This window comes from Podarcis gaigeae (genome assembly GCF_964106915.1).
Source record: "Podarcis gaigeae genome assembly, chromosome: 12".
In the NCBI taxonomy this organism is placed as follows: domain Eukaryota; kingdom Metazoa; phylum Chordata; class Lepidosauria; order Squamata; family Lacertidae; genus Podarcis; species Podarcis gaigeae.
This window is the reverse complement of record NC_139688.1, coordinates 19,801,390-20,089,747: the sequence shown is the minus strand read 5'-3', so window position 1 is coordinate 20,089,747 and position 288,358 is coordinate 19,801,390. Positions and strand designations below refer to the sequence as shown.

At 42.6% G+C, this 288,358-nt stretch overlaps 2 protein-coding genes and 5 long non-coding RNA genes across 13 annotated transcripts in view; 4 read left to right on the top strand and 3 right to left on the bottom strand.

Annotated features, from left to right (window-relative positions):
• Nucleotides 1–98,824: 98,824 nt before the first annotated feature.
• Nucleotides 98,825–159,276, bottom strand: LOC310828095. 2 transcript variants are annotated; one of them, XR_014556649.1, is made up of 4 exons: nt 159,166–159,276; nt 134,419–134,509; nt 101,034–101,708; nt 98,825–98,977 (listed from the first exon to the last, which is right to left on the bottom strand). It is a non-coding gene; the product is annotated as an uncharacterized lncRNA (long non-coding RNA). The 2 variants fall into 2 exon arrangements; XR_014556650.1 differs by lacking the exon at nt 159,166–159,276 and adding an exon at nt 135,198–135,448.
• On the top strand, nt 111,434–120,441 carry LOC310828139. The gene is made up of 3 exons (XR_014556714.1): nt 111,434–111,875; nt 119,180–119,273; nt 120,202–120,441. It is a non-coding gene; the product is annotated as an uncharacterized lncRNA (long non-coding RNA).
• Nucleotides 158,385–231,094, top strand: ZEB1 (zinc finger E-box binding homeobox 1). 6 transcript variants are annotated; one of them, XM_083704667.1, is made up of 9 exons: nt 158,385–158,577; nt 206,287–206,487; nt 211,825–211,887; nt 214,235–214,396; nt 216,923–217,125; nt 222,536–222,641; nt 223,777–225,587; nt 227,558–227,738; nt 228,541–231,094. In XM_083704667.1, the coding sequence occupies exons 1-9, from the start codon at nt 158,520–158,522 to the stop codon at nt 229,128–229,130; spliced, it is 3,375 nt and encodes a 1,124-aa protein (XP_083560793.1). In that variant the 5' UTR covers nt 158,385–158,519; the 3' UTR covers nt 229,131–231,094. The 6 variants fall into 6 exon arrangements, with proteins under 6 accessions (XP_083560793.1, XP_083560794.1, XP_083560796.1 ...); XM_083704668.1 differs by lacking the exon at nt 158,385–158,577 and adding an exon at nt 159,171–161,139; XM_083704670.1 differs by lacking the exon at nt 158,385–158,577 and adding an exon at nt 159,915–160,101.
• Nucleotides 165,322–169,819, top strand: LOC310828144. Its single transcript, XR_014556720.1, has 2 exons — nt 165,322–165,886; nt 166,241–169,819. It is a non-coding gene; the product is annotated as an uncharacterized lncRNA (long non-coding RNA).
• Nucleotides 231,095–251,710: 20,616 nt separating the features above from the next.
• LOC310828117 lies at nt 251,711–261,428 on the bottom strand. Its single transcript, XR_014556690.1, has 3 exons — nt 260,697–261,428; nt 256,613–256,825; nt 251,711–254,833 (listed from the first exon to the last, which is right to left on the bottom strand). It is a non-coding gene; the product is annotated as an uncharacterized lncRNA (long non-coding RNA).
• Nucleotide 261,429: 1 nt separating this feature from the next.
• Nucleotides 261,430–288,358, top strand: part of LOC310828127 — a 49,505-nt gene continuing 22,576 nt past the window's right edge. Inside the window, exon 1 of the long non-coding RNA XR_014556701.1 lies at nt 261,430–262,772. This is a non-coding gene — a long non-coding RNA (uncharacterized lncRNA). The remainder of the gene's footprint in view (nt 262,773–288,358) is intronic.
• Nucleotides 288,262–288,358, bottom strand: part of LOC310827983 (integrin beta-1-like) — a 437,041-nt gene continuing 436,944 nt past the window's right edge. Inside the window, exon 16 of the transcript XR_014556585.1 lies at nt 288,262–288,358. This exon is cut by the window's right edge and continues 964 nt beyond it. The gene's annotated coding sequence lies outside the window, so the exon portion shown is untranslated.

The window sequence follows — 288,358 nt, the reverse complement described above, 5'->3', positions numbered from 1 at the left end:
GGATAGGTTTGATCTTCTTGCAGTCCATGGGACTCTCAAGAGTCTCCTCCAGCACCATAATTCAAAAGCATCAATTCTTCGCAATCAGCCTTCTTTATGGTGCAGCTCTCACTTCCATACATCACTACTGGGAAAACCATAGCTTTAACTATACGAACCTTTGTTGGCAAGGTGATGTCTCTGCTTTTTAAGATACTGTCTAGGTTTGTCATTGCTTTTCTCTCAAGAAGCAGGCATCTTTTAATTTTGTGACTGCTGTCATCATCTGCAGTGATCATGGACCACAAGAAGTAAAATCTCTCACTGCCTCCATTTCTTCCCCTTCTATTTGCCAGGAGGTGATGGGCCCAGTGGCCATGATCTAAAGATGTATAATGAAGGCACCAGTCAAACCTCCCTGGGGAGAGCATTCCACAGGCAGGGAGTCACAGCAGAAAAGGCCCATTCTCGTGTTGCTGCCCTCCAGAACTCTCATATAGGCATGTGAAGAAGGGCCTCAGATGATGATCTCAGGGTCTAAGGTTCATATGGAGAGAGGTGGACCTTGAGGTATTGCAATCCTGAGCCATTTAAGGCTTTATAGGTCAAAACCAGAAGCTAACTGGCAGCCAGTGCAGTCAGGCTAGGATTGGTGTAATATGTTCAAACCGTCTTGGTCTGGTGAGCAACCTGGCCACCAAATTCTGTACCAGCTGTATTTTCTGAACTGTCTTCATAGGCAGCCCCATGTTGCAGTAATCTAGCCCTGAAGTTACCAAACCATAGAAGACAGACATTAGACTATCCCTGTCCAGATGGGGGCACAACTGGGCCACCAGCCAAAGCAGATGGAAGGCATTCCATGCCACTGAGGTCACATGAGCCTCAAGTGACAGCAAGGATGCAGAAGTGCCCCCAAGCTATGTACCTGCTTCTTCAGAGGGAGCATAACACCATCAAGAGCAGGCAACCTCTCATCCATCCAGTCTAGGGAACTGCCAACTAACAGTGCCTCAGTCGTATCTGGATTGAGCTTCAGTTTGTTGGCTCTCATCCCATCCATTACCAAGGCAAGACAATGGTCCAGCACATTCACTGCTTCACTTGCAGACTGATAATAATGAATGTATTATGATACTTTTACCCTTGTTGCAGTTCTTTTTTTAAGAGCAATTTTTAGAGAAATTTAGCTCTACAAGGAACGGGGGCGAGGGGTGTCATAAAAATGAAACTGCAACAAAAGAAAGTGAGATCAATCTTTTTTTGTTTTTTGTTTAGCTTATATAATCAATGCAGAGCTTTGCCAGCCCTTCAGTTTATTCATGTGTAAAATTCAAGATATTTACCCCCAATTTATGTGTAGTACATGACATTATTCCCACTGTACCTGTAACTGTGTTGTACATGACATTATTCCCACTGTACCGTCCGGTGAGAGGTCATTTTCAAAGCTGAACCTGATAAACAAACAAACAAAACAAAAACCCTGTCCTCTTCTTTGTTGCAAGAACGCTTAGTAGGATTAGCACTGATTTCAGATGAACATAAAATTGGGAGAGGTTTGGATTACAGTGATTTGATTGAGGACTTCACTTCCAAGAAAGCTAAAAAAAAATCAATTTCATTAAATAGGATACTAGAAAACTATGCTGTTATTTATGAGGGGCCTGGTGATCACCAATATGTCCCTTCCACCACAATATCAAACAATAGGCTTTTAAAGGGTTTTTGGTTTATGTAAGAACATCACCTATGGAGGCAACAGCTTTTTACTTTTCGTTTATGACTTGTATGCATGTATTTACAAAGTAGTGGCTGGGGCAACCCAGTCAGATGGGTGGGGCACAATTACTACTACTACTACTACTACTACTACTACTACTACTACTATTACTACTACTACTGAATCCTTTCAAAGCACTGCTTTCCCACAGGAGTATTTGGGAAGACAACTCTGCTAAAGCCCCACACATTGCTGGGAAACTTGAATTGAAAATTCAGCAGCCAGTCCACCAGATCACCGAGTTCAACATGAAGAAATGAACACTAGCAGGCGCACGCACGCACACATATACACCCCACATCTTTGTTTTGAAAACCAAGCATCAAGCATTGGATCGCAGCCACAATAACTGTGAAAGCAGGCCAAACCAGAGTGACATGATACATTGGAAAAGGCCCAGATAGCCATTATACGGGATTGTGTCAAAGATTCGCTTATTAAAGTCTTGATGTGCCTGACCCAATAAATCAACATTGTTACAGTGTTTTGTTTCCATTAACATCCTTGTACATTAGAGGTTTGACATAAGTCTTTCCTGCTGCTAAGAACCTGTTACAGAGTCTGTGTTAGCACTGCACTTAATTCCCACTTGTAGCTGTCTGTCTCAGCTTTAATCTGCACTTGCCATATGTGGATGGTGGTGTGTCATGTGACACCAGGGCTCCATCTCTTTAGTCTCCATTTGCTACTTTCACAAATCATGCACTGGGTTTTTAAAAAATTAATAATAAGCATGACCCAGCAAAGCTAAGCACACTTAACAGCTGCAAGCCTAGGCACATTTACCTGAGAGCAAGCACATTAAATGGGCTTACTTCTGGGTAAAGTTGCACAGTAAATCTTTTTGATTTTAATGGAAAATTAAGCATGCACTAAATGCCTCCTGCTGAATTCAACGGAGCGTGAAAAAGGGTTTGGCTCTAGCTGGACTGTGTCCAGGTGAATTTCAGCTCCACTATATAAATGTAAGCCTATAAAAACAGTCCTCCCATTTATAAAGCTATATGTTTATCCCACACTAATTTCAGATTAACTAGAAGAGGAAGTTTTACGATCAATAACCCAAGGTAGACATGTTTATATCGATATGAGTTCAAATCTTATTTCTCTCCTAATGTTTACAAAATGACAAAATATTAAGGTTACAGTGGTATGCTCCCTTAACTGGGAACAAGACACATTAAATCCAATGCCCTCTTTGCCAAGTATGAGATCTGAATGGTACATTTACTGGCATGTCTCACCAATTATGATTTACTTTTATAAAGTTGATAAAATGACAATATCTATTGCTGCTCCTTACCCCTTGGTTTGTGCATCTTATGTATTTATAACAGGGGTGGGGAATCTTTCTCCGCCTTCTGCAGGAACCACACGGCAGTACTGGGTGGTGTCAGAAAAAGGAAGTATGTGGAGCAACAAATTTGCTCACACATCTCTCTCTGTCCTCCGTCCAACACAAGCAAGAAGCAGCTACCCAGCATTATAAAACCTCCTTACAAACCTTGTGCAAACCAATCAGTATGCATACTCAATCAACAGGTCATCAAGTGACTCCAGTCCATTTCTGGGTTAAAGGACTGATTTTAAACCTTAAAGCCTTGAATAGCTTTGGCCAGACTACCTGAAAGACTGACTCCCCCCATTACTCCAACTTTAAGAGCTCCTTTCGAGATCCTGCTCTGGATCCCCTCACCTTTTCAGTAGTGGCACCTAAGTTACGAAGTGAGGGAATCCGTGTAGGCTTTGCAATGCCAAGTGAAGACTTCAGTGTTCACCCAGGTTTGTGAACAACTTAGGAAATCTGGGCCACTTGTTGCATTCATGTCACCCCCCTTTTCCTTAATTAAAGGTAAAGGGACCCCTGACCAATAAGTCCAGTCGTGGCCGACTTTGGGGTTGCAGCGCTTATCTTGCTTTATTGGCCAAGGGAGCCGGCGTACAGCTTCTGGGTCATGTGGCCAGCATGACTAAGCCGCTTCTGGCGAACCAGACCAGCACACAGAAATGTCATTTACCTTCTTCCCAGAGCGGTACCTATTTATCTACTTGCACTTTGACGTGCTTTCGAACTGCTAGGTTGGCAGGAGCAGGTACTGAGCAATGGGAGATCACCCCGTCGCGGGGATTCAAACCACCTAACCCACAGCGCCACCCGCGTCCCTTTTTTCTTAATTGGTTTTATGCTTTAGTTTGCATTTCTTTCTTTTTTTAAAAATATATATATATTGTAAGCCAGCCAGAGAACTTTATGTTATGGGGTGGCACAGAAATGCCATATATAAATACATATAGTTATGAACTATAATAATGCAAAAATGGAAAGCAAAATGTGAAAATGTCACTCTCATCATTTTCATCAATAGCCAAACATAGTTTTGAAGCCATTTTTTATGTTGCCAGTTTAAAGACGCCACGCCAAAGGCTTTGCTGAAAACAAGACCGTTGGTTTGCAAGCAAACAAGCTTTATGGTTTTACTATCTGAAACAAATGTCAGGATCCTCTGCGGCCTTTTAAGATTTATTCCTGTGGAGTTAATTTGAGATTTTATTACGCGACTCCTTGGTGCGAATTTGTTGCCAGTTGGTTGCATATTTAGGCTAAAGAAAACAACACCAACCCACAAAAACAGAATAAGCGGCTTAAAGGCTTATAACTATAGATGGTAGATTATCATTTGCAAAGAGATTTTTATAGGGCAATTCAAGCAGAGGATGCTGCAACCCCTGAGCAGCCTCCTATCTATTTCACATCACAAGCATATTACAACTTCTGAGACCAGTACCCATAAGGAAATGCCACTGTCTGATTTCAGTATTATCTTTACAATGCTTTGTCAAGTACCTTTCTAATAGATAAAGTAGCAGCCGAGGAGGGGTGGAGATGGGACAGTGCTAAGGCCTATGTCTATTTTTATCGGACCAGAAGCAAATGCTTGATCTCAACTACCAATGTAAGTAATAATCCTGTTTATTCTACAAGCAAGCAGTATGGGTGGAGAGACAAGAGCAAAACGTTTTCTATTCAACCATTCTCTCATGAATAGATTGCTTCCATCCTTCCCCCACCCCTTCATTCAGTCCTCTGCTTTGCAAATTGGAGGTCTGCCTTATGGCCAGAGGTCACCAAATTAATCGCTTCAAACAAGGGTTTTTACTGAGCTTTCAGCATAGCTCAACCTGCTCTCTTTCCCACCAGGTTTCCGTTTCCCTCCTACACTGTTTTGAAGTAGAAAAACCATTGGGATAAGGATCATAAGATACAACAGCCAGGAGCCCCTTCTGAACCCCACTATGAAACAGCTGTCACACAGATAGTCATGCGTTCCAATTAGGTGTTGTGTTTCGGAGCTCCAGTGATCAAAATATTGCAGTTTAGTGCTGGACCTTCCAACTCTATAATTCTATAAACCCCAGACTATGGATGCTAGTGGAATCCAACATTTGTGGATTCGGATACAAACTGATCTGGTCCCACCTAGAGGTTGAATTTGCAGACTGGAACTTAATTACCCGCGACCTTTTCTGGGGGTTGTTGTTGTAACAAAGGTCTAAGCACATCAAAATTCATTTTTAAGATGCATGGAGGTATGTCTGTACTGGAGCTATAATGTAAAACAATCCAATAAGCAACATTAGTCTCCCCAAAGTATTTCCTCTGGGGGGAAAAGGAGAACGTAGTGGGTTTCTTAAAGCACTTCTCACAATTTTGTACTAAAAGAAAGCAGGAAGTTTGAAATTGCTGAGATATAGAAGATGCGTGAAATAAAACGATTCCAAACTTAAGATGCTTGCAGGATCCTCAGCCAGTAAAGCGCTGAAACAATATGAATAGAATAGCATTTTACTTTTAAATTAGGGCTGGTGAGCCTGCAGTTTTGCAGGTGTTGTTGAACTTCAACTCCCATCAGCCCCAGTGAGTATGGTCAGTGATGTAGTCCAAAAACCTCTGGAGGGTCAGAGGGTCACCAGCCCTGCTTTAAATAAGAACACAAGAAGAGCCTGCTGGATCAGGCCAGTGACCCATATAGTCCAGCATCCTGTATTCACATTGGTCACCCAGATGCCTGTGGGAAACCCACGAGAAGGACCCAAGCACAAGAGCACACACACCGCCCATAGTTTCCAGCAATTTCAGAGCAGTGCCCTAATATTCTTTTTATCCACACCTCCGCTGGGTTGGCGATCAATAAAAGACCTATTGGAGCTCCAGGATCTGTCTAGCCACCAGTTACTCATGCCTGACCTGAGGTATCTCAGATAACTGCTTTCAGAGTGAAATTGCTGAATGACAAGGTTCTGTCAAAATGAGATTGTTCCACTGTTACTGTTTTTAAAGGAATCAGAAGTGATTTTCCTACCATCCCACCAAGCCCCACCCCCACCCACCCCCAAGTCAGAAGGAAATGTTTTCTGGATTGATAAGAAATGTTACAACAGTTCACAATTCTAAAGGGGACCACCAGTCTAAAGCTGATAAAAACGTATCCTCCTCTCACCACGCGGCCATCTGAAGCTGAACCCAGAGAAACGACTCAACGCTTTTCTCCTCATGTCAATATACCTTAAGTGTTTCCATATGTTCATTTTACATTTATTGCACTTGATTCGGTAACTTTTAGAATTTATTTTGGAAGAGCACAGTGCAGGCCCTTTCAACCAAATGGAGGATAACAGAGCGTGAAAGCAGGATTCCTCTTCAGAATGCAAATGTCAGCTGCAGTTAAGATGAACTGCTCCGTTTTAAGACCCAGCTAGTTGACTTGTGCTTTGCTGGAAAATTCCGGAACAATACAAAGTAAGGGGATTGGAAAGAATGTTGGGTTGCACTGGGATTGAGTCTGACAGATTTCTGGCTGCCTGAACTCTGGCACGATTAACTCCTCAGTCTGAAATACCATGAAATAGCAGCTTTGTTTCAGAATATGCAGTTTAGAAAAGGCCATTGTCAGAACTGCAGCCTCTCTTTTCTCAGTAGGCTTTGCATTTTATGTAACTGTCCATATGTTGCTTACAGTCTTTTTTGAATCACATAACTGGCAATGGAATTTAACACCGATGAGTCCCTTGCCACTGTACACCTTTTCCTCTTTCTTCACTTTCTGTACACAAACTTTGTCTGTGCCAAGGAAGTGAGTAGTAACAGACCCGCTTTACATATTTTATTCCAGAACCAATGGAGTTTGGCCACTTGCATTTTCTACATAGTGCACACACAGTCTTCATCTCTGCATATTGCTTGTCCCTGAGATGTACTTCTTGAGAGAGTGGCTTCATTCCAAAAATAAAAATTGTATATTGATTCTGTGTAACCCTGCAGTTTGTGCATTTGAAAATAGATTTGGGAGGCACTGGAAATGGAGATGTATAGAAAAGTAAAAACCAGGGCACCCCAAAATTGTTGAGCTTTTTTAAACAAAACCACAAACACTTTCTTCTCCAATCACCTGGAAAGAGGGGTTGATTCTTAAACCACTCTAGAAATTGTAGCTCTGTGAGGAGAATAAAGGTATCCTAATAACTCTCAGCACCCTTTAGAAACTACAGCTCCCATGATCCTTTGGGGGAAGCCATGATATAATACTGCTTTAAATATATAGTGCAGATGTGGGCTCTTTTGCAAGCAGCAATCTGCTGCATGGTGTTCTCTCCATAAACCATTTTGTATTAAAGCTGTTGTTGTTTAATGCATCCTGTATGTGGCCTTCTTTTGACACTTTTCAAATAATCATTAGTATATTATTATTATTTTAAGGAAGAGTTTGAAGGTAGCAGAGTTTTTGTTAAGCTGAAGTCACAGCTAGAACGATCACTTCAGTCATTTCAAGACAATTCATCAACCTATTTCTTAACATCCATCCCTAGAAGACCGACTGAGGAAAGTTTTGTCCAACTTCTGGTTCCTCGTGAGTGTTCCCAGGGCCTCGCCAAGCTCACATGACCAGCCTTCTCTTGGCGTGCTCCCCAAGAGTCTTATTTTCCAGCTTTAAAAATGGTTACCTTCAAACTGGCTAGCACAACTGTCTTGAAATCTCCCAGCTGTGGCCTATTACTCACTACTGTCAACTGACTCACACTAGGTCTCGCTCTCAAAATGAGAAGAAACCAGGGCAGTATGCCACAACCATTTACTGACTGTAATGCTTTGTTCCAAACACATAGTATGTATTCTTGGGGGGGGGGGGAGCCATGGACCTCCAGAACTTCCCAGGTTACTAACATGAAATTTGCTGCCACAAGCTGTGAAAGTCACTGGCTGAGATGGCTGTTAAACTGGATGACAGCCAGTCATGGAGACTTTGTCTCTCCACACTAGTGAGCCATGATAGCTTAATGAAACCCCATGCTCAAGAGCAGTATATTTATAAATAATGATGATGATGATGATAATTTATTATTTATACTCCACCCATCTGGCTGGGTTTTCCCAGCCACTCTGGGCAGCTTCCAACAAAATATAAAAAATACACTAAAACATCAGTCATTAAAAACTTCCCTAAACAGGGCTGCCTTCAGATGTCTTCTGAACATGAGCTAGTTGTTTAATTCTTTGACATCTGATGGGAGGGCCTTCCACAAGGCGGGCACCACTGCTGAGAAGGCCCTCTGCCTGGTTCCCTGTAACCTCACTTCTCGCAGTGAGGGAACCGCCAGAAGGCCCTTCAGGTATACTGGGCAGAGGCCATTTAGGGCTTTAAAGGTCAGCACCAACACTTTGAATTGTGCTCAGAAATGTACTGGGAGCCAATGTAGGTCTTTCAAGACCAGTGTTATGCGGTCTCAGCGGCCACTCCTAGTCACCAGTCTAGCTGCCACACAGCTGCCATAGTTGTGGTTTCTGGATCACCTTCAAAGGAAGCCCCATGTAGAGCTCATTGCAGTAGTCCAAGCGGGAGATAGCCAGAGCATGCACCACTCTGGCAAGACAATCCACAGGCAGGTAGGGTCTCAGCCTGCGTACCACATGGAGCTGGTAGACAGCTGCCCTGGACACAGAATTGACCTGCGCCTCCATGGACAGGTGTGAGTCCAAAATGACTCCCAGGCTGCGCACCTGGTCCTTCAGGGGCACAGTTACCCCATTCAGGACCAGGGAGTCCTCCACACCAGCCCACCCCCTATCCCCCCAAAACAGTACTTCTGTCTTGTCAGGATTCAACCTCAATAAATATTAAATGTGGGGTATAAATAATGGGAGAGTGCTGCTATCTTCACTCCTGGCTTACTGGTTTAGCAGAGGCTTTGGTTGACTACCGTTGGAAACAGTATCACTTATCAACTGGCTCTCCAAGGTTTCAGACAAGGAGTCTTTGACGAGCCCTGTGCAGAGGCAAGGGTGATTGAAGTTTGTGCCTTCTGCATGCAAAGCAAGCGCTCCAACATTGAGCTACAGTCCTTCCCCATATCTAATGATGCAGCAGCAATCCATGGATATTAACTTTAACTCTGTTCGCTTCAAGTAAGTTGAGGCTCTTAAGGCAAGAAAATTGTAAAACTTCTCTCTCTTTTATCTCAGTAATTGACTCTTTTCCTCCCTCATTCTCCTCTCCAGCTAGTTCATTTCCACATGACACATTAGATCTATTCCTCTTCTCCAGTTAAGTTAGTTGAACATATATTTGCAGTTTAGCATTTAGTAACCGTGCAGCCGTAATATAATTCCACTGCGATGTTCTCTGCCAGATGTGATTGTTCTCCACAGCTGGGAGGGATATTAAGGGACGATTGCGTAACTCCCATTCCCATTCTAGCACGGAGGGAAATTAAAATTTGCAATTCAAGAACTGTGTCCCCAAATCACTCCTAGCGCTTCCTCCTGGGCTGTTTCACCTGTCAGTTTATAGTTAAATAAAGTCCTGCTTTTCATTTTAATCTCTGGCCAGACACCGGTTCATCTCTCATTTTCGCTCACTCTTCAGGCATACAAGTTCTTTGGCTTTAATTGCCTGTCATTTTTGTTGACCAGAAAATGGAACATTGCAAAAATCCAGACTTCAATGCCATCAAGCCTATAAAAGACTCCTTCATTACTCCACCTGATTAGGAACAACCTCTTAACAGATCTACATTTTAATAAGCAGGGCTAAATCATTAGCTTTGAAGTGAAGTTTATTCAGATGTGATCCTTCTTTGAGGACTTACTAAATTGAAGAGGGGATGAGGTATATAATTTATGACAAAAGGGACCTGGAAGAACTAACTTGTAGATTAGAAATCCGACTGCAGTTGAATGTGCAACAGATGTCTGGCAAACATTTGCCTCTGTGCTGCCAAGTGAGGCAAGCACAGGTCTGCACTTGGGAAGGAACACAGAGAGGGAGATTAGAAGATTGCAATCCTAAACCACTTAGGGGCGTTGCATACATTACATGCTCCTACACAAAACAGGAAGCCATAGCCAATCATAGCTTTCTGGACCACACACCTTTTGTGACTGGAAACATGTGTTAGTTGAATGCACGTATTAAACATTTAATGGGAATGCATTCAAAATGCAATGTCTGAAGGAGCAATTGCCCAACCATCTTAGTGAATGGTCTAGTCCAGCAATGGCCACCACATGAGCAACTGGAGGAAGAATTTATTACATCCTTCATCCTAAAGCCCCAACAACTAGAACACAGTACAAGAAACAGTATAAAACAACTTACAATCATGCCCTAAAAACATACATCTCAAGTGTCAAAAGCCAGGAGGAAGACCTAAGGGGCAAACAGAAAGGCCTGGGGGTCGCATGTGAGCCCTGAGCCAGAGGTTCCCCACCCCTGGTTTAGTGAGTGAGGGGCACCTAAGTTCATTTGTGTTCATCACTCAGGTCAATTTCATATTTCAAACCTCAGCCAGGACATCTCCAGGAAAGCACCTATTTTTCTTTAAGCAAAACTGACAACTTATTTATCCTCAGCAGACACTCTAATCACCTGTATTTATAATGAACATGGCAAGCAAAGAGCATAATAAGCATGGATGGCTAGGATGCATTTTAAAATTATTATGAATAATTTCTAAAGTACATTCCAAAGTGCTTTGAGATCCCTGCCTGGCCCCACCTGTAAGGGGAAGGTTAGGCTGAGCGATAGACCACCCAGCAGGCTTGGAGAGTAAAAAGGGATTTTAATCTGTCTCTCTCAATGTTCTAGCATGCTGTAAATCCTTTACTGTTCCTTTGGACTAAATCAAATTATTTTATCGTTGTTGGTTTTTTTGGTCATCTTTGTGCTATATTTTTCTTTTGTGTGTTTTTTTAAACTTATATCCTGCCCCCTTTGTCAAAAGGCCCAAGGGCAGTTTACAGCAATGAAAAATAAGTAAAAACAAAAACAAAACAAAATCAAGCAATTCAACACAGTAAATAAGCTCCATCTATTTGGGCACATATTACGATACAGGCCAGAGCTCAGCATTCAAAACCCTGCTGAAAAAGACAAGTATTTAGCTAGTGCCCAAAAGTATGCACCTGGACCTCTGGTGGGGAGGGAGTGAATTCCATAATAGGGGTGCTATTGCTGAAAAGGCCTTTCAGTGGGTCACAGGCCCCTGCATTTCACTCAGTGATGAAGCCTCGGAAGGTCTCACATCACAGGCAAAATGGTATGGGGAGAGGCACTCCTTCAGGTAATGGGGCCTTAAGATGTTCAGGGCTTCATAAGTCAGAATCAAAACCATGACTCAGGCTCAGAGTTGATACAGATGATAATAATAATAATAATAATAATAATAATAATAATAATAATAATTTATTTGTACCCCGCCCATCTGGCTGGGTTTCCCCAGCCACTCTGGACGGCTTCCATAGAAACCAAAAATACACTAAAATACCACACATTAAAAACTTCCCTGAACAGGACTGCCTTAAGATGTCTTCTGAATTTCAGGTAGTTGTTTATCGCTTTGACATCTGATGGGAGGGCGTCTTTGTATACTGGTGATATAGGGTCTCTCGCTGTCAGATCGAGCAAAAGCAACTCCATTTTCCACCAGCTGAAATCTCCAAACTTCAAGGGTGGCCCTACCTAGAGCCCAAGGTAAAGGTAAAGGTACCCCTGCCCGTATGGGCCCGTCTTGACAGACTCTAGGGTTGTGCGCTCATCTCACTCTAGAGGCCGGGAGCCAGCGCTGTCCGCAGACACTTCCTAGACACTTCCTAGAAGCACCTTTGCTTAGCAAGGATTCAACTTCAGCCTGAAACACTGCAGGAAGCTTTGCATCTTCCACATTTGTGCATTTTTCCACAAGAAAGCAGCCTGTTTCTCACGGGTGGTATAAATTATGCAAGGTTTTCTATACAGCATAAGTTCTAATTGACCTCCGCTGACTAAATTGCTACAAATAATGTGCAACCCTGGATGGGGATTAATGAAGCAGCATGTGGACTCTGACCTGTTGGAACACACACTGTTGCATCTTCAGTGGGGGAAACAGCACTTTTAAATTAAAAGCATATTTTATGCACTCATGCCATAAATATTCTATGGTCAGGTGAGGCAGAAGTACAGAACAGATACCTACCAAAGAAGGATAGGGGAAAGGGATCCAACTTGTGCAATTCAGACACAAGCCCCTCCTTCCTTTTTTGTTTTCAGAACAAAAGAAATAAAATTGGAGTAACAGACAATAAAATGCACAAAGGACGCCCAACCCACATGTCTGATGTTACCATCACATCCACATCTCTGAGAAGCACTAAAATAATGCTTAAATCCTTGTTTGGGGGTCCTCAAGTGAGGGTTCCATGGTGTCCTCAGACATTCCACACTTGCTTGGTGTCTGCCAAGGCCATCTGCCCTCCCATTTTGTTGTTGTTGCCTGTTTTTTCTCCTTTGGCCTGTGTTTTTAGGAGGGATGTATGTAGGTGTTCTGCCTGTTGTCTGTGTTTGGATGGGAAAATTTTGAGCAATGGGTATTTTGTGGTGACAGTTTCTTAGATGTGCTCCTAGGCCCGAAAAGGTTGGGGACCTCTAGCCTAGTCCCTCAAGAAGAAAGATTATTGACCCAGTCCCGGTGGAGGCCAAAAGCCCACATATCCATCGGCTGAGGTAAATAAAGTTTCTATTGCTATTGCTAACTATGCCCACTTATATCACCAGGTGGGTTTCTATTGTTTTTATGCTGCCTTCTTACACTGAATGCCCTCTCCTCTGCCTTGTCAGCCCCTTTAGAAAAACTGATTGTAAAAAAGAGTGATTAAGTAAATAAACCATCAAATAAGGCCAGAACTATGAAAATGAAACAGCAAAATGGATTGTATCAATTCAGATTGTTGGTGGGGAACGCAATTTTTGAATGTTCTCCATCATATATCTGAACAAAGTGCTACAGAGGTAGTAGAATTCCTCCATGCATCACTTCAACAGATGCCAAGGGTGGTGAGTCATATTTATGAAAGCTCCCATAGGCAAAAAGGTTGACTATGCTAAATTTTGCTCCCCAATCTGCTGGTTGTATGGATGTTGTTGCTGTTGTTTGCATGGATGTGTTTTATATCACCTTCCCCAATGACATGCTCTACGGGGAGCTGGCCAATTGGCAGACAAACTCTATGTTACAAAGGTATCTGCAGGTGTGACATGAATGCTGGCAACATCAACTCTTCCACGTGGGATTCTCTTGCAGACAACCGTAGTGTCTGGAGACAGGCAGTCACGTCATGTATCCAAAGCAGTGACCAGAGGAGGAATGACTCCTGGGAGGAGCATAGACAGAAGAAACACCATGGTGCATCTGCAACAGCACAACTGGACACCTTCATCTGCCCCAGCTGCAACAAAACATGACTCTCCCGCATTGGTCTCTACAGCCACAGCAGGCACTGCAACCTTCCAACAGATTGACCTCACCCCAAAGGTGTGCTCCATTGTCTCCCGAGATAGATGGACACCAACTAACCATTCAGAATTTAACTTTGCTGAAGCTTAGCTTATGGGAGTCTGGGTCTGGCTCGGTGCCTGTGTAGGAATGTTTAGGAAGGTAGGAGAGGATATATTACCGGTAATTAGATATGATCCCTCCTCACTCACACTAGTAAGCATACAGCAGAGCACATTCCTTGCAGCAAATAGTGAAGCTGTTGATGACTGGTTTCAGTCTGTTAAATAAGCAATCCAGGAAGCCCTTTGTGCAGACTGGATTCTTCCTGGTAATTTCCCCTTTATTTTCCTCTTTAAATAATAACAACACAGTTTACTCACATTCAGTAGCAACTGAAGGCAGGCTTTAGTTGTAGTTACAAGTAAAGGTAAAGGGACCCCTGACCATTAGGTCCAGTCGCGGACAACTCTGGGGTTGCGGTGCTCATCTCGCTTTACTGGCCCAGGGAGCCGGCGTACAGCTTCTGGGTCATGTGGTCAGCATGATTAAGCCGCTTCTGGCGAACCAGAGCAGCACATGGAAACATCGTTTACCTTCCCGCCAGAGTGGTACCTATTTATCTACTTGCACTTTGACGTGCTTTCAAACTGCTAGGTTGGCAGAAGCAGGGACCGAGCAACGGGAGCTCACCCCATCGCGGGGATTCAAACTGCCGACCTTCTGATCAGCAAGCCCTAGGCTCTGTGGTCTAACCCACAGTGCCACTCGCATCTCTTACAGGTTCATCTGTAGATTATAGTGCAGAGAAGAGAAGTCTGAGCTAAGCCTCAAACTTACAACATGGGCTTACATCCTTTGTTATTGATGAGCCATGTATTGGTTAACAGCCAGAGAAGTCCAAAAAGAGAGATCTAAAAATAGGAAGACAGCTATGTGCCCAGCCCTTTTACTTGTGTCAGCTAGGGTCACGCCCATCTACCTGGTCACACTCAGGGGGAGGTGGCTCTCAACAGGTATGGCAGGAAGTCCTCCCTGTTTGGAGCCACATTCCTCTTGCCACATTCTAGCAAGCAGGAAATGTTGGACATGAATGCTCTAGCTATATATCCCACAACCTGGATAGGAACCAACTCAAATCCCATCACGAAAGAATGCCAGGATACAAATTTAAATGAATATGCAATAATTATTTTACCCCACTGAGGGTATTGGTGGGCTTCAACTATGGCAGAAAGGGCAGTTCCACTTCCTCTGCTGCTTATTAGCATTCAACCTTTTTGATTAACATCCAAGTTACTTCTTAGCAATCAAAGGCAGTATTGCTTTATTGCTTTTATAATATATGAATTTTGTTTGCCCATCTGGTCTAGCGTTGTCTCCTCTGACTGGAAGCAACTTTCCTGGATCTCAGGCAAGTTTCTTTCCATCCACTGGCTCTTTCACTGGGAAAGCTGGTAACTGAATCTGGAAGACCCTTCTTCATCCAAAGCATGCACTCTACTACTAAGCCACTGGCCCTCCTTGTTTACTAGATTGCTTTTTCTTACCCTTATATTGGGCCACCGCTTACTTCTGAGCTATGAGACTGTACTTCAACTTCTATTAAAACAAATGATTTAAGGTTCACACCACTGAACGGAGATTCCCCAGGGCCAATAATTTTGATGCTCAACTTGCTAAGTTGGTTCTCTTTAATGCGATGTTCTCCACGCATGGTAGAACATTAAGCAATGCCATGTCCTGATCTTTCCAGGACCCAGAAATTTGCAAAGGAATGCAGTGCCTAGATGGCTAAAGAATGAACTGATGATGTTATTATAGATAGTATCTTTGCCTCCTGTATTGCCTTCCCCCAACCCATCAACCAACACTGTTCCTGACAATATCTATTATCTATCTATCTATCTATCTATCTATCTATCTATCTATCTATCATCTATCTATAATGGCATATGTTTAATTTAAACATACAGGCAGGAAAATGCAGTCCTTCGTTAGCCTGAGTATCTGCAGCTGGAAAACCGAAGGAGTACAGATGATCTTTCACTGCACTGATAACATAAAGCATGAATATTGGAGAAAAACACATTTCCAACTAGATATTGAAATGTCCCCAGTCAACAAGGATCACAACATGCTACATCAACAAAACACCTGGTCTGATCCCCCACCCACCCTTTCCCAGAGTTGTTGTGTGTTTTTTTTAAGGAAACAGCATTATTTATACCATGCAAATCCAGGTCCTTGGATCGTCGCAATAAGAGAAATCCTGAACACATGATGGGTTTTTTTAGTGATATGAGAAAGGCCGGCTAGTCCAGTTTTCACCTTCAGTGTTAAGAACAGCAGAGTTCTTATCTGGAATGTGTCTCTTTATAATCATGTAATTACACACCTCATTTATCCAATTGTTAAGCCAGGAGTTTGATTAAATATTAACAACGGCCTGGTTTTTCTAGTGTCATTAGTTGGAAAGCAACCCTGTAATCTCAGGTAACACATGATAGCAATTATCGTTCACAGTCACACTTAGCAGAAACCCCAGCACAATCAGGACAGATAAGGCCGCTCAGTCGAAAACGCATTTACCTGGATTGCCTTTGTTATCTTAACAGCACCAAGGATAATGTAGGTTTCACGCCACTTACGTGCTGTATATGAAGTAATCTGCAATGTGGAATTATATCACAGTGTTAGCTGTTAAATGTTCAAATTGAAAAAAAAATTATCAAATTCAAATTAAATTGAATTAATTTGAATTGATAAGCAGTTAAATGTTCATCTACTCAACCTATTTCTTCAACAAAGTACAGCAGGCTATATGAGGGTCAAACAAAATGCAATATCAATTTGCATGAAGGAAATTAATTGGTTGATATGTAAACTGTAATTACAGAGAAGCTGGAGAAGCCTTGGAAACTTAGAAGTGGGGGAATTTTGTTGGAATTCTAGCCCGGTCAGAGGTATGTGCCTATCAGTCCAGGCACCGGCTGAATTCCTTTGACCTCCCTCCGGCGACTCCCGGCAAGAACAACACGAGGTCCATTCCGGCGATTTTCCTCAGGCTGTGAGAAAAACACACCAACTGCTTCTCCTCCTCCCTGCTCCCTGCATATCCCCAGGGAGGGGAATCAGACACAGACAGAAATGTAACTACATGCTTTTATTCCTGTCTTTAGCAGTCATACAGTAAAAGATGTCTGCTCTCTTCAACAAACAGAGAGAAACTCCAAACTCCACCCATGTACATCCTGTACAGGTCATATGACACATCCTGAGCTCACATCCTGTGCTCAATAAGGAGAATGGACTGCCCCTTCGTTTTCATGGCAACAGTCACATACTTCCTGTTTGGCTTTCCAGCCACAAGCAGCAGACTGAGCTGCTAGAGCCTTTGCTTGCTGCAGCATTGCTGCTTTAGAATAACTCTTTTCCTGTCATGGCCCCAACAAAAATTGCCCCTCTAAAGCTGCTATTTGCATTTCAAGCGAAGCTTGCTTTGATGCAGCTCCAGAGAGGTGTGTTGATGTTTTTGTTGGAACTGTGATAGGGAGTGAACGTTAAGCCTGCATTTCTGTTTCCCATGGTCCTGAGGCCTCTCTAGGCTTCCCGACAGCTGCTATTCATATAGCATTAACAAAAATCTGCAAATTAATTGCATTTACGCAATTAAGGCCACATCTAGTTTGGCCCTGAGATCACAACCTTTGACAGCAAATGCATGACTGGTTTTTCCATGATGTGTCCGCCCAGTATAACTGCCACTACAGAATTAAACTGGAAATGGAGAAGGGGGAAACACGGGTACCATGGACAGCTACTGTAGGTGACACATGACTGCTTCAGACAATTAGGTTGACTGAACTCTGCAAAAAAACAAACAAACAAACAAACAAACAAACAGACGGACAGACAGATTTACCAGAGAACAGGAGATTGACCGAAAGGCCTTCAGGAGTCTCTCTAAGTTCAGATGGAAGGATATGAATGTTTGGTGCACAGGAAAGAGGGTGGCTTTGAGTTTTCAGAGGAAACTTCTACCTTTTTATTTGCAATTCTCCTTAGCAGGGCTAAGCTCTAGTAGACCTGATGCATCAGTCTCCACTGGTTCTAGAACTAAAGCCATTATGTCCCATCCTGTCTGGTCTAGCAATAAAGATCCAGCACGAAAAGCTGGTATCCTGAATAGCTCACCTCATAATTCTTCATGATGTGTTTATGCTGTGTCGCTGGGCTCATAAGCCTTCAACACTGCTTTATGCCTTAGCCACACACCTTGCAGAACTGTGCTGTCATGTCAAATATCTGGTCCCAGGTGTTATATTGCTTATGCATGTTAAAACTAGGGTTCTAAGCTAACTATTTTATGGTGAATTGTTTTTCATCATTATATAGATAGCAGCTGAAAAGCTTCTGGTTTTCTGTTACAGAATTCAGATTATTTTTATTTTCCTCCCACTTTTGTAAACTATTCATTACTTTTGGTAAAATGTTGTGGCAGACAGCTGCAAGATCTTAGCTGATTGAATTTATTGATTGCATCCTCCTGGATCTTGCAAATTTTATTTTGAATTTTTGCATCTGCCAATTATGTTTTAGGAGCTATTTATCATAAAGCTGGGGTGAATAGCACATACATACATACATACATACATACATTTGGGGGGCATTTGTGTCCCACAAAAATGTATGCATGGTTCCACTCCACTGTGCACCTGTCTCCCCATTTGCTCCAAGTGAGGGGGAAATTCTCCACAAAGTGAAACATGACCTTGTGTATGAGGAGCAGGACTCCATTTAAGTGAATGGGTAAGCCAGGCATCCCCAAAGTCGGCCCTCCAGATGTTTTGGGACTACGATTCCCATCATCCCTGACCACTAGTCCTGTTAGCTAGGGATGATGGGAGTTGTAGTTCCAAAACATCTGGAGGGCCGAGTTTGGGGATGCTTGGGTTAAGCAAATAAGAATGCCTATTCAGTCAGTAACTTTAGGTGTGCTCACATTTCTGTCTCAGAATATAGTGAGGTTGTTGGGGTTTTCCTAGTGCATTTCACAATTGTTTCTCCCCAAACTGTTCACATCAACATATTCATTAGAGTCAGGTTTGTTTCTCTCTGTGTCCACACCAGGGGGTGTTGAAAGAGTGGGGATATATAGTCTCTCGCCCTCTCATTCTCTCTACATATAGAGCCAGGGAAAATGTTTTGTAGTGGAGCTTAGATTTTGCAGATCAAACATATCCAGTTCTGAAAAAGGAATATTCCACAATGTGATCCCTTACAAAGAAAGAAGTTTGAAGATTTCAGTCATTAAAATAATCAAGGGTTCCAATACCATCTGCATGCTGACTAGATGGCCTGTTCCCTGGATATGTAATATTGTAGGTCATTATCAATCTAGTAAAAGCGAGCAGTTGAACCCAACTCCATTAGATTTAAACAGACTGTGCCCTTTTTGTAAGCTTAAAACTTAAATATAAACTGGGCAACACATAATTTACATGCTGAATGCATTTGTTTATCCTTTTTGGAAAGATATATGGAAGTCCTTGGAGGCTTTTGAAGGTTTATTAAGACTTGAAGGTGATTATTTGGCCTATTGAAGATTCAGAAGAGGAAGTGCAGAGAGCTGAAAAGAACAGATACCGGAGTATTAAATCTAACCTTGATATTCTGAACAGCAGACACCTTTAAAAGATTTGTGTGTATGCGTGATACCCCATGTCAGCTGTAAACTAGAGATTCTGTTGCTTTGTAGTCTTAACAGAAATGAAATTTTAGCATCTGCTTTGCAAAACAAAGCAATAATCTCCTTAAGTGAGACGGAAAAACAAATTCTATTTTCAGAATAAATTACAATTTCAAGTTCATGAAGTTTGATTCTCCACCACTCAGAATAAAACCTGCTTAAAGCTAAGACCCTAAAAGTATTTAGCTTAAAATAATTTCCAGCATAAGTGAGAGAACTTACTTCTAAACAAACATGGAAGTAAACAGAATATAAGCACAGGAACAGAGGCAGTTGCCTTAATCCAAGTCAGATCATTGCCCATTCAGTTTAGTACTGTTGACAAAGGCGGGCAGTACCTTGAACTTAGCCCAGTAGGTATTTGACAGACAGCTAGACAACCCAGAGAAGGCTGTGTAATTTAGGATCTTACTGCATGGGCAGGCACATATATGAAGCAGTGATCCTTCAGGTATCCTGGTCACAAACAGAGGAAGCTCTGATGAAGGTCAAGGACATATCAGTTGTATCCTGCAGTGGTGGTGGTGAAATCCTGTCATGTTAATCTTGGGTGTTTCATTAGCTCCATTGGGGGGGGGGGGGACGGAGAGAATGAAACTTTTCCCAAATAATTTATGGTTTAACTTCTATAATCCCTTGTCTCCCCCACACAAAATGATCAATTAATATTTCACAGCCAGCTCAGAAGACCATCCTCACTGGAGAGGTTTACTAATTATACACAGGAGACTAAGGCTAGGTTTTTGTGATGTACCCATTCAACATTTCAGCTGTCAAATCCTGGAAGTCTAGTTAAAAGGAAGTGATGGAGCATTCTGTGGACAGGGGAAAAAATCTTTACTGAAAGCATGAGGAAAGTTTGTTATGAAGTGCTGCTTATGCATCCACCATTCTGTAAAGCAGTAGCAATATCTTTTGCCACCAGTTCCAACACTGAAAGAAAAATAATTCAATGTCCCTTTTTGTTTAGAATAAAGCTCTCAGGAACAGAAACATTTAATATTAATAACCTTTCATTATGAGACATTGGCTGGTGCCTGCTTTAGTGTAGCTTCTGTTTCCAAGAGGCGAACTGAGAGTTGTGGAGAAAGTGAGATACGTGGCCACAGAATGGGTAGACGGACCATTCGAGTGGGTAGTGACTGAGGAACTGGCCAATCAACCCTTACAACCTTCTGAAATGGACTGTCCAAAAAAATTGATGCTAACAAGAGTTTTGTGAGTTAAAATGTGTGAGCAGACGGAGTTTACTGTGTGATATTGGACTGGACCACCCTTAGTAAGACAAAACCATTCCCACTGGTGAATAGAGACAAGGAAATCTGTCCATTTTTGTTTCTCTCAAATTCTAATTCTATAATCTTAAATTCAGTTCTCCACTTGTGAAATTCATCAGCATTTTAGGAAGAATTTCTCCTAATTTACACCTTTGTTATTTTGTCTAATATGCATATTTGTGGAATCCATTTTCCCTAATATAATCCATTTCTGTACATTATTCTCACCAATGTATGCATTTTATGCACACTTTAACATATGCATTTTTGCATACATAACCTGATTAGAGAACTGCATTGTAAAATTAGAAAAATGCAAATTTCAAAGGATGGTTGCCCAACATTGGAAGGGAGTCCCTCAGAAAGTGGTGGACTGTTCTTTCTTGGAGAGGTTGGGTGGCCATCCGCTTTAGTTGAAATTCCTGCATTGCAGGGGGTTGGACTAGATTACCCTCAGAGTCCCAACTCCACATTTCTAGCATTCTATGAAACACTTGACATGAACAATGCTCGAAAAATGCAGGACATCTAAATGCTGCAGAAGGAACAAAGATGAGAGTAATTGGTTCTTCTGACTACATTACTTTGAGCTCAGGGTTGTTGTTTTTTAAGTCTGCAGGAAATGCTCTTAGTGCTTATGGAGCTTAATCAAATAAACTCCAAAAACATTTTATGATTATATATATATATATATATATATATATATATATATACACACACACACACACACACACACACACACACACACACCATACAGCCTGCTGTGAATATTTGTATAGTGCTAAAACATAAGAAATATTTTTCAGGACTAGTTATTTGCACAAAATGACTCAGAGATGTTGCCAACATTATTAGCAGGGCTAATGCATGCTTTAACATGCTGATTAACTGACTAGAGATCAAGTTGATTAAATTGATGGGAGTCCATTTTAATCAATGAGGGAACATTTTAATCAGAGATGCTGCAAATTAAAGATGCAGCTTTTTCATTTCTAAAAAGTACCTTGTGGTGGGATCACAGTGGCTGTTTCTTTGTATAGGGATGCCCATTTCCCATGAGAATGTAAGAAGCTATCTATGCGCAAATTCAAGAGGTATTTAAAATAGATAAAAAAGTTGGATTCCAGGTGGAAAAATCGAAACTAGAGACTGAATTGTTAGAGCCAAAAAGTAAGCTACTTTCGAGAATGTATAACTTGCTGCTTAAGTGGAATACACAGGATGAGACAGTCAAATCCGCTATGATAAAATGGGCTCAGGATGTGGGGCATAACATTATGTTTGCAGACTGGGAAAGGTTATGGAACACCGGTTTGAAATTCACGGCATGCACTGCCTTGAAGGAAAATATTATGAAAATGGTATACCGGTGGTACATGACCCCAGTCAAGTTAGCCAAGATATATCATCTGTCTGACAACAAATGTTGGAAATGTGGAGAGGCGGAAGGGACATTCTTTCATCTCTGGTGGACCTGCCCGAAAGTGAAGGCCTTCTGGGAAATGATCCATAATGAACTAAAAAAGGTACTGAGATTTACCTTACCTAAAAAACCAGAGGCCTTCCTTCTGGGCATGGTGGACCAGAGAGTGCTTAAGAAGGACAGAACCTTTTTCATGTATGCTACCACAGCAGCAAGGATCCTGATTGCAAAATATTGGAAGACACAAGATTTACCCACGCTGGAGGAATGGCAATCGCAGTTGATGGACTATATGGAACTGGCTGAAATGACTGGCAGAATCCGAGACGTGGGAGAAGAAACAACTGAGGAGGACTGGGAAAAGTTTAAGAACTATTTGAAAAAACACTATAAGCTGTATGAATGTTAAAAAATGCACCTTTCAGGAAATTCTAGCTTCAGCAAATGTAAGTTAATGAAATGAAAATTAAGACACAAGAATTCAGAGGTAAAATAATGAAATAACTTTATTGTGTTTAATATAAAACATATAAGAATTGAGCTATAGTAAAATTGAAAATAGGGAACATGATAAAATGGAAGTTACAATAAGTTTTGAAATAAGTTAACAAATTGCTGATGCTTTATAAGACAGAGAACGCAGGGTTCGGAGGATGTGGGGAAGCCCTATAGATTAGATGGAAAAAGAATATGGAAATTTGTTATTTATATCCTTTTTTCTTATAACCACTCTTTATTCTTTTTTCTGTATTTCTGTATCTTTAAAAAGCAATAAAAAAATGTTTTTTTTAAAAAAAAAGAGAATGTAAGAAGCTATCTTCTACCAAGTCAGACCATTGGTCCATCTAGCGCCATGTTGTCTACACTGGCTGGCAGCAGCTCTCCAGAGATTCAGTCAAGGGTCTGTCCCAGTCCTACCTGGAGATGCTGGGATTTAACTTAAGGCTTTCTGCATGAACAGCAGATGCACAACCAAGAATCCTCCCAAGTCTTGAGAATCAGTTCACAATGGGAAATCAACCCCAGGCCGCTGCCTGATGCAATATCTATTCCCCCACAAAAAACTGCATTTCTCTTTCAGTCTAGGTAACTCATTGCAAGGGCCACCAATCAATCCAGACCACCTGCCCTAGCCAACCACTGGCTTTCCCCCCTGCCTGCCTGTCTTCCACTATTTGTAAAGAAAAGACTGATTGATTGATTGATTGATTGATTGATTTGATTGCATGTGGGTGGCGCTGTGAGTTAAACTGCAGAGCCTAGGACTTGCCAATCAGAAGGTTGGCGGTTCGAATCCCCGCGACGGGGTGAGCTCCCGTTGCTCGGTCCCTGCTCCTGCCAACCTAGCAGTTCAAAAGCATGTCAAAGTGCAAGTAGATAAATAGGTACCGCTCCAGCGGGAAGGTAAACGGCATTTCCGTGCGCTGCTCTGGTTTGCCAGAAGCGGCTTAGTCATGCTGGCCACATGACCCGGAAGCTGTACGCCGGCTCCCTGGGCCAATAAAGCGAGATGAGCACCGCAAACCCAGAGTCGGACACGACTGGACCTAATGGTCAGGGGTCCCTTTACCTTTACCTTTATATACCCTTTTCTCTAAGGAGCTCTAGGTGGTTCTTCCCCCTCCTCCTTTAACCTGCACAACCCTATGAGGTGGGTTAGGCTGAGAGGCACTCTAACCACTATACCATACAACAGTCAAGAATGAAAACTCTGTGTGTGCATGGGCATAATTACACTGATGTCATTCACATTCATGTCAGAGGGCAAGTGATAGGTAGGAGCTAAGCACAAAGGAAACCAGCCTGTGTGCATGTCCTCCAATAAAACAAGTTCTGCTTAGACAATTCAATTTTCATACACTAAGCACAACCCACTGAGCACAATGAAAATCCCTTTCATTTCACTGGGGCATCCATATCTGTGCCTAATGTGCTCTAAAAGGAAAACACAGAGAAAAGTGTGCATCATAATGCATGTATATTCATACAATGGAATCCTAGATGTAATTACAGTGTCAATGGCAAGCCACATAAGGGTACCAGTGATGCAAACAATTTGATGCACTTAAGAACCAGTTTTCATAAGAAGCCAGAGGAGCATAAGCCAAGGAATTTACACTATCCTGCCTTTGTAGAATGAAAACAGGAAGCAAAGTCCATGGCTGAAATGAAATGGTAAAATAGAGACATATTCTAAAGGCATTCTCTACTCTCCAGTTAGAGCTAACAAAGGCTTGCATGAAAGAGTTTCAACAACAAATGGTTTCCATTTCTCTGTATCAGTTCCATTCATAGATCACAGAATCATAGAATTGTGGAGTTGGAAGGGATCCCGAGGGTCATCTAGCCCAACCCCCTGCAATGCAAGAATCTCAACACATGGTTCCCCATCCAACTGAAACCATACCGGACCCTGCTTAGCTTTGCAAATGTGCCAGCAATTTTTATGCAGCACCACTAGGAGGGGGCAAGTTATCTGTAAGGCACCAGGCGAAGCTTTCTGGTAAACTGAACCAACACTGCAGCTTTACACACACACACCAGTCAAGTCCTTTATGTTGGCCAGGTATTCCTGTGAAATAACAAACTTGTGGCGCTCCTTGGTGCTGACGGCTGACGGGTCCCCCCGCACCGCACAGCTGTCCTGTCCCCTGCTGTTTTGTTCTGCGTTACTCCCAGAACTTGATCAACATCTCTCCTCACTAGATGTACTTTGCCAGCTTTTGTCTTCCTCACTAGCTCACCGTTCCTTCTCTTCCCCCTCTCTCCCCACTTTCCAGCCTAACTGCCCTGTCACTTTCCCAATCATCTGATCGCCTTGGCAACAGTTGTCAAGACTGCCAAAAACTGTCTGACCCCTAACTAGTTTCAATTTTACTTATTTCCCCCCACTCCATGTTCCCCAGGCAAGTAGCCTTATGAAAAATATTAAAACCAAAACAGAAACATTTAAAAACCATCTCAAGACAAAACCACATCAATCTGCTGCAAGCACTGAATTGTGAGACAGCCAGATTTGCAAATGGCATCTAGTTATTCTGGATTGTATCATCAGGCTGAGAAAGGATATCTCCAAACTAGGTTATGAGGCTCTGGACAACCACAGTTATAATTAACTTATGAACTGTAATGCCACAGAATGTTACAATGGCCATTAGATATATGGAAGGCAAATTCAGGGAAGGTCAGTTGATCAATAACTATTAATCACAACAGTTAAAAATGGAATCTACGGATTCAGTGGTATTATAAATTTGATTACTAGATCTTGGGTTGAATCAATGGGGATGGTTTCCCAGAGGGGTCTGGCTGGCTGCTGTTAGAGGCAAAAATGGCAGCATCAATTGATCCATGGTTAAAAGTCCAAACTCCATCCAAATTCCCAGATAATAAATTATATATTTCATTGTTGTAGCATTATATTACCCGAAATGAACAAGAAATAATAGCTGGAAGGTGGGAATACTCTAACTTTAAATGCTTTTTTTTTTTTTTTTTTTTTGCATTCATTTGGCTTGAACATTAAAGGAACTGGGATGTTCCTTTACGATTGGTATCTTCTAGTTATAGGCCAGGATCCAAAGAACTGTGCAATCCATTGTATGTGACAAAGGAACATTCACAGCACAATTTCATGTATGTTTACCCAGAAATGTCTCATTGGGTTTAACTGGACTTACTCTTAAGTGCATGTGCATAATATTACATTCTATTAATCTCAATCAACAGCTGGAAATCTGCTGTTCTAAATCAGAAATCTTAAATATTCCATGGGGCTAAAGCAAGCCCCTTATGTCACCACAACAATTCTTAGGATCCTGCCTGTACCATATGCAGTGGTTTTCAATTACTGAAATTAATCTATTTGGGAATAGGAAAAAAGATTCAACCATTCATCAAGGCTAGGTGCTAGACCAGGTAAAATATAAAATGATCATGAAATGGAAGGAGTATTATTCATATCACACAACTTGGGTTCAACGCCCTCAGCAGAGGCAAGAGAAATCATTTGCATTATCATGATAGGCATATAAGCCAAAAAAAAAAAAAATTCTCCAATGTTACCTTGAAATTCTTTTTTTCCATTCTTGCCTCATTATACATGCCGGCATAGGGAAAACAGACTACAGTTTATCTGCCTCAGAGTTTTGCAGATGTGCCATTTATCTTCTTTAATATGCCTAACAGCAACAGACTTCTGGAGTCAGTCTGTATTCAAAAGTATCTTCTCTCAAGCACTGATTAGCTTGGCAGAACATATAGCAGGTGACCAGATGACTTAAGGGCATGAAGGCAGATTTACTGGCAACCATGTCCGCTTTGCACTTACGACAAGTAACATTCTGGCAGTTAGCAAAAAGTAGTTGGATGGGATTCAGGCACCAACTGTTGCCTGATTGGCTAAGAAGCACAAAAAGGATTTATTTGAATAGCACATTATGGCAAGCCCAATTTACTTCAGTCTGGAAAAAAGGAAAAAAAGATGTGGGAATGTTCTGGGGTGCAGGAGAGGATATATTGACTAATTATATCCTTATCCAACTTGTACTAACAAGTTCCCAAAATATCAGCAGAGTTTATAGACATTCCCCTTTAAGTACGCAACGGTAACGCTTGCACAGGTTCGCTAGAACCTCTATAATAATTACTCTGGTAATTTCCCCTTTGTTCCCTCTTAAAATACAAGACACGACACAGTCTTTATAAAAGTATAAAAGAGTTTACTCACGTTCTGTTCACAATATGATCCCAGAAGGTAGGCAGGCTTAAAAAAGGTTACATACACTTAGAAACTATCTTATAAGAAGATAGTACTGTCCTCTCTTGGCTGAGAGCCAAGAGGGCATGTTGCTCCTTGAGAAGATGAAGATGGCAGAGAGGCAAGAGGCAAGAGAGAGAATGGCTGCCTGCCCTGTGCTTTTATCATTTACCTGCACAGGTGAGGCCACACCCACCTCTGGTCACATGCGGAGGAAGTCCGTCCCCAGGAAGTTTACCTGCTTGCTGGACAGACATCCCTCCCCATGTTCTAACATGTACACTCTAGGAATGTTGTCATTGACTGCTCCTGTGTTTACATCCCACAAAAGAAACACCCCTGAATTGGGAAAGAACTAGCCTGCCATGGAAGCTGCAGACACAGCACTTGACTTGAGGTCAAAAATATTCACCCAAGGTTATGTATTCTACTTCTGCACCACAATGATTTGTTACTTATGCCAATATTGGAGAATTCTTGCTTTCTTTGAACAGTATTATGGCAAGTCATTGTCTGATGCAATGCAACAAGTGCAGCAAAGGCCTTCCACTGCAATATTTTTAAGAAGCCAGTTTTGTGCTCCTATCTCTTGATCACGCCAAACTTCAAAAGTGTGGCTTAGAAAAGTCATGTCGGATGAATTCCTGGGTAGATTGGCACCTGGTGGGACACATTCCCATGACTCGTGTGGAAGCGCTCTGTACCCAAGATCCACGGTGCAGAGTGATTTTGGCTAGGTGTGGATGGTGAGCCTCAAATGCGAGATTGGCAGAGAGGTTGGAGTAAGACTCTTGACCGACACAATAAGAAATCACACAATGCAAGAAGTCTTGCATTGTGCCAGGAGCAGCTTCAGTACAAGGCTGCTGGGCAGGATGAAGAAGATAAAGCATATCCCCCAACTGCCCACCTACAATAAAATACCTAGAGAAATGGCCACTTTTCTCTAACAGAACAGCATCGCTGTAATAACCTTTCCCCTTGTACACCTCTCCATGATGCTTCTAAACCTGCACCAGTGTCCTGGTGTGCTATTTAGATATGCAGGCAAATCTCTGCAGTTGACCTTAAGATCATAAGCAGGCGGCCTGCTGGATCAGACCAAAGGCCCATCTAGCCCAGCATCCTGTCCCCTGCAGTGGAAAACCAGGAAGACCGCAAGCAAGACACAAGTGCAACAAATCTCCTGCTGTCCCATCCCCTCAGAGACTGGTATTCAGAGGCAAGCTGCCTATGGTCCAGGAGGTGGCATACCCAGCTTGACTAGTACCAACTGATAGCCTTTACCCTCCATGAATTTGTCCAATCTGATTTTAAAGCCATCTAGTGGCAGCCATTCCTGGTGAAAGCAAATTATGGAATTTGCTTATGTGAGTTTATGTGAGGTATTTGCTTGTTATGTTTGTCCTAAATCTCCCACTGTTCAGATTCATTGGGTGACTCTACATATTAGAATTATGAGAGAGAGAAATAGTTCTCTCTACCCACTTTTATTTACCTCCGTCATCTCCCCGGTCTTATTTTTCTACACTAAAAAAAGCCCTCAAAACTGCAACCTTTCCTCCTAGTGGGAGTTGCTCCTAATCATTTTGGTTGCCTTTTTCCTGCATTTTCCCCAGCTCTGCTGTTTTTTGTTTGGGTTTGGTTTTGGAGACACAGCAACCAGAATCATACATAGCATGGTCACACCATGAATTTGTAGAAAGCCATCAAACTCTCCTTAAATTTTAATGCTTAAGGTATAAGGTTTCCCATGCATGTGTGGGTATCTAGCTTCCTGGAGAAGGGCCATAGCTCAGTGGTCGAGCATCTGCTTGCATGGAGACAGTCCCAAATTAAATCTTTGGCATCTCTAGTTAAGGCTGGGCTTGTCTCCTATATGGAAGTATAGAGAGCTGTTGCCAGCCAGTGTGGACAACTGTGAGCTAGATGGATCGATGGTCTGCCTCAATATAAAGCAGTTTTCCAATGCTCCTAATTGTGACCTCTCTCTCTCTCTCTCTCTCTCCACACACACACACACACACACACACACACACACACACCCCTATTGCCTGCAGGGGAGGAAATCATAACAGAATAAATCAGCTGTAAAATGGTATTAAAATGAGAAGAGACAGCCTTTGCTACTCTTCTCAAGTGATCACATTCCATTTGCTTCAAAAGGATGGAATTTTAGCCTCGTGCCATTTTTCAGAGCAGGCATTTTCACACTCCAGGAATGGTAAAGGGAAGTCAGCATGCAAGCCTTGTACATTTAATCACATCACGTGAGACGTGATCAGCACGAGTCTGTGCTATAGAAGAGTTTTAGAATAAGAACAGCCCTGCTGGATCAGGCCAATGGCTCATCTATTCCAGCATCCTTTTCTCACGGTGGCCAAGCAGATGCCTATGGGAAGCCTGAGAGCAGATGATATGCAGTTCTCTAAACGTAGACTGTTTTCCTTCCAAAGTAACTGCAGATGTAGGTGGAATTTTGAAGGAAGTACAATAAATGATATTACTAAGCTTTCATAAGCTGGGTCTGCATCTGAGGCATTGGACTAAGTTAGGGGCAATATAGGCCATTCTCCCAAATTCCTGCTCATCCCCATCGTGACACTATCTGCCAAAAAGCCAAGTGAATGGAAGATAAAATCTGTATCTAATGAGATGTGACAGGCAGCTTTGGTGGAGCTAACCAGCAGAGGCCTGGATTTCAAGACGTAAATTAAATGGAGCGCTCGTTGCCAGCGAGGCTGTTAAATTTGCCATAAGAAAGTACAGCTCTTCAGCAAGAGGAGGAGGAGGCTCTGCAAGCAAGAGAGGGTGGTGGAACTCATCCAGAGTCAGATTATTTACGGCGGGAAGAGAAAGAACCGTTTTCCGTGCGGGAAAACTGATGTAAACAGCAAAGCTGCAAAAGAATTAATGGAGAGACAGAGTTGGAGAGAAAGAAAAGGCAAATACTGGTGATCGTTGCAACATTTAAAAACTGCTGCAGTTAGAGAAAAGCAGGATCCAAATTTTTTAATAATAACAATATGACAAATCCTTATCCTGTGCCCATGGAGAGATCTCCATAGACTCCTACTCCTCACTGGGCATGCTGCTACTGTGCCAGGACAATGGGGCGTGCCCATCGGATCAGCTTATGGTGTTTTGCCTATAGATATTCAGCTGCCCTCCCTTATCCAGGCACAGCCTACTCCCTGGAGACAAGTGCAACTCAGTTCCAGGGTGTCATTCAAACCCAATGCCATTTTGTTTCATTTAATGAAAGGAAGTTATATAGAGCTAGGAAAAACCTGGAAGTGTTGGTGGCAGATGGAGGAGGGTCCCTCACCACTGAGACTCTGCTCATTTTCTCACCCTTTCTCTCCCTTTGGCTTCAAACACAGCTCTCTGGAGGGAGATGGGAAGTTGCTAGGCCTTCTTCCGGCTCCTACCACTGCTTGTTTGCTCAGAAAGGCCAGGTGAACAGTGTCAAGAAGGGGGAAAGGGGCTGGAGGCCTCCAGGAACGCAGAGCCTGCTTAGGATCTTGGCAAGGGCCCAGCCATGCTGACCCCTGGCACCCGCCCCGAAATCTGCATGTACAGAGCCTGTATACTTCTTAACACTGCTATTTTTCCAGAAAAAGAGGTGCCAGAACTCACCCTCTTAGAATGACAATGGCGCCAACATGAGAGGTACCAGAACCCAACTGTGAAGTGCCAGAACTGAGTTCCAGTGAGTTCTGGCTGGAAAAAAGCCCTGCTTCTTGATAATGCTGGACACCAAACTGGAGAAAAACAGGAGAATAGTATAAGGATGTGAATAGATGCTAGGAGATGATATATTTATTAGATATTATCCTTCCTTCCTCATGTTTGTAAGTTCAGCAGAGTGCATCCCCTTGCAGCTTAAAAGGAAGTTTAGATAGGCTAGTTTTAGCCCTTTCATTTAAGTAATCCAGGATGCTTTAAGGCAGACTGGATTCTCCTGGTATTTCCCCCTTTTCTCCCCCTACAACAACAATCACACAGACTTGTAAAAGGTGAAAATAACATTTACTCAGAATACTTGTTGAAGAGTAACAGATACAGCAGCTTTGTTCAGGTGGGCTTAAAATGCTAATTCAGTTACAAAGGTATGCTTTAGTCGTTTGGAATGGTGTCTGAGCATTGCAGCTGAGACACAGCAAATGTTCTCACATTGCTGCCATGATGGAAGAGAGGATATGCCCAGGCAGGTAGGGTGTGTGTGTGTGTGTGTGTGTGTGTCTGTCTGTCTGTCTGTCTGTCTGTCTACGCCCTCCCTCTGTCAGGGCATAGTGGGAGTGTCTCTCAAAGAGTCCTCTCTAGCAAACTTACAGGACAACTGTGAGCTTCTGCACCTTTCATGTGCCTATCTGGCAAAACATGAATGGTTGGTTTGACTGCCCTTTAAATATCCCACAAGGAGGACGGTTGCTGATTCCCAGAGACAACTGACACACCATTCTTTCTTATCTTAAATCCTTAGGGGTCATGTTGTAAAATATACTTCTAAATCTGTGTGCCCCAAATCTATTCTAACTCCAACCCTTCAGAGCAGGAGAAGGGGAAAGTTCAGTTGAACAAGTTTAAATTCTTGGGCTGACCAAGCAAGTTAGCTGGATAGTACTTTAAGGGTCCTTGTTGTATCTAATTGTTGTGGTATAACCAGGTCATTGGTCCCATTTCAGTCCAATACTGGACACCAATATTCAGAATAATCCTGCTTGTGTAAAAAGAAAGGATATGTGATGCAAATTAAATTTAAATGCAATGTATATGTGGACATATGGTGTGCATAAATGAACACTTCTGACCACCTACCTTCCAAAAAGTGCTGAAAAAGATACTGCATGCTATCTTTACCATTAAATTATATGCAGAATGATACTATTTAAAACGACCATTAAAAACAGCCTTGGTAAAAAGGGCAGATCAGATGGTTAGCACTGTAATAGAGACACAGCAGCGCTGATTTTGCTCAAGCTAATATAGTTAGGTAAAATATATACCCAAAATTAGTTTTTGAAAAAAAATAAATCAAGCCCAAGGCCAATAGAAACACTTCCATAAAATATTAACTTTCCAGAGGGAAATGAAAAAATAAATCTGCTGTGTTGGCAATCAATATATTGCAGCACTGTGCCAGAAAAGCAGTAAATTAGAAGAAATCAAAAGAAAAATTAAACTAAGTACTTGTTTGGCCTGACTTTCACAAGAAGAAATGAAACCCAAGAAAAACAGAATGTTAGCGATCTCTTTCCAGTTTTAACAACCCTGAACAAACTTAATCATCGAGGCAGTGAGACTCATTTTTCAGCAGAGATACGATTTATGCTTTGATTTTGTCCTTTCTTTGATATATTACTGCAATGTAATAATAAATATGGAAGATAAAGAAAACAGATACATTAGAGGCCATCTTGCTCTCTTTTCTAAAGCAAGTGGGATGAGGAGAAACATGATGGAGTAGCTCTGCAACAATGAAAGATATGGACAGACTCAACACTAAAACGTATCTGGCTAAAATATTAAACCAGGCTAATTCTAACTAATTCACTCACTAGGCTGAACGATGATTCACAGTGCAATCCTAGGTGTGTCTATTCAGAAGCCAAGTCCCATTGTGTTCAATGGGTATGGGACTGCATCCTCAATCGAGGATCTATAATATAAACTCTCAACATTAATACTACATATTATTATGATTTTCCATAAAGCAGCATTAACATACATCAAGAAATGGAAGCTGAACAAGAAGGTCTCTGCTCCAGAAAGCTTACTCTCTAAATATGGAGAGCAGGAGGACAAAAGAAAATTAGGAAGGAATTGGGAAAGGCTAACAAAAGAACTGAGAGGCTGGAGGCACAGCAGTAGAGTCAATTTTATGTTGAACATTAATGTTTTAGAAGCTGGAGTAGATAATTGATCAACCCCAGCTGAGCTTGACGAATGTTAGTGCTGAATTATATTGATGTTCCCCAAATCCCATGACACCCAGTAGCCAATGTGATTCTGCATTTAAAATTCACAACTAGATAACTGATATTCTATCGCTGATGAAATAAATCAAAAAATTGTCCAGTAGCACCTTAGAGACCAACTAAGTTTGTTCTGGGTATAAGCTTTCGTGTGCATGCACACTTTTTCAGATACTTCTTCAGATACCATGTACACGAAAGCTTATACCCAGAACAAACTTAGTTGGTCTCTAAGGTGCTACTGGACAATTTTTTGATTTTTTTTATTTATTTCGACTGTGTCAAACCAACATGGCTACCTACCTGAATTTATCACTGATGTTAAATATCTCCTATTTTAGAATTGAAACCCATACAGTGAAGATTCATACCAAGGGGATGCGGGTGGTGCTGTGGTCTAAACCACAGAGCCTAGGGCTTGCCGATCAGAAAGTCGGCGGTTCGAATCCCCATGACAGGGTGAGCTCCCGTTGCTCGGTCCCTGCTCCTGCCAACCTAGCAGTTCGAAAGCATGTCAAAGTGCAAGTAGATAAATAGGTACCGCTCCGGCGGGAAGGTAAATGGCGTTTCCATGTGCTGCTTTGGTTCACCAGAAGCGGCTTAGTCATACTGGTCACATGACCCAGAAGCTGTCTGTGACACAAACGCCAGCTCCCTCAGCCAGCAAAGTGAGATGAGCGCCGTAACCCCCGAGTCGTCTGCAACTGGACTTAAGGGTCAGGTGACCCTTTACCCTTACCTAAGGTGCTACTGGACAATTTTTTATTTTATTTATTTTGACTGTGTCAGACCAACACGGCTACCTACTTGAATCTATCGCTGATGTTGAATATCTCCTGTTTGAGAATCAAAACCCATACAGTGAAGATTCGTACCAAGGGGATGGAACAATATACACTCATTTCACGTTAGAAGCTTCACTTGTTTATCTGTGTAACACTTCATACACCTGCCCAAATATATCTATGTCAGCATTTCTGAATGAAGGGAGGGTTTACAACCTCCTCCACAATTGTGGAGGACCATTTGCATGGTCCTGTCGATGGCACTGTTTAAAACTGAAATTGTAGTTGTAAGTGGTATACAACAAGCACAGTTTTACTCTTGTGTGTTCCCTCTGGCAGTGAACTTTAAAAATTGTGTTTCGGGGATGTATACATCTTCTCCTGTTAGGAAACATGCTGCATGACAGCTATAGGTCTGGGCTTATGCTGTGTGGCATTTCCACCCCAATGAATACATTTTCCCTCAATCCTCTCTAAAACTTTTCAAAATAGGATTCCTACTTTACATCTTTAAAGCCATTTCTATCCTGCAATTTCTCTCATTTTCTTTCCTTTGAGCACTCGACATAAGTCATTTTCACAAGTGATACATCTGGAGATTTATGAGAAAGAGATAAATTATTATTTATCAAAATGCTGTTTGAAACAACGCTTATCCAAGCTGAGATCTCTTCAAATTCAGAGCATTTTCTTTTCTGAAGCACATACATCCAGGGTGCTAGAACTTGGTTAACATTCATGGCAAATTACATCATTTAGACTGCAATCCTCTACATTCTTACCTGGGACTAAGTCCCATTGAACTTTTAGTTTTACTTTCAGTTTAATAAATTCTACCCTATTTTCCCTAAACCCAAAAGTAGCTGACAATCATCAGTAAATACTACCATCATAACCCTTCTTTTCATCATAATGCATGTAGGCTAAGATAAAATTAGAATATACTGACTCAAGAAAGCAGAACAAAATAATAAAAGCTTCCAAAAAGAGACTTTCTTGGAGTGTATGGATCCTCATGTTTAGGCAGAATTCTTTAGGTGTGTATCCAACAGAGGTGGAGCCATCACTGAGAAGACCCTGTTACACCTGTCCCCCCCAGCAATTTAAATTTCTTTAGCAGAAGGAATTATAATGTTCCTCTTGCTCTTTAAAAAATGGATGGACTGCATTCTGATGATACAGAGAACACTTAAGTATTTTCTATCCCCCCCCTTTCATGAAGTGAACTGTAAAACAATATGGGTTCAAATTGCGCTGCTCTGTACAGGGAGGTGTTTCTTGCTGTTTTCACAATAGGTTGTCCTTTGTAAGGTAAATGCCCTTTCTGAATGATTATGATTGCATTAACTTGAACTCTATTAAGAGAGCGGATAATACACAATATAAAATTGTAATTAATGCCCTATTTCCTCTGGGCTGCTGCAGAAAATTATTCTGACCAGGTCTCGGATGGGGAGGGAAGCATTATTAAGGCAGGGATACAAAAAGCAGGAACAGAAATAAAAAGGTCAAGTGGAGACATCTCATGAATCAGTCATGGAGTATGCATCTTGCTTTGCTTACAAATTATAGGCAAAAATATCTTCACAGATAATGATGATTCAAGTCAAGTATCCCCAGTTCAAGACGAAGGGTTGCATCGAGATGTTATACTCAGAATAGACAGAATGAAATTAATGGACCTAAGTCAGGGCACAGTCACACTACACATTTAAACGAGGGCTGCCATACATCTGGATTTTCCCAGGCATTACCAGGATTTCAAAGGTGGAATTGACGTCCAGCAGGAATTACCTAAATGTGGTGTTTTGTCCTGGATCTTAGGCAAGTCAATCAATAGACATATTTTTGGAGTCCTGGTTTAAATTATCACAACCCTGGGAGCTGTGGGGGGTTCCCTATTGCCTTCACAAAACCACAATTCCCAGAGTTCCCTGTGATGAGGGAGTGATTGTTAAACGACTCTGTGGGGGAAACAGGGCTCTTCTAACAACTTTCAGCACTCTTAACAATGACAGCTCCCAGAATTCTTTGGGGAAGCCATGGCTGTTTAAAGTGCTATCATAGTGCTTTAAATGGTGTGACTGTTGTCTTAGCCACCTCCATTGATTTAAATGGGTCTCTTCTGAATATGACAAGCACAGGATGCAACCCTAGCATGCAGTGTAACCACGTGGTTCTTTGATCTTCTGATCATACTCATGGAGGCTCCTTGTGTGATTTAGAACCTTGGAAAAATCAGGATTCTAGATCGTCCAGAGAACCTCCCCAAGTAGAGGTGGTTTCAGAAGAATGCTACTCAGCTCATAAAGGGCTGTAAGGACAGGAAATGGGGCATACTGGAAGAGACAGGGATTGCTGCCGCCGCCGCCCTGCTCTCCTTCATGTGGTTGCCTTATACGAAGAAAGTGAATGCCTGAATAGGCTTCATATGGTGCAACAGATATAATGTTGGGCTCATTTATGATCCTGAGTTCAATCCCAGAGAACCTGGAGAACCATTTGCAGTCAGAGCAGAAAAGACAGGGCTAGATGGGCAAACAGGCATTCAGACGTCACTTTATTCCATCTTTCCAATGTCTCCTTTCCTCTTAATGTTCACATTTTATATCAACTTTCACACAGTGTAAAAGTCACTTTGAGAAATCTAGTGGAATCTAGTAGAGGTTTAGCACTCATCTCTGTGTTAACTGTTTCCCAGGGAAAAAATCAATTTGCAAGCCCATTAACTCTGAAAATTGCACGAGTTTTACACTGTAATATTCCTGCACTTTTCATGATCACGCACCTCCGCTCATGTGATTAAATTTGCGGTGGTATCCCGGCATACATTTAAAATTTAGCACGGCATGGTGGTATATTGCTAAAAAAAGGCCACAGCTCCATAACACAACAGGTACTGCAGTATAAAAGAAATGTTAGAAATGAGGGCAGAAGCAATAGTGTTAAAATCAGTATAATTAATGCAATAAACCTGACGTTTGAATGCAGCCATAGTCCAACATGGCATAAAGCTTTCCTTTGTTTGTTTTCGTGAATAATCAAATAACCACGGCAACGCCAATCACACTTGTTTCACAGGAATCCTTTCAATATCTTCTTAAACTATAGTTGACATTCCACACCAAAACTGTCTTATAACTGTTTGTAGTTCCCTGTGCCAAGCCAAACACAATAGATCTGTTTCACTAAAAGAACTGTTAAATCTATATTGATTGTCATTCCTACTTGAGTTACGTAGCAGGGAATAAAATAAAATCTTTGTGACACCTTTCCCCCCTTTTTCTTTTTGGTATGCTCAACATACAGGAAGTCTTTGTCAAACTTTCCTGCTTTTATCATCACCCAGCTCATCACACAAGCCATCTGCATAAATAAAGATCTAAGCATCTGCTGTATGGCAAATGGTCTCAGGGGCAGATGTTTCTATCCTTGCACTCATGTCACTGAGCATGGATACATTATTTGAACAGATGCATGCAATATGAAAGTGTTGTGTCCCACAGTGAAATGCCTCCAACTGCTTCCTATCAACATACATAAATGCTATTTGCACCTGCATTTATGTTAATGATAGAAAGGCAGCAGGGGTTCCCACAGAGCGAGAGTTGATGCTATGAAATACATTCAGATGGTTAATTGAAGTTGAACGTCTGTCTCCAGAAGCCTGCATTAATACCAGTGCAAATATGGTTTTTAAAAAGGAATTTTTAGAAATGCATCCAATGAAAAATAAATTATTATATGTTGCAGTATCCAGCAATCAACATTTCCAAAATGGTTCCAAGTTTCCCAGTGTTCTGTTTCTTTTTTAAAAAAGGATAAAGCTGTGAAAACAAAATATATACCTCTGTGTCATTTTTATCCTGCTTTTCTTCCAAGGAATTATGGACACTGAACATGTTTTCCTTGTAGCCCTATTTATCTTCATATGCAATCCTGAAGCTGCAATAGTAACCTCAGTTACCTGGGTGTAAGCCTCATTCAATAAGACTTACTACTGAGTAGACTTGGTTAAGATTGTGCTGGAGAGACAGTAACTAGTCTATGCTACCCAAAGAAGTTCAAGGGCCAGTGGGCTTCTGTTTCACATTTATAGATTATCACTACATGGATACGCTACTAGAAGTGATTGATTTCCTACAGGCCATTGTACTGGCATTTGTGATGTTTCTATAACCATTGATCAAAAGTAATGCACAGGCTGTATAAAAAAAATATTAATTGACTGCCTGGACATATACTGAACCAGGTTTGACAAATCATTAATGCCTACAGCCTACATATAAAGATTGCACAAAGAAAATGAATATGGATTACAGAAAAGGTATTAATGCAAGAAATTGTCACCCAGAAACAACATGAGAGATGATCAGCATGCCATGCCTTTGATCTTCCTCCTCCCCAACAACAAAACCAAGTGCTGAGTATTTAATGTTAAGCAGCAGCATTTTACTGACAATTCTAAGACATTTCGAAGACTTGCTCTAATTTTCTTTTAGCTAAGCCTTGCAACGTCTGTCCTCCAACATCCCAGCTTAAAAGTATATGGTTTTATTTCTGAGATCCCTTTCAACAATCAATCTTAACCCATCTACGTAAAATCATGTTTTAGTATTGCATGGTGACATATTTCTCTCCATCCATCCTTCTGTCAATACAGGAATGCTAGTGACCCAGCTCACTTGTCAATGCATGGCTGAAAGAAAGAGTAAACCCTATTGAAATCTGAGGGTAACTGGGGTGAGAATTTGGAATAGGGTGCTAGACACAAAAGCATTCCTACTTGGATGCTTGAGAGCAGAACTGAGAGAGGCACGGCCCATCTCAAACAGTTCCCCCCATGTCATACTTCCTTGTACCCCAAGGCCTACAGTACCTCCTACCCTGTTTCCTCACCAGGGGGGCCATGGATTCCCCACCAATACATTACATAAACTTCCTGATAAACTCATGACAAGTATACTGTTACATTCAGTGAAGGGTCAGAATTTGAGCAAACTCATAAATTTCATGAATTTATGAAATTTATTCATGGAAATAACACCAACTGGCTTCCTCATAAGGCCAGCCTGGTGGTAGCTTGCTGGGGAATGGGTTCTTGAAGACGGCTTGGATTATTTGATAATGGGAGCCATCAGCCAGGCAGAAGACAAGGCAGGCATGGACGGGGAGGCTGCCAGCGTAACAGAGGGCATGATGTCACTGCAGGGGAAAAGGAGCCCTTTTGAAGGAGAAAAGAGGGGTGAGAACTCCATACACTCTGGCTGGGAGAGGCTGCACTGAGAGAACGAGTTGGGGGCAAGGGGTGGGCATAATTGGCTGCTGCTTTGGACCCAAACTTGCTGAAGCTATGAGAAGAGCGAGAGACACTATTGGGGTGTAATGTTCTGCATTCGCTCCATCAAAACTCAGGTTGTAAATATGTGTAAAATAAACCATATGTCTTAAGGACACTAGCCTGAAGATCACCATGATGTGCTCCTTACCAGAGCTATGACGAATGTCAACGACAGCTGGACAGATCACCAATTAATACGTTGCATGATGGCTCTCAAGATTATACCTCAACACGGGCTTCAAGGAAGGAAACCAAGGTGCAAAATGAACACTCAAGCCCTTCAAGGTCCTATTAAGCGGGATTGCTTCCAAATGACTCTTATGGACCATCTGCTTTTGGATAACATCAAGGAACACCAAACCAAGCTAAAAACATCCATTATTGCAGCCTGTGAACAAACTATTGGATACCAAACCAAGAAACACCAGGACTTGTTTGATGAGAATGATAGAGAGATTTAACACATTATTGACAAGAAAAGGAAGGCCTTTCAGATCTGGCAAGAGACAGAAACAACAACACTATACCAAGGCTAAGACTGAGGTTCAAAGAAGAACCAGAGAACTAAGAACTAAAGAACACCTGGTGGCCAGACTGCAACTCCCACTAACCCCAGTAAGTATGGTCAATGGGAGTTGGGAGTCCAGCCACATCAGGGAGGGGGGCACAAGTACCTCACCACTACATTAAATAAAATCCCTGATTAATTCATGACAAGCACACATTCAGTTGACACAGAAGCTTAAAAGACTGAACTTGGTGCTCAGCATACGGGCAGACAACACTGTTGTGTTATTGCTACTTGCATTATTTTTTAACAGAAAATTTACTAATAAAAAATTATCATGCTTATATCCTACTTTTCCTTCAATGAGCTCAGAGTGTCTGACAGAGTGACTGCCCTTCCAGGCGGCTTATAGGGCTTTAATTTAGCAGTAAAACTTCAGCATCTTTCCTCTAGGTTCAACACAGCATTTCTCTCTCCAATTTTAATTATTCACAGTGTTTTTATATGGCTTGGATGGTGCTCTTTGTGTATTAATTTGGCAAATGGGTGAAGGCTGTAAATAAAGATGTGGCATACAGAAAAATGCTGCACTTAGGATTGCTGGGTCCAGAGGTAATTAATTCTACAAAATGTTGCCTATGTCTGGGTTTTAATAGTTTGGACCCATTTTCCCCCCTAAAGTGTATTTATTTTCCTGCACCTAAAATCTAGGGTGGCATTAGAGATGGCTACGTCTTGTGCAAGATGAAACTTTCTTCTCATCAAAAGCAGCCACTGTTTGTAGGTAAAAGAAATAAGGGATTATTGTCCCCAGACTGTAAAGAGCAGGGATCTCATTAGTAAGACCACCAGAGAAGAACGTACAAAAAACAAGCTAACCTCCAACTACAGGAAGAATTGTTCATCATTGAGTTCAAGAGGAGATTCCAGGTGAGAAGGTGACCAAAGGTTGCAGGCCTGCTTATGGCCCTCTAACACAAGAGCTCATTTGGGAAGCTGTCCTATACCAATACATTTGAATGTCTTGTGGATAGGAATAATTAAATATATTTAATTCTCCCCTGGCCAGAATTTGAATGAAAGCTGAAGCATATAATTCAACCATAGCAGACACATATACTTAAGGGGGGGGGGTTAATCACAAAGGGGTTATTCTCATGAACAGACGCCCAACCCCATTTGTCAGAGTTTGTTCCCATGTGCCACCAAGATGTACAACAGTTCATCATTTTTAATGCAGCTGGCCTCCCAATTCAAATTTCACCCCAGCCATAAACTGACATAATGGCTTAGGTAAGCTATTATCTCGTAACTTTTGACTGCCATCGGTTTTACCGGAACAGCATCCTACAGAGCTCGCCATAGGTGCTTTCAGACAGAGGCTCAGTTTGCAAACAGGTTGGCTTAAATATCTCAAACAAGTTGTCAGCAACAGGTTTCACCTAGAAAGGGCAATTCAGGATTAAACTGTTCCCACAAGAAACACCTTTCTAAAAGAACTATTTCAGTGCTATTGCAGTATTACTAAGGCAATCTGTATGTTGCACCTTATCCATCCAATAAGTGCTACATAAAACAGAAGCTACATCAAGTCTAATGGGAAAACCGACAGGCCTCGCTTTTCATTTCCATAGATTGTCAACCCCATAAGCAGTAATTTCAGTCCAAGCCTATTGCTCTGCCTTCCCCAACCAGGTGCCCTCTAGATAGTTTCGACTACAGCTTCCAACCAACATGGCCAATGATCATGGATGTTGGGAGTTACAATCCAAAACATCTGGAGGCCACCTAGTTTTGAAAGGATGCACCAGATGAACAGGAATATGGAAATACAAATCAGAGGTGCTGATGGTAACTTTTTATATTGTTTTTGTAACCTGCGCAGATCTGGAAATGAAAGCCCAGCTCCATTCAGTTCCACTAACAGTTTTGCAATCTAGGGAGCCCCTTACTTTGAATTCTAGAACTAGGAAGTGGTGAGCTTGTTGGTTCCCCCTTCTCCTCCTAAAATGTGTTGTTAAGGTAAAGAAGCAGTACAGTGGTACCTCGGGTTACATACGCTTCAGGTTACAGACTCCGCTAACCCAGAAATAGTACCTCGGGTTAAGAACTTTGCTTCAGGATGAGAACAGAAATTGTGCTCCGGCGGCATGGCGGCAGCAGGAGGCTCCATTAGCTAAAGTGGTGCTTCAGGTTAAGAACAGTTTCAGGTTAAGAATGGACCTCCTGAATGAATTAAGTACTTAACCCAAGGTACCACTGTATATCACATTGTCTGTTCTTCCCACGCACACCTGTGGAATGAGGCCGGCGAACATATGACATGATGAAATCACATTATGCATTTCCTTAATTACACATTAATTACATGTTACAGAGCAAGGAGGGGAGTTCAACAAAAGACTGCATTTTTTAGCAGCGATTCCCATGATTGCTATAATATCTACCGCTAATCTTAGATGGTTTGCCAGATATGTTGGCAAAAGTGAGGCCGTCAAGAATGTGCCTTTTGAACCATAGACTCTTTTCTAAATGTGTTTAGCAAAAGTTCATCTTTAATGTGAAACTGAAAGCCATTTATCTAGGATTGAGCAAATTTTAAACCCACACGGAGGACCGGTCGAATATTTGATTCTTAAACCTGACTTGAAAAGACTAATTTCCTTACCATATTATTGTTTTTAAAGGGATTTCTTCTGGGATTGTAAAGCAAAAGACGGCACAGTTAAAGTATCTTACACAGGAAAGAGATTTTCTTTTCCTTAAAAGCAGGAGGTTCGCCCACATGATCACCTGGGACAAAGTTGGCCATTGCAAACAGACTAGAAGGTTATAGGAGCCTGGGAATGTTTAACCTCAAGAAAATAATTACAGCTCAGCAAGATCAGAAGGAATTACACAGGAAATGTGAATAGTAACCCTTTAGTGTCCCCCAAAACATCCCATAGCACTGAACCATTCTACCAAAGTACAGAGCTAACCAGCCAACTGGAGAGAAGGCTATATTTACATCCTAAATAAAATAAACAATGAATTATAAACACACAAATAATACGATGGACTTTTGTTTTCAGAACAGCACTTTTTCACATTACACAGCCTACTGTCTTGGGCTTTATAATTAAGAGTGCAAAATAAATGTGTCATTTCAAATTCTATGTAAAATGGCATTGAGGTCAGCTGCATTTCTGCAGCTTTTTTTTAAAAAAAAAATTATCATCATCAAAATGTCTCTTAACAAAGTAGTGGTTTTATTGCTGGAGTTCATTTTCTTGTTTGTGCTTGGACGTCTGGCCCTCAGGATTAAATTACCCCCAAAAAGGGGAGAAAAGAAAAAGGGCAAGTGGTATGGGAAAAAATGGAAAAAATAAACTAACATCTTGATCCTATGCAGAGTTTGAGGTATGTATATGCCAACTAAAATCAGTGGACTTAGACACACCTAACTCTGTAAAAGAATCAGTCATAAGGGTGTTCTGTGTGCCAGCAACAAACAGTCAAACCTCTTGCTCCTGTTCAGCTGGCAGGGCCAGCTCAAGCATGAGGCAAGGTGAGATGACCGCTTCGGTCCTCAAGATCCACCGGGGCAGCAGATCCTGCCTCCAAGGAATGCATTGCCCACTGGTGCCACAGTGATGGCAGGAAAAGCTGCAGCATGCTCCTCGGAGGGCGGATCTGCCACCTACTCTGTAGCCCCCCCATCCTACCCAATGCAACCTCTACAGCAACTTCTTTGTGAATAGGAGGTGGGGCTGATCTCCTCCCTTACCTGGGGAGGAAATGCCTGGGGGTGACCTCTGGGGTCTTCCTCCACCCCAAGAAATGGCCATTGATTCCTGGTGTAAATCTGCACTCACTCCTTCTTCCCAGGAGGGGGGGTTGATATTTTGTGGTTCACCTTAGGTGTCAAAATGCCTTGGGCTGACTCTGTCAACTGGTGGAACTTTCTGCTGTAGATGAACAGCATTTTCTTATTCAAAGGGGGGAGCACGTAAACTCCCCTCTGCTCAAACCACAATTTAGATTCAAATTGAGGGTGTCACCGAAGGCTTGAAAAGCAGATCACTTTTTTCAAGAGTTTAAAATAGTCTTGCAATGCCACTTGGAAATCATTTCTTGGGGGGGAAGGGGGATTATGACTGTGGGTGCCTCCAGATAGTCAGTATTTCATGAGAGTGATTCAAACATGAACCAGAACTTTAAGTTCACATCATTAAAGAGTTTTGTCGTCCCAGCACAACAGATCTGCTTTTAAAAGAACTAATTGATGTTTTGCAGGTCAGAAAGTGTCAAGGAAATGCACGGAAAAGTGTAATGAACAAATAATTAATGGGAAGATGTATAAACACCACACAAGCAAATCAGGATGAATGCAAGAGAACGTAATTTGTTGCATATCTGCATCGCAAACAAATCAGAACAAATGCTCAATAAATACCAGATATAGTCTACCTTCTGTATAAGGCTATATGGAAATATATAAGGATGAATGCTCAATAAGTCACATGGCCCAGTATGTATCCTAGACCACTGAAATCCAGGACACTTTCACTCCCTCAACCATTGAACACAAAGAAAGCAGCCATGAAACATTTAATAGTAATCTCTGAGAATATCTCCTGGTAGTAGGGATCAAGGATAGGGCTGGGTGATTGCAGTCCTCCCAACTGCTCCAAAATAGCCTGTCTGCACTTCAGAGCCTGGAAGGGCTTTTCAAGTGTTTGACGGGAACATTAAACAAGCCCCATAGAGTGGAAACTGCCACCCAATCCTCTAAGACTGAAGGTGAATTGGCAGCATATGCTATCACTGATGTGCAGAGCAAAGTCTTCCCCACTGGGGACCTAGGACAAGTCTCAGGATTACTTGTGGAAATTGATACACCATTGGCCTCTAATGAGGGGGAGCAAACTTTTATAGATCTGGCACACCTGCCAACTCCCAACACTTTCCCCAAAGTGAGATTGGGGTTTTTTGTTTTGTTTTTTGCCTTGGAAGAAGTGGAAAAGTCAAGTATCTGGAGGGGTGAGCAGGATCAAGATGTGGGGTCTGTTCACAGCAGACTATGCCCATCTTGATTCTGGTCATAAGAATTCAAGCAGGGATGCTCACATAGCCATGGACTTCTGCTTCAAATTCTTGCCTCACCTCCATTCAGTCCTGAGTGAGAGGCATCACAGATCTAACCCACTACCTGCCCTGCCAAACTCAAGCAATCATCCCCCCAAAAGAGGACACACTTCTGCATAAAATTTGATTTTTAAGTACAGTGGTACCTCGGTTACATACGCTTCAGGTTACAGACTCCGCTAACCCAGAAATAGTTCCTTGGATTAAGAACTTTGCTTCAGGATGAGAACAGAAATTGTGCAGCAGTGGCGCAGCGGCAGCAGGAGGCCCCATTAGCTAAAGTGGTACCTCAGGTTAAGAACAGTTTCAGGTTAACAACAGACCTCCAGAACGAATTAAGTTCTTAACCCAAAGTACCACTGTATAGATGCAAATTTAGAAAGAATTAAAGGTAAAGGTAAAGGGACCCCGACCATTACGTCCAGTCGTGGCCGACTTTGGGGTTGCAGCACTCATCTCGCTTTATTGGCCGAGGGAGCTGGCATACAGCTTCCGGGTCATGTGGCCAGCATGACTAAGCCGCTTCTGGCGAACCAGAAACACCGTTTATCTTCCCGCCGGAGCGGTACCTATTTATATACTTGCACTTTGACGTGGTTTCGAACTGCTAGGTTGGCAGGACCTGGGACCGAGCAACGGGAGCTCACCCCGTCACGGGGATTCAAACCACCGACCTTCTGATCGGCAAGTCCTAGGCTCTGTGGTTTAACCCATGGCGCCACCCGTGTCCCTAGAAAGAATTACTATCATTTAAATAGAAATAAAATGTATTGCACTAATGAACGGAAGATTAACTTTCCAGTCACCAGAAACAGGCAGGGTGTGCACATGCATGGGGAAGGCAGGTGGGATGGATGGGATCTGCCAAGGGAGAGCTGTTTCCCGGCCACTCTCAACAGTGCCTCCCCAGTTTACATGATTTCACATATACATGTGGAGTCCAGGAATGTAGTTCTTCATTAAGTAGACTTGCACAGGGCAGCCCTTCAGCTGGAAGACTCCTTAAAAGAAAGAACTGCCCTCTGTAAAGTAGGATACATGGCACCCTAGGCCAAACACAGATGACACAGGACATTTCTGAGTCAGCTTCCTGTCCAGGAGTCGAGGCATTGTTCTGTAAATATGTTGTAAAATTAAGAAATCAAGGGCAGCTTCATTCAAGAACAGAAGGTTAAAGTAATGAACTTCTGGGTACGCCCTACCAGTGGCTACCAGCTTTGGATGGCAAGCATGCAGTGCAAAACCAGCACATACATTAATATCTTGATTTTAAAATTTCAGCGCATGGGAAATTCACTTTCAAAAAAATCAGGTACAGTGGTACCTCGGGTTTACTTAATTCATTTCGGAGGTCCGTTCTTAACCTGAAACTGTTCTTAACCTGTGGCACCACTTTAGCTAATGGGGCCTCCCGCTGCTGCCGCACGATTTCTGTTCTCATCCTAAAGCAAAATTCTTAATCCAAGGTACTATTTTCTGGGTTAGCGGAGTCTGTAACCTGAAGCGTATGTAACCTGAAGCGTATGTAACCCGAGGAACCACTGTACTGTGAACTTAATAGAGGGTTATTGTTTTTATCCTGATCTTTTTGAACTTTAATGGTGCTTTCATTCTTATTTATTTCAAAGAATCTCCCAAGATCCAGTAATACATTATAAAAAGCTTCAGCTCTGCAGACAATTACAAAGAAATCTGAATGCTTAGAGAGTGCAGGTGAATCAGGTTACAAAATTGTCAAGTGTCAATTGAGGGGTGGGAATGTTATATTGTTGATGCTCTTCATTACACCCATTACGCACTTCAGCTCCTGGGAATGATGGCAATCTAGCAAGCTGTTATGAGATTTTCTTTCTATTATACACTAAAGAAGAAAGAAAATGTCATAATATCCAATACAAGGCAATGTTGTAAGAGGGCTTTTGAAAATATATTTTTAAAAATACGTTAATGGTCCAAGAAAACCAAAAACAATACTATTGAAATGTTGTGGGGTCACTAGTAAATACCAGTTTTTAAGCAATTCTTCCATCTATTCAAAATATTGAAGACAACTACCTCATGCCTGTACTCAAGCCTAACATGTTTGCAATGTAATCACACCAAACCTAACACTTGGGTATATGAAACACGGAAAAGAGCTGTGAAAAAGGAAGACAAATTATGGCCAGCAGCATCCTCATGGGAATACACATTTCCAGAAAATGAATTTGAAGATTTTTGACATACATTTCTGTATCATTTAAATACAACTTTTGGATTCATTCAGATTGCTTTTCTTGCCCATTCAGTTTTCCTAGTCCAAATATATTGCACATGTATCATGGTTTTCACAGGAAGCTGATATCCTAGTATGATCAGGTGCTATTTGTGAGCATGTGACTGGAACAAGAGGGATAAACTGAGATCATGCACTGAAACGTGCTAGCTTCAACTATTTAATGCAGCAGATTGTGCATGGTGGAAAGACACTGAATCATATCATCTTAAGTATTCCTGACAACACATGACACGAGCGACTGTCCAGAAAGTTCTAGAATTATTTCATTCAAGACCGTTGTACTTAACTCTTGCTATTCCATGAGGACCAGAAGATTTCCCTGGTGCAAATACAAAGAAATGTATAAAAAGTATATATTTCTGCAAAAGTCTTCTACCACTAACCACTTATAATATTCATGTACTTTTGTAGTCATGAACTAAGCAAGTGAAAATATTTTTCCCCTATTGAGAAACTTCTGCTTTCTCCAATTTTATTTTAATTTTTTTTGGGGGGGGGGGACAAATAAGAAAAAGAAAAGAAGTAGAAAAAGAAGGCGATTTCATTCTTCAGTGCTACAGCATTGGAGGATCACAGATATGTTTTTCAGAGTGCATATATTAAAAGGATTACTATAAAACTGTTCCACTTCTTGGAATGGAAATTACTTAATGCTTTGCTAAAGCATAGAAAACAAGCCTCAGCTGTATCTCAGTTGCTACAAACCTTGAAATTTGTTATATACAGTATAAAACACTTATCCAGGGGTTATTTATAAGGATAAAGTTCAGAATTCGAAACCATTTATGAGCACTAACTCTTTTCACATTGTTCAATAGCAACAAAAAGCCTAACAGTCTAAATCACTATTACCCTATCAGTGAAAATCTACTATTCATAAGAACGTTAGAAGTGGGGGAAAGCATAGCTGTCAGGTGTCCCTTATTTGAAGGAACAGTCCCTTATTCCAGCACCATGTCCCGCTGCTGTCCCTTATTGATGGATGTCCCTTAAATGTCCCTTAAATGATGTCCCTTAAATTTCAAAGGAAGCAGCTCCTCTCCCTCCCTCCCTGCCGGCCAGGGAGGAGGGAGGCTCCAACTGTGTTGCTTGGCTGTGTTGCTCACCCAATAAGAAGTCTAAGAATGACTGGGGGGTGGAGCTTGAATGCCTTGTGTGTGGCTAGTTAATGCAAGCTGAGGGGGTTTTTGAATGCCGAACGCCATTTTGTTGCACGTGCTGCTGCAAACTTTGCAGTGCAAAGCCAGGCCGGGGAGCCATCTTAAGTTGAGGCTGCATAGGCCTTGTGGTGCATGTGATTCAGATTCTATTCAGTTGAACCCCTGGTTACAAAGTTGGTTGGACAGTGTTCTCGAAGCTACCAGCATGAATTTGAACAGACTGCAGGAGGATAGGAAGGCTGGAGTGCCTGGAACAGGTGAGGCTGCAGGTCCCTTATTTTGGCTGCTGGTCCCTTATTTTCAAGGCTGCTGGTCCCTTATTTTCAAATCTGTAAGTTGACAGCTATGGGAAAAAGTCACTGAGGTCTCTGCAACAATCATTCGTCAAATACCATGATACATTACAATGGTATCCACTCAGACTTAAATTTGTACTGCTCAACACTGGAACTTTACAGTTTTATGGCACATTGTTAGTACCATCATAACCATATATTCGAGCACCACAAATCTTGGCACTGAATTGTAAACAACCTAACTATTCTATGGTATGGTTTTTTATGCATGGTTTGTGGTCTAATGCAACCTGAAGTACAGATTAAATTTTGGCTACCTAGTACCTAACCTTTTGAAGTTTTTTTGAAGGAAACACCCCTAAACTAATAGGAAGGACCAAGAAACAGTTTGTAGCAAATCTTAATTTGGATATATAGTAGTTGTATGTTTTCAGTTGGAGTTGACCAAAACTGAGGATGTAGTACAGGCTTCCTCAACCTCGGCCCGCTAGATGTTTTTGGCCTACAACTCCCATGATCCCTAGCTAGCAGGACCAGTGGTCAGCGATGATGGGAATTGTAGTCTCAAACATCTGGAAGGCCGAGGTTGAGGAAGCCTGAAGTAGTGAATCCCTAGGGAACTTCATGCAGGATTAGAAATTGTATTCCCTGCAACAGGAGTCCTTAACCTCCAATATGACTGCCTTAAAAGGTAAAGGCAAAAGACCCCTGACAGTTAAGTCCAGTCGCAGATGACTCTGGGGTTGCGGCACTCATCCCGCTTTACAGGCTAAGGGAGCTAGCATTTGTCCGGAGACCGTTTTTCCGGAGCATGTGGCCAGCATGACTAAGCCGCTTCTGGCACAACAGTACACCAAAACCAGAGAAGCACACAGAAACAGGACGCGGGTGGCACTGTGGTCTAAACCACTGAGCCTCTTGGGATTGCTGATCAGAAGGTCAGCAGTTGAGCTCCCATTGCTTGGTCCCAGCTCCTGCCAACCTAAGCAGTTCGAAAGTGCAAGTAGATAAATAGGTACTGTGCTCCAGTGGGAAAGTAAACGTCTGCCTTACTTATTTGTAAATAAAGCAAATGATGCTACTGTATATGTCTCCAAAGGAAACTGAATTCTGGAGCATTGCACCTAAATAAGCTGGGATGTGCATAACAGTATTTTACAGAGCAGCTCCCACCTTTGTTTACATTATTTTATTTTTATTCTACTTATATTTGATTACTTTCAATATTTGCTGCAACAAGTTGCACTTATTGAATCATCATTTTGGAACAAGGTAAAACAAAAGATGAGTTCAGTGACACATTTCATTTCACCATAAATGACCTTGGAACCAAAGCATCACCACTGCCCTCATAATTTTTCTGCATTCAGCAGAAATTTAGCTAATGGCCCTCTAAGACCAGAATAAATAGTACTGCCTCATTTCCTCAGCCCAATTTACAACAGATTCAGCTTTGCAAGGATAAATATGGCGGGGAAATAACCATTCTGCTTCCCGCTGGGCTCAAAGAAAGGAACCACTTACTTGAGTCAAATTATGTCGATTTGCCTATTTAGTCTGTGGTTTCAGTAGTCTAATAGTACTTCAAAAGAAGACAGGACTATCACACTGAAAGATAATGAAATTCACTGGACTCACAGTCACAGCCTATGTCAGTACCTAGCACATAACAATCATAATGCTACCATAATACAACATCTCTCTTTTATTTTGCTTTCTCGCTGCCAGTCTTTAGACTCAGGCACACGGAACACCTCATTCTGACTTATGGTTGCCACACAGCTCTCAGTCATAAAGACAGATTAATTTTCTATGTATGTTTGTTAGCCATTCTAATTCCATGCACAAAACAATTATTTTTATAATTTACAGAAACACAGAAATCTGCCTTATAACATCTAACCAAGGATTATCTTCAGACTGACAGCAGCTCTCCAGGGTCTCAGAAAAAAGTGTTTCCCATCACCTGTGGCCCAAGAGCCTTTGAAGTGGAGATAACCAGGAATAAATCCCAGACCTTTCACTTGCAAATCAGGTGCAATCAGGTCCCTCTCCATAAAATAACTACAGGTACAAGATCCACAGATGCGTGCACTGCATTAGAGGTCCAAAAAGCAACTATAGAAGATGGTAAATAATACATATATGTTTTCCTGTCATATGGTTTCATATGGTAAAATAAGCAAGGTATATCAAGCTGGTGATATATTTAATCCAGTATCAAGAGATTTGGGGCACTTTCAGACTTTCACTATATTTAGGTGGGATTCACGCACATACTGGAAAATCCAGGTTGTGCAATTTAAGTGCAGTTGAAGGACTTGCACAACAACCCTCCTTTCTCCAAAATATCAGGTTTTGCTATAAAAGTGATATAAAAATGTCCTGGAAAGTGTGGAATGCCACTTGCCCGAGGCAATGCCATCTAACATCCCATGAACAGTTCACAAAGTACGCTCAATAAAAAGGTTGTCCGGAAGCGATTTTGGACAGGAAGAGACTTCTGTAATCCAGTGCTACTGCCTCACTTCAAAATTTATTACCGTATTTTTCGCTCTATAGGACGCACCTGACCATAGGACGCACCTTGTTTTAGAGGGGGAGAACAAGAAAAAAGCATTCTCTCCCTCTCTGCTCAGCGCCCCTTCAGCCAAGCAGCTGGAGAAATGGAGCCCCTTCCATTTCTCCTCCCGCTTGGCTGAAGGGGCGCTGCGCAGCTCTCCCTCTCTACTGAAGCCAGGAGAGTCTTGCTCTCCCGGCTTCAGCGAAAGGAACCTGAAGCCTGCAGAGCGCAGTGGGAACTTGCGCTGCGCTCCGCAGGCTTCAGGCGGCTATTCCTGAAGCCTGGAGGGCAAGAAGGGTCGGTGCACACCCACCCCTCTCGGTCTCCAGGCTTCAGCGAAAGCAACACGAAGCCTCCAGAGCGTGGAGGGAGTGCTCCCTCTACACTTTGGAGGCTTCGCGTTGCTATCGCTGAAGCCAAGGAGCCTGCATTCGCTCCATAGGATGCACACACATTTCCCCTTAATTTTTGGAGGGAAAAAAGTGCGTCCTATAGAGCGAAAAATATGGTACTTAACCTGTCGCCTGTTACATCTTTTTGAACACAGCATAGTAAATAACTGAAGAACTTTGAGATATTGAGAGGCCAACAAAGAAACGTTGCAGCATTTCTAATTCCATAAAACTATGTCTGCAAATTTATAAACATTCACTTATGTGTGAGCTCCATTGAATCAGCAGGACTTAGTTCCAAGTAAACATGTATAAGATTGGCTGTCACAATACTACAAGACAAAAAGAAAATGGATCTGGGAAGTAAAATGAAAAATAAAGTAAATTTGAAGTTCCAGGTTCTGTCATACACAGTGAAATCACATAGAATTAGGAATAAACAAATTGGGTGAGAAAGACATACTACTAAAGAAATGGATCTTACAAGTGCTTCTGAAATATGTTCACTATCATTGAATAGCTACAAAATGTAGGGAAAGTAAAGAAATGGTGGAATGCCACAAATAAATACATTAGGTATCCTCAAAACATGTATTACAAAACGAAAATGTTGGATATACTGTACAGTGGTACCTCGGGTTAAGAACTTAATTCGTTCTGGAGGTCCATTCTTAACCTGAAACTGTTCTTAACCTGAGGTACCACTTTAGCTAATGGAGCCTCCCGCAGGCGCCGCACTATTTCTGTTCTCATCCTGAAGCAAAGTTCTTAGCCCAAGGTACTATTTCTTGGGTTAGCAGAGTCTGTAACCTGAAGCATCTGTAATCTGAAGCATCTGTAACCCGAGGTACCACTGTATATGAATATGTCCAAGTCTTTTCGTAGGCCAATGGTTTAATATGCAGTATGGTAACACTTGACTTAGCATGGATAAATATTGTGATTACGTAATATCCTCCCAATATTACAAAAACTAAGGAAGGTAGGAGAAACTTTTCCTGATGTAGAATGTGTTCACTTGTTTGATTAATGACTTAAAAGAGCAAATACTTGATAAAATTTTAGAAAACTGGAGAGAGGACAGGGTTACCACTTTTTCCAAGTAGGGTTCCAATGTCTTTTGCACCTGCATGACAGCCTGAAATTCTGTCACCCACCGTTCACATCATAGCATCTCTATCCTGGGGATAGTTGCACCTGCTGTTGCCTATCTGTTTTATGATTTGATTATGATTTTGTTGGAAACTATGAATGAAAGACAGTACATTAAGCAAACAGCCATAAGGGGAGATGCTGTGGGAGTACTCTCTTCAGAATATAGCATCCCCCTTCAATGATTCCCCCCCCCCAAGCTTAAATCAGGGAAGACATATTTAGCAGGTAGGCAAGTCACCTATATGTCAACTTGCAGTAAACAACTCCCCTCCCCCCCCAGACACACACATATAACTTTAAAGTCTCTTAACCTTCATAGTTTTGACTATGGGCCTGAACCGTTGAATTTCTACCTGCCCTGCTGATGCACACACAGGGAGAGAGGAATAACCCAAGGTGGGGGGGAGAGAGAGACTGTGACCAAATAGGCCATGGGTCAGCAAAGTTTTTCAGCAGGGGGCCAGTCCACTGCCCCTCAGATCTTATTGGGGGGGGCTGGACTATATTTTGAGGGGGGAAATGAACGAATTCCTATGCCCCACAAATAACCCAGAGATGCATTTTAAATAAAAGCACACATTCTATTCATGTAAAAACACCAGGCAGGCCCCACAAATAACCTGTAGTTTGCCTACCCATGAACTAGGCAGTCAAAAGGGGCTCAGACCTTAGAGGGACGCAGTACTGACCTTTGAAGGGTCACAGTTTGTGGTATCCCTTGTTACATGGTACATCCTTTTTGAAGTCAATCTGAGAAGCAACCTGCTACAAACGAAGGAAGCTGATTTAAATTCAGCTGCAAGCCAATTGCAATTGACCAAAAATTACCTTGTGGGCTGCAGGTGTGATGATGTACCTAAGCCTACAAGTGGAACAGTATCCCTTGGAAGATGGTGGAGGCTTTTAAGCAGAGGTTGAATGGCTGTCTGTCATGGATGCTTTAACTGAGATTCCTGCATTGTAGGGGGCTGGACTAACTGATCCTTGGGACCCCTTCGAACTCTACAATTCTATGAAGAATTTGGAAAAATCGTTGATGCACAATGGAAACAAAGGAATTGATGCTGAAGATCTGTGCTGTGGACTTAACAGCAATAGCCGAAAGGCTTCTGAAGTTTATGCCAGTGTCAGCCACAAGAGGTGAACGCCATTTCTCAAAGTTCAAACTTATAAAAACCCACATATGCTCCACAATTCTAGTTACAGGTAGGTAGCCGTGTTGGTCTGCCATAGTCGAAACAAAATAAAAAAATTCATTCCAGTAGCACTTTAGAGACTAAGTAAGTTTGTTATTGGTATGAGCTTTCGTGTGCATGCACACTTATTCGGATACCTGTATCAATGCACACTTCTTCAGATACCAGTATCTGAAGAAGTGTGTATGCACACAAAAGCTCATACCAATAACAAACTTAGTTGGTCTCTAAGGTGCTACTGGAAGCAATTTTTGTTTGTTTGCTTGTTTCTTGATCCACAATGTTTCAAAAGAGACTTGACCTGAAGGAATTGGTGACAAAAAAAAATTGTCAAGGAAAAGACATGCAAAATGAGATTTTGGCATGCCTGAAAAGGAAAACATTTAAGAGACTTAAAAACTCAACATCACAATTCACAAGGTCAGATTTGTGTGCTGAAACGTTTCCTTTTGCATTTGGGAAAGATAGCCCAAGATTGCTGCATTACTTTTTCTTGCAACTTAAAATAGATTTAGCAGTGCTGTGTTTTTCGTTGGGGTTTTTTCTACATCTGCTTTTGAAAATTGAAGTTAGCAACTGTTTTGCGGGGGGGGGGGTAGAGTTTGCAAGTAGTCTGCCTTTCCTAGGACTCAAAATAGCCTGGCACTGGGCACTGCCTCTGACCCCTCTGGATTTTGTCGTACGACAACCCCCATTGCTCCTATGCTGGCCGCAGCTGCCGGGAGTTGCAGTCCCACCAAACATCTGGAAGGCCAAGGTTTCCCACGTCACGGCGAATTTCTGAGGCGGCCGAAAAGAGCTTCCCAAAAGGGGAGGAGCGCGAGAGTGCCCGCCCAAGAAACCCCGTGCGCTCTTTCTCCCACATCCTCTCCCTCCTCCCCTAGAGGGCAACGAAACTCCACACGGGGGAAGGAGCCGGGGCGGCGCACACGGTCCTGCGTCAGAAGATACCAATGCGCGCTTTTGAGGTCCGGCTGAAGGAACTGGGGTGGAGGGGGGAGAGGAGAAAACCGTTAAGAGTCCTGAGTCAGCCTCCCGCGCGTGCGCGCCCGGCCGAATGCTGCTTATTGTGGTAGATGCGGCTTTGAAAGGCGAAGAACGCGGGGGGATTACTTATGAGCCCTCCCTTCTCACCCCTCCTCTTCCTCTGCGCGGCTGCGTCACGCGCCGGGCGACGTCACGGAGGTCAGGCGGTTCTGAGGCTTTTGGCGTGCAGGCTCGTGAGAGCGTCGTTTCTCTCAGGACTTCGCGGAAGACGCTCCTTTTCCCTCCCTCCCGCCTCGCCTTTGGCTCTCTGGGCAAGGCGGCAGCGGGAGGAAGGTGGAAGGCAGCGTTCGGCGGGAAAAGGGATTCCTTCAGCTCGCCTGCTGGGTCATTGTAATAAATAAACATACAAATAAAGCCGCACTCCTGTTGACTGGGTGTCTCTTCTTTTTTCCTCTTAATTCCTCACACACGAAGCCACACCTGTTGTGAGGCTGCAGTCCTGTGCAAGTCCCAAAGAATTAAGTGGGAATTAAGTATTATAAAAATTTTACCCTGGTTTTTCACCCGACTCTGCAGCTATGAATGCGCCAGTGGGTACTTACTATTTTAATCTAGCCCGCATCCCATAGTCTGGATGGCTGCAGGGAACAAGGGTGTGCATCACTGTGTACCGGGGAGCTACAGCAAGGAAGAGATACTACAGGATGCTAGACTCCATGAGCCTCTTCATAGATCTAGATATAGATGGAGAAGGGAATTTTGCTCATGATCAGATAATAATAATAATAATATAATTTATTATTTGTACCCCGCCCATCTGGCTGGGTCTCCCCAGCCACTCTGGGCGGCTTCCAACAAAGATTAAAAATACATTAAAATGTCACACATTAAAAACTTCCCTGAAGTTTTTGCATGTTCTGTTTTGTGCCATGGCACGGAAAGCCATCTTAGCCAAGCACAAATTTAAACTTCGAATATAGTTTACAAGGGATGCTAGTTAGTCACCTTGACCATAGCTCAGTTGTAGAGGACACACTCTGTGCAGAATGTATATCCCAGAGTCAACCCCGAGCATCCCTGGTGAAAGGATGCAAGTGATCCTTTCTGGAGCAGGTGATGTTCCTCTGCCTGAGACCCTGAAGAGGCTCTGTCCATCAGAATATACAATACTGAGCTAGATCAACAAGTGGAACAAATCTGGAATAGAAGGGAAATTGTTTCACCAGTGCCAGCCACCGAGCGCACACTTAGGCCTGTACCCATGCTGCCTTTGATCATGCTGTTTGTGTGCCCACATGACAATGTTGTGAACATAGAGCAGAAAGCAAAAGTGGGCAATTTAAAAATTGTGTGTAGGTTTGATGTTTTAGTTATCTACAGTCTGAGAAAATGCAAAAAGAACCAAAACATTTTAACATTACTGTGAAAATGCCCTATGTATTCACAACACAGTTTAGTATTGCACTGTAGTCAGATGCATCTGCAGATACGCTAGGACAGAACCAACCTGAACAATAAATGACACACTCACAAGCAAAACTGGCCTGGAATATTTTGTGGGTCATGGTTATTCCTAGTTAACAGATGGCAAACTGTTCGCTGCAAATGTTTTAGATGCAGAAGTGAGAAGCAGCCTAGTCAGTCTGAAGAGCTTTCCAAAAAAGCAGAAAGGCAACACTATATAATAAGTGCATTATTCCAATGGGATTAGCTGTTTTGTGTGTTTCTGTTCTGTTCTTGCATCTTATGACTTTTCAATGGCTCTTTATTGGTAGTGGTGGTGGGGATAAGTAGTCAGCATTCTTCTGAAAAACAGAGCCCTTCTTACAATCTCTCAAGCTGTCTGGGCTGCAGTTGAATCATGAGGTCACATACGAATATTTTGAGAATTTGTCGGAGATCATTATTGTGAATGAAAGAAATTGAAAGCATCTGCCCATCTCCTCCTCCTGCATTTCCTATTCCCAGGACCTGAGTTGTGTGTTGGATAGACTAGTCCTCAAAAGTAAAGCTTTTTGGAGAAAAGGGCAACTGTTGCCCTTTGAAAATCTGTTCCCAGAGCATGACACAGACAACAAGAAAGCACGTTCTGGGAACACTGGGGCAGCCATTCCATCAGACTGGAACACAGAGAGAGAAGGGAAGCAAGGCCACTCCATTAGTCCAGCTGCCTTTGGCTCCCTCACATCCGTCACCCGGTGGCAGCCATTGCATAAGGCGATCTGAACTGCTGCCATCCCAGCTGGTTATTTTGAGAACTGTAACTTTAAGAACTACAGCCTGAATTTGACTCCCCCTTCTCATCACTTTTTCTTTTTATGTCATGTCTTTTAGATTGGAACCTGATGGCAAGAACAACCTTGCTTTTTCTTTTTCTTTTTGGATCTGTAAGCTACTCCTTTTCAGCTGAAGCGTTGATTTTAAAACGTCTTAAACAAATAAATTAATAAATGATGTTGTTTATGAACATAATTTATTCCAAGTTGTTCATACTGTTTTATGGATGTGTTATGTTCACCACCTAGGTACTTTGTTTACTGGGTGTTATCTCAGCCTGTGAAATAAACAAACATATCAGCTCTTGCTGGATACTTTCTAGCAAGGAATACAGTATTGCTGTAGTTCATTTGCCCTCAGTATTTTCTGCCTTGACCAAAGCAAGCTTTATGAAACCTAACTCAAGTATGTGGTTAAAGATGCACTGTGTTCGAACGATTATCTCATTAGTGACCTCAGCCATCTGTGCAGACGGCTGCTAACTCTGGAGTTTGGCAAAGCAGGCCAGGGTCTCTATCATTGCATTGAGCCGTGGGTGGGGGAGGGGAGGGAGGGAGAGAGGGAGAGGGAGAGAGAGAGAGAGAGAGAGAGAGAGAGAGAGAGAGAGAGAGAGAGATGGATGGGTGGATGCCCCTTGTTCTCTCTGCTCTGTCTCTTCCACAAACTGCAAAGCATTGTGGATCCCCAAAGAGCAGATTCAATGTAAGAAACAATACACTCTTTTCTGAAACTTTTTGGGCATGTCTATACAAATGTTTTCACTGCTCTGATCCAATACATCTCCTCTCCTCAAGCCACGAGATACCCATGCTTTCAGGAAGTGCATATATAAAATTACATGCCAGTCAGGTTTACTGTGTTGTACAGGGCTGAAATCCTGAAGGAAATAGGACTGGAATGACTAACTTCAATTGCCCAGCAATGTAAAAAGTTTATTCAGATGTATTCATTTAATATATTTATACAAAGCTCTTCAAAAGCATTGTTCTCAGCGTGGCTAACAGCAGAAAATTATAAAATGCATATCATAGGACTATTTCTAGGATAAAAAATAGTAATCTTCAGCATATGCTGTCTAAATCTGAATACTTATTCAGTTTTGCTATTTGCTATTTTTTAATATTAAAAAAGATCAGAACTGCAGACCTGTGCATTCTTAGGGTATGTTGGCATTGCCACATACTCTTCACCACTGTGCTCCAATTAGCCACATCCATCCTGCAGTTTCTTGACCAACGCTGCTATTTGAAGAGGGTTCCCTGCCTCCCCAACCAGCTTCAATCCAACTAGAAAACTGGATGTGGAGTAAGCCGTAATGTAAGCATTTGAGACAGCCATTGCACCATGTACAGATGACAGCTTCATGAATGGGAGTTCTGGGAGGGGTGTGTTGCAGGATCAGGGTCACCCCTCCCCATTTTCTGAAGTGAACAAATGCAAACTGAAATGCAAGGGGATGACCTTGCCGCATTTTAAGATGCAAATGTGAGCACACCCTTATTTGGGGACTACGGACGCCACCCATCTCTCAATAGGAATTACTTCCCATGAAACACATCTGGGATCAAACTGAACTACTACATTACAAGATGCAAGGGAGAACCTGCAGCCATCCAGATTTTGCTGAATTCTCAGCTCCCATCGCAAATGACCGTTGGCCATGCTGGGTGGCTGACGCAAGTTGGAGCCCAACAAGTTCTGGAGGATCAGAGGTTTCTTTGATGTCCACCAGCATTCTAAGAGTGGCTTGGGAAAGAGACAGATGACTGGCTGACAGTGTTTTGTTGCATTTCTATTTAGCTATAGCATTCTTTTTTTTAAAGAAGCATTGAGCTACCACAAATACAAAGGATCAAAACAGTGGCAAAGAAAAAGAAATCCACCAAAACAAAACAAAAAACAGTTGCAAGAATTGTTCCCACATGTTTAAAAAATATCTTTGATCAAGGGAAGTTTCTATATGGACTCCTTATAAAACACACAAGCACACACACTAAAAAGAGAAACATAGCCTTTGTACTGCCTCTGAGTTAGCTACAGTATTAAGGGATTTTGAGGAGTAAGTAGTAAATAAATGTAATGGCTTCCCTTGATAACAGTATTTTAGAAAGCAACAAGTCCAGTCATTGAGCTGTTTCTTTTTGGTACCATAGTAATGCTTGACAAACTCTATGAGGGGCAGATTCACACCCATTTTTTTAAGACTGTGAAGTATAATATGTGAATGTAACATACCTGCACCTGGGATAGCTCAGTTGGTACATCATGAGACTCTTATTCTCAGATTTGTGGGTTCAAGCCCCACTTTGGGCAAACGATTCCTGCACTGCAGGGGGTGGACCAGATGACCCTTGTGGGCCCTTCCGACTGTACAATTCTGTGATTCTATATGTCCACAGAGGCCTTCCCTGGCACCCACAAGGTCCCCTTCCTCTGCCCCTCCCTTTGCTGAAATTAAGACATTGGTTTCCACAGCTTGTAAATACACCCATGGCCCAAAATGCGGCTAAAACCATAGAAAACTAATTTTGATTAGTTTTCTGCTAATCATCCTCAGGAGTACGAATCCTTGATGCACATATCTCCTGACATTTGCCCTGAATCTGGGAAAAGGAAATGTTGCCCATTTTACACAGTAGGCACAGAATAAAACCATGCAGTATTTGAAGCTGGTTAGGAAAATAGTCTACCCTGCTACTGATAACAGAAGAAAGTTAAGTAGAAATTAACCTTTTGTGTGAACGTACTTAAGGTGTTGTGGGCATCCGTCTGTCTTGGGAGACAACGGAAGAGTTTGCCTTCAGGGGTAAATTCAAACCATTGGAGAATTACAGAAGCTGCTGTGGCTGAAGAGCCACAGGAGATACATGTTTTATTGTTTAATGTTTGACATCTTCTTATGTTTTTGCTGGAAGCTGCCCAGAGTGGCTGGGGAAACCCATCCAGATGGGCATGGTATAATAATAATAATAATAATAATAATAATAATAATAATAATAATAATAATGATAGGTGGAGCAGATGAAAGTGTCCAGTTTTGCTGCAACAGGTGTCCCATGGTGTTTCTCCTCTTTGCGATCCTCACAGCAATCAATTTCTCTGCTAACTTTTTAAACAGAGTTGTTGTATGCATTTACTTTCTCTTTTTTCATTCCTGTCTTTTCCTTTCCTGTTTTTGGTTTTTAAAAACAGTTTGTTATGACTTTCCATATAAAAGAAAAACAAGTAAAGAAACAATAAAAACTTAGAGCAGATACGCCCACATATTTGGTTACTGCAAACATAAAAGCAAAACAAGTAGACAACAAAAAACTCCTAAAATATACAATCTATAACACAGAAACAAGCACTAAGTGAAGCAATCAGGGAACCATCATGGAAGTAATCAACTAGAGAAGAAAAATTAACTCAGCCTATATTATCACTCCATAAAGTTGATGGAAGAAGCCAATCATGTTCTTTGACTGAAACATATTTAATAAAACAGTTTCACACAAAACGTATTTTTCTCTTCAATTTCTCTCAATTGACAAATTGAGCCACCAGCCAAATCTGAGAATACCATTCTTCCATCAAACTAGCTGTTATTAATTTCCAATTTCAGGCTACCACCATATGGGCCATAATAAAGACCAAAAAAAGAAGAAGAAAGAAACCAACACACTTATAAAATATATTTTTGTCTCCATGGTGCCAACAAATGCCTCATAATCAATTGGAGCACAGGAAAAATGTTCTTCCAAAACTCATCACTCACTGGGCAAGTCCCCCACTTATGGTAAAATGTACCTAACCCTCCACACACCCTCCAGCAATTTGGACTGGTCATATGAGTTATCTCACTCAGAGTATGAGGAATCAGACACCACCTATGATTCAACTGAAAAAGAATTTTCTTTAAATCTTGCTTAGGAATGATTTCCCTTTCCGATATCCTGTTGCCATACCTGATATAGACAATAAAGGGTGCCACTAGATTCACCCAGCAATATTTTATACTTCCTCTAGATAAGACAGCTTTGTCTGTAAATGAATGTGGCTTTGTGCATGCTGTTTCAGACAGAGTTCTTTGAGGTACATTTTGGGTTTATTTTTAACTAGTTGACAATTGTAAAATTCTAATTTACATTGTCTTTCCTTATATTGTACTTCTTTGTTCACTGTGCCCTTCTCCTGCCCAGTGGGTCCCCTCCCCCACTTTTCCTATTCACTTTCCCAAAATGCCTCTGCACACCCCTTCCTCTCCCCCACTCCTGGTTTGGTGAACTGAGCATCCTCCAGCCGCTGACCTCCTTTTCTTTCATCTTGTGCATGGCTTAGATCTGCTGGATCTTTTGATCTATTGGCAAAGAGCATCAGAAAGCACATGTTCTCATTTGGCAACACTGCTGAGGTTTACTACAACCCCTTTTGTCCACCCTGGCCAAAAGAAGATTCTAAATTGGACATGAGTTTTCTAGCAGAAGAACCTCATTCGTTTGAACAACTCAAGGAGCATTCAAAATGCAAGTTAATTAGATATATACAATGCCCTGCTTCCACAAGATTATGAAAATGCTGAGTTCAACTCATCAGGAAACATGGGTAGCTCAGGTACTCTACATTCAAACAAAATATGCCTTAACACACACATGGATTGGAAAGATATTCCATGAAACTCAGATCTGCCTATGTGTGGGATTTGTATCAAGCCACACCTTGTCACAGGGCACCTCTCCCCATTTTTACACGACAGCTATTGCTTGAGAGAAGCTGTGCTGCGTACTCAAGAGAGCCTCATAATAACAGAGTGGTATCAATGTCTTCCTATCTTCTTCTAAGTAGCAGAAAACTCTACAAAGTGATATTTCAATGAGCCGGAGAAACGTCCCTACATCGTTCAATATCTCTGGCAAACAACTGTTCCTGATTTGCCAGATTAGAGCTATAATTAAGTCCAAATGTTCTTGATTTCCCCCCTTATGAATCCTTCGTCTGAAACCTGATGCTGGCAAGGGGCACTGTCCTCTTGTGACCTTTTCCCTTCCTGTCTCCGCAGCCCACCAACTTTTCAACTGTGAACAATTGTAAAACAGCAACAGTTGCAGGAGTTATCACTCTCCTCACACACCTGGAGGTCTGCCTGCCACTTTGGTGAAAGACCAGGCAGGGGAAATCTGTTTTGCTGTCTGATCGCACATCAGGTATAAAGCAACAGATTTCGATGAAATGGAGCGGCAGTCAGGGAGTGCAGTGACTGTACTGGAAGCTCCCCTTCTAAGCAATCAGTCACCTCTATATTTGTGGTATTAGCCATGTTTCCACATCATGGTGAACCATGGTGTGGGATGGGGCTGGTTGCCATGGGCCTTTGTGTTTGGGGGTGTCAAAGAATGATTTCCCAGGGGCCAGATATGTTTCCCTCTGGGCAGTGGTTCAAAGATTCCCATAGCCTTGTCTGAAGAGTGTTGCTGGGGTGTGGCTGGGAATGGTCAGGGTCTGACTTAGTTCCCCAGTCCTCCATGGGGGAAAAAACACCCATAATCCTTAAGCTTAAACAAACCCAATATCTGTAAGACAAAAACAAACCTTGGCTACAAGGTTTCATCGTTTGACTGGCACGAAAGAAACCATGATTCCCAGTTTGAACGTAACACTAAGCCAGGGGTCATGGTTTCATTATCCCTTGTGCTAGCAGGAAGATCAGTATGTTTAAGGTGGATGATCAGTCGTGGCTTTCTGTGATGTATATCAATAAATGGGAAAAGTTTGGGAAATTGTCCTAATGGTGAAACTGCCACATTATTTAAAAGGCAACAACAGGCAATCCTTTTTATTGAGCATTGTTAAAGAAGCCTTTTGGTTCCTCAGTCAACTGCTGGCTTTTCAGTGTTTTGATGTATGAAGGCTTATTTGTAGTGTCAGGTATATGATAATGGTCATTGATCCTCATGATGCCAGCTGAAGCAAGTGGCAGAAAAGTTTCAGTCCAGGTGAAATATTTATTGTTTGATATTGTTAAAGCAGGTAATAGCTGTAACCTCCTTCTTTTTATAATTGTGTTTCCTTCATGAAAGGTGTTGTAAAGTTTAATTGCAGATATAGTAAAAGCATTAAACAATTGGATTGTTCTATGCATTAATTGTTCAGACTAGTTAAATGCTTATCTATAGTGTTAAAATTCTCACTGTTCCTATTTGTCTTCACAGATATCTTACACATTTATACACCACCATTCCATCTAAGGAGACCATGATCGTCTGCACAGATTTGGTCCATTTTATTCCCACAATGGACTTTTGAGGCAAGCTAAGCTGAGAGACATTGACAAGGTGAGGGGAATTTGAACCCAGGACTCCAAGTCCGCTATTCTTTCCAGCACAACACACTGGCTATGACAAGTTGCTTGCCTCCATCAGACCTCCAGATCAGTTGCTGAGATCTTCTGTGATTGAATTTTTCTTAAAAGTTATTCCAAGAGTTCACATGGTAATGTGTCACAGCTGGTCAAGGATACAGCTCATGGATAGTTAAAAAAAATAAATAAGCAGCATGCCCTGGCTTTCCCAGATGTATTTTATTACTTTATTGCCAATTCACAGGAAATGAACAATCATTTAGCACTGACAGGTACATGCTGAAACTCACTATCTTTCTTTGAAACCTTAAAATAATGTCTTGCAGAAGTTTAGCATTAACCTCAAAACACACCACTTTTTCCCCCTCTTCCTTCTTTTTTGGCCGAAGTTACAATGTCTTGTGAATGCTTTTCAGCCCAACCTGAAAATGATGGCAGCAAGGCCAAAAGAACCTAACTAGAAAAAATAATAATTCAAAACACGTTGGTCTTAATACAATTACTTAAAAGATTCGTTGTAGGTCTGAGCAGGGAAGGCCTGTTTTTCTCTTAATTGGCATCTAACCAAAATTAATGGAACATTAGGACCTCTTCATACATTACAATTTCCTTCACTGCTAATGCATTTTCAGTTGTTCGCTGCTGAAGAAGGAAATGTAAGAAGTGGACTTTATGGCCTTACATCAGACAAGACAGCCAACTAAAACCTTGGGGCATTTTCAGACATGACACTAACAGCAAATCTAAACTCCCAATCTGTGTTGTTGGATGCAGCAGGGTTGGCCACCTGCTGGTCTCCACCAATGCAGAGTGGGGGCCACCACCACAGAGACACCGCCCAGGGCAGACCTGAAAACAGCTGTAGACAGAACCTGCTGGTGAAAGCCTGTATGCCACCCCACCAAGCAGAGCATTATGGGGGCGGGCAGGAGTGGAGCTAGCCATGAATCTAAGCTGCTCTACTCTCTTGAGAGGGGCCAGATCCAAACCCCTCAGCTGCTCCACTTCACACAAAAATAATAACATAATAATAATTTAGTATTTATACCCTACCCATCTAGCTGAGTTTCCACGCCACTCTGGGTAGCTCCCAGTCGAGTGTTAAAAACAATACAACATTAAATATTAAAAACTTCCCTAAACAGGGCTGCCTTCAGATGTTATATTAATTTATTATTAAATAATTTAGTATTAAAATGGCCAAAGTTGTGATTTTGAAAGGGGTCAATGGAAACTTCCATCTCTCTCTCTCTCTCTCTCTCTCTCTCTCTCTGATCTATAGTTTATTAGGGGTTTCACATTATTGCAAGAGAACAGTACAGTGGTACCTCTACTTACCACGGGCATGCACAGAAGCGGCACCTCCGGATATGCACACCTCAGGATCCGACCGGAGCTCCGGAACGGATCCCATGCAGAACCGGAGGTACCACTGTACAGTCCTTCGTTCCTCCTCTCCCTTCTCAGCTTTCCTCCCTCCCCTTCACTTCATGCTCACTTTATTTATTTATTTTGCTTACTGTTATCGTCTCTAATAGCCTGCTGTTTAGCATGCTACTACACAGTGTTGAGGTTTGCATGTTCAGATAAAGGTTGGATGAGTGAGTGTCAGGGCTCTGCTGGGCTCCCAGATTAACCACCGTTAAGCTGAGGAAGTCCTTGAAATGCAAATGGAGGTGATGGTTTGTGAGGACAATGACAGAGAGAGTAAGAGTTAAACCATCCCTCCCAACCCCCTGGCCCCTGCCTAATACATAACAAAAAAAGAACACATTAATTGCATTCACACAATTAACATCATAGCCATCTCACCCACTTACTCCTGCAGTGCTGCAGAAAGTTCATTTGAGCTGGCATCATTCAAGAGCAGTTAAGCCTTTCTCCCATGGTGATCCTTCACAGGTGGTCTCCCATCCAGGCACAGACCAGACCTAGACCTGCTTAACTTCCCCTGCTGCTTTATATGCCCTGGTTCCATGCTCCAGCATCCAGAGGAAGGCCCAGTTTTGGGCATCTTTACTTGCAAAGATGTGTGAGGGGGGCAACTAACCTGTGACCCTTCAGACACTGTCATTGAGTCCAGTCAGTATGGCCAATGATCAAGGGTGATGGCTGCCATAGTCTAGCAACATCCAGAGGGTCACAAGTTATCTGCGCCCAATGTATGGAATAATTCACTGCTGTGATTTCTACTGCTAGGGAGGGAAACGTCTGCTAAGTGAAAATGTATCTGTCATATTAGAAACTGCAAGAGTGAAAAAGATACAGCAAGAGTTTGCAAACAAGGGAGAGTCTTCAAATATGATAGTTGCAAAAGGAAGACAAAACTTACACTGCACCTGTGGTTTGACTTTGAAGGACAAACACCTGACAGAAGTAACATCTACAACTGAAACTTACCTCATTTCCCCATGTATAATGCAATGGTTTTTTCCCTTAATTTTTTGAGTAAAAAATGGGGGGTTCGTTTTATATATAGGGGTTGTCATACACTTTTTTCCATGGGGCAATCAACGACTTTGGGAACTCCAAAAATATTGATTTCTTAATCATTTTGGGTTCAAAAAAATAGGGGTCGTCTTATACATGGGGGGGGGGGGCTTATACACAGAAAAATATGGTATAGTGGTACCTCAGGTTACAGATGCTTCAGTTTACAGACGCTTCAGGTTACAGACTCCGCTAACCTAGAAATAGTGCTTCAGGTTAAGAACTTTGCTTCAGGATGAGAACAGAAATTGCACGGCTGCGGCGCGGCGGCAGCGGGAGGCCCCATTAGCTAAAGTGGTACCTCAGGTTAAGAACAGTTTCAGGTTAAGAATGGATCTCCAGAATGAATTAAGTTCTTAACCTGAGGTACCACTGTATTAAACTTTTATTAAACTTTTATCAGTATAATTGTCCTGGCTCCCCTCAAAGAGTCCTGACAACTTTAGTTTGATGAAGAAAGAGTGTTCTCTGATACAGATCCTTCAACCTCCACCCCTTTTAGAACGCTAGTTCTTGGAAGTTCACTAGGGTGGGGGTGTAAATGTTAAGCCAGTTTAAATCTGTTGTATAAATATATCTAGAGAAGAGTGTGGGGCCACACTCGCCACAATTAGAGCTTCATCACCTCCAGGCATGCTCTTAGACTTCAAATGGAAAACTCAAGATCACTCTTTCTCCATTGTAGTCTACAGGCAGAGGTACATAAATGGTCTAGAACCTTCATTTGAGCCACACAGGTACTTAGTCAGTAGGAATTACGCAGAAATTTGGAGGAAGCCGTGATGATCGAAAGCAACGTCTAAGAAGCAAATTTTTAGTGCCCCTCATGGGAACATGAGTAACTTCGGCTCATGTGAACTGGTTGCTTTTGGAAATAGATCTTTGTGGGGTGTACAGGACGATTAAAGGTTTGTTATTATTCTTGGCTCCCATTGCTGCCTTGGCGTTTATATTTTCCCAGTAGAATTCCCCAAATTGGAAATAGAGAAGTGTCAGCTAGCACCGCTTCAGTGAAGGTTGTGTCAACATTTCCTATAAAACGTTGTTTGTCTAGGCTTTATAACCAGACTGTAAAAATGTGCTATGCGCAGGAACTTGGCGCTGTGAAGTGAGAGCATCTAATTTAGCTTTTTCACAATTAAAAATGAAAAGCAAGCTCATCTGTTCCTAACTACTGACCAGTGGGTATCACGGAAACAAACAGATTTCTATGAATCCACCTGCATCATTCCCAAGTGTGCCTTACACAAGTTGTAAAAGGATTAGTCCTCTGACATGATTAAACCATCCATGCTTTGTAACATCAGGCTGTGGTTGTAATTCGACTTAAGCTGGGTTGATATGAACCTCCTTACATCTACGCTGCTCATTGCCAAAATCATTTGAGCAGCTGTGTTGTGAGTGACACCACAATTGGAGATACACTCTCACCAATCTAGAGCATTTTTGGTGGCAGTTCCTGCACCTCTGGAACCCCCTGCTCAAGGAATGTGACCTAGCTAAAAGAAAGAACATATAACTATGGAACATGCTCCCACAGGAGGCAGTGATGGCCAACCACTTGGAGTATAAATCTATCAGTGGCTACTAACCATTTGGGCTATGCTCTGCCTCAGAGGTCCAAGACAGTGATAATTCTGAATCCCAGCTGCTGGAAACCATAGGAAGGGAGAGTGCTCTTGGGCTCAGTCCTGCTTTCAGGTTTCACACAGACACTTCAGCCAGGCTAGCCTGGAAGTAAACAAATGTTTGACTAACTGCTCCCTCCATCATTGGCTGGCGCATCAGCAAGGTGTGGAAGTGGACCCATCACTTTGCTGCTCCTAGCTGTGGATTTGGATTGCTCTGCCCAAAAGGAAGATAATCTGTGAAAGAGGATGAAAGCAAGCAAGCTAAGAACCTGAGGAAAGCCTGCTGGATCAGCCAACAGCCCATCTAGCCCAGCATCTTGTTCTCACAGTGGCCAACCAGAGGCCAGGATTTGAGCGCAAGAGCACTTTCCCCTCCTGCGGTTTCCAAAGAGTCATATTCAGAAGCACTGCTGCCCTCCGCCGTTGAAGCAGAGCATAGCTCCTGTCATGGCTAGCGGCTTATATATTTTTATATATATGTTTTTTGACATATCATTTTCAACAATTATTGAACATACTTTTATAACTTATACAATTTTTTTGACTTCCATCAATCACATCTGAAAATTTTCCAATCTTTTCACTTAATTTACATTTCTTACTTTCACTATTATCTCTCTTCTTTCTCTTCTTTGCAACATTTCATATATTTCTCCTTACAAAACTTCTTGTAGATCTACTAGCGTAATTTGTGGAGTACAGTTGCTCTTCAAATAGTTCGCATATTTCTTCCAATCTTCTGTAAATCTCTGGTCCCGCAGGTTTCGAATTCTTCCTGTCATTTTATCCAATTCTGCGTAGTCCATTAATTTCGTCTGCCATTCTTCTTTCGTCGGTATTTCTTCTTGCTTCCATATGGATAGCAGCTTTCAATAGCCTTCTGCTGTCTAATCCTCTTTTAAAGCCATCTAGGTTTGCAACTATCACTGCCCCCTGTGGGAGTGAGTCCCATAGTTTAACTATGTGCTGCTTTGAAGAAGTAAAAGAAGGCAAAATGACATCAGTTGAGGTTCTTGCATCGCAGGGGGCTGGATTAAACAGGGTCGCTACAATTCTATGACTCCACGTTTCTATGCAAATGTGAATATTAGGAGAAATTCATTGAGGGATGTTCACGAGGACTTAAACTTCAAAGAACTGCCAAGTGTGAGAAACCAACATCAAAAGGTTCACCCCCAAAAGAACAAGCACAGAAGCAGATGCTGCCCATGGCCCAGGCATTTTGATGCTTAGATAACAGTCCCAGGCACAACACTGGCAGTGCCTAGAAAGCGAGGGAGCTAGAAAGGGCAGCCTGGCGTTCCTCACATCAGTACGAACGTGCTTCCTTTTTACGGTAGCGAGAAGCTGGCTTAGCAAGCGGAACAGCCCTGGGGTAGTTAATCTCTTCCTGCTCGGCGCTGGCTGGGACTGCATTCGTCACCATTTGTACTATGGCAGCCTCTGCTACGGGCTGCTCGGTTGCAATCCCAAGCCGCTCGTTTGGAAATGCGTTCCAATGACATCAACAGTGCCTGTTTTAAAGGCAATGACTTAAGTCAATGCACTGGTGGTTCTGAAACCACCCCGCCCCCGCCCTTTCCACATGGAGGTCTACATAATGCCTGGAAAACAGCTTTTATGTTTAGGCAGTCCTGCAGTGTGGCATCCGATCACACAGAGCTACAGAGCGGAGACAGGTAATTTTGGAAGCCCCAGCGTGCTCTTCTGCTATTATGTTAGGAAATAAAAGCCTAATTTGTACAGGTTTGGAGTCTTCCTGCTATCTAAAAGAAGTCCCCAAATCTTCACCACAGACGATCCAGCAGGGGTGAACTCACTGCCCATCCAATGAAGGGCTGCATGATTGAGCACCCCAGGGGCAACTTTACCTGCTGCACACCTGGTGTCATATATGGTATCAGTTGTAGGCCACTTAGGCATGGCTTGCAAGAAATGGCCTTGCAGACCAAACTGGGACCCATGCTGGGCCAAATTTGGCCTGCAGGCAGGAGATTCCCCACTCCTGCTTTACAGTGACAGGGACTGTGTTATTTATATGCCACTTTTAGATCCAAAGAGCAATGCACAACAACAACAACAACAATTTATTATTTATACCCCGCCCATCTGGCTGGGTTTCCCCAGCCACTCTGGGTGGCTTCCAACAAAAGATGAAAAATACATTAAAACATCAGTCATTAAAAACTTCCCTAAAAAGGGCTGCCTTCAGATGTCTTCTAAACATCAGATAGTTGTTTATTTCCTTGACATCTGACAAGAGGGCATTCCACAGGATGGGTGCCGCTACTGAGAAGGCCCTCTGCCTGGTTTCCTGTAACCTCGCTTCTCGCAGTGAGGGAATCACCAGAAGGCCCTCGGAGCTGGACCTCAGTGTCCAGGTTGGACGATGGGGATGGAGACGCTCCTTCAGGAGTGTCCATATGAACCTCCTTACATATGAACCTCATCTATGCTGCTCATTGCCAAAATAATTTAAGCAATGCATGGCCATTTGTCATGGATGCTTTAGTTGAGATCCCTGCATTGTAGGGGGTTGGACTAAGTGACGGTTGGGGTCCCTTCCAGCTCTACGGTTCTACGATTCTATGCACAGAATGACCCTCATCTGCCCAATGATGAGACCCCAAAGTTGAGATGCATGTGCACACTCACTGGTACGACTACTTTTCCTGTTATTTTTTAGTGCATCCTTCAGTCTGCGTGTCTACAAGTTACTGTTTGCAAAAGAGAAAAAAAGTTTTTTTAAAAAAATAAATCTTATGCTTAAGCTATATATGCTTATCTGCCAAGCAGGAATGAATGTTAGGACTTAGTTCCCAGCTTATCCCCTTTCTCAAAAGTGTGAGAACAGGCAGGCCTGCTGGAAAGTAGGCCTGCAAACCGAGAGATGCTCTCAGCCAACTGAGCCAGCGCCAGACCCTTGATCAAAAGCATCCTGCCCGTCTCCTCCTCCCAATTGGACTGGAAAGATCGTGGGCTCCAGTTCCTCCCGACTTCACATATGGTACTGATCACACCGGTCGCAGGAACAAGAAGCCTGGGCTCTCTGGATCGGGTATGTTTCATTAAAGGAAAAGGGGAAACAACTTGTCCTTAGGTATCGGTTGAACATGAAAGTTGTTCTGTTAAATCAGATGCTCTTTTGCTCATAATAGCCTCGGAAAGCTTTCCACGTATGATAAAGCTTAATATGCTGGAGTAAGCTGGTCCAGCTTGGCTCTAGTGGCAGCTAGCCCTTCGAGCATTGAGGGGCTAAGGTTAAGCCTCCCATCCAAATTCTCCCTCTAAGCTCAAGTAGCAAACACCAGAGAGGGATGGGAAACTTAGGCTATCCGGATGTTGCTGGGCTCTTAACTCCTGTCAGTCCCGGCCACTGTGGCCAATGGTCAGGGATGATGGGAGTTGTGGTTAAATAACACCAGGAAGACCACAGGTTTCCCATCCATTAAAAGCAGATTTAATATACAGTGGTACCTTGGATTACATACACTTCAGGTTACATGCGCTTCAGGTTACAGACTCCGCTAACCCAGAAATAGGGCTTCAGGTTAAGAACTTTGCTTCACGATGAGAACAGAAATTGTGTTCTGGTGGTGTGGCAGCAGCAGGAGGCCCCATTAGCAAAAGTGGTGCTTCAGGTTAAGAACAGTTTCAGGTTTAAGTACGGACCTCTGGAATGAATTAAGTACTTAACCCGAGGTACCACTGTATTGACTTTGGAAGGCTCTGTGTGTGTGTGTGTGTGTGTGTGTGTGTGTGTGTGTGTGTAGACACTAGCATTCATTGCTCTGCCTGTTTTGCCTTTGCCCACCTCTGACTTGTGGCCCTTGGCCAGAAGAAAAGGACAGCCCTCAGACTAAAAATGGTTCACCACCCCTGAGCTACATGGTAACTCTCCTTTCCTCCTTCAATCTTAGACTTTCCTGCAGGCAGAATTCCTACAGACAAATAGAAATATAGCCACCATTAGGAGAGAAGAGTGAAGAATAGCGTCATATGAAGAGAGAGAAACTAAGCATTTGACGGTAAGGTTGTATGGTGACCTACTGGTCTTGTCCCTTCATAACATGACGCCCACACAAAGCTTCAACCCTTTGCCAGTCTCCAGTCTGAGCTATAGCTCAGTTCTAGAACTGCTGGGCTCATATCTGTAACGAGCAAAGCAGCAATAAGAGCCTCTGTGCATGTTGAGAGTGCTTTTTTCCTCACTGGCAAAAGAGCAGAAGGCATCAACATACACTATTTATTGGTGGTTCAGATCAGCATACATTGCTATGTGTCAGCGTCAGTACTTTTTCCTTTTTTTAAAAGGAATCCATCGTTTTTTTCCTGCCATTATACTAAAAGGGGGTTGGCTTGCATGAGGAAAGCTCATATAATACACTGAACAAAAGTCACGCACATACGCCTATCCACACGCCTTGTACTTTCAGCCTTTGCCAGAAGCGTTCCAAAATTATTCAGCAAAGCTTAGTGATTAATTTCACTGCCCTGGGTCTTTCAGCTGGAAGCTGGAAGGGCTTCGCACAAAGCTCTAAGCATATACGGAATTTCTGCAGCCAACTTTTAAACCTTTAATAAACAAAAAAATAGTAATAGTGGAAATGTTGACAGGGGATGATCAAAGCAGCACCTTGAGGGGTTGCTATGATCTAGTTGGTTGGTTTTTTAAAAAGGGCGGCCATATAACCATCTTGACAGTTTTTAATTGGGACGTCCATCTGTACCTTTTCAAATCACTGCATTAAAATCCTCACTGGTCTGCCATTATGGGTCCACCTTGCTCTCACATATGTATTATATACAGTGTAATACAATTAAAGCAGAGCACAAAGGCGCACGCCATCTCTCTTCATGTGATCAGTTTTGGTTTTCCCCTTCCTTTACCAGGAACTGAATAACGTTCCTTGATAAGCAATTGGTGGGTGGGGGCAGAGTGGGTCATGGAAGTTTGCCGGCTTCCCTTCCTTTCCTCACCCGGGGATCCTCTATCCAAGCTGCCATCTCCACAACGGAAGGCGGGTGGGCAAGTGATCAAGCAAGGACCACCCCAGTGTCCTCTGTATATAGTCACACTCATTTCTTTTGTTACACCGGAATGTGGCAAAGAGATAGTGGCATGCATAGAAACATAGAAATGTAGTTTTGGAAGGGACCCCCTGCAATGCAGGAATCTCAGCTAAAGCATCCCTGACAGATGGCCACCCAACCTCTGCTTAAAAACATCCAAGGAAGGAGAGTCCACAACCTCCCAAGGGAGACCGTTCCAGTGTTGAACAGCTATTACTGTCAGAATGTTGTACATTCATATTCATGGTGAGCCAGTGTGGTGTAGTGGTTAAGAGTGGTGGACTCGTAATCTGGTGAACCGGGTTCGCGTCCCCACTCCTCCATATGCAGCTGCTGGGTGACCTTGGGCCAGTCACACTTCTCTGAAGTCTCTCAGCCCCACTCACCTCACAGAGTGTTTGTTGTGGGGGAGGAAGGGAAAAACTAGAATGTTAGCCGCTTTGAGACTCCTTCGGGTAGTGATAAAGCGGGATATCAAATCCAAACTCTTCTTCTCTTCTTCTTCATATATGTATACATACAGTGATTAACAAAACAGAAATTTTAAATTCTTAGAATCATAGAATTGTAGAGTTGGAAAGGACCAACCCCCTGCAATCTGACAACTTCCACCTTCAGCAGTTGCTCTGAAAAACACACACACACACACACACACACACAGAGAGAGAGAGAGAGAGAGAGAGAGAGAGGATGGGCTGCTGAGAAGGCCTTCATTCAGTGAAGCTAAGAGATGCCAGCACTATCCTCTAGGTTGAGGTCATGGAGTGTTAATGTACCCAGCATGTACTCCCAGAAGTTCTCTCTTATTGCTAACATTGTTGGAATATATACTACTGGGGCTCAAGCTTAGCAGGCACAAAATGACAGGGCAGCGGGGGAGCCAGTTTAGCTTGAGGCTCATTGTTCAAATGATGAACTCTCTTATTTCAAAGACCAGCCAAGAGGGTCACCAAATGTGCAGGTGGTGACTCTTGCCACAGATGGAACACTAATCCTGATGAGTTTGACCAAAGCCTAATGGAAGCCAGTGTTATGATGCTGAAGAGCTGGTATGGTGTTACAGATATCAACTCTGAACTTTGGAGACCCAGCTTCAGATCCCTGCATGTCAGTCATAATAGTCACAACCTGGACCTGGAAGTAAAGTATCTCTGGCATCAGTCTTAGCTACCTCACAGAGTTGTTGTGAAAACAAGTATGGATTGTAGAGCAAAGCATTGGCTGGAAAGAGCTACAGGAAAGATTAATAGTATCCCAGAGTGTTTGTGTCACTGAAGACGAATGTTTTCCCTTTTACAATTCTTGGGCTATGTCAGCTAAAATGTCTGAGAAATCTTGGTGTGAGTGATTCATTTCACCGTTCTGCCCAATGTGCAATTTTTCCACTCTCTCTCTCTTTCGGTTTCCCTGGGTGGAGTGTTTTCTGGGGAGCTGGGTTGGTACAGCTGGCATTCTCAATATTATTTAAGGCAGATGAACTTCTTCACCAAACGAAAGTGGTTATACAGGAGTTCAACAGTGACACGGCAGCTCTAAAAATACACCCAACCCTTTGTTACTCCACCTTTCTAAATAAAAATCTCTATGGTGGCTAACAAGATGATGAGAAATCAATCCAATGGCCTTAATTAATAAACAACAACAATAAAACAACAGTCTAAAAACAAACAGGAAAGCAGCGGAAAAGGGGGTGAAAATGTGTTGTACATTGTTGCATTTCATTCCTTACCTTCTGGTGCTTATATTTTTGCACATTTCCCAACATATCTATTATTATTATTATTATTATTATTATTATTATTATTATTATTATTATTTAGTTTTATTTATGCAAAGCTTCCTGTGATGCATCTCAAAGCAATTCCACAATACAATAAAAGCATATATAAAACAATTAGATATATAAAAATAATTTGAAACCCAGTGCAGATAATGGGTTGGGGGCAGGGATCTCCACTTAGAAGGATGGATGAAAGAGGAAAGTCTTCAACAGACACCTAAAAGACAACACAGGTGCATACCCTCCAACATCCCTCAGGTGAAAATAGGGACATTTCTCACTACCCCCCAAAAGATGACCCTCCATTTTGTGTCCCCCACTCTCGCAGAACAATTCCTATCAGAAGAAGGGAGAATGTCGCTACCACAACACCAATGCCCTCCACCTCCATTCTTCAGTAGATTTACAAGAAGATTTACAAAAAGAAACACACACACCAATGAATAAATTTTAGAAAGGGGCAAGATGAGGTGTAGATGCACAAATAATTTTTTAAAAACATCCAGTCTCCCTGCACTCCACTCTGCTCCTGCTTTCTTTCCACGCAGGCTGGCCCTGCCCTCACCCTCGGAGCAGGTGGATCACACAGGGTTGGGCTTTGGTGGCCTCTCTTTCTCCTCGCCTTTCTCTCTCCAGCAGCCACTATGAGCTGCCCAAGGGAAGAGGCCAGCAGTGGCAGCCATGGAGAGCCATCAGGGCTTGGGAGAAGCCTCGGCTCATCCTCCTCCCTGAGCTTGGTGGCACATCCAGCTTGCAGGCTTCCATCAACTGGCCTCTGAGAGAGAGGGCAGCATATTGGAGTAGATGGGCTCTTATTATGCTGTTAAAGTCCTTACCTGAGAGAGGTTTCGAGCATTATGAAAACATGGAAAGAAGAGAGGAAACTCAAGTGCCTCCTGCTTCCTCTTCCTTCCATGGATAGCTCAGTCAGTTGAGCCTGAAACTCTTAATCTCAGGGTTGTGGGTTCATGCCCCACGTTGGGCAAAAGATGCCTGCATTGCAGGGGGCTGGACTACGATGCCACATACGAATTCAGGCAAAGAAAGCAGAGTTAATGTTTTGAATTTGAGCGTATTGTTATTTTCCTTAGTGGTTCACACAAATTGCTATTCTGAACAATGCTTTTCATAGAGTAGGAGACACCGTGGATGAGTTTATGGGGAACAAGGGGGAGGTGGCCAAAAAAGTTTGGGAACCACTGAGCTAAACAAATAAATCTTGATTCAGCCCAGGCTCTAAAGCACATTGCCACCTAGATGAGAGACCATTTAGGTTCTAGGAAGGAAGAATGGGTACAAAAGTAACAACGAAATTGAGCTCATTCTGTGCATCCCTTGAACTGTGATGGAAGTTTAAAGTTGTCCTCTAAGGATAAAGTAACCCCAGTAAAGTCTTCCTGCGATTGTTTGTGCAGCTGAGGAATCCACCCTCTTCCATATGCAAGCCTTTCCCCTGTCAGGCCTGCCTGCTTCAGCTGCTCTACAGCTCAATGTCTGCAGCAGCGCTTTTGTTAAGCAAGATAATTGGATGGAGCCTCCTAGTTGGGACTGCTCCCCTCCCCCTGCCCCCTCCCACCACAGACAGGCTCAAAGTATATAGTAATGCATTCTCCTCACCATACCAATAGCACAGGCTAACAATAGTTGTCAGAAATGTATATAAACTACAAGCTCACGGGTACGTTTTAACATTGAACATGCTCATAAATTGAATTCTGAGCTAGAAATTGTACAGCTGGGGACAGTTAGCTGTGTCACACACACAACTGTGATGGCCCTGGACAGCCATTCATAATGGGTGTCATGCAAATAGGCAGGCCAGGAAGTTCAAATGCATCTTTATATTTGATGTATACTGAGATTTGTTGGCAGTGTGTGTGTGTGTGTGTGTGTGTGTGTGTGTGTGAATGAATGGATATGTGTGAGAGTTAGAGGGAGGATGGATGGATGATGAATGAATGAGCAAGTGAATAAAGGGGAAAGAGGCAGGGAGCAAACAGAGGCTGTGGAGCCCAGAGAGGAGGTGGCTGCCTGCTCAGGGGGCAGCCTGAATGTATGACTTTTGACTTTTGCTCTGGGTTGGGAGAAAGTCAGGAATAGTGTGAACCTGTTGATTCTCCTTTATCTCTCAGTGGCTTTCGGTACTGTTTACCATGGTTTACTTCTGGGGCAACTGACATTGCCATGGTTCAACTCCTACTTGGACAAACAGCCCCAGACTCCATTCAAAGAGGGTAAGTTTAGCCCCTGTGTTATTTAATACCTGCATGAATCTGCTGAAAGGGATCATACAGAGTTTTAGAGTGTGCTGCCATCAGCAGCCTGACAGCAGGCAGTTGTTTCCTCTCTTCTTCTTCTTCTTCTTCTTCTTCTTCTTCTTCTTCTTCTTCTTCTTCTTCTTCTTCTTCTGGTGATACTGTGGGTTTGCTGCCCCCATGTCTGGTCACAATAGCAAACTGAATGAAGGTCAATCAACTGAAGCTTAATCCAGAGGTGACTGAGATGTTGCTAGTGAGTGGTTCTCCTGAGGGGTCTGCAATCTCCTCTAGATGCGGTCACATCATCCCAGAGTTCCCTCTGAAGTATCCATTTATTTTTACTAAATTTATAACCCACCTTTTTTCTCAAGGTTCTCCCCCTCCTCATTTAATCCCCACAAGAACCCTGTGAGATAGGTTGGGCTGGGAGGCAGTGACTGAACCAAGGTCATCTAGTGAACTTCATGGCTAAGTGGGAAAATTCGAACCCTGGTCTCCCAGGTCCTGGTTTGAAACTCTAAGCATGACACCACGTTGGCACAGAATTGTAGCTCTGTGAGCAGAGAAGGTCTCCTAAGAACTCTCAGTGCTCTTAACAAACTACAGCTCCCATAATCCTTTGGGGGAAGCCATGACTGCTTGAAGCAGCATCACTGTGCTTTAAACATATGGTATGAATATGCCTCAGTCCTTCAATACACACAAGGTTCCAAATCCCATTGCAGTCAAGTCGCCTATCTTTCCAAGTGGAGATTTTAGCTTATGCTTTTGGTTGACCCATATAGGTTAAGCTATATACATGCAGCCTGAGCCAATCAGTGCATGTTTACTCAGAAGTAAGTTCTGTTCAGTGCAATAGCTTTACAAACCTGCTCAGGTTTAAGCTCAAAGGCATTTTCCAGAGCTGCGCCGCTGCTAAATAGTTTTTCCCCTGCAGTATGCAGAGAACATTAATAGTCAATTTGCCATTCGCATCTTACTGAAAGGCTTTGGAATTGGGTTTAACCCAGTTGGTCTGTTATTAGTGTTTACAGATTAAGAACAGAAGGTTCAAATTAACTGGGATAAACAGTTGATTAAATATTTATTTTATTTGGCTAAAGTTCAGAGCACATAGTAAAAAGGACAAGGCATATCAGGAATGAAATCTGAGAGCAATCAAATGACCCAGCTGCTATTATTTTATTTCATTATGTGTACATTCTGCTTTTCATCCGTGATGGAACTCCAAGCATTGTACCTCAGGTTCCCAGGCTGTCTCGTGTATTAAGTACTGACCCAGCAAGGCTGCTGCATCATCATGGGCCTCCAGATCAGGCACCAGACCAAAGCTATGTACAGTGGTGCCTCTGGTTACGTACTTAATTCATTCTGGAGGTCTATTCTTAACCTGAAAACGTTCTTAACCTGAGGTACCACTTTAGCTAATGGGGCCTCCTGCTGCCGCCAGCATACAATTTCTGTTCTCATCCTGAGGTAAAGTTCTTAACCCGAGGTACTACTTCTGGGTTAGCAGAGTCTGTAACCTGAAGTGTCTGTAACCCAAAGTGTTTGTAACCCGAGATACCACTGTACAGATAATAGCATTTAATAGTCATTGAGGCATTGCATTTGTGGCATATAGCCTACCCTGTCAAAGAGTTCTGTGATGAATTCTGGACCCCCCAAAGCATTTTGTGTTTTTATTTATATAAATATTCAGGCACAAACAGACACACCCCTTTCAGTCCCCAAATCCAGCTTACTATAATGATGTGGAAATAAATTGCACAACAAAAATTCCACTAAAAGCAACCAAACCAGTGGCAAAAGCATAAAAACAGCACATAAAATAACAGGACGGAGTAATAATCTCACCCCAATTCAGCAAAACAAAATTATCCTCACAGTACGCCTCAAGACTGATAAAAAGGGGCCACATGAGTGTCCCAAGATACAAAGTTCTACAATCTGGGTGCTGCCATCACAAAGGCCCTGTCTAGTCTTCTCACCCAGCAGACTTCTGACAGTAGCTGGGTGCAAACCAGCACCTCCGTAGATGACCTAAGTGGATGGGCAGGAATTTACAGGAGAAGACAACCCTTTCAATATCCTATTCCAAAACTGCTTAGGGCTTCGCAGGTGATCACCAGTGCTTCTGAATCACGCTTGGAAACAGACCTGAACCCAATAAGGTCTGAAGAATGTTGGCACCACATGCTCCAAAGAGCAAGCCCCTGCCAAATCTCTGTGCAAACGTGTGGATGTATACAATATGCAAGTTTTCCGATTGTGCCCACACTGAACCAGACAGATGACTCATTTGCCAATACCAAGTACCCATTGTCAAAGCTGTTATGAGCACCAGACCATAGGATTCCCACCCACTCCCTATATTCCCCCTTTCCTGGTTAGCTGGAAGACAGCATTTCCCCTGCACTCTGTATCTTTTTTTTTCTTCCTACCTTGAAGGTGATCTGTACTGTGACTCCAGCACTAATCTGCTCCCCCAAGGGAGGTGAATTTCTTCATTACTGAAATGTAGGCCTGTAACAGTTTCTGCCCCAGTGTTGCCAATCTGGAGTTTATCTCGGTGGCAAATGGGCCTGAGCCTTCGAGTGAAATTAGAGCCTGCATTCTAAATTAAGTTGGCCAGATGTCTTCAGTTTAGCCAGACAGTCCTCGGTGTTTGCAGGGAAACCACCGAGACCCGCGAACCACCCCCGATTTGCCAGTTTTGCTCTGTACAGATGGCCCCACTTCGAAATCCATTCCTTCCCCATCTCTGCCACATGCAAGATGCAGATCAGCAAAAGCTGCTGCCGGTCAGTTTAAAAGACAAAACATCTTCCAAGCTGTGCTCATAGCCGGGGAAGAAAGAAAGAAAAGCTCTCCTTTCAGAGGGCCCCTCTGGGTAACAATGGAAATCCCTTTGGGGATCTAATGGGCAAACCTCGTACAAAGAGATACATGACTCCCACCTCCAGCTGCTGCTTCAGTATAAAACAAGGGGAGTGAAGATTTGGCTACTTTCATCCAAATCCTCTTAGACAATGCGAGTGCAACGGGGTGTTTTTGCCCTTTTGTTCAACATGCTCTGCTTCAGAATCAGTGTAACATCCTTGGGCGAGGGAGACAGAGCGCAGCTTGTAGGCAACAAATTACCAAAGGGTCTTCTTATTGTCTAACAGCACACAGAGTACCAGTGAGGTGAGAGAAAGCTTTTCCCAGAGATTTGATGGTACAGTTACAACAGCACCACTGCCCATGGCATGTGCCTACTCTATTCTCCTTGTCGTTCAAAGATTATGCAGGTTTTTGGTAAACGCTCCAAAAACCTGTGGACATTGTTTGATCAGCAGGACAAAAGAAATCTGTTTGGGCCATGAGTGTGAGAGAGGCTGATGCTTCTCTTATGCAGCCTTAAGTCATCTTAAAATGCTCTCTCTGAGTGTGTCGGGTTTTGCAATCGTCAGCCATCTACCTTGAATCCTTAAACTGCTCTGAAAGCATCCCTAACAGTAAAGCACAATAGGATGACTCAGTGAAAGATCTGCCAATAGGAGAAAAAGAGTCTCTCAGGGGGCATATGCAAGTTTGCTTGTTGGCAGAGTTTGTATCGAGCTGCCAAGGTGCTTTTTAAACTTGGGACACTTTGGGGATTGCATTGCAAAGGGATGCTGACTGGAAAAGACTGTAGCTTGAATTCCAGGTAGTACTTGTGTGTGCAGTTGGAATATTTTCCCCTGCCCTCCTTGTTCCAGGAGGACAAGAAGAGGCCTGTTGAAGCAAGCCAAGGGCCCATTAGTCCAGAATCCTGTCTCATGTGCCAGCCAGCCAGTTCCTCCCAAGGCAAAGTGCCTTTTGGGAAACAAAGGGATGGCAAGAGACCATTACTAGGGGAGCAAGGATTTCATCCAGGATCTAAATATATTCTAACTTGAAAACTCCCCACCTCCAATGATGCAATTAGGTTTTAAGGTCTATAAACTTGCTTTCAAAGTAGCCTCGAGTGCTGGCAACTCTCTTTACAGAGCTTAAGCACCACTCCACCACACATCCTGTTCTCCTTCCCCCCCTTTCCCTGTCAGCATGGCTCAGCCAACAGCCTCTGCTGGATGAAAGGGATGGTCATTTTGCACAGATGGCAATGAATCCTGTGCTGACCCTGCAGATGCTGTAGCTCAGGAAGGAGGGGATAGCTGGCCCTGGGGGACTGAATATGGACCTCCAGGCCTCTCTACTTGGCCCATGCGACTCTCCCTAGACAACATCCCTCACCCACAGCCCCCTTGGGGACTTTGGCTTGGCTGGAAAGTCTCAAATTGTGATAATGGTTCTTGCTTGCAGGATGAAGAGAGATGTCAGCACAGAACCCTACAGCTTTTGTGCGGCTGAAATGTAGCCTACATCCATTGCTCCGCCCACTTTCCCCTCTGGCTCCACCCACTTCTGGAATGCCAATCCCAGAAGGTTATCTATGAGGAAGTGCAGCCCTGGAAAAACGTCCCCCATCCCTGCTGTAGCAGGCAATACAGAAGCATCCTACACGTCGAGCGAAACTCAAAGTCCATCTTGCTCTTCCACTGATCTTTCGTAAGCGATTCCACCATAGCAGCTTCATAAAGGAGTAAGTTTTAGCCTGTCGGTGGCTGAAAGGCTCTTAAGATGCAGTGTGAGTTACCTTGATCTCAATGCATTTCTGTTCTCCGTGATTTAAGCAGTGCTGCTTTACCCCAGGCACAGTCCTTGTGCCAGCGACGTGTCCTCGGAGAGAGACGCCCCAAAGGTCCCTGCTGCATTCACTGCACCGTCACGTGAACAGCTCATGCGCTCAGGCTACAGCTGCCAACACATGCACTGCAGGTGACAGCATGCACTGTTTACCTGCACACAGCAGGTTAGGGTTTTTAAAAACATCACATTCTCCCACATGCAGAAGCTATAAGAGTTTTCCTGTATCGGCAGCGTGGGTTAGCAAATGTTTAAAGTGGGCTGAGGTTTTCCACTACATTGCTCTGGCAATATCCTAGGTCAGCTCCCGCTGGGCCAGTTCAGCATTCCTTACAAAGGACCCTACATTAAAACATTTGTTGGTGCAGAAACTCCCAGGAGTTTATAAGGCTAGTGTTATGCAAGATTGAGGCTGCAATCCTAGACACACACTGGGAGTGTGTCACACTCATCTCAGTGTGACTTGTTTGCCTTTGAGTAGATGGGATGGCACTGTAAAATGACTTTGTACCACTGCATCTGGTAGGAGAGTCACAAAGCACTGCAGAGAGGGAGAATTTAAGTACCACCAAGACAAGAAACCTGTGAAGTCTCTGTGCCTCGTCCTTGGATGGTGCCCTCCCCTCTCCTCCTGCATGGAAAGAACAGAAAGATGCATGTCCCAAAAAGGGCAGCTGAGCAGCACAAAGTTATTAGTCACCCAGGTATTTACAGTGTTTTTCCTACTTCCTTTCTCCCATGGCCTTTGTGGTCAGCAGAACAAAATTCCTGGGAACTCCCACCTAAACACAAGTTTCCTGTTTATGCTCTCCTAGTGCTTTTATGCTGTTGCTGCTGAAAACCAGGGGACCAATGTTGCCACAGAACAACGCAAACAGAGATTGCAGGTGAGCAGAGAGCAGCGAAGATGCCTGGCCTCTCTCCACACATTTCTCTTTGGTGAAAAACGGGGAGGGAGGAGGGCAAAGAAAAAAGAAAATAACGATCAACATGTTTCTCTCCCTCTCTTAGCTTCTTTGTCTTTTTTTGCCAAAATCTAAAAACAGGGAGGGGGTCTTTTGTGTCTGTTTTGCCCTCTAGATCTGTCCATCAAAGTGGGGAAGGAAGTACTAGTCCAGGTGGGATTCTGATAAGTAGCTGTACTGCATAGTCAGGCTGGCAAAAGGTAGCTTGTGAGAATGGACAAAGCTGTGGATTTCAGATTCTCTCCCTTTCACGTTGTTCCAACCTTAAGTTCAGCTTGCCCTGTTTCATAATCAGTGTGTGATTTTTAATTCTAAAAGTTTGCATGGAGATCGGTATACGAGGTAGCTCAGTTGGTTCGAGCAAGGTGCTGACAACACCAAGGTCACAGGTTTGATCCCCATATGGGACAGCTGCATATTCCGGCATTGCAGGGGGTTGGACTAGATGGTCCTCAGGGTCCCTTCCAACTCTACAATTCTGTGATTTTAGGAATGCCAAATGTTGCCAAACATATGCAATTTTGCAAGCCATTTTCCTAATGGAATGTCATTCTGCACACTATGTTTCCACTAATTTCCGGGCACTTCTTGTGGCCGGAGACCAGGTGCCGCAAAATTCAGAGAAGCGTGAATTCTGAAGGATAGCTGAGTTTGCTCATTTATTGGTCCATAAAGTGCAAATAAGGGAGGTTCATATGAAAATGCAAATCAAAGATTTTTCTCTGCCCCGCCCCCAATCGCTAGCAGTACAGCTAACTCTGGAAAAAGAAGGCAACAGTCCAGGCGATGTATTCAAAGAATTTGACTTGAATGCCAACATCTCCCGGTTGTTCCTGACAATCTTACCTCCTCTGTGGGGGAGAGGGGACCAGATCACGAGTGCCCTCCACCCTAACTATTATGCATTTGGACTTGGGCTATGGATGAGCATTTCATTTGCCTGTATTTGCGTCTGCTTCAGAACCAACATCTGGCCTGGGAATTAGAGGTATTGCCACACAGAGTATCCCCAACGAGCCGTCTCTGGATTCACTAGAAAAGGATCTGAGTCAAAAGGAGCTGGAATTTGAGATGGCGTGGGCTGGCTTACCATGCAGCCATTATACGCTAATAAAATACTGGGTTGTTATGTAATGATCTCCAAGGGATCGGAAGGATCTGGTATACAGTACTCTTCCAGAGCTTGCTGTGCAGCAATAAAAAATTTCTGAAATGTTATGTAAGTGCAAAACTAGCACACCAGAGAGCAAAGCTTGAGCCCAGCCCTATTTGAGTGGTGCTCATTTTAAGGTGGGGAACCGTTTGGCTGTGGCTCCACTCCCTTGAAACTGGAAGTGGTACAGCCTGTTCTATGGCCTCTCCCACTTTAGCCACCTGGATCAGCATACTTCTCAGGCCCCAGAAGACTCAGGTTCACCTTCGACCAAAAGGAGGATGATACAGGGCACTCCCTGTAGAAGAAAGTCATGGTTCAGCCTTTCCTTCCCTGGTCTGGTCCGCTGCCCATCTTCTCTGTCTGAACCCCAAGGATGCTATCTGGCTATTGGGGGAGGCAGGGGAGAGGCTCCTCCGACCCAGGGGCTGAATGCAGTCCCCCATGCCTCCCTGTCCCACCCACAGAACTCTCCCCAGGCCAGCTTCACACACCCCTTGAGTTTTTGCCTGGCTGGAATGTGCCCTTGAGCTCCAAAAATGCCTCTTCCTTGCCTGGATGGAGGATGAGAGGGGCGTTGGCTTTGGACTGACCTACTGTACAAAGGCAACATTTACATTTACATTTGGAAGGTTGCTCAGAAGGGAATGTCTCCCCTGGCCTGAGAAAAGTTTCCCTACACCTGGTAGAAGAAAGTGAGGAACTTAAGTAGAGCATTCAGTGTTGGTGAGATTCAGCTGGGGAGGCACCAGCAAAAGTGAGAGTATTGTCCTTATTTTCCAAGGACAGTCCTGGATTTACAGAAGCCATCCCGGTTTCTGATTTGATCCCAGAATGTCCCGCTTTTCCTTGGGACGTCCACTACACCACGCTGGCTCTCAGAGCACTTAGAGCAATTCATTCAGCCCTCTGGACCCATCCCGGGCCCCACCTCCTCACTGGCCCTGCTCCACGCCTCTCTCCACAACTTTTGCCTAACTAGAATGTGACCTTGGACTCTTAACAGGGCCTCTTGCTTGCTTGGATGTAAGTGTAGAAACCTCTGACTTTTGTGGTTGGACTGCAGCCTTTGGGAGTCACATCCACTGCCCCACTCACTGTTGTCATGCGGCCCCTGGGAACTCACTTGTGATGGAATTTGGCCCTCAGGCTGGAAATGGTTTCCCTGCTCTTGTTCAAGAAGAGATTTCATCTAATTGTTCTGCGCTGCTCTAAAATGTGGATTTTTTTTATTGTATTGATTTTGTTATTTGTCATATTTTTTAGTTCAGATCACTGAAATAAGAAGCAGCATGTTAACGATAATAACTGGAGATTAATGAAAAGGACAGGCTGATGCTGCCTTGTCTCCTAGTGTACAGTGGTACCTTGGGTTAAGAACTTAATTCGTTCTTAACCTGAAACTGTTCTTAACTTGAAGCTGTGCTGCCGCCGCACGATTTCTCTTCTCATCCTGAAGCAAGGTTCTTAACCCGAGGTACTATTTCTGGGTTAGCGGAGTCAGTAACCTGAAACGTCTGTAACCCAAGGTACCACTGTACTGGGGAATTTCAATATTCAGTAGGACTCTGGGCAGGGCAGGTATTGGATACAGTATTAAGTCTTGGAGACAGGATTGACTGCTTCGTTAAAGGGCTACTGTTCCTTTTACAACTACACGACAAGCAGAAATTCAGCAAATGAAGCTTTCCCTAACAAATATTAGGTGCAACAATTGAAAGAACAGGTTTACCTGATGAATTTCCTTCTTCCTAGTTTGGAGAAATTAAAATTGCTCCTCTGCTAGGAGCAAAAAAGTTGATTTACTTGGTGTAATGGTTCCTAAGGGGGTTGCTTGTGCATAAGCAGGTCCCTATCTTGCTGGCTGGGTGCAAACACCTGGCTGGGCTGCCAAAGTGAACCTTCTCTGTCCGGACAGCCACTTGCCCGTGGCTGACTCAATCGCTGGCAGAATCCGTGAGTGGGCCGTTTCTTAAACTTCTTCCAGCAAAGAAGTTCTTTGACGCCTAGTCTCCGCCTACCCTCTCTGCGCGAAAGCCTTCTGCGCAGGGAGGGCGTGGGCAACGGAGGACCCCTACTCTCCCCGCTGGTCCCAGGCAAGGAGTCATGGGACCGCCTCGCCACTTCCCCCACCTGCCCCCCTTCTCCATTGGTGCTACGCTGATTCTCTTCCCCAGAAGATGGGCTGCTTCTCCCGATTCCTGGGCGCTCTCTGGAATCCCTCTGGCTTTCGCGCTCTCCCTCCAGTACTGATGGCAGTTCCCTGACACTTCGTTTTAACCGTTTACCCCAAATTTCTTTAGTTTGGTGATTAAATCTATGACCGAGGATCCTATACACTAATACCAAGCTCATTTTCTGCATGTAGATATTTTTATAGTGGAAATGACACTATGCAAGCTGGAGGGGACATCAGCACTTTTTTGTGGGGAGGGGTTTGCAGAAAGCTTAAAGGTAAAGGTACCCCTGCCCATATGGGCCAGTCGTGTCCGACTCTAGGGTTGTGCGCCCATCTCACTTAAGAGGCCGGGGGCCAGCGCTGTCCGAAGACACCTCCGGGTCACGTGGCCAGCGTGACAAGCTGCATCTGGCGAGCCAGCGCAGCACACGGAAACACCATTTACCTTCCCGCTAGTAAGTGGTCCCTATTTATCTACTTGCACCCGGGGGTGCTTTCGAACTGCTAGGTTGGCAGGCGCTGGGACTGAACGACTGGAGCGCACCCTGCCACGGGGATTCGAACCGCCGACCATGCGATCGGCAAGTCCTAGGCGCTGAGGTTTTACCCACAGCGCCATCCGTGTCCCTGCAGAAAGCTTACAGAAGTACAAAAATATATTTAGAAACAAAAACCCAGAATAACCCAGCAAGGACTGAGCATACTCCCTCAGTCCAGAATACTGACTTTTTGAGGATGGTGATGGTGGACTGGAGACTGGAACAAGAGATGGAATGCTGTATCCTAGCTGGCCAGAATGAGAGAACTCTACTTAGACAACTGAGAAATGCTGCATTTCTTGCCAAGTTTGCTCCCCACCGCTGTGTACTATATACTCATGAACGTATTGCAAAGGAAAAAACTAAAAGAGCTTATTATTAGGATTCCCCAGGGATGTGTGTAGCAGAATGCTTCACCTGTTGAATATCACCTACCTGCTGAAAGCGCAGGAATCCCGCAAAGGGGGGAACGGGACTGGCAGGCCTACTTAAATCTAGCAGTTGTAGAGCTGTAGCCAACACACCACCCACAACACACTTTTTATTCACATCAGCTGGACCGAAAAGTGGAAGTTCAATATTACTTTTGATTTCCGGCCTTGGGTTTGCTTTGAGCTGGACCCTTAATGTTATTTAAACACAGTTGTATTTAATTATATCACAAATTATGTCACTTTGACCGCAGACAGCCTCGAACTGAATTTATTTTAGCAGCTGCCGATCAGAAAAGAATAACGGTGCTTTTTGTATACGGCCCATTAATGCACCAAACTTTTTATCCGCTCTTGCGGAGACCCCAGGATAATGGGGATGATTCACAATGTATAAACCACGTCGCAGCCTGAGGCCATCAAAATGGTGTACAGCAGGATAAAATTAAAATGCAAATGATGTAAATTCTAAAAACGATTAAAACCTTCTCTGCAACAATACATTCTTACAGGTTTACAATTTCAATACTGTTTGCAGCTGCAAAACGCTGCTTCGTTTCCGATCAGTGCGTATCTGGTAACATGCCGTAACTTTCTATAGCACAAATGTTCTGGTTCATTTTTGTCCCAATTTTGTTGCTCTATAGCCCCTCTAGACAGCACTGGGGAAGCATAGCACATCAAACTGAAGTAGAAGGAATCTACCACTGATGCCCTATTATCGTGTCTAGAACATGTTGCTTCATACAGCTGCAATAAAACACCAATCCGTAGGGGCTCCAAGTCTAATTTCAGCTGGTAATTGATTCCAGAGGGCCGGAGCTGCAACACTAAAAGTCCAGTTTCTTGTAGAAGGGTTGGGTATGAATTCAAACCACCACCATCACCACTACCACCAGCAACAACGTGAACCTCTGGGACAAGTGATACTTTCAGTAGTGCCCTATCTGAAAAGCTGTGCAGTTGCTGGAATATTCAAGCTGAAGCAGCCTCTTAGGTAAACTGGTCCTAAGCAAAGATGAACTGTAAAAAAGGCTACAGTCCCATGCACCAGGTATGGGGAATTTTTGGCCCTCCAGATTTTGCTGAACACCGTTCAAGGATGCCTATGCTTGCTGGGGCTGACAGCACTTGTAATTCAGCAACATCTGAAGGGCCAAAGGTTCCCCACACCTGTTATACACACTATTTTCTACATTTTAAACAAGTGTGCTTCTATTGTTTCTTACTCCTTTGTTAGCTGCCCTGGAAATGTAAGTTTATGTTGAAGCTGCAGGATATAAATGATGGAAATACAGTGGTACCTCTGGTTACAGACGCTTCAGGTTACAGATGCTTCAGGTTACAGACTTCGCTAACCCAGAAATAGTACCTCGAGCTAAGAACTTTGCTTCAGGATGAGAACAGAAATTGTGCTCTGGCGGCGTGGCGGCAGCAGGAGGCCCCATTAGCTAAAGTGGTGCTTCAGGTTAAGAACGGACCTCCGGAACGAACTAAGTTCTTAACCCAAGGTACCACTGTAGAGGTGAAGGAAGCCCCAACTTTTCAAATATTTAAGCAGGGTTGGCTTTTCTCAAGAGGCCTGTTCCGGAATGGGCTGCATTTCTTTTTTGCTGCTTATTTATTTAAAACCAGCCTATGTTTTTAAAAATGCTTGTTAAACTGCTGCTTTTAAATTGGCAGCCTTCTGAACATCAGTGTGTTTTTACAAGATGCAAGCCCCCTCGGGTGAGCTGTGCCCTCGTAAGGTGGTCTATAAGCAGTTTTATAAAGAAACAGATGAACTCTCTGAGGCTTACCTCTGAGTAGACATGCATATCTAGCACATACATCGACAGAGCATAAATAACCTGATCTGTGCTGGTGAAATCCTAACAAGTGTATCGCTATTGTCATGACGCAGAGACTCCCATCAAAAATCTTTTCACGACCCACAAAGTCCACACTGAGGATGACTTTAAGCTTGAATTGTAAAACTGAAAGAGAAGCCTGGAGATTTCTTTGTTACCCGGGCTCCTGTTTTATGAACCTTAAAGTTTAATTCTCCCGTCTTAAAAAAGCAACAGAAAATAAAAAAAATATGTGGCCTTTCCTTTGTTAGGTTAGCACTCAAGGAAAAGATGAAACAGAAGCAATGTCGTTTCTATTGAGCTGTATCAGGTTACAAAGCAGATGTCTTGCATGCAGGGATGGCGAGGTGAGGAGAACAGATGGCGCACCAGGAAAAGGATTGGTGCATTTCCCCAACGCCAGACACTGTGGGACAGCAGGGGAGGCCCTGGCCACCTGGGTCCCACTCAGGTGGTGGTTAATAAACAACAACAACAACAACTCAACGCCGAGGAATAATGTAAAGGAAATCATAACTCCTATCTTTGTCCACCTGCACATAATAGTGTGCCACCCAGCTAGAAGGGTTCTTGCATTTCTCTAATGACCAAGGTTGCTTCCATACAGGGGTCCTTCAGAACTACAGGGCCATACCTTTCCCACCATCCTCTCAAAGAAGAATTTTAAAAGTTTGGTGGTCCATACCACTTTATATAGTAGTTTGCATCCAGCAATGCCCTTCTGATGGCCAAGGTCCTTCTGTAATCATCTACTCAGTGCTCAGTCTCATTCAGCCAAGGTCCCCTGCCATGTTAGTTAATAGTTTCCTTCTTGCAGGTTCCATCCCCTTTGAGCAGGGCTGAAGGAAAAGCTGTGATTGTTGGGTTTCTCCAATCATTGGCAGTCTTCAAATAAGCTTTACTCAGAACAGACCCATTGAAATTAGTGGACCTTACTTCAGTGTTTCTATTGTGAGTAAAACTTGCCCTCTCGCCCCAACTAACTTCAATAAATATTGCGCATACAAACCAAGACAAATGAGATTTTATATATATATATATATATATATATATATATATATGCTTAATTACAAGGTATCTCTCAAGTAATTAAGGAACAAAAGAAGAAAAGGCACACTAGCCTGGGAACTTCCTCTCTGCCCAGAACATTGGAGGCTAGACACCACACCCCCTCTACAGTATTTATAGGAACTCAAACATTGAGATCCCGCTCTGTTCCAGTAACAAGAAGCCGAAAGCACCAGCCTGAAGATGACGAGTGAGACCTCGTCGAAACGTCGCCTAGACACCCCAACTTTTACACGGGAAGACACCCGAGGACACCAAAACCTGCATATATATATATATATATATATATATATATATATATGCTTTCGTAGATTTTCACGGGTACAGGAATGCAGGTTTTGGTGTCCTCGGGTGTCTTCCCGTGTAAAAGTTGGGGTGTCTAGGCGACGTTTCGACGAGGTCTCACTCGTCATCTTCAGGCTGGTGCTTTCGGCTTCTTGTTACTGGAACAGAGCGGGATCTCAATGTTTGAGTTCCTATAAATACTGTAGAGGGGGTGTGGTGTCTAGCCTCCAATGTTCTGGGCAGAGAGGAAGTTCCCATATATATATATGAAGTGAGATATTTATCCATTTACTCCATTGGATACATTATATCTCGTGCCATTTCAAATAATGTCTATCCATCTCTTTGCAATATTTTGTAATTCAAATATTTTTCCTACAGCCATATGTACATGTATGATTTGGAAGAATGTCCAGATTTAGAATGGGATTTACTAAAGCTCAGGTGTCTGAATCCGTTGTATCTTGAGTGTAGGATAGCCACATGTTCTACAGAAGAACATCTAGGCCCATCTCGTCCAGCATCATGTTCTCACAGTGGCCAGCCAGTTGCCTGTGGGAAGCCCACAAGCAGACCTGAGTGCAAGTATGTGAAGCAGCCTTCTTTTTGAAATGTCCAGGTCTGATTTAAAGATGGCAAACCGTAAGGAGAGAGAGCAAGGGCTTTGAAGTTGCCCATCAACAGGACCTGGTCAAACAGCTGTTCACACATTTGGTCAAACAGCTGTTCACACATGCAAGACCACAGTGTTCCCCACTATGCTGAGATGAAATATATGTCTATTTAAATTGCAGTAATTATATCTAAGTATGCAACTATACATATAAATTGGCACATATGAGTTTTATGCAAATCTATGACCTGTTTCTTTGACAATCCATAAGTGTCCACTCTACCTGAGTGTAGGGATGTAGGAAGGCATCATTTCCACTCCATTGTATGCAGCGTAGTTTCCATTCAGCTGCAATTCATCTTCTGCCCAAACTCACATTATTCTGCTTGCTGTCCACTGTGGTGAAGTGATGTAACTTACGTCATGCACTTACGCACATAAATTATGTTGTCATTATTTTATTCCACCCCATTCATTTCAACTTAAAGGAAACACAATGCAAAAGGGGTGTGTGTGTCTAAACAGTTGCATATCAATTGCGGACTGAAAGCAGCAGCGGCAGCAGCGGCAACAACAACAACAACAACAGTAAATACTGATCATAGTCATTGGAACTGATTCCTGTTCTGGACATGGGATGAATAAACAAACATTGGCAATTTCTGCTCCCATTTCTATTTTCATTGGAAGTCGAGTAGGAAGGGACGCCACATGCCAAATATTTTCAGCAGATGTATAAGATCACAAACAATTCACTTATATAAAGAAAATTACTGAAAGAAATTACTAAGCCTAATCTTCCAAAGCAAACAAACAAACATAGCCATATGGCAGCCGCCTTAAAAGCAATTGCAGTGAGCTGGCTATTTAAGGCAGCTTTTCCTGTATAGCAACTTACTGCCCAGATCTGGCAAAACCATATTTGTCTCATATCCATAAACCACCAAATGGAACTGTTTGGTCAGTGTGTTAAAAACTGCAGAACCCATAGGACAAGCAGCTCTATGCCAATGCATATCACCTGGTTTTTGATGTGTGAACTGATCACAAGATCTCTATGGACTGCTTTGAGACGGCTCCCACACACAGTCTTGCCAAGTGATTGCTGCAGCATCAAGTGATAGCTGTTACATAGGACTGAGGCATCACAGGTCTTAACCTGCAGGCCAGCCCTTCACATAACCCCAAGCACAAGGTTTTCCAAAGAAAAGCATGATCAGGGCAGGCTATGGAGCAGTGCTGGGAAAGTACATTTTAAAAAGCAATCCATTCCAGTTCATCCCTTCCAAATTGGAACTAATTCCATTCCAGCTCAATTCACAACTCATTTACATGGTATTTCACACAAACACACCCACCTTCCTAAGTTTACAAGCTGCTCTGCTAAAGTATAAAATATATTTAAGAATACTAAGGAAGCATCAAGGCTTCAGTGTAATGTGAACAATTTTTTAATCTATTTTTCTCAACAATCATGATCTGTAACCTTCAACATCGTTCTTCAATAAGGTGAAAATGGCAGATGCAAAGGCCACAATCGCAGAAGTATTAATTATTGTATAAATATAAGTATAAATATAAATTATTGAATTAAAATTAAAACGGAATTCAATTTAAAGTTTCCCAAAGTTCCATCACAAAAGGTTTGGTTCGCCCAGAAATTATAAGAACTACTTTCAGGTGTAATTCAGAGATTTTTTAATCAATTTGGTGAATTAGCTGAACTGAATCAGTTCATTCCAGTGCTATTTTTCTACATTAAAAAAGGTGCCAGAACTCACCATGAATGCTATCCTTGTTGTCTTATAATGGCAATGACGCCCACCTGACAGGTGCCGGAATGTTTTCTGGAATGTTCCAACTGAAAAAAAAGGCCTGGTTCATTCCAAGGACTGGTCTGGAGTGAGTTGGGAGACTGGAAGTGGGAGTCAGAACTGAAGACCAGCCCAGATTAGAGAGCAAACCAGAAGGCAGGGCCACAGACACAAGTGAGAGAAACCAACAACACTCACATTGGCCTTGTTGCTCAAGCAACATTCAGCTGGGAAAAGAAGCCCTTTATTCTCCTTCCTACCCAGAGGCAATGGGTCAGGTTGGGTGGGTGGAGTCAGTCCAGAAGGTTCTTCATGGAGAAGACCGCTAACTGCAGTTCACACATTCACCACATATAGGGCAGCCACACAGATTTTGGGGGCTCTTCTGCCTTTTGGACAGAAATGAATTCAGGGTGGTCCTACTTCTACACTGCAAGTTGAGCTTTATTGCACCTCTGAACTGCGTGAACCCACTTGACTAGAATTTGACTTTGAACTCTGGCCAAATTTTACAAAGGAATGGTTCCATTGACTAGCTGACATTTACTGCAATTCCATTTGTTTTAATGGGACTTCTCAAGTGAAAATGTTCACTGAGCCGCCTAAACCTTTTGGTGAACTCAAAACATGGGATATATTTATGATTGCAGGTGGGAATAAGGTAATGCTGTGGTTTGGCATGTTTTCTTTAATAACCCCAAATTTGGCCTGACTCAGGGAGCTGGGCCAAGCTGAACTCTGAACTTAAACAATTTATGAATCGCCACTCACAATTCTTATCTGGAGTTGTGCACATTGCAGAAAAGGTGTGGTGTGTTGCTGGATCAGTACGCAAGGGAGGGAAGTTTCTCAAGCAAGCAAGATGTTTAATGCAAAACCATCTGCTGGGATCGGCTAAAGGTGAATTCAGTCAGCTTCAAGGTAAACACTCCCAACTTGGGAGGGGTGAATTCTTCCGTGCTGCTAAGAGGCTTTAAAAGATGCTGCAATGCGTGTGGATGGGAAGTCACTGTGCACAGCCCTTTCTGAAGACAGTAGATATACATCAAACAAGCAGTTTTAGTTGCTGCAAAACAATGGTTCCGCCACTTTGATTTTAGCTAATCAACTACTTGGAAAGCACAAAAGAATGTGCTGCAATGGTGTTAAGTTTGCAAGCAACCTTGAAGTTTCAAAAATGTTCTTGCCCAAATGATCCATTGCTGGCCATCTTTGGAGGGAGGGGGTTGGTGTAAACAGGCTTATTGTGAGGATAAAATGAGAAGGAGAACGATGTACGACACCTTGAACATCTTGAGGAAAAGGTGGGGTATAAATGCAATAAATAAATTTTCATGAGGACTTTTAAAAATAAATAAATGCTAAAACTGATGTGTAAAATATGGAGAACTGAATTTAAGATTTAAAAATGAAAAACAGAGAGAAACAAAAATTGACATAGTTGCCCAAGACCTGATTCTTGACCATTCACTCCGATTTGTTTTCAGGGAGATTAGACAACATCGACTATTAAATGAGCATGTATTCTACTTTGTTTGTGGGGAATTTAAACATTACTTCAAAGCAAACATCATCCTACACTTTCCACTGCATTTTCCTGTCAGTTTCTTTATTGAAAAACGTCTAATCTTTGGGGGAAGTGGGTTTATTGTGCAAGACCTCCCAGTCAGCTATTGTTGCACAACCTGATTTTGTTGTGAGGTGACTGAATCCCACCAAAAAATAGCAGCGGTCTGGAAGCACCAGTAATCACACAATCCCTTCCAGCTATCTTACGTCTGATCTTGAGAGTGTGCTATCAACTTCCTCAAAGCCGACACCTACCAAAGGTGTCTAAAAATTACCTTCAGACTGTATTAACTTGCCTGCACCAGAGTAAAGCAGGCTGGATGCAGAAAGTCCTTATTACTGTTGTTTATTTGGCCTCCTTTTTTTGTAAATGGCTGAAGGAGTACGACGATCAGGAAGCCATGCCCTGCTGACCTCCACTGTAAGAGAATATTGTCTCACTGTGGGGAGTTCATCTTAAAGATGACTGAGACAAACCCTGCTAGATATTTGACTGTGGATTCACCATATCAAAGAGAGTGAGTGAGAGAGAAATTCACTGTCATCAGCCGTATGGCGCAAACGATCCCAATGCTTTTAAGTGTAGGATTTATTCTTCCCAGCTTGCAAAGCAGATGCCACAAAATGTCCCCAGATGTCCATGAGATGTTTCCCAGGGTGTTCTTCCCTTAAAAAACTCAAAGATCATTCCAAGGTGTGCAAATGTTTGCACTAAGCGCTTGATTTAGATGTGGCTCCCGCATCCTGTTTTTATTTCTGTTTGGGCATGGTGGGAAGACTAGACTTTGGACGGAGGGTATGACATGTTTGTTTCTGCTGACTTTGGCACATGACCACATCCTGCTTCTAGGAACGGTGCACCTTGGCCCTCGACACGGCCAGCTGGTGGTGCACCCTCCGAAGGGATTATCCTCCGTCAGAACAAATTGTTTTCATTCTCGGGCAGAAGCCAGCAGACATCTACAATAAATGGTCCAAGATCCTGGAATTTCAGGACTCTGAAAGAAGAGAGCCAGAGAGTCAGAATTCAGAATGGGATTAGAAGGCTAATCTCTGTTCCCGACTGTTTTTTATGAAGGACTGCATCAATTAAACCAGCCTCTGACATGAATCTGTTCCAGGTGTGTGTTATCTCCTACTCCATAGAGCAGTCTTCTGGGGGTCGTGTGTCAGTGGTGGGTGGGGCCAGAGGCAAAACTGGGCAGATCAATAGATGTAACTCTTTCCAGAGTACAAAGGACAAAAATCCCACCATGGAGCATTGGGTTGCTGAGCACCAAATGTAGCATCTTCAAAAGGACAGGGCGCTTGAAGGTGGAGAGACAGGGAAAAGAAGGAGGCAGCAAGGGAAAAACACACACACACACACACACACACACACACACACCTTCATATATCAACGGCTGCCGAACTACAATTTATTTGTTGCTTTTATGCTCTGCCCTTTTATCCCAGGAGCTTAAGGTACATGGGTTCTCCCCCTTATCATTTATACTCAACAAAAATCCAGTGAGATTGGGGGGGGGGGGGGAGAGAAACCAGCCCAAGGTCACCCAGTGAGCTTCATGGCTAAGTGAGGATTTGAACTCTGGTCTCCAGACCCTAATACAACACTCTAACCTCCTTAGTGTCATGTCATCCCTGACCATTGGGCATGCTGGCTGGGAGCTGGAGAGTGCTTGGCACTAAACAAAGGTGGAAACATTCCTCTTTCTTTATTATAACTTCTATGAGGTGCTCCGTGCTGCAGAGATGCAAAATATTCACCATTATCGTTATTATTATACATATCGTTATTATTGCTGGTGACATTGAATGGCAGTGGTTCTGCAGGATTTCAGACAGGGTTACCTGGAGATGCCAGAGATTGAACCAGGAGCCTTCTGCTCTACTAGAGTGGGAAATCCCAGCCAGAATTATTATTAGAAACCTTCAGAGACACTAAGGAATCTCCTCCAGCACCCAATACACACCCTCCCCTTACTGAAGTTGAAAGATTCTGTTGAAACAAGATTCTGCCATAGCCAATAGAAAAGGTTGTAATGTGTGCTTGGTTGCTGGAAATGTGTGGTGGCCAAGACAGCTTCTCTGGTTTGCAAATGTGCCCCCAAATATGAAAAAGGGCCCCTGCTCTATATGATGTAGCAGAAAACATGGGTTTGCAACTGAGTCTTTACTTGGCACTGTTGCCAACACTCCACGTTCTGGGGACATGTATGGCCACCACCAACCTGTGTTTCTCTCTGCGTCTCCCTGGCACATTGTGGCATAATGTAATTAATTAATTAAACACTTTCCATCCTGTCCTTCAGTCAAGGGCTGTAAGGGACAGCTCGCGGGATTTTTAAAGCAACAAACATGTTGAAATCAGAAAACAAGTGAAACAATAAATCACTGGAACAGAATTGGTTGGCAGTAAACCAACGACAAGAGTAGATATCATAAAAAGCTAGGGAGAATAATTTACACTTATGTTTCTTCACTTCCTGCCAGGAAAATGCTAGCAAAGTGACATCACACGGGACATTCTTTCAATGATACGTCACCAGGGAGATATGGAGGAGAATGTGGATCATTGGCCCCTATGTGTTTCCCTGTAACACGTAATTTGGGTCAAAGCTACAGCTTATTCTCATGTTCTGATGGCTGTATCATAATATGTTTCCAATTTACTACAGCAGGTAGTGGGCATTAGTCATTGCAACTGGTAACAGCTGAGAGCCTTATTCTCCACAAATTTATCTAATCCCTCTTAAGGCCATCAGAGCTGGTGGCCATCACCACATATCACAGTAATAAACTCCATATTTTAACAATATGGTGTGTGTAAAAAGTACTTCCTTTCTTCTATCCTAAAACCTTCAGCATTCCACCTCATTAGATGCTCCCCAACCCACCCCGGCGGTCATTTGTAGGGTTCCCATGTTGTCAGTTGAATTTCTACCCCACAACTACATCCAGTCAGAAATCCTAGGAAGTAAATAATTGTGCAGTTCTCCTCAATGTATAGCCAGATCAACGGTTATATGATCACTGTGGTGGCTATCCACATTCAGCATCCATCATGAGAGTTGGTAAGTTAAAGTTAATCAGTAACATTTGGTTCTTTAGCTTGTTCTTTCATTTTTCATATTTCCCCCTTGGATATTCCTAGTCTGGCTTTTCAAGCCACGTTTTTCAAGGTTTTCAGGTAATTTGCATAGAAATACTTAAGGCCTCGTGGCTGACTTGGAGCTTTCCCATGAAGCTCACATTTCAGTGAAGAGTTCAGATGCAGAACTGAGACTCATCATCGTGGTTCTAGTTCACGTGAAAGGTCCTCTCCCCCCAAAAAAGTTAAAGCTATTTGAAAGTATGGATTAAAATCAGAGTCATTTTGGATTAAAGAGAAATCGAATGCCATTGGTAGGATCTCATTCTTTTGGGTCTTCTGCCTTTTCTGCAAATTATGTGGGTGGTGCTGTGGTGTAAACTACTGAACCTCTTGGGCTTGCCAATCGGAAGGTCGGCGGTTCGAATCCCTGTGACGGAGTGAGCTCCCGTTGCTTGGTCCCTGCTCCTGCCAACCTAGCAGTTCAAAAGCACATCAAAGTGCAAGTAGGTACTGCTCCGGCAGGAAGGTAAACGGCATTTCAGTGCACTGCCCTGGTTTCAGCAGAAGCGGCTTAGTCATGTTGGCCACTTGACCCGGAAAAACTGTCTGCAGACAAACATTGGCTCCCTTGGCCAATAAAGCGAGATGAGCGCCGCAACCCCAGAGTTGTTCGCGGCTGGACTTAACTGTCAGGCACTGGCAGAGGAACGGGAGTGTGGAGGGACCGTCCCCGGCACCATTATTCCGGTAGGGTGCCACCGTGGCCCCCCCCCCAGACATGTGCTGTACACCCCCACGTGTGCCAGGCCCCCGCAGGGACCCGTCACGCCCCCACCTGCTCTCCGCCCCTGGTAGCAGAGCATGCAGCTTCGCCACTGCTGTCAGGGGTCCTTTACCTTTACCTTTTAGTTTCCCTTCTCTTCTCTTAGAAAAGACTTCCCTATGATTTTTAAACAATGTCACTTAAAGAACGGGATTAATTTTACACTGCAGTCATTCTATGCAATGGTGTGATTAATATTTTGCTAGAGGCCGAAACCTATTTAGGCTTCTTTCCTACCATAATGCAAAATACATTCCACCAAGCATCAACCCCAAAACAATATTTCTGCAGCTCACAGGAATATTAAGTTTTAAGTGGTTCTTCCAGAAACAAAGCTTTCTATGCAAATGGCCTGTAAACCCTGAAAACAATACCACAGGCCTGCTAATTTATTTGTTTGGAAAATGCAGCTCAAGTATGACCACTGAGATGAAACATCTCATTTCAAGAACATCTTTGGGGATAATGGTAAATTATAAACTCTTCATGATTGTAGGCAATAGAAAGTGCAATATATATGGTCAACCCTGACAATGGCAGAAGTTGCTTAAACCGGGCAATAAAATTACCTTGAAGGGAACTCCAGAATAAAATCACAAAAATAGGCCATAATCAAAAGCAAACCCAAGACTGATGCGATGCTTTCCTTTTTTAGGAATCATTTCCTTTTAAACCACAACATGAACATCTGTAATGAAAGCATTCCACTTTATTTTTTAAAAAAATAACAAAATCATCAGGTTAATCCAGGTATTCATCTGGAGAATCCCAAGGACACGAAATGTATGGAAGTATTTTTAGGAGCCCCCTTGTAAGAGACTTAACAAAGGAATGTAGTAGGTGCTTATCTCTTTAAAATACTGTCTTTGAAGAAAATCTGCTGTTCAGAAGAAATATATGTGAGGGTTTTATCAACTTTGATTTGGATCACTAAATAAGAGCCATTGGTAACCTGAGTTGAAGACTCTGGATCAGTACTGCAAAGAGTATAAACTCATTTATATCTAAATTGGAAAAAGGCGGAGTAGGGCTTTATATACTTAATATTTGTAGTATTAATTTTAATGCTTTATTTACCAAGTTAGACCACTGCTCCATCGAGCTCAGTACTGTGTCCTCTGACCAGCAGTGGCTTTCTGGGGTATCAGGCAGAAATGTTTCTCAACACAGGAAACTACTTCTGGTTTTGCTGGGGAAGGTCAGAAATGAAATATTTCACCGTCGTTCCACACTATCCTGTGTGAGAGAGTGTTCCTTGCCCAGTCACCTTCCCATCAGCCTTTAAAATCTTACCATTCCCACCTTCTTAATTAATGCAGCTCTTTGAAGTCAGTGTATAGAAATGACATTTTTGTTTCAGAGTGCTTCTTTTCCTAACCAAAATAGTTACATATTCAGACAGGATGATTTCACAATGAGGATAACAAGGAGAAGTGAAATCATATAACTCTGAAGATGGCACATCAATTTCCAGACAAAAATGAAAACCTGTAAGGAGGAAATGTATATTTATGTCATATAGCTCCAGAACTTCTAAAAACTGCTGACTAATAGCAATGCAGTCTTAATACTTTGCCACCTTTCTTGTTTGCAGAGGATAATGGCAGAGGTTCCCCCCCAAAAAAGAACAATAAATAAAGGTAAAGGTAAAGGTAAAGGTAAAGGTATCCCTGACCATTAGGTCCAGTTGCAAACGACTCTGGGGTTGCGACGCTCAACTCGCTTTACTAGCTGAGGGAGCCGGTGTTTGTCCGCAGAGTTTTTCCAGGTCATGTGGCCAGCATGACCAAGCCGCTTCTGGCGAATCAGAGCAGCACACAGAAACGCTGTTTACCTTATGTTGGAGCGGTACCTATTTATCTACTTGCACTTTGACGTGCTTTTGAACTGCTAGGTTGGCAGGGGCAGGGACTGAGCAACGGGAGCTCACTCTGTTGCAGGGATTCTAACCGCCAACCTTCTGATTGGCAAGCCCAAGGCTCAGTGGTTTAGACCACAGCACCACCCGCGTCCCTTGAACTATAGACATTAAAAAAAGAATAAAACCCTTTGCTTTGAATTTTTGTAGTAAAAGATTTTGCCTCATTATTTAGTTTTATGTTCTCCTAGTTAAGTTAACTTTGACTCTTCACTCTTTAAAGTTGGGGATAATTAACCCACAATTAGTCCTGATAATAATGATTAATAATAACAATAAGTTAAATGACTAATAAGCAGAGTATAAGTACAGACTATTGCTTGTATCTAGCTAAGTTCTACTCAGGGTTGACCCACTGAAATTAATGGACATAGGTTTTTTATTATTACATTTCCATCCCACCTTTCCTCCAAGGTTTGCCCCGCTCTCTGTTTTACTCTCACAACAACCCTGTAAGGTAGGTTAGACTGATAGATGGTGACTGGTCCAAGGCGAACTTCATGGCTGAGTGGGGATTTGAACTCTGGTCTCCAAGATCCTAGTCCAACACCCTAACCACTGTGCCATGCTGACTCTTACCACCAGGTATCATATAAGTCTGTGCCTGACAGGCATTTTGTGCTGGCTTAGGTATTTATTTGCAGTATTGTAAGGACAGCCCCAGAAGAACTCAAGCTTCCAGATGGTTAATCATGCCCAATGGGTCTGTTCTGAGCATGATTAACACTGGACACAGCTCTTAAAAACTCTTTAAATGAACCAGTATTGAGCAGATGCTATAAGCTATATAAGTTGGGAAATACAACTATAAAAACAGTTTCAAATGCAATCTATATCTTATTAAGATCAACAGCAAAGTTTCCATTGAATTCAATGGATCTAGGTTTTGCCTTCAACAAATAAGCCTTTTTTCTCCAAGCTTGCATGTGTGTTCTTGGTATTGCTATGGAGCCACTGGTCTGCAAAGGTATGAAGTGTCTCCATCGCATTCAGGGTTGGGGCCAAGCACATGACTCTGAAACACATGGTAATTGCTTGAAATCTCATGGGTAATAGCTCCCTGCCTATGGTCATGTGCAGCCATGGTTTTGATTCCAGCCTATCTCACCTATGCTGGTCTACAAAGGCTGGCAGTGCATGCTGTCCAACTTTTGGAAACCCAAAACTGTGATGCGCTTCTTCCGGGATGTACTCCTGGGTGAGTCATGTGACCCACGCCTCACTCTCCCCAAAAAGTACTTTTGGGGGTGAGAGCACAGCAACCAAAATGGGATGTCCTGTTTTTTTCTGGGGCAGGTATGACTGTGGCTGTCCAGGGTCTCAGCCCAGAAGACTTTCCTCACTTTATCTACTTGCACTTTGATGTGCTTTCAAATTGCTATGTTGGCAGGAGCTGGGACCGAGCAACAGGAGCTCACCCCATCGTGGGGATTTGAACCGCCGACCTTCTGATCGGCAAGTCATAGGCTCTGTTGTTTAACCCACAGCACCACCCGTGTCCCATCCACTTCATTAATAGCTGCCAAAGACTGAACTTGGGGACAAGCAAAGCATGACCACTGAGCCCTGGGCTTTCCCCCACTTTTTGAGAAAAGATACAGGCGAATGAGGAAGGTATCAACTTACCGTATCCTTCAGCAGGCTTTGCAGATCACAAACTGTGCAGGTCTACTAAAGTTCAAACAGTCCTGGCAGGTATTTATTCAACATATTCTAAGGCCGGAGATTCTTTCACATTTTGAAAATTCTTCCAACAACTCTAAACTGCTCTAAGAATTGGGAAGACTTCCGATTATCAAGGCTGCTTTGGAACAGTGCAATCTACTGTGATTCCTGCAGGCCCAGGACTTTTCAAAGGAATTTGTAGACATTAAAGGAAAAGCAGGAAAGAAAAAGGGGGGGGGGGACAACAAGCCAACGTCTTCTTTTTGCATCCTACATAACCAACGGCTTATGATTGCCTAAGGATGTATTTACTGTACAACTTTGTTGATGCCCATTTGCCTACTGATTAGAGGATAGAAGATTTGTGAGGGATTAGAAAAGGCAAATGCCGAAAATATCAAGGCCAAGAACAAATGCAGCAAGGACCAGTTCCATACATGAATGGCCTATTAAGGGATAAGCATATGGAGCAGGGAAATCTCTGGGATCAGGAAGAATAAACAGAATGGATAGTCTTCTGCTTTGAAGGTAAAGGTCATGACGGCGCCATCCAACCTCCACATTTCGAAGCTTTTGAAATTACAGCCACAGATCCCTTTTCAGGAGGTAGGAGGACTGAGGCAGCAGCTGTCGTCCCTGAAAAGTGCCAAGAAAAAGTTGACGAGAAGAAGAAGTTGTCAGACGTCACATTGTTGAAAAACGTGCTCTTGGTGCTATTCTAGAATAGCCTCGGCAAACTAGACTTGCAACATTTATCCATATTGCATTAAAACTTCTAAATGGCTCATAAGAAATATTAAAATTATCACTAAAAACAAGTAATTAGAAGCATTTAAAAGGTAATAAAAATAACAGCGAACTAAAAAGAGATTAAAACACATCATCTACCGTATTTTTCGCTCTATAGGACGCAGCGGACCATAGGAGGGGGAGAACAGGAAAAAAATATTTTTCTTGTTCTCCCCCTCTAAAACAAGGTGCGTTCAAAGTGCATTCACCCAAAGCCTCCGGAGCGCAGCGGGAGGCTTCAGGCGGCTACCTTGGAAGCCTGGAGAGCGAGAAAGGTCGGTGCGCTCCAGGCTTCAGTGAAGGCAACCCGAAGCCTCTGGAGCTTGGCGGTAGTTCCCTCTGGGCTCCGGAGGTTTAGGTTCCTTTTGACCTGCTCTTTGGGGCTGGCGGTGGGGGGAAGCCAGCCTCAAAGACCCGCTGCCCCCCGAGCTTGTGGGGCTGGCGGTGGGGGGAAGCGCTGCTTTCTCCCACCGCCAGCCTCAAAGACCAGGTCAGGGAGCAGCGCGAAGGCGGCAAGAGGGGCAGCACTCCATTTCCCTGTTCTGGCTTTGGGCTTAGCCATGCAGCCTGCATTCGCTCTATAGGACACACACACATTTCCCCTTGATTTTTGGAGGGGGAAAAGTATGTCCTATATATTATCTGTCAACTATAAAAGCACCGGTTTCACAGACCAAAGTGGTTGAGTGGGTTAAGGTGATCCCACAGGTAAACTGGTCCCAATGTGTTCATTTACACACTCAAGCGAAACTACAGAAATATGTGTTTGTCAAAAGTTCTAGATAAAATACGAAACGTATAGGAAAGGGTCGGGAACTTATCATGCACTTCAAAGGAAAAAAAAAGTAAGTATATTTTTCAGCGTGTGCCCAATAAATGGCTCTTTCCTAATTAGAAATTTCCATAAAGCTACACTCAGCTTTTAAAGTAAAAAAAAGTATCCTATATGCTTCGCAAGGTGCTTGGCTCTCACTAGGAGCTGGATATATTTCTGCTGAGTTCGGCCATAAATGGGCCAACTACTGATGGCAAACAATATAATTGCCTTCTTTATTAAATTTCACAAGCAGAGAAATGTTTTAGATTCTTGTTGAACCTTTTAGAAAAAGGCATTAGCACCACAGCAGTGGAACTCAGGCTAGAGATGGATGAGCTTGCCCCCACTTGCCTCGAGTTGAAATAAACCAGGCTGTTTCTAGAAAAGTCAGAAATAACTGAGTTTATTTTCTAAACTCACCTGCCAGCCTTCCATGAACCGGAAGCTGCCTTATATCAGAGAATCACAGTATCGTAAAGCTTTGGAAGGGGCCCGAGAATCATCTAGTCCAACCCCTTGCAATGCAGGAATCTCAACTCGATCATACACAGCAGAGGGCCATCCAACCTCTGCTTAAAAACCTCCACGGAAGGAGAGTCCACCACTTCTTATGGGAGTCTGTTCCACTGTTGAACAGCTCTTACTCTCAGTAAGTTCTTCCTGATGTTTGGTCGGAATTTCCTTTCTTGTAACTTGAATCCATTGATTCAGGTCCTAACCTCCAGAGCAGGAGAAAACAAGCTTGCTCCATCCTGCATGTGACAGCTCTTTACGACACGATGCGATAATCTTTACTGTCATTGTCCCATACAGAACAATGAAACTGAAAATCTACATCAGACATTCAGAAACCAACAAGCCTGTTATCCCAGCTATCCCAGCCTGGTTAGCCCCCTAAAAACTCTGATATCCCATAATTAAATACAATATACTCCCATAGAGACTACCTTAAAGGTAAGGGTACCCCTGCCCGTTCGGGCCAGTCGTGTCTGACTCTAGGGTTGTGCGCCCATCTCACTTAAGAGGCCGGGGGCCAGAGCTGTCCGCAGACATTTCCGGGTCACGTGGCCAGCGTGACGAAGCTGCTCTGGCGAGCCAGCACCAGTGCAGCTCACGGAAACGCCGTTTACCTTCCCGCTATAAAGCGGTACCTATTTATCTACTTGCACTTAGGGGTGCTTTCGAACTGCTAGGTGGGCAGGAGCTGGGACCGAAAGATGGGAGCTCACCCCGCCGCGGGGATTCGAACTGTCGACCATACGATCGGCAAGTCCTAGGCACTGAGGTTTTACCACAGCGCCACCCGCGTCCCTTACACTGCCTTATACTGTGTTTAAAACCAAAATCGCATTTGAATAGAAATTTTTTCTCAGGCGGCTAGTCCTTTAGATAGCTAGCTCAACAGATATCTGAAGATATCACCCAGAAGAGTTCTGCTGGGCAGCAAAGAGATTGTGCAGTGGAGGTGGTGAAAGAACACTAGTAATAACACCTGATTTGTACTCTTCATGCAAACTCTGCTCAACGTTTGAATTCATCTCTAGAAGTGAAAACTTAAAAGCCACCTGACTTGCACATCTATGGCTAGCACTTTGCATCCTATCAGCTTCAAGTGCTGATGGGTCACAGCACTCAGTGGAAGAGCACATGCACTGCATGCAAACAAACAAAACTCAAAACCCAAAACTCATGTCCCATCCCTGGCTTCCCCAGGTAGTTTTGGGAAAGACACCCAGAAGGTGTCAAAGAAGGACAGAACTTTCTTTATGTATGCAACAACGGCAGCAAGGATACTCATCGCAAAGAACTGGAAAACTCAAGATCTACCCACGCTGGAAGAATGGCAGATGCAGCTGATGGACTATATGCAGCTGGCGGAAATGACTGGCAGAATTCGAGACCTGGGAGAAGAAAGGATTGAAGAAGACTGGAAGAAATTTAAGATTTATTTACAAAATTATTGTAATTTGATGGAATGCTAAGAAGGATGCTTGATTATAAACAATTGGCCATCACTAAATTAGATGAGTATTATTAGACTATATTGTAATGATTGGTTATAAGATTACAAATAAGATGGTAATTTGCTTGAAAAATTTTATGAACAATGTAAGTGCGAGTGGATGACGCGAGGAAGTCCAAAGATGTTATGAAATTTTGTAAAGACACAAACAATGCTGTTTTTCATTTTTGTATCTCTTTTATTAAAAAAACCTAATAAAAATTTTGAAAAAAAAAAAAAGTTTTGGGAAAGACACATGTCTGAAAACCTAGAAATCCGCTCCCTGTCAGTGCAGACAGTGGTCCAGGGTTGTAGAGACAGCATCCTGTTTCAGAAACTGTATTTTTGGTATTCATGCAAAAAAGGTGCACAAAGACTGTTGAAGCATAGCAGTGTCTGAAAGAAGAAAAATGAATGCAAAGAAGTCTATAGTGTACAGGGCATCAGCATGGGTGGAAGTGGGGCAGGGTGGGGGTGGGGAGAGCTGGTATTACTTTCAAAATTACTGCCTTGTTCCATTCTTCTGGGAAAGTTCAAGATCTATTTCTCTTTAGGGGGAGAAAAATTTGCCTGTCGTGGTGAGCAATTTCATAATCCCCCCCACCGCCCCAAGCTGGAGATGGTCTGAATAGCTTTGACTCAAACAGCCAAAGCTATTAGACCAAACTGAGGCATTTCTGAACCCCCCTGGGGTGCAGAATAAACCACAGGTGAACATCAAGTAAAGCAGGAATGAGTTCACACCTGTTTCTAAGCTCTTCCCTGTTGTGAAATCCAACAACACTGCGGTGTGTGTTCAAGCGCCAGGACAATGGTGGGGGGGCCAGATGGTTGGATTTTACCCATCCGGTCCTCACTGGACTGGGAAAGAGGTCAGCACCCAGGTGGAAAACAGCCAAGCAACTGGCCTCACCCACCATGCTTCTGGTATTCACACCCCACACAAACTGCAGCATCATGAAATGTCTGTGCGAGAGAGATTTTATTATTCAGCTATTGAGGCAAACTGGCTTCTATATTTCTTCCATATCAACAGAGAGAAATGGTTTCCCGAATCCTACTGAGAAAGCCACTGCAGACTCTTCAGCTACCCAAATTTTTATTGCCAGAGCTACTGGCTTGCAGGTTTTACCTTCAACAGCCAGTTCTAAGTAAAAGTTTCGAACAGGAACATTTACCTCCCCACGTAATGAAGCAGATGCAATTACTGCTAAGTGATCAGTCGATATATATTAATAGCCATTCATTCTATGACAGGGTGAAATGATGTTGGCTCTCTAAAATATGCTGCAGAGAGCAATATTTCATGGGCATCAGAGACTGGGATTGGATCTCCATTCACACCAGTTTGACTTGGGAATACCCACTTCTCCTTTCACACCAACATGAAACTAAAGGTTTTTTCTAATACTGTGCAATTCCACCCCCTTTTCTCTCCCCTCCCCATGTGACCCCAGCTGCACAGGGACGCCAGGTAGGGGGAGTGGGGGCAGGTCCCCCCAAAAAATTCAGGAAGGAGCAAGGCCCCCTAAGAGTTCCACGGCAGCTGGAACTTTGAGGTCACGGTAGCTGCAGTGAGATGGAGCAGGGTAGCTCAGTTGGTTAGAACATTGTGCTGATAACACCAAGGATTCAGGTACGATCCCCGTTTGGTCAGTTGCATATTTCTACATGGCAGGGGGTTGGACTAAATGATCCTCAGGGTCCCTTCCAAATCTATAATTATATGATTCTCTGTGCCTGCTCCTGTAGCACAGGATGGAAGGCCAGGAAGCATATTCTCTAAATTCCAGCAAGGTGGAAAAAGAGGACTTGTTTCTTAGACTGCTAATAACTGCACAAAGGTACCCAGATATTAGCAAAGCACTTGAATAGCATTCATTACATTAGATGTTCTTTACCTGTAAAGGAATGAATGTAACTCAGTGGTAGAGCACCTGCTTTGCATTCAGAAGGACCCAACATCTTCAGGGAGGACTAGGAAAGATTCCTTGCCTGAAGCTCTGGAGAGTTACTTCAGTCACTAGAGACAATACTGAGATAGATGGACTCCGTGTAGGCAGCTTCCCGTGTTTCTATGTAAGAATACGAGTAAGAGAAAGATTCCCCCTCCCTCTCTGGCTGCCTAAAAGAGATAAATTGCTTGTAGGTTCTTAAATTATGAAGAGTGAGCACCATTCACTTTTATTGACAATGCTGCAGTACTCTGTAGGAGAAACATTTTGCCACTACTCAGCACAAGCGATGTCAAGACAGGGGTACTTTGTCTAGGTTGGAACTAGCTGGAAGGAACTATACAAAAACATTTCTTGATAATAAGACATTGGCAGTCTCCTGGGAACGCAGGCCGACAGTATGCACATGTTAATTTCACCTTCTTGCAAAATGCTCTCTAAAAAGATGGTAGGCCTGAAGTCATAGATTGCAATCCAACACAGAGTCAAGCACCTTTGTTGTTGCCCTAGGCTCTGACAGCTCAGTCCTATACACATAGAATAAAAGAGTTGGAAGGGACCACCAGGGTCATCCTCCTGCAATGAAGGAATCTTTTGGCCAACATGGAGCTCAAACCCACAACTCCGTGATGAAGAGTCTCATCGCCAACTGAGCTATTAGGCAGTTGTAACTGCCAAAAGATTGGACCTCGTTTATGTTAATCACGCTTGGTTCCCAGTGAATCAATGTGACTTAGACAATCTTTTTACAGTGATTTCAGGGGGACCTAAAGTACCACCAAGTCCGACCCAGTGACTTCTTAAGGGTCAGAAGTGCCCCTTGAAACTATGTACTCCAATGCTCGGCCTGGAAAGCAGATACTCAAAATATTCCCAGTAGATGCTTGTCCACAATGAACTTCAGGAATAATTCTGGTGTCACTCACAAGTTAGGGACATTGGAAGCTGCCTTATAGGGAGTCAGACCATTGGTCTACCTATCTCTGTACTGTCTATACCAGTGGTGGCCAAACTTGGCCCTCCAGTTGGTTTGGAGCTACAATTCCCATAATCCCTGACCACTGGTCCTGTTAGCTAGGGATGATGGGAGTTGTAGTCCAAAAACAGCTGGAGGGCCAAGTTTGGCCACCACTGGTCTATACTGGCTGGCCATGGCTCTCTCTGATTTCAGACAGAAGTCTTTCCCAGCCCTGCCAGGAGATTCCAGTGTATAGAACCTTGGACCTTCTGTATGCAGAGTAGAATAGGTTCTCCACTGCTGAGTCTTTCAATCTCAGTATTTATTGGAAGAGAGTGAGACTCTTAGAGTATAGCAGAAAGTTCTACTATAGCTATTTCTTTGTAAGCTAGTTATGTGCTTTGTTGCCCTGGATAATAGTATGCTGCTAATGTTGTAAATAGACAGGAAGGGTATAATTACAACTAGTCAAGAGTTAATACATTGTTCTGAAATGTATTGGTAAGGGCCAGTTTCCCAAAGCCTTGAAAGTGTTTCACATGTTTGCTTGAATAAAACTGTTGAAGAGTTAAAGTGTGTGCATGTGTGTTTGTTTGTTTGTTTGTTTGCGTGTTCTAAACTGGGAATCTTAGTCTTGTTTCAGATCAAGAAAATCCACGTTACTTATGAAGACACCTGAGCGAAAGAGAGACAGAGACTAATAATAATAAATATTGTAATAAAATAACGAAATTCTGGAACGGATCCTAGAGTTCTGCTTCTCCTCAGACATTGGCTTGGGGTTCAGTATAACTATGGTGACTCAGTGGAGTAGTTGCTGAGTCATAATGAGGAACTGGGAGGAGACCAGGGCTCATAGTTTTCTTCTGATACAGATAATATCTGGAGGGTGTTACACTCTTGTGCTCTGTCATCTAGCTGCTGGCCTAGTACCTGTACCCTGGAAGAATTATTGTGTTGTCGTTGTCTGTTTCGGATGCAACCCTCAAGTCACTTCCTCAAAAAGTCATTACAATTTTGTTTGACAATCTTTCAGAGTCAGTATAGTGCAAGAGAGGGACTAAGAAAGGACTAGTATTGCTGGTTATCTAAGTAAGTGGGAAGTATAAGGATATCTGCTTGACGTGTAGCGTTTGTAAGTTGCTGCTCTGTTTATTTTATATGAATGAATATGACTTTGCATAATTGGTATACGTGTGAAATATTTATTTATTTAAAGTGTGCTCGAATTGGGTTAAAGTCCCCCTTTCTTCCATGAAGCTTACTGAGTAACCTTGGGTTGGCCTAACCTACCTCACAGGGTTGTTGTGAAGATGTAATGGGTGAACTCCGCATGTCAGCACTCTTGAGATTAGAAGAGGTAAGAGGTCAGAAGAGCCCTGCAAGATCAGGCCAGAGGCCCATTTAGTCCCAAATGCCCACCATACCGTCTTTGAAATCTGTGGCACCAGGGAAGGTCTCATGAGGGGGAGGGATCTTCCCAAGGGATTTGGTGTTTTTGTGTGTGGAGAGACAACACTCATTGCCTGGAGAGAGGGCGCAGGCAGCAGTGGCTGCATCTGGATGCCAGGTTTTGCTGACAGACTCTCCCAGGATGCTCAGACCTCAATAGATGTTCAAGGATGCAGACCCCTGATGTAGCGTGGCCTGGGATAAACCTCTATCCCCTTTGAAACTTCCAAGCAGGCACACACTTAATTACAGCCCTTGCTACAAATTAAATGACTTTGCTTTAATTTAGTCCCTTGCTAAACACCTAATAAGTTTTTCCTGACATATGCTGTATCCACAAATCATTATTTTGCCCCCCAGTGGGCACACTCACACAGAAACAGGTTCATCAGATATGGAATCAATTTAAGCTAATGGTATGTGAAAGTATTGTAAAATTATTTCAGATTTAAAAGCAAGCAATTGTTAGAAGCTGACTCTGGCCTGATCTCATATATTCCAGTACAGCCCCCTTAAGTTTTGCCTCTCTGTGTGACAAAATAAGGCTCAAAAATGCAAGGGGGGTGCTTAGTTCTCTCTTACGGCAAAATGAAGTGGCCTTTGTAAGAATCTGACTCAATGACAATTTCTGATCTGCAAGTGATCTGCAATTTTGTCCACAAACCAGCCTCTGGAAATCTGCTTTGTGATTTCCCCCCTCCCCTCCTTCTTTCCCCTCTTTTCTTTTTGTTCTGTTTTCATTCTTCAGAAATGCAATTCAGCTAACTGACTCAACTTACTTCAAACTTTGTTCCCTGACTCAGGAGGAGCAGCTGCAAAAGTTCTTCCATTTCCCACATCTAACCCATGCTGGCTCCCATCGAAAGCCAAATTCCTGGCACGTCCAGGAGGAGAGAGGAATCTACGGGAACAAGAAGTGCCGGAGTGGTGCTCTCTGGTTACAGGGCAGGTGGAAGGTGGCACCGCTTTTAATAAAAACAGAACACCGATCAATTTCCAGAGATCAGGGATGGCTCACAGTTGTTGTTTCGCTCTAGATTTCCCTGGAAAAGTCATTTTTAAGAGGGAGAAAATATCTATGAGCTCTGCCAGTGCCTTGTTACTCTTTCCTCTTCTGACTAAACTTTTAACAAACACATAAGTCATTTTTGCAGCTCCTCCAAGCAAAGTAAGACCATGGTATAGAAAACAAGCTCTGCCCCCTCAGACTGTTCTGCTACAAAGGAACTTGTTTGGAAAAGAAACACCTATCTTTTGAGAAATATTACGGAAACCAATCATCAGGCATAAGGAGAGTCCTACTGGGTCAGAACAAAGGCCCGTTTTAGCCTAGCACTCTGTTCTCACAGTGGCCAGCCAGGGACTGAGCTACATTAGTAAAGAAAAAGTGTTTTAAGTGCATTATAACCTGTGACAACAGATGGTGCTGTGGAGTCCTGTCTTTCAGCAACATGATTTCCTATTATGAGGTTTACAACGCTGTCAGGGGCTCAGGAGCAGAGGCACAGGAGAGGGAGGAAATGGAGAGCGAGGGGGAGGAATCCGAGGGAAGCGTAGGCGGTGACAGTGGTCAGAGGGATTCCACGAGCCTCTCCAGCGAATCGGAAGATTCACAGAAGGGAGCGCCGATGGCCAGGGCAAGGGGGGTGCCAAGGGGGAAACCCCAGAAGGAAGGGGCCAGCGGGGACTCCCAGAGCAGCAGTTGGAAATCAGGACCAGCTTCCCCACCAGAGCGCAGTGGGGGGGAGGAGTCCCAGGAATCGGGACCAGTGTTCCCACCACCAGCGAGAGGAGATGAGTCAGGATTGACCACGCCTCCATCGGAGAGCGGGGAAACGGTCAAGAGGAAGGTTACCGGCTGGGTGCGCACGCCAAGTTCAAATGTACAGGTGAGCGGCACAGCAGGTAGCTCGGATAGGGAGCCAGGTCCTAAAGCCCGCCGGAAGGAGGGGCAAGACTCAGGGGGGTCAGCGTCAGAAGAGTCCAGAAAGGAGGAAACCCCAGGGGGCAGAAGGACCCAGAGGAGGAAAGAACAACGGAAGAGGTGGAGTAAGGCTAGAGTCTTAAACTGGTGTCTAGGAGGCTGAGACTCAGATGGAGCTTCGCCGGTCTAAGTTCTAAGACGTAGAGTTGCACGCTGCGGTTTGGAAATGGAAACTAATCTTCAATAAAGACTTTTATACGTTATTACTGACTAGCGTTGGTCCTCTGTGAGCTGGGACCTGGAGGCAACTCTGACAAACGCGTTTTCCTGAAATGTTTTTTTGATGTGTCTAGATCCAGCTCAGGTACCTGAGGGAAGCCCCCAAGTTCATGCAGCCCATGAACGCAACAGCTCTCTTTTGCTTGTGGTACCCAGGAAATGGCATTCAGAGGCAGACTTCCCCCTTCAAAACAGGTTGGCAGCCATCCCTACATCTGATAGTAAAATAATAATCCATGTGTGAAGAAATCCATGTGTGAAGAAATACTTCTTTTTGTCTTTCCTGAATTTCCCAGTGCTCAGTTTCATAAGTATTTTGGTATTATGAGAGAGGCAGATGAACTTGTCTTTCCCCACTCTGTGCTTAATCTTGTATACCTCATACCTTGACCCCCTTACGGGCCCCTCAAATATTTTATCTGTGGGGTGAAGACCCCTCGGCCCTTAGGAGTTGGCTCCTGTGCCCCTAGGCGACTTCCTGCTCATTTCTGTTGTGAACATGGATACCGCATGACAGAAGGAAACACTTCTGCTACATCAGTAAAAGTTATGAAGCCTTTGGAACGTTGGGAGTGGCTGCTTTCTAATCTGAATTTTGCAGAAAAGTCTGGCAATTTTAAGAAAAGGGTTTGTGTTGTTGCTGTTCTTTTAAAAAAAATCTGACTGGGGTGGTGAAGGTGAATATGAAGAAGATGTTGAAAGCCATCAAGAAAATTGAGGATCACAGAATAACTGAACTGTTGGGTAGGAATGAAAAGGTCTCCTTGATTTTGATTTATTGCATTTCTGTGGAGAGAGAGAGCTCAGGCAGCAGAGCATGAGACTCGTCATCTCAGGGTTGTGGGTTTGAGCCCCACGTTGGGCAAAGAGATTCCTGCGTTGGACTAGATGACCCTCGTGGTCCCTTACAACTCCACGATTCTATGATTCTATGCCGCTTTTCATTCAAATGAATCCCAAAGCCGTTTACAAAAATAAATACAGTGATAGAACGTAACAGAACATCACAAATACTGCATAAATCTTATAGAACGATTAACAAGCCATCAGGGAAACAATTGCAATCTATGAAACACTGTTAACAAGCAGCAACTAAAAAAATCAGCTGAAATATCACAATTAAAGCAAAAGTCATATTATATGATTAACAAATCAGTACGACATTCATCCATAAAGCTGTATTAACAACTTTAGCAAAACAGCAACTGAAAGATCAACGAAGCACTGTTAAGGTCACACACTCCACCAACCCATGAGTCATAATCTTTCACTCTATTCGGCTCATTCAAATACACATACAGTGGTACCTTGGGTTAAGAACTTAATTCGTTCCGGAGGTCCGTTCTTAATCTGAAAATGTTCTTAACTTGAGGTACCACTTTAGCTAATGGGGCTTCCTGCTGCTGCCATGCCACCGGAGCACGATTTCTGTTCTCATCCTAAAGCAAATTTCTTAACCCAAGGTACTATTTCTAGGTTAGCAGAATCTGTAACCTGAAGCGTCTGTAACCCGAGGTACCATTCTATACATATTCCCTGTGGCAGCAACTCCCTTCTAAAGGTTCCTCGGACTTGAGCTGGAGCAGCAAAGGTCAAACCAAGCACCCCCTGATGGAAAACAAGAGTCTCCCCTCACAGTCCTTCCTCTGGCTAACAGTTCCCTCATGAAGGTTCCTAGGGATGGAGGGGGGGCAAGGCAGGTTGAAAAAGCCATGGCAGGATTGGCCTCACCAATTCAGAGGCCTTTCATTGCCTGCCTGTCACAGGGGCTCGTGTCTGTTTACTTATAGCACTTTTACCATGCTCTTGAGCCAAAAAGAGTTCTCAGAGTGGCTTACAGAAAATCACCAGTAACAAATAATGATGATGATGATGATTGCTATTTATTAAATTTGTATACTGCCCTTCATCCGTAGATCTGAGGGCAGTACACATTAGTCTGCGCCTGTAAGCTTACAATCTAAAAGACATGACACAAAAGGAAAGGGGAAGGGGAAGGGGGGAGGAGAAAAAGCAAATTCAGGAACCAGTTCTTAAAATTTACAAAGTTCATCTAATGCCCCACTTGAATGGAAACAGTTGGCGGAGATGAGGAGCCCCTCTCAGCAGAGCCAAGGGAGTGGGCCCAGGAAATCCCAGCCAATGATGTTGTGGGATTTTCAGGAAATGCAGGATGGCTGAAGAATACAGACATTGGCTAACATGAAAGTAAAGTAAATCCCACATCTCGCCCATGAGGATTTAACTGAAAGTTTTCTCTTATTTGGTAATTTTCAAATGCAATTTCTTTCAGCATAATTTGGCAGAGGAATGTAGTTAAAAACAGAAGGAATTTTTTTGATGCAGCACTACTAGTATGGCCAATAAACAGAACAAGGTTAAATAAGTCCAGTTCTTGTTGAAACCTTGGCATTTAAAAGCATCCCCCCCCTCTATTTTGACTGAAGAAATTTGCACATTGAAGCTGATGATTTGCAGAACTTGTGTGTTCTACAGGCACATTATTACACAGAAAAACCTTGAAACGAATAAGCTGCGAATGAAATATGAACACACTTGTGACTGAAGGTTGAGGTGTCTGCTTGTTTTAAAATTTATTTCTAATCCTAAGCATATTTTCTCAAATGAGAAACGTTGAAGAAATTCACATAGGGAATCAACCCACCCCTTCACCCCCAGCAATTTAACACATTTATAAGCCTCCTTCCCCCCCCCCCCCCGCTTGGTTTTTAAGACTGTTTTGCCACCCTTGGGAATCATTGCCTGAAAACAAGGTGGTTTAGGTCATTCCCTCTTATAAACCCAATGTATATATAGCACACGAACAAGTGCAAATCTCAGAGTCCCATAAACATTATATTTCATCTGCAAGACCCTGAAATAACAATGAGGGCAGCGTCAAAAAGGTTCCTCTTGACAGACAAAGTTTTAAATGTGTATTAAGGGTCTTTGTGACACTAAAAAAACAACCACCCTGAGAATACAGACAAGGAGGCTTGAAGCAATATTTATATTATGTTCTCTCTCCTCGTCCCGGTTTTTGAAGGTTTTGTAAGTAATGGATGATTGGATCATGAGGGTAAAGTCTACTGTTTTCCCCCAAAGCTTGTGGATAGTTGCAATCTACAGTACTCAAAAGGGGAAAAAATGTTTTTACAGGCTCGAATTCCCACAGACTCAAATGCTGTTTCCCCCGCTCAGAGTTACTGCTGGAGGTCAGGAACAAAAGCGGGAGGAACTTTTGCCGTTTTGAGGTCCCAAAAGTTACATGACTTCAAACATGGGGAGGCGGCTGCCCTCCTGCGTGCCTTACCTATCTCATCATCGCGAGCCACTTCTGGCAACAGCACATTTTCAATAAAGCTGTGTTATATTAATTTGGAAGAGCAACCTTCCCAGCAAGCTTGATCCAACTTAAATATGGAAATAGTGAAAAGCTTTGTATTTGTGCCAATGGCAGATTTCTTCAATCAGCCCTAGACACGCTGGGTGAAATTAACTCCGGACATCTTAGTGAATTTTGAGCGAGGCCTCCCATGGCAGATGGCAGGCAGGGGGATGAAATGAGCAACCAGTTAGAGGGCAAACAGAATGAGTAATGCTGCGTGAGGCAGAATGTATTCAATGTAGCCCTAGAAGCCAGAGCAGTGGCTCCCAAATAGCCTCCCCGCCCCCCATGGACCACTTGAAAATTGCTTCATGGACCACTTGTTGATTTTCCTCCCTCTTGTAATAACAATAATACCTTTATTGTCATTGTACAACATGTAGCAATTGTAATGTGCTGTGCTAGGTGCTGTACAGTGGTACCTCAGGTTACATATGCTTCAGGTTACATACGCTTCAGGTTACAGACTCTGCTAACCCAGAAATAGTGCTTCAGGTTAAGAACTTTGCTTCAGGATGATAACAGAAATCGTGCTCCGGCGGCGCGGCGGCAGCAGGAGGCCTCATTAGCTAAAGTGGTGCTTCAGGTTAGGAACAGTTTCAGGTTAAGAACGGACCTCCGGAACGAATTAAGTACTTAACCTGAGGTACCATTGTATTATTTTTAATTGCATTCTTCTTCCTGGTTTTATTTCTTGTCGACTACATTTCATGGTCTTACCATTGAAATTGCAGACATAACCACTAAAAGCACAATTAAGAGTTAACATGAATATTTCACAGCCACAGATCCACAGATGCCATGGACCCCCTTGGATGAAGTTCGTGAACCATTGAAGGACCACAGAAGACAGTTTGGGAACCTATCAGATTGAGGATGGCCTCCTTTACAGAGGACAATCCTCTATTTGAAGCTGTCCACTGTTTGAATGGTGGTCCAGCTCACGTCCAGTGTAAATATCTTATTCTTTATGTTCTTAATACAATATTGTATATACCGCCATGCAGTATTTCATATGAAAGTGTGGTTTTAAAGTGATAGATAGATAGATAGATGATAGATAGATAGATAGATAGATAGATGATAGATAGATAGATAGATAGATAGATAGATAGATAGATAGATGATAGATAGATAGATAGATAATAATAGATGAATAGATATAGATAGATAATTCGTGCATCTTTATATCCTCCTAGCATTTTCAAAGTCAAAAACAGAGATGCTCCTGAGAACTTTCAACACCCCTTTAAAAATGTCCAGCAACATTTACAATCTGGATAGGTGGTTATTAAGGATGGATGGATCAATCAATCAATCAATCAATCCACGTAGCCTTTCATAAATCCATTCCATCCTGTCTCTGTATTTAACTGTTCGTTCATTTTTTAAATGAACAAAAATGTATATTTGAATTTATGAAATTACTGTACACATTTCTAAGTGTACCTTATCTGAAAATATGCATTCCTAAGTGCCTGGTGATGCATTTTTGGAAATGAAAACCACATTGCAAAAGGTGCAGATGTGTGAAATCCGAAGGAAATAGACATTCTGATCAGGGCATTAGCTCAGGAGAAATTGATGGTTGATTTGTATCGGATTCACAAAGATCATATTCCCTAAGCATCCCTAGTGGCCATGTGTGGAGCAAGAATGTGGCAACATGCTGACCTCACTTGCTTCACACCCTTCCTTGAGTGTTTTTGCCTGCCTGGAATGTGTCTTTGGAGTCTAATAATGGCTCTTGCTGGCCTGAATGGAGGATAGAGACGGGTGTGGGAGTGTGTGTCTAGACTAGCCCACTGTGCAAAGGTAAAAAATTACATTCGTTAAATTACACCACCACTTGTATGTAACCTCTGGTAGGTCACTCAAAAGGGGATGAAACCCTTAGATTCAAAAAGGTTTGTCACCCCTGCCCCAAACTTGGAATTGTTAGTTCTATATTCAGTTATAGGGAGAGGTGAGACACTTGGACATTCTTTTTATGCCACATTCAATAAGCCCGAAGCTCCTCAAAGATAGGGGCACTGTTACAGATGGGGGAGTATTTTCATGCAAACCCGCTTAATTCTCCCTGCCCAAATCAATAAGCGAACTGAAACACTGCTATCCTTCAGAATAAGGATACACAGTTCTCCAACCCAAAAAGAGAGCACAAAATTGAATATATTAGTGAAAATAATGTGCAAAATAACATTATATTTTGGGAATTTTCTTGGGCAAATGCATGCACTGGGCAAAATCACATTCAACGTGTGGATAGTATGAGAAATGCATATGAAAATGTATTCAGTTTTTAATATGAAGATTTAACAAGAAAATTTCACAAACTGATGCCGGAATGGGGTGAAAAGAATTTACGGCTGGAAAAATGAGAAACTGAGAGAAACCAAAATTGACAGACTGATCCATCCCAAGGCATCGTGTCTAAGCACCCTCATTTTTGCTGCTGGGTGAGCCGATAGAAAATGCTCAGTTTCTAAAAGCGTCTAAGAAACTTGGCATGAGTGCAATATTCACTACTGAAATTTACTAGGTCATGAAATATTAATCCTATCCCACTGTCTTCCTCGTGGTATTTTACTCCATTTATTTATTTAAGAGCAAGATTTCCAAGAATGCTTGTGAACATTCTTTTTGCACTTTGTCAGCTGAGACCTATATTCTCATTCCTTGACTTCTGCCAGCTGGTTTAGGGATGTCTCTACGGAGAAAAACATCTTGTCTCCATAACGGCAAACAAATAACTCCATAACAGAGCAGGCATCGATTCGGATATCAGATTCAAACTGCAGATTGTCAAAGGCTACCAGAGTTTTTCAAGTAATATGTTTTACCCATTGCCTCCTATGAAATGTGTTTTATCACTTGTATGATGCTGTGCGGATTTTTCTTTTTTATCCTGGTGCTGCAATTTGATCATGGCCTGGCAGTTGGTATTCCTCTCATGGTTTCACCATTTCTTTTTTTTTAAAAAAAATAATTTTTATTAGTTTACAACAAAAACAAAAACACATACTAATTTCACTTCCAATTTCTCACAAATTATTTCTTTTCTGGACTTCCTTTAGCTTTTCCGTAAATCATCCATAGTCATTATTTAAGTTACGCATTCCTTAGGTTTGTATTGTCATTATTTATACCTTTCTTTTTCTATTCCCTTTAAACAATACTTCTCAATTTTCACAGTGCTTCTTTAAATCCCTCTAGCGTTATCTGTCCCTCACTTATACTTTCCAGATATTCCACAAATTTCCCCCAGTCCTCGATGAACTTTTGGTCTCTTAAATATCTAATCTTCCCAGTCAATTTGTCCAACTCCGCATAGTCTAACAGCTTCATTCTCCATTCTTCCACCGTCGGTATTTCCTGTTGTTTCCATTTCTGGGCCAGTAACACTCTTGCAGCTGTCACTGCATATTGGAAAAATTTACAATCCTTTCTCTTTATCTCATTTCCTAATATTCCTAACAGAAAGGCCTCTGGTTTCTTTATAAATATATATTTTAGTATCTTCTTCAATTTGTTATATATCCTTTCCCAGAAGCCTTTCACTTTCTTACATTCCCACCACATATGGTAAAAAGAGCCTTCTTTATCTTTACATTTCCAACACTTGTTACATGTCTTATACATTTTTGCTAATTTTACCGGTGTTATATACCATCTGTAAAACATTTTCATAACATTTTCTTTTAACGTCATACATGCTGTAAATTTTAAGTTTTCTTTCCATAATTTTTCCCAATCCTCAAATTGTATGTTGTAACCAAAATCTCTGGCCCAATGTATCATTACCGACTTGACTTCTTCATCCTTCAAATTCCATTCTAGCAACAACTTATACATTTTGGATAAAATTTTAAAATCATTATTTATTATTTCAATCTGAAATTTTGAATCCTTGTCAGCATAACCACATTCTTTAATATCTTTCCTAAACATTTCATTTATTTGGAAGTAATGCAACCAATCATATACATGTTCTTTAACCTGTTCATATGATTTCATTTTCCATTTTCCTCCTTCTTTAAATAACAATTGACCATATGTGATCCAATTGCCTCTCATATTAATTTTCTTTATACTCATAAATTCTAATGGAGATAACCAGTGTGGTACTCTAGGTTCTAATAGGTTTTTATACCTATCCCAAACTTCAATTAAAGGACCTCGGAAGATGTGGTTCTCAAAACCTTTATGGATTTTCTTCTTCTCACACCATAAATAAGCATGCCATCCAAATCTGTTATCAAACCCCTCTAAGTCTAGCAATTCCTATGGTTTCTTGCAGAAAACCAAACCAGTCAGACACAGTGCTGACTTCACACAGCATTTCAAACGAAGACTGAATGCGGCTACTTCTTAAAAAGTGGCCACCAGGAAGCAGATCTCTACAACTGCTCTTGCAAAGTGGTAGATCTGGAGATCTTGCATTCCCAAATTACCCCTTGCCCTCTTCATCTCTCAACCTCCAACGCATTGCTATGTATTAATAATGTCATTGTCCTTACATATAATTTTAGAGCACCTATAGAAAACATCAGGGACCAGTTGGATGCAGTCGGAAGGATCAGAGGAACCAGCTGGAGAACTCCCAGGGGAAGAAGGCTCAGAGCCAGGGATTGGTGGTGAGATGACAATGAGTGGTCAGAGGGAGAAGACTGGGAGGAGGAGATGTTGGAAGCTGAAGAGGTAACAGGGCTTTGTGAGTGGGGGCAGGGTGGCAGAGAGAAGTCTATAACGCCTTCTTGTATATTTTCTCACTAACACATGCATTCTTATGCACAATTTATCCTAGCACATGCATTTCTGTACACACTACTTGGCTGGAGAACTGCAAATTTTGAAGGGTGGCTGATTTTCAGCTCGCATACTGTTTCAGAAATTGTGAATTAGAGACGTTCACCTTTAAATGTGAACTGAATCAAATTTCTGCCCCACTCCTGTCTATCACTGGGTTCTGGCCCCTTCCCTTGCTGCTCAGGCCAATGAGCAAGCCCAATCCAGAGTTTCGTCTAGCAGGCAGGGTCTTTTAGCCGCCATGGCCTGGCCTATTGGTGCACAAGCCATCATTGACTGGTAAGGCTGGTCTCCATTGGCCATAGATAGGTGGTGGTGTAAGACCTACTGCACAGTCCACTTCTGGCACCAAGACATGATTAAATAAAACAGTGGTTCTGAACAAATTGTCCGCATTTATAAGCTTCTTTATCATTGTTTCCTTCCACAGCCAACATCCCCACATAATACACTGGATGTGAGAGAATCTCTTTCATGCATCCTACATTCATGTCCAGCCATCCAGAACTGTGGTTTGCTCAATTACTTTGATCCAACTGGAATTTCCCACATTAGTTTTCATTTATTCCTTTGGGTTCTTGGTTTGTTTTCCCTCCAAGATTTGGGTTTTTTAAAAAAACAAATATTTTCCGTTAAAACTAATTACTGATGTTTAAATATCTGGGCATTTTTTTAGAGCTTCAATGAGTTAAAGCCTGGCAAGGAAACTGTAAGGTTGGGCTGCAAGTTGTTTCAATAAAGGGTTTCTTTTTACAGGCAAGCCATGATGAGTTTTCTCCTGGTAATCCCCTTTCAATCCCAATTCCCGGGAGAACCCCTACAGCGAAGGTGATTCACACAAAAAGGAACAAGCTTGGGAGGAGGAAAAGGACCACTTCTGACAACAAACACATCATGTAAGTGCTAGAGCTACAAATAATGTGATTTAGGTCTTGTTAAAGATGTTTTAACTATCCAAGCTGTAGCCTCAACAGGATTTATTAGGTAGGAGAAACTCTCAATATTTATTTATTTATTTGATCTTACTGAAGTGTGTGGCTAGAGCATACAGTGGCTCTCTTTAATATGTCCCATTTCACATCTAATTTTATTTGTTGTTGTTGTTTTTTAAAAAAATGTATCCCACTTTTCACCACCGAAGTCTGAAAGTGGCTTACAAATAAAAATACACAGTATGCAAAACTTAAAACATAAAGTCAACTGCAGAAATTTAAAGACATGGAAGATCATTAGTTTTTTTTTAAGAAAATAAAATAAAATGGGAGAAGCATTCATGATGCAAAGACCTTCTGAAATAATACTGCTTTAGCCAGGCACCTGAAACTCAGCAGGGATGGTGCTTGTCTGATATTTAGTAGGAGGGAGTTGGGCCCACAACACTGAAGGCTTGACATCTCATTGACGTGACTCATGCTTCTGCTCCATGGAGGAGCAATATTAGTGGCCCTCCATGGACCTGAAGCATGAGTCACGTCAATGAGAAGTTGAGCCTCCAGTGTTTAGGCCCCCCTTTTAGTGCCTGCCAGATTATCTGAGTTATTGACTTGGGAAGGACAAGGTAAGGCAGTCCTTAAGGTATCCTGGGCACAAGTTATTCAGGGCTACGACAAAACAAGCTTGCACTATCTTTCATGTGACAGCCTTTTAGATATTTGAAGATGGGTATCATATCTCTTCTCACTCTCCTCTTTTCCAGGCTAAACAATCCCCACTTCTGTCAACTGTTCCTCATAAGGCTTGGTTTCCAGACCCCTGATCAACTTGGTCACCTTCCTTTGCACACCTTCCAGTTTCTCAATACCCTTATTAAATTGTGGCGCCCAGAACTGGACACAGCACTCCAAGTGTGGTCTGACCAACGCAGAATAGAGCAGTACTATTACTTCCCTTGATCAGGACACTATACTTCTGTTGATGAAGCCTAGAAGAGCATTAGCTATTCTAAAATATAAAATGTGTCAACACATCACAGTTTTGACTCATTTTATTTTATTTTATTTGTATATTGCCCTTCATCTGAAGATCACAGGGTGGTTCACAACATAAAAACACAAAATGAAGACACAAAAGACATAATGAACAAAAACAAAAGCAGAGCAAACCAATAACCCTTCTCTCACAAGAGGACCTCACTTCTTACTTCCAAGAGTGCTAAGCTTGTAAATAGGTTTGAACCCTCCTAACCAAATCCAAACCATATGGGAGAACACGCAAAGCTATTTTATTTAACAACAAACACAGCTAATTCTAAGGCATAACATGTATAAACAATACAATAATTAAAACGCATGGTTGTGCAACAGTAAGATTTCCCCACCCTTGTCCTTCCCATCAGTATGTCCCTCAATATTTTGAAGATTCTTACTCTTATTACGGCTGTGTGTCCCCAAACCTGGAAGTGGTCTGAGCCTCTGACTCTCTAAATCTTTCATTTCATTGCTGGCCTGGTGTGATGAAGGTTTTGTTCTTCCTGAAATGTGCATGACTGATGCTGACACACACTAACCAGAGGATGAATGAATGATGGATGAAGGGGAGAAAAAGTACGTACGTGTGTGTCAGAGAGGGAAAGAACGGATGATGGAGAGAATGGAAGAGAGAAGGATGTCTCGCACCTCAAGCCCAAAGGTTCCTCATGCCTGCTGTGCAAAAATGGCTTTGAAGAATCAGGGTTTAAGAATCAGAACAAAAGTCGAACTCTCATAAACCAGTCGTAGCTGGGATGTTTGTAAGACGAAACAACAACAAAACTGTGCTGTGGGTGGTGGTTAGAAGAGTATGGTGAGAAATAGGACAGGTTCGGATTCTGTAACAAACTTGCACAGGATCTAAATGAGTGATGGGAACCTGTGGCCTCCACATGTTGCTGGACTACAACTCCCATCATGCCTCACAGTTGGTCATGCTGGCTGGGGCTGAGGGGAGTTGGTATATCCAACAATAGGGCCACAGTAACCCAGCCTCTCACCTAAACACATTCCAATAAGACAACATGGAAAGAGGCATTATCAAGAGTCCAAACTGTAAGAGCCAAGGGGATATACCATGTGAGGAGCAGAAGTTTTAGTTGAAAGGCACCATAGATGAACCACGGTGGAGGTGATAGAGTAAGACATTTCAGACAGAGGAAAATGGTTATATGATGCTGCTTGTGTTTGTGCTGTTTAGCTTATTTTTTTTAGGTTGTTTTAGTCATAGTGTTTTCTAGAACGTGGTGGCTTTAGTGATTTGTTAACTGTTCTATATGATTTGTGTTATATTTGTGACGTTCCATTCTGTTTTCTTATTTATTATTCGTGGGCTGCTTTGTGATACGTGTGAGTCAAAAGCGGCATAAAAATATAATAAATGGAAATGGAAAACGGTTTTCTCACTCCACGGACAAGAGGTTAGATCTCTAAACAAACAGCATTCCCATTGTTATAAACAACTGGGTGAAAGCAGTGATGAACTCTTGGCATTAATTATATAGCTATGCATATTGCATGATCACTTGACTGGATATAATGTGGGAGTCGAGAAATGAAGGAACTGGAGCAACAGAACTAGAAGGAATATTGGCTTTGATCTCTAGGGGGGAAAGCAGAAATGAGAACCTGCAGCTTGTTACATAGCAAACCTAGAAAGGAACCAGTTTCAAGGTCCAGCTTCTTGTTTGACTTGCTCTGTTTTTATTAGATCTGCCCATTCCTGATCTTTCTTACTGGGGGGGGGGGGGGCGGGCTGCAGCTTTGCTGCCAGCAAAATTGCAAGCAATGATAATCCTGATTAGCAGCATGGAAGGCAGTCGAGGAGGCCCGGGACTCAGTTATACCACATGGTATGGTTACTAGGTGGCTTCTGTGAAAACTGTCTACATGGGCCATTCTTCTATCAAACCTTCTTTGAAGGAGCGATGGTGACCTAAAAATGACTGGCTCAAAATATGTGGTGGACACATATCTTCTGATGCATGATCAGACTTCTTATTGGAATAGCTCCATAGCCCACAGAACTGAATGGAGAGTCTCTGCATTCCATTTGTAACCACAGTGCAGTAACCACTCAAAACATGTCTGGTCTGTCTTGCTGATCACAGTTGCATCTATTTGTTTTGGGTTTTTGAACCATAGCGTTGTGGTATGACAGCACACTACATGCCCCTAATGAGAGTAATTAAATCCCTGCTATGAAGCGTGTGAGTTTGTTTGTTTGTTTGTTTGTTTGTAGGGTGGACCAAACGATAGGAACAACCACCCTCAGAGCATACTGAAAGAGATTACTGTGGGAAGGGCGATGGCAGCATTTTGGAATAGGCATAATCCCCTGCATGGGGAGATTAATTTATAAAGTTGTGACAGGCAGAGGACAGCACTAGGCTCAATTCCACGCTGATTCATAACCTGTATTCATTTATGCAGAACTGCACCATGCTATCATTCTCGCAAATGCAAAATAACTGTAACAAACAACCGCAGAAGCAAATGGAAGAATTCTCCTGGCTAGTAAGGCAGCAATGATATGTGCTAAACTAAGGCTGCAATCCATAGGAACGTGGGTGGCACTGTGGGTTAAACTACAGAGCCTAGGGCTTGCTGATCAGAAGGCCGGCAGTTCGAATCCCTGCGATGGGGTGAGCTCCCGTTGCTCGGTCCCTGCTCCTGCCCACCTAGCAGGTCAAAAGCACATCAAAGTGCAAGTAGATAAATAGGTGCCGCTCCGACAGGAAGGTAAACAGCGTTTCCGTGCGCTGCACTGGTTTGCCAGAACTGGCTTAGTCATGCTGGCCACATGACCCAGAAGCTGTACGCCGGCTCCCTTGGCCAATAAAGCAAGATGAGTGCCGCAACCCCAGAAGGCTGCAATCCAATATCCACTGATCAGTGAGAAAGGCCTACTCTTCAGAGTATAGATGCCTAGGCTTGTGCTGTAAATGAAATTCTTGCAACAATAGCACAACTAAAGCAGGTGGCTTGGGACTAACCTCTCTTTTTTTGGCCAGAGGGTTGCATTCCCTTTTAGCCAACCCTCAGAGGTGTGCATACAAGTGTGGCCTAAGCAAAAATGGGCATCGCCACCCCACATTCCCCCTTGCACACATGCAGACCACACATGCCCAAAACACAACACATGTGTAGTAATGCTGATACAAACTCCTCTAAAGGAGCATTATTACACATCACGTGTTGTGTTTTTGGAGGGCAGTTCTCTTTCCTGCTGCTCAGCTAATTGGGAAATTGCAGAGAGAGGGGACACCCAGAGGTGGCATGAACACAGATAGCTGCAGGAGCACAACACATGCACACACTCATTGGACCTTTCCAGCCAGTGTCTTCTTTTGGCACAATTAGCTGTCCGGTTCGCCTCTCCTACCAGCTCTCTGCAATCATTTCTCCCCTGGAAATGACAGGTTTCAGGGACCTGTGCTTTTGGACACGGCACAGAGCCACCTCCCTCGATTCTCACCTTTCCTGAGCTGGCTAATTCTCACCTTTCCTGCTGCTAGGAGAGAAGGGTAGTCCTGATCTGCCAGAAGAAGAAGACTTCAAAGATCCAATGAAGTCATCAGTAATCCGAAGACTCCAAGGCAGCGGAAGATTGTGATCCTGCATTGCTGACAGATCACCCCCTTTCCAGTCTGGGCAGGACAGACTTCAGACAGAGGGCGGGGCCTTGGCCAGGGCTTCAACAAACTGAACAAAGAGGCTTCATGCTGCAGAACCAGGCTGGAAGGGCAAGTTTGCCACCAGTGAACTAAGAAAGGATAAGGGCAAAGTAGCGCATTGGGAGTGCAATGTCCTACTGGGCATTTGGAACAGTGTTTGCAAGGGCGGCTGATCGCATGGGAGCTGAAGAATAAATCTTGGGAGGGTGGGGATTTGAGACAGCTGAAGTTCTGGAGCAGGAAAAGGACTGGACAAAAGAGCCAAAAATAGCTCCAAGCCAGGGACTGGAACCAATGCATCCTCCAAGTACTGTGTCAAGAACTGCAGCAGATGTTGCTGGACCACAACCCCCATCATTCTGTGAACACTGGCAATGCTGGCTACATCTGATGGGAGTCCAACAGCATCTGGAAGGCCACAGCCCTTCAATAGAGGGTGATCCCAAAGCCACGCACTATAAGTCAGGGATGGGAAACTTGTGTCCCACCAGATGTTGCTGGCCCACACCTCCCATCGTTCCTGGCAGATGGCCATGCTGCCTGGGAGATGGAGTCCAATAATAAATTTGGAGGGCCACAGGTTCCCCACCCTTGCTATAGGATAAGTTACCATGCATGCCTGGAATGTCCTCCAACTGTGAAATCCCTCTCACGTATAATTTTTGGATTCCCTAACTGCCAAAGAGCATTGCAAAACATTTCCAGGGTTTGTGCTGCAGAAGTATCATGTTTGCAAATGTTAGCTGCGCCCACAAAGACCAGCATCGGTGCACTAGCTTTTGTGATTTTTAACCAGGCCGCCGCTCCTGAAATGGTCCAGGACTTGCCCTCCTGTAAAGCCTCCACATGCCCTTAACCACAGGGCTAAACCTCCATAGATTACCACAGCATACAGTAAGGCTGGATTTTACTGAGCGCATAACAAAGAATGCTATTTTTAGAACATGGCACTCTTAAGTGGACATTTTAAAGAGGAACCGACAAAAGTTAGAATGTACTTTCTGGTAGTAATTACCTCCTACAAATGTGACTCATTCCTGCAGTTTGAATGTATACGTTTGATGTCCCAAAATCAGCAGTCTTATAAATAAATCTCTGAATCACAGACAGAAAGCCTTTAAGTGTTCAAATATTTCTGGCTGCTCTGGGAAGCAAGTTTTTCGTTTAAGCTTTTAACTTCATAACAAAATTCCAAAGTCACAATGTTGATATTTAAGGTAGGCAAATGCAGATAAAAGGCAGCCTGCGAAGAGAGATGTGTATAAGCATCATGTTCTTTCCCTTGTCTTGTCCATATAGCTCTGTAAACACGACCTTGCAAAGTCGGGACGTGAAGAGCAGAGAGGCTGGGACTGTTTTATTGGGGAAGGACCTGCAGCTCAGCACTAGAGGACATGCTTTACGTGCACCAAGTTCCAGGTTTAGTTCCTCACATCTCCTTCTAAGGTAGTGAGGCTGGAAGGATCCCTGTCTATGTTTGAAGAGCTGCTGCTGGTCAGAAGAGGCAACCCAGAAGATCAGAAGATGGACCCATGGTCTGACTGTATATAATGCTAATACTGCCAGGGCCATTGGTCCATGCAGCCAAGAACTGAAAACAGTGGGACGCTTTATAGCAGGTTGACGGTGGTGGGGAGAAACCTGTGGCTCTCCAGGTGTTGAACTGCAATTGCCATCAGCACCAGGCAGTGGAGCCAATGGCTTGGGCATGATAGGAATCGGATTCCAACAAGATCTGGAGGGCCATAGATTCCCACTCCTGCTTTGTAAACTGCATTGCTAAAACCAAAAACAAAGTGGTGTTGTAGACTTTCCTTATTGCTCAAAATACACCAACAGTAACAGTGGGTGGGGCAATCTAAGGTACTTAATGGACAACAGATAACATACTGCTGTGTGTAACTGTGTCAGTTGAGGCAGAAGGTGTGTCCGCATTCAGCGTTATCGCTTTAACAAATTTGCAGGAACTTGCAGATGCAGGAACTGGACAACCTGGTGTCTGGGAAACATAGATAATGTATTTCTCAAACTCTGCGTCCTTTCTTCTTACCTTTTCCAGGACAAGGTTGTTGTAGCTTTCAGAAAGCCTACTATTTACCTTTTTCTTTCTGCTTCTAGTCCAAAGATATTGGCTCAGTCTTTAATCATTTTTATCATATTGCAATGTTTGAGGCATGCTGTTGGCTTGCCTCAAACCTTTGTTCTCATCCCAGAATTCTGCCACCTTGGTCCAGATCACCAATGGTTCTGAGCAAACTAACGCTCTACCTTGCACATGAAGGGAACAATCCTATGCACTCTTAACTCAGTGGGACTTACTTTTGAGCAAACACCCACAGGACTATGCTGGATCATATTTATTTTCGAATAGGCTTTCATGGACATCTCTGTTGGCAGGTATATTATACACATACAGGGGGGCATGGGGGCAGAGGAAATGTATTGCAAACAGTGGTGCTGCAATTTCACACTGGACTAAAATTTAATCAACAAATTTGTTTCCAGTCAAGACTAGAACACCACATAAGCACTTTGAAACTATTTGTCTCGCCTTAGGTGCTAAATTAGCCTTGCAAGAAAAACTTATGTCACACATTGGGCTCTGACAGACTTGCTGATTTCCTGTGCATTTCATGGCCCCACTCTTCAGTCCACAAAGGTTTATGCCACAATATAAAAAACAGTGTTGTGGGGCTTTTATTTATTTATTTGCTACCTACAGCTTAAGACAGCTACCCCTCTGGAATTCATTATGATCATATTACTTTTCTCTTTTGACCTCTTAACTGGATCTTTAATTTCCCCCTTCATATTCTGCTTTTAGTTTTAGTTTTTGAGGCGTTCAAGAGTTTGGCTCCTCCTGACCATTCTCTTTTGATTTGTTGTCCGTTATCTCTTCCTTTCCCCTACGTCTGGAATGGTCTTCCTGGACACATTTGTCACTCTTCCTCTCTTAAGAAGCATAGAAAAAAAGGTGCATCTTTTTGCTTCCCTTTTCCACCTAAATCTTCTCCCTCTTCGTCCACTCTTCAGAGAGTTCTTATAATTTAACATATAACTCAATAATATATCCTGCAACTTACTATTGTGCTTCCATTTCAAATTTAAATTTGGAACTATAATTATTTGTATGCATATCCCTGTGCTCTGTTCCTTCCCTCCCACCTGTCCTATCCCCACATCCTTGTTCCATCTCTTTTTGCAAGCTACTGTGGACAGGAACATGTATATTGCATCATTTGTCAAAAGCACCAAACACACCTGTAGGTACTATGAAAAAGTACTAAACGATTAAAATGGTCGTGTAAAAGTGTCCATTCTCCTCAAGAAGAAGTGGAGAACGCCTTCAGAAAAACCTTGCAAGATACTCCAAATAGGAAAACAGGTCTTTATTTTCAGCTGAGATGCAAAACAGAAAGCATTATAATGATCCACTTCTTTACCAATTGTACTTATCTGCCCATTCTGTTATGTCCAGAATCAGCGAAGAAAACCCCAAGCAGTCCTAAAATTAACTGCATTTTTGGTCAGTGCAAAGGAAGAAAACAGCTTTATGCTTTATCTTTCGAGAAAGCAATGTGTTAACAAAGAATTGGGGGGGGGGGAGTCGTGATAAGCTCTTGCTTTGTCCTTAATGCTCCCCCTTAAATCAATTTTCAGCTTCTTCTGAATTTGCTGCCTGTTTTGCAGCTGTTCTCCGCTGCTGGATTTGCCTGCATGTCACTGAGGAATCCAAGGAAACATTTACGCTCTTCTGCAGCAAAAGGAAGGAACTGCTGCCAAAAAAGGGGGAACTTGCTGATGGAGGTCACTGCCAGCTGCTCAACCAGGACTTCAGCATTCTTAACTTATACTAAAGAATATTTACTCTGTGAGGTCACCCATTCTTCTGCATTTATTCTGAAAATAGTGGAACAACCTTAGAAGATACTTCCTCGCACCAGCAAGGGAGTGCTTCTTGCTTGCTCCTATGCATGTATACCTAACTGGATTAAGACAGATGCTGTACACACCACTGCCAGGTCCAATCCAGCCATGGGGACTGTGTATTCCTGCGGTCCCCAATATGGTGCTCAAGGATACAATGGCATCCAAAGCCCCCATCCCCGTTTTTAATGTTTTGAAAGGCAGAATTTGCCCAGGTGGGTGGTTGCCTTTTTTTAAAGTGGGTTAGCCTCTTAATCTTATCTTTGTGCTTAGTTGTTGGGGTGTGTGCAACCCCTTAGTTGTTGGGGTGTTTTGCCTGTTGGGGGGTGGATGTCTAAGCATTGCCAGTTTTACTTCTGTGAAATGTCCTCAACAGTTTTTTCTATAGGCTTTTGAATGTGCCCATGGTCTCTTTAAAAGTTGAGGAGTCAGGCACTGCTATACAGGAGGGTGAAGTGACCAGCTTTAGACAGCACCATGAAGGGGAGATGAATGAAGGCAGGAATTAAGTGTCTGAATGGCGCAGCAAGACTTTTATTTTCATAGCAGGGCGGCACCATTTGGGCTCCGCCTTGTGCAGAAAAATGCCCTAAGCTGGCACTGGTTGCATGTGCGCAGTTGGATCGGGGTCCAAGGATGTAATCCATCTCCATTAAGATCAATTGGGCATTTTTCCAATACCTTCAGTGAGAAGCAGACCGAATCCTAAATCCTTTTAAAAATACACACAAACTAAGTCCTGATATTGGAGCAGAAATGTTTGTTTTCTTCTGGACTTGATTCAACTTTGCTAGGAACAGCATTCGTTCTTCTCAGATGCCTCCCTCTCCATTTGTGTTGGAAAACGTCACTTGTTGAAAAGAAATTTGTAAAGTGAGATGGTCCGTGGTCTTTCTTTGCACAAAGGTAAATGTTCCAAGCCAATCTCTTGAGTGTTTAATTTCATCAACACACAGAAAGACAGGGCCTCAGGTAGGGGGGCTGCTTACACATTACCCCCCCCCCCAAAAAAAACCCACAAACATTCCCCCCCCACACACAAAAGGACATGAATTTCCATAATATTTGTGCACTGCAGGGAAGGTCAACAGTATGCGCTCCAGACATTGGACCAGAAGTCCCATTAGCTCCACCCAGCATATCCTCCATGAATTTGTCTATTTGTCTTCTAAAGCTGTCCACACTGATGGCCACCAATGTCTCTTGTAGAAAGAGAATTATGGTTGAAATACTTTCCTTTGTCCTGAATCTTCTAACATTCACCTTCATGGGAAGAGAGCCCTGAGTTCTAGTATGATGAGAAATGAAGAAACCCATCTGCATGCCATGCATGATTTTATACTAGATGTTGAACTAGAAAGGCCTTTGATCTAATCTAGCAAGATTCTTACATTCCCATATAGGCCTGGTCTACACACACAGTGGAATGAAGAGGCAGAATCCTGGAATGGTAATATGAACCATGCAGATTACAGGTTGGGGATGCAATTTTCAACACATAGACCCCCAACACATACAAAAACTAGGGTTGTTATGAGCAATCCTGTACTTATGAACAGGATCAGGGTGTGCTCACCCCAACCCTGCGAGTCACCATGGCTCCATCCCCATGGCATCCCAGAGGTTTGCCATGTGCCAGAAGGAAGGCAGAGGAGGTTGTGATGGTATCTCAAGTGTTCCACTGTAGATGATCGTTTTTCCTGCTGAACACTGAACTGGACTAACAAATCCTAGTAGCTCAGGTGCGAAAATGATACTCTGCATGATTCTCCCAGAAGGACCCCAAGGGCCAGCTCAGCAGAAATTGCACATAGTGCATAATTTTTCCTGTTCAGGTTGCTGGGGATACTAGTCCCACTCTAGCCCCCAGCAGGCTGGGGAATGCTGCCTTCTAGGAGCAGGGCTTGGGGCAAGGGAAAGAGGTAGCAGGGACTTTGCAAATAGTCACTTGGAACATTTGCAAAATGCTCAGGTTTTTCCTTCCCTTGGGGAGAGGCTGCTGTAAACCAGCATCCCATGCCACTTCAACTATACTGGGAAAGGCAAGCACAATGCAAGGATTACGGCCTGACTGAGTGAAGACGAATTAATAAATCACCCAGTGAGATTTCTGTCTGCAAAACGGTTGCCATTCCTGCCCTCCTTCCGCAAGAGCATTCATTCCTGTCCTGCTAGTCTCAAGATCTCACAGCCAGCATCAAATTAATACATCACGCTTCAAAATATTTACAGCACAATGTCCTTAGAACGAGCTCAGAGGAGCATTAGCATTGGGATCACGGTGAACTTGGGAAAGTAAGCCAGGTCACCAAGCATTTATTATACAAAGTTTCCCATTACACGATCTGACTGACTGCTAGGAGGGTTAGGATGTTTCTTGAGTGACTAAAAATATTTGGCCAAAATCTCTGAAACAGGAACAGGGAACTCGCGGCCCTCCAGATGTTGCTGCACTTCAACGCCCATCGTCCCTGCCCATTGACAAGGCTCACTGGGGCTCATGGGAGTTGGAGTGAAACAATAGCAACTGCAAACCTAGGAACTGATAGAAGAAGAAGAAGAAGAAGAAGAAGAAGAAGAAGAAGAAGAAGAAGAAGAAGAAGAAGATTTGGAAGGGAGAATGGAGGAACAGAAGTGAGGTCACCAGCAAGAGGACAAATCGCGTTCCGGTCTCCATCCCCTCCCTTTCCTTTCTTCCAGAGGCTAAAGCCTACCTAGGACCATGGCCCTCCCTCCAGCAAATGGCAGCTGATTTTGGGGAGGAGCTAAGGAAGTAAAAGAAAAAGGTGACCAGGTCCCACATACTGGGGCGCACACAGAAAGCAGAACAACTCATGTCCTGCCCTCTTTAGCAGCTCAGTCAGCAGGACTCATTTTGGGGTGCCAGTAGTGACTGGGTGCCCAGATTTTTACAGCCCTGCTAATAATTGCAACGGTAAAAACACAACTATCAATTAAATGCATGGACTGAGGATAAAGTTTCAGTAAACGTCTATAGGCGTCTCTTTCATCCTTAAAACAGCCTTGTATGCTGAGAGATAAAGTTCTGAGCAGAAATCCTAACAGGGGTTGCTGAAGCAGTTTATGTCTGTAATGCAGATCACAGAATCATAGATGCTGCCTCTTAATTTCACATTTTATATTGCAGGCGCATTTGCCCTGTACATAGGGGTGGTTGCAGCTGTGAGCATCATATTGTGTGAATATGGTATGTTTTGGTAAACACATAGGGACATGAGGTGCACATGTGTTGGGGAGTTCAGTTTGGCTACAGTTCTCTGCTGTGTGTCCACTGCATGTTTGCAAGAACACATCCCTGTTTCAGACTTCCCAGCATTTAGTTTCTGCCACTAAATGCTATAGATGTCAGAAACCTTCTAGAGTGTAAACTAGCTATCACTAAGAACAGCTTCCCAAGTCAAGGAATCTGAATGTGGTTATCTGAAATGAGATTAAATTGAGCAACGTTTTTTAAAAACAAAACAACAGTGCATTTAATAGTGAGGAAAAGATGTGTTGCATTGGGGTGGGGCGGGGGGAGAAGGGGACTTTTCCAGGAAGCCCTTAGGTGCACCTACTGGAAAGCTAGACCATCAGCAGCTGGATGGGTGGGTTTTATCTAATAGAGTTTTGAAGCACATATGTAGAAATGCTTTATACAGCAGCATTTAAATAAGAAGCACACCATGCCTAAAGGAATAAGCTTTTAAAAGTGATGGATCCTTTGTATTCACATATAATGCCTTGATGCAGTGCTCTACATTTCCTTCACGAATGATCATAATTTCTCCGGTCGGTACGCTGCTAGAGTATTATTATGCACGCAATTCAGTTCCTTGCCTGATTTTGGCTATGGTTTGTAGCTTGAGGCCTGAATTACATAACATATCCTTCCCCCTCCTTCCTTTCTTCAGCAAAGCTTGCTTTTTTACAATGCGCTCTCTGTGTTCCCATTTTTTGCTTTCATATAACATTCGATCACATGCAGATTAATGCCCTGAAAAGACACTCTAATGATAGCTATTTGGGTGCTGATAAACTATGTGGTGTGATTTTGAATATTCTCTGGCGCTCTTTGTGACAATTAATTTGCTGTATATTTCTAGTTACACAGAGAAGGAATTTACCACGGAAAGTACCAATGTTTGCTTCTCTCTTTGTGTGTAAGCACATACAGATTTCTGCTGTGTCGTCCAGACCAGTAGGAACAGCACTAACCAGGGAGACTGGTGAAGGGGGCTTCCCACTGCCCTCCTCAGCACGTCCCTGTTGCTGTCGTCAGTCTCCTCTGGAGGAGAGGAGAAGGACCAATGTGCAGGAGCAGAACTCCTGATATATATGCAGAGAGTCCCAGGTTCAATATCCAGCCTCTTTGGGTAGGACTGGCAATGTCCCCTGTCTGAAACCCTTCATGTCCCCTCTCGAAATGTATGCAGAAATTCCTAAGTTCAATTGCCAGTATCTCCAGGTAGGGATGGGAGAGAGCCCTGTCTGAAATGCTGGAGAGGCACTCAGTGTAAGGCACCTTCCTATGTTCTGCCTTCCATTCTTCGGAAGCTCCTCTGTTTCTAGCCATTTCACTGGTTCTGCAACATACTGGTCTCCGACTCCCATCAGCCCCAGCCAACTTGGCCAATGGTCAGGGAAGATGGGAGTTGGGGCAACAACGTTCGGGAGGCACCACACTGGAAACCGCTGCTGGGTTATGTAGTCCTCATGCCAGATATTCCTATCAAAGGCACAAGTTTTTTGCGATCATTCCTACGGAGGTATTTTAAAGCACCCCGGCACCATTCTCTTAAATTGTATTCTATTATATTTTATTTCCTTCTCGTTGTGTTTCATTGAAACGTACACTGTTGCTCATAAGGCATGATGGCACCAGCTACAGCATTTGATCCCTTGCACTGGCATTCTCTTCCTTTTGCAATTTAGGGCACAAGCCTATTGTCTCAGAGGCTGCAGGATATCATGGACCTTCCTCTGCACATGCAGAAAAAGTCTGGCCTCAAAGAGGGAAATCTGCCCTTGGAAGCCCTTTCCCAGCCAGCACAGAGGGCAGGGAAACACCTCTGGGTTACCCCTGCCAATGAAAAAAGTGGGTGCCATGCCAGGGTGGTACAGATCAGGATCCTGACACAACCACACATTTGGGGTAGGGGTAGTACTAGCGCTGGCATGTTGATTTTCCATCCTGTTGTGACCAAAGTGGACGGGGAATATTATGCCCAAAAACAGGGGAAAGGGGGTGGGAACTGCTCCCTCCAGTCCTGGGTCTAGCAGGGCTTTGGATTTAGTAGTTTATCTGCCCCAGCAGCTTCCCTGATCTGGTAAGAGTGCTCTGCCCATTTTTATTTGAATAGATCTAACAGCAGATCTTTAATCTTTAATAAGCCTTTTACCTGTCACTCAATGAAATCTGAAATGGCGCCTGGGATCACTCTCCAGTGAATCTGCCTGCAAATACGATGCACGATTTCTTCCCGTATTAACCTGGAAGCACAAGCAAGAGATGTGTGACTCATTTGTGCCTTTACTGCTCAGGACTTTCCAGTAAGCTGCAAAACAGCCCTTCTTAAGAGTAAGGACACCGATAATAAGTATTTATTAAATTCATTTTAAACATTTACATGCCGCTCTTCAGTTTACAGAACTCTCAGCATAAGAGCTTGGCATGAAAGCAATAAAAACACTGTCAACTATAAGAGAAACCAGTTGAATAACAGAAACATAGCAGAGAAATAAATTCCATAGAATCTGAAAAAGCACCATTTTAAGTATGCGTCAGGGTGCGTCATGGAAAGCCCAGTCAAATAAAAAGCTCTTTGCCTGGTGCTGAGAAGACATCAGGTTTGGCATCAGCCACACCTCCCCTGGGGAAGGCGTTCCACATACACTGTGCCTCTCCCTCTAGTTATTGCCCATATGACTTCACAAAGCGGAACAACTTGAAGGAATGTATCTGGTGATATCATCAGGTTTGGGCAGGCACACATGGAATATAGAAGATCTTCGGAGTCCTAAGCTTTCAAGAGCCAAAAAAGGCAATATATTCTACACCCTTTAGCTCATTTACACATTTGATCTCTGCTCCCTATGTGCAGCGTGCATGTGCTGCTTTCCTAGTTTATGAACCTTCATTTGCACTTTCAATCATGTTTCTTTTTAGCCTTCCCATTACCTTGTTCCTGCAAACCCTTCTTTGGACATGTTGAATCTGCCTTCCTGAGGAGCATAAAAGAACATCATGGATGTTATAGAAGAACATTTTATGTTGTGGCTTTCTTTCAGTCCTCTAGTGGATTCTCTCCTCAGTATATCAATGGATACCTTAATCTGAACATGGCGCCAGATAGCAATTTTGTGGATATTGATGAGTTCTGCTATATGTAAACACAATATCCAACCATAGTGTCTCGCTTTTTCATTTAGGGGGAGAGCTTCTGGAAGACAAATATGGAAGAGCTGAGCAATCCTCAGCCTTTCCCTCCACATTATTCTACATAGTAATCTAAGGACAAATAGCTACATAGGTGAGATGCAGAAGAAAGTTAACGGTGACCTAGCTCATTGGTGTTTTAATACAGGCTGCAGCTCTGTCTACAACATTCAGAGCAGATCCCCCGATTGCTTGCACTCATGCAAACACAGGCATGTCAGGGGGTTCGTTTCAATGAAGAAACGTTTGCAGGTTTGACCCGGCTGGTTTTTACAAAATCAAGTGTGTGAAGGGAATTGTACTTCCTTAGCAAAAAGAATTCTGGCCCTCTGCAAAATTCCAGAGTTTCTAGATTCATGCTGTCATTGGAAATGGTTTTAGGGGACACACAAATAGGTGAAAAAAGAATCTGCATGACCTCTCATTAAAAGCAAAAATGTCAAGCTACCTTTTTTATTTTAAACAAACCACAGGTTTCCATTACTGCCTGAGCTACTGTCCATGGTATTATGAACTCAAATCTCATTTAAAACTGGAATTGTTTTGCATTGATGTTTATATGGCTCTCCCCCTTGTCAACTGGGGGGGGGGACTGAATATACTTGGTTTTGGTAGACAAGTTGAATCAAACTTCGCATGGGCAATAGAAGACATGAGATTCCTTTCAAAAATGCACAAACATACAGCCTGCTGATTGCTTTAAAATTTTAGCAATGTGCAGGGATTTAAACGGCCTAGTAGAGATGTACAGTGGTCTTGAGTGTGTGTGTTTATCTATCTACTCTCTCTGTATCTCATACTTGCACACCACATGATTTAGTTGATTCCTGCATTACAAGGAATTGGACTTGATGGCCCTCATTGTCCCTTCCAACTCTACAATTCTATGATTCTATGTGAACCTGTTGCCTAAAATCTACCCAGGTTGTAAGTTCATCATCTCAGCCTCTGGTTTCTTTTTAAACTCTAGACTCATTGGGCAAGCATCAAAATTAAGCCCCACTTTTTTAAACATAACCAGGATTGTAGAATTCCCTTCCAGGGAAAACCTGCCAAGCCTCTTCATGGTCTGCTTTTAAGGGTGTTTTGAAAAGGTTTTTTCTTCTACCCCAGAAGCCTTTTAAGAACTGATTTCTGTGTCTGTTGTCTTTAAAGCTGAACTGTTTTATTGTTTTTTTAATTGCTTCTATTTTATTCTTGATGTTAGGTTTATTGTGGCGATTACCGTATTTTTCCATGTATAAGACTAGGCTTTTACCTAAAAAATAATGTCCAAAATTTGGGGGTGTCTTATACATGGATAGATCTCCCCCCATTTTCTTAAATTGGAGTCCTCAAAAATAGGGGGCATCTTATAGACGGAAAAATATGGCACTTATAGGCAGGCTGCTGATTTTTTGTTTTTTTTTAAAGTAGGGTAAAAATGAGAAAATACATTATTTTATTTTTAAATTGTAAACATCTTTTGAAATCCCCCACCCCTCATGCTTTGCTACATAGCATAAGGGGTTGCTGTTTGAGAACCAAAGGCCAAACTCATCTATGGCCAAGTTTGGTCGTTGCTCATGACAGCAGGTAGTACTATACTCACATTTTCAGAAATGATGAGATTCGGCTGTCTCTTCAAAGCGTATCTTTCAAAAGCACATTGCAACAAATGCTTTGACATGAATTAAGGTGACATTTGACATCCACCTTTCAATGTCTGGTGTAGCAATTAAATGTTACTTCAATTTAGAAAGCTTACTTTGGCAGCTAATATTCATTACTGGTATAAATAAATATGAAAGTCATGCATGAAGAACCACTTTGCAAAGATCTTCAGAGATGAAGTTGGATGGTTAAAAAGGAAGTAGAATGACACAAGGACAAGGACAAGTGTAAGCACTAACAATCTGAGTCAACATTAACAAGAAAAGGCTCCCTGAAGGGAAAAGGTCCCTTTCTCATGACTTCTCTGTTTATTGATTCAGATGAAAGAAGATAGATTCCACATTGAGTTTGTTTATTAATTAGAATGGTGTTCAGGGATTTGCAATTTAAGCATTTGCATGTTAAAAACCAGGAGAAGCAAACCTATTGTTACTGCCTCTTGTTTAGTCTACCTTTAATGCCTTGGAAGTTTACTATCAAGGGTGAGAGAGCAGGAGGAAAAATACAAAAGGACTCTCTCTCTCTCTCTCTGTCCGCCCCCAATCTCCTTTGTTCACTTACAGGGCGATACTTTAAGTAGGGGTCTCTTCTACTTAGTGCTAATCAGCTATACAAATATTTTACAGCGTTCACTGGCTGGTTATATATTTGGAAAGCTTAGGTGCCTATTGTATTTTGGAAAGTCACTGCAAACCTGCTTATTATATTCTTACATAAGGCTGAAAAGAAAACTCAGCACAGCTTTTCACAATCCTTTTCATAAGTGTCAAAAACCATCTTCCTTTTCAACATTTCTGGCCGAACTGCTTGGACATTTCGCAATAGACTGTTCCTATTTTCACTTTTCATAGGCAACAGTCACATGGTTATATCTTCCCTTGCACTGCGTGAGCCCGGATTGGTGGAATCACCCAGGTGATTAGGGCCCCACCTGCACAATACAGTATCACACCACTTTAAATGGTCATGGTTTCACCCCAAAGAATCCTGGGAACTGTGGTTTGTTAAAGGTGCTGAGAGTTGTTAGGAGACCTGCAAACTTAAAGTCTTGCAAGATCAGGACAAAGGCCTATTGTTGTCCAGCATCCTGTTTTCCCCAGTGTACTTGTGGGCGGCCCATAAATAGGACCCAAGTAAGCAGCACTCTCCCCTCTTGTGATTCCCAGCAACAGATATTTGAAGGCTTACTGCCTCCAGCAACAGATGGAGAAAATAGTCATTGTGGCCAGCAGCCACCAATAGCCACCAACATGGATGGCTTTAAAAAGAGGAGGAGAAGGAGAAGGAGAAGGAGAAGGAGAAGGAGAAGGAGAAGGAGAAGGAGAAGAAGAAGAAGAAGAAGAAGAAGAAGAAGAAGAAGAAGAAGAAGAAGAAGAATTTATTATTTCCATCACAGACCAGTTCCAGCCCAAATACAATACCAAGGAAGTCATAACACATGATAGGGATACATTTGAAATTGCAATTAGGTGTAACAGGGACAATATAGATATAAGGTAAAGGTAAAGGTACCCCTGCCCGTACGGGCCAGTCTTGACAGACTCTGGGGTTGTGCGCCCATCTCACTTAAGAGGCCAGGGGCCAGCGCTGTCCGGAGACACTTCCGGGTCACGTGGCCAGCGTGACAAAGCTGCATCTGGCGAGCCAGAGCTGCACACGGAAACGCCGTTTACCTTCCCGCTGGTAAGCGGTCCCTATTTATCTACTTGCACTTTGATGTGCTTTCGAACTGCTAGGTTAGCAGGCACTGGGACCAAGCACCGGGAGCGCACCCCGCTGCAGGGATTCGAACCGCCGACCTTTCGATCGGCAAGTCCTAGGCGCTGAGGCTTTAACCCACAGCGCCACCTGCGTCCCAATATAGATATAGCAACAGTTTAAAAATATATAAATTAAAATTTAGTCACTAACAGATAACCTAAAATTATCATTTAAGGCCTTAATCAATATGATAGCAAAGCTTGTTCCCTAAGTTTGATGGCAATCTCACAGAATTTGGCTACCCTTAACGTGATCTCAGGATCCTTGTCCTCTACCAGGGATTTTAGACATTGAAGTTCAGATTCATTTGGAGATTTTTGCATAGCAGGGGTCATAAATACAAAGTGTATATCCCCGTAGAAACGGCAGCATAACAAGGCATGAGACAGTTTCTACCTCCATCAAGCCGCAGGAGCAGACTCGTTCTGCATATGGTTTACCCTCAAATCTGCCCTGCAGTAAGGCGGATGGCAGCACATTGAATCTAGCGAGGGTAAATGACCGTCTGTATTTAAGTATTTGTAATTTTGCCAAATAATTTGCTGGGGTAAATCCTCTCCCATTATCTTATATTATATAATTGCTGGTTGTTTATTCATCTTGCTCACGTGGCATTGCAGTTCCACATTCCAAATTCATCGGCGGATTATTGCTCTAGCTTTCTCACAACCTACAGCTATCAGGGCCTGTGTGGAAAACCCCAAGCCTTTTCATGCAGTGTAGCTTTCCATTTGGATTGGTAGGAATCCAGTAGGGTCAAGGGTGCCAACCCACAGGGAAAAAGGTAAGTTTTAACCAATATTGGATATTAGAATCCATAACTGAGCACTAACAGGGATTTGCCTGACCTCCGGGCGGACAGCTATATTAGACACACAAGAAGGGATCCCTAGCAGGCAGCAATGGAACTTAGTTTGGAATGATTCTAATGGAGCAAGGTTAGAGAAGCTGCAGATCTGAGAGCCATATTTCGGTTGTGTTAAAATTTTTGCAGCAAAGACCTGGGAGGCTGCCGGAATATATTGGCCCCCTTTTCCACAGAAAAACCTTATAATAGCTTTGGTAGATCTTTGGGCATTTGCAATAGTATTTTTAACCTGGTAATGCCACAAGCCCTTTTCCTGGAAGGTTATACCCAGGTATTTAAAAGACGATACCTGTTCAATAGGTCGATTGTCAATTCTCCATTTGTATCTCATTATTTGTTTAGAGAACACCATAACTTTGGATTTGCTATAGTTAATTGTTAATTGTTCGGCATTACAATAGACTGTGAGAGATCTTAGAAGTTTTCTTAGGCCTACACAGGAGAAGGATATTAGAACTGTGTCATCCACATATAAGAGAACCGGGGGGGTGTACCAGCCAATTTAGGGGGTTGGGCATTTTCTTTCTCCATGTTTTCTACTAAGGAGTTAATCTAGAAGTTGAATAAAGTAGGCGCAAGGACGCAGCCTTGTTTAACACCATAGTAGGATTTCCTTGGATAAATGGCTCTGTTGGTGACACCTAACCTGGACCCGAGTGTTTTCGTATAAACTGCAGATGAGATGCAATAGATGTCTGTCTATGTTTGAGGCCCTTAGTTTTTCCCAAAGCCTGTCTTGTGATATTAAATCGAAGGCAGATTTAAAGTCTATGAAAGCTATGTAGAGAGAGACCCCTTTTCTTGAGGTGTATTTTTCCACAAGATGTTGGAGTTCTAGGCCTTGATCTAAAGTTGACCGGTTTGCCCTGAAACCAGTTCACTATTTTCCAAAAGGTGACTGAGTCTCTCCTTCGAGAGGCCTCTGTTAAACATTGCCACTCTCCCTTTGGGCCTAAGCTTTTTCTTTTTCTTTAAAAAGAGGATTAGACAAATTCATAGAGGGGAAGGCTATTACTGCCACTTCTGGGACAGAATTCCATAGTTTAACTATGCGCTGTGTAAATAATTATTTTCTTGTGCCTGCCCTTAATCTTCCACTCTCTACATCCCTCCATTGGGAAAACTGTCGATTTATCCCTACTCTCTGCCTCCAGTTTCCTAGGCATTTACTGATTCACAAAAGCACCCGTGCCTTCTAAATTCATGCAGGAGTCCTTGGTGAGGGGCTTTTATCAAAAGCCTTTTTGAAAGCAAGAGCAAATTTTACTAGTAAAATAAAAATGGCTTGATTCAGGTTTTATGTCCCAGTTAGAAGTCAGCCAAGCCAAATGGAACTGATCACAATTCTCTGAGCCCAAATTGGCTAGTTCACCTCAGCCGCTCCACCACACTAAAATTTTGGAATGGGGGGAATTTTATTGGTATACCACGAGAAGTGTGGCGGATCAATTGCTCAGAGAAAATCTCAGGTCAATCACATGTCGGAGATATTTGGCACTCTACTTCTGTGTGTCCACACAGAAAATGTCAGACACCATTTTTCTTTGCAATGAAACCTAAGGGACATGGCAACAGCTCACAATATTCCTACATACTGTGTTCTTTGCAAATATCTGAAACCGTATATTTCCATATGCCACACATTCATTTGTTATAATAAAATCCATGTAGTTGAGCGTTTCCTTGCCTTGAACTGTTTCTCCATTTGACTACAGCAATACCACATACTAGTTTACCCTTTCTGCGTGTTTAAAAGGAGAGAGCAGATGTACTTGAGGCCCAAACCATAGATCACTGAAACTAATGGGAATAATAATTGGTTTCAGTTGGCTTTAGATCAGGGCCTTGGCTCTTCAGCCAGGCATTGTGCTCGCTCATCTAAAAGTTAGCTCCAAAAGAAACATATTTCAGTTTATGTATTAGCGTTTTATTAAGGCAGACAGGTGGATGAGTAACTACTGCCAACATTTTCCCCACAGAAAATAAAGCTTTAATGAATTGTTCTGTTGCAGGCCATAGCACAAAGACAAATTGTTCCAAGACATGGTGGGGATCTAGAAGAACAAGTCAGAATTAGACACTTGGGATAGTTTAAACAAGAAAAAGAAGAGGGATCTAGGGCAGGATCCAGGAAGTTAGTCACAACTCCATTCCGTTCACTGCATTGTACTGCAGCTTTGAATCAGTAAAAACCCACGCTAGAGTAATGTCATGGCCTGAAATGCTGCAAATATTAAATGGACATAAGTCCTTTTAGATTTTAATAGAGTTTAGGGCTACTTGCCCATTACTTTAGAAGACTGTTCAGTGTCGGAAGATCCATGCAACATTAAGACCATAATATTTGCATCTACATAAAGCATTGCCTCTGGATTCTGGAGTTTTGCCCTACATGCTGCTTCTCTCAGAGATTAGATGCATTATTTTAGTCTGATCCTTCTTTTCCCACAGAACTTTAGAGACGCACACAACTCCCAAGAGTTGACCTTCAAAAGTAATGTGAAAAGCAGTGCTTAGATACAGTTGACCGCAGAGCACAGCAGAATGGGTTAAAGGAGATGTGTTCACATACTGCAGTAGGCCGGGAAGCCGCATAACCTGTAATGAAACTCTTTTTCCTGTGTGCTGAGATAATCGGCTCTCCTCCGTTTGGCCCCAACATGAGCTGAGACAGACAGGAAGTGGCAACAGAGAGAACCTTCAAGTTCATCATTCCCTGCCTCTGGAATGCCTTCCCTAAGGAGGTTCGATTAGCACCTACATTGCTCTCTTCCTTGCACCAATAGAAACCATTTTTAATTCTCCCAAGCTTTTTTTTTAACCCTCTTAGTTTCCATTGAAATCAATGACACTAAAGTCATGTCTCATTTATCGCACTGATTAAATGCAACTTACAGCAGAATCCCAGCCATGTCTGCTACTACTACTAAATTTTATTTATATCCCACCCTCCCTGGCCAAAACCGGGCTCAGAGTGGCTAACATCAAATATATAACATATTACCATAAAATCAAGCAATCAATTAAAATATCAGAATCAAGTGAAATCTAATCAAATGGCAACCCACAAATTAGGGATGGGGACCTTAAATGCTCACCAGGCCTGTTTATACTGATCTTATATGAGCCTGTGAAAAAAGTTGGGGAGCCACTTTCATGCAAGTTCTTATAAGGAGAGAGGGGGAGTCAGACTGAACTCCGGTCAAAGGCCTGGCCGCGGAACAGCTCCGTCTTGCAGGCCCTGCAGAAAGATGTCAGATCCCACAGGGCCCTGGTCTCTTGTGACAGAGCATTCTGGTCAAGGCCAGTCTAATCTCCTTGAGGCCCAGGACCTCCAAGATGTTATTATTTGCGGACCGTGGGGCATACCAGGAGAGGCAGTCCCGTATAGGGCTTTGATTTTTTTTAAAACAAACAAACAAACAACAACTCAGAAGTAAACCCTGTGGAATTTAATGAGGCATATTTCCTTATCCTGGATCAAGCAAGTTGTGTTTTATTGTTATCTAAGCAGCAGCATATATTTGTTTGTTGCATCCTGGTTTCATCCATTCAACATCTGTTGGCAACTGGTCCCTAGTGCTTTGCATCCCTCGAGACGAACTACCTCAACTTGATTCCCGTGACTTGATACACTCAACTTGATACACAGTGACTCTAGGAGTCAACCCCATCCCTCACTAAGGGGTAGTCGTCCCTGGCCAAAAAAGTGAAGTTTTCTACTACTGTAAACGTTGGTGTACCCATCTCCTGAACTGTTTGGGCTATGTAAGGAACCATGCTGAGAACTGAGTTCACTGTTCGCATGTAGGATTTCACAAATCCCTTCTACATTTTCCTCCCCTAAGGGAATTAAAAGAACAGAGTTTTTATACTACACTTGCTTTCACTGCTTTAAGTGGAAGAACTCGTACTGCTCCAATGAACAACTGAGCGAAAAGAGCATGGCGTTTTCACTGATGATGTCAACACCCTCGAATAATGTTCGCAGGAAGGCCCAGCTAGCCCCATCACTATTTGCATTTCACCACTGAGTGAGCACATGACTTTGGAGGGGAAGTTCTTGTGCTGGCTGACTACTCTGGGATTTTTTAAAAAACTACTGCCAATACTGGGGTTTGCAGGCTGCTGCTTTTGTGTAATTTTATTCTTGACTTTTTATGATGTTTTTGATGTTTTTATGGCTATGTGCTGCCGTTAGCTACATTGACATTTCTTGTTAAAGTGGGATATAAACGTTTAAAATAAATAAAGCTACAGTGAAAAAGCTTTGAGGCAGGATATAAATATATTAAGGAGCAACTGAACATCTAAAAATGTTCTCTCTGTACAAACAGGACCTTTGCAAATTGTTCGGTCACAAAATACCATCCTGCTCATGCAATCAAGTCTACAAAGAGTTCATGACCCGCCACTGAAAGTATTTTTTCTGGACGGAGGTTTCCTGGCCCACTAGCTCTGGGCATCCTGCCTCTCAGCAGTCACTGATTAGCACCAACTTCCTCGTTTTGGTTTCCGTTTTTGTGAAGGGTCTCCATCCTTCCCTTAGGTTTTTGTTATGCTCAACAAGCAGCGACTTCCACAAGGTTGCAAGATTTGGTGGGACTACCATCATACCATTTCTTAAGGAGAAATCTATTTCAGAAAAGATACTGAGAACTTTCAGCAGCGGATTCTGCAAGGTACATTAGGTTTTTAACTAAAACCTAATGTGGCCAGCAGATTTTTACTGGTAGAGTTTACACCTATCTTCCCACTGAGACATTCCTCCTCTTTGGTTCTCTTTTATAGAGATTTTGTACTTGGAGACAGGTAGTGAATAAGAACCATGTCTTCTGGTATGGTCATTTTTATAATTGTCAGAGAAAAGGTCCTAAACTAGCAGAAGAAAACAAAAGAGGGAAGAGTTCTCAACTCTCTCTCTTGTATTGTAATTATAAATGCTAAACACATTTTGGATTTTTTTCCCCTTTATGAGGGACAATTCTTTTCACATGAACACTGTACACTCTCACACAAAAACACAGCATTCAGGTTTCCTCCTTGGACAAATGCAAGCTATAACAGAAACTAAGACTGAGCCACAGGTTTACCAATGTGAACTTTCTGAATTTGGAAGGGTGTCAGGTCAGAGGCTGAAAGGATGTCCTCACTTCCTTTTTCTTCATTCCTGTCAGAAATGCCATTTTAATTTCCCATCATGGTGCCCACTCCGACTCTCCATAATTCCCCTCGGAATAATCTATATGATGATGACACAATGCAATTTTCAGTGCGGCGATGGAAAATTGAAATAGTAACTGACAAGATCTCTGTCACATCAGCTTAAAAAAAAAACAAAAACCACCCCTTCCATTCCTGAAAATCGTCATTCCCCCTCAGCTTTTTTTTAACCACCTGTGACTAGGGAAACAAAACCCCAATACAAGCATTATCTGCCCAAGGAAAACTCTGGGTAGCACAGGAATAGCTTCGATCCTACCTACATCCTAACAATAATATTACTGGGCATTTCAGTAATAATCCCTAGGTGTTTAATTAGTGCAATCACAACATTAATAGTAGAAAGCTGTTGGGACAGAAGGACATGTAAAAAGCTTCATTTTTCAGGATTGTGATTTGGACCCAAACTGGACTGGGTCCCATCCAAAACACTTTACACTAAATCAGACTGTTTTCTGAAACCCCCAAATGGGATCTGATCTGAACCAAACCTTCTGGCTGCTACACACTCCTAATTGATAGCAAAGGAGCTGCTCCGATTTTGTAGGAAATAAATTAGCTAAGGAAGGTCATGGTATGGCCAGTTTTTCCACAGGTGACACAAGGCAATTGCCTATAGTAGGGATATTTCCTTTCTTCCCCCACCACTGCTAAACGTACACTGCCATACACACCCAAACACACACACCCCTTTCAAGTTGACTGTGCACATTCTCTTCCCAGTGCAATTCATTATCTGCCTCACAGCTATTTGGCGATGGCCAGCACTGTCCTCAGGCATGACTTGAGCCACAGTCACAAGTGCGGAGAGGCAACCCTGGAAGCTCCCCAGCCCAGGACTGGCTGCCTGACAAACAGTTGGGAGGCAGCATAGCAGAAGCAGGTGGCGTGTGCCCCAGAGGATACGACCCTTGTCTAGCTTGACAAGGGTGGGTGACAGTAATGCCAGTCATGTGCCAGGGAGGAAACAGGGGTGGCATTTTAATTGTTACTCAGTGTGCCAAAATGTTGAAGGACTGGCCAGGAATAGAGCGCAGAATGTATAAAATTACTGTTGAGAAATGTGAGAGGACACGATTTGGAAAACAGAATCAAATAAGCTCATTTGACTACTGCGGGGTACGGAGAAGGCCTTATCCTACATCATCACATAATGCGCCACTCCCAGAGGTGGAACAATGAGAAGGCCCTCCCCAAAATCTAAGGTCATTGACAGGCTGGTACAAAGAAAGGCGCTCCTTTGGATATTTGGGTGCTAAGTTGTGTACATCAACATCACCGTCAACATTTAGCCAACAAGCAGCCAGTGTTGATATTTTAGAATCCTGTATAGGTGTCACATGATTCTGGCTAGCTGGAATCATGTGACTAGTTGACGTTCTGGCCGCTGCATTCTGCTCTAATAATTGTAGCATCTGGATAGTCTGCAAGGGCAACTCCATGCAAAGTGAATTACAAGAATCCAGCTGGAAGTAGCTCCTGGCTACTTGAAAGGAAGATTTTTCTTTCATTGGCAACTTAGAAATGCCTAACTTTTCATAGGATGACAGTCTTAGCTGGACACAAGGTATATGTGTGAGTAGAGGTGGGGGCAGCATATATTGCTAAGAAGCACTTCGTAATTTTTATTTATCACATTTCTACAGCTCTTCTCCCTGAAAGTTCTAAAAATGGTATACATCTAATCCAACGAAATTTATTCTATGTAAAATTAAACCATAAACATAATAATAATAATAATAATAATAATAATCCAGCAGTATATACATCTGTGAAGCAGACACATAACTTATAGGCTCAGCTATGCCCAATGAATGTAATTTAAAAGAATAAGAAAAAAAGATGAATGCCGGAAGGCTACAAGACAGGGACCAAGTGTATTTTCAGTGGCAGTTCCGCATTTGGGGCACTACAACAGTGAAGGCCCTGTCTTGTGCCTGCACACTCTGAAGCACAGTTGTACATGGGACCAGCATGTACAACTGGGTTGTAGGCAGAGCTTCAGAGAAGTGTTCCATCAAGTATTAAGTCTTGAGCCATTAAAGGATTTATATTCCAATGTTAATATCTTGAAGTTGGACCTAGAAGCTAGTTGGCAGCCAGTGTATGCCATCAAAATGCAGAGCATTTTGAAATTTAAAACAAGAAATGAGAGGACATAACAGATGAACGGTATCCCCGACATGTGCTTGCAATAAAAGCATGAACATGAAAGAAAGAATAAATGAAAACCCTATTTGGTGAAATAATTAAAGAAGCCTTGTTAAGATTTAGAGTACTTTGTGAGCCAGCTGTATAGAGACTGTAACTAAGAGAACTGCTCCAAATGAAAGCCAAATGAGCAATGGCATAATATTTTGAGAAAGCAAATAGCAAGGATTGCTGTGTGTAAAAGAGTGATGCCAGAAACAGCACATACATTGCAGAAGGCAACAAAAACACACCATATGGAAAGGGGGGCAATATTCTCGACGCCTTAGTGTTTAATAACAAGGCAATGGCAATCACAGCAAACAAAGAACAAATAAAACATTTGTTACTCGTCAGGAAACCCATTTGTTTGCAACCTGATGTGAAATCTGAAATAAAATAAATTATCTTTGGCATATTACATAACTTGCTGCTACCATATTTGACAAGAGACTACTCACACCGAAGTATGGGGCATTATGGGAATTAGTTTCTGTGGCACTGTGAAGAATGAACCCAAGAGTTTTTGAAACAAGGCAGTAATTACAACACGCTGCGATGCGCTGAAGGGTAGTCATTTTAAAAGTGTTGTATGTTTTCCTAGGAAAAGAGCTATTTAAGAGGACGGCAAAGTTGGGGAGGGATCACAATAAGGATCTGATTGACAGATAGACCAGGAAGTCACACCCTTAAAGCTAGGGTAGGGAAGATCTTTCTGCCTAACGGCCATAGTCCCTTGCGGATATGATTCGGAGGTACTGCTTACCTGTGGCTGATGGGAACAGAGGCTAAATTGGGCAGAGCAATGGAGGCAACTCCTACTTTTTCATAGCAGGCTACATTCCAACCACACGTACACAAAGGCTTCTATAGCACCACGTATACATCTCTATCCAGGCAACCAAGAGGCATTAGCGTAGCTCTAGGACACAATCCAGCCAAGGAAAAATCATAGAATCATGGAGTTAGAAGGGATTCTTAAGGATCTAGCCCAACCCCACACAATGCAGGAATATGCAGCTGTCCCATACGGGGATTGAACCTGCAACTTTGACATTATCAGCACCATGCGCTAACCAATTGAGCTATCCACAAGGAAGCAATGTAGGACAGGGCTGGTGGGGGTTTGGCCTAGGGAGAGTCCCAAGTACCAGATAGAGAGGACAAGAGGACTGGATTCTGTCCCCACACCTGAGGTTCCCGACCTCTGTATCCAACCATCCATCTGGGTGACAAAAGCTGCTCGAGTTTATCCTGCTTCCAGCCAGCAATAGGTTCGGCAAGATATTTGGTGCATCTAAATGAGTGCGTTTCCAGTTGCGTAGGGAAATGTAAATGTCATTCACACTCTGATGCTGATCTGCATGGATTGGTTTATTGATATCATTAGAGTACAGAGCACAATGGCTAGACATGCTAGGCAAAAAAGGCAGCAACATGAATGGGAAGCTTTCAACACAGTGGAGATGGTGTAAGAAAATAACATGGGGATTGTTAAAGGGTAGTGGAAATATAGGGAAGGGGGGGGAATGACTAGATGAAAAGATGCCACTATTTAATTGCACGTTCCAAACACAGGCACAGCTAGGGAAGAGGTCCCGATCTCTCTGGCCACCTGACGGCTAACAGTGGCATCCTTAGCCCCTCCGAGAAATGCCAAGTTAAAGTCAATGCCATAATCCTTTTCCACTCACCACCAAGCCTTGGGATATTAAAAAGCACTGCGAATTATTTACTTATAGCACCATCTATGTACATGGCAGTTTACAAAGAACAAGAATGACATATATTGTAAGCCCCAAGGAGCTTACAATATAGACACAGGGAAGCAACAGAGAATTGGGGCGAGGGGGGAGAGATTGAGGCATGGATAAGCAAGAGAGAGAGAGAGAGAGAGAGAGAGAGAGAGAGAGAGAGAGAGAGACGTGATTCCTTCAATTACATATACTTTGGCTTAGTTAAATTAGGATTGGCGAGATGTGGCAAAGTTTCCCCACAGAACTTGAGTTTTGAGGTGCGACTTAAAAGGGATTAAGGTGGTCATGCAACAAGCAGTTCTGTGCATAAGGGACAGGAAGGGAAAATGGATGAAGTCATTTCAGGGAGCAGGAAACCTTTAGGCATTGGTGGGTGGTAAAGCCTGATGAGGAAAACTCACAGGAAGGAACCTGTTGGGAAATAAGTACAGAGAGATAAGGAGGGGCAAGGCCAGGAGGTTTTTAAAGGGGATGGCAAGAAGCTTGTGCAAGATCTATGTGTGTACAGGAAGTCAGGGAAGGGGTTTAAGGAAGTCACACGGTCAGAGTGATGAGAGGCGAGTAATTTTGGCAGCAAAGTGCAGGATGGATGTACGTGGACAAAGGTGAGACAACAAAAGTTTGGAGAGAAGACTGCAGTAGTTAAGGTGAGATATGACCAAGGACAAAGAAAGAGGCGAATTTCTGTAATGTTATAAAGGGGGAAAGTGGCCGGATTTAGCAATGGACGGTTATCTCACATTCTGACAAATTCAAAGCTGTATTGGGAAATTATTTTTATCTGAAAACTTGTAAATATTTTCGCAACTCAATTGTAAATGCTTTTCCTTATAGAGTTTATGCTTTAAGGGAAAAAACAGGTATTGACAGCAGTTATTGTGCAGGCTGAGCAATTCTATGGGTTTATTTATGGGGTGTGTGTGTGTGTGAGAGAGAGAGAGAGAGAGAGAGAGAGAGAGAGAGAAATCATCTGGCAGAGCACTGCAGTTGCACAGGAAAAGCAGCTTTCGTTTCTTCTTTCATGGGCTGCAAAAGGAGGGAATTAACCATGCCAGTTCCAGGGCTGACAAGAAGAACCTGGGATGCTGCCTTATACCAAGTCAGATTTTTTGCCTACCTAGCTCAATATTGACTGGGAGTAACTTTCTAGTTTCAGGCAGCAGACATTACCAGCCCATATTAGAGACACTGGAGATTGAACCAGGAACATTCTGTATACAAATCAATGAGCTGTGACCCTTCATCAAACCTCATACAATTTTAGGCTGTTTCTCAGGTGTAATGGGGAAAGAAGCAGCTTGGGATCTTGCAGATCCTGATATGCCCCTCCATGCCTCTAGATGGCCCTCAGGAATTTTTTTTTTTTGCTTTTTTATTTAATCATATCATCAATGCAGACTGTGTTACAGTCAAGTACAAGGTAATAAGAAAGAAAAAAAAGCAAAACTTAACTTAAAATACAACAGAAACTTATTCCTCCAATTTAATTGACTCTTATAAACCTTGATTTCAACTTGCGTTCCATTCTTTTCCTGGTTTCCTATATCTTTTCAAACTGTGTTTTCTTACTCTACTAAATTATTTTTATTACCATACTATCCCATTTTGTCACGTCTACTGCTGAGCATTTTTTCAATGTTACACTTATTTTCTTGTTATAGTATTTTTCCACAAAATCTGAATATAATGCCCAGCCCTCTTTAATTTTTTTTATTTCTGCTACCAAAGTTCAGGCAGATGTGGTCGCATACATCCATAGCGTAGTGTGATTTTTTTGGTATTTCTGTTGTCATTATTCCTGGGTTTTTAGGAAATGTTATTTTAAACATTTTCTTAAGTTTGTTATAAATCATCTCCCAGAATTCTTTTATTAATCTGCAAGACAACCATGAATAATAAAATGTTCCAGTTGTTTCCTTACATTTCCAACATAAGTCACGTTTAGATCTAAACATTTTAGCTAGTTTATTTGGAGTCAAGTACCACCTGTGGATCATTTTTAAACAGTTCTCGTTTAGTGTGGAACTAGTGGTGAATTTTAAATTTGTTTTCCACAAATGTTCCCACAGGTTTAAATCAATATTATTCGTTTCCCAATCACGTAATACCCTATATGTTTTAGATAAATTTTTAGCTCTGGATCTTAGGGTTGTTGTTTTTTTTAAATTGTGATGGTTTTTCTACAAATTCCAATTGCTTGTTGTTGTTTAGTTGTGTCCGTCTCTTTGTGACCCCATGGACCAGAGCACGCTCCAGCTGCTTATCTACCTTAAATTTTGATTTGATTTGATAATAATTTAACCAGTCCAATACAAATTCTTTGATCTCTTCAATTTTCCTCATTTTGGGCTCTCCCTCTGAAAAATCTACCAATTCATTATAGGTATCCCTGTTATCACTCATATTATTATTATTTTTTCCCTTTTCTCAGCTTCTATTGGGGATAACCACCTTGGTGTTTTGTTTTCTAGTAGGTTTTTGTATTTTTCCCATAGCCTAATTAAGTTTTTTCTAATGACATGATTGGTGAAGCTTTTACGTATTCCTGCTTTACCATACCAGATACAGGCATGCCAGCCGTGTTTGACATCATGACCCTCCAAATTTAGCAACTGTGTATTTTCTAGCAATATCCAGTCTTTTATCCAATACAGGCAAGCAGCTTCAAAATACAATTCCAAATCTGGGAGTGCAAAACCTGCTCTTTTATATCAATAAGAATCTTATTTTTTTGATCCTAGGTTTCTTCCCTCTCCAGATAAACTTAGACAGATCCTTTTGCCAATCTTTTAGACATTGTGTGTCATTAAGTATTGGGATTGTTTTAAATAAGAATAGCATTTTTGGGAGGTATCAAGGCTATATATAAGGAACAACGGGCAAACATTATAAGAAATAACATCGGGTCAGAAAAATGCAATTTGATGAAAGGAACAAGACAAGGGTGCCCACTCTCTGTTATGATTCTTACCTTAGAAATTCTATCGCAAAGTATTAGGAATAATGATAAAATTAGAGGAATGACAGTGGGTGAGCAAAATTACAAAACAAAAGCTTTTGCAGATGATATTGTCTTAACTTTGGAACAACTTCGATAAGGTACACTAGAGTTATTAAAGGAGATAACTGAATTTGGAAAATTGGCAGGTCTCAAAATAAACAAAGATAAAACCAAAATGTTAGTTAAGAACATGGATAACCAAGCTAAATAGAAATCAAGGGAAATTGCCAGCTGGAAAATAGAGAAAAAAGTGAAGTATTTAGGAGTGTGGCTATCAACAAACAATCATAATATCTACAAAGACAACTGAGAGCTTGGAAAGAAATAATAATAATAATAATAATAATAATAATAATAATAATAACAACAACAACAACAATAATAATAAAGATTTAGATATATGGGGCAGAATGCAATTATCATTAATGGGGAGAATCTCAGCGATAAAAATGGCCCCACCCCTCACTGACCCTGCCTCACAACTCTTCTGAGTATATTTGCCAGGCTGTCTTCTTGAACCTGTTGGAGAATGAAAAAAGAGGTATATTTGTATGTAGAAACCTCTGACTCTTGCATATCCAGGAGAGTGGAAAAAGTTCAGCATAGAATCGTGGAGTTGGAAGGGATCCTGAGGATCATCTAGTCCAACCCCTTGCAATGCAGGAATATTATCAGCAATGCCAAGGTTTTGCTGGATAGCTCAGCAAAATGAAAAACTCCAGGTACATGGAGGTGAAAGGAAAATTGACCACAACAGTTTCTTTCCCACCCGCTCTCACAGGTAAGTGGTTTGGGTAGTTTCACAGTTGGGGTAGGAGCAATTACATGTGTGTGTGAAAACATGTAGACCCTGCTCTCACATGAACATTACACTGGTCACCCAATTACTGATCAGGTCTGTGCCTGTTGAGCTTTAAAATAAATGCTTTCCAATCCATATTTGGTAAACTGCATGGGACAAAAATGTGTCTTCCTTAAAATGACAGAAGAGACAACACCTGGACAAAAGGTTTGGCCGGATGCATCCCTGCAGTAAATTTTTGTCATTTTGCTTCTGGATCCCTGGAGCAAGGGAGGAAAACTGCACCCTTGTACTTTTGTTTTTTCCTTACTGAAAACCTGGAGGGCCAGATAAGGAAAAGGTCTAAATGCCGCTAGTGCAAAGGATGACTCCACAATTTTCAAGCCTCACGTAATGCTCCCAGGTTGACTTTGCCAGAGCATATGCCTGTCGGTGGAATGTTCTGTGACACTCTGACACACACCCTGCAACAAAAGCCATTTATTAGTGACTACCATCGACTGTGCAGAATAATTTGCTGCCTTGATTACAGCCAAAATCTTTTGTTTTACTTCCGCTGCAAAAAGCTGAATTATCTCACTTCGATCATTTGCCTAGATAATGGTTATGCATAGCTTGTTAATGGATTATTTCAAAGCCGTGGCTTCAACTATCAGTATTAACTTTACCATTTTAAGGAATTGCTATTGCTGAACATGAACAGGATATCTGTTTTCCAGTGCAGTGCTGTTTTGAGTAGCAAGTACTTTTACAACTTCAGTGGCTCTTTCCAAAATATTTTGCCAGTGCTGCATCTCAGATGAGATTACTTCTGTGCTTCTACTATCAAGGCTTACATTTGTCTTATCAAGCACTTTCAAGATTCCAGATTATATGGTACCTCCTTGTCAGTGTTGAGTTGCCTTTGTAAGATTAGCCGATCTTTTGCTCCAGATGAACCAAATTCTGTAGATAATTAAAAAAATTAAAAGAATATGCAAAAGCAACCAGAACTGTACATTTGTATTATTATTTGTATTATGATAATCATGTAAGTTTTGTTTTCATTCCCCTTCCTAATGATTGCCAAAATAAAATCCTCATTTTCACAACTGTTGCACACTAGTCAATGTCTTCACTGAGCTATTCACCATGACCCCAAGATAACTTTCCTGGATCATTCACTGCCAGATCAGACCCCATCACTATATAATGTGAATCTCTTTTTTGCTCCAGTGTACATCACTTTACACATGTGTACATTGAACCACATTGGGAATTTTATTGCTCATTCACCCAGTTTGGAGAGATTGTTTTTCAGCTCTTCATAATCCTTTTGTTCTTCCTTTCTTTTCTTTTTAGCACCCTGAATAATATGGTGTCATCAGAAAACTTGGCTACTCTATTTCTGAACAAGTTAAAAAGCACCAGTTCCAATACATGTCCTTGAGTAGTGATGGGTGATTCTGCCAATTCTGGTTTCTCTCAGTTTCTCATTTTTCCAATCAAGTTGAGCTCTCCACATTTCAGTTTGCAAGCTTTTTGTTGGGTTTTATAAAAAAAAATCCCATGAAAATTTATCAGCAATTTAGTGCAAATTAATCCAAATATACACATTTCTCTTATGTATTTTTCCCTAACATACGCATTTTTGCAGAGCAGTTTCCCTTAATATAATGTATTTTTATATGTTTATCATCACTTGCACATTTTTATACAGACTGCCCCAAACCTTCCATCAATGAAAAGGTAAAGGTAAAGGGACCCCTGACCATTAGGTCAGTCATGGCCGACTCTGGGGTTGCGGCACTCATCTCGCTTTATTGGCCAAGGGAGCCAGTGTACAGCTTCCAGGTCATGTGGCCACCATGACTAAGCCGCTTCTGGCAAACCAGTGCAGTGCACGGAAATGCCGTTTACCTTCCCGCCAGAGCGGTACCTATTTATCTACTTGCACTTTGATGTGCTTTCGAACTGCTAGGTTGGCAGGAGCAGGGACCGAGCAACGGGAGCTCACCCCATCGCGGGGATTCGAATCGCCGACCTTCTGATTGGCAAGTCATAGGCTCTGTGGTTTAACCCACAGCGCCACCTGCATCCCTCCATCAATGTGGTTGGCTTTAAAAGATTAGATAAATTCATGGAGGACATGGTTGCTGGGGGCTGCTAGCCACGATGGCTGTGCTCAGCCTCCACATTTGACACCTGAGGCAAACCACATAATGGCGTCCCATTATGGCGTCCCAAAGGGACGAAGAGGTGAGTGAAGATCCACCACAGGAACAAGGAGGGAGAATAAAGATCTACATCAGGATTTGTTGTTTTGGTGGTTGCTGCCGCCTGAGGCGCTCGTCTCCCCTTGCCTCATGAGTGAGCTGGCCCTGGGAGGCAGTATCCTTCTGAATACCAGTTGCTGGAAATCACAGAAATGCTCTTGTGCTCGGGTGCTGCTTGATGCTTGGCATCTACCTTCTAGCCTTTTTAAAAAGTCCCATAAGGTAATAATTATGCAAGTCATCCTATGGTAACACCTAGGCTTAAGTACATGACAAGTAAATCCCTGCCAGTAATCTAGGGAGGAGGCGGAGGTAGCAATTAGACAAGCAGGTGAAACTGTATTGTAGAACTGGAGGAGGAACGGCGCTCTAATGCACAGCTTTCTAAGCAGTACAACTCCTCTGTTATAATCCACCTGAGGATCTGAACCTCATTCTCCTGTAGCCTAGTTCAATGCAGGCTTACTCAGAAATAACTCTTCTTTTTTTCTTCAATGGGACAATTCACTTCAACTCATAAGTATGTGTTCATTGCAGCAATCTGTTTAAGACACTTGTTATTCTAGGCCAGAAGTCCAATGCTTAGTTTCCCGCAGCAATCAGGCATGAAGGCAACAACCAGTCCCTTCATCTCATGTTCAGAAATATACTCCAAGGGGCTTCAAATCATGTGTGATAAAGTTGTCCTATTGTGAATGCTTGTTGGGTCAGAAGCCTTCAGCAGATGTCAGCAGTAGTCGAGCAATTAATAATCTGGGACCTGGGATGGTGCAGCTTTTCATTTTTCTGGAAGCTGTGTGTAGACTACTTTGTAGAAATCAAATCAGATTTTATTTTATTTTTGCTGGTAGCAGCCAATTTAAAGATTACACATCACTGGTGTTATGCCAAGCTGAAAGGGTTGTGAGTTGTCATGGGGGACCAATAACAGCCCATACCCACCAAAAAACTCTTTGAGAAGAACTTGTTACCAAGGTATCTTTGTCATTTTGTGTGAGGTTGTGTGATGCACACATGGCTTGGAGTTGTCTCTTCCTCGTGGACAGTGTGCACATTGAACAAGCATCTAGTATTTTGTTTTCTCTTTTGGCATTGTTTGTATGAAGAGCATTTGCATGTTTCTGATGAAAGATTAAATACAAAAAAGTACACTGCGTAGGCAGGTGCATGTTGCATATTTCCTAAAATTAATGCTACTCTCATATTCAACTCAAGATTCTGTATTCCACTGATGACTGGGTGTGAGATGGCACAGGCTGCACTGTGAGGTGGAAAGGAAGCATGCAGAACAGCCCCTCATAACTATCACCATACAGTGGTACCTCAGGATGCGAATGGGATCCGTTCCGGAGCCCCGTTTGCATCCTGAAGCGAACATAACAAGCAACGCCGCGTCTGCGCGTGACGTCATTTGTAGTGTCTGCGCTTGCGCGAGTGGCGAAACCCGGAAGTAACGCACTCCATTACTTCCAGGTTGCCGCGGAGCGCAACTCAAACTCGCTCAACCCAAAGCACATTCAACCAGAGGTATGCCTGTAATGCACTTTTTAAACATACTGCAATTGTTTCTTTTTTTTGCATTTAACTGTCCTGTAATGCAAGGCTGGTTTAAGGGTGGTATATAAATATTTTAAATATATAAAGAAATTATTCAAAACCATAGGCTAAGGCCATTTTGCAACATGTGCCTATGCATGCTTACTCAGAAGTAAGCTGCACTTACATCAATGGGACTTGCTCACTTACATCAATGGGACTTTACATCAATGGGACTTTGGAGATGTCCACCCAGTATTTGAAGATACTTGACCAGTCATGTTAGGAGGCAATCATCTGACGGGTCAACTGAGCACTATTGCAATTCATGGTTATTTTCCTGTTCATTGTCAACTAACTGTACCAAATCTCAAGTCAGGGTGGCCATTCAGAACCCGTGATGTTCCCATGTGTCTGCTTTCTCCTTCCTTTTCACCAAAGTAGCTCCGGTTTCTCCTCACTTCCACTAGCATTCTTTTTTGGGGGTAGAGCATTTTCAGTGGTGGCTCCTTGCATGCACAAGTTCCTCTCTTCTACTGAACTGCATCTGGCCCCAGTTCGGGCAGCTGGCAAAGAAACACATTTTTTCTGCAGGTATTTGGAAGAGAGACCTGATCAGATGAGAGGGTATTAGACTAGGACCTACGAGACCAGGATTCCAATTCCCACTCAGCCATGAAGGTCACTGGGTGACCTCGGGCCAGTCACAGCCTCTCAGCCTAACCCACCTTATAAGGTTGTTGTGGTAATTAAATGAGAGGATGAACTACATACACCACCTTCAGCACTTTGGAGAAAAAAGGTGGGCTTTACAAATGCAATCAATCAATCGGCTGCTACTGCGGCTCTTAATAAATGGCCATTCCGTGCATTTTTATGAGTTGTGAATTTTAAAGATTGCATTATTTTATAACCTTCTGTATTCTTTTCATCTTACTTCTCACTTTGTTGTAAATCGCCTTGTTGTCACTTTTCCCCCCAGAAGGGGCGGGCAGGATGAATTGTCTAAAACTCTAAATAAATAAGTAAATAATCTGCATTAAGCGAGCTAACAGTTCAAACAGAATCCCTGGGAAGGCGTGTGTCGACAGTAAAGCCGGCCGTGCGTGTCCCCACAATTCAGCAAACCACCAGCAAGTGTACACATGAACGAGCTGCATGATCCCACACTCCTGAACTTAAGATGCTTTACCAAGCTCTACCGGTAAAACCAGGACACAACAACTTACACACACGCGAAAACTTCACGCGCACAAAAACACCGTAGGAATGAAACGTGTAAACAACAAATCCACACTTCACCTCTCTATCTCTCTGCAAGCCTTTTCGTTGCTTTCCCTTTAGTTCGCTTTGGGCTGATACGGATGCGCGTGTGCTTGTGCTGTACTGATATAAAGCGACAACAAATTGCAATCCGTGATAATGAGGATGATAATAATAATAATAACAGCGCGGCTAGCGGCGCCTCCTCGCCCGGCTCCAGCACTAGCGGCTCACGCGCGCTCGCCCGGCTCCATTGCGCCGGAGGGCACCGCTCTCGCTCTCTATCCGTGTCGTCCTCTGGGCCCTCCCCTTAGACACCCCACATCCAGAGGCACTTTCCCTCTCTCTCTAACCCCAAATCCTCCTCCTCCCATTCCCCGGCCCTCCTTCTGACGCCCCCTCCGCGCCCCGTGCGCCACACACGGGTACCTGCGTCGCGCCCAAGCGGGGCGAAGAAGAAACTTTTCCCTCCTGCCGGTTCAAACGTGCTGCCGTAAAGCGGCCGTCTCCCCTGGCAACAAGGTTCCGGCGGCCGAGCACTAGGTGTAGGAAGGTGATGTAAAAAAGTAAAAAAAAAAGAAAAGGACATATACACACACGCGCGCACACACATACACAGACACACACATACACCCAACCACCCAGTGTCGTAAACCAGGTCCGGGCGGGGGTGGGGGGGGGGAGAGCGGCGAGGGGGAGGGGGGAAGGGAGGGGGGAGGAGGTGACTGGAGCATTTAGACACAAGCGAGAGGATCATGGCGGATGGCCCCAGGTGTAAGCGCAGGAAGCAGGCGAACCCGAGGCGCAATAACGGTCAGTCAGCTCCGCCGGGCAACGGCCCGCGCCGCGCCGGGGACGCTCAGGGGGGACCGGGCCGGGGGTCGGGCGGAGTAAAACGGGGGGGGGGGGAGGAAGAAGAAGAAAGAAGACAGACAGAAGCAGATCCGAGAAGTAGAAAGTAATTTCCCGGGCGCTCCTCGCCGGGAGCCCGGCTCGCCCTGCACCGTTAGATCCGCTACCTGCCTGCCTGCCTCCCTCCCCGCCTCGCGCTCTCCCTCCCCGCCGCCGCCGGGCTGCCTCCTTCTCCGCCTAGCGGTGCCTCCTCCACTCGAGCCTCCTTCGCCGGCGAGGATCAGCCCTGCCCGGGGACCGTTACACGCCGCCCGCTGCCTCCTCTTTCTCTTCCCCCGTGTCCCACCCTTCATTTTGCCCGGCCGCCGCCCGTCCCCGGCTTCTTTCCCTCAGGAGCGAGAGGGCGAAGCGGAGCCGGGGGGTGTCTTTCTTTCTTATTTTCCTAGTCACTCCGGTCCCTTCTCTTGGGGGGGGGGGGAGAGAGAGAGGAAGGCCGCGCCTTCGACCTTATAACGGTCCCCCCCTCACCTCAACTTGGAAACTTATTACCTGAGCTGAGGCGGGTCTCGCCGGCCTCCGAGGAGAAGGGGCGCCCCCTCCGACCCCGCTCCCCAAACTTTTTGTTTCGGGGGGGGCTTTGCTATTGCGGAGGGAGAGGGGGTCACTTCCCCTCCTCTCTCTCCTCCCCTCGCGCTGGGGAAAGCCCCCGAGGGAAGCGCGGCGCTTTTCCCCCCCGCAGCCTCCCACCTCCAGTCTTCGCGATCCCCCCATAGTTTGTTGTTGTTGTTTTGGGATGGTGGGGGGTGGATGGTGCGCTAAGGCTCATAGTTTGGAGTGGGGGGGGGGGAGAGATCCAGAGGAAACTGCGTGTAACTCCCGAACTACCTGCTTGCCAGACACGCAACAAAAACGTCGAGGGCAGGATGACTGTAATGGGGACTTCGTTCGCTGGCGTGTGGCGTGTTTTGGCCCCGGCTGGGGAAGAAGCGGGGGGAAAGCGGGAGGCGAGGGGAAGTACTGTTGCTTGCTGCAGTGTGTATTGATTTTCTTTTTTCCCCATTTTTTTACAAGGGAAACGCACCACATGCGCACCCCTGAGATTGCCCTGGAAAGGGACCCCCTCCTTTTCTCTGCCCCTCCTCCTCTGCCTTCTATGTATTGCTCCCCCCTCTTCTCCCCCCCCCGCTACTTTCGCCTCCGCCTCTTTTAGTGCCTGCAGTGCATGTTGATTTATCTCCGTAGCCATTGAACATATTGTTTCTCCTCCCACACCCCCGCCAACCTCCAGATCTTGGCAGAAGTGTTGGAAGTGTTTCTGTGAGGTTGGGTGGGTGTTTTTTCCCCCCTTCTCCCCTCCTTTATCAACGTGATTGGGGTGCGGGGGGAGAGAGAGCGAGCAAAAGGAAGGCTTTCTTTCTGTGTGGGTTGGGGAGGGGACGTGAATCAGCCAAGTTTCTCTTTCTCGCCCTCTTCTTGGATTTCGAGGTACCTGTTTGTATCATAATCATAATAATGGGTGGTAACGGTTTGTCCGCTGCGCCCCCTCCCCGCCTTTCTTCGCTGGCTAGGAACAACTGCTACAGCCTATATAAGGAATGACGCTTACTTTTCAGATTTAAGGGCTGTCTCTCTCTCTCACCCCCCCCCCCTTTATGCATACGTATTACTTTGAAATGAGTTGAAACCTGCGTTGAAAAGTGGGGGAATAAATACTCAAAACTTATGTTGTTGGATTTTTCTTCTTACGTATTCTATTAAAAAATAATAATAACGGGAAAACTGATGACTTTTTAGGATGTAAAACGGGAGGTTTTGTAACCTTTCTTGGCAGTTTTTTTTAAAGCTTTCGTTTGGCATTTCCTGTATACGGTTATGGATTGGAAGGGTTCTAGTGGTTGGTCCGAGATCATGACGTTTTGGACAGGATTTTTTTTTTTTATATCTCCGAGAAGGAATTATGGTTTCCCCGGGTGAGAGGGCGCTACGACTTCTGATACTTAACGTGAAACACGCACATAAACATTGGCCTTCTAATCGACTAACTAGTTGATCGGGTGGTTCTGAACTAGTAGCTCCCTGCTCTGTATGGGGTGGGTTTATTTATAGCAAGTATCAGGATATATACGGGATATTGTAATGCTAATTTCCTGTTTTAGAGCACGCATTTGTGTGGTCTGTTTAATGTTGAGGCAATATTAAAGGTAAGTTTGCAAAGTGCTCCTCTCTCCTTACCTTATTTAAAATGTTAATGATAGAGAAAGGGGGCTTTTCTTGTTGCTGACGACATGTGTGTGACATGGGAGTCTGAACCACCCAGTCTCCGGGCAGGAGCTGTAAACATGTTTACCTGAGCAAGGAAGAAAATGGATTTTCTCTTAAAGATACGCTTAATTGGAATATTATACTTGTAAAGCATATTAGTAGATGCCTTGAGAGACTGCCTGAAAACCTTCCTTTTGAAATCAACCAGGGAAGAGGGGGAAGAGGGATTTTGACGGCTGCAGCAAATGGCAACTTGTGCAGGTAGGGAAAAAATGGTGTGTGAGGTTTCTCTAGCATGCATGTCAGCGCTCCTGACTGCTGCTCTTGTTCTCAAGGGAGATATTTATTTACCATGCTTGCTGTCAGTGTTGTTCCTTTGTGCTTAATATTAGAAAAATAGATTTGAGGCTGTTTAGCACAAACCATTTCGTCTGCAGTATGCATGACTCGTAGAAAACAAAAGGTGCGTGGGATATAATGCTATTCCAGGTATCTTTTCATTTTTCATTATTTTGGTTAAAATCGTCACCCCAGTGTTTTCAGGTTCTGAAGGAAAGCCTTTGATTTATTATTGAGTGGTTCTGATTATACTATAATCTTTTAACACATAAAGAATAACTTGAACTGCTCTACATTAACCATCACTGGGTAGGCGAGATAATAGATGCCGGATAATAGAGATTTCTCAGCAGTAGGTTCCTGTTTGACTTGCAAATGTTTACCGATCAGAATTGCCAGGGAAAGTTAACCCTTAAACCTTTCCCACAAATGGACAGTTGAAATTATTTCTATATCAAATCTCGTCCATGAAGATGGTGTTGATTTCATGCCTTTCAAAGATAGGTACCATGTCTTCCTGCTAATCCTGTGTAATATTTTTCCTGTCTCCAGTCTTAAGGAGGACAGACTATGATAAACTGATTTCCAGCAATGTGATTTTTACTTAGTTGTAACACCAGATTAAGTACTGCTGCTGTCTTAATGGAGTAGTGTACACCTTTTTAAAATGGTATAATTTTTTTTAAAGGACTTACTTTTTGATTCCACTGCCTTTGGCTCTTATTAAACTATACATTGATCAACTACCTTTTCTTTTCCCCCTCCCCCCTTAACAGTATAAAGGTGTATTATCTTTGTGCGCCAATGTAGGTATACCTGAGGTATGTGCCATTTTTAATCTCTAAATGTAATCACTGCACTGCCCTCTCATTTGACAGTTGCAGTATTTGAATTCCAAGATGAGCAGACTTAAACATGAATATTTGCCGCTAGAAATCTGAACTTGAGTCAGGAAATCTGCTCAAATGGAGCAGCGTTTTTTTGTTTGTATGTTTGTTTTTTGCACAGGAGCTGTCATGTCTAGTCTAGGCAAATACAGAAACGTCATCTGAGCTAATACAAATAAATCTATTAATTTCATATAAAAGTGTCCTGAACTATTTAGTGGTCTGTCAGTATTACACTGTATAGTTTTGCTTCTGCTCTCTGTTGTGTTCTTGAAGTTTGCAAATAAAGAGATCTATGCAAATCACTTCATTAATCTAAAATGGCTACTGGTTGTTACATTTAAATGATACAGCTTACTTTGGACTGATTATAGCACTTGCTTATTTCAGCTATTTATGTCTCAGCTTTCTATGTCTTAGGTCCTCAAGGTGGATTTAGTACATGTTTGAATAAAGTTGTTTACTGTGTCAGTAGGACTGGGCTGTCCTAAGAACTGCCTGATGTCTACTCAGGTTCTGGCTGCCTTGGCCTTAAAGGCAAAGAGCAATCAATTTCCAGATGAACCTACCTCCCCAACCAAATCTAGGAGCATATGATGTAACAATGGCTAGGTCAATTGTGGTTTGCCACAGAGTTCTTCATGGCCATGGCTGGCTTTGTCTGAATATATATACCTTTTATTTGCAACATTCCTAAATACTTTCCCACAATATATGGTCCTTCTGGATTGTTCAAAGTACTTTATTTCCGTTCTCTCATCTATAACACCTGTGTAAGATACTATCTCCATTTTGCAAGTTGGGTTGGGGCTGAGAGTAACAGCTCAGATGTTATGTTTTGGGGGAAAACATTAAGGAGTGAGACATGGAAGTGTATAAAGATATACCTGGTGAGGAGAAGATAAGTTTTTCTCAATGTCTCGTAATATTAGAATCTAGAATCATCCAGTGAAGCTGAATGGTGGGAAAATCAGTTTAAATGAAAAGGATGTACCAGTTCACACAACACATACAGTGGAACCTCTACTTACAACCATAATCTGTTCTGGAGGTCCGGTCATAACTAGAAACATACATAACTAGAGGCACACTTTTCCATAGAAAGTAATGGAGAAGTGAATTGATCCATTCTAGACTATGAAAAAGACCCCCTAAAACAGCAATTTAACACGGATTTTACTGTCCAACGAGACCATAGATCTATAAAATGAAGGCAGCAATCAATGTAGGTAAAGGTAAAGGGACCCCTGACCATTAGGTCCAGTCGTGACCGACTCCGGGGTTGCGGCGCTCATCTCGCTTTATTGGCCAAGGGAGCCGGCATACAGCTTCCGGGTCATGTGGCCACCATGACTAAGCCACTTCTGGCGAACCAGAGCAGTGCATGAAAATGCCGTTTACCTACCCGCCGGAGCGGTACCTGTTTATTTACTTGCACTTTGACATGCTTTCAAACAGCTAGGTTGGCAGGAACAGGGACCGAGCAACGGGAGCTCACCCCATCATGGGGATTCGAACCGCCAACCTTCTGATCGGCAAGTCCTAGGCTCTGTGGTTTAACCCACAGCGCCACCCGCGTCCCAAATAATCAATGTACTTTACTATAAAATAAATAAGACAGCATTGTAGATGAAAAAAATGAACTTTTTTTCCCTTACGTGCACTGAGGGTGGGTAGGCTTACCTGGCTACAAGCTGGGGGTGGGGCAAGGGTCAGTAAAGAACTGATTCACTTCAGCCAGGGTCACTTTTTTTTCTTGCCCGGCCAGATTCTTCTCTGGACTTCCTCAGGTTAGTTCCTCGGTGGGGTTTGGGGCTGCAGTGAACCCTGCTGTGCTTCTTGCAGGCGGCACCTCTTCCACAGCTTCAGGGGTGGGATGGGGGGCCCTCTCCTGGGCAGCAGAAGCCTCAGCGCTGCTCCGCAGCTGGCTAGGCGAGCTCTGGGCTGCCAGGAAGGCCTCTGTTCTTATCTAGAGGAAAGTTCATAAGTCAAAGCACCTACTGAAGGTCGTAACTGGAATCATACATAAGTAGAACCATATGTAAGTCGAGGTTCCACTGTAGTTAAATAATGAAATTCCCTACTGTGTACGATAAGGCTACCAGTGGCTACTTGTCGTGATGGCTATGTACTACCTCCAGCTGAGTACCAGTGACGGAAGAAGGCCATTGTCCTGCTGTGTTGCTTGTAGGCTTCCCATAGAGATACTGTTTGCCACTATGGAAAATGGGATACTGGACTAGATAGGCTACCTAGTAAGCTAATGGCTATGGTGAGATTTGGACTTCCTGCTGCACACTTCTAGTTGCTGCACTATATGAACCCCTACAATGATACTGGTATTTTTTCCAGAGTGTTCAGAGAGTGTCAGCAGTAAAACTGTCATTATAGGCTTTTGTGTGGTCACATACAACTTGGCTGCATTCCGAGATAACCCTGAACCATGATTTAGCATTATGAGAACAAACCTCAGGATTTCATGCTCTCTTCTCCCCTCTCCTCTAGGGTGTCTATGAGGGAAAGCAAAAACTTCCATATTGCAATGTAATGCACTATCCGAAGCAAAGAGTGTGGTTACTCTTCTTAACTATAGCTAATTGCCACAAGTCAACTTCAAACCATAGTTTATGAAGCTGTCTTGTTTCACCTAACCGTAGTTAAGATTAACCACAGCTTCTCCAGGTATGGATAACATGGCAGCATATGAACAATTTAAACCAGAAGCAAGAGCTTCTGGACTTGTGACTGTAGTGTGTTGGGGACAGTGCGAACCCAAGGGTAGCTCAGCAACAAAACGCTAAATATTATTTAGGGCTGGGCTACTAACCTCCAGATGTTGTTGAACTCTAGTTCTCATCAGCTTTAGCAAGCATAGCCAGGAGATATTTGAAAATCTAAATACCCATTTCACTGAAGAAAAGCTGGCAATGTTCAGAACCACCCTGCCTCCCAAACAAGTAAAAATCTACACGTGCTCCAGAACAAACAAAACATGTAGAAAAGCAGGCAGCTCTCTCTCAAAGCAGCCAAGCCCCAAATTAAAAAGAAAAAAAAAGCCTTATAAATTGGGAGGGATAGGGGCCTTAGTGGGCATCAAGCAGATGTCCAAGGGTCTTTTGGTGTCCATGGGTGCTATTTAGGGGGTCCTAGTTGTATGTGTTAAAATATTTTATGCTGCATTTTCTCACTGTATGTGTTAAAATATTTTATGCTGCATTTTCTCACTGGCCTTGGGCAAATTAACACAACCTTGATTCCCTATATGAAAGTAAGATGACTAGGGCAGATGCACTTATTGTCGTGTGTAGCACAAATCCCTTATTTGCCAAAGTTTTTTTATCTGACCTTTCTGCAGCTAGTAACAGAAATGAGATAACAAGAATATATTAATAGCCTAGCCAATAGCACTCTGCTGATTTATTAAAACAAACAAACAAACCTGTAAGCCACCCAACAGAGCAACTATGATTTCAGCAGCAATAAATATGCCAAATGGCAGCCATAAATGCTCACCGAAACCGTGATGTCTTGCCCTGTACCTAAAAACAGAAAGGGTGGGTGACAAGCAATCCTGCCAAGGCAGCCTGTTTCAAAGCTCTGGTAGGCCGTCTCCAGCATCACCAGCTGCAGCACTGCCAGTGGAGCAGAGCCCCAGCCGTGGAGCTTAATGTATGGGTGAGCTCATACGGGCAAATTCATCCTTCAGATACTCTGGTCTCAAACAATTAGGACCTAAAAGGGAGAAACCATAACTAATTGAATCCCAAGTAAATGTGCATAATGTGTTTGTGTTTTGATATACTGTAGTAATCTGTAGAGCTCACCCCGCCGTGGGGATTCGAATGGTCGGCGGTTCAAATCCCCGTGGCGGGGTGAGCTCCCGTCTTTCGGTCCCAGCTCCTGCCCACCTAGCAGTTCGAAAGCACCTCTAAGTGCAAGTAGATAAATAGGGACCGCTTTATAGTAGGAAGGTAAACGGCGTTTCCGTGTGCTGCGCTGGTGCTGGCTCGCCAGATGCAGCATCGTCACGCTGGCCACGTGACCCGGAAGTGTATTCGGACAGCGCTGGCTCCCGGCCTCTTAAGTGAGATGAGCGCACAACCCTAGAGTCGGACACGACTGGCCCGTATGGGCAGGGGTACCTTTACCTTTATACTGTAGTAATAATCAACTGTTGAATAAGAGAAGGGTGGCTCACTCTGGCCAAAAGTCTAAACTTTTGCTTTGGGGATGACTCTTCCCCTGCCACATCCTTCCGCCATCTTCATCTGCCTCCCCCCCCCCATGCGCTTGAGCTGCAGGTTCCCCACCCCTGCTCGCGACATAAAAGTTGCTATAGTTATCCTCTGAATCATAAATTACTATTCCCCTAGGGTTTGAACTGTATCGCCAACAGGTGACTCCTCTGGGTAATGATTGTTTTTAAAAAGAAAATTGCACTACTGTAATGCATTAGCTCTCTGCAGAATGCAAATATTTAAATGTTACACAGCATCATACATTCAACATTGATGTACGCTCATGACTAGTAAACAATGCCGCAATTTAGTAGATAGCCAAGTTTATATATAGCCAGCTGTAAAAATACTCTTAATAAATGCATTAAGCAAATAATTGCTTGTTGGCAGGTGTTAGTGCCGCTTGACATCCATTTTTGTTATTTTCTTGTGCTTCTTTTTTCATAAATGTTGTGAAAAACATGATACCTGTGGTAACTTGAAAATCTCTAGCATAGTAAAGATATCCACATAGCAAGCTAGTCAACAGTTTCCATGGAAATACTATCCTAAAGTTTTAGATCGTGATGAAACACTGTGTTTTGTAATTAAGGTTTTTGATTTAAGTTGGTTATCTGTACTTTGTGTCTGATAGAGTAGCTTTAAGAATACCACTACACCCATGGGTATCCACAGCAAACCCTATGTATGCCAGTCTAGAGCTTATTGGAAGTATGTTGGGGAAAGGGCAAGATACAAATTTAGGTCATTAGTCTTAAAGTGCTCGACTAGGCAAAACTCTTGTCAGTGACTTCAGTGATGTTCTGTGAAGATAAGGTTTCAGTCTCAAAATAACCATTCTGAGAACTTAATAGGAAGAAAGATGTTTAAGACAATATCATTCTGGACAGCATCGGTAAAACACAGCACTCTTTTTGCAAAATAGTACGAGTGGTGAAGTGATGCACAGGAAGTTGAGTCCTAGCAAGAGGAAATGATCAGTCTCTGCTGTTTTGGTTGTCTAGTGTGCTGACCACAGTGCCATGTGACACAATCATGATTTTTAAAATTGGTTATTGTACAAATTAGTACCCTACTTCATTGTCAGAAACTTTTGAAACTTGGTGTACACCAAGATAAAACATGATAACATACCAAGTGACATATTGATAATGGGACCATTGTTCTCTGACATCTTCAAGCATCCAGCTGTTACTGGATCAGGCAGGTGCAAATGCACAGGTCAATATTCTAATTCTATGCAATCGGTTAAGGCACACAAACTCATCTATAGTAAGCTATTGGAAGGCTTTGAATAAGGAAATGCTGGTTGTGCCAGTAAACTAAAGTACACTCTACTTTGCTGCCATCACATGATTGGTGATGATGTCTTCTTAGGTTGTTATTTTTTTAAGGTCACTTGGGTAGAATTATTCAATATTTAGCAGCCATATACAGTGCTATTTTTCTAGAAAAAGAGGTGCTGGAGCTCACTATGAACTTCTCTTAGAATGGCAATGGCTCCTACCTGAGAGGCGCCAGAGCTGAGCTCTCTGGAAAAAAAGCCCTGGCCATACATATTGTGAAGACCTGTATACTAAACATTTTTTCCTGAAAGTTCTTTGTTCCACATCTCTGTGAGACAGAACTCAGAACTTTTATAGTGATAATTCAAATGACCTTATTGTAATTAAGTTAATTTTACAGTTTTAAAAAATATGTGATGATTACATATGTTCTGGGAATATTTTTCCAGGCTGCTTAATTGCATGTCTCTTTCAATAGTGCATTTGTAGGTTGTGATAGTTCAATGTTGTGTTCTGGTTGTATCACTCTCTGTTAGGATTGTAAGAAGGACTAGGAGTATGAAGATGGCTTTATGCTCTCTCTCCTCCTATTCCGTTATTAGTTACCCGTATTCACTCCAAGTGATGCAATTGAAAAGTTAAGTGTGGTAGCTGAATCAGAGGTTGTTGTTGTTATATTTATTCCCCATCTGGCTGGGTTTCCCCAGCCACTCTGGGTGGCTTACAGCATATCTAAAAACATAATAAAAACATCAAACATGTTTTTTTATTAAAATAAAAACTCTTTAAAATACTGCTAGTGCATAGATCCTATGGAGGAAGCCAAAACACCTTGGTTTTGTGTCACAGGATATTTTTGGGACACTTGTGTAGAGCACTTGCCTGCTTTGGAACTTGGGGAAGGAGAACTGTAAAAGACAACCAAGAAGTCGAAACTTTGTCTGCAGCATGGTGGGTACAGCTGCAGCTTGTCCGGTAATAACTCATCTGCATCAGGTTATGCAAAAACAGGTGGGGTCTGTTATGGGTCTGTTACGTCACTAGTTTTAAGTTAAGGTTGCCAAAGAAACTGCTCCCCTGAGATCTGCCATGTTCCTTTGCTGGGCAGGAGGAACTAGGCCTCTCCCACTGCTTAACAGGGAGCAAATGCTTCTCAGCTGGATGAAGTGGAATGCTGAGTAATGCATGTACTGTATTATTATTATTCTTATTATTATTATTGTTATTATTATTATTATTAGCATGTACTGTATCTTTTGTAAGTTGCTTTGAGAGTTTGTGTAGCCAAAAAGCAGCTACTGTATTAATGTATCTTTGTCCATGAGGCTGGTACCTCTTACCCATAGCTGTCAACTTCCAGATTTGAAAATAAGGGATCAGCAGCCTCACCTGTCCCGGGGGCAGTCTACGGGATATCTAACAATCCGGGAAGCAGCACGAAACGGCGCTGGAATAAGGGAATTTCCCGCAAAAAAAGGGAAGGTTGACAGCTATGCTCTTACCTCTTTTGACAACCCCCTCCCCATAATTTGCTTCTGTATTTGAGGGGCAGGGAGTTCACCGTTTTAATCCCTATATTGATTGAATTTGCCCATTATGGCAGATCAAATCTAGTACTGGTGTTTTTGGCAAGTGAACGGGACAGAAATGTGTGGTACCTGTTCTTCCTTGGGGAGGAAATAGTATATCAACTGCCCAGAATAGCTGGGGCAACCTAGTCAGATGGGTGGCATATAAATAATAAAATTATTGTTATTATTATTACTGTCACAGGAGGAAGTGGATGGGTTGAATAATCTCATTGTGTTTCTTCTCTACCCTTTCTTTTTTTTTGTTGTTCATTGTTTGCTTTCAAACTTGTTTAGGATATTTCCAAGGAAGTTTGTATATGTAAGAATTACCACGAAGGAATGCAACCTCTCAGACAGCACTGCTGAACACACACACTAATCAGCAAAAAATGAATGGGGATTTTTATACACTTTGCACCAGTACTAACCATTCTATGAAGAGGTTTGACACAGGCCTATTTGGACTAACTACTATGCTCTCTGCAGAACAGCTACTGCTTATTGGGCTCATGCTTAGCTAAGGATGGTAACTAAGGAAAGGTGCTTCTGGTCTGCTTGCCTGGTCTTAAGACTACACAAAATGAAGAATGATCAGGAGTAAAGTTAACATTTAAAAAAAATATCTTCCTTCTAGGGGGAGAAACTTTTCCTGCAGAAATTTCAGTTATGCTGAGTCACTTTATTTCTGCTCTTTGAAAATGGCCAAAGATTTATTCATACTTACAATTCAGTTTAAATTTTCAAAAAAAAAACACAACCCTCAGGTGTTTAATAAAAGCACTGTAAAATACAATAGGTCAACTTGCCAGTGCAAGGGCTGAGCTGTCTTTCTCTCTTGCTAGCTGCATGTTGGCTGGCTGCAAGCGGACCATGTTTGAGTGGCAGCTGGATCCAGCAGACCAACAGAAATATTGTTCAGTGTGTGCTGCTCTGTTGTCTTTGGGTTTAATAGAAGATTGTTCTGCTATACAGAATCTTCTCTTCTCAAATGGAAAAGCAATGTCACATGGGATGACTGTTTACATCCACTGAAATTTGAGCTTGAAATGGAGTGGAGGAGTGAATAGATAACTCCTTAAAACATATTCCATGTTCCAGTATGGCTGGGCTGCTGTATTATAAACCACTACTCATAACTTCCTGTTTCCATAACTTCAATATCTATGGCCAGTTGCAACAGGTGGGGAAGTTATTTAAATATCCCACATACATTCTATTCTATCTTGCATGAAAATAGGATGTTAAGTATCATAGACTATCAGAAATATAGTCAATACCAGGGTTCATCAGCCTTTCTGAGCCAGTTGGCACACTTTGAATTTTGAGAAAGTGCTGTTGGCGCCAATTATAAAATAGCTGCAGTGGGTATAACACTTCGGTTTGGAATGGAAGGATTGGTAGCTGTCCAGTCCTAGCATCCAGTGAAATGTGGACATGTTTGATTGGACACATTCAGCATACAAGAAGCTGAGCCCAAGTGCAAACGCAAACTGAGCAGGAAGAAGAACTAACCATTTCTTATGTATTATTATTTACTGAGGCATTTCGCGGGTGGGTGCATTGATTGCCACAGGGGCCATGTTGGTGACTCTCAGTACTGTTACTTTAAAATATGTGTAAACTTGCTGTAAAACAAAATGGTGGCGGTGCTAAACAGTTTTGTATCTAGCAAAATACCCCTCTCTCCAAGTTACGGTACATTTCATTGCTCCTTTGTGGAAAGGTGTGAAACATATTTGTAAGGCGGTAGTTGGAGAGAAAAGAGAAGAGATCCGTGTTGCCAAGCAAGCCCCAGGTTGACATTTCCCCTCATGATCTACTCCCTACTAGTTAGGGGGGATTGAATGTTGACAGAGAAGCGCACTGCATTACAGTGGTACCTCGGGTTAAGTACTTAATTTGTTCCGGAGGTCCGTTCTTAACCTGAAACTGTTCTTAACCTGAAGCACCACTTTAGCTAATGGGGCCTCCCACTGCCACCACGCCACCGGAGCACGATTTCTGTTCTCACCCTGAAGCAAGGTTCTTAACCCGAGGTACTATTTCTGGGTTAGCGGAGTCTGTAACCTGAAGCGTATGTAACCTGAAGCGTATGTAACCCAAGGTACCACTGTACTTCCAATGTGATATGCTTTCAGTTGCTCATCTCCTTTCTGTCCCAGCTATCCACATGGAGTTTTACATAATGAGAATCAAACTAGGGTGAAAGTATTGCACTGAGCCCTGGCAGGCAATGAAATAAAATAGCTCACTAGACAGGATACCTTGCCCTGTTGGCTGTGCAGTGGAATCACATCCTCTCTTATTTTCCCCTCATCCCAATTCAGAGTAAGAGCAATGGGAGAAGCTCACTTTCCATCAGAAATTCACCACATAGCCAAATCCGGCTATATGATGGAAGGATGTACATATATAACAAATAATAATGTAACTGGAAACTATAAATATATGGTGCCACCACAGCATATCAGGTATGTGAAGTGGTGTAAAGAGATCACTGTTAGGATTTTCCTCCCAGGCCTGTTTGCACTTCTTGAAAGCCTACATTCCATGATAAGCTTTCACAACTGGATAAATAGATTGGGTGTCCCTGCAGTTACAGAAGCCTAGTGCAGCTGCTGGTATAGTCTCCATCCACTTGCCAGCTCCAAACATGGGGCTGAGGTGGCCATGGTTTTGCATTTTCCTGCAGTGGCATTTGGCAGTGTCTTGGGATTCTGATTTTGGCACAGGATTCTCCAACTTGACCTCCAGCCCTGGGTCTCTTCCCTAGGGCTGCCATTTCAAAGACAGGAGGGATTTCTGAAAGGCGGTGCCAACAACTTTCAGTGTGCCCTGGTTTTTACTTTTTTGAAATATGGCAGCCCTAGTCTTCCCTGTAGCTTCCCTGCTCAACTGAGAGGACAGTTCTCTCCCCTGCCTGGTTTCAAGTTGGAAGCTTGGGACCCCTAATCGCCCTCTCGCTCTCCCCCAAAAGCAATTTAAATGCTCTCTGGAAAGTGGAATTGTGAATCACTGATGGTCAGCCTCTGAACCATCTTTGGGGCAGAAGAATATTTTAGTGTAAATTATTTTGTGTCTATTATTCAATTCATGCACCCCACCTTTTCCCAGGAGCCCAGTGTGGCTAACTATAATAGTCCAGCATTCAATAAAAGTAGAAGCACAGTGCAAAACCTAACAATAATAATAATGTTACCTTATACAAATGGTGTCACTCCCATTTTGCTCCAGAGACCTACTAGAACAAATTAGTCTTAAGGTGCCACTGTGCAAGGGACAATCTGATCTCTACAGAACAGGGGGCACCCAACTGAGGAATTGCTGTCTCTTGTGAACAAAATTTCACAGGCAGGGCCTTCCCTACAGATCACAAACCATGGCTTGGCTGGTACTGGGAAGATGCTCTTTCAGCTACTTGTATCCTAAGCTGTTGAGCTGGGTGTAATAGTACAAGCACCTTGAATTGGATCTGACAGTTATAGTCATATGCTGAATTAAGTCTCTTTGACACTATGTTTGTGTGTGTTTATTTAGAATCTATCATATTATTGTGATTGTAATTTGTTTTAAACTGTTTTTAATGTTGTGTTTTAAATTGTTGTGACCCGCCCTGGTAATCCAATCAATCATAATCATATATTAAGTAGGTGACCTAATCTAGACATCAGATGTACTCTGAGGATGCTATGGGAATAAAATTTTGAATCTGGTACTCCTTGCTAGATGACCAGAACATATTTGAAACAGGCAAGCATCAAGGTTAGAATTATTTATTCCAAATGTATCCATTTAGACTGATGGATGCTCAGATTCCTGAAAGTCATTAATAGGAAGCTATACAAAAAGTAGCAGCTGGAATTGGGTGGCTTCAGGAATGTTTGCTCAATAAAACTCGTACTGTTCTGCCAGAAAAGGATGAATATTAAGTCATTGAGCACATAATAAACTCTGCACTGTCTGAATACACTAAGATCTCTCAAAAAACTACTTTATCAGAACAAATTGCTTGTCAGTGTTGGTCTACTTAAAGCACCTTTTTCAAAAATCTGGCATTTCTAGCACAACTAGTGTCCATGACCTTTAGTGGCCTTAGATTAACTAGTTGAGAATTTGAAACACTCTGACTTATTAATTACCAAGGTAATGAAAGGGAGGAGAGGAATTACAAATGAGAGGCCACTGAAGACTCTTTAAAAACAGCTTATGTTAAAACAATTAGTTATTACACATGTTTGCATCTATGCCAATATGAATAGTTGAGATCTGCATTTGTAAAGTGCCAACCCAATATCCTCCACAAAAGAGGGTTTTTGTTTTGTTTTGTCTTTTTTTAGACTGTCAGGAATGATCAATTGCAGCATTTGGGAACAATTCCAATTGCAGTCAGGCTGCAGTACAGCAACTCCCTGATCTGAAAGCTGTGATTAATATGTGAAGTTCCTGCATTAGTGGAATCCTCCTTTTATTTTACATTCACTTTGAGCACCACTCCATGCGCACATCCCCTCTGAAGTGAATATGAAAACCTCTGGTCGCAGGGCATCCTCTTGGAACTCTGGATTGAACTACAGTCTGTTGTGTGAACTGAACAAATTCTATATTTTCTTTCATTTCTAGACTTATTTGGACAGCAAAAAACTTCTCTCCAGTTCAGCACCTCAGGGGTTTGCTTCAATCATTCTTGAGAGTCAGCTTTGGTTTCTGTGCATAGTTCGAGATCATTATTTCTGGCATGACCTACTAAGATGTATCCACTTCCTCTTTTTAGACTCTAAAGTATTAATAGTTATATCATTAAAAGCAAGAATCTCTGGCATTTTTGTAAACTTAGTAATAACAGGACTGAGCTGAGTGATGCCACTCGACTGGATCAAAACTAATTTCTTATGAAAAACAATTTTAAGCTCTTGAAAGATATCATTTTGCATATTGCACAGAACTCATCAACGGAGGCAATTGGACATTTTATTCTAGCATGAGACCAGTGCAGTTTTTTGACAGCTACTGCAATTTTTATATTTCAGATTTCATCATAATATTTAACATACAGTACTGCCAAAGAGACTTTTACAGTCATAACAAAAATAGAAGGGACTAATTGCAAAAAATAAAATCCTCATATTTTGTTTAGTAACTTTTTGTTTTGCTGCTCTTTAATATTTATCATGCATATATAACATTTCCAGTATGGCCTTTCTGATATTTCTGTGTTGGACATTCAGTAAATTTAAATATTCATAGCTCTGACTCTCAAAGATCTTTCAAAATGTGCTGCTACTATTTTGGCGGGGGGGGGAGGATTTCTTGTATGTTTTATACACTAATCTTCTGTGCCAAGTTGCTTGTTCCCACATATTGATTGATGGTAACTGTTGGGTTTTCTATTAATTAGCAATCAATATTCCAGCTGCAGCTAATATTTCCTACCATCTTTATTTTATTTTTTTCAATTTATCATTTCAGTTTCTCCAACAATGTAACCACACAGTTTAGTTTTCTTTTGTGTGCTGTAATTTCATTCATCTTTATAACTTCAGTCTGAAATATTCACTTATTTGAAGTCACACCGAATATACTTAAAATCTGCTTGGTCTGACACATTGCCAGCATAATGCAGTAGAAAGTTTATTTTTAAAAATAGTAGCCTACAAGGAATGAGATACCATGCATTTAACATTTTATGGAAGTTTTTTCCCCCCTCTTGCTGCAGTATCACATAAAATCTTTGGCTGCCATTGCATATGAAAGACCATTTCTAATTGGTTATTAGAATTTTAAACATTTACCCACTTGATCCTGAAACAAACTTTTGTTTCTTGGAATTCCAATAATATATTAATTTTTTGAAAGCCCAAATTCAGAAAGGTCTGATTAGTAAATAATATTTCACATTTTATAAATGATCTAAAACTAGTTTGAAGGCTAAGTGCTAGTACTTGCACAAGCTGGTGGCATCTTAATTTTGTTACAGAGAAAAATACAGTAAGTTTTGGTTGCCAAATCAAGATTTTGCCAAAATATGTAGTGTACAGAGACTTGACAGACCCATATCAAACATTACTTGGCAGCTGAAAAACTAACAACCTTTGACACAGGAGAGCTTGCAAATGCTCTGTGTATGACTTCACTTTCACCACATTCTTTGAGCCTGAATGCTTGTGAAATCAGATGTGTATTTAAATCTTTTCACTTGGTGTGCCCAGGAGAGGAAGAACAAAGCACACAGGGTCAACTTGTAGTAATCCCACATTTATCATAACACTATTGTAGTGGCTTATGGGGGATGGGGTAACTGTTCTCTAGCAGTTTGAAAATACAAGTCAAACACACCGGTTACTGGTCTTTTGCTAAACTCTGTTCACAGCTAGTTTTAAGCACTATGTATTGAGCTAGTTGATGTGTTTAGCTATTTTGATCTATGTTCTCACTGCACTATAGCAACATCAATTGGGGAAAATTTCAGAAGGATGATCGCTATGGATGATTCTCCATAGGCTCAGCAGTTCAAACCTGATGGTTCTGTGTAAAACAGATTGGATTCTAAGCATATGTAGGAAACAGTGATATGATTATTAGTTTCATTTACAAAAAATAATGGTCAATTACTCTTTTTTAAACCCTTTAAATTAAATATCCTGATTATATGCAATTTTGCTTAAGGGAATAGTTGTTGCCTAGGGAATTGTCACACAGAATCTGAGATCTGACTGTAAACAGTGACATTTATTCTCATGCCTACATAAGTGTGTTCAATGTGCCATAAACATGCCAAAGAAAGCAGAACACTTTTTTTGTGTACACCAAAGATGACTAATTCACACTCGGTCCTGCTAGATAAGTTCTACACAGAATGGACCATCCAAACAAGCTCATGGTCTCCCATATATAAAGAACCTTTGAGAATAGAATCCTGTGTATTTTCTTTCACGAATATGCATAGGTATGCAGTGCTCCCTCTCATTTTATTTAAGCTAATGCATCTCATAGCATTCATGTACAATTGTTCACACAAGGGCGGGGCAAGAGAAAGACTGTCAAGGTGCATTATAGACTGTCCAATAATATCAGATCCAGTATACACAAGCAGATGTGTCCTAACAGAATAGTATGAAGGCTTAAAAAAAAGATTCCTCCTTTCCTGCTTGCTAATGAGTACTTTTCATGTGAATGAGGTAACACAACTGGAAATTAGCAGTGTTTCCCAACCTTGTGCCTCCAGATGTTTTTGGCCTACAACTCCCATCATCCCTGACCACTGGTCTTGCTAGCTAGGGATGATGGGAGTTGTAGGCCAAAAACATCTGGAGGCACAAGGTTGGGAAACACTGGATTATTGGATAGCATCTTCCCCAAGGATTGTGAACAGACAATATTTAGTACAACAGGAACAATTTTGCTATTTAGCATTTCTGTGGCACTAATGCCCATCCATCATTGGTAGCACAATTTTCATACAAATATAGGGAGGAGTGTGCTGGCTGGCTGGCTCTGGTAACTGTATGGAACGGAGATTCCATTTGCTGTATTATTCCAAGTTGTGGCTAATTTCCTTCCATTTCACATGATGACTGCTTCCCTACAGTTGGCTATAGCTGACACTCAGAATATAGTCCTCAACCTTTTCAGACTCAGGAACCATATTTAACCCAAACATGCATTTAGGGGCACAACTCAAATTTTTACCATATATGTGTATGGTGGTTACTGTAACACACCTTAGACTTTGACCAACCTGCCAACTGAAGATCAGTTAAGCTATTCTTCAATAGTAAACTATAGTGGCACCTCGGTTTATGAACTTAATCCGTTCCGGAAGTCTGTTCCTAAACCGAAACCATTCTTAAAACAAGGTGCGCTTTCCCTAATGAGGCCTCCCACCGCCGGTGCCCTTCCACTCTTCAGCTTCCGTTCTTAGACCGAGGTAAAGTTCTCAAACCAGGACATACTTCCAGTTTTGCAGAGTTCATAAACCAAATCGTTCATAAACAGGACCACTGTAGGTACCACTGTATTTAGAAGAGAAGGTGCTTGCCATCATCTGGGTGACAGGTAATATTCTGCAGGCAGTGCAGTATAGTTTCAACCACATGGCATTCCAAGGAAGAAGATGCTCCTCTCATGTCTTCAGCTACCTTGCACTGATTGATAGATGTGTCAGAATTGTACCAATGAATAAAAGTTTCCTAATCCAGCAGTTTGGATTGAAAGTGTTTCTGACGATAGTGACTTTGAATAGGTGTTGTGATTTGGAAACATAAATTTAAAATAGATTTTTCTCTTGGAAAATATGTATTAAAACATAAGCTGAAACTTAAAATGTAAACAATTATAAACATTGCAAGCCTAGTATTTTTCTGGGTAATTTGTTCCCATGGGGAAAGGTTTGATACCTGTCAAGACAGTTAGACATGTTAATTTTGGGTTTCATTAGCTTTACATATGCAAACTTTTGTGAATGCTGCCAAATAAGGGGAGTGGTCTTATTAATGAAAAAAAATATGCAGTTCTTATTCTTAAATGATTCCAAAATGTCTGTGCGTTGACTGTCCAACTACTTTACATGGAGTGAAAATGTTTCCATGCATAACAACAGTATAGTATTGCTAATGTTCCACAGGTAGCCAAGTAGGGCAAGTGATGTTTTGCCCTAGCAACCACACCCCCAAAATGCATTCCTATGAAATTTGCATCGTTTCTGATAGCAGGCTAAATTGGGGCGACTTGCAGCATCCATTTTCCTTTGGTCCAAATCAGTGAGACTGAGGGGGGGGGGATCTCGTCAGGGCAGACCATGACATCCGTACACACTGCTCAGGCTTGAACCCCAGGGAGGTCACTTTGGTGCTGCTAATGCAGTGGTTTGACCTCGTCCCCAGAGGCACACTGCATTGTCTCTTGAAACAAATGGATGCTGACAACAACATTGGGAAGCAAAGAGCTCACATTCAAGCCTTAGCTATTGAATAATGCAATTAAATATAGGCAGCTAAATATCAGTCACTGCACAGGTACATTCTTGGTTTATGGTATATTCAAGTAGCATTTTACATTGCTTAATTGACCACTTAATCCTTATTTCTGAGCCTGGCTAGATTGTGGCTGTTTGCAAGAACATAGTCTGCCACTTCAGTCTTATACTCAAACAAATAAAGGGGTATATTTGACTACCTGTTACACAGTATCATGAGGTAATGTCAGCAGAGAAGGAAGCTGCTTGGGCGCCTGGGTCAGCGCACCAAAGGGCGGGGTGAGCCGCTCATAGGTTTGGGGGCACCGTACGGCCTCTGGAGTCTGCCAGCCTCCTCCCACTCAGCCACCCTGTAGCTGGGGGGGGGGGAGGCAGCGGGCGAACCGTTTGGGCAGCATGGAGCCTGCACCCACCCAAGCCACCACGTCTCTCCCAGGAGAGACGCCTGGCTCGGACGCACTGCAGGCCCCGCAGCGAGTGCTGCCCAGCATTTTGTCATCCCCCTCAGTGGTGACACCCCAGGCGGTCCGCACCCACCGCGCCCCCATTCTTCCGCCCCTGGGTAATGTGAATACTTAATGTATAGTAATAGCATCCAGCTAATTCCACTATGCCCTGGAGCTGACTTTCTGACTTTTTGTTGTTCAGTACCTCATATTTCACAGTGAGTTTCCCCTGGAATTTGCTCTACTGTTCATTTTTTTTTATTGCCCTATCTACCACCTGTGAAGGTGTTTAATAGCAGTACAGGTCTGCCCTAGGAGTGTTAAGACAACCTAAAATACATGCCTTGGAATAGACATTACAATATAATATTCAACTGCTTTTAATGCATAGTTTGTTTCAAATTCCTTGACAATTGTAATTCTATTTACTTAAGGCTTGGTTTGGGGTTGGAATGATGTTTTAGCACCTGGGTAGCACACGTTGCTTTATAACTGCTGAAACTGCATATCATGTTGCTTTCTAGAGCTGGTATGCAATGTATTAAGGATGATTTGGAAGGATTTTGAGTATCTGTTTTCATCTCTCAAACTTTGTGCTGGTTTTGTTGTGTGTTTCTTTTAAACCAGCTTGTGGCTTTAAACAGTCAAAAGCTACTTCCTGCATGAATGCCTTGACTTTTCCAATACTCCCTCTATTGTTTCTTTTGCAAACTTGAGTATATTAGATTTCTCTTTTGTCCAGGTGTCTAACAGAGGCAACCAGGCAGCTTTCAACAGAACTGTTTGTTACCTTCTCAAACATCCCATGGCCACTGCTTCATCAGAAGTGTGTTGAGTGCATTGACATCATTGCTCTTTGGATATGGCTATACAGTGGTACCTTGGGTTACATACGCTTCAGGTTACATATGCTTCAGGTTACAGACTCTGCTAACCCAGAAATAGTACCTCAGGTTAAGAACTTTGCTTCAGGATGAGAACAGAAATCTTGCTCCGGCAGTGCTTCAGCAGCAGGAGGCCCCATTAGCTAAAGTGGTGCTTCAGATTAAGAACGGACCTCCGGAACAAATTAAGTACGTAACCAGAGGTACCACTGTATATCCATGTGTATTCCACACATTATCCTGTTGTGCCTTACAGTCGTACCTCTGGTTATGAACTTAATTTGTTCCAGAGATCCATTCTCAACTCGAAACCATTCTTAACCTGAGTCGCGCTTTCGCTAATGGGGACTCACACTGCGTGCGCTCCTCTAATGTGCTATTTCCGTTCGCATCCTGGGGCAAAGTTCGCAACCAGGAGCACCTACTTCTGGGTTAGCCGAAGCTTTCTCGAGGACGGTTCGTAACCAGAGGTATTACTGTATTTCTTTAATTTTGCTCATTTGAACGTCAAAGGATCTTTTTAAACAGTGTAGTATAAAAACATGCCTTCCCATAGAAATATATTTGAACCCATGTTTTGTATGTTTAAGACTAAGAGAGCTTGTTAGGTTTCTGCTTTTGTTGGCCAGTGATGGTGGAATGTAGACTACCTGCCTCCACCTTTTTACACTGTTTATATTGGTTTTATGACTTTTACTGTGATAAGTTATTTACGACCACATTGAACCACTGGATTGAGAGTGTTAAAATCCCACAAATAAGCAGTAGTACTAGTGTCCCAAAGTGTCTAAGGGTGCATAAATACGAACACAGCTTTAAGCCTTTTCTGGCTCCTTAGTTGCCTCCTTCTGGAGGTCGAAGATGGGGGGCAACCAGTTTCCAGCAGGAGCTGGCTTGGGTGATAACTGGCTGGCCTTCGTGCAACTCCCAAAGCAACTTCTTCTTCCCCTGTCCTGTTTTTCAAATAGGAAGAAAACATGGTTTGTCTTTTAAAATAAAGAAAAAACACAAATGTTTTTACTGGTGCCTGGCATTGTTTCTCCCACACGTCCACCCTCTTTTCTTTTTTAAGCAGCAAACATGCTTGGATCAGCACTAGATTCAAGGCCATTTCATGGATGGCATGGAAGTAGAGCTTCAAAGGTTTTTGCTGGCCTTGATTGGCCTCCCCTCCTCTTCCTGGTGCAGTTGCTGGGCCACTCTGGGAGCTTCAAATGCAGAGCAATCAAGGAACAGCAAATTATGGGAGGTCTTTGCTGTGTCCCTGCTTGATAGAGTTTCTCAGGTCACTGCCACAGTGTTGTGGCTAAACAACTCCAACCCTTCCTCCAAAACATGGAGCTTAGGGGGAGGGCAGCTATCGCTGTGCATTTATTGAGATGATTTCACCCACCTCTGCAGCACCAAGGTTGGGAGGAATGCTTGGGCTAATCATGCTCACCAGGAGTCTTGGCAAGTGAGTGAAAACATGGAACACTGCCTGGAACTCACTTGACAGATAACAGCCAGTTAGACCTTTCTATAAAGTGACTTTTTATGGCCTCCAGCATTCTTCAATGCGGTCTTACAGTTGTTAACTAATCTGCTGCCCCCCCCCATCCATCCAATGTCCCAGAGCTGTGTTGTATTAAAAAAGTAAAAGAATCTCACCAGGCACCTGGATAAGAATTGTTAAAAATATATTAGTGCTCATAATGTAAAACTGATCTGAGCAGGTCTTCCCTTTGACTTGCCTACTTGCATGTTGCTATATAGCAGGCACCCCCAAACTTGGCTCTCCCATCATCGCTAGCTAACAGGACCAGTGGTCAGGGATGATGGGAATTGTAGTCCCAAAACAGCTGGAGTGCCGAGTTTGCGGATGCCTGATATATAGCCTTCTACTGCTCAGAAAGTAACCATCTTAATAGTGATTCACAGTAGCAGTTGCTTACATTAACAAATTATGTTTGACTGGAAATTATTAACTTATGGTATCATACAACTACTATACTGTTGTATGTACCTGTACATCAGTACTGTACCTGATACTGTACTGTATCAGGGAATTAAAACTTAATGATTTCACTAATAGTGTGTGTGATAAGGCAGCCATTTAGTAAGGTCATTCAGTAGTGTCTGTATTTTGTTGCAATCAGGTCCTTGTTCTGAAGGACTTGCTTGGCCAGAGTAAGAGCAGGATGCTGGACTAGATACCCATTTGTTCTGATCCAGCAGGACTTTATATTTTTATGCATTCTCCCAGTTTTCTTTTTGTAAATGGGATTTTGTGAGGATTTGTAATAATCGAAAAGAAGAAGAAGAAGAAGAAGAAGAAGAAGAAAAGTTTGGATTTGATATCCCGCCTTTCACTCCCCTTCAGGAGTCTCAAAGCGGCTAACAATCTCCTTTCCCTTCCTCCCCCACAACAAACACTCTGTGAGGTGAGTGGGGCTGAGAGACTTCAAAGAAGTGTGACTGGCCCAAGGTCACCCAGCAGCTGCATGTGGAGGAGCGGAGACGCAAACCCGGTTCCCCAGATTACGAGACTACCGCTCTTAACCACTACACCACACTGGCTCTTTGTGCAGTTAAAAGTGCTATATAAAACTATTTCATAAACGAAACTACATTGGAGGTATTTAAGCAGAGGACAGGTGGTCATTTAGCATGGATGCTCTTGAGATTCCTGCACTCTAGGGGGTTGGACTAGATACCTTGGGACTCTACAATTCTATGAGTCTGATTGTATGATTCTAAACTGGAATAATGTGACTTTGTCAACCCAAGGATAAATGATTTTTGTGGCTTTGCCGGGTAGATACTTTTAAACTATAACCATAGGGGACCTGGCTAGGGTTACTTTCGGCTTGAATCCAAAGATCCACCAGTGGAAAAATAAGCTCTTTTGCTCATGCACAAGGAGATCATTGCTTCCCCACACTAATTTCAATATATAGCATTGCTCTTTGCTGTGTTTCCTACTGCTCCAGAATGTCCTCTTAGACTGAGTGTTCTTTCGAGGTGAAAACAAGCTACAGATGAGACAGCCACCCCCTCTTTTCAGGCAGAAATGATTCAAGCAGAACGTTTGATTCCACTTGCCTATATATTTAATATGCATACATTATTTATACAGAATTTAGTTGCTCTTACTTTTGATAGAAATCCATGCAGTCAGCTTGGATGCAGGCAGTTGGATGTTACCTGGAGGATGGTGGAAGGGGATAGGAAGAGACTTGATCTTCTCAAACAGCTTACAGGATGTGGGAAGGAGGAGTTAGGGTTTGGGGAGGCATATGCGCCATGAAATGCAATTCCCCTTCATGTATTATTCAGGAATGTTTCAGGAGAAAGGAGAGGGGAAAGTATCTTCCTTTGCCACTTCCATTCTTGAGTGGCAACTCCCCTTGGCACTATTTCGCACAGCAAGGCAAGACTTGGTGGCAGGGGAAGGAAACGATACCAAAAATACCATATTTTTCGCTCTATAAGACGCACCTAGTTTTTGGAGGAGGAAAACAAGAAAAAAAATATTATGAATCTCAGAAGCCAAAACATCAAGAGGGATCGCTGCGCAGTGAAAGCAGCAATCCCTCTTGCTGTTCTGGCTTCTGTAATAGCTGCGCAGCCTGCATTCACTCCATAAGACGCACACACATTTCCCCTTACTTTTTAGGAGGGAAAAGGTGAGTCTTATAGAGCAAAAAATACGGTAATACCTTTTCATTTCCTCTGATAAGCATGGACAGTACTACAATGATCCTATTCCAAGCTGGGTGGAGACCTAACAAGAGCCCAGCAATGGGAATGCAATTTGTTCTAAGCATCTTTTATTTTATTAAATTTCTCTACTGCCCTTCAAAATTAGTTTGTGGGGCAGCTTGCAAATGAGAGAAAAATATAAGTGCAGTACAAAAGATACAACCAAAAGCATAAAAAACAGTAAAATTACATAAGCTTTCCAGATATAGAAGAGTTTGCAGCATAATGTGCTAGGGCAGCCTAGAATAAACACCTTTCTGGTTCTTAACCGTAAGAGTCAAGCATGCATTTTTTACACTGGCCAATGGATAAATTGCTATAGCAGGAGATTGTTGCTGTGCTTATGGGCATCTCATAGGCATCTGTGTTTCCACTGTGTGAAACAGGATGCTGTGCTAGATAGGACTTTGGTGTGACCCAGCAGGGCTGCTTGTATGTTCATAAATGGGAACTCATATGTGCAAAAGGGCCAAGGTGGAAGTTTATGCAAGCGAGGTTCCTTATAGCAAACAATATTGCAAACAGTGGAAAATCAGGCACAAGTGTTGCAGGACTAGGGCAGGAAAATGATGAAGTATACACCTGTGTGACCAAAATATTCTCAAAAAGCAGTAGTAGTTCACTGATTTGAGGAAAATTATAATTGCTCTGGAAAGCAAAACACCTGTCTTAAATGATAGCTGCTATTTATGTACACTGAAAAGGGCATATTAAATTAGTAGCACTGTGAATCTAGATCTTTTTTTCAAGTGTGTCTCAATATGCAAAAGTGGGTGAACACATTTTTTCTAATCCAGGGTCAAGTTGGGAAATGTAGGTGAATGCTAATTTGGGGGTCTAAATTGATCCTCTGTCTTCATAATGAAGGTCAGCAGATAACGTGAGCACATGAAGAATCTGCCATTTGTCTCTGGTAGATGTCTGCTAGACTTTCTGCTTCATTTCCTGTTGAATAGAGCTTGAATGAGTACTTTTGATTGCTTTATGTGTGAACCATGACTTGAAAGACCTTTTAAAAACTAATTAACCTGTTATGCTTTACTGGAGCTAACTTGTGAATATTGAGGGAGCCTCTCAGTGGTAGCTGCTCAGCTGAAAGCAAATTTGAAAGTTTACTGTAAAATACACATGTAGCTATTTTTCCCAACTGAATGTTTAATGCTGCCTTGCAAATAAGTCTGCAACATTTATTAGCATATACAATTTAACTAGCCCACTCTTAAGCATATTATATGCGGCCTTAAAAACTGCTTTACCCTCGGCTGTCCACTTGTCTCAGTGGGATTCTTACTTGCCACAGGTCACTAGTCAGCTGGCTATTTACAAGCCTTATAAATGTGTATCATATGATTTGGCATCAGCTCTTTCTCATGGAAGCTAAAGTGGTGTAACATTTTTGCTTTCCTTGCTATTTTGAGGTATTTATCCAGATAGACAGCTCAGGCCCAGCTTCTCCAAGATGAGTGATACTTTAAAAAAGTAAGCATACCCTGCAATATTTCATCTAAAGCTTTGAACCTAATCCCCACAGACTCACTGTCAGGTGAGGGCTTAGACTTTTGGAGTCTGGATTATTCCATTTGTGTAACAGTTGGAAATGCATTGGATTGTTTTGAATGTTGATATTAACAAGAGCAGGTTTTTCTGGTGTTTTTAGAGAGGGTGGAATGGGAAGAAAACTTGGAACAGCTGAAGAATTAAGTAGCAATCATTACTGTGCAAGTAATGAAGAGCTTTTTGGCGTTGATGGAGCTATAAATAAATAGAAGCAGCATTGAGTTGTTTAGGACAACGGAACAGATGATGTTTAATAAACTTTTTTCACTGTAGCATATGCAAAACACGTTCTGCCACGTCTCCCTGAATTGGCATAAAGGAAACTCGCTTAGGATACCAGGTAAATGAATAAAAAGTGAGATTCAAGCTGCAGAAATTAGTAAGTGTTCAATAAACATTAGAGATTGGGCAAAAAAAATCAGGATTGCTGATTTTCAGATTTGAGGGAATGGATCAAATTAAATTCTAATGATAGTGCATTTGCAACTTCTAGGACGGTGGCAGTTTGTAGGTAAATATAAACCTTCATAGCAGAATATATTTTGCCCTGTGTTGTATTCACTGCATTGCATTTCATAAGACCAAACTAAACTTTGGCAGTAAAGCACATCATTCAGGAGGACAGTTATTATAATTCCTGGAGGGTTAGTTTAAAATTTATACTCTTCCATCTATTCTATAAACTCCCATGCATTTTTCTTACTAACGCTCAATAATAACTTTTGAAACATATGTGTGGGGCAACAGGGAGAGTCATCTGTACTCCATATGAATTGTCTTTTTAAATGGCTGGAAATGTCTGTGTGTTCATAAACCAGAACTATGTACAAACATGGATGATACTTTGGCCACTGGAGGGCTCTCATATTTTTTTTTTCCCTTTTGGAGCATTGAATCCTGAATGAACAGATTGCTGCAGCACAGCTTCTATATACCACATAAAGGTAAAGGTAAAGGTACCCCTGCCCGTACGGGCCAGTCTTGCCAGACTCTGGGGTTGTGCGCCCATCTCACTCAAGAGGCCAGGGGCCAGCGCTGTCCGGAGACACTTCCGGGTCACGTGGCCAGCGTGACATCGCTGCTCTGGCGAGCCAGAGCCGCACACGGAAACGCCGTTTACCTTCCCGCTGGTAAGCGGTCCCTATTTATCTACTTGCACCCGGAGGTGCTTTCGAACTGCTAGGTTGGCCGGCGCTGGGACCGAGCAGCGGGAGCGCACCCCGCCGCAGGGATTCGAACCGCCGACCTTTCGATCGGCAAGTCCTAGGCGCTGAGGCTTTAACCCACAGCGCCACCTGTGTCCACATACAGAACTTCAAATCTAAACTTTCTGTGCAAAGAGTGGATTGATTTAAATCAAGGTTCCCGTTGCTTTAAATAATATTTCCTAAACTCTGCAAATTAGTTCATTAAACCATGTTAATTCAGAACTAAAAAGAGAATTATTTATATTGTTTCCTTTTTACAGCAAGGTCTTGCATTTCAATCTTGTTGCCCTTTATACATCCTGCCTACTTTCCTTGTTTACCTTTAGAAGAAATGTCTTTAAAATATCCTTTCATATGAGCTTATTAATAAAGACCAAAGTTGCCATAATAGTTCGTGACATTAAGTGCGGGAATATAGGAACCTGAGCCCTGAACAAATTTTGTACTGTTTTCTTTCCTGTGTTGCTTTCACAACAACAAAGAGCAGCAAACAAAAATGAAATCTCCGTGACTTATGTCAAAGTAAGGCCTGATCGTGACTGGGCAGACTTCAGAGTAGTATGTAAACCTTTAGCTATTTGGCTTCTATCTCCAGACTTCCATAGGAAACCTAATGCTAATAAAAAGACCCAGGTAACTTTTGTGGGTTTTGAACAAAATTATTTGTGTTTGTTTGTTTGCCTAGTTCTTTGCAAATTCTAAATAGGTGAACCTACATATCACCAGCATCTTAACATTTTTACAATAATGTTAAGATCACTGCACAACACAGTCTTCTAGACACGTTGACATTTTAAAAATATTTTTTAACTTTTTCATGCAAAAACTGCTCATTTTAATAAGTAAACATTTTAATTAATAAACAGTGTAACCATTTCTGTGCATACTTTTAGTACTTCACCTTTTCTTAACTTAAAAGAAGCAGTTTTGAGGCATGTGAACATAAAACTATTTAAGATATTCAACTTCCAAAGGAAAGTTTCTTGTTGCAAAGCTTACTAGGAATTTCCGCCTCCCTTTTGCACCTTCTCTTGGTTCCCCTTATGGCCACGTGGATTTTTGGGAAATGGAAGGATGCCGTTATTAATGAGTTGGATGAGCAGAAAGCAGATCTTGGGATAGAAAAGTTTCCACTTGATGTGCAAGAAATGTCAAAACGAGCATTATAAAGAGGAGTGAATGCATGGCCCTGCCAGCTATGAAGGAGTCAGGTGCTACTTTTAAGCAACTGCTGACACAGATTGCTCACCAGTAATGCTTGTAGAATCATAGAACTGGAGAATTGGAAGGGACCAAGGGTTATCTAGTCCAACCCATTCCTCTCACCACAGTAGATATAACAGCCAGTGGGTTACATGATACATGTAAGCTTTAGTACAGCATCTACATCCACCTCCCTTACTTCCTCCCTCAAGTCTCCCCCACCAAGTCCTTTGTGAGCTATATGCAATCCTTGTTCCTTTGCACATTTGTTAGTGCCACATCTCTCTACAGTTGAGGGGAAGCCCAGAATTCTGCTTCCTCAAGGTCCTGTTCACTGCCTTAAAGCATGTGAAAGAAAGAACAAAGATGAGAAAGGACATGTTACAACTAATTTCTATGTATATGTCTAAAATTCTCTTAAGGGAGGAAATAAAAAGTTTTGTTGTGGGGTAGGAATGGAGTTACCTGTACCAGGTACATTTTGGGACAGGGATGTCTCTTTACTTGAAGCTATGAAAGGTCAATCCAGTAGGATTATATTATTTTATTTTATGTATTGCATCAAATTTATATACCACTCAAAGCTATCCTTAAAAGTCCTGCTGCTCAGTTGCCCACCAACTCATTGTAGGACTGGTCTTCAACTTTGAGAGGATCTCTTTCTCACACTATGTAGTGTGATCGTCTGGTTCAGCAGAAAATGCTGGTGTTTTTCTAGAGTCACCTCCTCAGCTTAGTCTTCAGCTTAGTCCTCCTCTTGGTTAGAAGAAAGGAACAGTGAACCTTGAGACTGCTATTGCCTTGATGGTGGCATTTGGAATGCACATGCACTGTGGCATGGTTTTCTGTTATTGCCTCTTGCATCTCAGTGGTGATGGATTTTGGAATGTCGTGATACCTATGTGCAGTTATTCCAAGCTGCTTCTCTCCACTTGGCACCACTGAAGAAAAGCCAAAATGTGCATTGGACTCTGGCTGGGCATGTGGGCAATAGTGAGCTGATTGAAAGTTTGCTGAGTGTTTCCTCCCTCCTAGGATAGTTCTGTACGGTAAGGAGCTTGAAGTTTTACTTATAGGCAAATTCACTTTTTATCTTCTTCAGCATCTACTGTTTTATCCCTGTAGTTTTTCAAAAAGAATTCACATATAAGTGACTTGCAATTTAAAAAGGTAGATTTGCGTATCATTACATATGCTTTCCTATATAGTGGTACCTCAGGTTAAGTACTTAATTTGTTCCGGAGGACCGTTCTTAACCTGAAACTGTTCTTAACCTGAAGTACCACTTTAGCTAATGGGGCCTCCTGCTGCCGCCGTGCCGCCGGAGCACGATTTCTGTTCTCATCCTGAAGCAAAGTTCTTAACCTGAAGCACTATTTCTGGGTTAGCAGAGTGTGTAACCTGAAGCGTACGTAACCCGAGGTACCACTGTATATCTCAGATTAGATGTTAGTAGGTAGTACTGTATTGTGGTCACCCTAAATTTCCCTCTGTAGGGCAGCAGCCGTGAGGTGGTCTGCCTTTTGAGGGGGATGAGTCATGGAGGAGTGGGGTGGGGAAAGGACAAAGTTAAGAGGGAATTCCTTAGAAAAAAGCACCAATGAAGGCTGTTTAACCATGAGGTCAGTATTTTTTATGCTGCTGTTTCTGCATAGCTCTATAGTTTGGCATGCATCTGGAATGGACAAACAAACCATGATTAACATACAATGTTTTCAAATAAGGACAAACCATCATTAGATGTTTCTGCTAGAAACAGACAAATCATAGTTAAGCTGTTGGACTGCTTCATACAATCAAACCAACCAACCATGATTAAGCAAACCAAACCAAAGTTTAGCATCATGTGTTAACTAGAGTCACTCCCTGTCCAAAGTTAGGACTACCATCTTCATAAGTTATTCCAGTCAGTTAGATCTGGCTATGTACTGATGTAGCTGAATGTAAATAAATTTCATTTACAGTAAGGCAATGCTTCTTGAGTTGGTCCTTGGGAATAAGATGACATCATCAAGGGCAAACAAAGCTTCTAAGTAGGCAGATATTCTTGTTCCTTTTTGCACAGATGTGCTAAAAATTGCTAAAGGGGGTGCCTTTTTAAGCAGTTAATAGTTCTTATCTTCCCTTAATTCATCAAAAATTCTATAAATCTACATAAATTTATTTATCTTATCCTATCCCATAGGGTTAGAGCAGCTAGCAGTGATTTTTGTAAACATTAATAGTTCTTTCTGTCACCTTAAGGCTGACAATCTCAGAATTTGCCTAATCAGAATACACAAAATTGCTGTGAAAGAAAGCAGGAAAATTAAGAGTATTTTGGTCTACTAGCAAGCTAATAGTAAAAAAATATATATTGTTAGGTTTTTATACAAAACCATCACTTATTGATTAGCATGGAATATAACCAAGTGACACAAAAATGTGAGGCTTTAAACAGATGTGACGATTCAACATATCAAAGTGTTGGCTGCACATTGGATTAACCTAAGGCTTTGATTAATTGAATTGATACAAATAGGTTGCTCCTCTAACATGAGCCACGTCTAATTTTTCCTTTGCAATGTAAAACTATTCCCAAATAGAATTGTCTGGATTCTAATTGTACCATCTCTGAAATATTTGAGCAGATTAGTACAGAGCAGAAAGAGAACGTTTTCCTAATTGGTCTTAAGGGACCAGTTGATTAAAATGTACAACTACTTTGTAGCTCAACTATTTTTAGAACTTGGATGCCTTTATCTGATGTCCTTTTTGTAGACATGCCAAGAGGTTAATTGTGAACACTCATGAAACAGTTTAATGAAATTCAAGCTAAGGATGCTTAACTGGCTGAAAAATGTTGTTGAGCCATAGTTGAGTGCTGGATACGTCTTAGCTGTATCTCAGTTCTCCTGCCTTCAAATTTTGGCATGAACCTTGGTGGATTACTCAGGGCAAGTTACGTACACTCTGACTCCGCATAGGGATATTCCAGTTACCTGGATAACAATGATGTGGCCAACAGTTGTAGCTTGGGGCTACCTTTGAAGGTGCCCCGGAAACTGCAATTGATCCAGAATGTGGCAGCTAGACTGGTGACTGGGAGTGGCCGCCGGGACCACATAACACCAGTCCTGAGAGATTTGCATTGGCTCCCAGTACGTTTCCAAGCACAATTCAAAGTGTTGGTGCTGACCTTTAAAGCCCTAAACGGCCTCGGTCCTATATACCTGAAGGAGCGTCTCCACCCCCGTCGTTCAGCCCGGACATTGAGATCCAGCGCTGAGGGCCTTCTGGCGGTTCCCTCATTGCGAGAAGTGATGTTACAGGGAACCAGACAGAGGGCCTTCTCGTAGTGGCACCCGCCCTGTGGAACTCCCTTCAGATGTGAAGGAAATAAGCAGCTATCTTATCTTTAAAAGACATCTGAAGGCAGCCCTGTTTAGGGAAGTTTTTAATATTTAATGTTGTATTGTTTTTAACACTCGATTGGGAGCCCCCCAGAGTGGCTGGGGAAACTCAGCCATATGGGCGGGGTATAAATTATTATTATTATTATTATTATTATTATTATTATTATTATTATTATTATTACTATGGCTGTAGTACCTGCTTCACATGCACAAAGTCTGAGATACAATCTCTGGCACTTCCAGTTTAAAAGACCCCTTATAGAAAGGTTGGAAAGAGTCACCTGAAGTAGGCAATACCAAGCCTGAAACTGTTGTTAACCAGAGGTACCACTTTAGCTAATGGGGCCTCGTGCTGCCGCCGCACAATTTCTGTTCTCATCCTGAGTCTATAACCTAAAGCGTCTGTAACCTGAGGTACCACTGTAATGCTCAGATATGTTTGCTGACCCCTGTTCATAGACTGCCATTGTTCATGTCAATATGAAACAATGCACATCTTACCAATTTCTCTTCAGCCATGCTTTGACCAGATAAAGTTATTTTCACAGCGCAATGGAAAGCAATAACAGTAGGTGAAGCAGTATATCCTTCAGAATGGTAATGGAGTATCTCCTCTCATAATTTTGGCAGGACATGGTAGTATAGAGAAGTCTGAAATATGAAGAAAGGATGAGATTCTTTAGTTTTTCATAGAATCATAGAATTGTAGAGCTGGAAGGGTCATCTAGTCTTGCTGACTCTGATCCCAGCTTGCTTCTTTCATAACTTCTGAGAAGGTTTATAATCCCTAAGCACCCTTGCTTTCGGGGTTTTACATACCCAAACTTTTAAAAATGGATCACTTGAAAGTTTCCGGGGTCTTGACGGACTTGTTAATAAAAAAAGTTTTGATTTGCACATCAAAACACACAACTCATATTTCTGAAGTACTGGGTGTGCCTGTTTTTGCGGCCAAGCTCTGTTAAGTAGAGGGTAACATTTGTCAGCTTTAGCAGATCCACAGCCTTTCTGCAGACCACCGAAAGGAACTCGCAGGCCACAGTTTTATAAACCTGCGATGTCTCTTTGGAGCAATGTGAACCTAAGGACATGATTGCCACCCTTATCAGCTAGGCCCCGTAGCAGTCTTCCCCAACCTGGTGCAGACCAGATGTCTTGGACTGCCACTCTCCCCAGGAGCTGTGTGTTCAGCATGGTAGGCTCAGTTTGGTGGAACTCTTTCAGGATGACATCAGACAGGCCCTGTTGCTGCTGAACTTCTGTTTCAGCAGGCATTTTAAGTAAGCTTTTCTGATTTTCTGATTGATTTTAACTGATTTTATAACTACAATGTTAAGTGGTATATAAATTGCTGAAAGGAAGACATTGCAAAACATTATTTGCTGCAGATGCTCATCCGCTCTCATTGGCCTCCCTTTTCCAGCTTTGTCTCTGTTCCACACAGGCTCTCATGTGCAAAAATATCATCCTCTGTGAAAACAGGAGTATGTGAGTCTCTCTGATACCATCTCTATTTCCTCTAATCCTCTCCCCCCCAAAAAAAAACTGGTGTGCTTCCTTAGGTGAACAGTGACAGCAGAATTTTAGCAATCTCCCTTTGCAGTCATTTTGTAGCTGTTTAACATTCTCTTTACTTTCATATAGACCAGTGCGACCAAGGGCAGAGAAATTGGTTTTGCACCTATTCTGTCAGATTTCATGTTGCGGGGGGGGGGGGATCTCCCAAATCCTGTTAATTTTCAACAAAATAGCTACTGGTATTGGCAAGGCTGGTGAAAATGAAGGTGGCAAGCAATCCAGGCAAGAAATGGGTGGAATGGCAGCAGTGTGATCTTGGCAAGGTTGATGCTTGTCAGTCCCATTTAAAGTGATATGTCTCTGGACAGGGTCTTGAAAGCTTTTGAACAAGCAGGTGTCCACCTAACACTTTCCCTGGGACAACCTGGGATAGCTATTCCAAGATGCTTGCATAGGCAGTCTGCTTCTGTTCCACCTGAAACTGCGGCCCCAAAGGCCACTTAATGAATTTGTTCATCTTTGAAATGCTGCAGGCTATTTTACAGAAAGAAAATGGAACATACACAGGGATCTATAGTGCACTTTTTAATGTCTGGTGTTTTGTCATGTTCTTTCATATTCTGTTGGAAGCCGCAAGAGTAGTGGGGCAACCCAGTCAGATGGGCAGGATACAAGAAATTTATTATTATTATTATTATTATTATTATTATTATTATTATACTGGAAATGGGCCCTTAAGTCAGCACGTGCAGGGCTGAAAGCAAGTCACTTGTTGGAAGGGCTCAAAGCAAGTCACACATTCTTGGTACTATTGGTATTCTCCTCTCTGATGCACCCAAAAGTACTATTTATTCTGTTAGATTGTATCTTCAAAGTTTTTTCAAGTCATAATCTCAAACTTCTAAAGAGGCCCATGAAAACAATTTATTATCTGATAGAACGTGCTGACGTCCAAACCTCAGTTGTCAGAATTAACAAACAAACAAAATATTCCAATACCCAGTTGCACTTCTTTTAATTTAAACCCTCAGACTAGTATTTTTGGAACAATAATAGGTTTGTTTCGTGTTTGATCCCATTCTGGGATGAACAGTCCCACAACAATTAAGAACTATTCTTGCCACAATGCAAGCATCAGCAGGACATGTCTGGTCATGTGCAGATCAGTTATGCATCTGACAGATAACTAACCCAGACTTGCCGTGCCTTAGTGAAGCGACTGCTTCAGATAGTGAAGCTATCCTAATTGAGAGGGGTGGGATGAGAGTTGAAACTGCTCTTCTAAGTAGATTTGGTTCTTATTTCAAGTGAAAATATTGTGTATTAAAATATTGTAAGCCACCTTGTGGAGGATAGCTTCAAAAAGTGGAGTATAAAACTTTTAAATTAATTAAATTTTAAGATAAACTATTTGCCCTTCTGACACTACACTTTGGAGCAATATTTAATTGATGCAGGAAGATTTCTTTAAATGCTTGTAATAAATGTGATTAAGGTTTGCCCTACTTATTTTCACAATCTGTATTCATTCTTGTCTAGAGTTTTGTCCACCCTTGATGGTTGTGATATACTCATCTAGTATATTTTAATGCATACTGATACAGAATCTTTGCAGGTATGTCTTACTGTGTGTGGTTGTGTTCAAAACTGTGTGCCTGAATAGGCATATTTCCTACTAAACCATGACAAATATGAAAGAGACAGATCTGTCATAAGGGAATCTGCTCCTGTAACTTAGATAGGCTTCTTCCCGTAGGCTAGCCCAAACATCCTTCCCCCCTAGTGTATCATGTCTGGGTAATAACAAAAATAACCCCACCATGGTATGGTTTTGACTGCACCTGCAATTTCTACTCTCTTAAATCCAGAATTTAAACAACTATAATGCGCGCATGTGTGCACATCCTTATTTCCCATCTCCAGATCTCAGTGGTATGATTTATAGAGATAGGTGTATGGGGATATGGAGGTATTTACTTCCCTGTCCCGGCAAACTGAGGCCCCGCCTGCCCTGCTGCCCTTCTGATTGGCTATAGGAACAGCTGAGGAGTGCACTGACCAGCTTGCTCCTCAATGGTTTCTGGCTTTATTGAATTGGGCGGCAGGGAGGAAGAGGTAGGGATGCAGGGAAAGTAGTTCAGGGCTGCATATCACCAGTTGTCCATGTGCTGTACAGACATCGACCCAAAGCACAAGCTAAAACCAATAAGACATCCCTATAAAAACACTTAAAACCAAATAGTACATAAATTCAAAGGATTCAAACACATAAAACAGGGTCCAGTCTTATGGGTCATGGAAGGCCTGAGCCAAAAACAGAAGTCTTCACAGGACATCTGAAACAACTGCTATTTGCTGCTTCACATATTACTGTGTCCCATGGCATCCCATACGACATCCCATTGCTTGGTCAACCTGGTCCCTACCGCCCACTAGTGGGTGTTACAGGATTTTAGGAGGGTGGTAGGGGGTTCTACGGCACAAGCTGAATCCTCCTTCCATCGAGCACTGGTGGACAGTAGGGAAATTTTACCATCAAAAAAGATGCATTAGTGGGTGGTAGCTATAAAAAGGTTGACTACCCCTGGCTTAGACTGTACAGTGGTACCTCAGGTCACAGGCGCTTCAGGTTACAGACTCTGCTAACCCAGAAATATTACCTCGGGTTTTAGAACTTTGCTTCAGGATGAGAACAGAAATCGCACTGCAGTCAGGTTAAGAATGGTGTTCTTAACCTGAAGCACCATTAGCTAAAGTGGTCTTCAGGTTAAGAACAGTTTCAGGTTAAGAACGGACCTCCGGAACGAATTAAGTTCTTAACCCGAGGTACCACTGTAGTCAGTAACACAGATTAGATGTGTTTTGTGTTCTACTTGCAAAACAGGTTGTTGATGTTGACAAAGATATATTGGGATGGAATAAAAACCCGAGCAAGGATTTCTTGTTAAAAGGGGAGAGGGTGGGTGCATTTGGGGGAGGGGAAGTTATCCTTGCAGCCATTACAGTCGGAAGATGCACGGACTGGATAGCAGTGCTGCTCTAGCTTTTCCCCTCCTCCTCCTACCTCCATTATAGTCTGTAGTGAGGCTGTCCCTGACATTAACTGAGGACAGTAGGCCTGGGCCTTACATGTGTTGATAATAGAATTGTAGAATTGGAAGGGACCCTGAAGGCCATCTAGTCCAACCCCCTGCAATGCAGAAATCTCAGCTAAAGCATCCATGGCAGATGGCCTTCCAACCTCTGCTTAAAAACCTCCCATGAAGGAGAGTCCACCACCTTCCAAGGGAGTCTGTTCCATTGTTGAAAGTTCTTCCTGATGTTTATTCAGAATTTCCTTTCTTGTAACTTGAATCCATTGGTATGGAGTGTGGATGGCTTCCTCTTTAGCTTTCATACTGCATTTTTAGGATTTATTTTTAGACTTTGGGATCTGTAGTAACATCCCAGCCTGTTTGAAGCTTTATGAATGGTGTGTCTAATCCCCTCCTCTAGGTGTGGATTCTTGCTGATGGTTCGCTTACTTATACAGTACAGTATAGTGTTGTTGAAAAGGCATTCTTGCTTCTGGTTTACAAAGTATTTTTAAAGTCCTGGGGGCAGGGCATGTTGACAGGCCACTGTTTTGATACTAGCTGTCCCTGCTCTCTTCACTGGGCCTGCTTAGTGTGTTTTGGGGCCACTGCACACACCCATTGCTCCAGCCCACATTTCTGGCCTGCTTACTGTTTCTGCACAGCAAGTGATGATTGTTGCAAAAATTATATATATATATATATATATATATATATCCCACTGCTGTTATGCTATCCTTTATTCCTACTCCACCACTGGGGTTTCAGGATTAGACATAATAGATAGGAATCAGACTATTAAGGTTGATAGTTTGAATCTACAAAGCACTTGCTTAGCTTGGCTTAGCCATTTTCTGCTTGTAGAAGTTGTCATAGTTCCTCTCTAATGCTGCTAGGTGATTTTAATCCTCACTACTTTTGCACAGCAGGAAGTAGCTTCTAAAAATATTTTTAAGATTTCCATATGCTCTCAGTGATCATAGAAATATCTATACTGCCCCCAACTGTTCTTTCAACTTGAAAACAGTTGTCTAACTGTCGTGTTTTGAAAAGAGTACAGGATTCTGGCCGAATGTGTACTATCTCACTTTCCTTGTAGAGGAATTTGTTGTGCAAGGCACAACTTCTGGGTAGTATTTTAAATAAATGTTTCTATTTTGTCAAGAGTCTCAACTGGTTGTCGACTATAAAGGTAAAGGTAAAGGTACCCCTGCCCGTACGGGCCAGTCTTGACAGACTCTGGGGTTGTGCGTCCATCTCACTCAAGAGGCCAGGGGCCAGCGCTGTCCGGAGACACTTCCGGGTCACGTGGCCAGCGTGACATCGCTGCTCTGGCGAGCCAGACCTGCACACGGAAACGCCGTTTACCTTCCCGCTGGTAAGCGGTCCCTATTTATCTACTTGCACCCGGAGGTGCTTTCGAACTGCTAGGTTGGCAGGCGCTGGGACCGAGCAGCGGGAGCGCACCCCGCCGCAGGGATTCGAACCGCTGACCTTTCGATCGGCAAGTCCTAGGCGCTGAGGCTTTAACCCACAGCGCCACCTGCGTCCCGTTGTCGACTATACCAGCTCAATATATTTATTCCAAATAGCTCTTAGCAGGGTTTTCTGTTTACAAAGCAAAGGTCTGGAAGTGGTTTAGAGGTGTATATCTTGCAGTGTCTCAAACCATAATCCTATCCACATTTAATGGGGAACAAGTTCCATTGAACTTGGGAAGTTGTTTGTGACTAATAACAGGATCAAGCTATAGGTTCTGAATCTGTACTTCAATAGAAACACCTTGTTACATGTACTATGAAGTCAATTCCAGAAACTGGCCATTTGAGTTTATATTCAGGGTAAAGTCAGGTTAACAACATTTTTTTAATGAACAGCTAAAAATGTAACATTTTCAAGGAAGAAACTAAACATGAAAATACTGGGATGTATCAGAGGAAAAAACTTAAGTAACTGTTCTTCTCCTTTTCAGTTCCTTTTATATAGAAAAGGTACCACCAAGGCCAAGAGGATGCCAGCATGGTTAATGAGCAGAGTCAAAGAAGCTATTAGACGCAAGAAGACTTCCTTTAGAAAATGGAAGTCTTGTCCAAATGAGGAGAACAAAAAGGAACCTAAACTCTGGCAAAATAAAAGTGCAGGCAGTGTAAGGGGTGCTAAAAAAGAAATTGAGGAGCATATTGCTAAAAATATACATGCCAACAAGAACAAAATATTTAAACCCATTAGTAGTACATTACTGGCTAGGTAGGTAATTTGGGTGACAAGGCATCCAAAGGTGTGCTAAAGGAGGAGAAGGAGATTGCAAAGAAGCTGAATGAACACTTTGCACCTGTCTTCATAGCAGAAGATATCGAGCAGATCCCTGTGCCTGAACTAACTTTTTCAGGAAGGGAGTCTGAGAAATTGGGGCAAATAACGATGACAAGAGATAACTAGGCAACATCAAAACTGACAAATTGCCACAGCCAGATAGCATCCACCCAAAAGTTCTTGAAGAACTCAAATGTGGAATTGCTGATCATCTAAGAAAAAGATGTAATTTGTCCCTAAGATCAGCCTTCATACAAGAGGGCTGAAAAATGGCCAATTTTTAAAAAGCAATCACAAGTTAGCTTATCACCTGTCCCAAGAAATGTCCCAAGTTTGCTGATGATACTAAACTGTTAATGGTCACTAACAAAAAAAGATTGTGAAGAGCTCCGAAAGGACCTCTCCAAACTGAGTGAATGGGTAGTAAAATGTCAGAAGCCCTTCAGTGTAAACAAGTATGAAGTAATGCATGTAGAGGCAAAAAAAAAAATTTAGTTATACAGACATGGGGTCTGAACTGGCAGCAAATGACCAGAAATGCGACCTTGGGGTCATAATGAATAGTCCAGTAAAGACGTTGACCCAGTGTATAGCTGCTGTGAAAAAGGCAAATTCTAATTATTTCTTGATTTTATTGTATTATATTTTTGTAAACCACTATGAGGGTTTGTTGTTGTTTTTAACAATCAAGCAGTTTATAAATTTTGTGAAATAAATAAATTGCTATTTCCTGTTATTCACATTGTTTGATGGTGATTTGACTATTCTGTTGTACAGTATTTGTGAAACTTTAACTCATGTCATTTAATAACAACATTTGGTTCTGTCTTCAGACTGAACACTTTAAAAAGGTTCAGTTTTGACACATTTTAGAACTTGAATTGCTTTATGTTCTGGAATATTTACTGCCTTTGTTTCATTTCAGAATGACCTTATTTAAAAATGTATGAGGCTATTTATAATTGACTCCATGGCAGTGATTAAAGAGGTGTGAATAATAGGTTATTGGACGTTGACAGCTCCTTGTTTGCTAGACTGCTGTTAGAACATTTATGCTGCTCAATCTTACCTCATTTATTCTAAGCTGATATCTGCATTTTGACATGTGCATAGTAAGTTTATGTATTCTTGGGAGGGGGTGAGTTTTGGGTTAGTGAATTACTAATATATCTTTTTAAATTAACATGGGCATTTCAGTGTCGGTTTACATTTATGTGTCTAATGATGCTGTGTTGTACATATTTATTATAATTATGCCCTTATCAGCTATTTAGTTAGTTGAGTGTAAATTTGAAGTTGCCCTCCAATTGTACTTGATCAGGAACTCTAAATGTGTAGTCGGTATTTTGGTATCTAAATAGTTTTATATGAAACTGTTTCTTTGGTTCTCTTTAACTCTGATCAAAATGAAAATGTTTATCCAGTTTCCAGAACAATGAAGAGGGAGGTTTTCATTGCAGATCTAGTCATGAAGGGAGAAAGCTTTGAAAGAAATATGAGAATTCTAGGCAATACTTCTCTTGTGCTAGAATCTCAAAATTGAAATAACTCTTAAACTGGATTTTTCCCCCATCAGTGGTGTCTTTAAAGAAGACATGTTGAACACTGCATTTCTGCTCAATTGCTCATTATATGTTTATTTAAATGCATTTTTAAGGGGTGGGGTCCCTTAATATATGGTCTGTTAAAATGTGAAACTATACCTTTTGTGGAAAGACAGACAAGCATAAGACAAGAAGTCATAAACACCCTGGTTTGTTTTTGTTTTTTGAACACCACCTCAACATTTTTGAATAATGGGTGGTTTATTTAAAAAAAAAAGTTTCTAGCTGTAAGTCTTAAAATTATTTCATCTCCTTTTTCTCATCTTCCAATTGTAAGTGTAAATTTTTATGCTAGTGTCTGAACAGCTATTAATATTCGCACCACAATACCCAGCCAGATGCATTATTCCCTTTTTTTTTTAAGGAATGAAATGTCATAAAAAAGGATGAAACAGCAACTCATAAAATTCTGATGGAAACTGGCAGGTTGAAACTCACCTATAAAATCTGAAAGGTGTGTGAGAAAGAAGAGAACATTATACCCCCAATGTGTAACATACAATAAAATATCTGTGTGGCATTACTGTTTGTGCCATGTGAAGGTCCTGGGAAGCAAGGATTATTTTCTTTACAAATTTATAATCCACAGTGACATAAAAATATAGCAAGGCAGAGTACAACATGCAATGTAACATCAACAAAACATAAATAAATACAGCCTGGTTTTATATAACCAATGTTCTTAGCTCTTTCGTACATGTGTTATTTGACTACACCCATAGGAACCAACTCCCTTTGTCCACCCCAATAAAATATTTGAGGGTGCGCCCCCCCCCCAAGTTGATGTTGATTCAAATGGTGTGTGTGCTGCAGGGCAAGGCTTACCTGCCCCCCCCCCCAGGTGTTTTATTAAAGTTGGCGTCCCTTACTACACCGGAACATTGTAAATTCATACTTGGTGTGTCTGTACCAGAGGTGGGAGTTTCAGGCACAGAAGTTGAATGTGGCCCTCCATGATCTGGCCCTTAAGACTTTCCCCAGGCCCTACCCCTCACGAGTCCTACATTTAGCCCTCCAGTGTTTTTGCCTGGCTGGAAGGTGTCTTTGAACTCTAATAACCCCTGTTGCTTGCCTGGATGGAGGATAGAAAGAGGTGTGTGTATAAACTAGTCCATTGCAAAAAAAAGGGGGGCTGCCCACATTTCCCTCTGGTCCCGCCCACTAAGGCATGTGGCCCTTTACCCTGTACTATTGTTGTTGTTGTTGTTTAGTCGTTTAGTCATGTCCGACTCTTCGTGACCCCATGGACCAGAGCACGCCAGGCACTCCTGTCTTCCACTGCCTCCCACAGTTTGGTCAAACTCATGTTTGTAGCTTCAAGAACACTGTCCAACCATCCCCTGTACTATACTATCAGATAATAAAGTGGTAAAAATGTACCTGCAGTGTTTTTGTTATCTTAGGACTGAATAATTTGTGTTGCATCTGTGCATTAACAAATGTCCTTTTTTTGTAAGCCACCTTTATATATTATGAAAGTATGGATCATAATTATTCAAACAGATTAAAAAAAGAGAATATTTCAGATATTGCTCCATTTCAGTTACTGCACCGTTAAGAAAGAAGTACCATTCAGAAAGTGTTTCTCAGTATATTTTGTACACATCTGACAACAAAACACCTAGCAAATTCTCAAACAAGGTGTGCTTTGCCTTCTCCAGCTTTGCGAGTAGAATGATCGATATTTCAAGCGAATATGTGCCATTATTTTAGTTCTTTCCCCCTTGCCTTATGTTTAAAAGTGCTGTGTTAACATTCACACATTTGTCCATCAATGTGGTGTATTTGTAAAACTGGTTTGGGAGTACAGTTAAAAAAAAATCAGGGAAACTAGCCAGATACTGCCATGCTCATTCAACTCTTGCTTGAAGACACACACGCCCGGAGCTGAATCCTGGATATTAATAAATACTGTTGAACATGTTGAGAATATTTCCAGTGCAGCTCTAGTGTGTGGAAAATGTTGTGTATGTCTTCTGCCCGGACCTATGCATTCACTCCTTGGGTGCTGGACTGCTGTGGCCCTAAAGCTAGCTATATGGTCTTGATCATAAGGAGATGTAAAGTGATCCAGCCAGTAATTGTGATGACTAGGAAAGGTATTGGCATCCATTAGAAAAATGACTCCCAGCTGCAGCTAAGTATATGGCCCAGTTTACACCAACTTTATATACAAACATGACTGAGCTGCTCATGTATGAGGAAACTCACCTCTCCCCTCCCCCTTTTGTTTTGGGGATGTGTGTGAAAACAGTTATTTGGATTTCTAAATAGACTCCAGAAGCCATGTGTATTCCTAAAATAGACAATGCACAAGAAAGATGTGAAGAGAAACAAGCCACTATTCTACTGTCAACAGAAAGTACTCAGTGATTAATGTTATTTTTTTCCATAATGCATACAGCAATCAACAGAGCAAATCAGTGATCACATGAATAACCATGTGGTTCTAAACAGCTGAAAGTTAGCATTGAGAGCTGGGAAATTCAGGGCCCCTTCTCTTAAGCTGCAACAGAGAACATATCTCAAAAGGTTGTGCCATGGCTGATGATTGAAAATCTATTACTGGATGGATTGGTCCAGTTGTATGCAGAGGGGTTTTTTTTTTTGTGGCCGTTGCTTCTAATAATGTATGTCATTGCCATAGAAAATATCCATGAGTGGGCTAATCTGCATTGAGTCAAGCCATGAAGTCCATAAAATGAGAATTCAGCAGCAAAGGCAGCCTTGGTCTGATCTTTACAAACAAGGACATTGCAGTGCAATGCATAAATGCTACACATGTGTTATCTCCTAGCTTTAACGGGCATAGGAAATCTTGGAAGGACCTCAGATAGCATTGTACAGTACTGTATTTTCAGCTGGGGAAACAGCACTGAGCTGTGATAAAATATTTAACCCCTGTTTTGAAAACCAGCTAATTCAGTGCCAAAGTTCCTTCTCCATGATTGACTTCTTGGACATTATTGAACTGTGTGATACCAAACCTTAGTGTTGTACCTAAAGAAACAAAATGATGTATGCTAGATAATTCAGACATGATTAGAGATACTATTCTCTATAGCATGCGCTCGTATGGTCAGTTTGTGACTGGATTTGCTCATTAGGGCTGAACTTTATCTTAAATAAATCCTCACATTTGCATGTGTTTTTAAATAAGTGCCATGGGGGGGGGGGGTCAGCCAGGAGAAGAAATTGGCGTAGGTGCAGGAGGGCATTAACTCTTTCTACTCACCTCAGTTCAGGTGCAAATTATCTAGCCAAAGCTCAAAAAGAAATTGATTCAATAAGGGTGAAAATATGCATTTACTTAAAGCCAAACACATTTCGCGTTCTTGAGAGCTCTTTTTCCAGGGATAACTTAATTCAGAGAGATTAAGAATCTCCTGCAATACTTTGACTGTAGTTGGTACATAAAGTTTTCGCTGAAGTATTCAATCTTCTATTTTCAACATTTCAGTTGCCCTTAAAGTAGTCTGAATCAAATAACTGAATTTTTTAAAAAATAACTGTTCACTTAACTGAAATTATAACAATTTCAGTTATAATTAAGGCTGGTGCATTTTCTCTGGATCAAGGACTGGATCATCAAGGGACTGTATGTAGTACATGTCTCACCTTTCACTCCCAGTGTTAGTTCTCCCCCTATAACTGTTGGATTTCAGTTTCCCCTGCTTTATGTTTCTTCCCAGTTTACTGCTTTTGCCTGTTTTGCTGCTAACACCAATCTCTCAAAAGCTGCACATATATTAAAGGGATATGCTGTTTCTCCATCTCTCAGTGCAATTTTTTTAATTCTGCTGGGTTTATTGTCACTGCTATCGTTCAATGAGAGGTGTGGATACTTCTCGGGGGCATTAGGATTGTCTTAACTTGAATTTGGATGATACATAGTATGAAGACGTGTCCCAATTCAGTATTTACTATGGAAGACACCGCAGATACAGTGAGGGGGGGAAGTATTCGATCCCCTGCTAAATTTGCCCGTTTGCCCTCTGACGAAGAAATGACCAGTCCATAATTTTAATGGTAGGTTTATTGTAGCTGTGGGAGACAGGAAAACAACAGGAAAAACCCCAGAAACCCAGAAGACAAAAATCAAGAGATTGATGTACATTATAATGAGTGAAATAAGTATTTGATTCCCTATCAACCAGCCAGATGTCAGGCTACCTGGTATCTTCACTGTATGTAATGAGCTGAGATTAGAGGCACCTGCTGTAAGGGAGAGGTCTTACCTGTAATCCCAGCTCGTTCCAGTACCTATACAGAAGATGTTTGCTTCCCCTATGGTCCTTGTATTGACTTGCATCATTGCATGTTAGAACTGACAGCATTTATTTGCTCTGCCTCCTGCTTTAACTCCTAGTCTCTGCTGATGACTCACTGGGCCTGTGAGATAATTTTTTGAGCGTTGATGAGCTGCTCGTTTTCAGCCGTACAGTTTTCTCTCCCTGGTATATTTCTTTACTCTTGGAAATTGACAGGATTAAGAGGGCAGACTTCATGTGCCAGGCTCACAATTGTCTCCCAGCCCCTGTTTTTTCAAAAGCTGTGCCCATATTTATATATGGGAAAGACTATGAATAAGGCACCTTTATGTTTGATGAATATAATTTAGGGATTTTTTTGGAGGGGAGGTAGGAGAAGGAGTGGTAGGAGTTATACCACCACAAGGACATGATCATAAACATATGTTTTATTATAACCAGCTACATCCAGTGATGCTGCATGTAATATTCCATCTGGTGACAGTAAGCTGACAGTCTTCAATAATGACTAAAAATAACTTACAATTTTTCTTTGTTAGGTGGCACACCACCCAACTGATGAGATTTGACCAGTCTCTCTGGACATGTTTTGCGTGAGAATCATGATTGGATCTCCCAATATTTTTATTTTCACTTCAGAAAGCAGGGGTGGGGGCTTTGAATTTGCTCAGAGCTGTAGCACTTTGTGGGGGGAGTGTCTCACACTTTCTTCTAATGCTGTACGGTATACCATTCCCAATCAAAATCATTTCTACAGGGCTAACAGCAGTTTCAGAGATGCTTTTAGATAAGAACAAATGGGTACTGTAAGAAAAATACTATGCAAAGGTTGTTGTTTTTTTAAAAAAAGATAAAGGACCCCGGACAGTTAAGTCCAGTCAAAGGCGGCTATGGGTTTGCAGCACTCATCTCGCCTTTCAGGCCGAGAGAGCTGGTGTTTGTCCACAGACAGCTTTCAGGGTCATGTGCCCAGCATGACTAAACCACTTCTGGTGCAACGGATCACCGTGATGGAAGCCAGAGCGCATGGAAACGTCTACCTTCCCGCTGCAGTACCTATTTATCTACTTGCACTGGTGTGCTTTCAAACTGCTAGGTTGGCAGGAGCTGGGACAGAGCGACGAGAGCCCTAGAGGCTCAGTGGTTTAGACCACAGTGCCACCTGCATCCCTAAAAAGTACTATGCACCCTTCCTCTGGCACTGTTGGTCAAATCAAATACAGTCCATATGTGTGTGCCAATTCAGGTCAGCTTCCCTAAAGGGCTGTGTGTGTGGTTGGTTGGTTGGTTGGTAAAAGATATAACTGGATCTCCTACATAAATAATCTTTCATTCTGAGAAGCAGGGAACCATCAAAAAATCTTAGCTATAGGTAAAACCATAGACAAATAGTTTCATATGCTGAAGGAGGAACTATGTCTGACGGGTCAAAAGTGCTGTTTGTGCTCGTGTATTACCAAAGGGATGGAGGGGGGGACATGCAGTACTATGTCTAAGGGAACAGTAGCCTCTAGCTTTGTAGATTGGTATGGTAAACAGCTTTAGTTATTGAAGCAGAAATCCTTAATAAATACTTGTAAAGGTTAATGTGTGGTAGAACTGTAACAGTATTAGCTTGATGGTTCAAAACTAGACTAATACCCTTTACAAGTTGGCTTTGAAGGAAACATTGCCGTGTGGGGTGCTCCTGTTCAGTGTCCCGGCCAGTCAGCAGTGTCTTTACACAATACTCCATCCCCTCTGGTTTTTAGCACTTCTCTTTCCTTTCCTTCCTGGTCAGCATTGCGTACCCTCTGAGCATGCTCACTATGGGGGGGTCTGCTTAGGGGGATCTGTTTTCTCAGTTTATCTAATTTGTTTTTTGTTTACTCAAGCATTCAGATACATCCCTATTGCCCATGGGTGGTATAATCAAATTGAAATTACCTACTTAATGTAAGTACCCATGTCATATGCATATGAAAAATAAAAGCCAACAAGAAATTTGCTGAAAATAATTTGAAATGGGACCAGTGGGACTAATGGGACTAATTTTAAATTCTTTTCTTAAATCCATTCTTTCTTCCATCATGGAAGCCAAAGTAGCATACATTTAGAGGAGGCATGTGATGCAACTGCTATGCAACAGTTTGTGTTGAGATATCTAGCTCTCTGCTACTTGATTTCTAAAAAGCTCTTAGCCATTATTAACATAGTCTGATTGTTAGTGCAAATACGTAGCTGGCATGGAACAACAATATTCTAACTGAAGTCACACTGAGAGCTGCCTGCATCGTCCCCAGGCCTCTTGGGCAGTGCCACTCATGGCTGTTGCCATCCTGGAACAAGGTTTAAGAGCAATGGAGACTGGTCAGAGATCATCAACAACAAACCATAGTATTATGCATTACAGTGGTACCTCAGGTTACATACGTTTCAGGTTACATACACTTCAAGTTACAGACTCCGCTAACCCAGAAATAGTGCTTCAGGTGGCGCGGTGGCAGCAGGAGGCCCCATTAGCTAAAGTGGTGCTTCAGATTAAGAACAGTTTTAGGTTAAGAACGGACTTCCGGAACGAATTAAGAGCTTAACGCGAGGTACCACTGTACTAGCTTTGTAGTAATATACACTCAGAATTATACTGTAGGATATGCTGTGGATCTCTTGCCGTTGCATATTTTTTTTAATAGAACTGCCATAATTACAGGTCTTGATCTGAGTCACCTCAAAGGAGGAGCTGCCTCTGAACATGAGCAGAATGTGTTTTACCATGGATTACAATAATATTCTGCTTCCTGTCAGGAATTGAGGCCTGGCCTCTTAAGTCAGCAAATAGAGCAAATTGTCAGTACACATTGGAAACCAAAAGTTACTAAACAGCATAGTTACACTGATCTTTCGTTTTGTTTCTCTGCAGTTACCAATTACAATAACGTCGTAGAAACAAATTCTGATTCAGATGACGAAGACAAATTGCACATTGTTGAAGAGGAAAGTATACCAGATGCAGCAGATTGTGATAACAGCGTGCCAGATGATGACTTGCCAAAAGACCATGCAGTATTACCAGAACGCAGTGAAAGAGAAGGAAGTGCAAACAGTTGCTGGGAAGATGAAGGTATGTGTCATCATCAGTGTCTCTACCTAAAAATACCTTGCAAACATATATATTAATGTTATAATATATTATATTAATGCAGTATATTAACTTTTTACAAAATTGCACAGCACTGAAATGACTGTATTCTGCATAAAAATGAAACAAAGGGGAACAGTTGTTGACTGCTAGCTCAAATAACAGTTATTTTTGGCCCTGATTCAGGTAGATCATCTCCCCCACCCTATTTTAGCTAGTGCTGATAGAGTTCCTGCTTCATACAAGAAGTTACCTGTATGGCAGAGAGAAGAGACTTGTGCCACTCATTCTACCATGTAAATGAAGTGCCCACACCCATTGACTTGTGAGCTGGGGTTGGGTTAATAGTACCAGTTGTGTTCAGAAGTAGCAGGATTAATAAAGTTTTCAGGGTTTTTTTCTGTGGGACAACCAGCCTTATATGACCAACATGCTTTAAGTTTAATTGATACATAAAGGTGTTAATACCATAGAATAAGCTGTCCTGCCAGACTTAGCAGCATCACCGCTGCTTACCTTAGGAGGAAATGGGCAATTAAGCTTTTCTTTCTCTCTCAGTGTACCTGATGAACTCACCATGTGAAGATGTCTAAGCTGGTTGTTCTGGCTTAGCCACATGGCTTTCACAAGCCACTCTTCAGTTCCTATAACAATAATTTAGGAACTTTCACCATTGTTATTAAGTCAAGTTTTACTTCCTGTGAAACTTTTTTTGAATGTTGTATGGAAAAGCACATGTTGAAGAGTTTGTAAGTAAACAAATGTTTAACTTACTAGATTTTTGGTCTTTTGCTTTGCTGGGAAGAGGGAAGTTTTGGAACTCACAACAGCGTATTTTACAAGTCTATCTCCACACTTTACTTTGCTGCATGTTTTGTGATTTTAAATCTCTGCAGGGCTTCTCTCACCAAAGAGTACTTGCCTCCAAATCTTGATTTTGGCATCTAGGGAATTCTCCTTTCTATATACCGTATTTTTCGCTCTATAGGACGCACCGGACCATAGGACGCACCGGACCATAGGAGGGGGAGAACAGGGGGAAAAAATTCTTCCCCTCTCTGCTCAGCGCCCCTTCAGCGAAGCAGCAGGAGAAACGGAGCCCCTTCCATTTCTCCTCCTGCTTCGCTGCACAGAGAGGGAAAACTGTGCAGCGCCTCTCCAGCGAAGCGAAGCCTGGAGAGCAAGAGGGACCGGTGTGCACCGACCCCTCTCGCTCTTCAGGCGGCTATCCGCAAGCCTTCCGAGTGCAGCGGGAACTCCTGCTGCTCTCGGAAGGCTTGCGGATAGCTGCCTGAAGCCCCCAGAACTCAGCCTTTGAAGCCTCTGCAGAGCAGCGAGGTGAAGGCACCCCACTGTCCTGCGGAGGCTTTGCACAGCCATCCCCAAGCTAGAACAGCGAGACAGAGCGCTCCGTCTCCCTGTTCTGGCTTTGGGCTTAGCCGCTCAGTATGCTTTCGCTCTATAGGACGCACACACATTTCCCCTTAATTTTTGGAGGGGGAAAGTGTGTCCTATAGAGCGAAAAATACGGTGCCTATTTTTTACTTGCACCAACATTTTCCTCCTGGGTTTTGAGAACAGATGTCTGAGCAAAATCTGTCCACTGTTCAAATTTTGGTTGCTTTCAATTAAGTATTACTTCATTCTGCAGTTTCTTTCATTAAAAGCCCTATGTGTCTTTCTGTAGACATTTTTTGCTTTCATATGCTCCTTATTATGAGTTTATTTTGTCAGGTTGCATGGAATTTTGCTGACGTGAAAACGTGTGTAGCCTTAATCACTACAGTGGTACCTCAGGTTACATACGCTTCAGGTTACATACGCTTCAGGTTACAGACTCCGCTAACCCAGAAATAGTGCTTCAGTTTAAGAACTTTGCTTCAAGATGAGAACACAAATCGTGCTCTAGCGGCGCAGCGGCAGCAGGACACCCCATTAGCTAAAGTGGTGCTTCAGGTTAAGAACAGTTTCAGGTTAAGAACAGACCTCTGGAACAAATTAAGTACTTAACCTGAGGTACCACTGTATTTAATTGGGCTCAAAAGCTTCTTGGTCCTTACCACTTCACTGGGATGTTGCGGTAGGGCTTTGCTAGATCTTGAGACTCAACCTTTTCTGTTTCCTCAGTTTCTTACTCTGACACCCACCAGTAATGATCAAACATAACTTATTATGCTCCTAGGCTCTTTGCCTGTATTCCCCAGCCATGGAGTTCTTTTTCAATGGGATGCCAAGTTGCCAAGGCCATGGACATGCTGTGTCTTTTCTGGTTTATGAAATCTCAAATGATTGTCAAAGCTGGGAGTGTTTGGGGGGGGGGTCTAAATGCATTTTCTTCTGCATTTAAGTCATGTTGTTCAGATCTTGACTACCTTGTTGATTTTTTTCTCCCAGCACAATGAGGTCTTCTTTGGTACTTAAAGAAACATGAAGGCCAACTATGTTCAAGATCTTTTATCACTATTATAACCATTTAACATTTGCAGAGTTAGATATCAATCTCTGCAAGCCTGCTGACCATTTTGTTTGTTTGCTTCAGCAGTATTGAATTCTGACTTCCACAAACTCCTTAAGATTCCTTTCCTAAATGCTTTTTTCTGTTCCAGCAGAGGAAATGAGCAATTTTTAATTACTTTGCAACAGGAAGACACTCACGTGCCTCTATGAAGTAACCTTTTTTGTGATGATACTACAAAAAGATAGCTAGAGTACATGTTGTTGGTTTCAATTAGTCTGTCACTTCTGTTAGATCTCAATGCACTCTCCCAACTTTACTACCAGAGAATGCCAATCAGAAAAAGTAATACACTCCTAGAATTCTGTTTTTGTGATACACTTCTCTGAGCCCATGCCTTTACTCTCTCAGCTTCTCACATCATCACCCCAGTTGAATAAATTTTGTATCATATGGAATACTTAAAATATTTGGCGTTACAGACGTTTCACCTCTCTTCTGAAGAAACAGGAAAAGCATTAGATCTGAGTACCATAGGTCAAGGCTTTGAAGTTCCTTGAACCACCTTCTGTGGAATAAAGCAACAAACCAGTCTCTTGTTATATGACATTTCTCAGTTTTAAGAAATGGACAGCTAGATTGAAGGATTGCAATTTTTCTTTTGCTACTACATATTTCTAGTTTTAATTTTTGAAATCTGGTTTATCTGCAGGAGGGGTAACAGGAGGAAGCATAAGATGATAGAGATAGATAGATAGATAGATAGATAGATAGATAGATAGATAGATAGATAGATAGATGATAGATAGATAGATGATAGATAGATAGATAGATAGATAGATAGATAGATAGATAGATGATAGATAGATAGATAGATAGATAGATAGATAGATAGATAGATAGATAGATGATAGATAGATGATAGCTAGCTAGATAGATGATAGTTAGATATCTGAGGCAAACATTTGGTTTGCACATAATAAATTAGCTTAAATCTATCACTTGGGAATAGTCTGATGACCTATCTGCACATCTCTGTATTTGTACTTGTGTGAATAAAGCAATACTTAACTAAAGTCTGCTGCTTGAAAGGTTGTGTGTAGGTAGAACTTCTTAAATGAAGTAGAGTATACCCAAGAATAATTCACATTCTCCAGGGTCATGTTCACATTTGAATTTAAACCTAATTTTATTTCCAGGGCTAAGTTAGAGCTATTTACAGAGGCATGTTGTGAATTCTTTAGGAGGAATCTTCTAAATGGCATCAGCTGCAAGCCCAAGGTCTTTCCTACAGATCCTAGCACAGTTTTCTAGACACTTTCTAAACTCATACACACAGTATAAATAGTGGGGCAGTGTCTCACGTAATTGAAGGCCATGCTTTGAGAGCACACATGGAATCTCCTGTGTATGTAGATTCTGTTTTGGCCATTAACTTCCAAATCCACTATCAATATTTTAAGAAAGAAACGTTACAGAAATGAAAGCTGGCCAAAGTTATCAAGGCCCTGATAACATCTAGATGGATAACTTCAGTGCACCAAGGTTGCCTTTCAAGATTATTCAAAATATAGCAGCAAGCCTGTTAATTAGTACTGACAGAAGAGAATTAATATATCACTATATTTATTGATTTTGCATTTGCAACCCACCCTACACCATGTGGTCCCAGGGCAAGTTACATATGGCTCAGTACAACAAGCTAACCGTGTAAGACATAAACATTACAAGTCCATAAATTAAACCTAATCAACAGTAGGCAGAAACAGCACTGTAGTTGGATGCCAGGAAAGCATAATGCGGTTTGTGCAGGCTTTTAATGGGGTTTAATACCCCTTGTTCAAATTTTCTGCTTATATTTTTAAAATAGATATGAAACTGTTTTTTAAAATGATCCACAATTCTTCTAAAATTTGTTCAGATTTTTACCTGATAGTTTGTTTGCTGATATTGGATTGTTGGATTTTGATCTATATCTATATTTATATATATATATCTGTCTCTATACAGTTTTATTTATATTGGGAACTCCACCAGAAATTACCTTTGACAAGTGAGATATAAATAAATACAGTTTGTACCCAGCTAAGTCATATTTAGAGTAGACCCACTGAACCAACAGTCTTGTATGTCTAAGTATGCCTTGGTTGGATGCAGCTTAGCAGTCAATACAAGACTGGTATATAGCAGAATAAGTGATTGGAAAATGCATCATCTGTTTGCTGCTTTTGCTTAGTAGCAACATTGCATAGTACTTTCATTTCTGTACTGTACTTAACTCTTACAAGAACGTTAATCAGGGCTAGTAAATCTATTGATAAACATTCTGATTACATGTTCTAATTTTATACTATTATGCCACATTTGCCTTTAGTTTTAGGATTCAAACTCCTAAGTTCTTTTTTGCTACTATAGTAAATAAACATATTGTTCCTTGAGTTTGGACATTGGAGAGAGTTTCTAACATGTACTGTTGTTAATAATATGCTCAAAGCATTTTTACACAACATACATCTTATTTATGCAAAAGAGGCAACCATGATTAAATATGCAGCAGAATGTCTTATCCATGTTCAAATAACATAATTGTCTGGGCTTCCCAAATCTGCAGAGCGAGGGTCTCCCTTCCAACTGGACTTTGGCAGGAGGCACCAGAAATGGTACCTTTTGCAATAGCCCGGTGAGAGAGAGTAGCTAGAAAGTGAACCAAGACTTTTGAATTCCAGCTCGTTGCTGTAGTCTGCTTTCTGTTGGTGTCTGAGGGTGTGCATTTCTCCGGTGGCAAGAGACAAAAAGGTGTTTTAAGCAAATGAGGGTTTCTGGATTATGTAAAGTTCTAAGCTTCTCTTCTTGTCCAATTTTAGCTAGTAAAGAAGCAAAGGAAATCCTGGGGCCTGAAGCTCAAGCAGATGAATCTGGATGTACAGGTATTTGTCACCAAATTCCTTCATCTGTGTTTGTGGTACTTAGCATATCATTGAGGTTTACATAACAGTGCGTGTTCTTGAGGACGGCTATTATTTGTCTTTCTCTGCCATCCCTCGCCCTTTTGGTCTGCCTGTCTGCACATGAAGCCTGAAGTATGACTAGTGAAGATGACTGGCTTAGACTCCCATTAGAGCCGTTTTGAGGTGTTGCTAGTAAATTATGCAGAGCAATCCCTTCCACTGACTGCAGTGTCTCCGCAGCCTCTTAGCTGCTTTTTGGTTCAGGGAACAAGAGCAATGGATGAACAATTTACTTCTGGTCTGTTGCAAGATCACAACAGAGCATTATGATGGGTCCCAGCTGAGGTAATACTATTAGCCATAATACCTTAATATTACATTTTATGCTTAACAATGTATGTAAAATTAGCTTTTATACAATGAGCCACAATATGCCAAGGATGCTTTATTTACTGTAGTTGCCTTATTTTAATTGTATGGAAAATAATGATTCTTCGCATGGGGTTTTAAATTGGCACTATATCCCAACTCTGGGTGAGCGACGTACACCTCTGTAGGGCGTGTTGTCTCCCATAATTATTATTCATACTGCAAGCTCTTGTTAATATTCTGGGGATATAGAGATGTATTTGAAAATGCAATTACCAAAGGGTTAAAAGGATAAAAAAAATAAGGAAGTAAGCAAAAAGAAACAGAAATTTCTCTACCACAATACAAACTCCTACACATGCTGTACTTCCCATACTTAGCTATGAAAAGGAAGTGCTGCATGCATGAATATACATTTTGTACTGTGATGCCAAAGAGTGCCTTTTAAATAGACTCTATACAGGTAATTGGAGCTGCTAGATTGTTGCTGTTTCTTCCAGTGCTCTAAACTCAGGATATCAAAGATTGAAAAAGTGAGGTTAGCCATTTTTGAAAAGGCAAGGGGTGTGTGTGTATGCAACATGTCTTTTTAGCATCTTTCATGGGTGTGTTTGTTTTTTACAGTTTTGTTTCTCTTCCTGCTTTTTCAAAGAAGAGTTTAAAAATAAACCAGCCAGTAGCTGCAATATTTAAAATTAACAATACACCCAGAAGTCAGAATTAAAATCAACATTCTACAGGCCTGGCAGAACAAAAAACTATTTACTATTGTTCTAACAATCCTTATGGATTGTATCTTGCAGGCTTTCTTTCAGAAGGGAGTTTTCTAAGCAGTGTGCTAGGACAGAAAAAAACACACCATGGGCCTAATCCCGGGTGGAGAGGGCCCATGGAGAAGGAGGTAGTCCTCTTTTAGATCAGGAGGCATATGGAGTAAGACTTGCCAAATTAGCTCAGGATGCAGAGAGTGTGGAGGTTTATATGCAAATCACTTAATAATATTATGAACTCCAGTTTGCGAGTTGCATGAACTATTTCTACACTGCTAAGGCCTTCTCTTCTATAACTGAGTCCTGGGGCAAAGATTTGTATAGGAGCCGGAGGCCTGCGTTAAAGGGAAGGTAAACAGGGAGTGAGATATCAAGAAGGTAGTGATGAGTGAAACACCAGGGGCTTTCCTCTGGCATGTTGGATTTTTCTATGTTCTCATGAAAAATCCCAAGAGTTCAGAAAGATGTCACCAAACCACCACCAGTTACAGTGGTACCTCGGGTTAAGTACTTAATTCGTTCTGGAGGTCCGTTCTTAACCTGAAACTGTTCTTAACCTGAAGCACCACTTTAGCTAATGGGGCCTCCCGCTGCTGCTGCACCACCGGAGCACAATTTCTGTTCTCATCCTAAAGCAAAGTTATTAACCTGAAGCACTATTTCTGGGTTAGTGGAGTCTGTAACCAGAAGCGTATGTAACCTGAAGCGTATGTAACCCGAGGTACCACTGTACTACGTTCCTGTAAGTTTCAAAGCTATTGCTGTTGGCAGTGGTTTGGAAGCAGTGGCATCACAGGAAGCAAAAGGGAGCCCTTTTCCCCCAGCCTCCCTCCATCATTTTCAGCTGCACAGACTTAAGACATTCTACGGCTAGGAACATGGCTAGTTCCCTTCATGAACTCCTATATGGCATTGTAGTTCTCTTCAAGAGCTGCTGCAGCTACCATAATGCTGCTTCAAGCCTTGTCAGTATTTTAAATGAAGTGACCAAAAGGGGAGAAATAAAGAGTTATTTGTTCCAGCATGCAGACTTTAGCCCAGACTTTTATATCATTGTCCACATGTTTTCAAGCTTCTCTCCATAGTTATGAAGGCTGTGACATGTCTCTCCTTTAAAAATGAAAGCCGAATTCTAATATCTGTTACTGAAATTCTCTCATTCTTCACAAATTGTCTTTTACTTCTAGTAAAAGAAGATGAATGTGATTCTGATGCAGAAAATGAACAAAATCATGACCCAAATGTTGAAGAATTTCTGCAACAAGACGATACAGCAGTTATCTACCCTGAAGCACCTGAGGAGGATCAAAGACAAGGAACACCAGAAGCCAGTGGCCAGGATGAAAATGGTTAATATTACTTCTGTTTTCTGTAATTTGTAAAATGGTGTTATTGGAAGCAAGTGCTGTATACATTGGCTTCCATTTTGAAATAAAAAGTATGAATGATGGCATTTCCACAGAAAAAAACCATAGGCTTTAAAATGCAGTCAAAATCCAAAATATAACCTTTGTGTTAAAATTTTATTTATCATTAGGATATCCTGTGTGTTTCTCATATTCTCCATATATTAATACTTATAATTCAAATCTGATTTACTTACTAGTCATTAGGGTTAAGCACATAGATTCTTTCTTCTAAGTCCATGTGCTAAATGCCACTGTAACTGACATATATTTACAAGGGCAGGACTGGTCCTCTCAGTCATTATTGTTGAAATGTTTGTGCCAGTATTGTGCAGGGTGTAAGAAACTGCATGGTTTCAATAGGGAGCATGGACTTAAAAGCAGTGGTGGAAAGAGTAACAGTTGCATAGGGCAGAATAAGGTGGAAGTGGCCCTACAAGCCGATGCTGGTGAGAAGGATCTTTGCTGAAAAGTAGGAATTGAAAGAGCAATACCCAATGTGGAAAATAGAACAGCCTCTCTCTCCCATTTGCATTTCCTCTTTCCCCCTTTTTCATGTCCTTCTTAAGGCCAAATCATATGCAATACTGGAGGACCTTAAATTTTTTATTTTAACTGCAGCTACAGGAAGGTATCCAAAGTTAAATAGACTGTGGCACTGGGAGGGAGTATTTCCCCACACCATTTTCTTGACTGAACTTTTTAAAGAAATAAAACACACACATATACACAGTGCAGCAGCTTCAGGGAGTTATGAGGGCAGGTAACCCCTGTATTTTAAAGGGCAGGCAGAAGACGAGCCCTAATCACCCCACTGAAGACGCACACACACAAATCCATCCATCCCAAACAATCACCAAGGAAAAAGCAAAACACACACCTCGATCCTCCAAACTTACAAGTCAGTGGCAGGGTCCCCCTTCTTTTTCTTTCCTGAAAGCGTTTCTGCTGGTGTCTGCAAGCTGAAGCATGGGCTCTTCCTTTCCTATGAAAATGTGTCTGGCTCTACCTAGGGCTCTAGGGCATTTTGAGGAAGAGGAAGGGAAGAGCGTTGGGCAGGTGGAGACCTGCTCTTCTCTGTCTAGTACATTGGAAGGTGCAGAGGGGCTCAGCCACCATGAATGATGTTTGAAGGCATTGTGAAGCCCAAGGCTACTGTATTGGGTACTCCAGGGCTGAATACTTCCTCAGATGCCACTGTTCTCATCAAAATCAGAGCTCCCTGTCCCCATGGCTTCTTTTAAGGGCTTGGGACTGGGGAAGTCAAGTAATCTGATCTCAGATTTCCACCATGTCTGATTGTAATCCTGTGGATAAGGTCCTTGCCAAACTATACTTTATGGTGTCCAATATACAGGTCATTCCATATCAAGTGATCCAACTTTTTTACCTCATGTCATCCAGTTTTCTCAATATTTTGTACACTTGTTGAATGATCAAAACTAAGTTTAAATGGAAAATTTTAATTTTTCATCTCATCCTGTTTTTGAGTTCAATTTTTTGAAATTTCAAACCCTCATAAGTAAAAAATGGGGTGAGATGAAAAATTAAAATTTTCCATTTAAACTTAGTTTTGATCATTCAACAACTGTACCCAATATTAAGAAAATTGGATGACATGAGGTAAAAAAGTTGGATCACTTGATATGGAATGAACCATATATTAAATGCTTTTGAAATTTTATGTGATGTTAATTTACAGCAGTAAATTCCAAATTAATAGGAAGTGCCTTTTTATGGCACTCCATAAAAAAAACCTTAGTATTAACCACTGTGAAATGTCTTCAGAATAAAACTACGTTTTAAAGGGTTGGCTAGCTTTACTAGTATTAGTAGCCAGTTTGTATTCTTTTATAAAGAAATTAGAAGTGTTTGGTAAAACCCCCACAAAGTTATTGTGAGTTAGCCCTGATCAAAATATGAAAACGAACAGTTGAAGAGCTATGGTGAGTGACTTGGAAGCTTTTAATCAGTTTTAAAAGGAACTCAGAGTGATCCTGTACCCATGTACCTGTGAGTAAGTATCACTAAAGTAATTAGGACTTCTGACTGGATATGTACAAAATGGCATTTGTGCTATAGTAGGGTATGTGTCAGTGTGGGTGTAGAATTTCCTTTCCCATTGCTATTGGGTCATTTCACCATTCATTAAGGCTATCCTAAGAAATTCAAAACTTGTTAGATATCTATTTACAATTTGTATCTTACAATTTGTAAGAGTCAGGGCAGTGCAAGCAGGCATCCACCTACACAACAGGGCTTTTCCCTCCCCCTGTGCAGTCCCAAATCTGCTCTTCAGGTTGGGGTGTATGTTGAACTGGAGGGAGTGGAGAAAAAACAAGAGTCCCATTGTGCAAGTGGATTTTCAGGTGGACAGTTTTGGATGTTGCCCTAAATGTACTGATTCATTTGTTTATACACTATGCTGCAATAATTAGCCCCCTAAAATGTTTCCTTATTCTTCTTCAGGCACGCCAGATGCATTTTCCCAGCTGCTTACATGCCCTTACTGTGATAGAGGGTACAAACGCTTTACCTCTCTGAAAGAACACATTAAATATCGCCATGAAAAAAATGAAGATAACTTTAGTTGCTCCTTATGCAGTTACACGTTTGCATATAGAACACAACTTGAACGCCATATGACATCACATAAATCAGGAAGAGATCAAGTAAGTGATAAAGTTCATATCCAATGCACTGTTTGAAACTTAAACGATTTTGGTATTGTGTTCATTTGAGTATACTTGCATAAACAAATGTGTTTAGAGTATTCTTGCCTTGATATATATTCAACAATGTGCTATTAGTATAACAGGAGCAATGTGATGTTGTGCTCTTCTGATAGTTCTATCAATGTAAAAATTTCAGCTTGTACAATGGGACGGTCTCCTTTTCTGTCCCTATGCACTGTTGTGGTGTTTCTCCATATCCCCAGAGCCAACTGGGGAGCAACACAAAGGAAGGAAAGCAGGGAGTCCTGTTGCCCTATAGCAGGACCCATTGTACTGGCTCCCGATAACACACCTACTTAGTTGAATCCAGACTATAACAGCTTTTAGCAAAGCTTGTTTACCAGGGCATTTTGTATTGGCTGCATGATTTTATTAGAATCCTTAGGTGAAAATAACACTAATATATTAGGTTTATTTTCTCTTGCTCATTTCTGGATTCTGTTGCTGAACAAAAGCCTCAGGGCTTCGTATAGAGAATTATTGGCATACTAGTCACAGATAACAAGAGAGGGCAGGTATTGTGATAACTTTTGTTAAACCAAGTTCTGTAGGGGAAAGGTGTTGATAGTTACAGAAGGGAAAGACTTACAGAAACATCTCCACTGATAAAGCTGTGAAATAATACCACCCATGATGTAGGGCAGTGAAGCACGTTGTAAAACTAAAATCATGAGAGATGAGTAACCTGGGGCCATCACTGCTCCTGACACCATGCAGATGCCACTACAGCAATTGCACGAGTGATTGCAGATTGTTGTATAGATATCACACCTCAGAGATGTTCTGGCAGGCAGCCAATATACAAACAATACACAGTGTCTTGCAAATAATATGATCAGCCGCCAACACCTGGTCAACATAAAATAGATAATATTTTTTATTTATTAAAAGATGAATATCTGTTTTTCAGAGTAATCCCCACCCTCCCAAGGCTACTGTGCTGCATTATAACATTTCTACTGGACATTTCCCCTCTTAAGACTAATGGTTTAGGGCAACCGCATAATATGCTTAAGAAAAACAGTAACTTGTGGCAAGAAAATTCAAACTTTGTGGCAGAATACTGTCAGCTGCCCTGTGATCCTCAGATGAATGGCAGTAAATATTTAGTAAATTAAATAAATATATAAATAAACTACTCATTTTTATTGGTTCAGTGTGGTTTGTTCTACGTTTGGAAGCAACCAAAATATGTGAACTTTGCATATTTCTTAGACGGGTTTGTGGCTAGTAACTTCTGCTTCAAATATCATATTTACATAAACAGGAATATACATATATTTCTATAAATATTTCTATACATTCCTAAAGATAGATGATAGATAGATGATAGAGAGAGAGAGAGAGAGAGAGAGAGAGAGAGAGAGAGAGAGAGAGAGATTGTAGATAGATAGATGATAGATAGATATTCTTATTGGTTGCACATTTGTAACATAGCTTCACTTGCATTTTCCTGATTCATAAAGTAGGTATTCCAAAATTTCTTCCAAGTCCATTATCCTTGACATTAGAAGCCTGACAAAATGCTTTCTTGTCATGAATCTCTGACAAAGGGATCCCAAGAAACCTTTTCAAGAACGTGGCATTCTAGCAAGGGTGACTTGCCAAGAATGACTTTGCTATTTATTATGATTCCTCCTCATTTATTTATAGCAATGCCCAGTAAGAGTTGGAATGTATATATGAAATACAACTGAGTTGCTAAATCACTTATACGTTATGAGCCTTTATCGTCTAGAAGCCAGCTTGCATTTTATCTGCAATTTGCAGAATTACTGTATTGCTTATTTACATTGCATGGCCTGCCAAGTGCTCCTGTTTGGGGACTGAGTACCAGATATATACCGTATTTTTTGCTCTATAAAACTCACTTTTTCCCTCTTAAAAAGTAAGGGGAAATTTGTGTGCATCTTATGGAGCGAATGCATGCTGCACAGCTATCACAGAAGCCAGAACAGCAAGAGGGATTGCTGCTTTCAATGCGCAGCGATCCCTCTTACTGTTCCGGCTTCTGAGATTCAGAATATTTTTTTTCTTGTTTTCCTCCTCCAAAAACTAGGTGCGTCTTGTGGTCTGGTGCGTCTTATAGAGCGAAAAATATGGTATATGCAGCCATTGTGACTTGTGTGAGTCAAAATGATTTGGGACATGAAAACAAGTCTTCCATGTCTACGTTGTTCACATGGTGCAGAGGCCTCCCTGGGTGCTCTGCCTTATATATTGTTAACTCAGTGGCAGCTTCAATGTGCTCCAGGTGTGATCACCTGGAGACCACTATGTATAAAGTGGCCCTCAGCATGGAATAAATGTGCACAGGTGGAACAGCTACCTAGAGACCAGAAACACTGCTTCTCATTAGCTCCAAGTTCTTCTTGCACATGTTTTCCCTGTCTAAAAAGTATAAGAGTGGTCTTATAAAAAGTGTAAGGACAGCATGTCTCTTCCATGCCCTTAAGAATTTAAGTTTCATAGTCACAACAGTGTTTGATTTAGTATTGAGCAAAATGCCTTTCACACACACACTATTTTGTTCTTGGGCTCGATTTGGGAGTGGCAATGTGTTGAGGTGGGGCAGATTTACTGCTGCTGGTGATTCCTGGTTCTCTTGGGCATCCCACAGTACTCCAGAAGGAAGATGTCTGAAGCCACAAGAAGTCAGAGTGAGAGTTATACTTCCTGTCCTCACTCTGCAGTCTTATGAGTTTATACAGAAAAATGCCACCCAGCAACAGCTGAAAATGTGATTGTCCTCATGGGCAGGACCATAAATTGAGTGGTGAATTGAGCAGGGGGGGGCAGTGGAGTTGTTTTCTTGCACACATACCCCAAACCCCAACCTTTGGGCTGAAAGGTTTCTTTTAAAACAACTTTTGGACTCAGCAGAGGACTCTTTGTAAGATATATCTAGAGCATTTGTAGGCCTGATTGATTGATTGATTGATTGATTGATTGATGAGCAGTATCTGTTTGAACCATTAATTTGCTCAATGACCCTTGGCAAGTCCAGATCCCAGTCTCAAATATTTATACAACTGGGGGAATTATTACTACTACTACTACTACTAATAATAATAATAATAATAATACCTTGCCCATCTGGCTGGGTTTCCCCAGCCACTCTGGGCGGCTTCCAACAAAATATTAAAAATAAATCATCAAACATTAAAAACTTCACTAAACAGGGCTGCCTTCAGATGTCTTCTAAAAGTCGGATATTTGTTTATTTACTTGACATCTGGTGGGAGGGTGTTCCACAGGGCGGGCGCCACTAACGAAAAGGCCCTCTGCCTGGTTCCCTGTAACCTCACTTCTTGCAGGGAGGGAACCACCAGAAGGCCCTCAGAGCTGGACCTCAGTGTCCGGGTTGAACGATGTGGGTGGAGACACTCCTTCAGGTATACGGGGCCGAGGCCGTATATAGAACGATTCACCTCACTTTGCTATTGTGATTATGGTGATGAGAGCAGCACCTTAACTTATTAAAGGGCTGAATAGTAACTCATGCTTTTGATGTCTTACTGCCTTTAACACAAAGTTGATCCCTCTGTTGTGTGTAGTTAGTAAACAGCCAGTTTATTTCAATTATTTATAACTGCCTGCAATATATCATGGATTTTCACTGCCTCCTGGTATCTGTTAGGGGATCCATAGCTGTGGGTCACAATTTCAAATCAGTTTCTTCTCTGTTGGAAAGCTGCACTGGAGAGTCTGCCATGCGAACTGCTGGTCCAGTCCTGTTCCATTAAAGATAATGGGGGAGATTTCACTGCAAAACTTTAGCAAATGCCTAATTCAGATGAGCATTTATAGGGATACAAAAATCCATAAATAAGCACTGTTAAGTTCAATGGGGAAATTAATCACAAGCTTTGAATCTATGTCCCCAAATTAATGGGGCTTTAAAAGACTGGCTTGTGATTCAATAAATTAGGACTAGTATATAACCTAGTAAAATAGTACCTTTGCACAATTTTTTGTTGTTGTTTCTTGATAACATGTTTGCTATGGACTGCATTTCTTTTTATTAAAGCAAATTCACCCCAATAACAAGACAATTCTGCATAATGCCCTGTACATTCACTTCAATGCCAGGTATGGGCTGTTTTTTCTAATATTGCAGTGAGCTGAGCAGCCCTTTCTTGTTTTGTTCCATTTCATAGAAGTGTTTTCCCTGGATCCCTTGTTGGTGCAATGAATTACAGTAGATGGGGGACAAAAATGTATCCACTTCATTGGCAGAAATGCATGTATTTTCTCATACCTACCAGCCTTGTGGGATACTATTTTGAGTAGTCATGAATGAGCATGTGCAGCTTCTACCAAATGCAGGCTGGAGCCCTGGGCACCTTTGAATTGTGGAAACTTGACTTGAGCAGCTCAGATCAAAGTGAAGTACAGTATAAATATATACAGTATAAAGGTTGAAAGCTGCTTGATACATCTTTTTTTTATTTCCAGAAAGTTTCTCGAGTATCAAGGTAGACAAGGATTTCTGGAATCTTAACTCTTATGTAACTTTGAACTTAGCTGAATCCAATTAGTGTGTGCTTAATAAAAACATTTTAAATGCAGGAAAGAACAAATTTTCCACTGAATGGTAAAAACATTATCTACTACAAAGACAACTCTTGCATAAATATCTCAATTCCATGTCTTATCTGTTGAGTCCTAAAAAATAAGTAGGCCTGAAGGGCTAAATCATACTGCAAATATTTTAGAATGTGTTGACTGGTTCTTTTTTTTTACAAGAAAGTTACATGGCTTCAACATAACTTATTAATGCTGATTATTAGTTATATGTGAGCTCTACTAACTTTTGAAATATGATTTCTGTGTATTTATTTGGAGAATGATTTGTGACTGAGTGCATTTGTTACTGGACCATCTTCCCTAGAGCAGCCCTGTGATGGCGTTACATAAAGGAATTCGAGGCCAACAGTAAGAGCCGGAAGCATGTAAATGGAAAAATCAAGTCAAATAATTAAAATTTAAACAGGCTTTAATGTTTCTTTGTCTCATAACCAAGATTCTTTGGATGTCTTTTACAAATAGAATAAGGGAATGCCTTGTTGAATTTCCTAGACATGTCAAATGCCAATACAGTCTCTACCTGAAATTTTGATAGAGGGCAAAATTATTTTGTGGCTTATTTTTCTAACTTTGCTCACCCGTTTTCTTGCTAGTTTGTATTTCACAAGCAATATCTTCAATCACCTGATGATTTTTTTTAACTCTATTAAAATTTTATCCTTTTTTTCTATTGCAAATAAGAGATTCCTCACTTGTGTGTTTCGTTATACCTGTTTTCTCATTATCTTCTGATTGATATCTACATTCTGTCTTACAGAGACATGTAACTCAATCTAGTGGTAACCGAAAATTCAAGTGCACTGAATGTGGAAAAGCTTTCAAATATAAACATCACTTAAAGGAACACCTACGAATCCACAGTGGTAAATATCTTAAGTCCTGCTTGTCAGTATAAAGTGTTGCATACCACTTGCTATGTTAAAACTATACCAAATTATAGCCTGCAGCATAAATTATGTGTTTTGGTATGTTGAACATAATTTGTCAGCAATTAGGTAAGATATAGTGAAAGCACATAAAATATGTTAAGGAGGCTCAATAAAGAAGGTTTACTGTACATTATCAAAGCTGTTCTTTGACTGTATGACCCTTGTTCTGGCTAAATTGTAAGGTGGCACTAAGTTGTTTCAGCCATTGGATATCCAGTGTTGGTACTGAGAAGTGGTGATTTTAAAGTTTATACTTATTGCTGTTGGGTTGTATCCAAAGGTATTTTCCATTCATGGGTGATAATAATAATAATAATAATAATAATAATAATAATAATAATAATAATAATAATAATTTTATTATTTATACCCCGCCCATCTGGCTGGGTTTCCCCAGCCACTCTGTTTTATACCTTGCAGTGAGCTGAGCAGATATGATGTTCAATCTGTGCATCAGCTTCTGCAAGCAAAACCACAAGAACTGTTACAGATCCTACCTGAGATAAAGTACTGTATTACCTCTGGAGCAAGCATTTATGGAACAGCAAGCGCAGCTATTTTCTTTCTGCTGGTTAAATGTTTGGTTCATGCACCTATAGTTGTCATATGCCATCCATTTCTTGGATTTTGCCTTTAAAAAAACTTCTTTTGCCCTTTTCTGGCACGGGGGGGGGGCATTTATTGGTTCAGCTGAACAGATGAGCTTTTGGACACTTATCTTAGATGATGTGCAGATTTTATAAATGTGTGAAATCTCGATTATTTTCCCCATAGAAAATGTACAGTCCAGAAAAAAATTAGTAGTGATTAAATCCCTACCTTTGGAGAGAAAATGCATTGTTAAATGTTTAAGTACCATTGAGGGGATTTAGCGTTAGCTAACATTCATTGGATTGTGCCTTTTGCATTGTTTTATGAAGGCTTTGGTGCAAAGTTACTTGAAAGGGTAGTATACGTGTGCCTTCTAGTATATTATCCTTCCACACTCTTTCAATCCAAGCTATAATTTATTAGTTCAGATTCCTAGATTATAATGGCTTTTTTCTTTCTTTTTTTAATGCCTCTATAGGAGAGAAGCCATATGAGTGCCCAAACTGCAAGAAACGTTTTTCCCATTCTGGTTCCTACAGCTCTCACATAAGCAGTAAGAAATGTATTGGTTTGGTGCCTGTGAATGGCCGGGCACGATCAGGGCTCAAGACATCTCAGTGCTCTTCCCCTTCCCTTTCTGCATCGCCGGGTAGCCCAGCAAGACCACAAGTACGACAAAAGATAGAGAATAAGCCGTTACAAGAACAGCTCCCCATTAACCAAATTAAAACTGAACCTGTGGATTATGAATTCAAGCCCATAGTGGTTGCTTCAGGAATCAACTGTTCAGCCCCTTTGCAAAACGGGGTTTTTAGTGGTGGTGGCCCGTTACAGGCAACCAGTTCTCCTCAGGGTGTGGTGCAAGCTGTTGTTTTGCCAACCGTTGGTCTGGTGTCTCCAATAAGTATCAACTTAAGTGACATTCAAAATGTACTTAAAGTTGCCGTTGATGGCAATGTAATAAAACAAGTGTTGGAGAACAGTCATGCCAATCTTCTTACATCCAAAGAACAAGAAACAATCAACACTGCATCCATACAGCAAGCTGGACATTCCCTCATTTCAGCTATCAGTCTTCCTTTGGTTGATCAAGATGGGACAACCAAAATTATCATCAACTACAGTTTGGAGCAACCTAGTCAACTTCAGGTTGTGCCACAGAATCTGAAAAAAGAAAACCCCGCCCCAACAAACAGCTGCAAAATCGAAAAGTTGCCAGAAGATCTTAGGGTGAAATCGGAGAAAGAAAAAAGCTTTGATGGAGAGACCAATGATAGCACTTGCCTTCTTCGTGATGACTGCCCAGGAGAATCCAATGCACTTCAAGAATCAAAGCACTATGATATCAGAAATCCCACTCAGCCATCTCAGCTCAGCGGTGCAGAAGCTGAGAAGTCCGAAGCCTCTGTTTCACCAGAAACAGGGGAGGCTAATCTATCTCCTGGCCAACCCCCTCTAAAAAATCTTTTATCCATTCTAAAAGCCTATTATGCATTAAATGCACAACCAAGCTCAGAAGAGCTCTCAAAAATTGCCGACTCGGTCAATTTGCCATTGGATGTTGTAAAAAAGTGGTTTGAAAAAATGCAAGCTGGCCAAATTTCTGTACCATCATCAGGACCATCTTCCCCTGAACCTGACAAACTAAAAAATTCTGTGGATAATGATGACCGCGCAGGACTGGAAATGGCAAATGAACACCAGGACGGCACATCTAATTCTGAAAGCTCCCTCAAGGTAGATAAACCGCAGACTGTATCAACAGGATCAGCTCAGAATGGTTTGCGGAGTAACACAGCATCCCCATCACCCCTTAACCTCTCTTCATCTAGAAATTCACAGGGTTACGTGTACCTTAATGAAGGTGTCCAGGAAGAGCCACAAATAGAACCTCTTGACCTTTCACTACCAAAGCAACATGGAGAAACATTAGAGCGATCTACTATAACTAGTGTTTACCAGAACAGTGCTTATTCTGTCCAAGAAGAACCATTGAACTTGACTTGTGCAAAAAAAGAACCGCAAAAGGACAGCAGTATTACAGACTCTGAACCAGTTGTAAATGTAATCCCACCAAGTGCCAATCCCATTAATATTGCTATACCTACAGTCACTGCCCAGTTACCTACAATTGTTGCCATTGCTGACCAGAACAGTGTTCCATGCTTACGAGCTCTTGCTGCCAATAAGCAAACCATTCTTATCCCACAGGTAGCTTATACGTATTCAACCACCGTTAACCCTACAGTTCAAGAAACACCAAAACAGATGCAGGCCAATGGAAGTCAGGTACCTGAACCAATATATGATTATGTATTTTAATTAATGAGGCAAACATATAAAGTCACAAAATAAGGTGGGGGGAATGAAGTGTTCATTTTGCTAATATTAGATTATTCTGACTAGCTGCATTTAGCTAATACGAGTTAGAATGAATTTTCTGTGCAAATACCTCACACTTAACGTAAGCAAGGCCTTTCATTCCATACACCAGACACCATTTAGCTTTACTGTGGACTAGATGCAGATGACGACAAGAATTGAGTCTGGTATTGCAATTTCCTTTTCCATGTGGTCATGCCTACACAACGTGACTTATCATAGCCTCTACAATGGTAATGTTACACACCTTTGACCTGTGTCCATTATATTCTGAGGCACATTCCAAAATATTTTGGGGGGGTATTTTAACAATCAATGCCTGCATTTTCTAATTATGTAACCAAATTATTAGCCCTGTACTGAATATTCTCTCATTTTGATCATTCCTAAAGAAATGTGCATGTTACTGCAAAATACTGATCTGCCCAATAATTGCATTGTTTCGTGGCTTTTTTATATTGTTACATTTCTCTGGTTACTGCTTGATTATAGTGCCATATTCCGTCTCCATTATCCTCATTTAGCCCAATGCCTTTTAGCCTTTTAATCAGCCGAATAAGCCATATGATTCTGTTTGCAGGTATCTAAGATGTTATTTCATGATGTTGTTGCCATAGCCAGTCAGATTAAATGGCAATAAGGGCAGATGAAGTCAAAGGCAGAGAGTGTGAATGGGTTATATCAGGCATAGGCAAACTCGGCCCTCCAGATGTTTTTGGGACTACAACTCCCATGATCCCTGACCACTGGTCCTGTTAGCTAGAGATGATGGGAGTTATAGTCCCAAAACATCTGGAGGGCCGAGTTTACCTATGCCTAGGTTATATAAACTCTAGCGTGGTGATTAGTCAGGTGTGCTACAGACACCTCAAAAGTGCTGCTGTCCCTAGCAAGGACTCATTCCAGCTGTAGTTTGGTTACAGGAAACTGTCTGACTGCTGCTAACATGGAGTCTTCACACAGTCCAGGCAGGAAAAGCCAACCTTGGCGTAGATGTCTAGTTATGAGGCAACAGGTGGGGAGGCTTCTACTGTACTGCTACATGAGTGTCTGCTATGCAGTAATGCACCTAACATCCTGGGAGCTAGATGCAAATGCTGGGCAGGCCAGACACCCAGTCCCCATATTCCTTTTTATGCACAAGCAGCTGTTTGTACTTTGTTCTCCATATGTTTTAGGATGCAGCTAATATGTGTCACTGGTCTAACTAATAAATTACTGAGGGAAATCAGTTTCTAAGTGACTGATTATGTAGTGATCACATTATTATTAAGATACATTGCTAGAAAGTCTCCTTTTTTAGCTTGTTGATACCATTAATGCTGGAATTGAAATGACTTTTGGGGGATTTTGCCTTAATAGTCGAGGATGAACTTTTAGCACAGGTACATTGGCAATGCATTAGAAATATATGCAGATAATTGAGAGTGAAATTAAACAACACTTAAATGCATACAGTACATTGGAAGATTATTTTACTTCTTCATAACTGGTATCAAAGTAGTGAAATCTGGAGCACCTATATGCTACTGCTAAAAACATTTGAGAAAGCCAAATGAACACATTGCCAAAGTGCCTTCTTACAATTTTTTAGTCTATAACATTCTTGCCTTTGATATCTCCCTTCTTAACTGTTGAATAGCTTTCTCTGTTCTACTTGAAAGCCTGAACATCAGGCAATTATTTTACCTAAATCTTCAAGGGCCCCAATTATTAGCAAAGTTAGAATGGTAGGTTCATAAAAAGAGAGAGATCTTGCTACATAAATGTGGTTGAGATTTAAACGAATTTACTAAAACGTAAAAAAAAACTTCATACTGCCTGTTGTGTTCACTGCATTTCAGCAGGTGTAAGAATGTTGTTCCTTGATTTCTCAGGATGAAAGACAAGACACTAGCTCAGAAGGTGTATCAAATGTAGAGGATCAGAATGATTCGGATTCCACACCACCGAAGAAGAAGATGAGAAAGACAGAAAATGGAATGTATGCTTGTGATTTGTGTGACAAAATATTCCAGAAGAGTAGCTCACTCTTGAGACATAAATATGAACACACAGGTATGTGAACAAGAAGGTACACGGGTTGAGTTTATTAGGTCCATCCAGGGACAACTCTAGTCATTGCCAATTAGTCTGGCACAGGTGAGAATATGCCTCACCATTCATGTAAAAAGGCATCTCCAGCCTTTCCAAATTGGGTTCAGAGGAGCAAGATTGTGCAGATAAGGTTGCCCATCCAGGTGTCCATTTGCATTGACTGCAGATACAGAAGGCTGACAATATAGCTGCCTTGATGGATCAAGACAAGAACATAACAAGTTGTATCTAATTCATTTAGATACCGGCGAATTTTAAAATTGTGAATATGAGTACAGTGGTACCTCGGGTTACATACGCTTCAGGTTACATATGCTTCAGGTTACAGACTCCGCTAACCCTGAAATATTACCTCAGGTTAAGAATTTTGCTTCAGGATGAGAACAGAAATAGTGCAGCGCAGCGGCAGCAGGAGGCCCATTGGCTAAAGTGGTGCTTCAGGTTAAGAACAGTTTCAGGTTAAGAACGGACCTCCAGAGCGAATTAAGTACGTAACCAGAGGTACCACTGTAGTGATAAAACAAGAAAGAAAGTGATCAGTTAGATATAGGTAACACTAGATGCCAAAGGCCTCTCCCATCCTCCACTCTTTAAGAGCTTTATCAGTGGTCAAAGTGTTAGCCATGTTTAGTTTTGTCTTTGAGTGAAACGGTGAACAAGATTGTTCAAAAAGACCAAACAAATCATGGGACCTCTGATTGTGTGTGCAGTGATTGAGTCCCAACACGCACGCCTGGAAGTTATATTGTTTTTTCTTTTTCAGGTAAGCGGCCTCATGAGTGTGGGATCTGCAAAAAGGCATTTAAACACAAGCATCATTTGATTGAACACATGCGACTGCACTCTGGAGAAAAGCCCTACCAATGTGACAAATGTGGCAAACGTTTTTCGCACTCGGGGTCCTACTCCCAGCACATGAATCACCGCTACTCCTACTGCAAAAGGGAAGCTGAGGAACGCGACAGCACAGAACAGGAAGAGGCGGCGCAGGAGCGGCTAAGTAATGAGCACGCAGGGCCCGGGGCTTCCCCCTCGCAGCTCGACTCCGATGAGAGAGAGAGCTTGACGAGGGAGGAAGAGGAAGACAGCGAAAAGGAGGAGGAGGAAGAGGAAGACAAAGAGATGGAGGAGGAACCGCCAAAAGGAAAAGAATGTGGGAAATTACAAGAGGAAGAAGAGGAGGAGGAGGAGGAAGACGACGAAGAGGAGGAAGACGAAGAGGAGGAAGAGGAGGAAGAAATAAGTGAAGGTAGCATGAAGGATAAGGAAGCTGTAAATGAAGAAAGCAGTGCTAAACAAGAGGATATACAGAAAGAAGAGCCAATGTCAGAATCAGCAGCAAATAAAGCTTAACTGATGGTGTGGTTTTGTACAAGGCAGAGAAATCTCGGCTGGCAATGAAGGTTGTTCTGTACTCTACATGCTTTTTCATGGAAGCACAGTAGCTTGTGCACTGTGATTCCTGTTCACTACTGTGTAACAAAAAAGAAAAAAAAAACAGAAAATATAAAAAATATATATATCCAGGTGTGCCTGAACCTCAAACCTAGTAATTTTTCACACTTTTCAAAGTTAGGAACAAGTTTGTGACCTGAAACAGATTAGAACATGGTGACTTTGGAAGCAGATATTTAACATGTTGTAGGAAACATGTTTTATTTGATATGTGTTGGACATCAGTTTGTTTTTATCAGTATTAAAACAAAAATCATTTTTCTTTTTTTTTTCTTTTCGTTGGTTCAATTTTTCAACTGTACAATTGGGAGAGATTTATGTTGTTGTCGTTGTTTTGATTTTATCAGTGAAACAATTCTGCTAATTCCGCTTCAGTATTTTATTATATTTTTAAAATGTGAGAACTTCTGCACTACAAAATTCCCTTAAGCAGAAAGGTATGATGCAGTTCCAAACAGTGCTTGACTACCTTTGTAAATTCAGCTTAGAAGGTAGCAGTTTAAAACATTTAGATGTTGTTAGTAGAACATGTTCTCATTTAAAGTGTATTGTTAGCCTTAAGGAAGCAGCTGATAGAAGAATTGAAGTTTCTTACTCATGTGGTTGAAAATGTAGTTTGAAAAGATTGTGGTGGGGTTCTGATTGCAGGGACTAACAGTGTTAATACTGGTGAGGACAGCCAAGTTGTCAAAATCAGTGTTTGTAATTGTGTCTGGAGTATGTAGTTTAAAATATGAAGGATATGACATGAAGCTTTGTATCTCCTTTGGCCTTATGCAAGACCTTGTGTGCTGTAAGTGCCATTTCTCAGTATTTTAAAGGCTCTGACTGGCCTTTCTCCAATGTGTGGCCTACAATAACTAGCATTTGTTGATTTATATTGAACTTCTATACAACAAAATCATGGGGGAAGAACACTTAGCCATCAGAAAAGTAAAAGCACTGGTACATTTCATAATGCAATTCTTCAGTATTATTTTTTCTTTAATTACTTACTTGGAGAATTTCTCTATAGTAATTACGAAGGGAAATTTTTAATTTGTTTTATTGGTTCACTTAATTTCAGACACATACATCATATGTTATTGGGCTCATAAATGTTTCCAAATGTTAGTTATTCTGGACCCCATTTATTGACAATGTTAGCTGATTTTAACCTATCAGTATTATTTTATTTCTTTTAGTTTTTAGATCTGTGCAACATTTTGTACTGTATGTTTTCAAACCTGGCAGTATTAATACCCTTCTTACTGACATATGTACCTTTTTAGTTTTAGAAAACTTTTATATTTATGTGTCTTATTTTTATATTTCTTTATTTATTACACAGTGTAGTGTATAATACTGTAGTTTGTATTAATACAATAATATATTTTAGTATGAAAATTTGGAAAGTTGATAAGATTTAAAGTAGAGATGCAATTGGTTCTCTTGCATTGAGATTTGATTTAACAGTGTTATGTTAACATTTATACTTGCCTTGGACTGTAGAAGAGAAGAATTAAAACGGGAATGTATCAATTTTACAATCGCAATCAATTCATTTTACCTTTTCCCAGTTTTTAATATAAAGCTCTTAAATTTTGAAATTCACTGTATGACTAATAGCATGATGCTCTGCCGTTTTATTAAGAGTTTAGCCTAACCATAAAACACTCATTTCCTTAGCTAAGCCAAGATAGAATAATCTTCTAAACAGTGTTGGGAACAATGTTTAACATTTCTGTGCCAATTTGTTCCTGTATTCATGTATGTGAGTTACAAATCTGAAACTTCTTTTTTTTTTAAGTTCCTTGTTACATCATGGTCATTTTCTAGTTTTCTACCAGACTCCCCATCTCACAATAAAAAGCGTCAACAAGCCTGATTTACTGTCATTATTGCAGAAATAAAAGCAAGGAGAGGGTTGTTTGGCACATTCCCGTGGGACATCACTGAGGCTGCGTGTGCCCTGTTTCTTTCACAAGAGCAACTGGAATGACTTTCCCCTCAGTTGTAGAACTGATAGTTAGGTGCAAATGTAATGGGAGAAACAGGGAAGCAGGACCTTTTACTGTGAAGAAAAAAGTAACTTTACTAAGCTTCACGGCTGAGATAAATTTTTGCATTCCTCCCCCTTTGTTGCTATGCTCCCATTCTTTCACATTCTAAATTTTCAAAATTGCTGCTGTGTTGGGGATTGGGAATCCTTACCAACATTAGCCAACAGATGCTCTCAACAGAAAAACAAAAGCATGCACTCTATCTACAGCAGCCAGTATCTGACATGCTTCTGGAAGCTTGCTTTCCTTTGTCCTGGGGACAACTTTGAAGCACCACAAAAACCCGAGATAATAATTGGACTGGAGACCATGGCAGGATGTAGAAATGAATGTGTGTTTGCCACAACCACCTGTGACCGATCTCCAATGCATCCCTGAAAATCTGTTGCCTATGTACTGCTTCAGACTTTGCTTAGGTGCAGATAACCACTTTGAGCTTGGTTGGGAAACAAGTCTGTTAGAAGAAGCATATGTTGTATGTAGGCAAATGGATTACTTGAGTGGTTTAGTGAGTTTTCTGAGGTCAGCAACTAAAGTGGAAGCAACTAGGAAACTGCTCCTTATAGAGTTCTTCCTTGGTTTATAGATCAGCAGGGAGGTCTAGGTAGCACCTTGCTAAATTATAATTTTTGTTTTCTTGTTTGATCCACCTGCTGCAGAATACCATTGAGCTCTTTTGAAAGGAAATGAGATAATGTCCCTGCTGTATGCATTTTTTTTAAATTTGAAGATTTCCTTTTTACCTTTTTTTTAAATGGTCAAAATCATTCCATACATCAAAAGGAAAAAATACTATCAGTTCATTGTTTTCTACACAAAAGTATTTTCATAGTGAGCATCATGTACTTCATTTCATGCCACTCTACCACTAACATACATACATATGTTGTTCTGTTCCTGCATAAGAGCATTTATTTTTAACATCACGCAAGATATGTGCTCCCAGTGTGGTAGGAGTTATTGGCTGCTTAACTAATCTACTCACTGAAGTAAAAAGCTGAGGCTCTTCTCCTTGGACATAATCATGAAATTAGTATCTCAACAATAAACAAAGGTAAATTGGCATTGAATGTGTTTGGAACATAATGTGAGAATGTATTAAAGGCTTCTTAACCAAAGTTAAATTTGTATTTCATGTAACTGCATTTTATCTTCTATATATGTTCTGAAAATGCTTTTTCAAAACCTCTTAATGCCTCATTTTAAAATTTCTACCCCCATAACTTGTCCTTTTTTTGTCCTCTTTTTCTAGAAATGCTGACTTGGGAAATGCAAAGTAATTAAGTTATGAACCTGGAAATACTTCTAAAAATAGAGGGGGGAATCCAAATAAAGTTTTCTACTTAAGGCTGTAGTCTTGTGCACATTTATCTGGAAGTTAGGCCCCTTGAACACAACAGGGCTTTCTTCTGAGTAAGCGTGATTAAGCTGTTCTGCAAGTCTCCAACCATGTGCACACCTTCTTATTTATTATGGTATTTATTCATAAACTATACACCACTTGATTTGTAACAAAAAATAACCCTCAAAACAGTTTACGAAAAGATAAAGGGGGGGTGACAACACAACTTTAAAATATACAAAAGTTGAAATACTGAAATAAATTAAGATTTAAAAGCGTCTAAACAAGACTGTTTTTAGCAGGTGCTGGAAAGAATACAGTGAAGGTACCTACTTGATATCAATAGGCAGGGAATTCCAAAGTGAAGGTGCTGCCACACTAAACGATGGATTGCTTACATATGCAGAACAGGTATGTGACACCTGTAGTAGTGTCAATTCTGCTGATCAGTATTCTTGGGATTCCTTTAAAAAAAAAGTACTGTATATGAGTGGGATTCAAGTGCCAATTCTAATGCTGCATGAAAAGCTCCCAATTTTTGCAATTTCATTTGCAGACTGCAAAAAACTGCTTGACAATTTGAGAGCAGGGCATGGAATTTCCTGGTGCTCTTCCTGGGCTCATGATCATTTCCCCCGCCACAGAACACCCTCACAACAAAGTGATGTTCTAGGCATTGTGGCAAGTGAAAGGGTACCTGCCAACCTAGGAAGAATTTGAAGGTACTGTCAGGGAACTGACATCGGAGCCGAGTGGAGAGGTTTGGCTCCCTAATGATGCCGGAGAGGGAACCAGCAAGGGGAGAGAGAGAGCTTCCGCTGGGGAAGGAAACCAAGGTGACACCAGGAAGAAAGGAGATGCTGAGAGTACTTCGGAGGGGAGGCTCTGAGACTCTTCCAGTGAGGTCAGTGAGGAGAGTGCAGGACCACCGCTGGGCACACCCACTCTGCGCAGAAGGCTTCCGCACAGAGAAGCGAGGAGGAGGTTGTCTGTTAAGGAATTCTTATGTTGGAGGAAGTTTAGGAAACGCCCACTGACGGATTCTGCCAGTGACTGAGACAGTCGCGTTTTAGGGCTGTCAAACCGGGGAAAGGTCCAGCTATACTACCAGCTCGGAGCAGTTTGGAATTTACGCACAAGCAACCCTAATTCCCATTACAGGTACGCTAGTACATTTTGGGCCAAAAGTTCTCAACTAAGAGCTTTCAGTTCATAACTTCCAAATCTTACTATAATTTTTTTTATCTAAAAAGTATCCAGCTAGACATCTTAATTTTAACACCGGTTCAGCTACTGCTTTTAGGGCCAGTGTAAACTTACTGTGATAAAATATAATGGATATACTGCACGCATCCCCAACCTTCGGACCTCCTGATGTTTTGGACTACAATTCCCATCATCCCTGACCACTGGTCCTGTTAGCTAGGGCTCATGGGAGTTGTAGGCCAAAACTTCTGGAGGGCCGCAGGTTGGGGATGCCAGATATACAGTGGTACCTCAGGTTACATCCGCTTCAGGTTACAGACTCCGCTAACCCAGAAATAGTGCTTCAGGTTAAGAACTTTGCTTCAGGATGAGAACAAATCGTGCTCTGGTGGCACGGCAGCAGCAGGAGGCCCCATTAGCTAAAGTGGTGCTTCAGGTTAAGAACAGTTTCAGACCTCCGGAATTAATTAAGTACTTAACCCAAGGTACCACTGTACTGTGTAGTGAGGATCTGCTATGTACTGATGGCCACGAACTTGAATGACTTTAAAAGGGTTAGACAAATGGACGGAGGACAAATCTATCAATGGCTGCTAACCATGAGAGCTATCTTCCACTTCTGCTGTTGGTAAACTCTTAGGTTCTGTGAGTAAACCTTAAATTCTCTTCTAGATGGCACAGGGAACAGGTTGTTGTTGCTGCTGTTGCTGCTTCTGCCACAAACAAGGGATGAAGCCTTGATCACATCTGGAAATAGGGTGGCTTTGTGCACTAATTTTGATTTCAGGTGGTGTTTCTTTAATACACTAATGAAAAGGTGCAGCCAGATGACTCCTAAACGTGGTTTCCTTGCATTTCTTCCTGCAGGGTAAGTTGTAAGAAGGGAAAGGAAAGGAAAGACGGTGTCTTACACATGGCTTTTATGTAAGCACTTCCTACTACCTTGCATCCAAATTACACGTGATGCTCAGTTGCAGAACTTCCTGTCCTCTCTGATATTTTTTTCCATTTGGTTAATTAGCTGTTCTCTGCCTTGAAAGGAAGAAATACAAAAGTGCCCAGCCAGAAGATAAAGATGCCACCTTGTTTCTCTAGGTTGCAGCCTAACAACAATATTAAAGAGGGAACAGTACTCACAATTTGTCAGACTTCTGCTGTCACATCTGTGTAGTATGTTACCTAGTCAAACACAACTAGTTATACTGCTGGGCACCGTAGATTATTCTTTTAAACTTTTTTTTAAAAGAAGACAGAGGAGCATCTTTAAAGCAGTTTTAAAACTGGCTTTAACTTCAAGTGGCAAAGCATTATTGGGAATATAAAAGTGAGCAACAGAAAAACATGGAAGCAAAAAAAACCCCCCTAAAATCTGATTGTGTGATCTTTTCCTTAACAGGTGTGCGTTGAAGAGTAACAATACAATTGAGAATGAAATAAAGGTTTAATAAAAAGTTTCTGTATCCTGTAATTTGTCTTATGTCCTTAAATGGGGGAAAAGTAAGTCCTGCCTGAATATTTGCTTCAGTTTCATCACTCCAGGGCGGTGACTTCACAAATGCCCCATATTATCAAGTGCCATAACATCTGTTTCCCACTTTTCTTCCAAGGAACTCGGAGCAGCAGCATTCATGGAGCTCATTTTTATTCTCACATCACACTAATTCTGCAAAATAGGCTGAGCCGATGGATAGTAGTGTGTTTGTCTCTGTAATGCAGCTACTAGGATGCTCAGTGGAACAACCAGCTTTGCACGTATTACAGCTGTGTTGAAAGATTTGCACTGACTGCCTGTTAACAAGCGAGTCAAGTTCATCATTTTGTTATAGGTGTTTAAAGTCCAAAACACTTGGGGACCAGGGATACCTAGCAGGCTACTTCCATTGACACAAACCGGGTTAGGTTCTTTCTGCTTATTGCTTCATAGCCAGTGGAGGTAATGAAGGCTGGCATAGATGTGACATCTGGGGCAGTGATGTATTCCAAGTTTGGATTTCACACTCCCATTTGCCCCAACCAGTATGGCTAATAGGCAGGGATGTTGAGAGCTGGAGTCCAACAAAATCAAGATGGCATGATGTTAGCTGCCCCAGTCTGTGGCCTTTCTCACATCTTATACCAGGAAGCTAGTCCTGCAGACCTAACACACTGGCCAGATGTCCAGGAGCTGTAAAAGGGAATCTGATATCAACACAACAGGAGATTGCTTCTACCGCATAAGCCCCACTGCCTGTTAAGCGCTTAAGAAAATGTGCTGTATATATTTGGGGTGAGATTCTGTTGCAAGGAGGGCCTTATGTAATTCCCTGTGTATTTTCCCCTGCCAGAATGGTTCATACTCAAGCAGATCAGTGTTTCTAGCCTTCAAACAATCCGTGTGGGTGGCTGAGAAGAGGCCAGCAAGAGTGTCAGTCGGTTAAAAAGAGCAGGCTAATGGAACTGCTTGTTCTGATCTGAACTCGCTTCCTCCAATCAAACCCTCCCAAGTCCACGAATCACACCACAAATGCCTATTGCATGCAAACTGGGCATTTCACTTCAATCCCATTTTGTCGTTCTGGTGTGAGATAACAGGAGTGAACTCAGCGGTTCCACACTTTCCTCGCCACCCTATAAAAATGTACAGAGGTGTTGCTTTTCCCATTTCAATGACAAAAATACAACTGTTTCAGCCAGAAATTTGGCCTAAAGATTTGTTATTCATTCCCCCTCCCTTTTAAGATCTCTGTTCTGTGTTTTTCCCCCCTGCACTATTTTGCCATGAAAGGGCTATGTCTAAAAGCAGCTCTTGTCAGCTCACACTGTAAAGTGGCTTAATAAGCTAATTTGTCTGTCACGTTTGTTTTTACAATGTTTCCATCATCCTGCTTAAAATACAGAATCTCACTGTTGTGAATTCTCTCTCCTATCAATATTCCAGCACTGCTAAACAAGAGCACTGAACTTTGGGATTTTCAGTTGCAATTAGCATGCTGTCAAACTGGAGTTAACAGGTACACAAGGTGTACATATTGGTGTGACCTCCTCCCTTCAAGCTGACCCGCCAAGCACATGTCTCTTCCAATGCTAAAACTGTGTGTGTTGCCATCTGAGGGGGGAGAGATGTTGCCAGGTAATAGAATACAAATATAATGCCAACCCTATGTGAAAAGGGGTGTGTGTGTGTGTTTCAGCTTGTGGAGACAATGATATTTTAAAGTGAATGTTGCAAGTATTATTGGATAGGACATGGCGCTGGACCTCATGAAAACAGCTTGTTCGTTTGACTTGCTGTTATGAAGCCCCGCTCACGTATCATAAAGCAAGTGTACCTGTTTTCATCTGACAGGTGATTTAGCACTTTCCAACTGTTTCCTATAGAAAAGCCTATCACGGGGTCAGGATATTTATCTAGCTTCACACAGGCTTTCTGGGAACATTTCATCAAAGTAGTAAGGCTGCTCCCATGTGTCTCTTGCCGCATCACACAGACACATCCACCGCATTACTCATCTCTTCATAATGGAAGTCTATACATCACAGTTGTGTGCAGGTATTGTCCAGTGCACCATATAGAAAATTCATTTTTAAAAAAAATTGATTTAATTAGCTGCAGAGCCGAGCCTGATGCTGGGATATGCAGATATTTCATCTGTAAGACATTTTATGGAGCTTGGCTTTGAAATGTTGGTATGCAAGTGCTATAAACTCTGGGTAAATAAGATTTCATAGCCTCTATCCTCCAAGGCTTGCATATACAATTATAAAGGAGGCAATTTGCAATAACTGAGTGGGAGACAGTCTGGGTTAATTGGTGCAGTGGAACCACATAATGCATTCAGACATAAATAATTGCTTCTAACTGCGTTGTTATTTGTTTTGCTTTATTGATATAATGTCCTCAAAATCCCTCTTTAAAACTTTCCTGTCATTTCCAATAAACTCCCAAGTAAGGAACTAGGGATGATCAGACTAGTTTGCATAATTCTCTTCCCCTCCTCTTCCTAAATTAATACTTTTCAAGCCCGTTTGAAATGTCCGTCCTCTCTCGTTTCTTGGCAAAACATGAGGGTAAGCTAAGAATATGTGTCAGGTGAAAACAGCTTTATGGTTTAGGGCTGTCAATTGATAGATGGGGTTTTGTTTTGTTCAGCTGTCTTGCTTTTAACTAATGGATTAAACTGATTAAAAATCAGCACTATGGTATCTTGACAGAAGTGGGTGTATTACAAGATGTTTAATGAAAGTATCAGTCTCTCTGGGCTGCCCAACGTAGACAAACTGTCCTCAAATGCATTACTCGAATCATTCTGTTGCTAGATTGGATGGGTGGATGGATCAAAACAAAGTAGCTACACTCTTTGAAAAGGAAACGGCTTTGTTTAAAATCGTGCATTTTCTCCATTGAAGTACAGTGGTGCCTCGCAAGACGAAATTAATTCGTTCCGCAAGTCTTTTCGTCTTGCGAGTTTTTCGTCTTGCGAAGCACGGTTTCCCATAGGAATGCATTGAAAATCAATCAATGCGTTCCTATGGAAACCGCCTTCAGACCAGGTCCGGGGACAGTCTGTCCCCGACCTCTTCTGAAGGCCAGCGGGGGGGGGGGAAGTCTTTGCTTCCCCCCCCACCTGCCTTCTCCGCTGTCCGGGGCGATCTTAAAATGCTGGCGGGCGGCAGCGCTGCCGCCCGCCAGCATTTTAAAATCCCCCGGGAAGGCAGGCAGGGGGGACAAAGACTTTTGCCCCCCACCCGCCTTCAGAAGAGGTCCAGAGGGCTCTCCAAGCTGCGGATAGCAGCCTGCTGCCCCGCGCGAGGGGCGCTCTTAAGCAGAGCGCCCCTCGCGCGGCGCAGACATTCGCAGCTTGGGGAACCCTGCAGGACTTCCCCGCAGGGCTCTCCAAGCGGCGAATGTCGGCCCCGCGCGAGGGGCACTCTGCTTAAGAGCGCCCCTCGCGCGGGGCAGCAAGCTGCGCACCTTCCCCTCTGTTCCCGGACCTGTCCTGAAGGCTTGCAGTGGGAGGAGGGCTATCCTCCCCACCGCCAACATTCAGAATGCTGTTCTGAATGTTGGCGGTGGGGAGGAAAAACCCTCCTCCCACCGCAAGCCCCGGGAACAGAGGAGAAGCGCTGCGCACCTTCCCCTCTGTTCCCGGACCTGTCCTGAAGGCTTGCAGTGGGAGGAGGGCTTTCCTCCCCACCGCCAACATTCAGAATGCTGTTCTGAATGTTGGCGGTGGGGAGGAAAAACCCTCCTCCCACCGCAAGCCCCGGGAACAGAGGAGAAGCCCTTCGCGCCTTCCCCTCTGTTCCCGGACCTCCCACCGCAAGCCTTAGGACAGGTCCGGGAACAGAGGAGAAGGCGCGCTGCGCTTCCCCACTGTCCCCGGAGATTTCCCTATGGGCTTTCGTCTTGCGAAGCAAGCCCATAGGGAAATTCGTCTTGCGAAGCCGCTAAAAAATCGGAAAACCCTTTCGTCTTGCGGGTTTTTCGTTTAGCGAGGCATTCGTCTTGCGGGGCACCACTGTAAGTAGGCAAGTCCTATATATTTAGAACAAATAACCAATTTTTGTTTAGGGTGCTTTACGCCTAAGCATTGCAACAAGTAGTGTGTCATATACACAAAGCAGTTTTGTAGCAAATTAATATTTAATTTCATTAAAAAACATAAATTTACAAATTATTGATTATTTTCCATATTATTATTTTTTAAGAAAACAAGCGTACTTGGAGGCTTACTTCTTTTCCTTTGCCTTTACACTATTAATTTTAGGCAACCCCGCCTCCAAGAACATACCCTTAAATCTGGCCCTGATCTCCCTGACAAGAATCCTGTAAGGTTGTGCTTGGCATGTGACCCTCTCTTTCTGTCTTTCACCATCTGGAGTCTTCTCATGATACAAGCCCTCCTTGTATACCAGGTATGGCAAATCTGTGCCCCTCCAGAAGGTGTTGGATTCCCAAGCCCTATCAGCTCTATCCCACCAGCATGGCTAATGGCATGGTTGATGGGACCTGTAGTTCAACAATATCTGGAGGGCTACAAGTTTCCCATCTTTCCTCTGTGTACCAGCCATCATGCAGTGTCACAGAACGAGCCAGTCAGTAAATCACACAGTTGAAGCTTGGAGTTAGCTCTTTAGTAGCAAAATTATTATTTTCACAGACTTGACTGAGTGTCAGGCCAAATCAGCCCAGCAGCTCATTACCTATAGGTCTTACTCCATGAAATCAGTTGCTGAGATGGTCCCCATCTCTCCGTGATCATCTATATCTCCTCTCCAGGGCTTCTTCCAAGCAATCAGAGGCTGTGCCTGTCCCTTTGCTACACCCATTTCACTCCCCTCCTAGTTCTGGGAGGCATGCAGGAGGAGAGCTTGTCACAGGAGGAGGGGAAGCTTCCTATGATGCTTCACCAGCCTGACTCACCTCTGCTTCTTGACCTCCCATCTCCCACTCGCCTGCTTCAGCTTCAACTTCAGCCTCTGATCCTGGACTTCTCTCTGCCACAGACTCTCCCAGCTCACTAAGCCCTATTACCTCTTCAGCTTCCGACACCTCCTCTTCCCAATCTTCTCCCTCTGACCAAGCATCGTAGTCCCACCACCACTGTCCGGGCTCTGAGCCTTTCTTCCCTTAATGGTTCCCCAGCTGGTTCCTCCCAGCACTCCTCTGCATCAAACCATTTCATGGCCTCCAGGCAAGTTGGTGGTACAAATAACACAGCCCAGGCTCTCCATGAAGGATGAACCAAACATAACAGGGAGGGAATGAAATGTGTAATGTTTACCGAACTCTGAGTCACCTTGGCATTAGGCTGTGAAATTGTCTGTATAATTAGAGATTGCTAATGACTTCGCCCAGGCATTCTGTCTCCCACTGTTTTCATCTCTTCAGCAACGCTACCTCAGCACACTTCTTCAGTTTCTGGCTGCATTTCACTAAGGGGGGGGGGGGCTGCCAGTGGTTTATCAGACTGCTCGACAAACAAGTAAGAGGGATGCGTCTTCGTCCTTTGAGCTGTTATCTCCGTTTCAGACACAATGGAGACAAGACAACGAATGGGGATTGTTTCCACAGGTGTTCCCTCGAAATGGTGAGTCGGGAGGAAGAAGTTATCATGCCTATAAAACAGTGTGTGCTATTTCTCTGCAAAGCAGGATGTCTCCTGTCTGCTCTCAAGATGGTTAATTCATAATACAGAGGCCCCTTTGAGGCATTTTGAGAGGACGGAAAGAGGAAGAAATGCCAACACGTGAGTCAGGTGCAGCCCCCTCCCCCAGCATAGCAAGTAAACTTCCAAAACACAAAAACAAAAATACAATTAGCCTGAATACCAGGGTTGTTTCCCCCCCCCCCAACATTTGAATTGGTGTACATTTCAAGGAATGAATAATTTGGGTTTCACAGGCCCCCACCCCTCTAGGGATGCAGGGCCACTGCGGAAGAGACCTGGGGCCTGCCAACCTGCCTAGGCAGGGATGTGAGGAGAAACTCCATCGACCGTGTGAGCCAGCTGGTATGGGTGAAGATGATTTTTCAAGTAACTCTCCTTCAGATAAGGGCAGGGCGAGAGAGGTCAGAAAAAGAAGAGGCGAGTGTGGCAGAAAGAACACAGGTTGGCTGTTTGGGCTTTGGGTCTGCCCACCACCAAGAAATGCAGATTCCAATAGTTTTCTTTTGAGGGAATGCAGACTTTGACATAAAAGGGACCCCATCTCTGCTTTTAGAAACACGAAGTATGACTATTTTGCCACACACTCTCTATCTTGATAAGAATACCGTGAGCCAAAGGAACACGCCTGGGAACTCCCACATCATTTATACCCATGTGAGGCAGGCTCTGAGGTGGGGAAACCCTCTTAGACTGCCCTCTTGCTTAGAACTTCGGGTAGATGAGGCACCTCTTCCAGGTCTCTCAGGGCCTGTAAAGATCTTTGCGTCAGGCTAAATTACTTCTTCCCTAGGAGTTCCCAGTTTAAGAGAAATGGTAGGAGCGATTAACCTGTATGATGTGTACCGATAAGGGGGGCACTTCCTAGACTGTTAGAATTTTGGGGTGGGGTTCAGTCACACAGTGGCAAATCTGGGTTATACAATTAAAGTTGATCTGACCCTCTTGCACAACAGACCTGCTTCCCCTTTAAAAAGGCGGGCATTTGCTATGAGGAGAGTGACAGGATACTGCACTGCAAAGGGGGAATAGTGCTCGCTGGGTGCAATGCAGTTTAACCTCCCTGCAAAGAGAATTGCTGCTTAGTAAAGAACCAGCATCATCTAACCTCCCTGCAAACAAATCAGGATGCATGCTCAATAAACAGGTCACCTGGAAGCGATAGATTTTAAAAAGAAAAGAAGACCCTTCCCCAGGGGCACAGTGCTCTATAGTCTAAATCTCAAAGAGAAAGTGTGCTACTTCTGGGAAGAGCTTTCTCAAAAATCTAATTGACAAATATTTTCAGCATCTCGGCTTGTTTGCTTGCTTCATTTCATTTATGAATCAATTCCCATAAAACAGCCCAAAGCAATTAAGAATAAAAACATCAACAATAGAAACATTTTTTATTGAAAAGAAAAGAAAAGAAAAAAGCATTTCACATCCGATGCAGACTGGGATAAGAAGCTTCACTTTAAAGGCTTGAAGGAAAAAGTGCCAACAGTTGTCAAAAAATAACAGAGATGGTGCCTGTCTGATATATAAAATGGGAGGGAATACTCTTTGAGGAGCTGGTGAATGGAATACAGCGGTACCTCTGGTTACGTACTTAATTCGTTCCGGAGGTCCGTTCTTAACCAGAAACTGTTCTTAACCTGAAGCACCACTTTAGCTAATGGGGCCTCCTGCTGCCACGCTGCCACCGCACAATTTCTGTTCTCATCCTGAAGCAAAGTTCTTAACCCGAGGTAATATTTCTGGGTTAGCGGAGTCTGTAACCTGAAGCGTATGTAACCCGAGGTACCACTGTATTGGCTTGGGTGTGAGGAGAGCGGTTGAACTGCCACCCCATATTGGCAGCAGGTGGGGATCCTATGGAGAGTGTGATGATGTATCACAACATCGCTGGCATGGGGGGGGGGGGGATACTGTATTGGCCTGAATAGAAGCAGCACTCCCCCCCCCAAAATTCTGACTGTGAAAAGTTAAAGTGCGGCTTATATTCGCAACCTTATGGTATGCAGCCAGGAGTGTGGGGCAAACAGCGCCAGGAGCATGGCAAAGCGGTTCCCGCCCTGCGCATAGTCCCTCATCCTCTCCCCTAAGGCCAGGAAGGGGGAGAGTGAGGAAGAGGAAGGCTGCTGGCAACGCAGCGTGGCTCCCCACCCACCCAGTATGCAGCCATGAGCAGCGTGGAATGCAGCGGCTTATATTCTGGTATTTTTTCTTTTATTTTCCCCCCCTCTAATTTTAAAAGTGTGGCTTATATTCAGGTGTGGCTTATATTCGGGCCAATACGGTATTGATGGGAGAGACAGGTGCTTCCACAGCAAAGCCCAATTCCTACATCATACAGAAAGGAGTGCCATGATCTATAACGGATGCCTTTTCCACCCAGTTCAGCCTCAGGACCTGAAATGGCCCATGATATTAAGCCAAACAAGGGGGTTCCCAAAGATCAGATCACGACCGCTTTGTGCCTCCTCCAGTTCTGCTCCTGCTGCACTACTGAAAGCAAAGCCATGGTTTGGCACAGCATTATATATGAACCCAGGCTTGTGGTTTATTTCTCTCCAGGCAAACCACAAGCTGTTAACCAAGATTTGTTCTCTGGCTTACCACCTACGGCTTTGCCTGGAGCAAAATAAACTACAAGCCCAGGTTCAGACATAACACTAGTTTTACGTCCAGTAAGACCAGAGGAGGAGTACGCCATCTGCAACCTTCTAAGAACCCTCATATCTGCTGGTTCATGCTAAGGCATGGTTTGGTTTGTGCAAACTGGGTCAGTGCCAATGCAACCCCTCTCTGTGTGATCATTAGGTTCGATGGGCCTGGAAAGCTACATGCATTCAAATTCAAAGATAAAATGAAGCCTTTCAAGGTGCTTTAGTGCCAGGACACAGCAATCAAATTACCATTGGCTCTAAGTAGGCCTCCCACATGCTGCTAATCCATTGCCTGCAGCTAAATTGCAATCAGAAAAGTGCAGCATTTTATTTCTTGCAGGGAGAGGGGATCAGGTTATAAAGACCTCTTCTTCTTTTCCCAGTCCTAAGTCCCTGTGGGGTATATATATATATATATATATAAAAGCAATGGGTGAGTGCACAAGCAGGCAAGGGAACTGGCTTTCAGAAAACAAGACTTAATCCATGTAGCCACTATTTGAACAAGTGCAAGCAGCAGAAATTGAGTGCCAGTCTCTGGCAAATGGAAGGGAGCGCTTATTAAGAGCTAGGAGGATTCACTGCCTGACACTTTCCCTCCAAATAAAGGTTGAAGCAACATGCAGAGCAGAGAAAGAGGTGTCCTACATCTATATCTTGTGATTCTGTTACAAAACATGGTGCAGAGACTTCGGATAGAAACCTGCACACTTGTCAGTCTCTCAAACATCTCTTGTTATCGAGTGAAAGGTAAGGAAAAAGAGGAGCTCATTTAAATCCCAAACAGCCATTATTACATAATGCTGTACGAATGAAGCTAATATTTCCTGAGGGTACTTTATAAAGGTATAAAGTACTATGGTGGAGTCTTCCAGGAATCTAGCAAGGTGTACAGGTGTTCATGGAAAGGGAGGAACACCCTGTGGGGGGTCAATGATCGCTTCCAGACAACCTATTTATTCAGCATTCGTCCTGATTCATTTGCAGGGAGACTAGACATTGCCACCTATTTACTGAGGATTCATTTTGATTTGTTTGCAGGGAGGTTACATCATGTTGCATCAAGTGAATGTTATCACACACTTCCTACAAGCCCTCCAACATTCTCCGATTAAAATAGGGGTGTCCTATTCAATTTATTATTATTATTATTATTATTATTATTATTATTATATTTATACCATCCGACTGGGTTGCCCCAGCCACTCTGGGCAACTTACAACATATATAAAAACATAATAAAACATTAAAAATTTAAAAACTTTCCTATACAGAGCTGCCTTCCAATGTCTCTGGTGTTGGATAACTCCATATCCTTCAACATTTCTCCGATGAAAATAGGAATATCCTAAGACCTAAGGAAAAGTGGGATGTTATGAGATCAAATCAGAAACTGAGGCAGCTTCTGTAAATCTGGGGCTGTCCCTGGAAAATAGGAACACTTGGAGGCAGAAGTGGAGCTAGCTGCTCTGGCATCTGAAGTGGCACACATGCTGTGCACCCACGGGCGGGGCTAGATGCCCGTGGGGGAGGAGCTAGCTGCCACAAGGGGCAGGGCGAGCATCCCAGGGGGTGCCGCCCGCTGCGAGCATCCCAGGAGGGCGGGGCGGTGATGTCACAATGACACCCGGGGCAGACCACACCCACTGCACCACCCATCCTCTGCCAGTGCTTGGAGGGTCTGATCCTAACAAATTTCAGCAGTCTTAACAAACTATAGTTACCAAGGTTAGGTGAGGGAAGCCACGACTCTTCAAAGTGGGATAGTACTGCTTTAAATGCATAGTGCAGATGCGACCTGAGTGAAGTGTCTGCTGTGTTGTACCATCTCTCCAGAACACACAACCAGTGCAGTTTTGCTTCATAAGATGGCTCCTTTGCACTAGGACAACAGAGGCTTTGCCCCAGTTGCTAGAAGCTATTAGCAGAACTGTAACTTTGGTGAAATACACCCATGAACAAGAATAGGCTAACTAGATTTTACAATGCTGTGAAATTTCTCTTTTGCTGCTGCTTTGATATGGGTGAGCTACCTTATTCTTAGGTCTGCTTATATGAACTGCTAAATGACTTGCTATTAACATGAGTTTGACCAAGTTGCGGGAGGCAGTGGAAGACAGGAGTGCCTGGCGTGCTCTGGTCCATGGAGTCACGAAGAGTCAGACACAACTAAACGACTAAACAACAACAAATGTGGGTATAATGTTGGTCCCATTGCTACTGGATATTCTTAACTGCCCTATTAGTATGTCTAATGATATGTTTTAAATGGAATGCAATTGTTGAAATGCCACTGCTGTATGTTGGTGTATTTTACTTGTTATGCCTATTGTACTAATGCACATAAACTGCCTTTCCTTAATTGCTTTGAGCCACAATCTATTTGTGGGATTAAAAATTATTTTTTAAAATGCCCAAATGTGACTATTTCTCCACTGCACTGAGCAGCTGTGGGTTCTGTGGGACCCACAAACAGACATGCACATCTGAGAGAGAGAGATAAAAAGTTATGTATTTTCAAGTGGCCATTTTTTGTTAACTTCAGCAACAGTCTGAATACCCCAGGGACAAAATAGATACTGGTTTTGTCCGTATTTTGCTAATTAGAGACTTTTGCTTTCACATACAAATAAAATAATGGTGAATTTGGAAAAGTTTAACCTGTCTTTAATATGGAGTCGCTGTGTGAGGCGATATTAGTATATTCTCAGATTTGATGCACAACATCATCTACTAGCAACTCTGTAGGAGTAGCTTGTGCTCACTTCCAACTCCAGTACAGAAATCACTCATCCACATAATACAAAGTAAATTTACCTAATTTCACATGACAGGTGATATGGGGGCGGGGAGAGAAACATGGGAGTCAGTGGCTCACAAGGGTCGTTTGTTCATTAATGAATAGGAATCTGAGTCTCTCCAGACCAGGCTGAAACATCCAACGAGTATAGCATCAAAAAATATCCCACCTAGTTCACTGCCTCACCTTGATTGGGCATCATTTAGGGCAGGGTAGTGAATGTGTGCCTTACAGATGTTATTGCGTGGTCAGAGATAATGGGAGTGGCAGTCCAGCAACTTCTGTAGGGAACTACTTTGAATTTGAATACCAGACCCAGGCAGCATGATTGTGACCAGCCCTGCATCATGTGGGGAGTGGTAGCTGAAATCTTCACTTCCCAGCTGTGATCTGGGGAAATATCCCTACCCTGTGCAGCAATTAGTATTAAGGTGGAGGAGGGAAGACTCCTATTGGCGCCAATGGTCTTGCTCAAGGAAACAAGAGGTCTCTTCCTGAGACTTTGCTACTTCCAGTCCAGTGTTCTTCCATTGTGGGGCCACAGATTTTGTTGAACTACAACTCTCATCATCCCTTGCCATCGGCTAAGCTGTCAGGGGATGATGGGAGTTGGAGTCCAACAACATATGAGACCAGAGAGCCCTGTTGTGCTCTGCTAGATAATGCTGAGATCCAAATATTCCCTTCCTCCAGTGGAGCAGTCCTTCCGTTGCTAGAAAGAGTCATTCAGTCAGAGGAGGAGGACTCCTTCTATTGGAGGAACAGAAACAAGCACTGGATCCAGCCCATTGTGAATAAAGGTGAATTTATATCAGAGGGGATAAAGTAATCTCAGGAATTGTTGACAGTCTTCTGAGCGAGCAACACGTTCTTTGAGAACTGGGACTGGTACCAAGACATTCATTTAATTGGCAGAAGTTATGAGCAGCCAAGTAAGCAATACATACAGGGGAATTAGTAGATCACTTGAAGCTTGTTAACCTCCAGTCCACTCCCTGACCATGATGTCAAAAGTGGAATAAAATTCTAACATGGCTTCCTGTCCTTGAGTGGTCCTTATGTGCGTGTTTTTTCAGTTGGAAGTCTTCCAGCAGAAACAGTTGGCGAGGGAAACAGATTAGGGTCATGCCTTTTGAATTTGTGTCAGGGATTTGTAGCAGAACCTGCTTGGCTTCATTTGAGCGAAGGATATTGACATCTTCTGAAACTGTTCCTTAACATTTGGATCCCACAGAAACGTCTTCACATACAATGATTCATGCAACCACTGTATTTTCCAGATAAGTTTGGCTTTTTTTGTCAGTGTGTATTGAATGAGGGTACAGTCAAACCATCACTGAAGTGCTTCATAACCATTTCAGGTGCTAATTTATACCTAGTACCCCCTGGGGTGGTAAGCCCATGTCACTTCAGGTGGAAGCTCACATGAATAAACGTTCCTACACAACACACACACACACACACACACACACACAACCTTTGTATAGAAGGCTAGATGCTAGGAGGAAGGCTAGAAACCTTCTCCCTAACTCCTAGTTTTCTAGGCTCAGGGAATTCTTTTGGAATGGAGAACCATTCAGTAATACTGCCCAGGCAAGGGCTTTCCACATCATTGTTATCACTAGGCTTTAGTGTGACTCTGTAGGCAGAGGCACCGCAAGGTCTGTTGGGGGCCCAGGTGAGATGCTTTTTGTGTGGGAGAGTACTACCCTGGCCAGTGTCCCACTGCTCCTCTGGCAACCTCTATTTCTACCACCCCCTGCTCTGGCTGATCCTTTATTTGCCCCAGGGGCGGCCCATCCCAATTTGCTGCTTGAGGGTCTGGCCAATTTATGTTCCAAGGGGAGTCCATTTTTTAATCACCCTTTTGCTTCAAGCTGCGCAATATTAATATCTGCAATACAGGTGACGTCAAGAACCTTTCAGTGCCCTTGGTAACAAAAGGAAACTTCAAATAGAAACCTTCTTGCTTGCTCTCAGGGTCAAATTAAACCTGCACCTTGTTTTAAATAATGAAATAGTCACTTAGAAAACAGAGCAGGATCAAGGCCACAGAGGGCATTTTGTGTCCCGCTCCAAGATGTGCACATAGCCAAGATCCTCCCCAACGGAAGATTTCATGTCAGTGCGATCTGGGACTTGGATATACTTGGCTCAAAAAATGTGACTGATCTTAGATCTTTCCAGAAGAGCAAGGTTTCTTTTCTTCTCTCTCTCTCCCAACTCCATGTTTTTCTTTTTTTGAAGTTCCAGGAACCAGGGGTGCTTTGCTTAACCCCCATTGCCCTTTCTGCCTGAAAGCAAAAAGGGAATTAAAAAACGTTAATGTTTTGAATAAACAAATCAAACACGTTTCTTTCCCCCACACACCCATATGTGGAGCAGTGGCTCACAATTAATTATATTTCTCTACAAAGCAATGTGCAGGTTACAGAACACATTGAAGCCATACATCATGGTGAACCGACAGCGGTGGTGGTGGTGGGGGCTTTAAGCGACTGGGATTTTGTATTGCTTGCTCTTGGGACACAGCCAACAACAACAATATAAGAGCTGGCTTGAAAGAGCCACTATCAGCAGCTGTGCTGCAGATATTGGACACGATCCACCCTACCCTGCTGCATAATCTCTGTGTTTGTGTCACTGAAGACTCCCCAGTGATCCACAGCAGGCGGCAATAATGCTATTAGAGATGGCAAACTGGCAGTTCTTTAGAGAACAGCACCCACTCCTGTCTAGGTGGGATGGGGCAGTCCAAGTTCAGCTGATGGAGGTAACTAGGCGGTTTGGCCTTCCCATTTGGCTGGGCTTGTTGTGCAGTGAGAGAAAAGTGGTACAGAAATGTAGAACTGAAATGCTACGTTTCAAACATGACCCACCCTTCCTACACAGACACGTGTTTACAGAACTGGCGCAGTGGGGAGTACAAAAAGATATGCAATCCGGTATCTGGAAACGAGAGTTGGTGTTCAGATTTAGGACAGCTTGGCTGCGAGAATTATCAAAGACGGAGAGGGAGGGGTTTCTAACTAGAAAATGGGTTGCAGCCATGGTTGGGGGAGTGTTGCCCATGTTGCTCTTTGGGAATCTGCTGCCTGATGTGACTGTGACTGTTTGCCTCCACATACGTTCTGTTTCAAAGGTATTCGGTGGGCATCTTTGTGGCCTGACCAGGGCATGACCAGGGCCCCACGGTGATCTGGCTGGGGGGCCAGAGACTAGCTGCCTGCCTGCTGGCGCTTGGCCATGCCGTTGGCTCTGGGCAGGGCTGCCCTCTGGGAGTGGGCTTAGCTAGCCAATCACCGCCGACTGGGCATGCTCCTGGGCGGGGGTTAAAGCGCAGTGCAGCAAGGCAGACACCCTCTCTGCCAGTTTGCTCAGCACTGGTGGTCTTCCTTTGCCCATGCACAGCGCCACAGGAGGTCTCTCGGGTGCATTTCTAGACCATGCAATTGGAAGTGAGTTGGGCCCCAAGTGGCCAGCCTCCCATGAGAACTGAGGGACTGCCTTGGAAGATGCTCCCAAATCATCTTCAACATGCAGGGATCCGTTAGCAGACAAGTCAGTACAGAAAGGGTTCCTTGAAGGCAGAAAGTTTCCCTACTTGCTGCCTTAGGCAATATGTGGGCATGTGCCCACTTTGACTGAAACAGGAGTTAGGGATGGGTGAATCTGGCCATTTCAGTTCCTCATCTTTCCAACCCTCAGTTCTCCACATTTCCATATCAGTTTGGGGGTGGGGAGAGGTGTTTTGGTGAGAGCCAGTGTGGTGTAGTGGTTAAGAGCGGTAGTCTCATAATCTGGGGAACCGGGTTCGCGTCTCCGCTCCTCCACATGCAGCTGCTGGGTGACCTTGGGCCAGTCACACTTCTCTGAAGTCTCTCAGCCCCACCCACCTCACAGTTTGTTGCGGGGGAGGAAAGGAAAGGAGAATGTTAGCCGCTTTGAGACTCCTTAAAGGGAGTGAAAGGTGGGATATCAAATCCAAACTCTCTAACAGAGCATGAGAACAGGGGGCGCCAAATTTTAATGTCACTCAGGGCGCCACTGAAATTAGAAAGTGCCAAATCCACCGCTGTCAACACAGAAACACTGGGGAAAATGACTAGCTATATGTGGGTTATTTCTGAATTTATTCTCAGGGCATGAAAGGGAAGCCCCTCTATCTGTTCAGATTCTAAATGAACCCATGGCTTGTTGATATCTTCTGTAATAACTGGAATAGCTAAGCTGATTTGCCAGGTAGCACAATTCTAAATTTGGGGTTCCCCTGCTGCACTGTTTATTTAACATATTTATTCCCTGTTTCCCCATTCACCTTGTATTTACCATTGTTAAAATAATGAACAAAAACTAGCAGAAGCCTATAAAACAATTTGTGATGAAACAATAAGATTATTTTATAAAGGCAACAGGCCTGGCTCCTACAGGTACCAACTTATTATTAGGGTTTGTTCTCCCTGCAACTTTGGCCACAGGCTGACATGATGAAGTGAAGGCAGTCAAACTTCCCCAGCCACCTGTTTCTCCCTGCTAGGAACATTCTGCAGGAGGACCTGCTGCAGAGCACCTGGGGGCCTTGGGCATATCTTTCTTTTTTAAAAAAATAATTTTTATTCATTTTCCAAACAATTTTATACAATCAACACATAATTTATCACTCATTCTTTAGTTTTTGACTTCCCTCAGTTTCTCTGTCAATCTTTCGTAAAATTTCTATTTATTAACACATTTCTAAACATAATATTGCCTTTTAGAACTCCTTTTCCTCTTACTCTTTTTTGCACTATTTCTTACTATCTCATAGAGTCTCTTCAAAACCAACAAGCGTTGTCTGTACCTCACATATGTTTTTCAGATATTCTGTAAATCTCCCCCAGTCCTCGATAAACTTTTGGTCTTTCTGATATCGAATCTTCCCAGTCAATTTATCCAGTTCTGCATATTCAGTCAATTTCCTTCTCTATTCTTCCACTGTTGGAATTTCTTCCTGTTTCCATCTTTGGGCCAGAAGTATCCTTGCAGCAGTCACTGTGTATTGAAACAGTTTACAGTCTCTCTTATTGATTTCGTTTCCTACCATTCCTAATAGGAAGGCCTCTGTTTTTTTAACAAACGTATATTTCAACATCTTTTTCAGTTCATTATATATCATTTCCCAGAAGCCTTTCACCCTTTTACACTCCCACCACATATTATAGAAAGTACCTTCTTTTTCTTTACATTTCCAACACTTATTGCATGTTTTGTACATTTTAGCCAGTTTAACTGGCGTTATATACCATGCAATGACCTGCCAGGTATTTTGTAATGGATAAGTCCATGGCAGAACTACTCAGTGAATTAAAAGCCTGTAAATAATAGAGACCAGATGCAGAATGAAGGCTCTCAAATTTATGTAGTAATCTGTTGAAATATGCTGACAGAGCTGACCGGTAAGATAAACCATTTCTTACAGGTCAGGCTACTGCCAGGTAAACGGTTAGGGCTGCCTCTGAAGATGGTTCAGAAACTTCAGCTAGTGCCAGCTTGCTCACTGGAAGACAGTTTGAACATATTACACCAATCCTGGTCTGACTGCACTGGCTACCAATTAGTTTCTGGGCCTAATTCAAAGTGCTGGTTTTGACCTTAAATGGCTCAGGGCCAAAATACCTCAAGGACCGCCTCTTTCCATATGAACCTACCTGTACCCATCATCTTCTGAGGCCTTTCTTTATGTGCCTCCTCCTCAAGAGGCCCGGAGGGTGGCAACATGAGAAGGGGCCTTCTCTGCTGTGGCTCCCCATCTGTGGAATGCTCTCCCCAGGGAAGTTCTCCTGGCGCCTTCATTATACACCTTTACGCACCAGGCGAACTTCCTTTGTGGAGACCTATCTTCTCCCATCAAACTAATTGAAGGACCACTTCTGCCCAAAGAACCTGTCCCATATTCTGCAGTCATAACTGGGGGCCCTGCTCCATGTACCCTCCCCACCATCTTCAGAAGAAAAGTGTGTGGAGACCAGAGATAGGACTTTGTCAGCTGTGGCACCCAGGCTCTGGCCTGTACTCCCATTCCCTTCCATCTCTTTCCAGAACCAAAACTTGATCGGATTGAATTTGGGGTTGAGGATGGCCACTTAGGTTTTTCATATTTGTTTAATTGAGTAATTATTTGTTGACTTCAGAGGCATTTTAATGTGTTTTATTGCTCCCCTGCAAACCTCCATGCTACCTTTGCTCCTGAAGAAGAGACAGTGGTTTGGGAAGGAGCTACAGTGAGGTTCCTCCAATGTTACTTTGAGCTCACGATGTAACTATAATTTTTCTGAGCAGGGCAGGAAAGCATTGCCCTGCAATGGCTCCTGGGCTGCTAGAAGTGCCCTGCGCCCTGTGCTTCATCAGCACAGATACCATCAACTCTTTTGATCTCCTTTGTGGTTGTTTGCAGAATGTCTCAGGTACACCAGATCATAGCCAATAATAAAGAGAATAGAGGGCAGGTGTGAAATTGAACTACTTGTCTGTGCAAATGTTACCTGCAGTGACACTGGAAGTGCTAACAGTCCCTCCAGCAGTAACAAAAGTAGGAGGCCCATTAAAGTTTTGGTGGCATTACGGGATGGCTCCAGAGGCCCCTTGGGAGGACAGCATTTTGGAGCTATCTCCCCCCCCCCCCCACAAAAAAAAAATCTCCCCGGGGGTTCCTTGAGTTGATTGCACTTGCTTCCTTTCAGATAATATATTTAACCCCCAACACCTATGCAGCGAAGACTGCTTCTAGGAAACTGGAAGGGGGCTGTTTAACACCTCCTCTTCCACAGTGGCCCAGTTCTACTCTGTGGGTGCATTTAGATTCTTTAAAACATTCAGGAAAGGAAAGCTGACTGCACTTCTGCTATCTTGTCTAATTGTGTCCTAAGGATGCCACCTATGATTGGAGCTTCCTGTTTCGCATCTTACCTCTGCCGAAAACTCCCTGTTGCCTTAGATGAGTCACCATTTCTTGGTGCTGTCTGCAACATGAGGGTGAACATTCTAGTTGTAAGAATTCATTAGTGCTTCAAACACTTAAAATAAAGGGGGGGGGGCTATCGGTTTTGACCACGGATGGTTGTGCGCTCCTGTTATTGAGATCTGACTGTCTCAAGAGACAATGGAGAAGTGGGCAATTTACCACCATCAGGAGCAACACCTCAACGCCTTCCACATTCCCAGCATGTTCACACTCCTGTCTCAGCGACGTCTACACTGGTTTTGCACTAGGGTTTTACATTTCTGCTTGTGCAAGGTGCATATCTGATTTCTGGCAAGGCATCCTACCCACTGCAACCTCTCATGCCCCTAACAGGAAGTGTTCTTGTGGCTTGGGGGATTCTTTGTAGGGCATATAGCAAAGATGCTGCAACACAAAGGGGAAATTGATGAAAATCGGATGCTTAGACTTGTGCTAATAGTACAAGCTTATATTAATAAGGGCTACTACGGAAGGGCTCAGAGAATTTCCTAACCTCAAATTTACTCCAAGTTAGTTTCTAAAAGGTGTTCTTTCTCCCCCCCCCCCCCAAAAAAAATACAGCTTGTCTCATAGAAGCTGCAGCCCTTTCACGCACCAAAGCTGTAGACATCCTCAACCGTCTCTTCCTTTGGGAGTGGGTGGAGCAGAAGACAGGAGTGTGGTCATATTTTATCCAGGCAGGATGATGGAAGAGAAAGCAATTGCTGAGCCTGTGTGGAGCTTTTCGCCACCTCCGCTCCTGTGTTCTTGAAACTTGACACCTCCACTAAATTTGTTTTGTTTTGCTTTGTTCCAAAGCGCTCAGACTTCAGATGAAGGTGTCTTGACATTCACATTCATTATGTGAATGAACTGTGAAAAGAAAAGAAAAAAAGCCCGGCTAAACTCTTCTTTGTGATATTAATCCACAGCTGCGTTTTGGAATAAAACTGCTGCCATTCTTTCCCTCTGATCAGAAGCCCACAGATCATCCCACACAGCCTCCGGGGCTAACTTCAGAGGGGTGGGTGGGAAGTAGCCACTTTGCGTTGAAAAATGGGATTCCAAGTCAGTCCTTCCCAACTTGCACTTCTCCGATAGGCCATGGAGTCCTCCATGAGGGAGAAAGGCACAGTAATGTTCCCATCATTTAACACAGTAGAATCATATCCTGGGAACCAGATTGGCTTCATTTAACACCGGCTGGAGGACGTCTGTAAATAAAAGCTTCAGTTTCCTTCATGTGGCAAAGAAACATTCGCTTTGGGGCAGATGTGGTTGGGAACTTGTTTTACCCTGTTATATTCTTGGCTTTCCGTGCCAGCAATTTAAATGTGAGCACCGAAGGTTGTTTGAGACAGCGCAAGCTGTGGTAATTATTCCGTTTCTCAGTTTATCGCTCCTCATAGCAGATGTCTCTTGGGATGGAGCTGCTGCAGAGGAAATAAAGAGACGGAAGATGGAAAAATAGTTGGGAAAGCGGATGGAAGCAGGTAACTTTATCTCAGTGGAGCAGGGCATCCTGAGATTATCTGAATTGGAAGAGACCTGTGCGAATCAGGCATACTAATTCACACCTGTAGAGGTCCAGGCAGAAACCTGCATACTGGCTCCCAAGAAACCTCTGCCGAAACTGAAGCGTGTGAAATATTTTGACAGCCCCAACCCTACATGCCTTAGACCCCACTACAGTTTAATCCACATGAACCTGACCCCTTTGTGCAGGAGAAATTAAGAGGTGCCGTGCTATGGCGCTTGCCCCTCCAGGTGACCTGAGCAGGTGAGCCTAACCACACACACTACTGCAGCGGCTCCATTTGAGGCCTAGTCATAGTTTATCACACCACATTCCCAGTAAACCGTGGTACTGCTGACCTATGGGAAGCTGATTTATAATATAAATGGATATACTGCTTTTCTACTATTGTAGCCTGGGCAGCTTATATATATATAAAAGGTAAAGGTAAAGGACCCCTGACCGTTAAGTCCAGTTGCAGACAACTCTGGGGTTGCGGTGCTCATCTCGTTTTACAGGCTGAGGGAGCTGGCGTTTGCCCACAGACAGTTTTTCTGGGTCATGTGGCCAGCATGACTAAGCCGCTTCTGGAGCAATGGAACACCGAAACCAGAGCAGCGCACAGAAACGCCATTTACCTTCCCACCAGAACGGTACCTATTTATCTACTTGCACTGTTTGGCGTGCTTTCGAACTGCTAGGTTGGCAGGAGCTGGGACCGAGCAATGGGAGCTCACTTCATCGCAGGGATTCAAACTGCAAACCTTCTGATCAGCAAGCCCAAGAGGCTTGATGGTTTAGGCACTGTGGTTTAGACCACAGTGCCACCCGCATCCCGGGCAGCTTATAGCAAAAGGATAAAACACCATGATGTTGCCATATACAAATGTCACATTTTGTTATACTGTAATCAGCACCATGGAAGCCAGCGGTGGTGAAGTTAAAAGATGTTACACATTAAAATCTAGCAGTTGTCAAGCTAAAATATGTTATACATCAAAAGCCCTTTGGGGTGAATGTATATCCCATGTCTGACAGAAAAGGCACAGGTAATGCTATCCAGGTACTTTTAAAAGTTCTTTCCATGGAGGGAGGGTCAGGTCACATGTGACAGTTTCCTCCATTCACAGTCTTTCCACATTAGGAGGGAAGGTCTGAAAGGACCGAACTCAGTCTCCCCTGCAAAGAGCAAGTAATACTGTAGTGACCAGAGTGTCAGGCTAGGATCTGGGAAACCAGGGTTCAAATCCCCACACTGCCATGAAGCTCACTGTGTGACCTTGAGCCAGTCACAGTTTCTCAGCCTAAATAATAATAATAATTTATTTGTGCCCCACTCATCTGACTCAGCCACTCTGGGCAGCTTCCAACATTTATAAAAAGCATAATAAAACATTAAACATTAAAAAACCAACCTCACAGGGTTGTTGTGAGGATAAAATTGAGTGGGGGTGGAGTATGTGCGTCACTTTGAGAGCCTCAGAGAAGCTGGACAAAATTGTAATGATAAATAAATAATAAATAAATTGGGAACCCTGTGTGTTTAGGGTTCCCAGTCACAGAACATTTTCAGAACACTGAATCAAAACTTTATAAACCGCATTCAATTTCATCCCTAAAAATGAGTTCAAGCACCATAACAGCATGTAAAACCCATAAATCGGTCCCAATGGCATTTTTTTTTAAAGGACTTCACCTGGTTTCAAAAGGCTCTTAAGTTAGGCACCAGGTGAGCCTTTGCGGGAAGGGAATCCCATAATCAGAGCAGCAGCAGCAGAGAGGCCCTCTTCTTCATCGCTGAAAGCTTACACTTCTGAGAAGCCAGCCGTACTAGAAATGCAGCAGGACTGACAGGCTTCATCTTTATTGCACTTTACTGCATCTCTTTCATTGCTGCGCTGCCTGGATGCTGTTCAAAGTGGAAACTAGTTTAAGATGCTGAAAAACCAAAACAAAAACGCAGAACCCCAAAGACACACCACCTGCCTTAGATGTACAAAACAGCCAAGTGCACAATTGTTTCTCGACTTTGGACACACTTCTCCCACCCACCTGCTCACTTATATCAGAAGAGATGGAAAGGGAAGTATATTAATTTGGGGAGGGAAGATGTGCGAGGACAAAGGTGGGCGTAAGTTGAAAGCAGTGGAAACAAGCCGGCGGGGGGGGGGGGAGAGAATAGCAGAGAGAAAGTGCAGCAGCAGCAGAGAAAGAGAGTGAGAGAGCCGGAAAGCAAGCCAAGAACGAGGAGCCCCTGGGCTCTGAAGAGCATATGATGTATGTTTATTCTTACCACAAACCAGAAGTATGTTCCCATTTGAAATGGTTGAATCCACAGCTGTTTTAAAATCCCTCGGTACTTCTGAGACAAATGATCCAAGTCAGACTGTGCTAACAGGGTCAGCTTTAGAGCCAAGAGAGAACTGTGACTGATGCCGAATCATGGCAATTCCATCCCTTTTCGCATCAATCACTGCTCAGTGGAAATCCTGGGGGACTGTCAGGCTCTCATACAATGCTGTTTACATTAGAAGATGATGTAAAGCTCCACCTGAGATCCTCCACGGCTGCTGCTGGATTATAATCCAGGCTAGCCGGACAGGCATAGGCTGTTATTGTTCCAGCTGTGGGAGAGGGCTGGAAGGCACTGGGGAGCAGCTTCCTCAACCCACAGTTGCAAAGGGACAAGCGGCGATGCCCTGTAAAACTGACTCACTGTGTCATGTCTGCGGGGCAAATATTATCTCTCCATTCCAGTTACTATGAATGAAGAACCTTGGGGAAGGGGATATTGTGTGCCCCAAACGGTCCCTGCAGTAGCTGCTCCTGATGTTGCTGTAATTGCTAAAAGAGCTTGAATGCATTTCTTCACAGCAGCCATCTTAATTCGCTTCCAAAGAGATTTACCGTTGGTAAAATATTATTTTTACTCTTTGATTCATGCCCTAAGGTGATAAACTTGCCCTAAACGCCAAAGTTAATCTGTCACGGGTGTTTTATTTTTCTTTACCCTTTTTCTCTCTCCCTTGCTCTCGCCTGCTTTGATGACAGTCTCCCCTAGGAAAGCAATTAAGGATCTCCAAACACTGTGCAACTGAGAGATCAAATTGGAGTGTAAAACAAGAACAAACAAAAAAAGTAATTCTACTGTATAGTGGATATCTTAGATCATGGGTAGGTAAACTAAGGCCCGGGGGCCAAATCAGGCCCAATCGCCTTCTAAATCCGGCCCGCGGACGGGCCAGGAATCAGCAGTTTTTACATGAGTAGAATGTTTACTTTTATTTAAAACACATCTTTGGGTTATTTGTGGGACATAGGAATTCGTTCATTTTTTTTTCCAAAATATAGTCCCCCGCCCCCAGGTCTGAGGGACAGTGGACCAGCCCCCTGCTGAAAAAGTTTGCTGACCCCTGTCTTAGATATTAAAGGAAAGCCAGCCACATCTTGATTGACAGACTTCAAAGATTGCATAATCTAAGATAGTCCTAAATACCTGAATAGCAGAGCTGCCCTATACTTTCCACAGTAATTTTAATTCACTTGACAAAGTTTGGCGTGTGGCCCTCAGAAGATTGCCAGGCAAGGAATGTGGCCTGTGGGCTGAAAAAGTTTTCCTAACCCTGAGCTACGTGGTCAAAAAGTCTGGCCTAGTATATTTCCTATGTTTCTCAGATTACTATTTCATCTTGCAAAAGGACTGTGGGGAATGGCCTTGCCTAGTCATTTTCGAAATCACAGGATTAATTAATGTCTGCAGCTTCCCAAAACCATTTTACTGCACAGTTTTCAGGTGCAGAAGCACCACAATAGCAATCAAAGCACACCCAGACTTTGCAAGTATTTTCTTTCTTTTTCACTTGTAAACATCCAGGAAAAACACACTGAGATGCTGAATTGCCTTAATTGCCCAGCAGTGGCAGAAGGTGAGTTGGCAGTGTTATCTTCAACCCACACAGACTGATTCCTCACCTCGCCATATGTCTGCTCAGACATTTGCTTGTCACCTGAACAAACTGCAGAGCAGCTTGGAAACTTCATGAAAGCAGCACTCCGTTTGCTAGAGATGTAATTAAAATGCCTCCCCACCCCCCACGCCGCCAGCCAGCTCCTGCTGAAGAATCCAAGAATATGGTTTTGTTGTTGCTGTTGCAACTCTTGCTTTTCCCTCCTGACTTTTTATCTGTTAGGATCTTTAATCTATTAAACAGACACTAAACAATATCCACTGTGATTCTTCAAGAAGTATTGTAGGAAACTGATGGGCATGTCTGCATTCTTGTGGGAAAAACCCTGCTAAATCAAATCAGGAGTGAGCAACCTCAGCTTAATTTCATGCAGCCCATGGCCTACTTTCATGTAGGCAAAAATGTGGGGAAAGGGGTTGTACCATCTATTTTTGGCACTGGCTCTATCCACTTTTGCCTCTGGAGTAAAGATCTTTTAAGCATTTGAAAAATCTGTTAGGAGAATTCATGTATCTTTTCATTAGCTGTCTCTAGGTCCATAGGCAAGTCCATTACAATGTCCCACAGCCAGAGCATGTAACTGCTTGCAATATTATTGGTTTTTTTCCCATCACTCTGTTTTCGGTAACAATCAGAATGGATCAGTCATTTCTCAGTATTATCCAGTGACTATGCTGCATCTAACGACAAATGTTGCCTACTTTAGCAATTGGCATTATAATATCCATATTACACTGTTCTGTGTTATGTATCTCTTCTTGAACCAGTTAGTTCCAGAAACAAGGAGAACAGCTAACCCTTTTCAGTTTTTGGGTAAACTCAACGAACAAGGATACATTAAAAAATTGCACAAAAAATTGCGGGTGTTATATGATTGCCAGCTGTGTGTTGTGTAAATCTGTTCAGATGAAATTGAATGGCACTGACTATAATAGATGGTCGGATTTGGGATTAGGCCAATGGAAAAGAGGAAGTTGTTCTTTACCAGCTGATACACTTTTTCATTTATAGTGTAATGGATGATTCCAATTACCCCTGTTTAGAGTGGCCAAATAAGCCTTAAGTACGAATACAGTCACTCAGTCTGGAATTATATACAGTATTCAACAACATATATTGCTTGTTCCATCTATGTATAGTAGGTGCCAGCCATTTCTCAACTTGGATTCTGTTTCACAGAACAGGGCTGGTCATGCTCTGAGTTACTGTGGTGCAGGAATTTAATATTTTGAGGACTTGAAGGAGAAACTCTTCTGCTTGAAGGAGAAACAGAAAGCAAGGAGGCAAGGAAATAAAAAGAAAACATTGTGTTGATGATGGGTGGGTAACACAAGGAAAGAAACCTGTTTTCTGATATTCAGACTGCATAGAATTCCAAGAAATTCCATCAGATATTTTGAATCCCCCCCCCCCTCTTTCCCTGTGTCCTGTTCATTCATGAGCTGTGATATATAGGAGCTCTTTCACTCCTTAATCCACTCCTTAAGCCTGGTAGCGTTCCATTTTTGCAGAATGATCCATTTGCCTATGAAGGTGACCCTGCAGCACCAGGCTCTATGTTCTTCAGACATGCCTGCATTTTGATGCCATGATGATGCACAACAGCCTGGAGAAACTGAACAGTATTTGTTTAGGATCATATTGATTCTTATAATTTTCAGAAGATCTGCCACTAAAATACAAGAAGCAGAGAGACAAGAGTCCAACTCTAGGTTTTAAAACATTAAAATATAGTCTAGATTTTTTTTGAAAGCCTTTTTTTTACAGTAGATACATGTGGCATGTTAAATAATGCTCTCAGTTGAACTATACCCCTGTGTAGAAATTATCTGAATTGATACACTTTTGTTTCCCATAGCTGTGCAAAACTTCCTGATCCTTGCCCTTTTACCAAAATAAAAAAGGGGAGGGGAGAATTTCAGGTGTTACTGTCTTGTAGGAGGAGAATCATTTTAAGTCAGCCTAATATTTGATCATACGTAAACACTGTGAGCTGCTAGGTCTGTGCTGAAGTTTAGGGTTTCTATTTTGTTTTGTTTTTTAAAAAATAAATAAAATAAACATTTTCTCCTTGAATGTGAGCGCATCTCATTCTGGGCAATGCAGGGGCCTGTGAGGGCGTTCAAGTGTTTAACTGGGCCCACCCTAAATTAGAACATCAAGACAAAAGCAGACATCTGAATATGAACAGGCTCTTTTCAGCACCTCCTCTCAGCAAACTGAATAGTAGATAAAAGGGGCCTGAGGGGAGTTTGGAGTCCATTATTTATCTATCCCCAGGGGCCCTTCCCCCATTCGGTGGTTCTATACACTGGGCCAGATTGGGCTTTTAAATCTCAGACTGCGGGAGGGCAGAGCCGCACTACGGCAAGAGGAGAGCCAGGAGCAGTTCTGCTTCCAAAAGCGTTTTATAGGCCGAAGCCGCTTGCATGGCCTTTTCTACGACCCATTGTGAATGGGGCCCAGGCCATAAGGCTTCGGCACTGCTGCTCGGCTACCCCCATCGCCTTGGCAACAGGCCTTTGGAGTAAACCTTTTGTAGGACTGTCCTCTATCTGAAGGCCTTGTCCTTTGGAAAGGCTGCTCAGTCCAAGCCTGGTTCCAAGACAGACAACCCGAAGAAGGGATAGCAGGAGAGGCCCGTGAATGTGTGAATCTGGACAGCAGACTGAGCAGGCACACGAGTCACCCGGCCACAGGCTTCTCCGCTGTGATGGAATGCACTCAGTTTCTTTTTAAATGTCTACTTTTGCACCTATGTTTCTGAACTAGCAGGTGCAGATTTTATTTAAACGCATTGCCTCCTTGTAATGTAGAATTGTCTATTAAGGATATAACACTCAGGCGGGGAATGTGTTTAGAGGCCACGGTGGTTATGGTGGTCAGGCTTCATTGCAGGGCCGATCCTGTACAAGTTGCCACTCACTGATCCAAACACATTCGGATGAGCATTGTGGTCAGCCAGCTGCTTCACTCACTCAAATGCACACCTGCACTCACACCACTTTTGCAGCAACAATGGGAAATTTAAAAGAAAAGGAATAATACACGGTGCTTTTTTATTCTCAGGAGACTTATGTCCAGCCTTCTGTAGGTTTTATACGAGCTTACAGGCATGGCTTTCCCCAAAGAATCCTAGGAAATGTCGTTTAGTGGGAATGCTGAGATTCCTAGTCCCCCTGAATTCATCTTAAAAACTACATTTCCCAGAGTTCCCTGAGAAGAGGAAATTGTTTGTAAACCACTTTTTGTATAGAGATGCCCTGCTGTTATTGGTTATTCTTCTCCACACCTGAGGGCCTCCAGATGTTTTGGGCTACAACTCCCATCAGACCCAGCCAGGCTGCTGTAGTGCAATAGCCACACTCTCAACGAAGGACAGCAGCATGTGGAGAAAATGAAATGAAGTCTCTAACCCTGCAGTGTTCTTGCAAACAAGTACTCAGGCAACAAGGTGTATCCTGAACTCTGGTGTGCCTGCAGGTAAGGGACACAGTCCTAAGGGCAAAGCAGCCAAGCCATAGTTCATCAACAGAGAAAGCTGAGTAGACGTAGAATTGTTGCCTTGCTTCCTTTTTATCCTTCCCAATCTTGATTGCTGCACCTGAGTTTGCTCCAGCTGAGTAGCTGTGTCTCTCCTCTTAATGAAGCATGTGATTCTCACCTGCCCCGAGTTTAATCCCAGAACTAACAGGGCCCATGATCTCCACCTACTCCAGTAGTGAGCTAGGCTTTTTTCCCTTGCCTGAGTTAGTCTTCCTGCTGTTCCTGGTGCATCAGAGCCGGCTGTGCCTGTGAAGATGGGGTCACCTCTGGTTCTGGTGAGGTGTCCCCCTTTCCTGGCTCCCCTGAACTGGCAGCTGCCCCTGCAATGTCCTCTGATGTCTGGTGAGTACCTCCTAAGTCCCCAACCTCCCCTTCCCCATCTTCAGCTTGTCTCAGTCTATACCAGTCCTGGCTACACCCCTCGCCAGGATCCCGTTCCCCTTCCTTGGTGTCCTGCCAGTTCAAAGTGTCCTGCCATTTTAAAGTGCATTTGTGAAAACTGAAATAATGGTTTGTGTGATTGTGGCCTCTGTTCCCATATGTTCTCATAAAGGCACTTTGAAAATCTTTGCACTGGGAAACAAAAGAAGGAACCAACAGAACTCCGCTGCCATTTTGGATCTCTATCTGCCAGGAATATAAACACAGAAAACATAAACTAAAAGACTGGGAATCAGTTGGGCTGGCCCCCAATTTTTGAACATTAGCATTACTTCTGGATTCTCTCCATACTGAGCTTTAGGGAAATATGCAACACTCAGTATTTTTGTGTGTTATATTCAGTGCTTTTTTCCTAAAAAAAATGTTTAGGGGTACTCTCATTTTGACTCAAGAAAATCACCATTTTATGCTTCAAATCAGGAAAAATAAATACAGTAAATGGACAAAAGTACAAAGAACATGCATTACTCATATTGAAATAGTGCCCCTCAGTGAGGCCAAACTTTCATTAGTAAAACACCACACATCCACACTGCTTCACAAATTAAACACTCGCTTCCATCTGAGACTCGGAAAACACCGTGACAGGAAATTAGGCCGCCATCAGGGGTAGCAACAGAACTGACGATTCACCATGCTATTCAATGAAAATGACAATTCACTATGCGAGAGAAGAAACTAAAACTTTTTTTAAAAATTAATTTCTTCTCCCGTTAGATTCACAAAATGTTTAGGGGTATGAGTACCGCTGCATCCCCCCAGAAAAAAAGCACCGGTTCTATTCACTTTTACATGTCCAGTCTTTGGGAAGCTGTGAAGCTGGACACTTAAAACTTTGAAATGCCGTATCTGTGATTGTCGGGATACTATTTCAAACTTGCTGAAGTAATGTTAAGCTGACTTCAAGAACCGGTTTGGTTTGTTTATTAAATATAGTCTATTTTAGGAACTTGGTTAGGGTTTTTTTCTGCACTATTTGAATTCAGTAGGGAGGCTAGGTGGGAGTTCATTTTAAGCTGGGTTGGCGTGATCTTCAAACCTTCCTTCTTCCTACCCACCTTGTGCTGCTCACCGTTTGAATGGGTTATTTTTTTCCTAGAACTCACAAATGGATATGGGAGGCAAAATGAAACTGCCTAGCAGCAGCATCGATAACATTCCTCCTATTTATTGCAATTATTTATATCCACTCTTTCAGGACACTCATCTTTCCAAGGTGCCTTATAAGAAACATAAAAAAGACTTTAATGAAATCACAGTAGTAATATTAAACTATCACAATTCATCAGAATCCTTTCCATAGAGCACATGGTGGTAGAAAGTGCCGAGAGGGCAGGGAAGAGACAGTTGAGCTAGAGAAGGCCATGGTTTTTCCTGCCAGCTTTCCTTGTTTCTCTCCTAGAATCATTCCCAGAAGAGAGCTGGTGGAAATTTGCCCAGGGTGTGAGTCTGTGAGGAGAGGAACATCCAGCTGGAGCTGGCTCTGAGATGGCCTTCATCTGCCTCCCTCAGACATTTATGTGGCACCTCCAAAGTTCACTGGGAACTCACTCTTAAGAGTCCATTCACACAACACAGCAATCATTGCGAAGGAACTGTAGAACCTGCAGATTGGGTTCCCAGTTTATGTTGAACCTGCTCTGTGTGCCTGCTATGATACAGAAGATTCAGATTCTGGAGGACTGACACAAATAGCTGAAAAACGATGTTCACAATGGTTTACATAAACAATGCCTGGCATTAGATTCGTACAGCCAGCTGATAGATCTACTCTTTTCTAGCAGCTAATACCCACTTAGGTGGTCTTCTGAATAGACCCTAATTCAAGTGTAGCTTGAAAGCCTGTTTACACAGATCATCACATGTCTGCAGAAAAGTAGGACAGACTTGGTTATTAATCTGCAGTTTTAAGTAATTCACCAACAAGTTAAACATTCTTCAGGTACCCAGCTCAAGTGATAACAGTTGAATAGTTTTCTGCGTATTAAGTAGGCTTAGATATAAGCCCCTTAGACCTTTTTTTTCTAATTAGCAGTGACAGGTATAGCTGAGATGTTTCTGGTATGCATATTCAGCAAGTGAGTTATATTATAAATCCAGATTTAGGAATATTTACATATTAACGTCGTAAAAGCTTATCTCCAAAGCCCTAAGCACTAGACATCGGCTGTTAGTATCCATGTTGTTTGGCACCTGAAGGATCATTCAAACTTAGTTGTTTCTGTGGGAGATCTGCAACCACAGGAATATTAATATGTAGCGATGTGTTAGTATATGCTGTATCCGTGTGTGTGTGTGTGTGTGTGTGTGTGTGTAGAACAACAATGCAATAATTATGGTAACTCTAAACAAATATTGTTTCCCTTCCTGCTTACTTTCCCAGAACTCCAACTGCAAGCTTCCCCAAATTTGATGGCTATATTCCAGGTGAATATATATTTGGAAAACTGTAAACCTTCTGTACACAACTCCAGCTGAGTTGAAGGCACCTGAGATTTCTCTGCTTCTGTTACTTATATTTTCTTAGGCAGTAGTATTGTCTCTGCAAAATTGCATAGCATAGTAAAGAGGTGTGTACTCACAACCAATGAAAAGTTAGCAGGATTGGCGATGGGTCCTCCCTGCTGCATAGAAGGTTCTTTCACATGCCACCACTCGTCAAACTTCACCTCGTGTTGGGACCACAATAAGGGCCTGCCCTGCAGATGAATTGTTCCTTTGGATATTTTGGTCCCAATACATTTAGGGCTTTATATGTTAGAACAGGGTGGCAGGTGGTGCTGTGGTCTAAACCACTGAGCCTAGGGCTTGCTGATCAGAAGGTCGGTGGTTCAAATCCCTGCGACGGGGTGAGCTCCCATTGCTCAGTCCCAGCTCCTGCCAACCTAGCAGTTCGAAAGCATGTCAAAGTGCAAGTATATAAATAGGTACCAGCGGGAAGGTAAACGGTGTTTCCGTACGCTGTTCTGGTTTCACCAGAAGCGGCTTAGTCATGCTGGCCACATGACTCGGAAAAACTGTCTGTGGACAAACGTTGGCTCCCTCGGCCAGTAAACGATATGAGCGCCACAACCCCAGAGTCGTTCGTGACCAGACTTTACTGTCAGGGGTCCTTTACCTTTTATGTTAGCACAGGGGTCACCAACCTAAGGCCCATAGGTCGGAAGCAGCCCGTGGAGTCGTTTGACCAGCCCACTAGCCGCCCCCGAACTGAGGTGCCCGCTTGCGCACTGCGCTAAACCAGCGCAGTGCAACGCAGGGACTCGCTTCCGCAGTGCCAGAAATCGCGTCTGCGCACGTGCAGATGCTGGGAATCACGTCTGCGCAAACACAGACGCCAAAAATTGCGGGCGCGCACACAATCCAGCCCACGGAGGGATCTCTGCGGGACCAATCCAGCCCAGGCAAGATAAACCTTGCTGATCCCTGTGTTAGCATAAGCAATTTGAATTGGGCTTGAGAATGAATCATTAATCAGTGCAGATCCTTCAAAAGTGGTGTGATATGAGTCTGGTCAAGAGAACCCATGCTAGTTGCTATACTTAATCCCTAGAGAGTTCCAGGACCTGGTTTTGGTGAATCATATCGCTCCAAAATGCAGTATATACATAAGTGAATAAGGGGGTACAAAACAGTCACATTGGCTTCAAAGGAGGAAAATTATAAAGTTAAAAAATAAGGGGACTATGAAAAAGGAAGCTGAAAGTCAAGGCTGCCGGTTCTCTCCAGAAAGCTTGATTTATTCAAACTTCCATAATATTTACATATTTCTCAGATCAGGAAAGGTCCAAGATGCTGACAAGCAGATGTAAGAAATTTATTACTAAGAATAATGTGATTTCATTAAAGCTTTTTCATAATATAATAAGATGAAATAAACGAATCTAAATAAAAAGAGAAAAAGAAAAGAAAAGGTAATTTGGAAAAAAAGATTTCTTTAAGAAATTTTATAAACTGCAGTCAAAAACTCTAAGCAGTGTACATAAAACAGTAAAATAATTATCAATAATATACAGATAAAATCAGCAAAATTTAGAAAAAATTATACATAACTAAATTATATGCCCAGATAGGGTTGCTAATATCTACAGCTATAGCTAAAGTATATATTAGTAGGCACCTAAAACAATATAGCAAAGTTGCCTGCTAATAGTCAGCATTCTGCGCTACGTGCAATTTCCAAACTCACCACATAGAGTGCACTGCAATACTCCAGTCTTGAAGTTAAAAAGTTATAAAATACATACTTACCAAGTGTTTAGAACAGGGGTCAGCAACATTTTTCAGCCGTGGGCCGGTCCACCGTCCCTCAGACCATGTGGTGGGCCGGACTATATTTTGGGAAAAAAATGAACTAATTCCTATGCCCCACAAATAACCCAGAGATGCATTCTAAATAAAAGCACACATTATACTTACATAAAAACACGCTGATTCCTGGACCATTCATGGGCCAGATTGAGAAGGCGATTGGGCCGCATCCTGCCCCCGGGCCTTAGGTTGCCTACCCCTGGTGTAGAAGAACAAGTCTTGCTGAAAAACAACATGCTTCTGCAAGGTAGAATCCTGTCTCTCTAACCTTTTGAGAATGTCACTTAGCATGTAGATGGGGTGATCAGTAGACCCTGTGACTTGGACTCCAGCAATTTCCAGAAATAGCCAGTTAGGTTTGCAAACCGTGCAGAGTTGCCCCGAGACAGCATAAGCTCAGATTCAGTATAAGGCAATATCCTAAGTGCTTAAAAAACAAAAACACCCTACACAGAATATCACCCTGTATGCATCTTTATGAGAGTAGGAAGTCTGACCTGGTGTGATTACATTGACAGATACCACTTCCTGGCAGTGATCCGCTCGAGCGTTACATCTGAGGGAAAAAGTGTTGTTCTGGTTTTTCATTCTCAGGTTGTTGGGGCTTTTTGTTTTGTTTGGGTTTTTTTGAATTTCTGTTGCTTGATTTTTGCTGTATATATCTCTTTCTATCATGTTGCGTGCCATTCTGGGAGCTCTTGTAGGCTTTAAATGCCCAAAGAAATAAGCAAATGAGCTGCTGCACCCCTATGAATCGGTCGTACTGGTCAGATGTTAGTTCCTTCATGTGATTATGTCCATGGGAACAACTCCCTGTACAGAAAGTTTTAAGTTCAACTGGGTGAGAAAGCAAGAGGGTGTTACGTTGGAAGTACAGTTACGCCAGTACAGTAGCAAAAATGCAGCTTTGAATATTACAACCAGAACAAACAAATAATCACCATGTTTGACAAGAGTGGGACAAACAGTCATAAAGTAGGAGGAGGAAAAAAAGAGCATTTACTCATGTTGCAACCGTTAGGTTCCATTAGCAGTTAACCAGGTGTAGGCTGTGTGAATATTTTAAGTCTAATTTAATTTAGCACTTGCATGAGGTGTATGCTATTTATAAGCAAGTAGCACCAAATGCTTCCCTGGGACTTGTAGCAGGTGGGAGCCAATTTAGCTCCGAGTCAGTGCACAGTGTGCATAATTCAGAGTTTTCTCTCTTTGCCTTCCAAGGCAAAGCTGGGAGATCTGTGTATGTGCACCCACGAGGCAGATCCAGAAGAGATAAGAAAAAGTCACCTAACTGAATTGACACGCCTGCAAACAGGTTTTGTGAATGTCACTCCCCTGTCTTGGCTAGACAGTCTTGAGGGTTTGTTTTCTCTCTCTGGAATTCATACGAGAAACGTGGAAGTGGTTTATATTCCCCCTGGTTGCCTGTCACTTCTTGAGAAGGGATTTTGATACATTTCCTGGGACATAAAGAGCTGGTGCCCCATTGGCCATGCAGGAAGCCTTGGAGAATACGGATGTTCTGTGCTCTGCGAGAGGCGAGGGCTGTGCCTGGGGATGGTGCTGCAGCTTCTGGCCTGAGCACAGAGCAGTGTCTAGACTCTGTGACTTTTATTAGCTCTAATTCAAGTTGGAGTCATTCATGGCTCCAGCCAAGTAACCAGAGTAACAAAACAGAATAGGAGAGAGGGACAGGAGGATGATAGGTTTAGGCTGGAGGGATTCATACCCACTGAAATGTTCTCGGTGGGAGACAGTACCATCAAGCAATTAGATTATAAACAGAACAGAAGAGCTGATGGTATTGGAGAGAGCAGTTAGGTCAAATAACTCCTGCAGGCAACTGGTCCTTAAAAAGTGGTCATAAGATCTGGTTGGCAAAGACAGAAGGCATTGATCCAAAGCAGCGCCAAACACTTTCTCTTTATATCAAGCCATTTGCAAAGTATTCGCTGCAACCTTGAATTAAGTTACTTGGGCGTAATCCCCATTAAAGTCAGTGTAATGCTGCCAAGTAAACGTGCTTTGGGTCAGGATGCAGAAGTGGCTGAAGTGATGCAGGACATGTTTGCTGTGAAGGCTTCTAGTATGTTCCTCCAAGATGAAGCCAGGGGACAAAACAGAATGAAATATAGACCACATGAGCAAGCTAGCTTTATCTAGCACAAAGATCCACATGATATGACTTTGAATGTTACTTTTTTCTCGGTATGCTGATTAACTAGTGATCTCCATGCACCTTGAAAGTGAAAACACTACATGCGGATATAACATCTGCATAATGTTCTGGGCATAGCGGAGCAAATGTTTGGCAGGAGATGATTCAGACCAGGCCTGCTTCACAAGACCAGTTTTGGCACTTACCTTATAGCTATGCCATTGCAATCTTCCCACTCAATCTTATTTGTTCATGCCTGTGTTTCTAGTCCTGTGAAAAAACTTGTACTTTAACCAGTGACCCACACTTCGGTCTTCAGGCAGTATTTTTGGCATTGCTACAAAAGGAAAAAATGTTTGTTTGTTGTCACTTACTGCAACATTTTTTTGTCTCAACTTACAACTAGATGATAGATAGATAGATATAGATACCATATTATGATGTATGAAAAGATTAAGAAACATTATTAATTAAAAGTACTCGTCCTGAGTACATTGAGTACTGAATACATCGTCCTGAGTACATCGTACTGAGCTCCCAGGACTCTTTGGGGGAAGTCATGCATTTTAAATGCGCACTGGATATGATTTAAACGTATTGTGCGGCTCTGCCTGTTGTTTCTCTACCCAGCCTACCTGATAGGGCTGTTGTGAGCATGAAAAAGGAATGAACCCTTGTACACTGTCCTAAGTTCCCTGGAGGAACAAATGCAATAGACAAAGAAATACATACAAGTTAGTCATGTTTTCAAGATTTCCTTTATGAGGGCGTAAAACAGGAAGGAAGGAAGGAAGGAAGGAAGGAAGGAAGGAAGGAAGGAAGGAAGGAAGCTAAAATTGGTATTTCAGAAAGATTCCTCCGCCAAGTGAAAATATTTCTGCACAATCCATGCTGTAAAATAAGAAGTGCCTGCCAACCCTTTAGCAGGCTATTCTTTGTGGAGCTGCATGCAAACTCCATTTACTACGTTGACGCATGCAATGCTGAAGGTGTTAATTTGTTTGTGTCTGAAGCCCAAGTCTGCATTCTGCCTGTAACTGCTGGGACCTGACTGTAAACGTGACTGTCACGCTGCCTTGGTCTTTAAATATCTGAACTCGAAATAGATGCCTGTGCAACATGGTAGGCCTGGCCCCATTGTTTTGCGAGACAGTGTTATTCATTTAGCTTCGGCCAGCTGCTCTCTATATTCAGCTTAGAGGAACAGACTGGAATTTATAACCAGACAGGCAGGCTCAGAGGTTACAGGCTGTTCTCTAAGCTGATAGGAATACAGCAAATAGACACCCACTGGAAATGTGTGTGGCCTCCAGAAAAATATGTTTGCAAAGTAGGATAATTTCCCCAACCCCCCTTAAAAGATTAGATGAAACACTATTTTCAGGACCAAGAGCCTTGCCACCGACTGAATGGTGGACAAGCCACGTCTAGCAGGATATGGCAGTGTGAACTGGTGTTTTTAAGTATTCAGGGGCAGGGAATTGAACTCTTTTGCTGAATGGGAAGCGGGAGCCACTGAAGAATGTTTGATCAGGTTTCCCCCTGGTGGTTGACTCAAAGCAATGCTTAAATCCAACCACCACCAAGTTCCAGGCTTAACTTGTGTTTGTTGCAACAGCCATAGCACACTATTGCATGAAACAGGAGTGGGCATAAAATGGGTCCTTTGCAGGGATGCAACCACAGGAGGAAGCATGCAAACTTCACTCCCAGTCTTGGGCATTTTTGCACCAGAAACATGAAATCCTGCTTTGGAATGGAGGCATATTGTTTAAAATTATACAGAGAGACGCAGAAAGGAGGCAGACACATGGCACCCTCTAGAAATAAGATGCTTTGGGGACTGTTTACATCACATTGAGAAACATTGCTTGTCCTCCTGCTCCCTTAGTTTGCAGTGGAAAGTTTCCCCTTATTTACATTTTAGCACATTTTAAGTTTCTAGCCCTTATTGTGGCAGAGACACAAGTGAGAATGGTGGGGGGGGGGGAGCTACAGCCCCATCTGACATTCTCCACAGTCACCTACGGACACACCATTCATGGAAGACAATCTTACTTGACTACAAGTGATCGCCAGAGAAGAAGACAGGCAACCATTTCAGTCAGGTTAGCAGTCTGGGTAAATGGGATGACAGGAGCACAGCAAGTCAAGAAGCAAGTACGAAAGTGGACACAACTGTAGACAGGGCAGATTTTGGAATAAGAAACGCTTCAGTGGAACTATTGGGGCACTTCACCAAATAGTTATAAGTAAAGATGCAGAATATGGTTTGTTACTTATGGCTATTGACTCCCCAAGTCAAGAGCTTTCTGCCCAAACCAGAGCTTAGGTTTCTGCTAGATGGCACAAAGTGCTTGTAATTCTAGTTTCTGTCTTAATATCCAAGATCCAAGCACAGTTCTCTGTTTACCAGATCACACCCTCTCTGTGTGAGATTAGCATAAATGGGATGGGAGGAAGTTCCATTCTCTGCTTCTTCATACAAGGCCAGATCCCTTATCTTATTTCTGTTTACAAGTGTGTGATATTTCAAGTCCCAGTTGTTTTTATTTCACATTGTTAAAAAGTGCAGAACCATAGGAGAAAGAAACCATTGTCACCTCCATAAAACACCTTACTGCAAGCCTGCACAACATCAGATCAAGGCGCCAACCTCAACCTCCTCCTTGCCAATATGCAACTCCCTGTTCAAATTCTAAATAGCCATTGTTTGTGTGAGAACATCTAAGGCCCACCCATAAGAACAGGGCAGAAAAAAGCGAGAGTGCATGTGTTGCTTTTGCCCTGGATTCAGAGGCACACTATGATATCGCTAGTGTTTTGCATGACCCATGTATATCTGAAACTCCTACATTGTAGGAATTGCTGCAAGACTGGAAAAACCTAAGCACTGTTATATTAAAGCAGTTTCCAGGGGGAGGCTGAAGATGCTAAAAGAGGAGACTGATGCTGTACACATGCCATACCTTAAAAACATGTGACTTCCCCCAAATAATCATGGGAACTGTAGTTTGTTCAGGGTGCTTGGAATCATAGTTCTTGTGGAGGTAAACAATGGTTCCCAGGATTTTTGGGGAGAAAAGTCGTGCTTTAAATGTATGGTCTGTACACAGCCTGAGAAAATGTGGGATAGAGAAAGAATGGAAATAATAAGCATAGCAGAGCCAAAGGTACAGAGTGACTTGAAGTGATGTAGAGGGAGAAGAGACAGTGATATGGATCGGACACACACAGAGAGAAGTGTGATACCTGTTGCTGTAGAAGAGGGAAACAGAGATGAGGGAGCAGACTGGCAATAGTGAAGAGAGAGTACAAGGCGAGTTGTTTTAATATCAGTTTCAGAGGGCCCTACTTGTGTGGCTGCCTCTGAGAACAAATAGCCTGGCTGACATTAGAGACAGGGCCTTCTTAGGAGTGGCTCCTGTCATATGGGCAGTGCTTTTTTTCTAAAAAAAATGTTTAGGGGTGCTCTCATTTTGACTCAAGAAAATCACCATTTTATAGTTCAAATCGGAGAAAATAAATACAGTAAATGGACAAAAGTACAAAGTTTCACAAAATGTTTAGAGGTATGCGTACCCCTGCATCCTCCCAGAAAAAAATCACTGCATATGGGATTCCCTTCCAAGAGAACAAGGTAAAGCTATAGACTTCAAAGATAGCTTAGAAATATATGAGATAAACAGAAAAAAGGAGGGAGAGTTAATAAAGAGAGTGGTTCAACAGTACAGTAGTGCAGCACGAATAAAGAGGGTTTAAAAGAGAAAGAGTTCAAAGGCAAAACACTGAGTTAAAATTGTAACAAAAAATCTGTGGTTAATATAGTGATGTAGCCCACTTCATAAAAATATTAAAGTGTGACCCACAGAGTGACTTAATAGTTTGCATCCTTGAATTAAAGTGTATGAATATTCTTAAAAGCATGAGCTGGAGGGGAGATATCTCTGAGGGCAGCTCTTTTAAATTGCCTTTATGCCACTTGAATTATCAAAGCTTGCCCCCAAAGGACCCTGGGAATTGTAGTTCGTGCAGGGCTCCAAATGGCCTGTCTCACATGATTGTGTTCTCCAGAATCCTCTTGGAGGAAGCCCTGAAGGTTAAAACCGTTTTTAAGTGTATTGTGTAGACACGCTCTGACATAATCCTCAGAATCTTTAGCCCCCTCAGAAGGTCCAAGCAGAGCTCACACAGAACAGAATTTGGCCCCAAGCCTTCCAAAATGAAAAGCATGACTAAAATAATATTATTTTTCTTGAGTCTTGCTCCAAGGCTTTGATCTGAGCCAGAATGGTGTCATGTGTGCTGTCAAAATAAAGCTAGTATGAACATCTGCTATGGTCTGATGTGTGTGTGTGTGTGTGTGTGAGAGAGAGAGAGAGAGAGAGATTGGAGAGATTGGTCTTGGGAAAGGGATGCTGGGTGAGTAAAGCAGGAAGGAAGCTAGTAATAGATTGGCTCCTCATCAGTTGCCGTCTCAGTCAATGGAAATATTGACAAGAAGGTGGGGAAGGAACTGAGCTACAGGCAACAACAACACTGGATTACCAAATCTGAAAACAATGAGGTTTAGGTAATGAGGAGGGGAAAGGGCAGAGGTGGCTGGATTTGGCCCACTCTTCAGTTTGAATTTAATGGGATTATATGGTGGGTGTGTATGTAATAGTAATTATTATTATTATTATTATTATTATTATTATTATTATTATTATGCCGCCCATCTGACTGGTTGCCCTAGCTGCTCTGGGCAGCTTCCAGCAAATTATAAAACAAATTAGGCAAAGGGAGAACATTTGTAGCCTGCCATTTTTATATACATGCCTTCTCCCGGTTTTATTTAACTTACAGGCCCTCTGTTTTAAAAATGGTACCTGAATTAACGATGGCAGGAGTGATAAATATTTATCAGCACTCCTGTGCTCCCGTCCCAAAGGCCCGAGTCTCCTGTCAGAAAAGTCTCTCGGAAAGAGGCGGCGTGGGATCGCGGGGGACGATTAGCGTGGCCTGCCTCCTGCCAGTTCTTCCATTACCGATCCCCCTGAGGCCACATAAAAGATTTAAAAACAAAACACTCCAGACGTTTCCTTATCAAATAAATAAATAAAAGCGGCATTTCTGGCTGCAGCCGCTCCCTTTGATGGGGGTGGAACGTGAAGGGCAGAGAAAACCTAGCCAAGTGGGGAGAGAAGTCATGGGGGGGGGTTTCCTTATTAGAGGCTATGAGGGATTGGGGGGAGGTGAATGACTGGGGACTGCAATGGGCATGAGAGAGGAGAAGCTGATTCTCCAATGTAACTATGGCCAAAATGTGTGTGTGAGGATGCTGGTTCCATCTCTGGCTCATAGAAGTGTTACCTGCTTAAATGGAAGATCATGCCTCACTGACAGATGACGTCACCCCCAAACAGAAAGGCACCATGACAAAATAACCCCCAGTAAACACTGGAGTTACCTGAACAATGAACAATATGCAAAGGCGTGGTTATTTATTGTTCAATTAAAGCAATGATTATTGGTTTTATTGAAAAATTCATACCATAAACTGTTAGAAACACAGGAAACCTGCCTTATACTAGGTCAGACAATTCTTCCTTCCAGCGTCAAATTGCCTGCTCTGATTGGGTCTCCCAAGGGTGTCAGCCAGAGGCACCAGCTGCTACCTGATCCTATAAACTGGAAATGCCAGGGATTGAACCTGCAATGTTTTGTCAAGCAAAGCAGTGAGTTCTATGAGCCCAGGTCCCCTTCCTCTAATAAGGTCATCCTTGCTACCCCAAGTATCTGGGAACCAGAGTTTGTTAAGGGTACTGGGAATTGTAGTTCAGTGACAAACTATAGTTCTCAGGATTGTTTGGAGGAAGCCATGACTGTTAAAGTGGTATAAGAGTGCTTTAAATGTATGGTGTGGAGAACGAAGCATGTTTGGAAGCAGGTTTTTTCCCCCGCTGGAACTCGTGGTTCTAAAACATGCAGTAATAATGCCAGATTTAGATTGGTTGAAACCATGGTGCTGTCGTTAGGGGGAGGATTATGCACGCTGCAGGAAAAAAGAAGTATTTGTAGTTCAGAGATGTAGTTCAGAGATGCACCACTCTGCTTAAAGGAATCAGAATGTGATGGTTGTGCAACAAGCACTAAATCCCCTTTTGCCATCATTTTATGTATCCTGTATCTTCAGGACATGGGTGGCGCTGTGGGTTAAACCACAGAGCTTAGGTCGGCGGTTCGAATGGGGTGAGCTCCTGTTGAATGGGGTGAGCTCCTGTTCGAATGGGGTGAGCTCCTGTTGCTCAGTCCCAGCTCCTGCCAACCTGGCAGTTCGAAAGCACCTCAAAATGCAAGTAGATAAATAGGTACTGCTCCGGCGGGAAGGTAAATGGTGTTTCTGTGCTCCTCTGGTTTGCCACAAGCTGCTTCATCATGCTGGCCACATGACCCGGAAGCTGTCTGTGGACAAACACCGGCTCCCTCAGCCAGTAAAGCAAGATGAGCACGCAATCCCAGAGTCGTCCGTGACTGGACCTAACAGTCAGGGGTCCCTTTACCTTTACCTGTAGCTTCACAACATCTGTGTAAGATAGTTAGTGCTGAGAACTGGTGACCAGTCCAAGGCAGAAATTGATTGAAAGCATTGTTAAGTTTGTGCACATGTTCAGATTTTCTTTTTGCTTCTCAAGGTTGGCAGAATGTTTTTGTTTGCGGCTTGCAGAGAGTTGTCAACCTACATATGTTTGGGTTTTTTTTAAAACAAGTCCACATAAGAAATGTGTTAGTTTTTAAGATACCTCAAGACTTTTTGCGGTACGTACTCTATTTCATGAATTCCTTTGAGGGGGGAGAGACTATCTTGGGAACTACACCAGGAACCCCAACCACCTTACTTCAGTCTTGACATTGGGCTTCCAATGAAGTTAGATCATGTTTTGGTGACTGTGGGTTTTTTAAAAACATGGGGAAAGATGGGTCCCTGAGGGACCCCCCCCCCACAGCATAAATTACTTGGTTCTCAGCTGTGGTCCCTGAGTGCTACTCTCTTGTAAGAGTCCTGCAAAAAGGAGTGGAATCACTGCAGTATCTCAAACCTCCCCACCCCAAGTCCTTTCAGAAGGATACCATGGTAAGTAGTATTGAAAGTCACAGAGAGATCAAGGAAAATGGACAGAGTTGAGCTTCCTCATCCCTTTCCCAATAAAGGTCTTCAGTGAGGGAGACTATTTCAGTAAATACCCAGCCCTAAGGTCAAACTGAAATGGGTCTGTAAATCCACTTCATCCAGGAACATCTGCAGTTGACTGGCTACAATCCTCTCCACCACCATGCCCAAAAAGGAGATATTGGCAACTAGGCGCTAGTTATCTAACACTTCCAGGTTCAGCGTGGGCCTCTTTAGGAGGAGTATGGAAAATGTTGTCTCTTTAAGAGACAACATTTAAGAGACACTTTAAGAGACAACATTTGTCTTTAAGAGTTGTCTTTAAGAGTTGTCTTTAAGAGACAACATTTAAGAGACACTTTAAGACAAGCAAGGTGTCTATGTATATATAGATATCTCTATCGGCGAAGGGTTTCGAGATGCAGTGATCCTTGAACCCCTTCCAATCTACGCCCCATCCCAAGGGATGAGGGTAGGGAGAGCAAGGATTACACACCTCCGTCATTGGTGCTGTGCAATGCCAGGTCCATAGGCAACAAAACCGCCACCATGCGTGACTTTTTTGTCTCGCAGGGGATTGACCTGGAAGGCGAAGTAGTCTCCCTACATGAGATAACACTCCCAGGTTTCTCTGTCCTCCATCAATCGTGGACTGTGGGTCGGGGGGGAGGAGTAGCGTTGTTATTCCAGGAGGATTGCTCTTTCAGAGCTCTGCCATCACTGACGATCTCTGGCATTGAATGTGTTGGTCTCGTGTGGGGCACCAACCACCCAGCACACCTGCAGCCACCCTGTCAGACCTGCTGGAGGTGGTGGCGGGCTGGGCCTTGGAGTTCCCAAACCTACTGGTTTTGGGAGACTTCAATGTCCATGCCGATGCCGATCCCTCCTCACAGGCTCTGGACCTAGTGACTTCCATGGCAACACTAGGGCTCTCCCAGGTTGTTTTGGGCCCCACTCATCAATCAGGCCACACGCTGGATCTGATCTTTGGGGCTGGCATAGATGTGATCATGCTCCTTGCTGTGGAAGTGCCATGGTCTGATCACTACGCCCTGAAAGCCAAGATTGACTTCCCGCTCCTCCCTGGCTCGGGTGGCGAGCCTATTTGGGCTCGTCCGCGAAAACTGATGGATCCTGATAGATTCCGACAAGCCTTGCGGAACCCTGATCCTCCTGGCGACTCATTAGATGACCTTGTTGAGGACTGGAATAACCGGCTCTTGGCAGCCATTGATAAGCACCCTCTGCGACCCCGTCGAAACCGGGCCCCTTGGTTTACTGAGGAGCTCCGGAAAATGAAGCGGGATCTCAGACGGCTAGAGCGAGTATGGCGAAGGACTCGTGACGGAGCCTCAAGAACATCTTATAGGACGCCTATGAGACGGCTATGAAAGCTGCTAAGAAATCTTACTTTGCAGCTTCCATTGCATCCGCTAGCTCTCGCCCGGCACAACTTTTTAGATTAATTAGGTCAATAACGTCCTTAGGAGGACAACCAAATTTAAGCACAAATTCGACCCACAGCTGTGAGGCATTCGCGAGTTTTTTTGCGGAGAAAGTCCTGTTGCTCCGCCGTGACCTCCCTGCCAATTTAGATACAGTGCCTGAACTGGAGGCCCCTCGACTGACTTCAGGTCCAGTGTTGGACCATTTCGATCTGATACTCCCTACTGATGTGGATAGATTCCTCCAAGTTGGTAGGCCCACCACCTGCCTCCTCGATCCGTGCCCATCTTGGCTGATTAGGGAGTGTCCAGATGTTGTGCGGACCCCCCTGGTTGAAATTATCAATTTGTCCCTTGACACGGGGACATTCCCAGGGGAACTGAAGGAAGCAGTGGTGTGTCCACTCTTAAAAAAAACTTCATTAGATCCCTTAGACCTATCCAATTACCGCCCAGTTTCAAATCTTCCATACCTGGGTAAGGTAATTGAGAGAGCGGTTGCTGAACAACTTGGTAGGTTTCTGGAGGAAACATCGGCATTAGATCCATTTCAGTCCGGTTTCCGTCCTGGTTTTGGGACGGAGACGGCTCTGGTTGCCCTAACAGATGATCTCCGTAGACAACTGGATCAAGGTGGGTCACGACTGCTGATCCTTTTAGATTTGTCAGCAGCCTTTGACATGGTCGATCATGATCTTCTGGACCACCGCCTCGCAGACGTGGGGATACAGGGCATAGCCCGTAACTGGTTGTGCTCTTTTATCTCTGGTCGGGGACAGAGGGTGGCACTAGGGAGGGAAATGTCGTCGCGCCACTCCTTGGTGTGTGGAGTGCCGCAGGGCGCAATTCTCTCCCCGATGCTTTTTAACATCTTTATGCGCCCCCTTGCCCAGATTATCCGGAGCTTTGGGCTGGGCTGTCACCAATATGCTGATGACACTCAGCTCTATCTGCTGATGGATGGCCACACCGACTCGACCCCGAACACACTGACCAGATGCTTGGAAGCTGTGCCGGATGGTTTCGTGGGAGCCGATTGAAACTAAATTCTTCAAAGACAGAGGTCTATGGCTAGGTCGGGATGGCATGGGGATGAGGGACCAACTCCCTTCTCTTGCGGTGGCCCAATTAGTGCCATTGCCTTCCGTTAAGACTTTGGGTGTAATCCTTGACGCCTCCCTTTCCATGGAGGCGCAGGTTACAGCAACAGCCAAGGCTACATTTTTCCACCTTCGCCGCATCAAGCAGTTGGTCCCTTACCTTTCCCGCCCCGACTTGGCCACAGTGATCCAGTGGTCATCTCCAGGCTTGACTACTGTAATTCGCTCTATGCGGGGCTGCCCTTGAAGCTGTCCCAGAAACTCCAGCGGGTACAGAATGCTGCAGCGAGGCTCCTCACGGGGTCTCTGCCATGGGAGCATATTCACCCAGTGCTTTTCAAGCTGCACTGGCTCCCGGTGGAGTACAGGGTCAGATTTAAGGTGCTGCTTTTGACCTTTAAAGCCCTTCACGGCCTAGGACCTTCATACCTACGGGACTGCCTCTCCCGGTATGCCCCATGGAGAGCCTCAAGGTCCATAAATAGCAACACCCTAGTGGTCCCAGGCCCTAAGGAAGTTAGATTGGCTTCAACCAGAGCCCAGGGCCTTTTCAACTCTGGCTCCGACCTGGTGGAACGCTCTGCCTCATGAGACCAGGGCCCTGCAGGATCTGATTTCTTTCCGCAGGGCCTGTTAGACAGAATTGTTCCGCCTGGCCTTTGGTTTGAAGCCAATTTGATTCCCTCCCTCCCTCCCTCCCTCCCTCTCTCTCTCTCTCTCTCTCTCTCTCTCTCTCTCTCTCTCTTTTTCTTTTCTTTTCCTTCTCCTCCTGCGATGAGGCTACATTTTAATATTTTAATGTTCCATTATTTTAATGTTGTATTTTATTTTTGTTTTTAAGTTGTAATCATTCTTCTTGTTTTTATTATTGTTTGTAAGCCACTCTGAGCCCGGCCTTGGCTGGGGAGGGCGGGGTATAAATAAAAAATTATTATTATTATTATTATTATTATTATTATTATTATTATGTATTTAGAACAGGTGTTGGCCCTTCAGGTGTTGCTGAACTACAACTCCCATCAGCCCCAACAAGCATGGCCAGTCATCAGGAACGACAGGAGCTGTCGTTTGCAAGCATCTGGAGGGCCAAAGGTTCCTCACACCTTATCTAGAACATTTGTATCCCACCATTCCTCCATCATAGTTTTCAAGGTTTCGTAGGTGGTCTCGCATTCGGGATCTGACTAGAACCAGATCTTCATAGCATCACATGCCTTCACACCATTTCCTGCTGTTTTGCTTTTGCCCCCTCATCCAAATGCTTCACCATAAGAAATGATGTGGTACTTTGTTGTGTAAAAATAATGCAAAAAAGTTACTGTCGCCCAAGGCCATCACTGTAAAAATAATGTGTTGATTAATTAGGCCTTAGTAAGATAAACCTGATTAGGTGAAGTTCACCTGTTCTTTTATCTTTAAAGCTGGCAGCAAAGCACCAAGTGATTAACAGATGCTCAGCTAACACGACATGAATGTTTTATAGAAACAGAACCGTCTTCTCGCCCCTTGCAATGAAATTTTTTCACCTGCTCTGTGCACAGGTTACCTGTAGCTTGTTTTCACAATGCATTGATTAGCAGTTAGAAAGTTTTTAGGTTCAGAATTAGTTTTCTGGTTTTCTACTTTTCTTATCTTACTATGCCCTTTTTAAATGTGGAGGTTTTTTCAGGGGGTTGTTATTATTTTGATTATATACCGTATTTTGTGGTTTTATATTGTGATTTTATTCTGTGAACTGTCCCTGAGTCCTCTGGGTATAGGGCGGTATATAAATAATAATAATAATAATAATAATAATAATAATAAATGTTGTTAAACACCACATGAACATCCTTGCCTGGATAGTTATAAGTATAAATAAAGGTGACAGCAAATGCCTTTGTGTAAACAATCTTGCAGTTTGTTTTTGATTGTTGATGAAACCAGTGAATGGCCTTAACAAAGAAACCATCTGAGGTTCCTGTCCACAACCACTTCGGTGACGTTAATTGTCTTTAAAATGTCTACAATAGCTGGAAGTCGTACAATATCCTGGACCCTGGAATCTTTGGATGACAAATCTAAATGGAAGACCATGCAAGGCTAAAAATAGCTTTGAGTTGAGGGAATAAAAGCAGCGAATTTATGTTTTCTTTTGTTGCACTTGGCAGGAACCACCAAAGAACAGTTGATTGTTGCAAACTTAGCTGCAGGAAAGACTCCCATCATTCAGAGATTGGCAAGTCTAAGAGCCAGACGTGAGTTTTTAGCACCAAAAACGCATAGCCATTATTCAGCAAGGATCCAAACTCCTTTCCTCAAAGTACTGCAGCAATTTCCCAAATGTTATGGATAATCAGATAATTTTCTCTAAGGTAGTGCTTGTGCTGCAAAAAGCCCATCCCAAAACCAAAAAATGCACAACAGTAAGCAAGTTTAATACATTCTTTCTAGGAAAAAACAGGTTGTCTCTCAGCAAGAGTATCAGTTGCCAACATGACAACAAGGTGGTCCTACAATCTGCATCAGTCAATAGATTTTGGGGTACAATTAGTGGTCAGTAAATTGTCAACTTTTGTTTATTGTCTTACCACTAGAACATGGGGAGAGCACAAGTTAGCTTTTCAACTAAATACTTTGGGCTACCTTGGCAGTGAATTGTATTTTCAGCTAATTTTCTTGGGCTACTTTTCACTGGATTATATAAGGTTCCGTAGATTTCTCCCATTCCAGTTCCTATAATTTCTGAGGATTGGCTGTACCTAGTGCCCCAAACTCCTTGTCTTTTGTTTTTCAGTAGATAATTTTTGTAACTCACTCCAAAACCGGTTCATGTGCAGTTTGCTCTTCCCAGTTTGTTAAGGTCTGAAGGTAGAAGCCTTCAGTCCACAATTTCTTCCTTTCTCAGAAATAATGCAGAGATTGAAAATCATGCAGTTCTAATTTGTTGATGTTGAGGGTGTGATAATTTACCCCAGTCCCATCAACAATCCTTTTAGTTAAGAGAAAGCAAAAGTGACATAATGACATGCTTTATCCTGCATTGAGGCTGGAGGGAGAAGAATATTCTTCTTCCTACATGGTGCCTCCTACATCTTCCCACCTACTTTCATGTGCTTTCCCCTCTCTTGAGGGATGACTGTCCCTTCAGCCTGGGCTCCTTTGGGAGGAAGGTCAAGCTATAAATTTAATAAACAAACAAGCCTCAGTCTGCCCTAAACCACAGCCACTACCACCTGCCTGCCTGCCTGCCTGCCTGCCTGCCTTCTTACTTTCAACCAGTTTATCCCCATAAACTGCACTCCATCAGCTAGCCTGCTTCTCACCTGGACTCACCCTATGGAGAGTGGGTATAGCATTATAAGAGCTTTTGGGAGAACCACATTCCTCCTTGTGATTGGGTCCAATTTCCAAGATCATGTGTGCACACAGCTCTTTCTCTTTGCCCTGTGTCACTGTAACCGTATGTCATCTCATTCCCATCTCTCTCAATTTTTGACTATTGAAAGGTTTTTCATAAACCTGGAGCCTGAAAAAATATACTAATATTGTGAAAGGCAGAAAGACCTGGATCTCTTTATTACTTACTCATGCTGCTTGGCAGCAGCCGCAAAAATGCAAACCTCTCTAGTTCTTGTAATGTCTTAAGAACAGATGAATGCAATTTCCTAGGCTTTGGGAGTTTTGTGGGGATAGCCATTTATCCTCAGAAGAATATACCATATTTGTCTATGTATAAGATGATATTTTTTCATTAGAAGTAATAGGCAAAAATTTCAGGTCATCTTATACAACAATAGCAGACAGGCAATTGTTGGCAGTAGCCAGCAGGAGATTGGTAGCGGTGATTGGGTGTGTGATTGGTTGCTGTGGCAAGGCCTTTGGGCAGGCTATTTATGACAGTGGCAAGGCGTGTGTGCAATTGTCTGGGGTTGCCTCGAGAGTGCAGGTGGGCTTTTCGTGGTGAGCGTGCAGACGAGTGGTGGCCATGACGATGTGTGCTATTTTCATTGGCGGGCAGGCTGTATAGCATAGGTAGGCAAACTAAGGTCCGCGGGCCAGATCAGGCCCAATTGCCTTCTGGATCTGGCCCATGGATGGTCTGGGAATCGTCGGGTGGATCGCAAGTGCACACGTTCTTTCCCTCTCCCTTACACTGCGGTGGCGGCGGCTGTGCCTCCTCCCTCCCTCCTCCTGGCTTCTCCTCGCCCTGCATAGAAGAGAAAGGGGGCTGGGCTTTGTTGGTGCCAGCAGCAGCACTCAAATGGCCGCCATTTTAAGCAGCCCCTCTCCAGAGCTCTTTCACACGCCGCTCATCGTCCCTCCGCCACCGCCAGCTCCTGCCGCTCACAAGACACAGGTGAGCAGCCACCGGGGCTTGTGGTGCTCTTGCCATCTTTCCCCCCAAAAAATAGAGTCCGGCCCCCCACAAGGTCTGAGGGACAGTGGACCGATGCCCTGCTGAAAAAGTTTGCTGACCCCTGCTGTAGAGCGATTGGTGGCGGTGACCCTCCCCTCAAAAAAGCTCAACAACCTTGGGCAATTCTCCCCACCCTTTTTGCTGCAGCTCCAAAAAATAGGTGTCGCCTTATACATTGGGGCATGTTATACACGAAAAAATACAGTATATTCTAGAAAAATGCTTTCTTACAAATATTTCATATCTGGTTTTTCATTATCAAATGAATGGTGGCATGGAATCTTTGAACTGCTCTTTAAGTTTCTCCTGGCTAAATACCTTTGGATAAGATTTTCAAGAAGAAATTAGCAAGACTTACAACAGCCAGTAGGATATGCACTATGTGTTGTCAAGTTCATCTCCTTCTTTCTGTATAGAACAATTAACCACACACACACACAAACGCTTAGTGCAAGTTTTGTGTCAGCTTTCCTGTGAGTCTAATTTCTGCATAACCCTGACCTAACTGACTAATGTCTGCAGCTGGCAAGTCCTGCACTCTTTTGGCCTCCTGTGACATGCTGGCATATGAGCAATTCCACCAGCAAGAGGTAATTAAAGTCTGCTAATACATAGAGCAATAGCACAGCTTTCACTGTAAGGTTTGGCTGTTAAAATAGATAGCACCTTCTTGTGGAAACTGTGTGTCCAATGTGCGTCTCAGAAACAGACTAACACAGCCATTATCTACAACGCAAGATTGGTTAAATTATTTAAAAACCTTAATTTCCCTCTGATAACCATATCTATTTTGCGTTCCTGCAGATGTCAGTGTAGTATAAAAAATACATCTTGAAATGAAAGGCATTCAATTAGTAAAAGGCAAGGTGTCAGTACCTTTCTCTGGATACTGAGGTATGAAAACATGTGGTATGAATCTGGACCATTGCACTCAATAGCAGCAAGGAACATCTGATCTATAAGGTGATCAAGTAGAAGGGGAAACTGGGCTGCTCTGCCACAAGTGTGCAAAAGAGGAAATGTCTGCAGACACAGATTGTTTCATCCCTGCATGATAAAGTGCACTTGGAGGAATTCAACCTTCTGCCCAGTTACTAGAGGTACAGGGACTTTGTTGGTCTTTGCATCCAGTCAAGAAGATTGCATCAAATAAAGCAGTTACTCAGGCCAAGAGTAACATAGATATAGGAAAGGAAGATACAAGCATTTCTGGTTGCAGACTGTATCGTATTCAGGCAAAGTGAATTAACCATAAGCTGCCCACTTTACAGCTCACCCTCCCAATTCCTCCCTCCTTCCCTGTTTTCTTTTATACCCTGCTGCAGGCAGGTACAATTTATCATGCAAAACAAAGTGGGGAGGCATGTTGCTAGCAAACCTCACAGCTTGAATAAATTTGACTGAAGTAATCACTTACGGTTTCTGGAGGTATAAGGCTTTATTCATGCAGACATGTACAGGATGAGTGGAGATCAAAAAGAGAAAAATAGCAGACATTTTTCTCAAGTTGGAAAATAACAATAAACAAAATGGTTCAGCATTTAGTAGTGGAGGTAACTTAAACACAGAGGCTCTAAGCAAGAGCTGGCTAGATCACTACAAACTCAATAGAAGGAAATATATTTGCTTTTCTCTAACAGACCCCCACAAAATCCAGAGGGAAAACTACTGTTTTTCTCAAGAAGTGCCAAATTTCATTTCTGCCTGACATGTTTTGGAAAATTTTATTTCTTTATGAGCTTTTCTCAATGCCGACATCTTTGCATATGGGATTCTTGGTTCTTAAGCACACAGTTTGGAGAAACTTTGTCACTAGAAGACTCTGCCAGCTGCAGATATTTCTGTGAAAGGGTAGTCTGGTCACAGTGATCTATGCTGGATTAGTCCATTTGTATTATATGTGGGGTTCCCCTTGAAGATCTCCACAATGACTTGGAAGCTTCAGTTGATACAGAATATGACTAGCAGGGTTTGGAATGATGCAGCCAGGTTTGTGCAGATCCTGCCAATCTCAAAAGAAGTTACAGGATCTGAAGAGGAGTTGGGTCGCCCATTGAAAGTAGGGGAAAACAATAATGAAAATGAATGAAATAATGATGAAGAATGGATGTGCTAGTAGCTTAATAAGTAATAGAATCAAGTTGCTCGTTACATAAATGAATGGAATAGCTGGATGGGGGTGGGGAGTACTTTTTACATCCGAAAAGCTATTGGAGCTACTGTGACTCGATTTGTAAGGCTTTGGTCTATTGATGGGAATATTAAACTGGACTGAGTAATTGAAGCATAGATGGAGCCTTAAGGGTTAGGGAGAAAAGGGCTGAAGCTGTTTTAAACCTAAATTAGGGGGGAGAAAATGTATGGTGAAGAAGAGGGCCTTTTCCTGCTCCCCCTCCCCCACCAGTATCTAAAGAGCAGGTCCCTTTACATCCGCAAAGCGAAGCAGTTGACATAGCAAGTGAATAGAGGAGCAGCTGGGTCTCCCTAGGAACACCTTTTTCAGAGTAGCAAAGTAGCTGGAAACATCACCAGCCTCCTAGGGGACATGGCAAGATGATCAGTAAATAGCAGGTCACTTTTCATGTGCTGCCGTTTGAAACGAGACAGCTTTTCTTCTAACGCCAGCTGCACTTTCTCTGCACGAAGCCACCTATCTTTTGAAGATCCTGGCACACATGACAAATCCTGTTCTTGCCAGCCAAGTCTTGCAGCTGGGATAACCAAAAGCCCTAACTTTGCTAACTGGAAGGGCACACATTTAGAAGCAGGGCAAAAGAATAATCTAATCTACTCTGATTAATCAGGCACTAATAATGGGCCACAACCCGTCTTGGTCCATTCCTGTTGTCTTCAGAAACATGGCAAACATGTTAGGGAACATTCAGAAGACATCTTCAGCAGATGGTACAGGAAAGCATTTACCAAGGCCCCATTGATTTAAGTGAGTCCACCCCAAAGTGAGAGCATGAGCCACAGTCTCCTTGCTGCCACTTGGAATGGGGAAAAGTTGGGTTGAAGGCAGTGGATGCCCACATCATGTTCTTCCTGGCTGCATGCAAAAATGTGTGTCTGGTAAGCGTGGGTCTACTACGAAGCTAATGGAGCTTAAACTTCAGGGCCCCAGAATGGACTTTAGTCCACATTGCTTAAAGTTTTTTGGTCTAGTAGACCTTATTCACACAATTCGCACAATTCAAAATGATTGTTTTGCTGTTGTATAGATTTCAACAATCCCAGTGTTTGAGAGTCAGTAGCAAAGATATTGTAAAGGTATGATGACCTGCCATGGAACAACCCCACTGAAGGAAAAAACAGTGAGTACCCAGACCTCATTGCTGGTTGTGAAGGGAGCCCCATAACAGTTCAAACTTCAGGGCCCCCAGAATGTAGGTCTGCCGCTGGTGTACAGCCCTGACCACAAGATAGCTTTCAGTGTCAAAGATACTGTGAAGTGATGTGGCGTTTGCCCATTCTTTGGGGATACGTTTGTATTGGGGGAGAGAAAGGGTTAATAGGTTGACCAATAAGAAAGCCCGGGAGTGGAGCCTACCTGATTTTGAGGCTCAGCCCAGAGGTTTTGAGAGTTTGGTTGGTTCTTTGGGGGGGGGGCAGAGATAGAGGAGTCAGAGTGAGTTAGAGACAGGGACAATACTGAGAGGGAATAGAGTGACAGCGTTTCAAATATATTTTAAAACTTGTTTGTGTTTGAAATAAACTTTAATCTTCATTGTTAGCCCTACCTGACTGAGACTCAACACTTCATCAGGGAACCCTGGGGTTTTTCCACAAAATTGGTGCAGCAAAAGAATAAAGTGGTGGTGTAGAGGTCAGTAGTCTGTAAAACGACTGGGGGCTCTGTACAAACACAAGTGGGTCTAAGCGTTCAAATTTAGGAATGCTAAATTTATCATGCACAACATTCAGTAACTCTCTCAGTTTTGGTTTGGTCATACTTTCTCCTTTCCTCCTCCACATGTGACAGCTTATGGATCAATACATGCCATTGCTCTCAAATACATAGAAATATTGATTTTGCACCACTGTGGTCTTCTACTTTGCTTCATACTGATGAACAGAATTGAACATCGTGTCACAGTAAATGAAATCCACTCTTGATCACTGTTCAATTTTATTTATTTTTACTCTGCTGTCTTATCTATACAAGCATTCCCTACCAGCTTCTCAACCTGCCTATACATGTTTTAGACTGCAATCCTTTACCCATTTACGTGGGATCAAACACCACTGAACTCAGTTGGACTTCTGCCTGAGCAAGGATTGTGTTAGGTTGTGCTGTCAGTTTCCCCTGCAACTACCATGCTATTTTGAACTCTCATCTGATTTTTAAGCAAGGGGGTGTCTGTCGATAACTTGTCCATGATTCACTTCAGGCTGCTACATTTAAAAAATGCATCTGGGTGGGTGGCTTAATGTTGCAGGCAAGAGGAAACCCTTGGAAAGGAAGTGGTGATGTCTTCTGTGCTTGAGGCTGTTGGTGCACTTACAAGAGATTGTTTCTGTCCACCACGCCTGGTGGACAAGCAGAGGCCTTGCCTGTCTCTGCTTGCTTGAGTGAAGCTTTGTTCCTCCAAAGGGATGTATTTTTGGCACACCTGATCCTTTTCCCAGTGCTTATCTATACTATAATGCTCTAGAAGGTTGGGGTACGGTTGTGTATGAAATGAAGCCTCCAACACAGATTACCCAAACTACCCTAGTGTCACAGATTGGGCAGAAAACTCTTTGACAGAAAAGAGGCAGAAATGAGCCTAGCTTCCTTGAGTCACAATCATGGAACCTATAATGGCCCCCACGCCCTTCTTTTTTTTTTTTATAAAGATATTTATTAGGGTTTTTTTATAAAAAATACAAAAATAATAAACAACATTCCTTTCGTCTTAACAAATTTTCAAACCTT

Excerpts from the sequence above, each read along its gene's own strand:
- ZEB1 (XM_083704667.1), top strand. The coding sequence starts at position 158,520 with ATGGCGGATGGCCCCAGGTGTAAGCGCAGGAAGCAGGCGAACCCGAGG. Across the intron at positions 158,578-206,286 it reads GAACCCGAGGCGCAATAACG|TTACCAATTACAATAACGTC; the intron begins GTCAGTCAGCTC and ends GTTTCTCTGCAG. Across the intron at positions 227,739-228,540 it reads ACATAAATATGAACACACAG|GTAAGCGGCCTCATGAGTGT; the intron begins GTATGTGAACAA and ends TTTCTTTTTCAG.